Source organism: Peromyscus californicus, unplaced genomic scaffold (genome assembly GCF_007827085.1).
Source record: "Peromyscus californicus insignis strain IS unplaced genomic scaffold, ASM782708v3 Scaffold_15__1_contigs__length_86483966, whole genome shotgun sequence".
Classification (NCBI taxonomy): domain Eukaryota; kingdom Metazoa; phylum Chordata; class Mammalia; order Rodentia; family Cricetidae; genus Peromyscus; species Peromyscus californicus.
Genome location: NW_026294447.1, coordinates 49119968 through 49363760, shown reverse-complemented (window position 1 = coordinate 49363760; position 243793 = coordinate 49119968). Strand labels below are relative to the sequence as shown.

Below are 243793 nucleotides of genomic sequence, written 5' to 3'. Positions count from 1 at the left end.
TCCCCATGATGTAAGTTGTTGATTATATGTATCTTTGTATGCATCAAATACGACACAATTAAAAGCCAGCCAAAGGCGTTACAGCCCTCGTTACTCATGCCCCGAGGGCCTGCAGGCTTCCATGAACCTTCTCAGCCCCAGCCTTTCTGCAGCTGCCCACCACCTCAGCTTCGGATGGGCCACCCCTCCCAGAGCGGCTGAGAAACCCCGAGACAACTAGACAATGAGGTTAGGTTGTCTAGTTGTCTGGCGGTGCAAGGTCCCAGGTTAGAGGATTGCTCTCTGTTAGCATGCTTAAGTCTTGTTGTTTCCTTTTAGATTTCCATCTCACCCTTAAATTCAAACCGTCTGCTTCAGTAGGTGGGTACCATGTCCCTTTGGGCATATCCTCGAGGAGACTCGATCCTGGGGTACCTGCACAGTGCCAACTCGCCACCTTCCTTTTCCTCCCTTTTCCTTCCTTCTTTCTTTCTTCCTTCCTTTCTTTCTCTTTTTTTCTTTTTGAAACAGGATTTCACATACCCTAGGCTGACCTCAAACTCACCATGCATCAATACTGAAGATAATCCTCCTGCCTCACCTCCCAAGTGTTGAGATCATAGGGGTGTGTTACCAGGCCTGCCTATCTGCAGGGCCAGGACCGAAGCCAAGGCTTTGTGTACTTACCCAGCAATCACTCTACCAACTAAGCTACATCCCTAACCTTTTTATCATGTTTGTTGAGTGTTTACTACATGCCAGGCATTCGGCTCCCGGATGGGGACACATCAGTGAGCAAAGCCCGACAAAAATCCCTGCCTGCTGGCAGCTTCCTTCCAGTTAAGGCAGGCCAACAATCCCTTCCATGTCTGTGAGTGGAGAACATCTGGGGCCGAGAACAAAATCCAAGCAGAGTGAGGGGAAAGATGGTCAGAGAAGATTGTCTGAGGACATAATTCTGAGGCCAAGTCCTCAAGGAAGGGTGAGGGACCACATGGGGAATCGGGTGAAAAGTTTCGGGGCTACCAGGCCCAGACAGGAGCAAGGACAAAGGACAAAGTCACCAGCCCCACTCTCGGCAGTACCTCCTCCTTCCTAGGAGCACCCTCTGCGCTAGCCTAGCCCACCATCTCATCCTAAAGCCCTCCCCTGTCTGCTTCCCTCTTCCCCATTCTAGCAGTCCGGACACTCCGGGTTCTGAGGGTCATCGAGCTCTGTTACCATAGCTACCTGTTAGCCCCGACCTTCTGAACCCAAACCCATCTGTTCTTGGCAACCTCTTTCCCAGGGATCTTGCCTGAGGCCTGACTTCCCTCCCAGCCTCTTCTACATGGCTTCTTCTGACACTACCAGGCCCCAGGCAATAATTCTTCACAAGCTTGCCAAACTTGTAATTCCTGAATGAATGCTCAGAGAGTGAGATGTTGGCCTAATTGCTATTACACTAGCATGAATAACCTCCTCCTCTGAACTTACCTGCAGGTAATCTCACCTGGAACCTTCTCTCTCGGGTCACTTATGCCTCTTCAAGGCTGATGTGGTGGTGGCCAGCACAGGACCAGTGATGGGTAAAGAGGAAGATATTACCTAGTTGGGAAGGGTCTTGGGAACTGCAGGGCTCAGTTCTCAGGCTACACACAGTGGATACCAGAAGTTTCTTTCTCTGCTGGATTAAGTTGGTCATGTTCATCAGACTGTGCTTCCAACCACTGTACCCACAAATTTTGGCACTCAAGAATATGATCTGAAAATTTACTGATTTGTATCAGCTCCATTGAGTGCAGAAGCCTGGAATGTGTTAGTTCACTTTTCTTTACTATAATGAAACCCCGGAGGCAAGTTAACTTTATAACAAAGAAAAGAAAACATAACCAAAAAGGTTTATTTCCCTCACAGTCTTGAAGAGTGTGGTGTTGGTATCAGCTCAGCTCAGGCTGTGTGGTAGGAGCATATATATATATATGATGGATTGGATGATAAATGTCCCCCATAGCCTTGGGCATTTGGTCCCTAGTTAGTGGTGCTGTTTGGGGATGTTTAAGAGATATGGCCTTGTTGGAGGAGGAATGTCCTGGAGACAAGCTTTGAGAGTTTAAAGACTCATGCCATTTCCATTTTTCATGTGCATTCTTCTTCCTGCTTAAGGTTCAAGCTGTGAGCCCTCAGCTTCCTGCTTCAGCCCCCATGCCTCTGCTCTGCCATCATGGACTCTTACCCTTCGCGGGTGGGAAACCCAAATAAACTCTTCCTTCTGTAAGTCACCTTGGTCATGGTAGTTTTTGTCCATGTGTAATATAATATAATATAATATAATATAATATAATATAATATAATATAATATAATATAATATAATATAATGTAATATAATATAATATAATATAATATAATATAATATAATATAATATAATATAATATAATATAATATAATATAATATAATAATGTTTTTCCTCTTTCCTCCTTCCAACCCTTTCCATGGCCCTCACCCTTGCTCTGTCAAATCCATGGCCTTGGTTATGGCATCACATCCTAGCAATGGAAAGTAACTAATACCATGTTGGAGAAGGAAACATTCCATCTACAAACAGGAAGCCAGAGATGGGGGCTCCCTCTTAAAACAACTCACTTGGAAGAGTTGGGGCCCCACCCACACAGCTACAGTAATCCTTTGCAAGGGCAGCTTCTCTTCTGACCCAACATCGTCCCATCAGTCCTCACCTCTTAAAGGGCCCTCATCTCTCCGTATCTCTTCCCTAAGGTCCAAGTTCCCAACATATGAACCTAGGAGCATACGCTCAAAACATAATCCAAAGCAAGTCATATGTATTTGTTGTGCAATACTGATTCTAGAGTGTGGTGTGCAAGAGGCACAGAGCTGTTGGAATGGCAGTCTTCATCTACTCCACTCTATCATTAAGTTCTAACTGCTGCATTCCACAGTAGACATTCTAGGAAGAGGAGACTGGGGGTGGGGATGGGGTGGGGCTACCTGCCACTGCCTGGCATCTCCCACCCTCAGAAAAACAGCTTCTCTGAGACACAGGTAGGAAACACGCTCGTGCTTTGCCTTTCACTATGGCCACGGAGGCCCAAGCTAGGGGGTGACGTTGTTATTTTGCATGTCACCACTGTGCAGGGAAACTGCCAGGCCTAGGGTCACACAGGAGCTGTCAGCTGAATCAGGTTTCTTGGTGACCTTTGGCTTGAGCAGACCTTGAGCCTGAGGAGGAGCATATCCTAAGCAAACACTTAGACCTCTTAGCTGGATTTGGAAGTAAGCGCGTAACCACTCCTAAGAAGCGGCCTTCCCCTTTCTTTCCTCTGGCATTCTGTTCGCCTGTCCTTGGGCTGCCCTTAGTGTCTGAGCCCCATCTGCTCCACTTCCATCACCTCTGAAGGCCTCGGGTTGCCTCGGGTGCTGTGCTGGTCATGTCCCAAGCACTTTTTTCCTCTGGGCCCTGACTGAGTTTCAGTGTCTGCTCAGGTAAACAAAGACCCTCTATGTTCTTCATTAGCCTCAGGGCATGACTGGAAAGCCTTCACTGATGGCTTTGGGAAGCTGGAGGAGACACACCCGGAGGGGATGAAGGTGGTGCTTCCTTGAGCCTGCAGACCGGGTACTGCCAGAACAGCTCCATTCTCAGAGGCAGTATTACAGAGTCCAACACCCCCACTGCCCCTGAAGCCACTTGCCCTGATCAAGTATCCCGAATACTGGTGATGCCCACTTTGCAGGCAGTGCCGTTCCTAACGTGCAGGCCCCCTCTTCTGCCCTGACTACACGCTCACCTCACCAGGGAGAAAGCCAGTCTTTAGTGGTCCACAAGCATGAACTAAAGCTCCCACCCCCTCCTCTCTGAGATCATCCGCTCTGCTCCCTTGCTTTCACTCCACTCCAGTCACTCTGGCCTTTTCCTAACTCACCAAATATGGTAAACCTGAGGCCTTTGCTCTTAATATTCCCTTGCCTGTAGTGTTCTGCCCTTCTCTCCATATCCACGACTCTCTCACCTTTAAGACTGTCAAATGTTCCTTCAACACCATCCTTAACCATCCCATTTGAAATCCTACCCTCCCCAACCTTATCTTCCTCACCTGATCCTGCTGTTTCTTCAGTCACTTTTTTTTTTTTTAGGCTTTCTAATTTGCAACTCTCTTTTGCTTAATTAATTCATTCCCATGAATGGGATGTAAGCTCCAGCAAGGCAGGCTTGATGCCTACTTCATCTCGTTTCTACAGGCCCTAAAGCACTACCTAGCTCAGTCGAGGCGATCTCTAACTGTATAATTATTAAATAAATGCACAGGTGAAATAACGCGCAGCTTAGACACCTGCCCCTGCTCTCAGTTACAGGGTCAAGACCAGGAAGCCCCACGGATGACTTGGCATTCTCTTCAGAGGGCAAGGGAGCTGGCATCTGGATTCGCAGCTGTCCCCCCCCACCCCCCCTCACTCGCTTCCAACAAACATTTAAGGAACTTCAGTCAGGTTCTGGAGAAGGATGAGTCGCCGCCCCCTCTGGCCTCCTGGGGACCAAGGCTGCCTGGGGCAGAGGGGAGCTTGAGGAGGGGCGCGGGCCAGCTCAGGCAACCTGCGATGGCAGGGCGAGCCGAGGCAGGCCCGCCCTTCACGCCCCCTCACCCCAGGCACCCAGGCCTGCGGGGCCCCAGAGCGTCCCCGGGATGGCTGCCCTGGCTTGACCCCGCACGGCCCCCGGCTTGCTCCTGAGCCCATCCCGCGCTCCTCACGCCCGGCTCTCCTCACTGCCCTCCCGGCCTCCGCCCCGGCCCGCTGCGACTCCGGCCCTGGCCGGCAGGGGCCGCTCCTCGCGGCGCCCGGGGCCCCGCCGCGCCCGCCGCCGCCCGCTCCCCGCCCCTTCCCCGGCCGGCGTTCCCGTTACGCCGCCGAGCCGGGAGCCGGAGCCCGAGCCCGCGGCCGCAGCAGGAGGCGGCGCGGGGCCCGGCGGCGGCGGCGGGGCCTGCGGGGCCTGCGGGCGCGCGCCGGGCCGGCCAGGGCGGCCATGGCGACCAGGAAGGCGGGCTCGCGGCTGGAGACGGAGATCGAGCGCTGCCGCACCGAGTGCCAGTGGGAACGGATCCCCGAGCTCGTCAAGCAGCTGTCGGCCAAGCTCATCGCCAACGGTACGCGCGGGCGCACCGGGGCTGCGGGGCCGCCGCGGCCTCCGGGGCTAGGCCCGAGGCGCGGGGCGCGAGCAGGGGCGCGGCCGGGTGGCGAGGCGCAGGCCGCGCGGTGTGCGCGGGCCAGGCCCTTGGGGAACGCGGGGTCCTCCGGTCACGCGGCGTGCGGCTGGGCCGGCGGGCGGTGGCGGCGCCCCAGAGTCCGGACGTGCAGGGCAGAGAGGCTCACAGAGTCGCCGCTGTCCCCGAGCCCAGAGGCCAAGGGCCAGCCCCTGGCTTCCAAGAAGTTGGAGCTGGTGTGCGTGTGTGTGTGTGTGTGTGTCTGTGTGTGTGTATGGCGCCCCCCGGGACATGCCTATTGGCATGTGGGGACCACCAGAGTGTGTGTGTGTGTGTGTGTGTGTGTGGTGTGCTCAGGGGTCCAACGAATGGGGATGTTGTAAACATATGGTATTCAAGGGCCCCAGGAGGAGGCTCGGACTTGGAGGATGTTAAGGGTGGCATTGGCAGGTTGGGGTGTGTGTCTTTAGGTCAGGCGATTGGATGTCAAATCTGCAGACCCGGAGAGGTCAGGGTGGAGCGTGTAAGGGAAACAGAGTCAGGGAGAAGGTTACTGGCCAGAAAGGTGAGGATGTGGTTGAAGGAATGGAGCTGATTGGATGAGGGGCTTGGTGTGCCCAGGAGCTGGGAATCTGAGCTGGGAACCTGGTGGCTGGACTTGGCCAACGACCCCGTTTGCTGAATTGGATCGTCCAGCCGCCCATCAAACCAAAATTGCAGCCAAAATGACATTCCAAAGCGAGGCTCCACGTGGCCTTATTTGTTTTGGAAGCAAGTATGGTTAATATTTGCTTGTGTTTTAGTACGCGCCAAAACCACAGGCAGGCACTCGGAGCATGGTGAGAGGGCAGAGGATTTTTGTCCTCCTTCACCTCTGGCCTCCCAAGGCTGTCTGGGCCAGTGTGGGCCAAACAACTAAATCACAAAGTCAGTGGATGAAGGAATGGCCTTGCTCGTTCGAGAAAGGACGTGTGCACTGTTTTCAGGCTTCTCACATCACACTACCCAGAAACGGACAGAGAAGTCACATACCCCCTTTAAGGTTGGTCTCTGCGATTTTATGGAAATAGTGCCTGGAAACGTAAAGTTTTCTTTTTAATTGGGTTTCGATGTGTGTCCCTCGAACTCAGCCACGTAGTGTAAGGCTAGCCTCCACGTCTCTAGCCTCCATCCTTGCCTCCCAAGTTTAGGACCATTGGCACATATCGCCATGCATAGAGGGCGAGATGTTGGTTTTGCACACTGTCGGCTAGAGTACCTTGCTTTGGGTAGGTGTTTTGGAAAATGGTGATTTGTCTCAGTTAAGTTAGCATTTTGAGGGAACGGTGTTGAGTCCCCAAGGACCCCAAAGGCAACTTGCCCTTGCCCACTTTGGCCTCTTCTCCTTACCTGCACTTTCTTTTTTCTTGTTGATCCCCGTCCTGAGTCTCCTGTGTCCCTTGAGTCCCTTCTGTGCAGGTTGATATTAGGATTCGGTGTGGTTTTTGAGCTTCCTCCCGGATCTTCCTGCTTCCTGCTCTCTGCTCATTCTTCAGCATGTGCGGTGCCCACCTGTGCCAGGTACTGACCAGGCCCCTGCTCTCCGGGAGGTCCTCTGGGAGGACCCCTGAGAATCCAATATGGAAGTAGTGAGAAGTGGTTTAAAGAACACAGACAAGTTGATGTGACTGAAAATAAAGACAGGAGAGAAGGGACTGACTCAAGCTGCTGTGGTCCCTGGAAGGAGAGGATGAGTGCAAGTCTCGTGCATGGACCCATCCTACCTTCATGGCCCCTTCGAAGCTAGCCTCTCTTTCCAGAACCTGGTTCCTGTGGCCTCAGCTGCCGCTGTGAATAGGGTGTGTGGTGGGCAGGGTGGTGGTGGTGAGCAGAGCATTGTGGCCCATGGGTCTGTGTATAAGTTAGCTTTGGAAAACTCCTGGGAGATAGTTTTGTCCCAGAGCCTCACGTGGTGAGTGAGCAGCAGCCATGGACGAGGAAAGGTCACTGAGACTTGAAAAGGTCGAAGAGACTGCTCAGAAAGACAAAGATAAAGCAGAGGAAAAATGAAACAAACCCAGAATGCTGTATCTGCTGTAGGTGCAGAGAAACATTTGAGGGTGTGTCTTCCCCTGACTCATGGGGCCTTCCTGGGCCTGCTGGTGGGACCTCTTCTTGGCTTTGGGGGGGGGGGGTCCTGGCTCCCCTATAGTCCCTGTGGGTTTGCTAGCACAAGTTTTGCGCAGGTGGGACACTGTTAAGTTGAAGCTTTGCTGCTTGAAGTAATGAATGCCAAGCCTGTCAGACTAAGACAGCTTTTTTGAAGGCAGCTGCAGCCCAGCAGGAGCATCAGCCCGGGGCCTGCTGGTACTGCTGCTGCTCCCTGTCTCTGTGACCTTGGTCCAATCACTGAACAGCCTGGAGTCCCTTGCCTCACGAGCTCAGTTTCCTCAACATTCAGAGCCCCTTTTAAAATGTGCCTTCCCAAGCATGCTGACACACCTTTAATCCAGTCACTCCAGAGACGGGCCAGTCAGGGCTACAGAGCGAGACCATGGGTTTTGTTTGTTTGTTCCTTGCAGGAATTATGAAGATTAAAAGGGCTGGGGATGAAGTGGAGTGGGATGCTTGCCTAGCGCACTACAGTCCAGGGTTCGGCAGGATGCACATGGTGCCACCCCTTTAATCTCAGCACCAGAGAGGTAAAGGCAGGTAGATCTCTGAGTTCCAGGACAGTGAGAGCTACATAGTGCCTCAAAACAAACAAACAACAACAACAGCAACAAAAAACAGACAACAAATAAAAGAAGTTCTGATTTTTATCTCTAGTAGTGTATGCAGACTGAGTGTGGGTTAGAGTACAAGGTAATCCTTGGCTGTATAATCAGTAGGTGGCTTGGGTTATGGAGACCCTGTCGGGGAAAAATAGATTAAAGTTTCTGAAGTCTCCCCTCGATAGCCACAGAGCCTGACACTGTGGTAGCAGGCCATTCTTTATTTATTTACTCACTCATTCCATTAATCCTATAAATATTGAGTACCTACTGGGAGCTGCAGGAGGCTGTTGAGCAGAAACAAAAATGCACTCTGCCCAGTTCTGTGAAGCCCACCTTTCGGTGGGGAAGGGCTGGGGAGGCAGATAATATGTTCATTGCTTCCTAAGCAGGATGTTGATGGGGGTCATGTTGCTGAAAGAATAAAGGGAGAGTTGGGTGGGAAGTTGCAGGGACTGCTGATTTCACATAGTAAATAGACGGCTCCAGTGGCTTAGGAAGCCCTACTGAGGCCTCGTGGGAGATAAGACCAGAGCTAACAGAGTGAGTTCAGGGAGGGCCTGGGTGGAGGAAGAGCGGGTGGGCCTTATGGGCTACAGTTATGGTGCTGGGTTTTCTCTGCATGAGATAGGGGCCAGGGGAGGGGTGAGAGGGGCAGTCCCTGGTTCTCTGCTTCCACTCAGCAGCGACAGCACCTTTCGGGAAGGATGGGCTGGCCACTCCCCACGAAGGACTCTAAGCTGTGGACACTGAGAGTCACTTCTCCCTCCTGACCCTGGAGATAAATGGTGCTAGACATTTTGCCAAGAGGTAGGTAGGTTAGAAAAGATCAAATGTCAAGTCAGAAGGGAAACTAGCAGTCCATCTTCTGCCTCACGCCCATTTCATTTGTTGTTTTAAAAAACAGTTTTTTGGAGACGGTTTGATGTATCCCAGGCTGGCCTGTTCTTAAACTGTGTAGCTGAGGATGATCTTGACCTTCTAACCCCTGCCTTCACTTCCAAGATTGCTGAGATTACAGGCATTTGTATGTGTCTGGTTTATTCTGTGCTAGGTATGGAACTCAGGGCCTTGTACATGGTAGGTGAACATTCTCCCAATATCCAGATTCTTCCTGGAACTGGCTGAGTGACCTTGAACCATCTGGTCAACTTCTCTGAGCCTACTTTTCCATTGGTAAGACAGGCTTTATAACCCCTGCTCCATGGGCTACATACACCCCCAGTTCCTCATTCCACATTGTCTTAAAAAAATCAAAACCTGGTTGTAATGGCTGGCTCTGTGCCAGCCTGCTCTAGAAGGAGGATAATGTCTTAAGTGGGAGCAGTGAGAGATTTCCACTGAAGCCTCGGCTCTTGCTGCCTGAAGTTTAGTGTGGATTCTTAGCCCACCCCACATGTGCAAAGTCACCGTCTGCATTTCGGCAAGGACAAGGTGTTGGGGCTCAGTGGATCCAGTGGGTGTAGGGTTGAGGAACAGCAGGGGCCTGGGAGTAAAGGTGGAGGACCAGTTCTCCATCAGCTTCTGGTTGGCCTGCTGGGTACTCCACAGAATGTTTCGTTGTTCTGACTTCCCAGAATGTCCTCTTCTAGCCTCTTAAGTTTCACCTCATGTGAAGTGCAGTGCACCTGGGCTGATAGCCAGACTCCCTGAACTGACTGAGTGACCTGGAGCCCACGGTAACCTCTCTGAGCCTGCCTTCCCATTGGGAAGATGCCACCTGCTCCATTAAGGTGGCCATGAGGATCGATACCTGTAAAGCTCAGTACACGGTGTTCCTTCTTCCCAGTGGTTTCATGTGGTCCTGGCTGGGGAAACTGAGAGACAGAGACTTGGAAAAGGTGTGTCTATCTGAGCTGGTGCTTGATGAGGGCCTCATCTACTACTGTGGCAGGAGCTGGCGTACATGGGTCCTGGGCAGTCACTGTGAGGTCATGTAGCTTCTCTCTCCAGCCAGTTATCTCCTTAGGCAGCTCTGCTCCTGAGCTCACTTGGAGCAGGGAAGCCCTACATGGTAGTTCTCTCAGAAGGGATCTTAGCCCATCTGATTTGGTGAGACTTGGAGACATTTTAATCACCTCTTGGTGATGGGTTGGTAAGGAAATGGTTGGAGCCAAAGTTTGGCTCCAGAATCTGTTTGGACCATGCTATGAAAGGGAGGTTCTTGGTTTGCCTGTGGCTGACCCCCTTGTTGTTTGAAGGCATAGATGGCATCATGGCTTCCTGTCTAGACTCCTGGTATCTCGAAGCCACTGCAGACTTCTCAAGACAGTTATTGCCCAAGGGCTTCTTGGGAAATATCTGAGGCTCTGCTGTGATAGTGGCCTTGCTGTTTAGAAATGACCTCTTAGGACATTCCTGGGGTACCCCACAAGCCTCTGGGAGTCAAACTGCCCCCAGGTCAGTGAGACCTTCTGTGATCCTCTAGCTGTGCTTCCTGGCCACATCTTGCTTTTAAACAGTCTTGTCGTCCCCGAAGCTCATGCTTTGTGGTATAGAGTATTGCCCTCCTTTTGGATTGCTGGCACCAGGCTTTGGTGCTTGTGGTCCCTGCAGTGAGGGCAGAAAGACCTCGACTTAGGCCAGCACTGGGGCTGGGACTGCCCTGCTCTTCCTGTGGCCTCGTGCTTGGAGGGACTCTTTTGGGGCTCTGGGTTGGGGGAGGAGTCTTGACTTTCATCTGCTTGGTCCAGCCACTCTTCAAGCACATCTTCCTGTCTCCTTGGAGCAGTGTCCTTTCCCCTCATCCCTGGGCTAGTTTGGATTCCTGGCCCCTGGCTTATGGTTCCCCTTTTGCTCATGCCATTCAGCTCTGGGATCTTCACTGAAGGTCAGAGCCTACCCATCTGTCAGACTCTGGTCCAAGTTCCTCCTGGCTGCCCTTCCTTCACAGAAAAGGCAGCCATAACAGTCTGGATCATGTAAGACCTTGGACATCATGTCAGATGTCATTTTTCAAACTGTGCTGTTGGGGAACCTCTCTTGGAGTTTAGGGTGGTCCTCACTTATGGGAGCAGCTGAACTTTTCCCTAAGGCTTCCTTTGAAGGGACGGCTCAAATACTTAGAACACAGAAACACTGAAGTCCACCAATCAAGTCTAAGCTACAGATGAGGGAGCGCAGAGAAGGAGGTGCCCCCTGTAAAACTCTGGGCAGCCAGCAGGAGAAGCAAGCGGAATGGGTTGGAACTCCAGCCCCAGAGTTCAACTGCTTGAGTTCCCTGTGTGAAAGGGCCTTGCGAAACTCTGAACTAAAGCCCCGGCACACCCAAAGTCCTCCTGAATCCCTCAAAGCCAGATGCTTTCTAACCAAGACTATTTCAAAATATGGTATATATCCTGAACATTGTGTGACTCTCCAAGTCGGGTCTGGGGCAGCACTTGTGCGCTGAAGTGTATGAATAGTCATTGCAAAGGATAAAGACACTGCCAACAGGTGTCAGTTCATCTTGGGTTCTGTTCTTCAAATGAATAACAGCAAAAACCAACTTTGGCGGGTGGGGAGATGGCTCAGAGGGTAAAGTGCCTGCTTACGAGCATGAGGCCCCGAGCTCCAGCCCCTAGAACCTGTGCACAGAAGCCAGGGTGTGGCAGCAGCAGCAGCCTGGGAGCAGAGACAGGGTGATCTCAGGTTTGGCTGGCTAGCCAATCTAGCCAAAAAGATGGCCTCTGTGTTTAGCAAGAACCTCTATGAAGAGTGATTAAGGAATATATTCCAATGTCAACCTCTGGCCTCCAGATGTATATGCATGGGTAAGGGCATCCACATGGATAAGCACACCTGCATATGTGCGTGTGTGTATGTGTGTGTGTGTGTGTGTGTGTGTGTGTGTGTGTGTGTGTGTGCGCGCGCGCGCGTGTGTTACATACAAATATAACAATTTTATTTTTAGAGAGTTCTTGATTTCAGAAATTACTGCTAATGCACTGTAACCTGTAGTAGAAGTGCCGAAGTTGTAAGGTAGCTGTAAGGACAACCTGCAGTTACTAATAGTGCTTATCTCAGTACTTGGTCAGAGCAAATGTCACTATGGGCTAGCTATTTCATGCTGCTGGTGGCGGTGTTACCATCTCCATTCCATGTCCAAGGCTCTTTCTCCGCACCCTCCCCCCCTTGTTTCTTCGCCAAGTGGCTAACTTTTAGAGGGCCGAGGGCCATTGTTTTTCTGGCCTCAAATTGTGGATGGAGCTGGGCTCCCAGCTCACTGGTGGAGTGTTGTGTTGACTTGGCCCACCTATAGACTTGTGAGCCCAGTTCTCTGAGCAAATAGAGCAGACTCCAGGAAGTAAGGTTGAGGGTCTCTTGCCTTGGAAATGAGGGGTTTCCCCTACACACACACACACACACACACACACACACACACACACACACACACACACCCTGACTCTTGAACATCACTTCCCACCTTCCTGTCTACCCCCTGTTCTGCTGTCAGCCATTTCTTGTGCTGAGCACTTTATTATGGTTAGGCCCTGGTTTGTGATTCCAGCTTCATGCCTATGATTGGTTCTGAGGATTTGCTACCCAATAATGAATGCTTGGCAGTGATTGGCTGAGACATAAGCGTGTGACAGTTCTAGTCAGTGGAACAGTAGGGAGTATTTACTTGATGCAAGGGCTCCTGGGAAAGATTTCCTTTTGCTGAAGAACCCCTGTATGTGCTTATCAGGGAAGAAGAGGCACCTTTCATGCCTGGGAAAAGCTGTTCATGCATTGAACCCATTATGGTTGCTGACCCATGGAGGGTGGCAGCGTAGAGACAAGAAGAATGTGGCTGCTGAGATACCAAGCTTCTGCCTTGCTCTTCTCTGGGCTTCCTGTTGTGTGAGATAATATGTTCCAACATTGAGACCACACTGAGTCAGGTGTTTGCTTGTTACTTAATGCTGAAGGCATTTCAGCGATTCCACCTCCTCAGCCCTGGGGCTGCCTGGCCAGCTTGGTCTGGGCACTTGAGAATAGCCTTTGCTCTTCATTCCCATTGGCCTCACATTGCAAGATTTCTCTCTCTGGGTGACCTCATGCTTGGCAGATGGTGGAGTTTTGCAGGCAGCTGATGTGTGTGAAAGCTGGTGTTCCCATTGAGAAGCCCAGGAAGAAGGTTTTCATATGCCTTCCAAAACCATCCACCTCAACCACCAAGACAAAACTATTTAGGCTAAACAGTGTCATGTAAAATACGAAGGACAGCCACAAGTCACCAAAAACCTAGTGCAGGAGCAGTACCCCCTGCCGCCTGAGGACTTGTCTGTCCCTGCTTATTGGGTGTGGCAGAGGGGAAGGTGCCAGCCCCATGCAGAGTGGATCTTTTGGGTTCTTTCAGAGACCCTCCAGACCTGGAGTCAGCATGTTCATACACTTGCCCCCATCCACCAAGGGCCACATTTGGTGCTCTACAGCTAGTTTCCTGAATTACAGCTGTTAAGACAGTGTCATAGGGAAAGCGACTGGACAGCATCCCTTAGGCTTGTCCTCTGTGTCCAATACTGGGTGTGAACTTCTACATGGATTCTGGGTAATTGCTCTAGCATCCAAGTGAGACCAAGGGTCACGATACCTCTCATTCAGGAGATGAGTAGAGTGAAAGAGCGGAGAAACAGTGGAGACAAGGGCTCTGGACATTATAAGGTTTTCAGACATGTCCTGGAGGAGTCTCCTTGACAGGTGACTAAGGCAGACTCCAACTGCATTTTTAAGTAGAATCTTTGTGGCTTCAACTGGCAGCTGGGGAGTGAAGAGCCTGGTCTGGGAAGGAAGTTGCCTTAGTCAGTCAGTGTTCCATTGCGATGAAGAGACACCATGGCCAAGGAAGCTCTTATCAAAGAGAGCATTTCATTGGCACTTGCTAACAGCTTCAGAGGGTTGGCCCGTGATCCTGGTGCCAGGAAGCAGGCCACATGGTGCTGGAGCAGTAACTGAGAGCTTTTTACATCCCGATCCATAGGCAGCAGGCAGAGAGCGACACTGGGTCTGCCGTAGCCTTTGAAACCTGAAGCCCACCCCAGAGACATGCCTCCTCCACCTACTACTTGAACAAGGCCATACCTTCTAGTCCTTCCAAACAGTTCATTATCTGGGGACTAATCTTGCAAACACATGAGCCTATGGGGGCATTCACATTCAAACCGTCACAGAAAGTGTTGGGGTCCAGATGCCTGGCTCTTCAGAGGGCCAGAGGTAGCGCCGGGTATGACGGCAGTAACAGCAGTGATAGCAGATGTGAGCAGGAGCTTCCTGGGGGGCTCATGTGACAAAGGCCCAAAGCTGAGGACAAATGACTTCGACTGGCCTACAGAACCAGGGCTTCTCCCCGTGCCTGACAGGCTCCATGGCCCTCTCCTTCCAGCCCTTCACTCAACACTTCGGTGAACCCAGCACAGGATGTCAGAGGGTTGTAAATGTAATGGGGGTGCAGATAAATGTCACCACTAGACTGTCAGGTCCAAGAGTTGACCCTTTGGTTGGTTTTGTTCATTGTCATACCCCAAGCACCAGGGCCAGACACACAACTGTACCCAGTGATTTAATGTACCTAAGTCTTAATAACTGTGTCGGGTGGAGCATAGTTAATAAACAAGCCACCTTTGAGGAATGTACACTTACTTACTCCTCAGACACTGAATCTCCGCTGAGGACCACCCACTGCCCTATGCCATGGAGTAGATGGTGCTCAGGTCAGGGCTGGGTGTGGAAGGAGGATGAGGGCCATGGCAGCCCCTAGGAGGGAGTATCCAGGTGCAAGACTGTTGGTGTTGGGTGGCTTCCCTGGCTGGCTTGTGTATATCCTGGCTGATAGATTGCTCTTAGGGATGACCTAACACCCAAGCCCTTTCCTCCCCGTAGCTCTTATGGGAGTCTTCCCCAGGACACAGAGGTGGCCCTGGGTCCCTTCTACTGCCCTTCTGTTCTACATACTTTCAGACTGCTTACCCTGTCTCAGGAGGCCTGCTTCCCCGGAGGCACTGCCTTCCATGGCCCTTGTGGATTTGAAAGTTTTCTCAAGCTCCCTGGTGCCAGGAGTGGCCAGTTGATAAGGATGTCCTGCAGCCCACGCCAAGCCCATGACCTGCAGCAAATGCCACTTCTGCTCCCTGGCCCAGGCCAAAAGAGTTGATCTCAGCCAGGTGGTGGTGGCGCACACCTTTAATCCCAGCACTTGGGAGGCAGAGCCAGGCGGATCTCTGTGAGTTCCAGGCCAGCCTGGACTACAGAGCAAGATCCAGGACAGCCAGGGCTGTTACACAGAGAAACCCTGTCTTGAAAAACCTTAAAAAAAAAAAAAAAAAAAAAAAAAAAAAAAAAAAGAGTTGATCTCTACCGAGTCCTGGGCCCAGAAGCCTGGGAACAGGGTCTGTGAGAAGCCTTGCAACTTCCTTCACTTCCTGTGGAATCCCTGCCTGCCACTGCCCATTGTCCTGGCACTGAAGTCTTGCTGGGACTGGAGGACACATCAGGCCAGCCCCTTTGTCACAGTTCCTTCCCATCTAAGTGAATGCCCTCCGTGTTCCTCACTCAGGACTCAGGGTCCCTGTCTCCTCACAGGCGTGCTCCTCGCCTAACCCCTGGGAGATCCTGTCAGCTCTCTCTGGGTGTGTCTGACTTGAGTATGTGGAACTGACTTCCTGAGAAGGCCGTTTCCTAGCTTCTGGGCTAGCCTGATAATGTCCTCTGCCCTGTGGTTGCTTCCTGCCCTCAGAGCTCTGGAGATGGCTAGATCAACTGGCTGCAGGTTTTCTTTCTTTTCTTGGGTTGGATTTCTGTAGAGGAAGTATGTGTTCATGTACCTGGGGTGTGTGAGTGTGTGTATGTTAGAAAGTGTGAACAAGTATGGGGTGAGTATAAGATTGTGACAGTGAATGTGTGTGTGAGCATGTATATGAAAGTATATAATTGTGCGCCACCACCGCCCGGCTAATGAAAGTATATAATTGTGAGTGTGTGTATGTGTGTGAGAGTGTGAGTGTAAACTGAGAGTGAGTATGAACATCATCTGTATGAGTGAGTATGAGTGTATAACTGAGTGTGACAGTATGAGTGAATATGTTTGTGAGAATGTGTATGAGTATAACAGAGAGAGAGAGAGAGTGTGTGTGTGTGTGTGTGTGTGTGTGTGTGTGTGTGTGTGTGTGTGTAGAGTGTATAACTGAGTGTGTGGCCAGCATGTTCTCTTTTTTCCCCACGTTGCTTCTGTCTCCAGTCCTGTTGTCTCCCGATTCTGTGCTGTGTGTGGATGCAGGGAGGAGGTTTTGGCATGAAGCCTGGACTGAGTACCAAGATTTCCCCAGAAGATCATTTATGCCAGCTTCTTCTGGGCCCGTCATCTTTGCCTTTTGCCATCTTTGCTTTCGGTCAGGAGTTCCAAATACTCTCACACTGTGAACTGGGTCACAGTTGAAACAAGGACAGCAGGAGGAGTTGTCCGGTAGAAGCCCTGAGGTAGGCACAGGAAGGTCTGGGCTTTGGTCAACAGTCATGGCCAACGTGTGGGAAAGCTTTGGGGGAGCAGGCTCTTGAGATCCGTGTATTTGGTTGAGTCCTGCCTAGGGAGGGGAGACTTACGTACTAATTGATTTCGGAAGTACTGAGCACCTAACCTACTGTGTGCCAAGCACTAGTGTCAGAGAAGAGTGAAAGGATTAGATGAGCACTGAGGGGATGGGCTAGTGTTTGTTCACCTTGGGGGAAGAGAGGGACGTGGGGCGTCTTCCATTTTAAAACGGGGAATAGACAACAAATCTCTCTCCTGAGGTAGAGGTGTGTGCCCTTCTTGCTTTGTTCCGTATGCCTCCTGGTCCGATCCCCCTGCCTGTCCAGGCAGGGGCTTGCTGCCAGGCGGCTGGTCACAGAATGCAAGCACCATTGCTCTTCTGTGGCTTTGTGCTCCCACCTTCCAAGGCAGACGTCCCCCTCTCTCATTCATGACCTTGCCTCACACTTAAGCTTCCTGCCGTCCAACTACAGCCACCACATCGGTCAGCTTCCCTCCTGCTGCTGCTGCGTTGGACTTGAGCTCCTTCAAAGGCAACAGCCCTTTACCTGCGCTCATGACTCTGCCCTCACTCCCTGGTCTCAGGCCTGTGCTACTTTGCCGTTCTCGCTGCTTCTCTGAGCCTGCCCTCGGCACACACAGGTGCCGTGCTTCTTCTCAAGGCATTGTTAGTCCTGGCTAACAGTCTAGTTCAGCGTCCCTGCTCTCCTCTGTTCCACTTTCTAGCAATGACTTGCCTTCTTTCAGGTTGGACTTGGCCTCAGCACCTCCAATTCCACAAAGACTCCCCCTGTCAAAGTCACCGTCTGGTGTTGATGCCATGTTGCTACAGTAATGGCTATGCCTGCATGCTTACCTCACTTGATGTTCTAGCCTTTGTGACTCGCTTGGCCGCTTTCCAGAAGCAGCAGACCACACCTGCCAGGTTCCTGCTGAGACTTCTTTTCCCTGGAATGCTTTTCCCACAGGTCTAATTTTGGTTCTGTAGCAGACATGTCCTGATTTTTCTGCCTAGGCTTTTCCCCTCAGTCTCTTCTAGCTTTGATCTGGAAACTGAATGTCATTGCAAGTTGATCTTGGCTTCATTCCTCGGCTTCAGTAAATGGTGCTGTGGCACCACTGCCCACTGTGAGGTCTACAGATTCGTCTTTAGTCTCTGTCTTTTCTCATGGGCCATGTGTTAGATCATTTCCAGGCTGCTGTAACAAACCATCCCACATGTGAATCCTCTTAGCTTTATGGAGGTAAGGAGATGAAATGTGGGCCTCATCGGTTAACCAGTGGTCATTGTGATCTTTCTGGAGCTCCACGGGTGGATGTGTCTCTCCTCTGCCCAGTTCTGTAGCTTGTGTATGTTGTGTGGTCCCTACCCTCGTCTCCATCTTTAGGGCGAACAGTGTAGCCTCCCATCTCTTCTGCCCTGTAGCCACATCTCCTGGATGCCGAGCTTCAGCTCTTCATTCACACAACCCAGGCTAATTCTTCCATCTTCAGGTCTGTAGTAGGATAGGCCCATAGGGTCGAGGAAATTGGCTCAGACCAGTAGCCAAGGCATTCACATAACGTACTCCTTAAGAGCCACCCTGGAGTCTGCCTGAGGGCCTAGCAACAGTCGATGTGATGTCAGAGTTCCTGATCATGCCCAGCCAGTGAGGGACAACCACACAGACTGGGCACTGGGAGGAGGGTATATAAGGCCTACCCTGTTATTGAATAAATGAGTTCATTATTTGCTTTCAACGGATTCCTGGTGTCTGAGTCGTTGATGCTGCGCCTTCTCACCCCTTCCCCGAGGGAGCTGTTAGGATCTAAGCAACACAGGTCCTTCACAGTCACATGTGCAGAGTCCCCTTTGACACATAAAATGCACATTCACACCTTCCTGAGATCAGGGCATGGACTTGTTGGGGCCATACCCCCAACCCAGTCCAGGAGTAAACCTGGTTTGTTTTGCCTCTGAATTATGTTCACACTTGGTCTGTTTCTCACTTTCTTCACTGTTTCTTACCTCACTCTTCCGAATGCTGTCACCTCTCACCTGAATACTGTAGTAATCTATTTCTACCCTTGTCTCTTCGCTGACTCCACTCCCCACACAGCAGATGGAGGGCACTTCAGAAACTTGAGTCAGAGCACTTCACCCACTACTTACAAACCCTCCAGGATTCTGCACTGAGAATGCATGACACCCTCACGAGTATCTGCCAACCCCAGTGCTGTCCCTCTGCTCCAACTACACAGTTTTTTGCTGGTGCTAGACCATGCCACTTAAGCCCTCCTCTCGCTGGAATGCCCTTCCCATAGGTCTTTGCATTCCTGACTCTGTGCTGGCATTGTCTCAGGAGCCCTGTCCTTGGAGAGTCTTTCCCTGGCCTGACCACTCAGTCTGAGGAAAACTTAGTCACTAACTGTCACCTTACCTTGTTTAATTCTTTTTACCCTCTTATCATTCCCTGGCCCCTTTCTGATTTATCTGTCTTCCCTAACTGGGGTGTGAGTTCTCTGAGGGCAGATACTTCATTCTCTGAGTTATAACAAGCAGTTGGGAGATGGCAGACCCTGACTAAATGCTGGTGCTGTGTGACTGTGCAGGTGATGTGAGGATTAGCTCAAGCCAAGGCAGCTGGGGGAATCCGCCCTAAGCAGACCTGAAGCGTGTCTTAAATGATACTGGATTCTGTAGATGGAGGCAGGAGATCCCAATGTGTCCAGACTCCTAGGTGAGACTAATAACCATCACCTCAGGAGGATACTGAGGACCTGGAACATGTGTGTGAGAGAGGCTGATGGCTCAGGGAGAAGAAGGTGGGTCCTCAGGAATGGTCATAGCCATGTTACTTTCCACTGGATTCTGAGAAGATAATTGAAGTCATGTGAACTCCTCTGTGAGTGGCTAAGAGCAACCACTCAAGATTCAGGGCACACTATAACACAAGTCATCTTTCCTCCTTTTCAATTAACTGGTTAGGACCTGCTGAGATGACTTGGTGAGTAAAGGCATTGCTACCAGGCTTAATGACCTGAATTCCATCCCCAGGACATGCATGATGGAGGGAGAGAACTAACTCCCAGAAATTGTCCTTTGGCCTTCACATGTATACTGTAATGTGTGCACATACACACAAACTAGAAAATAAATATAATTAATTAACCAGTTAATGTTTTGTATAGCAAATAAATATACATAGTAGTGAAAGTCAAATAATTCAAGGATATGGATGTTTTTCACTTGACAATGGTGTTGTGTCCTGATAAATTCCTTGTATTAGTTACTGTTCTTGTTGCTGTGACCAAATACCTGACAAGAATCAGTTTATGAGGGAAAAGATTTATTCTGGGTCACGGTTTGAGGAGACACAGCCCACCATGGTAGGGCAGGCATGGTGGCAGGAACCATGTGGCTGTGGCAGTGGGAGCTTGCTCACATCTGCGTGGATCAGGGTATAGAGAGATGAATGCTGGCCTTCTGCAGACCCTTTCTTTTTGCCCTCCTTGTTATTCAGTTTAGGACCCCAGACTATTAGATGGTGGTGTCCATGTTCAGGGTAGGTCCTCCTTCCTCTGTTAAATCTGTTAGTTCGCTCCTCTGTTAAGTACCCTCATCCACGTTTCCGGAGGTGTATCTCCTAGGTGGTTTTAAATCTAGTGACATTAACAGTAAAGCTTAGACAGCACACCCCTCATAAGCTGAAAATGCTGTTTAGTACACTTAAGTGAACCAAGAGTCATGGCTTAACCTGAGAGCACTTAATTAGCTTACAGTTAGACAAAAATCATATTACACAGCCTGTTTGTGTGTGTGCTCATGGGCCATGGGGTTGCATGGCTGACTGAGAGCTACCCAAACATTTTGAGGGAGTTTTCTACTATATTATTAGTAAACTTGGAAAAGATATCCACAATCCAGATATTGGTTTTTACTTTACATCATTATGAAGTTGAAAAATCATTAAGTTTTGTCATTGCAAATGAGGGACCTTCTGTAGTGTGAAAGATGACTGTCCATCCCATACTGTCTGTCTCCTCACAGCCTTTTACCAACACAGTCACTCTTGGGACTTTGTAGAGGGCTTCTCAAAGTAGCCTGCCCATGTGTATATTTTACATTTTATTTATGGGGGGCATGAATGGGCATAGTATTCATATGAAGGTAAAAGGACAACTTTGGGGTTGGCTTTCTTTTTCTACCTTTCCATGGATCCCAGGAATTGAACTCAGGATGTTAGGCTTTCATGGCAAGTGCTTTACCCATAGAGCCATTCATTCATTCCTCCTCCTCCTCCCGCTCCTCCTCCTTCCACAAAATATGACATTCTATAAACCCTATTTTGTATTTTGCTTTTTTAACCTCCTGTCTTTGAGACTGCTGCCTATTACTGATGGATGATGTCGTTCTGTATGCTGTGAATATGTACTGCTCTGATTGGTTGATAAATAAAGCTGTTTGGCCAATGGTGAGGCAGAATAAGGTTACGCAGTACATTCTAACTAGAGAGAGAGGAAGAAGACAGACAGAGAGAGGAGACACTGCTAGCCGCCATCAAGAGAAGCAAGATGTAAAGGTACTGGTAAGCCACAAGCCACGTGGCAAGGTATAGATTTATAGAAATGGGTTAATTTAAGATATAAGAGCTAGCTAACAAGAAGCCTCCCATGGCCATAGTTTAAAAATAATATAAGCCTCTGTGTGTTTATTTGGATCTGAGCGGCTGCAGGACTGAGTGGGACACAGGAAAACTTTCAGCTACATATTACTATGTAGCAAAGCAGCTCAAAACACCACTTTGCAGTAGCCACTTTGGAGCCTTGGGATTCCGGGCTCACCAATACTCATGCTTCTGTGGCCTGGGGCTCAGCCTGGTGCATGCTGCTCTTGGATCTTAGATGTGTTCTCATACATCAAGTCATGGTTCAGGCAACCCCACTGTGTTTCATGTGACCTTGAGTGGCTTGGTCTGGGCCAGATCTATACAGGCCCAAGCAAGTCCTAATGGTGACCACAGAGAACCAGAAGTAAGAAGAAGTGAGTTGGCCCTTCTCTAAGTGTCTGTGTGTATCACAGCTTACACTGTCCTGTCAGTCAGAGACAGGACATTCATATATTCAGGTGACCACACAGATGTGCTTAAATAATTCTGTTTAAGTTGTTTAATGGATACCTTGTGTTGCATTGAACAGACACATCATAATTCATCAAACAGATCCCTATATATTGTTTTCTATCCTTTACTATTTCAGGTAGGGCTGTGTATAGGAAATTGTCTCTTTACTATGCATTTGTGCTCAAAGATGCGAAGATCTATGGGAAAAGTTCCTAGACCTGGAATTCCAGGTCAGATGGTACAGGTATATAAACTACTGTGTAAAAATTGCTAATTGCCCTAGAGACACTCATGCCAATTTATATTCCTGTCAACACTACTTGATTGTGTTTTATCAGTCCTCTTGGGAGTCTGGGGGTGGTCATAGGTACTGCAAATGCTGTTCTGTTACCTGTGCTGACAAAAAGCCAGATAAGTGGGTGGAATCAACATGACACACTAAAGCAGAGAACCCAGCTGTCTTTGCTGTGTGACAGAGGGGATTCCAAAGAACTAGCTCTTCTTGAGTAGAGGTTTGTTTTTTTTCCTCTTAGGTCACAACTATGCCAGGAATGGCTTGAGTAGAGCTAAATGACATATGAACTGAATGGCTGGGGTTTTTGTGTTAGTGTCAAGGGCTCCCAAAACAGAGAAGAAACCTGCCCGGTTTTTGTTGTTTGTTTTTTCCATATCTGATCTCTGCATACCAGCTGCTTATCTTACCAGGGTGCTGCTGTGAGGAAGGCAAAGGCCACAGCCCTACCTTCCTCAGGGGACCAAAGAGCCAGGTACTCTAGACATGAGCTGTGGTGATGTAGGCTTACAGGTTTTCTGTTTAGAACTGAACCACGGCCCTGACTCCACAGAGGCTAATGCCTGCCCTCTCTTCTGCCAGGGTCCTTGCTGATGGTTTCTGTTTACCTCAGGCTTTAGCTCTGTTTAGGTTCCTGGAATCCTCTTTCACGCCAGCCTGACTCAGGCCCCTCACGCCCCCTCACTCTGATCCGAGCAAATGGGGCAGGAAGGGGATTCCAAAACCACCTGTCCAGTCCAAAACCACAGGGCTCAGGTGGCACAGGATGGAGGCTGAACACGTCGAGGAGATGCCAAGGTCCACGTGGTTTGTGCCGGCATGTTGGAGAGATGTGGCTATCAGAGACTGCCCGCGTTCAGAGCCCAGCTCCAGGGTGAACTGGCTGTGGCACTGGCCATGCCACTTTCTCGCTGCTGCCTGGTTCACTGTGTGAGACGGTGACAAGCATAGTGTCACACCTTAATGTTGCTTCTAGGAATTGCTTGGCACATGGCCGTGTGCTTAGTAAGAGCTTGGTATGACTGGGCTTGTTAGTCAGTGGTACCCAGTATTCCTTTCCTCTGATAATGCTGCAGACCCCTGGAGCACAGGGACTGTGTCTTAGAGAGCTTTCAGGCCCTGCAGTATCCTATGTCACTGTTCTGGGACATCGTGGGTCCTTCATGAAAGAAAAGATCATTCCTAGTAGCTGGTGTTGCTTAGCACCTGCTGCGTGTTGTATGCATTGCATATCTTGTGTGAGCTTTACAGTTGCCAGCTGAGGAAGTTCGTGCTCGGAGAGATTAAGTGACTTGTCAGGCCCATACAGCTAGTAAGCCTGGACTCAGCTCCTAGGCTTTCTGAGGCCGAGGCTTGCCTCCACCTGGTGCTGCTTGGGCTTTTCTGTCATGGAAACCACGTGCCTGGCCACTTTGCGGCTGGCTGCTCCCAGTGCAGCTGGGAGACAGCACCCATCCTCTCCCTCGTGCCTCGTAAGCACATGCAGGAAGGAGCAGGAAGGTGATCAGATTTAAGGCTTTTGTGGACAGAGTTCTAAGGGCAGGCCTGAGTTCCTGAGTCACAGGTGAAAATGGAGGGCCGCTCCGTGTCTGGTAGCTGGCTTTCAGGGTCTCGGTGCTGCCCTTTTTGTGACTAAGCCAGGGGGGCAAACTCCATCTCCACAGCTCCACCCTGTGCGAGTGCAAGTCTGTTTGATCTTTTCTCCTTTCGTACTTAATTCTTTAATCCACCTGAAATGACTGTCCTGTGGCTGGGGGTGCCTTTCTTCTTTCTTGCCTCGTTGTCCCAGCATGCAGCCAGATAGTTCTGGCAGTAAGAGCTGGCTTAGTGATGTCTGCCTCCTTTCTTGCTGGTAGACGTGAACTGGGGGCCCACAGGACCCTGACAGGTACAGGCAGAGTCCATGAAGCCTGGGCCTGACCACCCAGGACCCCTCCAGTATTAGGACTGAGGCTTCTCTCTGAAAGATATTTTGGCAAGAGCTCTTGATGTCTTTAATTCTCTGTTCCTCTGCCTGGGAGAATGAGTGACAGGAAACTGGCCCTTTTTTGTAAGAGGACAAAGAAAACGTAATTTGCTTGGCAGATTAAAAGGGAGCCTAGAGAGTAAAAACATTCAGGAGTTTTTTGGTCATCATGCTAAACTTAAAGTCAGACCGTAGGCGTTTGTTGGCCAGGTGTGTTTGGAGAGTGCCTCAGTGGAGGCCTCTTCTTCCTTGACAGGTATGGGGACACTGTGGCGAAGGTCACAAGAGCAGTGACTTCTGCAGGAACTAGAGGAGGTGCTGTTGCCTTTGTGTAGTAACTGAGCGCTCTGTGCCTGCATCTGGAAGAGTCCTGCAGCGCTGCTCGGCCGTTCTCAGTGCCTTCCACCTAGTGTTCTGAGACAGCACACTCATCCAGCCCGGGGGTGTCCGGTGAGTCACTGCCACTTGTAAGCACATACCACTGGGGATCCTAGACGGGTAGTCTTTAGCTGGGCAGCTGTCTTAGTTAGCATTTCTATTTCTGTAAAGAGACACTATGACTGTGGCAACTCTTATGAAGAAAAACATTTAATTGGGGCGGGGGGCGGCACGGAGGGGGCTCGCTTACAATTTCAGAGGTTCCGTCCATCATGGTGGGACATGGCGGTGTGCAGGCAGACATGGTGCTGGAGAAGTTACTGAGAGTCCTATATCTTGCAGGCAATAGGAAATGGCCTGTCTGTCACACTAAGTGAAGTTTGAGTAAAGGAGACCTCAAAGCCTGCCCCCATAGTGACACACTTCCTCCAACAAGGCCTTATGGACTCCAACAAAGCCACACCTACTATTAGTGCCACTCCTTTTGGGGGCCATTTTCTTTCAGACACCACAGCAGCCATGTGTGCTAATTAGAGGAGTTATATGTAAGATTAGAGGAGCTGAGGTGGGGTCTGGGACTGCCTCAGGCAGTAGAGGGTTGAGTCTGGAGGATGTGGTCCAGAGCCTCAGCTGTCCTAGATTAATTAATTCACTTGCCGTACACTAGGCAAAGCCTCCAGTGCTCCACTTGGGATTCGGAAAGAGCCAGCCTTCATTTTAGAATTCCCCCTTACAGTCTAGATGGAGCAGACAGGTAAACCAACACCCAGGTCAGGGTGCAGAGCTTCCTGAGGCAGCTGGGGTGCATTGGGCTGGGCATGGGGGCACAGGTAATTAGCAATGCCTTGGTAGGATCTTACTGGACTCTTCTAGGAATAGTAAGGGTGGCATCTCCAGGGTTCCTGAGCATGCCCAGCATGTGTCACAGTTGTCTCCTGTTCTGTCCCACCCCGATGTGTCAGCCTTGTTCTGAGCTTACCTACCTTCTCTCTTCTCCAGACACTTTGTTCTCTCTCCTTCCTGTCCTTGGCTCTGGTGCAGAGAGCCATCCCCTCAGCCTGGTGCCCTTCCTGCTGGGCTCTCCAGTCTAGCCCTGCTCTCTCCCTGTGGTTTTACAAAGGGGATCGATGCTGTCCGAGGTCCCATAGTGAGGCCTTATCTGGGTCCTTATCTTCTCTCTGGGTCTGAGAGTTCTTCCTCAGGTCCTACAGCAGGAAGGCAGGCAGATGGGTGGGGCTGTGGGGAAGTAACGGGAGGAGTCATCAGCTCAGGTGGACAGAGTGCTTCCTTAGGATGCTGCTCCCCCAGATGCTGAGATCAAATCTGGGGCCCAGAATGTCTTGGTCTATTTTAACAGAACCCCCCTCCCCGCCCCCCGTAGAACTCTTAGCATGCCTGAGGCCCAGGATTTGATTCTCAGTACTACAAAAGCAAACAAAGTAGACAGGAAAAGGTTGGCATGAATTGATGATCAATACTCTTATCATTACTGTGGTTAGTAAATATCCTGACATAGAAACAGCTTTTAAGGAAAAGTTCCATTTCCCCCTGTAAACAATATAAAATGATTCTGGGCTAGGCATCCTAGCACTCTCAAAGCAGAGGCAGGCAGATTTTTGTGAGTTTGAGTTCAAGACTAGCTTGGTCTATACAGTGAGTTCCAGGATAGCTAGGGTTACATAGTAAGACCCTGTCTAAGAAAAGCTGGGGTTGGGGGTGCTGAGCAGTGGTGGAACATGCCTTTAATCCCAGCACTCAAGAAGCAGAGGCCAGGAAAGCCCAAGGCTATACAACTCTATCTTGTAAAACCAAAAAAAGAAAACAAAAACTAAATGAAAACCACTGAGCTCTGCCTGGTGTGTTGCACACTAGCATTCCTGGCCTGTTGCACACTAGCACTCATGGCCTGTTGCACACTAGCACTCCTTTGATCCCAGCACTTGGAAGCTGAGTAGAAGGATCACAGGTTCCAGAACAGCCTACACTGGGGGATTTTGTTAACAAACAAACTAATGAAAGATTCTATTCAGTGTACATAATTCAAGCTATAAAGATAAAATTGTAAATATATCTCCAATTTTGTTACTCATATTCTTGTTAATAATTATTTTAGGCATCTTTATGGGGTCATAGACATATATAGAGATGACTATTGAGATAGGCTTCTACAGTGATCACAGTCTTGTCCATTATGACCTCCACTAGCCACGGGCAGCTATTGACCACTTGAAATGTGGCCAGCTTCCGTAGAGATGTGCTGTCCTTGTGAAGTGCACATTGGTTCTAGGAAACTGAAAACAGCTTTCCCTGCTGCCTGTCCTTTCCTACCCACCTGGTGTTTCAGCTGCTGCCATCTGCACCAGCTTCCCTGTGCCCTCTGCAGGCACAACTGCCTTCTCTTCTGGCTTTGGAGGCTGCTCTAGACCACCTGACTTTATGTTAGAAGTTTGCTTTCTTTACGTACATCTAAGGAATTCTTATGCTCCAGAACCTAGCTGAGCTGTGTTCTGGGTTAGCCGGCTCCTCCTAGGACTCTAGTCCCATCATTAGGCACAGACAGAGCAGTGCCAAGGCTTGTCGCTCCTGCAGTTTGGGTGGACTGCTGCAAAGATGAGGTGCACTGGGCCAGTGGTGGGCTGGCCACCCAGATCTCTGCTTGAATTGTAAACTTATGCAGTATAGGCAAAGCTGTTCTCTATTCTATGACCTGAATATTGACCGAAACTCAACCTAAAGTCCATTGTAACCACCAGAGCCAGCTGAGGTCTCCTAGACCCCACCAGTAATAGGATCCTTCTAGACCTTTTCAAACTGATTGTATTTTTAGTATACCTATGTCTGTCTGTCACAGAGAGACGCACACCACAGTCAGGCTACTGTATGAGTTGTTCTGGGTTCATCCAGAACAGTCTGGATGTGTGGGTTCCAAAGAGCTGTACTTGGCGGCGGCGGCTTCTTCTTCTTCTTCTTCTTCTTCTTCTTCTTCTTCTTCTTCTTCTTCTTCTTCTTCTTCTTCTTCTTCTTCTTCTTCTTCTTCTTTTTTTCAGTTTTTTGAGACACAGTTTCTCTGTGTAGTTTTGGTGCCTGTCCTGGATCTCGCTCTGTAGACCAGGCTGGCCTCAAACTCATAGAGATCCACCTGGCTCTGCCTCCCCAGTGCTGGGATTAATGGCGTGCACCACCACCACCAGGCTACCTGGCTTCTTCTTAATGCAAATTAACCAACAATGTGGAGATTATAACTACTTGACACAATGTATATACTTTTTTTTTTAACTTTCTGTGCATTGGTGTTTTACCTGCATGTATGTCTGTGTGAGGATGTTTGGTCCCCTGGAAATGGAATTACAGATGGTTGTGAGCTGCCATGTGGGAGCTGGGAATTGAACATGGGTCCTCTGGAAGAGCAGTCAGTGTTCTTAACCACTGAGCTGTCTCTGCAGCCCCAATGTATATACTTTTTTGAGCTAAACTTCTATGAAGATTCCTGAAAGGCAGGGCTATATAGTTGTGGTTTTTGGAGGGACGTCATTCAGGTCACCTTGACACAAAGCTCTAAGAATCTGACTGGGAAGATGTTCCCCAGGCTCACTGTCCATACCCAAGGCCATAGACTTTGGCAGAGAAAAGAATTTCACTGCTTTTCTCTTGGAAATAGATCACCCTGGATTCTGTGTGTATGTCATAAGATCGTCATGTTTTCCCATCACTGGAGAACTTTCCTTCTGAACTTGAATGTCCACGTTAAAATGTAGCCATCTTTCTGGAGTCGGTAAATATGTGGCAGAGAAAGGCAAGTGCTTGAGCCAACACTGCTGCCATGCTCCTTGCTAAGGAGCAGTCCCTCACATAGACCCAATCTTAGGTTGTAAGGTCCCAGAAGAGCCTGGCCAGGAGCCTGGAACCTTGGGGTGTAAGGGTCCTGAGGTCCTTGGGGTGTGCTTTCCAGCACATGGACCGTTTCTTGCTTCCATTGATCGTCTCGCTTGGCTTTGCAGATGATATGGCTGAACTTCTCCTGGGGGAGTCGAAGCTGGAGCAGCACTTGAAGGAGAAACCCCTGCGGCAGGGAGCCAGTCCCCGGGGCCCCAGACCCCAGCTGACTGAAGTGCGCAAGCATCTGACTGCTGCCCTGGACCGAGGGAACCTCAAGGTACCGTGGGCCTCTGGGACCAAGAAGGGGTGGTGGGTGGTGCTGCCATCATCTCCTGGGGCTCACCAGTGTGTGGTTTGGGAAAGGGTATGGTGAGCAGGGTGGTTTGGAGCACGTCTGGACTGCTGGGGTTAGTTTCTTCAGCAGGCATTCTGCAGGGTCAGTACATCCACCCTAGGCCGCCTGGCCTGTGGGGCTTCCAGCCTAGTAGGGCTCTCTGATCGGAGTCTGCAATGACACATCCTTCTCAAAGAGGGGATCATTTCTCCCCAGGTACTTGAAACCAAGTTTCATTATTAATTATAATTCAACATTAGTGCATAGCTTCCTACTTAAATCACACGGTGGCCGGAGCTGGTGCCAACAGGTCAGGTGTCGCCTCATTGTGGGAGGGAGCAGGAACCTCCCCCACCCTTGGCAACCCCTTCCCTACCTCCTTCCCGGTCCTTGCCAACTTGGGCACCATCCCTCCATCTTCTGTTTCTGGTCTTCGTTGCTCAGTCTGTTCCTTTTCACAGGGCTCTCCTTACACACTGCCGGTGAGCCTGGCCACCCCCTTTGCCTTTCACAAAGGCTGGCTCTCCTGGCTTGGCCTGCCCCTCCCGCAGCCCTGCAGTCCAGCCTCTGCCGCTTTCTGATAGTTCTCTCAGTGTATTAGTTTCTTTCCCTGGTGGTGTGATAAAATACCCCAACGACAGGAACTCAAGGGAGAGCGTGTTCAGTCTCTCATGGGAGAGAAGCCAAAGAACGCAGCAGGAGCTTGAAGCAACTGGTCACATCCACAGTCAGAAAGCAGAAAGCGGTGGACGCTTGTGCTCAGCCAGCTTCCTCCTTTGTATACAGCATAAGATCCCACCACAACTAATCCCTCACGGGCATGCCCAGATGCTAAATATAGCCCACCAGGTGTGCCTGAGGCTTGTCTCCCGGGTGATCCTAGATCTTGTCACACCGGCTTAGCTGAGGGCACCTTCTCCAGCCTGCTCATCTTATGCTCTGTCCTTCCTGGAATATGTCTTCCACTGAGGACAGCAGTTTCGGGGGAACTTTGGAAGCCATGATTTCTTTTTCCTTTTGTCTGATAAGTTGCCTTCACCTTTCTCTTCCTCTCCCAGAATCCTCCTGGGCTACCTCCTGGTCTTTGCACTTGTCTGCTGTGCACACCTCCTACCCTCAGTCCCAGAGAGGCCATATTCTTCTTTTTAATTATTCTTTTTATTTTTATTTTATGTGTATGGGTGCTTTGCCTACATGTTTATCTGTTCTACATACGTGTGCCTGATATCCTCAGAGGCCAGAAGAGAGTGTCAGAACACCTGGAGCCAGAATTCCAGATAGTTGTGAGCCACCAAATGGGTACTGGGAACTGAACCCAAGTCCTTTACAGGAGCAACAAATGCTCTTAACTACTGAGCAGTCTCTCCAACCCTGAGGCCATATTCTTTTGGAATTCCAGATTGGATCCTTGTGCTTCCTGTCAACTTGCTGTGTGATCTTGAGAGGCCTCTTCCTTTTCTGGCTCAGTTTTGGTAGGTTTGGAGTGGGCTTTTTGAGATGATCCCTTTAGACCCTCCCCGTTCCTGGCTGCTTCAAGCTGTGAGCCTGCATTCTGAGCAGTTTGTGCTTCCTCTGTCATCTGGCTGACTCCTCGGCCCGTTTGCAACAGGTCTTGGACAAGGTTGGCACACCTATTCTATGTGTTAGGCTCTGGAGGCCTCTTGGAGGGAACAGTCTCTGTGTATGTCTGATGTGTGAGCATGGCTCTACAGGCTAGCTTGAGGCTTTATTGGCACACAGGATGCCCCCGTGGTTAAGGACACACTGCTGCAATTGGACACTTAAAGCTGGTCTTCACTTGCTAACTTGTGGCCTGTGCTGGGCCTCAGCTCACAGTTAGAGTACATTTGTCTACCTGGCATCTTTTCTTAACCAGGGGGCTCCTGGTGACTTTGATGGTGGGTGCTGGTCATCAGGAGAAGGTGGAGGAACAGTGGGTCCCTGGGGCGATGATGACAGCCAATCAGACCCAGTGTCTTGGAGTATGACACTATGAATGTGTATTAAGAGGAGACATCTAATGCATTTCTTTTCCTAACCCCTTACCTTCTTCTGGGAAAGTTAGCTATTTGTTTCACATGCTGCTCTCCATCCCTTGCAGCCCAGTGTGGTAGTAATGTTGAATTTCACGTTGGAATTTCAGAGTTAGTTCCACTCTGGCTGTATAAGCCATGTGATCTTGGGAAGTTCCTTAGCCTCTCTGAACTTCCTGTCTCTCAGGATTGTCCTGAGGCTCAACTGTGGGAGTTCTTTAAAACTGTACCATAATGCACCAGACACGTATCCTTTACTGCTGTCTTACTGCTTCTACCGGAGTTTTCTCCAGTTGCTGGTTTTTACCCTCCCCAACCTGTAAAGAATGTTCTAGAGCTGCACAGGTTTTGCTTGGACGTATTCTCTGTTCACAGTGGCTAACGTGAAGCTTCTTTCCTTGACCATCAGTCCATTGTCTCTCCGGGGACTCAAGCCATGAAGAGAGTAGAGCCTTCTGGCAATGTAGTCAGAAGAGAGACCCGGGGCCAGAAGTCAGAGGACAGGAAGACTGCTTATGATGAGCACGCCAGCCCTGGCCCTGTGCTGGGCTCTTCTCCCCACAGCAGGGAAGCTCAGTGGCCTTGGCCTTGGCTGGGGTGTGTGCTCACTGTACAGTACTGTGGATGGACTCGACCAGCGAGGTCCTCCCAGACCTCTGTCCTGGGCCTCTGGACTGCCATTTCCTTCAACTGATTCCGATGGCCCTTCACTTTCCTTTTTTAAAACTGTGTTTCTTGTTCTTGTAACAAATCCATGTTGTGTAAAATCATTTCTCATGTAACCACTTGTAGGTGGGTAGTGCAATGGCAGTAAGTGGTACAGCCACAACCCTTTCATGTTCCCAAACAGAACCTCCGTCCCCATTAAACACAAGTTCCAGAGGCTTCGGGAAGGTGCCAAAGGGTTCCCTAGGGAACCTTTCTGATGGTGGAGTGTCCTGTGGTGGGGGGTTTCTTCATATCCTTTTTTCCCTTCACAAGTCGGCTTCAGTCTTTGTCTTCAAATACACTTCTGAATTCTTACACAGGTATGTCTCCCTTGGGCCACTCCTGACTCTTTTTACTGCGAGTGGCCCTCATTGCTCACCCTCTCATCTTCTCCAGGGCAGCCTGCTGCCTCTGTTCCCTTCTGAGAACTACTTGGAAGCCACCCTGGCTGGCACAGCTGCTCTGATCTGCTCTTGGTGGACACAAGTGTCTTGTCATCCAACCCACTAATGCTACAGGCTCTGTGTGTTTCTAGGTGTCTATAAATTTAGCCTTAGATGGCTAAGTTCAAGGACAAGTCCTGGAAGAGGACAATGGGTGTTTCCTTATCTAGGTAGCTGGGTGCTTCCTCTCTCTTTGGCTGGTAGGGTGTAGGGGAGGCAGGCAGAAGATGAGGCTGGTAGGTAATGGGGGTTTGGGGTGGGAATGTGACCCCTTAGCTGTCACAGCCCTCAGCCTCAAGAAGAGGACCCTGATCAGTAACCTCAGCTTCCCAATCATGATTGGCTTCCTGGGAAAGGTCTACCCTGCTTTTGTACCCTTTGGAAATCTTGGCCTTGTGTGGTTTGGGTTCTGTCTTGGGTATGGCTCCACCACCTTGAGCAGGACCCACCTGGATGTCATACGCCTCCCTCTTTTGAGACAGTGTTCACATTTTCTACTTTGCCCTGAAAGCCTTTCTTCCTCCTTGGTCCAGCCCAGGCCTGCAGAGAGCTGCAGGGGTTTGATTTAGTTTTGCTTTCTCATAGCTTTATGAAGGTATAATTCACATACTGGGCCATCTACCATTCAAAGTATACAGTTGAGACACTTTTGATGTATTCATTAAGTTGTGCAACCATCAACACTGTTGGTTCTCAGACCTTTTCTTTCCTTTCATTACCTCAAGAAGAAAGCCCATAATCCTTTGTAGTCACCCTCTGCTCCCTGATGCCAGCCTCAGATGTACTTATAGCGATGATTCTGTAAATTGACCCTTCTGGGCTTTTCTTTTCTTTTCTTTTTTGTTTTTTTGTTTTCGAGACAGGGTTTCTCCATGTAGTTTTGGAGCCTGTCCTGGAACTTGCTCTGTAAACCAGGCTGGCCTTGAACTCACAGAGATCTGCCTGCCTCTGTCTCCTGAGTGCTGGGATTAAAGACGTGCGCCACCACCGCCCAGCCCCTTCTGGGCTTTTCTTACATATGGGGATCACTATGTCATATGGCCTTTTGAGACTTCTTGTTCACTTGGTATGTTTTATGGAGTTGTCCATGTTGTAGCATGTATCAGTAATTCATTTTTTTTATGACAGTAGTAACTTTATGACCATCTCATGTTTTGATTGACACTTGGGTTGCTTGCACTTTGGGGCTCTTGTGACTAATAGTGCTATGAGCATTCATATGAAAGTTTTCCTGTGAGGCTCCGTGGGGTTTTCCTGTAGCAAGTGGCAAGGCCCAAGGGACACTTCCTGTAATATTGTAGGAAATTTTTTTCTGTCTTTTTCCTTCTAGTCAGAATTCCTACAAGAGTCCAATCTGATCATGGCCAAGTTGAATTATGTGGAAGGAGATTATAAAGAAGCCCTGAATATCTATGCCCGAGTGGGCCTCGATGACTTGCCACTGACGGCTGTACCTCCCTACAGGTTGCGGATGATCGCGGAGGCTTATGCTACCAAAGGTGAGGACCGCGTGCATGCTTCCTCTCGCCCCTGTTTGACCCGTATGCTCTTGGCTGGTGGTTAACTTGGCTGTTCCCAGCAAGGCCACCTGGGTCAGTTCTACTGCACATCCTGGGTGACATTAGGAAGCCCTTAACACCTTGTTTCTTCAGAGCCTCAGTTATGTAGTTTTCAGTTTGGTGAAGTTTCTAGATGCTGTACCATCTATGCAGTGAATTTTTGGTAATTAATTGGCTGCATAGCATGTACAGGAATTCACTTCATACGGTCATCTGGCCACAGCGCCAACCGTGTTCTTATTTGTTGTGTTACTTTGGGCTAATTAAGTCATCCCTGTAACAGTCCTCTGAAGCGTCTGCATTCAAGAGACAAAGAAAGTGTAGCTGCTCTCTCCTGCCATGAGCCAGCTTGCAGTCTTGTGTGAGTGGATGCAGTCCCCTGAGGAGAAGAAAGATGGAAGGCAGTGTGTATGCTGTCTTCTGGTGCTGTTGCCAAGCTGCTGATCCATCCTCTCTCTTGTCTGTGTCATACAGTTATGAGGAGGAGGAGGTCAAACCATGTCCAGAAAGCACTCACTGTGGTATCTGACACCCACTCAGTGCTCAGTAAATGCTGCTTTAATTGCATCCCCAGACAAGAAACCCATGTAAAAAGGCTGAGACAGAAGCACCTTTTCAGTAGCAGGAGAAAGTTCTCTGGGCTGGCAGGTTAGGGATGCTTCTAGACAGAGGGAGATTTAGAACTGGGCTTCCCAAGGCTATGGCATTCATAAATGGGCAGCATGAAGCCTCTCCTCTGCCTCCAGCCACCCGCCATCCCAGGTACACATTGCACCTGACTGGCTGGCACAGCAGCAGGGAGCTGGCCACCTGCATGCTGCTAAGATGTAGGGCTGCAGGTGGCCCAGCCTGTCCGACTCTCCCATCCAATACAGCACTGAACAAGGCTCCAGCCCGAGGTTTACTTCTTAAGAGATTTGTGACAGGCTTGATGTCCTCACCCAGTTCCCTGGAGCCTCTAGACTGCTGGGTTCATCTAATTATCTTGATGTTCCTGTGGGTTGGGAAAAGATACTACTGCTCTTGACAGGGTACTCAGGCAGTTTAATGGGCATGGTCCTTTGAGGCTGTCTCCTGGGTCCTGAGAGCATCTGTCTTTGTTTGCCTATGTCTAAGAAGCAGGGGCCCAGGGGCTGAGCCACAGGTGAGGGCTCTCCTCTCTCTCTGGTGCATTGCACCTCCTCCAGGTCATAGGCTGCTAAAGCTAGCTGTGTATATCATACATGGATATATGCTCCTTCAGGCCAGGGACAATACTGTAGAATGAGCAAATCTTCATTATGTAATTTCTAGTTACCTGACCAACCTGGGGACTGCTGGGCTGTAACCGGAGTTGGTTTGTTGGTTAGGGCTATTTGAGTGACTCTGGGCCTTCTTAGCATTAGAGTTCAGGTTTTTTTTCTCAGTCTTAAGATTGAAGAGTGAAGGTTGTCTGTCTGCAGGGCACTGCCTGCTCAGTCTGTGGGCCCTGCGGCTGGCCCTGAGTAATAATGTGCTTAGCAGTGGGCACTTAGATACAAGACTGACACTGGCTCTTGAGACGTGTGGCTCTGGTTAGTTTCTGACATCTGCAGGCACGTGCAGAGTCACACATGTGTTGGGTCAGTGAATGGTCACTGCCTAGAGGAAACAGCAGCAGTCTTGAAGAACCCAGACACTGAGAGCTGAGAGCCTGGAGAACTGATGAGAGGCCGTGCACAATGATAGTGTGAGAGACCATGCACAATGATAGTGTGTGAGCACCAACTCTTAGCCGCCTGCTTGGGCCTGTGCTGTTGCTGCCACATGTTGGCTGTTTGGGTGGAAGTGTTTCAGCTCTTGTACCTCAGTTTTCCCATTTGTCAAAGTCTCCAGGGGTCATAAGGATTAACTCCCAAATAAATCACACACATGGAAGCTTATTCTTAATTATGAATGCCTAGCCTTAGGTTGGCTTAGTTTCTAGCCAGCTTTCCTTATCTTAAATTATCCCATCTAACTTTTGCCTCTGGGCTTTTCCCATTCCCATTCTCTTACTTCCGTGAATCTTACTCTTACTCCATGGCTTGCTGGTTGTGTAGCTGGGTGGCTGGCCCCTGATGCCCTCCCCTTCTCTGGCTGCTAGATCTTAGATCTCCCTTCCCCAGATTTCTCCCTCTATATATCCTCTCTGCCTGTCAGCCCTGCCTATCCTTTCTTCTGCCTTGCCATTCAGTTCTTTATTAGACCATCAGGTGTTTTACACAGGCACAGTAACACAGCTTCACAGAGTTACACAAATGCAACATAAGCAAAAGTAACACACCTTAAAATAATATTCTACTGCATCTATCTTTCTTTCTATCTATCTATCTATCTATCTATCTATCTATCTATCTATCTATCTCTATCTTAAAATGTTACCCGACACATAGTATAACAGGAATGTTAGCGAGGTTGGAGAGATGGCTCAGTGGTTAAGAGCTCATGCTGTTCTTGCAGAGGACCTGGGTTTGATTCCCAGCACCCACATGGTGGCTCATAACCATTGGTAGGCATGTATGTGGTGCGTATGCGTACATATATGCAGGCAAAACATTCATACACATAGAAGACTAGAATACAATGGAAAAAATTGAAGAAGTATTAGTGGAGAGCTGGGAGGACTAGAGGTGACAATCACAGATACCTTGTCCACCCAATAGGAGACGTCCAAAGACAAGCCAGTTCTCTGGGAAGCTCGTGAGATACCAGCTGTTTCTTCACCAAGATCCTAGAGATTTTTCAAGGGGAGACCTCTGACTAGGGAGTCTGGATTTATAAGTGTACAAAGTATCCTTAAATCAGAAGTGCTTTGCTAATGGGACACTTCCTGCAGTGAGTTTATTTGTTGGCTTTAGAGTTGATTATTACTGTTTTAAAATCAGAAGCATGCAACTCTACTTTCCTGTCTTCTTTGGAAAGGGAGGAAGAACTGTCTAGTTGGGCTAAAGCTAAGTGGCAGGTGCCCCATGGGTAGGCATGCCTTCAACCCTTGTCCCTTCCTATGCTCCCTGCACATGCTGTAGGTAGAAGAATTATCTGAATACTTTCTAGGTATCTCATGATGTCATAGGGACTTACTTAACCAGGTTTCTCCAGAGACAGCAAATGTCATTGAACACATGGCTAGAAGGTCATCCTCCAGCCAGAGGATGTTAACCTTTGCTTACTGAGAATCAGAAGCCAGTGCTGGTTCTCAAGAACCTTCTGGGGGCCACAACTCCAAATGTATAGATGAGAGGGGACTGGGTAAGATTTGTAGGAGTGACATCCACAGCCCATGGAATACTGATTCTTCTTTGCTCTTTGTTTGGGCATCTTACTCAGTGTTTACAGTGCCCCATGAGGCTGGCACAGGAGGATAGATAGCTTGCCCAGGTTCTCAGCTAGGAAGAGGCTGAGCCAAGATTTGACCTCAGAGATAAGTGCAGAGCTATGCCTTTCCCTTGAGTGGTTTGGGAAACTGAAGCTGGTCAGTATTCAACTGAGCCATCTCTCCAGGACAAGAGAGAATTCTTTCTCTCTTTCTTTCCTTCCTCCCTTTCTTTTTTGACATTTTTTGAGATTATAATATAATTACATCATTTCTCCCTTCTCTTTCTTCCCTCTAAACCCTTCCATTTACCCCTCCATGCTCTCTTTCAAATTCATGCCTTCTTTTTTCATTGATTGTTGTTATATATATTGTGTATATAATGTAGATATTCCTAAATATATTCATTATGTATATATGCATAGATATTCCTAAATATAACCTGTTCAGTCTATATAATGTTACATATATATATATATATATATATATATATATATATATATATATATAAAATTTTTCAGGGCTGATCATTTGATATTAGATAACCAATTGGTGTGCTCTTCCCTGGGGAAAACTGGTTCTTCCACTCTCGACATTCCTTAGTTGCCTGTAGTTCTCTGTATGGTTGAGGCCCTGTGGTCTTTTCCCCATCTACTTTGGCATGTCTTTTGGAGTCATCCTTGTTCATGTTGAACAAGGCAGTCATGCTGAGGAGACTTTATGGATGTAGCTTCTGACTCTGCTAGGAGACACAGTCTCACGGCAAACTCCCTGATCCTCTGGCTCTTAGAATCTTTCTGCCTAAGGAGAATTTCTTGATGGGAAACTTTTCTCCTTAGCTCTGTGACTTCTGTCCTAGGTAGAGAAAACATGCTGTGCTGGGGAGCTTTGTAGAACCCCTTCATTGGCTCTTCTTCCTACTCCTGAGTTTAACATCTCTGCTTTTATTCATAGGGTCTTGAAGTCCAAGGACTGTGGGCAAGGTATCATTTCACTGGTTTTCTCGTCTATAGATGATGATAATAGTGAGTTGGGAGAGGGGCACACATTAAGCACTCAACAGAACATCTGGCAGGGGAGCAAATGTTGGTTGTCTTTGTTCCGGGTGTCCAGGGACCTCCAGTGGATGCACCTCCCGACAACCTGAGGAGCATCCAGCCAGGGGCATGCAAGAGAGAGACTGCCTTTCTTGCATGAACACACTGTTGCTTCTTGGTCGTGCTTCCTTGATATGTCGGAGGGAAACCTCTAGGGGCAGCTTATCTGATGATGAGGCCTGAAGAGCTGCTTAGGGAAGGGGGTTGCCAGTGCTCAGGGCAGCTAGAGAGGTATCCAGACAGGGTTGCTTGATATGTGCCCTGAACCTCATTAGTCTTGTCCAGGACCGACTTGGAAGGACCTCTATTAATGATTTCATTGTAGAAGGCCTTTTATGTTGGGATGTGCAGTCAGTTCAAGAAATGTTTCCTCAGGAGCAGACATTCCCACAGCCCCACACAACTCTTCCTCCTGAGTGGACTGAAGATGCTGGTGAGGAGGGCTCGCAGAGGAGGGGAAATATCCTTGGTCTGGCCTCCTCTTCTCTGGCTCTCCCTACCAACAAGGAGCCAGGGGTCCATCCTGTGGTGTTCACTGGCTTTCTCTCCAGACTGCAGCATTTGCAGACATCTCTGATTCTTGGCAGTGTGTAAGAGGAATAGCAGTGAGGAGGTGACAACTAATTATGTACAGGCTCCCCTTTGCAGAATGTCTCAGAGCTTGTCACCTGCCTTATTGCTCAGAACCGTCTCAGCCCCTACGCCCTTCCCCTGACTGCCCACTGTGTGCGTTAGGAGCCTGTCTATAAGGCGGAGTGTGAGAGAAGGAACTGGGCATCTGTCTTCCACAGTGGGCTGCACAGAAGTCAGGAGAGCTCTCAGGCCAGACTTCACAGATTGCCAGCGTCACCAAAACTTGGGAGCTGTAGCCTTTAAAACAGGACATGTCCAAAAAGGTTTGTGTCTTAGCCAGTCTCGGCTTGAAAGCACAGTGTCTTCACACACCCACACACTTCAGCTCAGTGTGATCAGCCCGCAGGCCAGACCCGGAGCGTCTGACAGCCAAGGAAGAAGCTCCTGCAATTGCTGTTTTTCAGGTGCCTTCCCCCAGGACAGAGCCAGGCTAAGTCACGTCTCGGAGATGACCTACGGGTGACTGGCATTCACCCTGGAGATGATCCGCTGATGACTGCCTCTGTCAGGCATTGCTCATTTGCCACCACTCTCCTTAGTCCTGGGCACATGGGTGCCCTCAAAAAATGCTCAAAACAGGGGCTGGGGAGATGGCTCAGAGGTTAAGAGCACCGACTATTCTTCCAGAGGTCCTGAGTTCAATTCCCAGCAACCACATGGTGGCTCACAACCATCTGTAATGAGATCTGGCACCCTCTTCTGTATACATAATAAATAAATAAATCTTTTAAAAAATGCTCAAAACAAATTAAATTGGGAATTCTTCAGGTAGTGGGCACCTGTGACTTGAATATCACCATGCTCTAGGAAGATGACACATTAATCCCACCGAGGAAGCAGGTATCTTTAATTAGGACTTTCCTGACACTCAATTTGAAAGAAAACAAACAATGAAAGTATATTCGGTCTTTTTCCTTAGGGTAAATTCTGACAACTTCCTATGTTAGGAAGAGATGAGACACCCCAACAGGGTGACTTAGGGAATGAATTTCCTCTTAAAGCTTATTTTTCCTCCTGGAATGGTGTTTCCAGACAGTTGTCGTGATTTTCCTAGGAATAGAGACAGGCCTCTTGATGCTCTCAGGTCACGGTTGAAGCTCTGTTCTTGGCTGCTGAGAGAATTTAGGTGTGGTGGGGGTTGGTGCCAGGTGCCCGGGTCTGTGCCTCACACATCCAGGTGGGTAGTAGAGTCGCACTGTTCTCTCTAGGCTGTGGGCCGAAGCTTCTGGGCCAGCTGGCTCCTTGCTTAGCTCGTCTCTTCGGTCCCGGGAGAGACTATCAGAGCTCATCTTTTCAGTTGCTCGTCTGTGTTAGTAGAGGCTCCATGGGGTGGCAAGGACAGTAGAGAATCTGAGGACAATCTTGGATTTGGTAGGAAGGCGCAGTGGCTGCTGGGCGGGCGCAGCTGGAGTGGTGAGGAAGTAACCTGCCATGCCTCTGCCTACTCCAGCTGCCTGCCTGACAGGTGAAATGCACAGGCATGCTCTTTGCCCAGAAGAAAGTGGGAGAGTCAGTGCGAACCAAAGCCAGCAACTAATGCTGCACCCACAGTACTCTCTGGACAGGGGCCACAACTCCTGCCTGGGTGTACACAGGGTAACAGTGTGTGGACACCCACCTCAGCTCAAACTGAAGACTCCTTTGAAGTTCCACCAAGATTTCTTTAGGTGGAAGAAAACCCAACCCAATTTAAACCTCAGTGGCATCTGGATTCAGAACTCAGAGACCTGGATCCTTTCTCTCGGATTCTCTGGTCACTTGTCCTCCTGCTGGTTCCCATTTGGGTTGAGAGTAAATGGAGCAACTCTAGGCTCTGTGTCTATTGGGTTTGATGCTCAGGACTCAGCCAGGTCCTCATTGAGTCTCGCTGGCCCTGACAGGATTGCACTCCGATCCTTGATGGAGTTATCTGTGATGTACACATATTGGGGCTGCAATATATATATATTGCAGCCAGAATGGGCCCAGTGTAGAACCTGTGAAGAAGGAGGTAACCTACTTCAGAACCATAGGAAAAGGACAAATGCCCATGACAGATGTCCACAGTAGTGGCTTTTCTGAGTAAGAGTCCTCAAATAGATCCAGAACCTTCTATTCCCTTTCTTCCTTGAGGCAGCCCTGACAGGCAGAACAGAGAGGAGCCAGGGAACTGCCCTGGGGCAGGGTCACTGACCTTGGGAGCAGACCTATCCGGTAGGTGGACACGGAAGAAGTGGGATTTCTGGGGAGGAGCAGTCTAGAGGAGTGGAGGAGCTAGTGCACATGTGCAGAGGACTCTAGAGGAGGAGAGCTACATCTGTCTGACCTCGGGTTTGGGCAGTTAGGTGGGAAGCAGCAAGAAACTCAGTATCAGTCTGCAGACACTTTGCAACAGTCGCAGCTCCCTTGGATTGGCCTTTCTAAAGGCATCCAGAGCAGGTATGTAGAGGGACAGACTGTGGGTACACTTGTCCTGGGAAATCTCTGTACTACAAAAGAAGCTGAGGGATCTGGGCAGTGCCGAGCTGGAATTCTAGGCAAGGCCTAGACTCCAGAATGTAGTGTGCACATGACCCTGATGTCGGACACTCGGCTGTTCTGTTCTGGTTCTGTTCTGTGACTTGTAAGAAATTTAATCTAACTATCTATCATGTTTTTCCCCTACAAAATGGGGCTAACAATATTCTCACAAGAATGTGGAGAAGACCAATGGTGTAAGTGGGAAAATGCTCTGAAACATACAAATGCAGGTCAAGGGCCTTTGTGTCGCGGCATCTCAGTATATGCCAGAGGTTGGGAGCAAGGTGGCTGCCTCCTCATCACGCCCACATCCTCACATCTATGTCAGTGAAGGCTTTGTCCTCTTGTGCATTTACTTGCTTGAGTTAAAAGTCCAACTAGAGCTGGGAGTGGTGCTTCTAGCTGCCCCTGGGTTGAGTTTTGACCCTCCCCCACAGTGTAGACAAATATATGTGTATTATATGTCCAGTTTATAGATGCATCAAAAGGACATGGACACACCGTCTCCCCAGAAGAGTAGCTATTAGCAATCTACTGTATTCTCCAGATCCTTCCTGTACTTTCCGTGCATGAGTTTGGCTTTTTCTATAAAAATGGGATTTTTTTTTTTTAAAACATACCCTTCTTCTGTATATTTCTACCTTGCTAGAGTTCTTGGACATCTTTCCCACCAATAGATACATTTCTGCAGTTTTTAGCAAGTACCCAAGTTTTCATTGTGTGGGTAAGGTGTCACTTAAGCCTCTCTTTGGACACGGCTCTTGTTTTTGGCTTTTTGCCATTATCCATAAGACAGAGGGTTCTGCAGAATGGCCAGATTTGTGTTCCGATTTGAATATGAAATGCCCTCCCAGGCTCATGTGTTGAATCTTGGGCCCTGGCTGGCAGAGCTATGTTGGGAGATAATGGAAGTAAGAGATGGGGCCTAGTTAGGAAAAGGAGGTTCCTGGGGACTGCTCTGGAAAGGTACACCTTGTCCTTGCCTCCTTCCATCTCAGCCCCACTATGCCCTCTCCACATGGTGTCACAGCTCATCACAGGCCATGTGTTGGGACCAGGTGACTCTGAGCTGAGACTTTTGCATCTGTGGGCCAGGAGAGACCCACCCTCCTTTGAGAACCTCTGCATCTGTGGGCCAGGAGAGACCCACCCTCCTTTGAGAACCTCTGCATCTGTGGGCCAGGAGAGACCCACCCTCTTTTGAGAACCTCTGCATCTGTGGGCCAGGAGAGACTCCTGTTAGCAGGAGTCATTTTGTTACTGTGTTCCTAGAGCAGAGGAATCGTAGTAGTTTTTCCCAGCAGTGTCCTTTGAAAAGCTGAGTTTTTGTTAAGTCCAAGGTTTTTATGTTTTTGGATTTGTATCTGGAAATCATTGCCTAGTTAAGATGAGGAGGATTTATTCTACAAAGAGCATTGTGGTGTTAACTCATAAACTTAGGTATCATAACTCCATTATGACTTAATTTTTATTTATTTTTATGAGGGAAGGGTCCAGATTCACTCTTTTGCATGTGGAGTTCCTGTTGTTTTAGAACCCTTGTTAAGAAGACCATTCTTTTCCCATTGAATTGTCTCCTCATCCTTATTGTTGAACATACTTGTGGTTGCTCATCCCTGGACTCCACTGGCCACTGTCTCTGTCCTTTGTACTGCACTGCCATTATCCCTGTGGCCTTGTGATAAGCTGTGGACTTGGGTGGACTCCTGTCTTGTTTTTCCTTCTCAAGGTTGTCTCAGCTCCTTTGATCCCTTACATCTCCATATAAACTTTAGGACAGATTGTAAATTACGGCAGGATAAGTCTTGACTGGGGTAATGTCGAATCTGTAGGTGAATTTGGACAATATTGTCATCATCTAATCCATGAACATGGAATGCCTTTTTTCACTTAAAAACTATTGTCTAGGTTTTCTAAGTATGCATCTCTTATATTCCCTCTAAGCATTTTACTCTTTTTTATGTTACTCTATTAGGATTGTTTCCCTGATTTCATTTTGAGATTGATCATTGCCATTGAAAGGCAGCTAGTTTTCTTGTGTTTGTTTCATATTCCACAACCCAACTGAACTCTATTAGCTCTAATAGTTTTTAAAGGATTTTTTTTAGTGTTTTCTGTATAATATTATGACATCTGCAAATACAGTAGTTTTACTTCTTCCTTTGTTTCTTTTTGTTGCCCAGTGGCACAGGCTGGACTCCCAGTGTCTTCTCATTAATGGTGTCGGTGGAAGTGACCAAGCTGACACCCTTATTATGGAGGAAACCTGTGGTCTTTCCTGATTAAGTTTAGGTTACCTATTGAGTTTCCATTTATGACTTCAAGGAGTTCTCTTCTCTTTCTAGTTTGCTGGCTTTTAAAAATTACTTGTGTGTGCTAGAGAATTCAAAGTGCTTTTTCCTCCATTTTGAAAGTCATGTAATTTGTGTGGCTCATTCTTTTAGTATGGTCATTTCCATGTGTTAGATCAGTCTTATACTCCTGGGGTGCATCCCATTTGGTCATGGTGCCTAATCATTTTCTGTGTGGCTGGGTTTGGAGTGTTACTCTTGTTGAAGATTTCTACATCTACATTTCATGCAGGACACCTGTGCTTTCCATGTGCTGAGCTTGTATGAAGACGCTGGCGTCAGAAGCTGGAGTTGCGAAGCATGCCCTCCACTTTGGCTTTTTTAAACATTCCTATGCGCCTGGGGTTTTCTTTGTAGGAATTTTTGATTGCTAATTCAGTCTCTTGTCACTCCATTGCCGTAGATTTTAAAGCCCTTACCCACACTCCACATTGTTCTGTCTGTGGCATCTGTTGTCATATCGGTGTTTGTTGTGGTGGCATTTGTTTCCTTTTGGAGACAGTCTCACTCTGTTGCCCAAGCTTGCCTTGAATTTTCAGTCCTCCTGCCTCAACCTCCTGAGTAGGTGGAACTAAAGCATTGCACCACCCAGTTACATGTCACCACATACCCAGTTATGTGGCATCTTTTCAGGGGAGCATTGAGCCACTCAGTAGCGACAACCAACCATGGCTCTTTTTAGCTGGTTTCACTTTCAGGGTTGACAGCTTGGAGAATACTCTGCATTTTGTCTTTCAGGGATCATTTGAGTATTGACTTGCCCCATGTTATAAAGCAGACCCAATACAAATCATAGTCAAAGCAGACAGCACTTCCCGTACCTGCAGTTGATTGACAGCGTCAGTCCAGTGGACAAAGTCTGCTTCTTCTCTTGCCAGGAAGCTGCCGGCTCTTGGCAAATTGTAAGCAGGGAGAATGGCTTGTATGGATGTATAAGTAAGAATATCTTTCTGGCACAGGGTGAAGAATAGATAGGACGGAATTAAAGACGGAGGGAAGAAGGCTTGTGGGAGGCTGTGAGCTGGCCCTGGGCCCTTCCTCCGTGTTCTGCATTTCAGAGGCTCTGACTTCGGCTGTTTCCCTGGGTCCGCTGGTTTGTGCCTGGCTTTGGCCACCAGGAGGCACTGCGGGAAGGCATCAGGTAGGATGAGAGAGAAGTCACGTCATGCCCAGCTCCTGACAAATGAAACATCCCTCTCTGTTCAATTCCCACGCAATGACCCCAGCCTCTGGGCTCTTTCAACTCCATTTCCTCCCTCTGGCCGGCCCAGCCTTTGTGATGGCAGCAACTTCCTGCTGACGCTGGTTCTTCATCTTTCATCTCTTATGCAGACAGTTCCAAACATTAATTTCCCTTCATTTTAAAGAACTAGCATGCATCCTCTGTCCTCCTTGGTCCTGACAGACATCAGCAATACAGCCAAAGCCTAGATTCCAAGTAGAGGGCTGCACCAAGGCCAGGGCAGGCACGTCAGAACTGGGAAGCCTTTGAAAGAGAAGCGGCAGGTGGTGGGGACAAGCTGTATGTGTGTGTTCAGGGCAAGTGAGGCAAGTGAGTGTGGGAAGGATGAAAGGGGTTGTTCAGTCCACTGGACAGGAAACAACTGAAGCAGCCCAGCCTCACAGGAAGAGCAGTCCCTGGACTGCAAGGAAGTTGCAGGGCTGGAGTTGAAGTACTGAATTCTGATCTCCTGGGGGTGCTGTCCTGGGAACCTGATTAGCCTAAAAGGGTTTCTAGGCTACTAGTTTACTGGTCAGGATTAAAGGACTCTCTGCCTGTACGGCAAGATGGCTGACATTCAACAGAGGACCACAAGGAAAGAGAGAACAAGGGTGATCTTGGTGCTCCCAAGAAACGGGGTTACCGCTAGGTGAAGTGCTCACTAGGGCTCTGATGCAGGGAAGGAGGTGTCTGAGTGTCATCCCCCCCCATGTCAGTATTTCCTATTGTGGCAGGTAATGTTCATATACAATGAAGGCAGCACATGGATAGTGACCTGGATGTCAGGCAGGACAAGTCAAACTGAAATTTAAACTGGACCATGGAAAAGTAAGATTTGGCCAAAAAAGTCATCTTGTCCCTTATGCTCACAACTTGGGTTCTTAGTGTGTTTTCTGCTAAATGTAGGCACATGTTGTTTTTCTAGATTTGTGGACAGTAGCTCCCAGATGGCCAGGCTGGCCACATATCCTGCTGTGTCCACCCACCCTCTTCTCCAGGCTGCCTGCCTGCCCACTCACCTGCCCTCACCTCTTCCAGGCCCGCTCCCTAACTGGGTTTGTCTTCTTCCAACGTGGCCTTGTTCTGTTACCCTGAGCTGGGTCCTTCCTCAGTGATACTGTTCTTGCATGGAGCCTCTGCCTGCCTTCCTCTGGTCCCCCCTCTATTTATAGTTAGTACAATCTAGTTTGGCACTCAACTTTTGTTTAATTATTTCACATCTGCCACTTGCCTCTCTCCAAGTAGATTGTATAATTAACTAATTCATGGACTCAGCAATACATGGGCACATGCTCTAGGCTGGGCATTGAGTCTGTGTCATGTCTAAGCTGCTTGCTTTGAGCCAGGCACTGGCTGCAAGGATAGAGTCTGCCCCATAGGATGCCCGCAGGAGCCTGTTCATTAAAGCTTTGCCCTGGCATGCAGAGGTGCACAGCTAGTGGTCTGCTCTACTCAGACAGACACTGGCTCTTTAATCAGAGTTTTCAGTGCGTGAGAAACCCTGTCTACTTTAGATGAACATAGTTGTGGTCTTGAGCATGCTTTGAAGCACGTAAATCCTGTCTGTATCTCCTCTCCTGCCCACACTCACCTTCAGGGTCTATGGATTGCCTTTTAACTTGTTTGGCTAAAGGGCCTCTGTAATGCAGTTGGCTCCTGCACTGTGTGCTAGTCACCCAGGACTTTGTTCTTAGGAGTCAGGTCCCTCCTTCTAGGGGCCTGAACTTGTACAGAGCTGGTCTGATAGGGGCTATCATCTGGCTGGCTCTTGTGTTTTGACAAATTAGATCCTGAGTGCAGGCCTTCATTGGCCACAACCCCTCCTAGTCTCCTCTGGCTGCTAAAGCAAGTCTAGTGCTCATTCTCTTCCCCCAGATATTCATGATGCTTTGGAAATGAAGAAGAAGAAGAAAACACACCCCCCCCCCCATATTTGGACAGCTCTGAACTCTGTTGGGGGTGGAGGCAGAGCACAGACTGTTCTGTGGAAAATGAGGGTGTTGCAGTGTGGCACGGACTGTAGCTGTCCGTAGTGTGCTGGGGAGGGTGAGGAACAGGAAGCTGAACCCAACTTTGGCTGGATGTCCCCGCCCAGTGCCCGGACCAGTGACCAGCAGAGGCAGCAACTGCTGTGCAGAGCGTCCTGCAGCCTCGGCTTATGTAGGGACTAGTGCATACCAGGTTCTGGGATGTAGTGCTAAGTTACTGGTGATGATCACAGCATGTAAGACACCCCTCTAAACGTGGTCTAAGCCCCCTCGCCCCTTTATTCCTCTTGATCTTTGCTACCCTAGAAACAGGCTGGATGGGGACACTGAAGAGGGCTGGTAGGTGCAGACCCATCACTGATTCTTCCCTGCTGTGCTGTCCTGAGATGGCAGACCCTGACTGACAGAGAGGCCGGTCCCGGTTGCTGTGAGGTGTGTTGGGCAGAAGCTCTTATAACCAGTGTAGACCGTGCAGGAGGAAAGGAAAGACAGACTTTCCTAAACAGCGCAGCCAGCCCTCAGACTTCGTTATTTAAGGATATTGGGGGCACTTTGGAGTTCTGGGCATGTTAAAAACCTAGAACCCAGAATTCCATAGCAAGCCGATACCCCAAAAGCTCTGACTTGCCATTACCGTTTTCAGGATCAGGACTTTTTACGGCGGTCAGGGGTCAGTCTGCAGTATGTTGGCAGCTGCCACCAGGGGTCGCAGGAGCCCTGTAAAGGCCCAGACAGGAACCACTGTCGTGCATGCGCAGTTGCTCCCTTCCAGGTGTGTCCCACACCCCACTCCTAGGGTCTGCTTGTCACTTGTGTCTTGGCACCTCATGGTCCCTGCCCCACCACAAGGCTGGCATAGTGTCCGCCAGGCCCAGTTGGCATTTGCAGTCTCAGAGATCGGAGTAGTTATGTTACTAAGCTGGAATTCGGAGATGCCAGGAAAAAGCTGAACTTGCCTGGCGTCTCTGTTAACCCGAACTTAGTGAGGAGGGTCCAGGGCATAACAGCCCCCTCTAGGAGGAAGCTGCATAGCCTGCCTTTGTGCAGCCGGGTCACACCCAGGCTTGTCTACTCATCTTGGATGAGGACCAGACTGCCACCAGTGCCCTGGGGACAGCTTCAGTAGAGACCAAGTTTAATACAGGGGTCTTTGAAAGGGAAAGGAAATATGTGCCAGGGTAGTAGAGTGTTAGCAGGCATTGTGCCCTGTGTCTTCCTGGGTAGTGAGGATGCCCATGTGGAAGCCCAAGGGTCTTGACGGGGTCTTTGAAGAGACAGACCCTCAAGCTTTAGGAATTGCGTGTTTGCAAATGACCATGACCTTCTAGGTAAACAGACAGTTTTCTGGTCTGTTGGGGGCTGTGTCCCAAGCAGCTACTGAAGTAGAAAGCTTGTGGTTCAGGAATCAGAATGGGCCCTGCTAATACCTCATGAGACTCTCCATGCTTATGTTTTCCTTGTTCCTGAAGGGTGGGGGACCATCGAGGCCCTGTTGTTTTCCTTTGAGAAGCTGCTTTTCTGCGTTTGAAGTTTGAGATCACTTTGGGTGATGGGGGGAGGCATTTATAGAAAAGTCCATGTGTGGTGTGTGTGGACGGCAGAAGTGGGTCACTGCAGAGCTCCTGTGTGCTGACTTTGCTATGGTGGGAAGCCCAGGCTGTGGGGAATAGTGCTGTGGGAGGGATGCTGCCTGACCTGGGTGGGGTGGAGAGCTGCTAGAAAGCTGGCCATCCCCTTGGATCTCACCGCCCATTCCCACTCTAGAGGTCATGATTCCAGTGTGCCGTATGGAACGGGCCACCCATCTCAGGTTGCTGGTCAAAGCTTCCTGTTTATATTTAGATGCTGTAAGAAGAGCGCGAGTCTGTCACTGCCACTGACCTACATTCATATTTAATGTTGTTTGTGTCCGTCGACTTCTCATTGGTTTTCCTTGGGGAGGCAGCAGGAATTCAGACGGTCCATAGAAAGGTTGAGGGCAGAGCTCTAAGTGAAAGTGCTGAGGCGTCTGTTCTGAAAACTTTAAATTTTACGTGTTTATTTGGTGCCTTTGTGCATACGTGTAAGTGTGTGCACATATGTGGAGGTAGAGGATAGCCTGCAGGAGTCAGTCCTCTTCTTCTACCATGTAGATTCCGGGGATCAAACTCAGTCAGCAGGCTCAGTCTTGGGTGCCTTTACTGGCTGGCCATCTTCCCTGCCCTGTTACATTGTTAGAGTAGCTCTTCCATTCTCTACAAGTGGCTGTTCTGAGAGGTCCAGCCCAGCTAGGGCACCACATCTAGTTGCTACTCACTAGGGTTTTGGGCAGTGAGGCAAGGACAGTTGCATGACCCCCTGGTCACTGTCACCCTTGCTGTGGATGGACGGGCAGGAGTTCCATTTTGCACTGCGGAGTCCAGAGTGTGATGAGTCTTCTATGGTAGCAAATGAGCCACACCCAGAGTGACAGTGCATCCCATTGTGATCAGGGGTCTGGGTGCTAATTGCACTTACCTCGGAGGCGCTGGGGTGTAGGCGATGGTCATTTTCTGCTTGAGGCTCTGCTGTATTTTTGGGTATCCCTGCAAAGAAAATGAAAGAGAATTGTCACTCGCTCCAGGAGGATGCCTGCTGTGAAGGTGGCGACTATTTGCTGAGTGTTTTCTGAATGCCAGGCACTGGCTTTGTCACTGCACATGTGTGTGATGAGGAGAGAGAGTTTCCAAATGTTAGACAGCATGCCCCTGACTCACAGGGCAACTGTGTGAAGAAGCCAGGGTTCAAAGCCAACTGTCTGCTCAAAGCCCCCACCCTTTACTTCAGCATTTCACCCAGCAGAGCTATAGTTAGGTAGTAGGTATGATTTTTTTTTTCAAACAAAGCTTAAAAATAGCACAACAGAAAAGAGTTGCCCAACACAATCTACTAGTTCATGTCTTGCTGTATAGCCAAGAAAACTGAAAGCATAGACTCCCGTGAGAAACAGCGCCTGAAGGCTTGTGGCAGGACTCTCTAGATATGCAAGAAGTGGGGAAAAAATCCAAAATTTGGCAATCTATGAATGGGTAAAGAAAAGGAAGCCCTTCTACACAGTGGAATATTATTTGGCAATCAAAAGGAATGAGGTTTTGAAAATGATTAATAGTAGTTGTACAATGTTGTACCAAATGCAGCTTGTAATGGTTAATCCTAGGTTTGTGCATTTCACCTCAGTTTAAAAAGTAATAATGCTGCAATACTTGCTAAATAACTGCGAACCTTGAAAATATTTTGCTAAATCTAGCCAGACACAAAAGATCAAACCCCAAAAGGCAAATCCACAGAGGCAGAAAGTGAATGAGAGGTCTCAGCGTCTGCTGGAAGGGGCATGGGAAGGAACTGCTGGTGAGGGCTGCTTTTTGGAGCGATGAAAATGTTCTGGAATTAGCTGCTGATGTTCCACTGAATGTACTGTAAGATATTTTATAATATTTGCACAGTATCTCAGTCAAGCTGTTGTTTAAACAGTGAGAAACATATAATTCTCCCACCTGGAGTCTCTCCAGCTGCTGTTATCTTAAGGTGATCATGATACAACTATCAAACATCAGCGTTGTTTATTCACTTTTTTATTTTTGAGGACTTACCATGTGCCAGGCACTGTATTCATCATTTAGCATTCTTTTGTTTGTTTGTTTGTTTTTTGGTTTTTTGACACAGGGTTTCTCTGTGTAGCCTTGACTGTCCTGGAACTCACTCTGTAGCCCAGGCTGGCCTCGAACTCACAGAGATGTGCCTGCCTCCGCCTTTCATTTAGCAATTTTATGTAAAGTCAGCTATATGCCATGAGCAAAGGAGCCTGACTTCACAACCCACATTCTTGGCCATTATAGCTGTAGGTTAATGCATAGAGACTCACGCATCAGAGACATTACAGAGTATAATGTAGTGCCAGAAAACTCAGCTGTGGATTCAGACTGGCTGGCCAAATCCCAGCACTGCCCTTCTTGTATCATCTTGGGTGAGTTACTTACCAGCTTGAGGCCTGGTCCTGTTGTCATGGAGCTCTCAGATAATTGGCAAGTAAGCACTCACACCTGTTGTTATTGCTGTATGTTAAATACATGTTGGTGTATGGTTATTAAGTGGAGACTTAAAGAGCATAAATTCAGATCACGGGCTCTAGCTCATGAGTATTTCAGGTTGAATTAGCATCTTATTTGCTTGCAGAATTATGGAGTGAGAAGAGACATTCACTGAAAGAGTGTTTGCTCTGGCAGGTAAATGTTGAATCCAGGATTGGCTTCACTTCTGAGGTTGTGTGTGTGTGTGTGTGTGCGCGCGTGTGCGTGTGCGTGTGTATCTGTGTGTCTCTGCGTGTACACATGTATTTGATTCCTAAGAAGGGTATACTGAGCCTAGAAGGAAAACGATTCTTGGTGTTCCCAAAAGGGCCGGCCGTGGCTTCTAGCCAGGAGCCACTTAAATCAGAGAAGCTGTGGGTTGGCAGAGACCTTACAGGAGACCCATGATAGCATCCCCTCCTTCCTCTTCAGCATGTGCTGTTTCCATGGCCACGTCCCCTCTCCATGCCCCACACACCTGATACCTGTGGGAACTCTGAGACTCTAGTTCAGCAGCCCTGGGTGAGCTGCCTTCACGATGGCTTTGCTTGTGTGCCTTGGGCTCTCCCTGGATTTCCTTTCAGCTTTGGAATTGAGATCCCTGAGCATTGTCTTACTGCCTTTGAAGCCTACACCACAGTGCTGGATTACCAGAGATGTGGAATTATACTGAGGTTTAGTACATCCAGTTACAAAGTCCAGTTATAGACTCCCCCGTAGTCTGGTTTCAGAGGCCTCAGGATGTGCCTTTCCTGTGGCTGACTTCCGGAGCTGTGGTTAAGATAAATGAGAAAACAATGGCTAGTGTTGTAGTTCACAGGGCCTCTCGTTACATTTACAGCTTTATTGTATAACTGTGAGAAGTTGTTATCCTTTCCATTTCCATGCGATTTTCAAGAATCAAAGTATCAGCTTGCCTGTTCAGCCCTGTAGCACAAGTTAGTATCTCAGTGGTTCATAGAACAGACAAGGCCTAGGAGGATTGGTGGTCCTGGGATTGCCTGAGGTGGGGCAGCTCTTGGTGGGAGAGAAGATCAGCACTGGACTTTGGTTCATAAGATTCAATTTGAAACTCATTTTTATTGCCTTGCTGGGATTGGGCACTGAATTCACTGCTGTTAGCTGCTCAGTAAAAGATACTGCCAGAGGGCTTTGTAGTTACAGGGAACAAGGGTCAAAGCATGGTGACTTTATCATTTGTTAGCTGTGGAGTCCTGAATCCAATCGTATCTCTAAGATCTGTGAGCACCTTCGTTGTAGGGTAGCTGGAGTTCAGAAACTGCTCATCAAACCCCAGGCATAGTGCAAGGTTCTGAGAAGGAACTAGCCAAATGAACCTTGATAGTATGGGTCAGTCTTATACCCAGAGAAGGCTGAGGGCGCTCAGATATAGCTGCACATGGAAGAACTCTGTAGTCCTGTCTAAATAGAGCACTACAGAGTCTGGGCATGTTGTGGGGGGCTCTCAGCCTGACTCTTTGCTGTCCAGAACCCTGTCCAGTAGTGGCTTCCCCCTGGTCTTCTGGCCCCTAGTACTACCTCAGCTTTCAACACTACCCCCTGACAGCCTGGGAAGGGCATGACCCCCCAGCACAGGGCTTCTTCCCCAGTACCTGGGCTGTTTGAGTGTCCACTTCTGCCTCTTCCACAACATGTGGGCCAGTCACATAATGTCTCAGACATTCCTCCTCCATATATTTAGGATACAGACAGTACCTACAGAGTGTTACTAAATAACCACTGTGTGTGGAAGAGCTTTGAGAGCAAGGGGTGTACCATCCAAATGATTTTATGGTTATTAGTTCACAGAAGGGCTTGCCAGATACCAATCCCTCTGTGGAAACTTCATCCGGTGGCAGGGAGATGGACCATAGGCTGGGTGGGTATTCTGCATTTTTGAACAGCAGTAATGTGGTCAGCCATACTTATTACTAATGCTTTAAACCTGGCCTTTGTTGTCAAATAGCATTTTGTTATGGCTTGGCTGTGGCTTAAGTGTGTCCTTCAAAAAGTTTGTGTGCTGGTTCGCAGGGTGATAATGTTAATCAATAATAGAACCTCACGATATGGGAGCTAATGGAAAATGATTAGATCATTGGGGCACCACTCTTGGAAGGTGTAGATGTAGCTCTTAAGGGACCAAGGTTTCTGTAAGAGTGGGTGGAATGCACTTGGTCCTTCTTGTCCCACCGTGACCTTTCTTCTTCCACGATGCTGTTGCCCGCCTTGTTGGGGTATAGTTAGAGGTATCTCTTATCAGAGCTGAGACGATGCTAGCACCATGTTACTGAACTTCAGACTGAACAGTCGGCTTTTCTGTCTAGTACCTGGTCTCTGATGTTTAATTGCTGCAAGAGAGCAGATAAATACACACTAAATTTCTTCCCTTTTGCATACAGCTTGATTTTGGAGAGACAGATATTACTGCGGTCTTACAGAGGCGTTGGCATCATAGAAGCTATTTAGCAAGTCTGACACCCCCTGCCTTTTGATTATGCATTTCTCTAGGGGGAAAAAAGAAAGTCACTAAAAACACTGCTGAAACCGACTGCTAAACTGACAAGACCCCATCTAAATTCTAATGGGAGCCAATTTGGGCCCTGACCTCAGGACTTCACCTCTCAGACAGTGCTGATGTGACTCTGACACTTGAAAATTCGTGTGTCAGTCCAGAGGCCCAGCTTTAGACAGAGCACTAAGTATTCTGGAATTGATTTGGTATGCTGTTAGGATTCTGCCCTTGCATGTCCAGTGCGTGTAGGATGAAAGGTATAGTATTGGGGGAAAGAGGAGCAACCATTAGTCCGACACCATGAGGGCCTTCTGCAAGGCCAGGGGAGATTCCTTACTGTGCACTCATGCAGTTCAGACCTTAAATGTTAGAAACTGGATATTTAGATCACGATCCCACCCAAAGCATTGCACCTCCTTTGCTGCAGAGGGTAGGTGGTAGAGCTGGTTTAAATGTCCGTACTAGCCATGTGTGACTGTTGCTTGTAGACTCAGAGGACTGGCTTTGGCGTTTTGGAACCTAGTAAAACACAAGAATAATCAGGTTGTATTGAACAGATTTGGTATTTCTTTGACTCAGAGGCCTTGGCATGTCTCTGAACAGCTTGGTCATTGCCATGGGCATTAGCGGTCAGAGTCCAGCTACAGGAACATGATGTCAACCAGTGGAGCCAAGTTTTCTTGACCTCTTAATATATTCTGGGGGATTGGTTTTCCTTGTATTAATTAATTAATTAATTAATTTCCGCTCTTATGTTGTCTGGTTGCTTCTTATCCAAGAAAAGAGCAGACTATGAAACAATTTCTCTTTTTTTTCCTGGTCATTTTTAATTTTGTACCAGTGAGTGTTTAAAGAACATTCCAAAGCTGTAACCAAGTACTTGCTCACTTGCTTTGGAGTAGTTCTGGGGCTATTGTGGTAAATGAGGAGTCTGTCCTTTTTTGGTTTTTCAAGACTTTTGGTCTTTCTGTGTAGCCCTGGCTGTCCTGGAACTCACTCTGTAGACCAGGCTGGCCTCGAACTCACAGAGATCCACCTGTCTCTGCCTCCCGAGTGCTGGGATTAAAGGTGTGCACCACCACCACCCGGCTCAGTGGATGTGATTTTATGCAGAGTAGATACTGCAAAAGAAAAGATTAGTGAATTTGGAAACAAAGAGGAAAAAAAAATTTAAAATTGAAGAGGGAAATTTTCTAAGTGGAAAGATTATAGAATTTAACCCTTGTTCTAATTAGAACTGTCAATTTGACACAGCCCACAGTCACCTAAGAAGGGATGATTGAGGGATAACTGGCTTACAGATTGGCCTGCGGGCACGTCTGTGGGGATTATCTTGGTTGATAATTGATATAGAAGGGCCCAGCCTACCATGGGTGGCACCATTCCCCTGGCAGGTGGTCCTGGGCTGTATAAGAAAGCTAAGTAAGAGTAGGGCAAACTGGCCGGGCGGTGGTGGCGCACGCCTTTAATCCCAGCACTCGGGAGGCAGAGACAGGTGGATCTCTGTGAGTTCGAGGCCAGCCTAGTCTACAGAGCGAGTTCCAGGAAAGGTGCAAAGCTACATAGAGAAACCCTGTCTCGAAAAACCAAAAAAAAAAAAAAAAAAAAAAGAGTAGGGCAAACAAGCAAGCAGCATTCCTGCATGGTTTCACTTCCAGTTCCTGCCTGAGCTCCTGCCCTGACTACCCTCAATGATGGACTGTGGCATGGAGGTTTAGGCCTAAAAGATGCTTTACTCTAAGTTGCTTTTGGTCAGGGTGCCTTTTACACAACAAGAGATCAAACTAGAATATAACAACTGTGTGACAATGCGAGGTGACTTGATATACGTGTAATTAAAGTCACCTAGGAAAGGAAACAGGGAACATAAAAACTGTGTTTTTATCTTTGTGTGTGTGGGATCTGTATGTTGTCATATGTGTGGCTGCAGGCATGTGCTTACTACAGGGCACATGTAGAAGTTTGAGACAACCTTGGATGTTGTTTCTTGCCTGCTACCTTGTATGAGGTCCATCTCTTGTTTTCCCACTGTGTATGCCATGAGCTGGCCCGCAGACTTGTAGGGGTTCTTCTGCATATACCGTGAGCTGGCTTACAGGCTTTGGGAGGCTTCTCTGTCTCTGCTTCCTGTCTCTCTGTAGGAGTGCTGAGACTATAGGCGAGTGCTACCACATTTCTGTTCTGGGCATCTGAACTCAGGATCATGGCAAGTATTTTACCCACTGAACCATCCCCTCAGCCAACATAAACGTTTTTGAAGAAATAATGACTAAACACTTTTTAGTTTTTACAAAACTGTAAATACTTGGTTCTAGGAACTCAGAGAAGCCAAAGTACTTCATGATACAAACTGTTCCCAGCCAGTGATGAAGCCAGAAAGAGACCCATATAATGAACAAACACGAGGGTGAGAAGCAGGACTCTTTTCAGGAAATGTGGACGCGAGAAGTCAGTGGAGCAGCATCCTTAGAGGAAGATTGGGGGGAAGCAAACCACGAGCCTTGAACTCCCTTCCTAGTGAAACAGCTCCAAAGATGAAGATCAATCTCCCAGACATAATGCAGCTAAGAAGTCAGTGGGAGGAGGCCATCCCACCAAATATATTAAAGGAACCACCTTGGGCAGAAGAAAAGACACCAGAAGAAAATGTGGATCAACACAATGAATGTTTGGCACAGAAGAGCCCAACTGTATTGCTGAAGATAGAAGAGGAAGTTTCTCTAAAATATAGTTGACCACTTCATACAAATACTAGCTCTAAGGGGACAGGTGAAAGCATGCAGTTATAAGGGTTGTTCACAGTGTGTGAAGTCATTTGAAACAGATCATAGCAAATTAAAACCAAAAGCAACAGACATCATTTTTGCTAGTAAGTTAACAGGTAGATAAATAATGCTGGCTAAATAGAGGGCAGAAAAAGAGGGGAAAGAAACAGAACAGGGCATGTGGGACCAATAGAAATATCGGTAAATGTCACTGTGGGGATTTGTTTGGTTGGTTTTTCACTGTGTACCCTAGGCTGGCCTCAAATACATGATCCTCAGTCTGCAGAGTACTGGGATCATGGGCCTGTGTCACCATGTTTGGCTAAATGTAAATATTCCAAACACTAAAACTGAGAGATCATCAGAGTGTTGACTATAGAAAGTATTTTTTTTAAATAATGACACAGGAGATTGAGAGAAAAGGGGATGAGGAATGTGCTGTGGTTACACTAACCAAACGAGAATTGGAGGAGCCAGATAAACGTGGGCAAAGGTGGTGTTGAAGCAAAGAAGTCCATTAGTAGAAGTCTATTAAGGGATATAATAACAATTCTAAAGTTAATATACCCAGTAGCAGAGTTTAAAATACATGAAGAAAAACTGAAAAATCTTCACAGAGAAATGGGCAGATGTACAGTTATGCTCAACTCATACCCCAGTTTTAATAAATGTAGAGCAAGAAGACAGAGCAGAAAGTTATAGAAAGAAGCCCAGGAACACAGTGTGTTGACTTGATCCAACTGACCTTTGTATGGCATTCCACCTTACAACAGAATATACATTCTCTTCTAGCAAGACTTAGAAGATGTATTCTAGGTCAGAAACACATTGTGACAAAGTTAGAAGAATTCAGCTATGTTCTCTAATGCCTGTCAGTGTTACTCAAGATTATCTTCAGCCACTGATTGCAATACAAATGCTCACGTTTCAGAAAATTTATTCATGCTTACTGCTTATTACACAAAAAGACACAAACTAAAATCAATAACGGTAGAAGGCATGGAGGGAAGAGTTCAGGAAAGAAAAGGCTCTAACTTGGAGTTCTCCTCTCCCTCTGGAGTCCTGTGAGCAGCCTTCAGTTCTCCTAGCTATGAGTGTGACGGAACTCACCAGGCATTGGTGTGAGCATAGACAGTTTGCTGTAACAGAGGACAATCTGGAGATACACCCGTTGGTGTCCACATGATTTTCCTAAAAAGTATGTTTCATCAGGGAAGGAAAATCTTCAGTTATGTGCAATTAGAGAGCCGGAGGTCTATTTGCAAAAAGGTCAGTTCAATCTGTACCTTGCAGTATATGTGAAAATGATGGCAGTGTGGATCACACTTCTGTGTTCCAATTCTAGAAGAACATGCAAAGCAAAGCCTTGTTAGCCCAAATTCAGCCCAATTAAAGAAAACATGGATACATTGGATTTCATCAAAAGTTTATTTCTTCTATTTAAAAAATGGCCCCTTGCATCTGGGCCTCATGGCACCAGGTGGCTTGTAGTTCATCTCTCCACCCAGGGCAAGTGTCCTCTTAAAAAATGTAAGAAAAGCCGGGCGGTGGTGGCGCACGCCTTTAATCCCAGAACTCGGGAGGCAGAGCCAGGCTGATCTCTGTGAGTTCGAGGCCAGCCTGGTCTCCAAAGCGAGTTCCAGGAAAGGCGCAAAGCTACACAGAGAAACCCTGTCTCGAAAAACCAAAAAAAAAAAAAAAAAAAAAAAAAGTAAGAAAAAAAATTAAAAATTAAAATTAAATAAAAAGGAAGAAGAGGAATTCATAGAATAGAAATATTTCCAAATCACAAATCTGAACATCTGTATCTAAAATATACAAAAAACTGTCAAGTCCATAGGAAAATTAGCAACCATGTAAGTGGGTTAAACATTTTAATAGACAGTTGACTAAAGAAGATGTGTAGATAACAAATAAGCACAGAGCAAATGGATAGTTAGTCAGTGGTCATGGAAATATGACTCTCAACACAATGAGATGCGTTTTCCTGCACTCCGGGGGATGCTGTTTAAAAGGAGACAGTAGCAATGCCAGCTCTGTGGAGACAGGGCCCTTATACACTGCTGGCCAGATGCAGAAAGCTAAATCTAGTTTAGAAAAACAGTTTGGCAATAAAAAGTTAAAAAGAAACTTGTCATGTGATCCAACAATTCCACTCCTAGGTATCAGCCAAAGAGTATTAAAAGCATTTCTGTACAAGAAAATTGTCCATGAATACTCATACCTGCATTGTTCATAGTAGCCAGAGTGGAAACAACCTACTTCTGTAATGGGCAGTTGTATAGAAAATGCAACTATTGGAGCAATGAAAAGAAATACTATGAGAAGAGAAGTACCATGAAAAGAGTACTTGGATCCATTCAACTGAGTCAACTAAGCTTTGACAAGGAACAGAGGCAACTCAATATAGAAAGGATAGTCTTTTATTATTATTATTATTATTATTATTATTATTATTATTATTTTATGTATGAGTGTTCTGCATGCCAGAAGAGGGCATCATGTCCTATTATAGATGGTTGTGAGACATCATGTGGTTGCTGGGAATTGAACTCAGGACCTCTGGAAGAACAGCTGGTGCTCTTAACCACTGAGCCATCTCTCCAGCCCCAGAAAGGATAGTCTTTAACAAACAATGCCAGGACCTCTGAATAGAGATGAAGAAAAATTAAGGATAAAAACTCAGTCATAGACCTCAAGTATTATGTCAAAATAGATCATAAGTATCAAAGTAAAATGCAAAGCTATGAAACTCCTAGACGATAACACAGGAGAAAACTAGGTAACTTTGTATTTACCAATGAGGTTTAGTTATAATATCTAAAGTGCAATTAATGAAAGAAAAACGTTGATAAAATTGGAATTTAATGATGTTAACTGTGTGAAAGATGCCAGTAGAGGAGTGGAAAGAGAAGTGTTTGGCTTGGAGGGCTGGGGTATGGCTCAGCTGGTAAGTGCATGCAGTTCAGAGCCCTAGCCCCATATAAAAGCCTGGAAAGTGCTTACAATTTCAGCACTGGAGATAGGAGGGTCGCTGGGGCTTGCTGGCCTGCCAGTCTACCTGAATTGGCAAGCTCCAGGTCCAGTGAGAAACCCTGTCTCAAAAAGTGATGTGGAGAGATAGAAAAAGACACCCAATGTTGAACTCTGCCCACCCCAATACATGCATGCTCACCTACACACAGATGAACATATTTATGAATACACTCTATTTCAGAAGTCATAGGTTTTGAAAAAATATTTACAAAATATTTATGATAAAGAGCTTTCATTTGAAACATACAGAGAATACTTAAAACTCAACACTGGAACTCCCTAAATACCCCAATTGAAAAAGAGCAAAAAAATTAACTAAGCAGCATTTCAAATAAGATATGCAGGTGGCAAATAAGCATGAGAAAGCACTTGATACAAGTCATCAGAGAAGTGTAGATTCCTACAAGAGTGAGATTCCACTGTGCACCTATCAGACTGGCTAACTCCCAAAGCCAGCAACTCCAGTGCTGGGCACAAGCAGAGCAGCAGAAGCTTGTTCAATCCTGCTCTGAGCAAAGCAATACTTTCACCTTGGAAAACAGCGAGACTCTTGATCTGAGTCAAAAGATAAGAAGCACTGTGGGGTGGTTTCTTCCAAGACTATATCTTCAACAGAGTCATGTGACCTAGAAGTTGCACATCTTGGTATTTACTAAATTGAATTGAAACTTATGTCCACACACACACACAAAAGTCCTACATGTTTATAACTTCTCCAATAGCCAAAACTAAGCAATCAAGCAAACTATTCAATAGACGGGTAGGTAAGTGGAGTATTAGTTAGCAAGACAAAGAAATGAGCTAGTAAGCCATGAAAAGACATTGAGTGGAGTCCACTTTGAATATTAGTACCTAACATGATGTATGTCAGCCAGGAGGCTAAAGACTGTTATCTTTCTGGTTTGGGACCAATCACTTTCCTTATCATCATGGGTCTCCACTTCCTCAGCTCTACAAGAGAACTATCTGCCTCTTCCAATTCCAGACACTCTCAGACTTTTCAATGAGCTGGAGTGTACACCATGTCATAGGCAGTTGAGGCAGCAGAAATTGTAAAAAGTCTGCCACACCATCCCCTACCATGTCTTCTCCCTCTGCCTTTTGGTGGCTAAAAACTGAGTCTGATTTCTCTAGGCCAGTTGAAGATTGGTGGGCACTGAGGTTTAAAAATGTCTGCCCATCCTCACATTGCCATTTTTTTCAGCCTTTCATGCTTTTGTACATCTCAATCCAGAGCTCTACCCTGGTAAAGAGCCCCATCTATGAGAAAAATGTTTGCCCCATCTATGAGAAAAATGCCTCCAGACAGTGTTCAGGGTTTTCTTTTAGTCCAGAACTAAGAAATGATCCATGTGTTCTAATTACTCCTAAGCTCTTAGGCCTGAGTATTAATTTGAATGTGGTAAGATTTCCCTAGTTTCTAAATAATGCTCCCTCAGGGCATTGAAAACTTATTCCAAGGCATGCACCATTGACCCAAAGACTTTCTACTAGCTGCCACCTCTTAAAAGATTCCACATCTCCCCAGTAGCACCACTCTGGGGCCATGCCTTTAACATAAAGGCCTTTGGGGACACTTAAGATCTAAACAAGAGCTGCCAGATTTGCTTATTTTTAAAAATTGTTGAAAAGCTTTGGGCATCATTGAGTGAGAGTCTTTGTAATAGTCAGGAACCTCCTGGGACAGGGTCAGTAGGAGGTAAGGCCTTTAGTTGACTGCTATAATCCCAAGGGAGCTGCTGGTGTACTTCCAGTCCAGTCTGAAGGCCTCGGAACCCAAAGACCTAGTGGCATAGGTTTCAGTATGAGAGCCAGCAGGCCCTGGGCCAAGGGGAGCCAGTGCTGCTGTTCAGGCAGGAAAGGGCCATGCTTTTCTCTGTCCTAGCTATTGTCCTGGTCTATTCAGGTGACTAGATGAGGCCTGCCCACTTAGGGAAGGCAACAGGCTTACTCAGTTGCTGGGTCCTGCCCGACTATCTAACAGTCTTGAATGGAGGAGTGAGCATTAAGACATAATAGATATGAAAAATAGAGACACAGAATAGCATCTGGAGGACTCTGAGTCAATACCACAGTCGCCCTGAGTTTATGTCTCAGGGCCTTTTTATACCCAAAGCAAAGTGGGCAAAAGACCTCCACCTCTCAGTGACATCATAGTTCAAAGTACAAACAAGTGTAAACACCTCCTTAATTCTCAAGACATCTGGTAACCATGCCTTTGGCAAAACATCCTGTTATTCATCCTTGAAGGGCAAAACAAGCTCGGACTCTCTGACCTTGAGTCAAGATGAAGTAAGGCCACACTATGGAGTCTCTGTGGGCCCCCACACTCAGTTTACCAACCCGTGTGTAATGTAAATCTCATCCAGGAACACCCTACAGACACACCCAGAATGTTTGTCCAAATGTCCTAGCACCCCATTGCCTGGTCATGCTGATATAAAAAATGACCACCATATTCTTCAGGACTGAAAGCTCATGGTGAAGGGCCCTCTCAAGTTCAAACTGAATATCAAGCTGAAATAGACCGCTGCGTATTGTGAGTGGTCCCTTCTGCACCTGTAAATGTTCCTTCTGGTTCTTCATTTTGAAGTTCCACTTGTCTTTAAGAGAGAGGACAGTCAGGGTGTGGTATCACATGCCTTTAATTGAGAGGCAGGCGAGAGGCAAGTGGATCTTTGTGAGTTCAAGGCCAGCTTGGTCTACTTAGGGAGTTCCAGACCAGCTAGTCCTACATAGTGAGACCCTGTCTCAATGAAAGGAGCAGGGATGGAGGGGCCACTTCTGATAGCCTCTTACAGCGCAGACCATTTTCTGGTCCTCTAGAGCGATCCCTATAATTAAGGCCCATGAAAACCACCTCATCCAGTTGCTGTGTGTTTGCTTTGCTCTTAGGACTTTGTTTAGAGAAGCTGCCTGTCTCATCCTCTACCAGTAATCTCCATGTGGACCGGGAACAGGATGTCATCACCTGCTATGAGAAAGCTGGGGACATCGCACTCCTATACCTCCAGGAGATAGAAAGGGTAAGTAAGAACCATGTGTCTGTTCCAGCTGCTATCCTACCCCCACTGCACACCCAAATCTGACTGAGGGCAGGTGTAGCCTACCTCTGGAACACCTTTGACTTGTCTGCCTCTGTGTGCAAGCTCTGCTTGCATTCCTGAATGTTAGGGAGAAAATGGTCATAGGTGTGGTACTATGAAAATAAGTGGGTCGGTGTGTATATGCAGATACGACAATATGGGCTGTCCATACCTCTGGCACACTGAAATTGGCCAATTGCTCTTGTTTCCCTGTGTCTTAAAGATCTTTGCATGATCTTTGTACCAGTAGGTGTTCAGCAGGAGTTCGGGCAGCTTTACCTTGATAGTATGGCAGAGGCCTGCCAGGGACTTCACTAGGCTGTTCGTCTGCTGAGACTGTCCGGGGAGACCCTAGCAGTCAAGTGTTTTGGTCTGTGTCAGGGGAAGGAAAATGACAATTGACAAGAATGTCATACAAGCAGAGACTGAGTGAGCAGAGGAGGCTGGAGGCTGGAGGGGGTCAGGGATGGAGCCAGGAGGGACTAGGGAAGGGATCAGGGATTCAGTCAGGGGTGGGATCAGGGATGGACCAGAGAAGGGGTCAGGGATGGGGCCAGAGAAGGGGTCAGGGATTGGGTCAGAGATGGGGCCAGGAGGGACTAGGGAAGGGATTAGGGATGGGACCAGGGATGGAGCCAGGGAAGGAGTCAGGGGTGGGGTCAAGAAGGGGTCAGGAATGGGGCCAGAGAAGGGGTCAGGAATGGGACCAGAGAAGGGGTCAGGGATGGGGTCAGGGAAGGTGTCAGGGATGGGGTCAGGGATAGGTGGGCATCTTAACCTGTTCAGAAGGATCCTTGTCTTTCTAGTCTGTTCTTTACTAAGCTCCTTCACAGCCCAGCCTCAGTTTTCCCATCTATAAAAAGCTCATAAAAATAGTCTTGCCTCATGAAGTTCTCGCAAGAACTCTATAAGGTCATGTGGATAAAGACACTTAGTCTAGATCTAGGAACATGTTAGATTCTTGGTGTCACTGATTTGTAATGACAATAACTCCTAATAGTTTCTTCTGTAGCACTTTTGTGGTCTAACCAAAGCAGGACTGTAATCTTGGGTCCAAATACGCACCTGTGGGATTGTTTGAAACTAACCAATCTTGTAAGACTTGAACATGATCAGAAGGTGTGCTTGCCACCAGTTTTCTAGGTCTTGTTTGTCCATGATGACATGGACAAACCTCTTTTCCCTGCGTGTACAGATGGGAAGTAATTTTTACATAAATCATTTTATAATGTGGTGGTGGGTATGGGGAGAGTCAGAACTGTCTCTGAGCAGGGAAAGCAGAACGAGAATTGCAGAAACTGAGGAGTAGATGGGAACTGTGGAGAATCATTTGACCTGGGCCTAACTAGCCGTGGCTGTAAGACACAGTGTTGGGGAGGTCAGGTTGATATGGCTCTCTGGCCGGTGTGCTGTTCCCTCAGAAGGTTCTGTGAGGACTGAATTTTGTTGTTGTTATCATTGTCAGGGAAATGGTCATGCAGGCTGGGTTTGAAGTCTGTGTTCCTCCCCTTGCTGGCCTGCCATGGCCAGCATGTGGCTGTGGAGAGCTCCGTTCATCCCAGCTGAGCTCTGCTTCTGACCGTGTCTTGGCTCGCTCAGAGACCTTTATTTCTCAGCTTACTGTCCAGTTGTCCACTTTGGAGCTGCCCTTCCCTGACAAGGAGAAAGGGATTCATCTGTCCTACCTGTCTGCAGCGACACAGGAAGTGGCAGATGGGGTCTACTGCCTGTTGTGGTAACTCCCTGGTTACTGCTGAGTTCTTCAGCTGGACATCAAGGAGATCCATAGTCATGGAATTCTAAAGAAACCTCCCTTCTTCCCTACTTCCTTCCCTTTTTTGGATCATAGGAGTTAGATTTTGAAAAGAAAATTAAGGCCCCAGGACACCCAGCAGATTTGGCCAATTAGAAATCAACTCTTTGCTGACCCCCATACACTGCTCACCAGTTCATCTCCAGGCCACTGTGTGGTCACATTGAGCTGTCACCCTCCCACCTGACACACACCCTTACTTGTGGAAAGCACTCCACAGTACTGGATGTGAGAACCTCGGCTTCCAGATTCACAGTCGAGCACCATCTCCTGCCTCCATTAAATCTGAGCCTTTCTACATGGCTCTTCTGGCTCTGATTTTTCAGTAGCGTTTCTTTTATGTAAACTTTGGACCTGCCCATACTTGAGCAAAGAGAGAGGCTGACTGAGCCAAACATCTGTTTTGACTGCAGTAGGTACTCAAGACATTTTATGTTGGTCAGTCTAGAAACTGGGCTTCGTGGAAGTTCAGGGATTCATAGACCTTATTTGTTTTTAAAACTTGAACTCAGTTGACTTGATTTTGAACTTTTAAAGAGTTATGCTGGAGTGAAAACAAAAATTGACTCTGAAAGGAGTAAAAGCCTTGGCAAGCCCGGGACAAATAGTGCCTGCCTTCCCTTTGAGCCGTCCTAGGAAGAAAATCTGGTGCAATTTTTTGCGTTGCCGGTCACTGGGCAGAGGCAGTGTCTAGTGGCTTCTCCTGCCACTAGAGGAGGGAGGGAGCTGCTGTTTGTCATTATTTATTGGCATTTTATTTATGAGTGTTGGCTCTTAAGTTCATTCATTAACAAAAGTAAAGTTTTGGGAGGACTCTTGAGGTTATTGTAGAGTAGTGGCTAATGTTTTTCCAAATCTGAGGTCCTGCCATTCTCTGACTCTCCCTGGAGTTGGTCTTTTTGTTCACCCATGGAGGAGCTGTGCAGAGGGTAGTGAGTGACCCTTCAGAAAGGGGGCTCATCTTGCCTTCCTCTTGAGTCTGCTAGCTTAAGCTGTGAGAGGCAGCAGAGCAGTCCAATGGAGTGAGTTGGTGCTGGAATCTTGGTCAAGACTCCATTTAGCTGTGGAACTTTGAGGCATGTCACCTAGCCTGTCTGTGTTCAGGAGCCTCATCTATAAATAGCCTCAATAACTGCCATATAGTATTTCCTAGTGCATTGTTAGCACACAGCAAATGTTCATTACAACCTTTAAAAGTTGCAATTGTTTAGATGAAAATCTGAAATATTACAAGCACATTGTCTTGTTAGAAATGTAGAGACAAGTTTATGAAGCATCCTTTCAGGGTCATGGGATTCCCCCGTCTGTACTGAATCCTGCTTTTCCTGCTCCTGGGTTCTGGATTGTTCTTCACACCCAGATGGACCTTGGCCTGTTCATTTATTTCTTGTGCTTCATCTTTCTGTTTTCATAGCCGAACTAGTGGGACTGGAGTTGTCTAATTTTAAAAGCTTTGTTATCCAGGCTTCCTAGGGACAGTGCTATACCAGATAGCATGCTGGGTGCTGGCCCCAAATGTGGAGGGGGCTTAAGGGGGATGAGTCAGTGAAAGCTGTGTGTTCAGTGTTCGTTTAGGATTGTCCTTGTCAAGTGAGGGTTATAGAGCTATGGACCAATGATGTTCTGATAGTTTGTTTTCTGAAAGAGAATAAAATATAGCAAATACTGGCTGTAACATAATTTGATCAGATTAATCAAATATGAGCAAATAGCCTTAACAGTGACATGGGGTGCCTTGATTAGTTTATGTTCAGATAGTGGCAGCATGCCAACAGTAAATGAAGTGTTCTGCTCTGGAAGTCACTTCTGGTGGTGCAGTGGTATGGATAAAGATGACCTCATCCTTGCTGTCCTGACCCGAGCCCTGCTTTTGGCACATGAAGTCATCCTGTCTCCGGGCTTTACATACACCACCTGGCCAGTTGGTGTAGCATTCTAGAGCAGGAGCAGGGCCAGGGTGGAACTCTACCTTCTGCTGACAGTTCATTTCATCACGCCCAATTTTGGAAAAGAAGCTGAAGCTAAATTGCAAGGCACCTGTAACTATTCATGACCATTTTAGTGCTAAAGTTCCAAGAAGCAACACCAGGGATTGCAGAGCCAGCCCAGAGTCCTTCTCCTCGATTGGCTGCTCAGAGACCACGGGTCCCGGCTTGAGTTCTGACGGCTGTCGTGCAAGGAAACTTGAGTGGCGTAGCTGAGTGATGGGTCCGAGCTGGGTCACATTAAGATCACTGTGTGTCTTGAATCCTAGGAGGTGCTGCTGCTGAGAGAGAGAGGGCTTGGGTTGAGGGCCCAGGCCACTCAAGTGGCTTCCAAATGGGAGACAGTCAAGAGACAATGGCCCCCTTACTCTGTTTCATCACTTGACTCCAGCTTAGAGCACAGGCCAGTACTTGAATACTTCCTTATGAAATGTTCAGAGATGGAATGGCCAGCCTCTGCTCTTGCTCCTCTGATTTTGAACCTGACATCTCACTGCCTGGATACGTACTCCACAACATTCTTAGAACTCCGGAAGAGTCCAGTAACCAGAGAGGAGCAGTCACTTGTGTTCACCTCTGTGCATTGTTGTAATGCCTTTGCCTTCAAAACAGTAGAGCATTTTCTTTCCTTGGTTTTTTGAGACAGGGTTTCTCTATATGTTCCTGGCTGTCCTGGACTCTCTCTGTAGCCCAGGTTGGCCTTGAACTCAGAGATCTGCCTGCCTCTGCCTCTCGAGTGCTGGGATTAAAGGCATGAGTCACTACCGCCCGACCAGTCAAGCATTTTCTGTCTGCCTTGTTTTCACTTTATTATTAACTTTACATTCCTTTCATAGTTGTATATTATTTCAGGTAATATTTTATTATTGGGTCTAATTCGGCAGCTTCCTCCAGGCAGCTTTTCCCTTGCTTTACACTATTTTCTAGGGGCGAATTCTAAGAAGTGGGAATATTTTTGCCATTCTTGTTACCATGTACTGGGGCCATTAGTCAGTACTCACACCTTTCAACTTCAGCAGTTCAGGAAGGAGAGTAGGTGTTGCTCTGCATCTTGACAAATTGTTACAAAATTATTGTTACAAAATTAGGTGAACATAGTGTCTTGTGTGCTTAGTTTATATTTTTCAATTATTAATTGGATTGACATTTCCTCCCATATTTGCTTAATAGTTATTATTGTTATTATTTTAAAGAATAGTATCAGACCAGTGCTATAGCTCAGTGGGAAAAGGCACATGCTGCCAAGCCAGAAGACCTGAGTTCAATCCCCAGGACTCACATGTTAGGAAAGAGTCAACTCCTACAAATTGTCCTCTAGCCTACACACTTGCTCTGCAGTATGTGCAACCCCTCTACACACAATAAGTGAATAACTGTGATAATTTTAAAGGATGGGTTGCTATGATTTCACATTGTATAGTCTACCCATTTGAATTGGATGATTCTGTGTGGCTTTTGTATTTATTTATTTGTTTATATACATGAGATAGGATATCACCTGAGCTCACCATCCTGCTGCCTTAGCTCTTCAACATTTTTTATTATATTTAGAACTGTGTGAGCATCTCCAGTATTTAATCCCAGGATGTTTTCATCAATCTAAAAGGAAGTCTTGTACCCGCCAGCAGTCACTCCCCATTCCATCTATTCTCACAGCACTGAACTCTTGCTACTGTAAATGTGAATGTTCTGAACATTTCATATGAAGTCACATAATGTGTGATCTACAGTGACTGGCTTTTCAAGGTCTGTTTGTGTTGCAGAATGCATTGGTTCTTTTTATTGCTATGTAATCTTTTATTGCACTTTGTTTTGATTACTTTATTTTTGTTTTTAATTATGTGTCTGTGTGGGGGTTTGTACATGTGAGTACAGTGCATATGGAGGCCAGGAAAGAGCATAGATCTCCTGGAGCTGAAGTTACAGGCAAGTTGTGAGCCATCAGACATAGGTTCTGGGAAGCAAACTTGTGTCTTCTGCAAGAGCTGAGTTTTATTATTATGAAAACTTTAATGTTGGAGTAATCCCCATCTAGGACTTGAAAAGTTTTACACTCTTCCATATTTAAAAAGAATAAAAACCTCACAAATCAAGATTCGGGTTCAGTTTGATATAGTAGATATGATTAAATTTTTTGTTGCAATTTCAGTGCCTCCTTGTGGTGAATGAGAATGAGAATGGCCCTCATAAGCTCATAGATTTTTAATACTTGGTCACCAGGAAGTGACACTATTTAAAAAGATTCAGAGGTGTGGCCTTTTTGGAGGAAGTGTGTCACTGGGGATGGACTTTGGGGTTTCAAAAAGCCCATTCCAAGCCCAGTGGCTCTCTCTTCCTGCTGCCTATGGATCTAGTTGTAGAACTCTCAGCTACTTCTCCAGCACCGTTTCTGCCTGCATGCCACCATGCACCTCATTCCACCCACGGCCTTGGTGACAATAGACTAAACCTCTGAAACTATAAGTAAACCCCTATTAAATGCTTTTCTTCCTAAGAATTGCTGTGGTCATGGTGTCTCTTCGCAGTAATAGAACACTGACTAAGACAGAAGTTGGTACCAGGGAGTGGAGTGCTGCTGTGACAGTCTGACCGTGCTGTTTGTTGGCAGAATGTGGACTTTGGGACATTGGACTAGAAAAGCAGTTGAATGCTTTAAGTGATGCTTAATAGGCCATACTACTAAGGAGTGTGGAAGACAGTAGTGCTGAAGACAGTAGATTTTGATGGCCTGACTCAAGAGGTTTCAGAGGAAAAGAGTTATTAAGTGGCCTAGAGACCGTTCTTGTGATATTTTGGTGAAGAATATGGCTGCTTTTTACCCTTGTCCAAAAAATATGCCTGTAACTAAATAAAAAGATTTTAGATTAGTGGCCTTGGCAGAGGAGATTTCAAAGCAGCCTACTATTGACTCTGTCTTATGGTTATTAGTGGTTAGTCTTATTAAGATCTGTAATGAAAAGCTGAGCAAGGAAAAAATTTTAAATGTACAGTTTGAGTCAAAAGGAATATCTGGAAGTGTAATGGGGCCAAGTTTCAGTGCTCAAGGAGATAAAAAGTTCAAAGAAAAACCTGATGCTAAATGGAATAAAGGGAGTGGTGACTTCAGGGCAAGATTCCATCCAGCTAAGCTTCCAAATTGTAAAAAAAGAATTAAATAAAGCTTAAGCCAGTAGTTCTCAACCTGTGGGTCACAACCCCTTTAGAGTTCAAATGACCCTTTCACAGGGGTCATCTAAGACCAACTGAAAACAGATATTTATATTATGATTCATAACAGTAGCAAAATTACAGTTATGTTGTAGCAACAAAAATTGCCGGGCGTTGGTGGTGCACGCCTTTAATCCCAGCACTCGGGAGGCAGAGCCAGGCGGATCTCTGTGAGTTCGAGGCCAGCCTGGGCTACCAAGTGAGTTCCAGGAAAAGGCGCAAAGCTACACAGAGAAACCCTATCTCGAAAAACCAAAAAAAAAAAAAAAATAATAATAATAATAATAATTTTATGGTTGGGGGTCCCCACAACATGAGGAGCTGTGTTAAAAGGAAGCAACACTAGGAAGCTTGAGAACCGCTGGCTTAAGCAGTGAAAAAACAACAACAGAAGACTGAGGCAGCTGTAATTGAAAGGGGGGCAAGTTCCAGCCCCCAAAGCAACAGAAGTTGGTGGCTTCGGCTTCATGGTGGCCACATTTGGCAGCTTGGCATCAGGGCGCCTTAATGAAGAAACTGCAGAACACACCCTTAGGGGACCTCAAGAGGACCCAGGCTCTCAGCCAGCATGAGGAGCACTTTGTGCGGGAAAACCACCTTGAAGCCAGAGAATGTGAAGTCAAGAGCAGCTTCGGGAAGAGAGGACACTTTACTACACTGCCAGCATGCTTTGTGTCTAGGCATTCAGTACGTTCCATGAGCTAGTCAGTATTTATCACAAAATACATCTGATGGTTTTTCCCAACTGTAAATATTCACAGCGTGTACAAGGTAGATTAGGCTAAGTTGTGATGTCCAGTTAGGTGTATTAACTGCTCTTCTAACTTATGAGACATTTATCAAGATTAACCTGTTGGAAGCTGAGGAGTTTCTCTAAGAAGGATTATATGCCATAACTAAGAGATATACAGTTCAGAAAGATAGTTTAAGTGGGAATTTACTCAGCCTGGGAATAGGGTGCGTTCCCCTAAGATCAGAAACAAGAAAATTAATTTTTTAGTTACTTCTGTTTGATATGTTACTAGGAATTCTTCCCAATGTGTTTAGGCCAGCAAAAGCAATGAAGGACATCTAAATTGGAAATTCCCAGTCAGATGATACAATTGTGTATGCATAAAATCCACACACACAAATCTGTTGGAACAAATAAACATTCAGCAGGGTTATAGTATATAATGATTAGTATACGAAGTCATGTGTTTCTATATTCCAACAATGATTCTAAAATTAAAATTAGAGCATGCCCATAATATCAAAAGATTAAAATTCATAGGAATGCATGTAACAAAAACACATGAGCTAAAAGAAAAAACAGAGTGTTAAATAGAAAGGGACTCCTCGGTTATTAACGAATATCTCATGCTCGTGGATTGAAGTGCTCAGTTTGTTAAAATGATAGCTTTGTGGAAAATGATCCACAAGGTCCATTCAGTAACTATCAAAATATGATCTACTTTTTTGAAGAAGAAAAACAAAAATAGCAAGCTGGTTCAGAAATTTGTGTGAAATTTCAAGTGAGCCAGAACAACCAAAACAAGTCTTGAAATTGACGAATCAAGTTGAAAGACCTGTGCATCCTGACCTCCGAACTTCCTGCAAAGCCACAGTTATCAGCTTTGCACATAGGAATGAGTGCTGCTTAGTGGTAAAGCAATCACCCAGTGTGAACAAGGCCTGGTTTCAATCTTCATCACCAAAATCAAACCAAACCAACCAACAAAAAATGGGCATTCAACTATGTCTCTATCTATCCATCTGTCTTCCTTCCTTCCTTCCTTCCTTCCTTCCCTCCCTCCCTCCCTCCCTCCCTCCCATCCATCCATCCATCTGTCTATCTACCTACCTACCTATCTATCTACCTCAATCAGACATATTTACATAGCAATGTAAAAGTGATGACATAATGAAACTGGAAATCTTAGATCTAAAAATAGTAATATAATAAACATAGATGAAGAAAAAATCAAAATAGAAGGCATGAATATACTAATCTCACCATCTGTATCACGTGCCATTAGTTACCATATAAAGTTGAAATATCAAGATAAAGAATAATTATCTCCCCTTTTCCCTTGTATATGTACAGTTTTTATAGACACATACTAATATACATATAGATTCAATAAACTTTATATTTAACTTTAGCACAGCTTTTAATGAATTTTGTGAACAAAATTATTTTTCTGGGACAAGAAGTGGTGGAGTGCTTGCCTGGCACATGTCAAAGCCGAGCTCGATTCCCAATGCTGGAAAAGAAATTTCTGACTTTATGACTACTTCGGTTACTTCTGTCAAGTTGTAAAAGCTAGCATTTATAAGATGGCCTCTTGTGTGAAATGATTTTGTCTTTGCTTAATCTGTATGTGCACAGAGCTGTCTGCATTGTTACTCAGTAGATGTTACATGGGTTATTATTTTATGGTAAATTGTAAGGCAGTTTTTCCTTTGGACTGCACTGAATATTTTTGCTTTTGAATAATACAGCATTTCAAAAGTAAAGGCCACTGTCAAAAGAACATGAAGGGTAATTTGGAAAGTTTCAGCGTTGTACTTGCAAGTTGCCCAGTTGTTCCATGAGTCTGGAAACGAGAGGAAGAACTGGAAGAGAAATTGAACTAGGGAGTTAGTCACATGCCAATGAGTTTTGAAGCTCATAGAAGTGGATGCTATTATCTCAAGATAGACATAAGAGAGAATGGGGGAGTCTAGGACATGACTCTGTGCATCTCTGTGACCCTGTGACTTGACACACTCGAGGAGGAGAAGCCTGCAGTGGATGGAGTGGAGATGCCTTCCATGCAGGAGGGGACACAACAGAGGTGGGTGGGGAGGAGCCAGGGACTTCTGACAAAGTGCTGGGATGTGGTGGAGATGCAGCCATCTGGATTGCGTTCTCCAGCGGTGGCACGTTCTCTCCTTTGTATGCAGAGGAGAGTGCGCAGGTGACAGGGCCAGCAGTTCCTTCATTTAGCTTTGGAGAGTAAATTCAGAACCTTTAGGATGTTTGGGTTTGGGTCTTTTAAGGAACTGCTGACTTCAGAAAACTGGAGCCGCGTGTTTGCAGAGCACCTGTGTGGTTTTTAAGTGTGCCGCGAGTCTGATCCTCTCTGAGACGTGCTTTGTTCGCTAATGTGTGTTTACAGTTTACTCTGAACCCGGTCTCAAGTCGCTCGCCTGATGAGTTGGCAGCCTTTTCAGTTGTGTTTTTTACAGAACTAAAGATTTAAATCTTTTCCACCTGGTTGTCCGTGGCCCAAGGTATCCGTGGCCCAAGGTATCTGTGGCCCAAGGCCGTGCTTAAGGGGAAAGGGAGTGAGGGGTATTTCTTCAGCTCTTTCTTTGAGGATAGATGAGTGCCACTCAGCCTCCCCACCTGAGCCCTGCAGCGTGGGGAATTTGTCTTCTGGTGAACTCCAGCAAATAGCAATTGTGTTACTTGTTGGCTCCCGAAGAAGAAGGAGTACACCTGCCTGCCTGACCAGAGCCATTGGTAGACAATGACTTTCTGCTCTTGGCTGAGACCTGAGTTTGATGATTTGGTTGACACCATGCTCTGAGCTCTCCTAGCCAGCCTTCTTCAGGGCTGCCCAGATGCCCCCTGTGATGGAAGTCATCCTCTGCTGTGCCTGCTTACACTCAGACACTGCACCTGCTTTACCAGAGGAAGTTGGTTGTTCAAGTCTTACAGTGTGTTTGGAGCTAGGGTTTGCAGGAAGTAGGCATTGATCTGTATTTGATTAGTTTTCCAATTCTCTCCCCTTCTAGGTAATACTAACTAATATTCAGAACAGAAGCCCTAAGCCTGGCCCTGCTCCCCACGATCAAGAACTAGGTTTTTTCCTAGAAACAGGACTTCAGAGAGCCCATGTCCTCTATTTCAAAAATGGGTAAGCTTGCTTTCTTCTTGTTGTCTTTTTAATCCACTTCCTAAGAAGGAAAATAGTCTTTTAATATGCTGTCTCTGGTTCAGTTGTGAGAACAGGTGATTTTAAATATGAGTTACAGAACTGGGGAGATGGCTCAGCAGGTACAGTGCTTGCCCCACAAGCATGAGGATCCAAATCTACACATAAATCCAGACGTGACAGCCTTGCCTAAAGATCCCAGTGCTGGGGGGTGGAGACAGGTGGAGCTCAGGGACTAGCTTCAGGCAGTCTAGCCTCAACAGTGAGCTCCAAATTCAGTGATAGTCAGTGTCTCAAGAAACAAGGTAGACTGCAACAGAGGAATAGCTCTGTACACACACACACACACACACACACACACACACACACGCACGCACGCACGCACGCACACACACACACACACACACACAGTGCTACAATTGGAATGTTTTAGAGAAAATAATGAGCATTAGTTTTCCAATTCTCTCCAATTTGTGTCCTCTCTCCCGGACTTCCTGTGAGGTTTGAAGATGGGAGGGGAGGGAAGAGGACACTTGGGTGAGTATGAATTCCAAGTAGGAAGCTCCAAGACAGGGCTAGTGGTTCTGGTGGAGCCATGTCTTAGATGTCCTTCCTCCACACGAACGACAGACACTTCCTCTCCACATCATCAAGGAAACTTCAGCACACAAAATCCCTTTCAATAGTTGAACAGTTGAGAAAAATGGATTTTCCCATCCCAAGACCTTTCTGCACATGAGTGTGACTGCCGGGACCTTTCTCCCCAGATTGCCTTTGAGAAGGTTGGAAAGGTTGCAGAACGTGGATGGAGGGGATGACTAACACATTGACGTCTGTTTTCCTTTTGTGTTGTTCTTGTGAGAAACGTGCTGATTCTGTCCGCATCTCTTCAGTTGTCCTTGTTTTGACCTTGTGCTGCAGGATAGATGTGCACGAAGACCAACAGTAGGTACCTGTTTCTGTAGTTCCCAGGCTTTGCACGGGAGGCCCCTAGAGGCCCGTCCCTTCCTCTAGGAGCAGTAGTCTAGTAGCGCTTCGAATGACAGAGGGGACCCACGTCCCAGCCTCTGACACAGTGAACATTGGAACTGCCCTCTCTTCGTTTTCAAGGCCTTTAATTTAAACCTTGAGGTGTAGCTCTCAGAAGGGGTCTGCCCGGAAGCTCACTACTGCATGCACCCGTTTTTCTATTTGTTGAAAATAAATCTGTAGATTCCAAATCGTGTTAAACTCTTCGAGAAGAAAGGCTTCCTTTGCTCCAGAGTTCACTGGTTCAGCTCAGCACGACCCGCCAAAGACCACAACAAACATCCTGAGGTCTGGATAGCTTGATGGCTTTGGCACAAAGGCGCTTTCAAATCTGATCTCATCTGCCACTGACTGAGATCTCCTGTGCAATGACGCATGTCCTTTAGTCTATTTTCTCTGCTTCTGTGAATGGAGGGAGAGGGAGGGGACAGGGAATGTTTTTCTAGTCATCTGTTGATTCTCCTTTTCACACAGTAAATGGTGGCCGTCACAAAGAAACCCCAGAGCCTAACAGCAGGACTGTCGGGCTCTGACCTCATCCCCTGGAATGCTGGCTGCCCACTGGGTACAGCTAAAATGTATTACTGAGAAGTTTGCATGGTTGCACACTGTGGATTGTATCCTGACTCATTTCCCATGCATTTTGCTTTACCAACATTCGAGGGAGTGCCCTTTGATGCAGCTGTATGGGCCTGCTCAACTTTGCAGCCTTTCTTCTTCTTTCCTTGTGCGTCTCTGTGCTCTACAGACCAGGTACTCCGAGGCTTCCTCCCATCTGCAGTGTCCAAAGGCTGGCCTTGGCCACCCTTGTGGGAGCTCCTAAGTATGTGGAGATGGGAGTCAATGTAGAAACCTCAGAATGTTTTTGAACATTCCAAGTGCCCTAGGCTGCCTGACTCATACTGGCGGGTTTCTCAGGACCTTAGGGCTACTTACTCCCGAGGGACCAGCTGTCCCTGGATGGTGAACACGTGGGGGAGCTGCTGTCCTATGTACTGCTTTTCATCACCTCTCTTTATTTCTTCTTTTTCCTGCATGGATGAGCAGAGTGGTTTGCAGCAATAGGAGAATGCAGTGTAGATGAGCTAGGCCTTGAGAAGTAGACATGGATAAGCATCTTAGAAACTCATTCACTCCACACCTAGCATCTGGGTCATTCTTACGAACCCGCTGAGCTATGGGGATGATCTTACCTTTTATAATTCCCATCGTTCCAGGGGTGACTACCAAACTAGTGTCCTCCAGCATCTTCCTGAGAACTGGAGAGCAGGCGCAGCTCCTGGCCCTGCCCATGTCTAATGCTGACCAGCCTGCCTTGACTTTGTCTTCGCTGGTCCTCACACCACTGTCCCACTCATCTCCGCTGCCACCTTGTGCACCTCTTTCTCCCCCTATCCCCCTCTGGTGGTACGTTCCTTCCCTCTCTCCCTTCCCCTGTTGCCTGCTATCCAGGCCTCTGTCACTTCCGGCCTTCCTCTCCAGGAGTCCTTGGAGATGGCTGGACATAGGATGAACTCACCCAGCTTTCATATCTATTTCTCTGATCACCCTAGGTGCAGCCACAAGCCTATTAAAAATGAAAACCTTGCTAGGTGGTGGTGGTACACACCTTTAATCTCAGTACTTGGGAGGCAGAGGCAGTGGATGAGGCCAGCCTGGTCTAGAGAATGAGTTCTAGGACAGCCAGGGCTACACAGAAAACCCTGTCTCTCAAAAAGGAAAAAAAAAGAAAAGAATAAAAGCATTTTACCAGGTATGTGTGGTGGTGGTGCATACCTGTAACCCACCCTCAAAAGACTGCAATAGAAAGATTGCAAGTTCAAGGTCAGTCTGAGCAACATAGTGTTACTCTGTCAGAAAACACAAGGGTCTGGACTGTGGTGACTCAGCAGTGGTGGGTGCAGAAAACCTGGCTTCAACTCCACCAAAAAATTATCTGCCTGCCTGCCTGCCTGCCTGTCTGTCTGTCTATTTCAGCTGACCTACCAGCCAAACGTCTGACAAGATTTAGGCAGTCAGTTGGAGTGGTGGCTCAGAGAGAAGCAGGCATCTTTTGGTCGCTGGGCTCCCTAGGCCAGGGTTGGAGCTGGACCTTCCTCTCCAGTGCTGCTCCAGGCGGGTCACTTCTCAGGACAGCACTGTTGGTGACAGTACTGTCCTCACTGGACAGCAGAGCCAAAGGCAGAGAATGGTCTCACTCGTCAGCCCTCTGAGGAGGAGAGAAACGTTACTTCCCTCCCTGAGTCACTGCACAGAGCTAGAATACCAACCAGAGCTTGGCTTGGTGAGGGCTGAGGGTGGGGCGTGGCAGTCATTCACTGCCGTTTGCTTCAGGCTATCCAACAATCTGTTGTAAACCCAGGGTAGCCAAGGACATTTCAGGTGATGCTGCGTTTGTCAGCAGTGTCCAGTGTGCCCGGTGGCTCCCCTGCTTCTGAATGGGTTTAAGCAGGGAGGGTAAGCACTGGTTGACATGAAAAGGCAAATGTCTCTTAGCACTTGGGAGACAGGCCTGTTAGGTTGTACCATTGGCTAAGGTGAATCACATTCTTCATGGGAGGCCTTGACTCAAAGAAAGCAGCGTGGATGGATGTAGCAGATTTGGAGCTCCCCTGAGGTGCTACAGTGCAAGAGCTTTTGGAGTTCTGTTTTTACAGAAAGCAAACAGACCACTAATCTCTATTAAGCATGGGCTTCAGACTGGTTTAATGTTCTCAGATAATCTTGTTGACCTTTGCAGAATGTTTAGCTCAGTTCAATGTAGCCTAGACATAGAAGGCATAAAAAGGCATCCGAGCTAGATAGAGTGGGGACAGGGAGGGAATCAGATTTGGAAGCTTGCTTTTCAATTGTTCTGTTTGATATACACCCTGAGGGGCAGCATCTGCAAGGAAAATGGACAAACAAGACAGGGCCTGAATTGAAGTCACAAAGCTTGAGTTTTAACATGTTGATGTTAGTCAAAGCCCAGAGATAGTGGAACCAATGAGAACAGCGGGTGACAAGAGAGGCCTGGCCTGCGAGCCAGCTCAGGGACCTGAAAGAAATGGGGCTAGGGCAAGGAGGAGAGCTGGCGGAGGAGCCACCAGAGGCAGGAGGCAAAGAGTGACATCAGGAGAAACAGTCGCTGGCTGAGTGTTTCTGAGCACTTAGGAAAGAAGAGCAAAGGTTGAGCACTGGCTAGGGAGCCGAAGATGCTGTGACCTTGAAGACTAGGTAGGGGCAAGAGAGGAACCTGGCCTGGGAAAGCCAGGGACAAATAAATGATGCAGGAGGAAGTGATGTCATGTTCGCCACCTGAGGAAGCAGTTTCCGTTAACATTTGCTTGCCCCAGAATTCCTGCTGGCAGGATGGGTGGTAGGAAGGTGCTGGGAGATCACATGCCAGGTGGGTTTTTTGCTTTTCTGTTGCTGTGATAAAACGCCACGGCCAGGAGAACTTATAGAAGGAAGAGTTTAATTTGGCTGATGGTTCCAGAGGAAAGTTCATGATGTAAGGGGAGGCATGGCAGCAGGTGGCTGGAGCAGGAAACTGAGAGATCCCATTTTCACCCCTAAACAGTCAGCAGAGAGGGTAACGAAGTGGCCTGAGGCTGTGAACTCTCCAAGCCCAATCTCAGTGACATGCTTCCTCCAGCAAGGCTCTACACCTCCAGAGAAGTCGCATTTAGTTTCCAGGCATCTGCCGAGAGCACACTAGATGGCCCTCTGGTACCAAGCACCAGTCCTGGGCAGGTCAGGGTCATTTGCTGCTTTGTGGAGCCTGCACATTTCCAGAGGTTCATATAGCTGACTGGGGCACAGCGGAGACCCGCCCTTCTGCTGACACGGGCCTAATTCTCCCCCCACTCAGACTGATAGCCTGTTCTCTGAGAGCATGGCCTTTTTGCATTGAAAATTGGACTTTTAAAGCACCATAGGTGTAACTATTTATGTAGTAAAAAGAACCGGTCAAATTCTGTTTTATTTAGGTGTGGGCTTGGGTCTGCCTCATCCCTTCATGCCATCAAGACTTGATGATGGGAACAAAAGAGCCCTTATCAGTTTTAATTCGGAAACTCCGACTCCGCTGTTCTCTGGGGTGAACTACGGCCACAGGTGCTTACTGTCAGCGCTTCGCAAATACTTAGACTAAGTGCAAGTGTGGCAGCGCCGGGGCCTCTAGAGAGCTTTCAGTGCTGGGGGAGTCAGCCTGGTCTGTCTGTGGCTCCAGAAGGACGGGGTAGGTCACCACAGGCTTCCCAAGTCGGGAGGTGCTGAGCTCACTGGCAGTTTAATTGCACCTCACAGAGTGAGTGAGTTTGCCCACCTATCCACTGCCTTTGCCTACCATCAAACAACTAGAATTCCCTGAAAGGTGAACTGCTATAGGATCTGTGTAGGGTGTTTTCAGTTTTAATAGGGCAGTGGTGTGTGTGTGTGTGTGTCTGTGTGTGTGCCTTGTCTGCTTGTTCATTCACTGATTTATTCATCTGTCAGATCTTTATATGTTAAGAACTAGGGTCCAGGTAGCAAATGATCCCTGTGGAATTTCCATTCCATCAGGAAAATAAATAATTACAAATGGACTAAGCCTTTTAAGAAAAGGGGGGAGGGGTAATACTGTTTTTTCTTTCTTTTCATCTTACACATTATCCTTTAAAAGAAAATCATATAATGTGGTGTCTAAAAAGCAAAGTTAACTTGATAGTTTTGGATCATTTCCTAATAACTCTTGATATAACTGGAGCTCGATTTCCCTGGAGAGTGCTCACCTTATCGGTGGCAGTGTTTGCAGACCAGTTCTTGAGCTGTGCTATGGAAGGAATGATGTGAAGAAATGATGCCAGGAGCACATGGTGTAGGTGAAGGAGTGTCCCTCACTGTCACTGAATTTCAGATGGGTTGTGTCAGTCAGTTGTTTGGCTAATGCTGACCAGCTCCTGCTCTGGGCTCTGGGATAAGGTGGTAAGCAGCTACACAGACCCCCTTGCTTTCAGAGAGGAATCCCATCATCATGTCTTAAAATAGCTACAGCACTGAGCCATTTTCAAATGAAATTTCGCTACATTTGATGGTTTGGGGGAGTTTCCTTTCCTTTTCTGAGCGAGTGAGAGAGCCTGAAATGCATCAGTGACTAGTCACTAATGATGTATGGTGAAGGCGTAGGGGACAAGGTCCTCACAGGCATCGCGTCCAACCAAGCCAGCCTGTTTTGTCTGCTTTCTTCCTCTCTTCAGCATTTATTTAATCAGCAACAAATTCGCTATGAACAGTGCCTCTCAGAGGATCTCCTTTGGTTCTGTTGAATGTTGGCCTATCAGAATGTTGCAGAGGATACTTGGTTCGTGTCCTAGTTAGCTTCAGCTATAGCTTGACCCCAGCTCTAGTCACCTGAGAGAATCTCAACTGAGAGATTACCCTGGTCATATTGGCCTCTACCCATGTCTGTGAGGGATTGTCTGGATAGATGAGGGAGAGCCTAGTTCCCTCTGGGAACCACCATCCCCAGACAGGCCGTCTGGGCTGTATAAGGAAGCTCGCTGACCATGAGCCTGGGAGCAAGCCTGCGAGTGAGCCAGGAAGTAGCGTTCTTTACAGATTCTTGGATTCCTGTTTAAGTTCCTACCCTGACTTTCCTCAGTGATGGACTGTGACCTGGAAGTGTAAGACACATAAACTATTTGCAACCAAGTTGCTTTTGGTCAGAGTATTTTATCACAGCAACGGAAAGGAAACTAGAAGAGGGCCCCAGTCTGGATGGATGCACAGGAGTCAAGAGAGCAGCATCGGGATGTATCACCCCGTGAGTGTTCTCTCCCCAGGCCTCGGCTGTCCGGGGCTGCTTTCTGTCCCTCTTCTGTCAGGCTCAGGGATAGGGATGAGGCTGACGTGGAGGAAGTATGCTATCTGCCTGGCCTGGGATTTTCAGAGCCTTCAGTAGTGTCTGTGTCTGCGGAGTGTAAATGACAATACACTCAGTTGGTACCCAAAGCTATTACCTCTATCAGGTTTCTGCAACTCCTCCTGGTCCAGATGTATTAACCAGGGGTCATCGCTATAGTAAGCAAAGCTGTCTGGTAACATGATTGACATTTTATCTTTATTAGGTTTCCAGAAGCAGATAATTGAAAGTTGGTCCAAGGTCAGCTTCTCAAGCAGCAGCAGGAGTTCCTTAGCTCTGTTTTCTTGTTTGTGTCTGCCTCCATTTACTAAGAGATACTGCTTGGGGAGGAACTTTTCACTGTCTTCTTTGGGGACAGATCTGCTCCTTCAACAGGGTCTGGCTTTTCGACTGGGATAGCTATGGCTTGTAGCTTCTTATCTCATGGTCGCATTTCTTCCTTAAGAGTAGTTCAATCAATGTATATTTATCAGCAGCAGAGGCGCAGAGTGATGTGCTGAGGGGTGATGTGAAAAGAAAAGGTGGTCTGGACCAGCTTCCTGGAACTGGGCTTCCACTCTCGCCTCTTAGATATGGACAGCAAGGTGTGCTGAGGCCAGCTAGATGGTCTCCTGAGCAGTTTCTCTTTGAAGGAGGATGGAGGGTGTTGAGTATGTGTATTAGTTACTTTTGTGTTGCTATGATAAAGCACTATGACAAAAAGCAGCTTCAGGAAGAGTTTCTTTTGGCTTTCTGTTCCGGAAGGCTAGATGTCCATAATGCTGAGGAAGTCATGCTGGCAAAAACATGAAGCTGAGAGATCACATCTCAACCACACACAGGAAGCAGAGAATGCAAGCAGGAAGTCAGATGAGGCTATGAACCCTCAAAGCCCACTCTAGTGACACAGTTCCTCAGGCATTGCTCTACCTCCTAAAGGTTCTTAACTCCCCAATGCCGCCAACTGGGGACCAAGTGTTCAAATACATAAGTCTGTTGGGGACCTTCTTCAAACTACCACAGTATCAAAGAGTTTCCTTGACTCCAGCAAAATGGAGTATATTTTCTGGAATCTTTTGCTCTCTACCCTGTCTCTGAGCTTGGAGAGTGTCTATGATAATGCTGGCATTGTTATAATGCTTCAAGCAGGCCCCAATGACATCTATTCTTTCTGGACTGTGTAGACTTCCCACAGTGGGAAAGGATTTCCCTGGCTTTAGTGCCTGAGGGCATTTGCCCCCCCTCCCCCACAGCTTCCCAGACCCTATTTTTTGAAGCCTTTAAGCATGTAGTTGAAACCTCATGGGGTAAAGTTGGATATAGAGGCACACGAGATTTAGTGTGGCCTTCGTTGGCACGTCTCAAGAGTAGACCATTGAAATGACAGCAGTGTGCTGGAGAGAGGAATTCACATTCTGTCTGTTAAAAAGGAACCCCAGGATTGCCCTTGGAGCCTGCCAGACTGTCGGGAGCTGTCTTGGTGATTTAGTGATGTGCGCAGAGTGGGTGTTGCTGCTCTGGCTCTTGCCCAGAACGAACCTCATGAGCCTGCTTCCTGCCTTCCCTAACTCAGGTGTCGAGTACATTAATACTTTAGAAGAAGAGGGACAGAGGTCCTACTCTTCTCCAGGGCTAGTTTGTTTTGTTTTGTTTTGTTTTGTTTTTTAAATTGCCATTCCCCTCTCCATTCTTGTCCTGCAGAAATATTTTTAGCCAACACCTAAAACTGTAGAAGGAAAGGCCAAGCTAAGACCAGAAAATGACTGCGACATACTGGGATAATTTGTGACTTTTCTTAGGTATTACTAGAACTTTCTATTAAAAAAGAGAAGGAATTGCCCAGTGCCTTACGGGCGCCTGCATTTTCATTGATATGACAGTGTCTGCTATAGATCTGCCCGCCAAGAAGGAAGCCTGTGTGTCTCCATGTTCTTCTAGCAAAACCCTGGATCTAATGAGAACATTTAAAGACTGATGAATTGGTGTTTTCAGTTGACATTTGGTATTTCCCCCTTCCTCTCTATTTTAGGTTTACGTTTTCAGTTGTTACGCACAGTGCTTGGTAGGAATTCTCTGAGTTGGCATGAACACCCTGTACCTTTCTTCCTCATCTTTTTCCTTCTGCCTCCCTCTGGCATCGTTTGTATCCTCGCTGTCTCTGAGCTGGCTGGTTGCTGGGCCCTGGTAGCTGGTTCCTTTGAATCTTCAAATGTCTTCACTGATTACAGTCTCCATTCCTGCTCCTAGCCCCAGGCAACTGCGGGTGTTCTGTCTCTCTAGCTTTTCTTTTAGTAGAAATTTTATATAAATGTAATCACAGTGCATGTGATCTAGTGTGTCTCACTTCTTTCAATATGATGGTTTTGAAGTTCACCTACACTGTAGCATGTATCAGAAGGGCATTCCTCTATGTGTGCGTGCATATGTGCATACATGCATCCCTGTGTGCACATGTCCATGTGTGTACTTGTGTGAGTGGGAATGTATGTGAACATGTGTATGCATTCAAGTGGAAGTCAGAGGACAATTTTGAGTATCATTCCTTAGGAGCCATTCCTCAGGGGGTCTCTCGATGGCCTGGAACTTCACCTTGTAGGCTAGGCTACCTAGTGTGCAAGCTTCTAGGGGTCTGCCTGTCTCTTTCTCCCACCTTACCATTGCTGGGTTACAGTGATGCCACTGTACCTGCCTTGGTGCACGGCTTGGAGGGACCTAAACCCACACTTGTGAAGCAAGCACTTTACTAACTGAGCCATCTTCAGCCCTCAGGTGCAGTGGTCCTTCCATCATATTGTGAGCTACATGGCACCGATCCATTCACCAACTTAGGGGCATCAGACTGTTGCCGCTTATGGGCCACTATAGAAAATGAGCATTCATGTATAAACCGTGGAGAATGTTTTCATTCCTTTGCAGAGATTCATAGAGAAGGAATTGGTTAAGTTTGTTTAGTTTTTTAGGAAATTGGTCAGCTCTTTTTCCAAAGTGGCAGTTCCATTTTACACTTCCACCAGCAATTACTGAGGGGTTCAGCTTTTTCCCATTCTCTTTAACACTAGATCCTGTCAGATTTTTAATTAGAGCCATTGTAATAAATTTGTTACTTCACTCCTTTTACTGTGTGTTTACCTGAAGAGCAACAATGTCAGCAGCTCTCACAAGCTTATTGCGACCCCTTTGTCTTCTGCAGTGAAGTATCTGATCAGAGGTGAGGTGTCGACTTGGAGCTTTTGCTCTGCTTCCCGAGGGGTTTTCTTACTGAGTGATAAGAATTCTTTATACATCTGGATGTCAGACAGACATTTGTGAGGGTTTTCTGCTTGTTTGTAACTTGTACCTTCATTTGAATGGTGTCAGGTAAAGAGGGAAAGGTTTTCATTTTGATAAAGTCCAATTTATCATTTTTATTTTATAGATCATCCCTTTAATACTATGTCTAAGAAAATGTTGTCCAAGCTAAACCATATGCCTTATTCCAGAAGTTCTATAGGTTTAGCCTTTATTTTAGTCTCTAATCTACTTGGAGGTAGTGATTGCTTCTGGTGTGGGGTGAGGATCTAATGATGGATTTGCATGTGATGTCTACTAGTCCAAGCACCGCCTGTTGACAAGTCTGCTCTCTTCCTATTGGACCGCTTTGATACGTTAGTGGGAAATAGCCCAACTGAACAAATGCTCATTATTCATTTCGGGGATTCCTCCCTTCTCATTACTATGTGTTTCTATACTTAAGCTAAGCCATGTTGTCTTAAATATTGTAGTTGTATTGTAAGCTGTGAGATTAAGTACTGTAAATCCTCTAAATTTATTCTTTCCAAAATTATTTTGGCTCTTTCTAGTTTGTTTGTTTGTTTGTTTGTTTGGGGGCGTGGTTGTTTTTTTGAGACAGGGTCTTTCTATATGTAGCCCTGGCTGTCCTGGAACTTGCTAGGTAGATCAGGCTGGCCTAGAACTCACAGAGATCTGTCTGCCCCTCTGCCTCTCAAGTGCTGGAATTAAAGGCATGTATCACATGCCTGACTTGTTTTCAGTTTTTGATGTTTCCATATACATTTTAGCTCATCATTTCTCTACCTCAACAAAGCCTGTCAGCATTTTGGTAAGGACTACTGTGAATCTCTGGGTCAATTTGGGCTTTATATGTGCACAATAAAACCTAAAGTTTACAGTAGCAGATGTTCCAATACCATGGCTCTCCTCTTAGAATGGCTTCGATTTCTCTAAAAAGTGTCTTCTAGAAAGTTGGACACTGTGGCCCTGGGGAGGTGGAGTCAAGAGGACCCCTGGGATTTACTGGCCCTGGGGAGGCGGAATCAAGAGGACCCCTGGGATTTACTGGCCCTGGGGAGGTGGAGTCAAGAGGACCCCTGGGATTTACTGGCCCTCGGGAGGCGGAGTCAAGAGGACCCCTGGAATTTTTACTGGCCCTGGGGAGGCAGAGTCAAGAAGACCCCTGGGATTTACTGGCTCTGGGAGGCAGAGTCAAGAGGACCCCTGGGATTTACTGATCCATCAATCTAGCCAGTTGAGTCACTGAGTTCAAGTCTATAAGTGAGAGACCCTATCTAAGACATAAGGTAGAAGATAGACAGCTGGCTTAGTGATTAAGAGCTTTTGCTACTTTTCCAGAGCACCTGGGTTCAATTCCCAGCATCTATACTGGCAGCTCACAATTGCCTGCAACCCCAGCTTAAAGCAATCTGATGCCATCTTCTGGCCTCCACAAGCACCAGCACACATGTAGCAACTTACACGTACACATACACATAAATTAAAAATAATAAAAATAAATCTTTGAAAAAGTGAGAGAGCCATTGAATTAGACACTCAGCATTTCCCCCTGTCTTCCACATGTACTTGCATACATGTACACACACACACACACACACACACACACACACACACACACACACACACACACACACACAATAAAAACTAATTTTCAAAGTATATTTCGTAAGTAGCTGGGGAACATATCTGCAAGGTGTTGGATGCCCAGAACCCATCTTTAAAGGCCAGGCATGGTGGCGTGAGCTTGTAATCTCAGCACTGGGGAGGTGGAGATAGGATGGTCCCTGGAGCTTCCTGTACAGCCAGCTTGGCTCGATCTGCAAGCCTAGGTCATAAGGGAAGCCTTGTCTCGAGAAGTTAAGGTGTGTCAGTCAGTCTCTGAGGAGCAGTAGCTCACATCCTTTGGCCTCCACATGTGTGCACACCAGCACATGCATGTGCACCCCATCACCACCACCATATAGTACCCAATGTACAGGTTTTACATTTTTTTATAAATTTAATATTGAACGTTTTTTATTCATCTTAAAGCTGCTGTGAATAGAATTGTTTCATTAATTTCATTTTCAAATTATCCTTTTTATTTTATAAAATACTGAGTTTTTATATGTAGATGTTGTGTCCCTGAGTTTTTTATATATAGATGTTGTATCCTTCAAACTTGATAATCTCATTACTAGTTCTTTTTAAAATGTGTTTATTTTGTGTGTTTATATGTGGGGGCACATTGTCAGAGGACAACTTGTGGGAGTCATTTCTCTCCTTCTATCACGTGGGTCCTGGAGATCAAACTTGGGTTGTCAGGCTTGCCAGCAAGTACCTTTATTATCCCCTGAGCCATCTCACCAGCTCTCATTGTAGCTCTTTGTAAAAGATGGCTTAGGATTTTACATACAGGATTATGTCATCTGTAAAGATAAACAGTTTTACTGGTCTTGCCGATCTGCACGCCTTTATATCTTGCCGAGTCTCGCTGACAAGAATCCTTGGTTCAGTGCGGAGTAGAAATGCTGACGACAGATGTCGTATCTGTTCCTAGTCTGGAGAGCAGCATTTAGTCTTTCTCGTTACATGCGATGTTAGCGACAGCCTTTTTATATATGACTCTCTCAGAGTTTTGACTTGAAGTCTGCCTTATCTAATATTAATAAAGCTATTCCACTTCTCTTACAGCTACAGTTTACAGTGCTCTGTGTTTTATGTCCTGTGACTTTCAGCCTGTCTGTGTCTTTGAATGAAATCATCTCACTGTATCTCTAATATGTAGTATATTTGATGTTGCTTTTTTTGTTTTGGTTTTTTTAAGACGGTTTCTTTATGAAGCCTTGTCTCACAGAGATCCACCTGCCCCTGCCTTCTGGGAGGGATTAAAGGCGTGAACCATCACCACCCAGCCTCAATGTTGCTTTTTTAATCTCATAAACTTACTTGCTTTTTCAGTGAAGTATTTAATCATATCCATCTGATATAATTATTGAAATGATTGGTTTTGCATTGATCTTTTGTTCTTTGTCTCTATATGTTTCTTGTGGGGGTTGTTTTTTGTTTTTGTTTTTGTCTCATTGTGTTCACCAAGATGACTTCAAACTTGTGATCGATCCTCTCGCCTCAGCCACCCAGGTGGTAGAACCAACAGTGTGCACCACATACCTGGCTCCTTGTTAGTTTTTTAGCTTTTTTTTTTTTTTTAAATTCATCCTCTGTGGATCATAATATGCATGTTTATTATCACAGTATTTCTTTTTTATATCAGTTACATGTTTATTTCCCCAATATGTGTGGTCAGAGGACAACTTACGAGAGTTGGTTCTCTTCTATCTATCATAGGGAGTTCCAGATAATAACTCGGGTTGTCAGGCCTGGCAGCAAGTACCCTTACTGCTAAGCCATCTCACCCAGCTTATTCCATATTAATAATGACTTAATTTACTCTGACATAGTGTCATTTTCTCCCTTTTACAAATTGTGTTTTCGGATGATAGATTTGTGGGTGTTTAGCCTGCACATGTGTCTGTGCACCGTGTACAGGTAGAGCCCTCAGAGGCCGGAGGAGGGCTCACATCCCCGGAACTGGAGTTATAGAAGGTTGTGAGCCACCATATGGGTGCTGGGACTCAAACCTGGGTCCTCTGGAAGAGCAGCCACAGCCTTGGCTGAGCACCTCACTTCTTCTTGACACCATTAATGTCTTTATGTTACAAACACAGCAATGGAATATACTAGTTTTCCTTTATGTCATCTTTTTAAAGTAGAAGTTTTAAAAAGAAAAATAAGGAAATGATGTAGTCTTTTGTATTTACCCACATATTGACATTTAGCTGCTGTTATTAGTTTATTCCTGGGGACTCATATTACCATCTGGTGACATTTCCTTGTAGTCTGAAGGACTTCCTTAAAATTTCATATTGGGCAGGTCTGTACTTTATAAACTGTCACTTTTTTTAATTAATTAATTTTTTTTCTGAGACTGCCTTTACTCTGTGTTGACTTCAGATAGTTTTACTGGACATAGAGGTCTTGGTCGGCAGTTTTTCTTCCAATACTCCGAGTCCACCTCCCTGGGCCTGATAAGAAGTCACTGCTAATCTTCCTGCTGTCCCCGGGATGGAGCTATTATTTGGGTGCTTGACCTTAAAGACTTAGTCATGCCTTCTTTTGAGGTGGTGTGCTGTATGTAGCAGCTCTTCCTCAGTCTCCATTCTGTGCGTCCGGTTAGCTTAGTGCTTTAGTCTTGTCATCGGAAAGCTCCTGTTAAGCCTGCAGACAGTCCTGTTCACTGACTGGGAGTTCCTGTGCTTCGTTAGTTAGTTAGTTACAGACAAGGTCTCATGTAGCCCAGGCTGGCCTTGAACTCAGTCTTCAGCTTTTGTTCTTAAGTGTTTCTTACCACCGTGTGCACCACATTAGCTGTGTTTTAGATCTGTAAAAATCATTTCCATAAATTCTTTGATCATATGAGTGCTATGTAGAAGTCTTCATATTGGCCAGTTTGGAATGAATTTGTCTTTTTGTCTGAGCATGGGTTAGACTTTTCTATTTCTTTGTATGTCTCATAGCAGGTATTGTCAGTGTAGGAATGCATATCGTACATAAATTAAGAAATGCAAGGAGAATGCTGACATCATCTGCAGAAAATGGAGGTAATTTTAAAACTTCCCAGTAATCATAATTAGTAGTGGTGTTGTCAGTCTGCATCTTTGACATGTGACATCGAATAAAGCATCTCTAATCTCATCATTCCTCATGTCCTTGAGAGCTAGAGTCTTAGCAGACAGATTCAACATAGAAATGGCCAAAGGAAAATCAGTCATAAACTTGAGTTTTTGAATTGGAAACGTCAGTATGAAGTCAAGAGGTATTTGTAAGGTCTGGGTTGGGGGAGCTGGCCTAGGTGACTGACCCATTAGCAGTGAGCATCCTTGGCTCCTATATAGTAATCTTGAAATCTCATATTCCAGTAAAGAGAAATTTCACTCTATTCCCTAGATAGATTCTGTCCCGATGAGCCTTGTATATCTTTACATGGGTCCAGACATTGAGGGAGCCACTAAAGTCTTCTAGGTCATATGACAAGGACTTGGGCCAAATACGAAATAATTAGAATTTCAGGAAGGATAAAAGTTGCAACAGGCATGTATGTTTAAATTCATACATTCTCATTCAGTGTGTAGGAAACTAAGTCAGTATCTTAGTTGGGATTTCTGTTGCTGTGATAAACACCATGACCAAAAACAACTCGGTGAGGAGTGGGTTGATTTGGTTTATACTCTCACATTATAGTCCATCATTAAACAAAGTCAGGGCAGGAATTCTAGGCTGGAACCTGGAGACAGGACCTGAAGCAGGTGCTATGGAGGAACACTGCTTACTGGCTTGTTCTTTGCTTTCTTAGATACCTTTGGTTGTCATCTTTGGGTGTTAAAGGCCTGTATATTAGGATAGGGTGAGTGGTAACAGTCTTTTTTTCTGTTGTATGCTTGCATGGTGATTACAAGAATACCTCTCCTATAATAAACCCTCAAATGATACATTTGCTTTCTGTGGCTCTCTATTTGTGTATTTTATACAATAAAAAGCTTTTAAAAAAATAACTGAGGGGTCAATTAAAAGTAGAACGGAACGGCATCCAGAGAGGGCAAGAGTTAAAGCAGGTTTCAAGGTCCCATCAGCTGATCAGGACTCTCCTTCCTTCTTGGGACTCTTTCCCAAGTTTGTGGAGGACATGAGTTCCTGCCTGCCTGAGCAGGTGGGTGGGAAGCCAATTGTCAGGATGGGCAGGGGCATCTCAGCAGCAGTAGATGATGATGACCAGCAGTTCTTGGTAGTGACATTATCTCAGGATGTTTTCACTGGCAGCCAATGGGTAGGTATACAGCTGGGTCTGCTACTGTCCCACTACTGTCCCAGCCTGTGGAGACCAAGATGGCCCCAGATATGGGTTCTCTCATGAGAAAAGTGTGGCACAAATGATAGCACTTAGTGGGCCTTTTTCTACAAAGTGCCGGAAACCAGCTGCAGAGTTGATTATAAACTCTGGGAAGAGCCGAGGGTGGTAGAGAGCATTCTTTAGGAGCTTCTCCTGCTGATAGCCACGCGGACCTGCGTCTCCACTATCTAGTTAGAGCAGCGTCAGTTTCATTAGCTGACGCTGTCTTCTGAGCAGTGCCCTGAGGCTGAGACCATTCAGCAGAACTCTCCCTTGGCCACCTAGCCCAAGCACTGTCTTCTTTCTGATCTCCTGCCTCTGGGGTGAGCTTGGCTTCGGGTTGTGGAAATTAGCAGCTCGTCTGTCAGCATGGCAGGGCCATCTTTCAACTTTCTGGGCACTGGAACTATACTGGGCCTGGGTTCAGTCCCAGATCTTGTGTTTATTGGCTTGGTGGCCATGGACATATTTCCCTATCTGCATGTGTAAAACTATGCATGAGAAGATTTTGATATAACATATAAGGGAAATCAGCTTTGGTTTTTGCAGTGTTTATTATTAAACCAAACATCATAGTGCCTGCTTTTGGCTTTCACCCAGTAAATGTTTATATGTGCAATAGAAGGCCAGATGGTAGGTGGGGGAGTTGGCAAATGGTTGGGGGATGTGAGGATGATATGTTTTGAGAAGCAGGTCAGAGCTCTGGGGTGCTTTCTCCTCCCCATCAGGCGGAGCGCGTGTTCCGTTTCTCAGGTGAGGAAAAGCTGGACAGAGCCGACAGCGCCATTCTTCCTTCTCTGTGTTTGTCTGCAGCTGGTCCTTTCTTCCTGGTCCATGTCCCCAGGTGTCTCACATCCCGTGCTCCCTTCCCACCCTCCCACTTCTCATGACCACCCTCAACTTTGCCCTTTTCTTCCTCTCTAATTTCAAATTGTTCGCCTGTCCCAGTCCAGCAGGTATCTGGGACAACTCTGCAGGCACTGTGTGCCTCAGGCCACACGGTTCTGCTTTGTTCTTTCCCCAAGGGGAGCACTGGACGTGTAGCTCAGCAGCCTCGTGTCAGAGTCCTTCCTTTCTGCTGGGTAGTAAATGGGTGCCTGTAGGCTGCGTGTGGGGAGAGCTGGGCTTAGGACCCGAGGCCACCCTTAGGTTCCCACCACTTCCATCCTGGGCCCCTTATCTCCCCTCTGCTCAAATCCTTGGAGCCATTATGTCCATGATTCTTCAAAGCTTAGAGGCCTTAAGTTCTTCTAAATGTTCGCTTAGATTTCTTTTTTTTCTCGTTTGTCTTGGCTCTCAAATATTGTACTGTGTTAATTTGGAAATGCAGTCTCTATTTTCCACTCAGTGAGCTGAATGAACACTACACACTTGTCCTTTCACCTGAACCCCGAGCACAAGTACATGTGGTCCACTCGGAAAGGCTTCTTCACTCTCTCCTTCCCCATAGCTCAAGGCACTGGGAGAACATCCAGCATGAAGAGTACCCTCCCTGGGCCTGGCTGCTCAGCACTGATGAGTGTTTAGTCCTATCCTTAGAGCATGTCCGCCTTCTAAGTTGATGAGTGTTTAGTCATATCCTTAGAGCATGTCTGCCTTCTAAGTTGGCTTGCTTCTTCACTCTCACTGTCTTTTAAAGTAAATACTAAGTTGGCTTGTTGTTCAGTGACACTCTGTGTAATTGACTGGGCCCACCTAATGGCGCAGCTATGGGGCACAGCCTGTCTTCCAAATTAGATAGGTCTGAGCAGGCCCTTGTCCTGGTAGAAGTAAATATAATGTGCTGGAACTCACCCCGTCTCTTTGCATCCTCATTACAGACTTATAAAACTTGGAATTTCATTGCCAAATTCAGTTTTTTTAGTTTGTCCTTGACCTTCATTAGTTCAGAACAATCTCCAATGTCTATGCTAAGATAGCACAGTAAAGATTCCTTCTCCAGGGAGGAGGGATTCTATGAGCAAAGGGGTCAAGATCATGATGGGGAAACCCACAGAGACAGCTGACCTGAGCTCAGTGGAAGCTCACTAACTCTGGACTGACAGCTGGGGAACCTGCATGGGAGCAAACTAGGCCCTCTGAATGTGGGTGACAGTTGTGTGGGTTGGGCAGTTTGTGGGGCCACTGGCCATGGGACCAGGATTTATCCCTAGTACATGAACTGGGTTTTTGGAGCCCATTCCCTATGGAGGGATGCCTTGCTCAGCCTTGATGCAGAGGGGAGGGGCTAGGTCCTGCTTTAACTTGATATGCCAGACTTTGTTGACTCCCTATGGGAGGCCTTACCCTCTCTGAGGAGTGGATGGGGCTTTGGGGTGGGGGGGAAAGTGGATGGTGAGTGGGAGGACAGGAGGAGGGGGAACTGTGGTTGGCATGTAAAATGACAAAAACTTTTAAATTTAAAAAAAAAATTCCTTTTCTAAACACCCTTGAGTCCCCTAATGTTCAGGGTTAGAGTTGTCTAGGAGATGTTACCACCATCTTCCCAGAGAATAAGAACAAAGACAAGAAAGTTTCTTATTTGCGTCACATGACATCATCTATCTTTTGATTAATTATGTCTGTGTGCATGCGGACATGCCATGACTTTTTACCTACTTTGCCATCTCACTGGCCCCAGCTGTTGTCTTTTTATCAGAGGGCAAACCTGTGAGTTAGTCTTCAGGGGCTGGCCACCGCATTGTTGGCTTTCAAAAACTAGCAGAGTGAGTGAGCAGGTCAGCCAGGGAATGCCATGTTTTCCCTTCAAAATTAAATGATTCTAAGCCGGGCGGTGGTGACGCACGCCTTTAATCCCAGCACTCGGGAGGCAGAGCCAGGCGGATCTCTGTGAGTTCGAGGCCAGCCTGGGTTACAGAGTGAGTTCTAGGAAAGGCGCAAAGCTACACAGAGAAACCCTGTCTTGAAACCCCACCCCCCCCCAAAAAAATTAAATGATTCTAAAGAAATAAAGAAGATTTTCCTGTGTTATAAATTGACTAGAAGGTGGATTCTCGTATTCTTCCCTCCTCCAAGGGTAGAGTTTGGAGGATGTCTTGGGGTTTTCCTGTGATTAAAAACCATGATCAAAAGAAACTTGGGGATGAAAAGATTGATTACATCTCACAGCTGTAGTCCATCATCCAGGGAAGTCAGGCAGAAGCTCAAAGCAGGAACCTGAAGGTAGGAACTGATACAGAGGCCATGGAGAAGTTCTGTCTTCATGGCTTGCTCAGACTGCTTTCTGACAGCACCTGGAACCACCAGCTCGGGTTTCACTGCTCACAGTGACCTCCTCCTCCTCCATCATTCAAGAAAATGCCCCACAGGCTTGTCCATAGGCCAGTCTGCTGGGGGCATTTTCTCGCTAAGGTTTCTTCTTCCAATATGACTTGAGCTGGCGTTAACATAAAGCTAGCCAGCACAGAGGATAGATAATAGCCTCGATGATGGCTGGCCTTTACAAAACACTTCCTCCATGTATGTAACTGACTTTTTGTTCTTACGGCAAATCAGTGAGCTGTAGAGGTTCCCTTTACAGGACATTTAAAGCCAGGACGTTTGGCTCAGAGTCCTCACCACACTGTTTCATCTCTCAGTTTAAGTTTACAGATAAATATAAAGATCTTAAACAAATGTGTTTTGAAGGACAAATTCCCACATGATAGATTCTTGTGGTTAGGTTGTTAAAAGTATTACACTAAGGAATCCAAGTATTCACTGGATTCGATTGGGCTATTGAAGATCTTTAAAGTGCTGGAGGGATTGCTCAGTGGTGAAGAGTACTTGCTATTCTTGCAGAGTCCCTGAGTTCAGTTCCTAGCACCACATCCAGAGAACAAGGGCCCTCTTCTGACCTCTGAGGGCACTAGGTGTGCACACAGTATACTTTCAGACATAAATAAATCATAAAATACAAATAAACTCTTAAGATATAATTATGTTCATAAGGGAGGTGGCTTGTTTATTGCCTCGCTGGTGAACTTCCAGTGGAGGTGGGTTCTGATGGAGGTTGGTTCCCTTTGACTCTTCCCGAAGGTTGGGAGGAAGGAGGATTTGAGATAGGACCCATCTTCCTGTGTTTCCTGTTCCTCGGAGATGCTGGGGTCTGGTGATGTAGAGAAGAGCTTGGGAAGGCCGCGGGATCCTTGTGTTCTCTCTCGGGCTCACGCAGTTGTTTGCCCTCTTTCTCTTTCACATGCCTTGTTGAATGGATTTCTTTATGTCCCCAGGCCTGGCCCACTTAACAGGAACTCCTAGAAGCCACCCTCTTGTGCCTGGTTTGATGTGTTCCTATTACCTCACACTCCTGGCCAGCTGACCAGTTAGACACTTCACTTCACATTTGTCATGAGGAAGCTTCAGTTGGTGGAGTCATCCAAAAAATGTTGTTAAGCCGACTACAGCTCTCATTAGGTTTGAAATGAGACATCCCGAAAGCCTGGCCCTCTTGTTCGCATCCTGTTTGACATGGTTGTCACACCCTCCGTCACTATATCTAGGCTGCAGCTGGCTTCTTCTGTAGAGCCCTTTGCTAACGAGGCCAAGGCTGTGGGTTTGATCCCTGGCCCCTGGCTTCATAAAAGCATGTCACTGGTTCTGAGGTAAAGAGTGTGTTCAGAGGAAGAAGTTAGGCTCTGCTCTAGGACACCCAAGTATCCTTTGGTACCAGGAAGCATGTAGTTTATTCCTGATCTGGATATCTGCTTCTGATGTCTGACATTATCAGAATGGATGATACCAAGGTTTAGAGACATGAAGGAGAAGCGAGATTCTCAAGCTGGGAACCAAAGGCTACTGACCTTCAGAAGACACGTGGTACATCGTTGTGTTTCTACCGTTAGAAATGGTGACAGTGTCCATGGGGGGTGGGGGGTGTCTTGCCATGTGAGAATCTGATTCTCAAATGTGATCACATTTTGTGATTCACAAAAATCCATTGTAGCCAGGGGACAGGGAAAGAGATTTCAGAGTGAAGGCTCCTGGTCACTCTTTTCTTTCTTGAGGGCTTCCTAGCTTGTTAACTAACTATCAGTGCCCTGCCAGCTGCTCTGTGGGGCTGTTGAGAAAAGAGCCTTTGCTCTGAAGTGTCCAGTTTGGCGAACTAACATGTGGCTAGTGCTGTCTAGGCACATGTTTGCAGCTGTGCTGGGAGCCCCCCAAGAAGCAACACCTGCCTCTTCACGAGGACACCAGGAAACTTCCAAGAGAAACCTTGGCTTTGGTCTTAAAGAATGGCTGAAAGTCCCTTGGACTCTGGAGACCAAGAGAAGTATGTGGAGGCACAAGGACAGGGTTTTCCTAAACCGTCAGAAAGTTTTCCCTTCCTGCAAACTCCGACATCTCCATTGTCCATACAGCTCTCTGAAACTGTTAGCTTTAGAATATGCTAGGTGCGTGCCCTGGCTAGGAGGAAAGTCTGCTCAGCCTCCATACTACACAGAGGGTTTAAGAGGGTATGTCGTTCCTCTATCTGCCAGTCTAAGCTTAATGCAGTAGAAGGGGGAAAGAGGCAGGTAGAAAGTGCAGCTTCCATGGACTTGGTCATTTGGCTCAGTGTGGTTAAGTAGATTCCTAGCCAGCTGCTCTTTGAGGAACTTGGGTCATAGTAGTAACCCAAACAGAGATCTGTGTCATGGAAACACTTCTGTTCTAGTGTGTGAAGCTTGCCTGAGTTCCACAAGCTGGAGATAGCATCCTGTGACCCCTAGTGCATCCTCAGGGACCTGCTGGACTCTGGTAGGAAATTGCTTACTGGTTGGTGGAGCAACCTACTGCTTGAGCCCCTCAGTGCCTGTCAGTCAGAAAGAAACGGAAAGGACCAGACTGCTTCTTTGCTCAGATCTATTGCTGACTCATCCTGTAATTGATTTTTGCTTAGAAATTTTCCACCAGAGAGACATTGAAATTGAGTTTACTCTGGAAGGGCCCTTTCCTTATCACCCAGGGGTTTCACACTGAGTGTGAAGACTCCTATTTGCATCACAACTGAGTTTTTATGACAACTGAATTTATATTAGTGCCCTGAGTCGAACTTGGAAGTCAGATAATTTAGAAATCCATGGTAGGGCGGCAGAGATAACTTAGGGGTTAAGAGCACTAGCTGCTCTTGCAGAGGACCAGGGTTCAGTTCTCAGGACCTACGTAGCAGCTCACTGTTCCAGGGTACCTGAGGCCTTTTTCTAACCTCTGTGGGCACTGCATGCATGTGGTGTACTTAAATACATGCAGGCAAAACACTCTCTCACACACAAAAATAAATAAATATAAATACACAGTAAAGAAAGAATTTTCTTTTTCTACTCTTCTCCTAAGAAATGAAGGGGTAAATAAAAGGAAACATTGAATTTGACATTGAATAGTCCATCATCATCTGAAGGGTCCTCAAGTCCTCCAGGCTCTCTCAGCCCTGGTTTTCTATTATGGCCTGATGTTGGAGCTCTGGCTCTTTCCAGAATATGTCTCTCTTGTTTGATAGCTCACGGGATCATAACAGGAGATAATATTAAAGAGCTACAACTGTTCAAGGTTGTAAAACAAAATTTATGTCTTTGTAAGCTTATGCTAAGAATGTGAATTTGGAGTTCAGCTTTAAAATAAAAATCTGCTGCAGAGAGAGCTGGGGCCTGTTGCAAGGATGGAGATTCAAGAGGGAGATCTTAGCATAAGACCCGAAGCATCAAGACTACTGCAGGGAAGCTTCTAGATATCGGCATAAGCAAGGACACTCTGAAAAAGACGCACATGGCATGGGAGATCATGTCAAGGAACTGACAAGTGGGGGCACAGAAGGTAAAAGGAAGCAGTCATCAGAGAGAAGACAAGCCTATAGAATGGGGGAAAATCCTTGACAATTAAACACTAGACAGGGACTAATATCTAGAACACATAAAGAACTGTAAAAATATTAACCCACTCCCAAATCATCCAGTCAGTAACTAGGCAGTTGAACTGAGTAGACGGGTCTCAAAACACTGATGGCCAATCAATATTTGAGAAAGAGTTTAGTATCATTAGCTATCAAATGCAAGTTAAAACCGTTAGATTCCATTTCCTCCTAGTCAGAATGACTGTCATCAAGAAAACAGAGGATGTGGGGAAAGAGGACCTTTTGTGGACTGTTGATAGAAATTGGTGTAGAGGTTCCTCAACAACCTAAAAACAGAACTGTCACCTGCCCCCGCTATACCACTCTTGGATATGTGCCCAAAGGACTCTAAGTCAACAAGGCCACGGAGGTACTTCACGTCCATGTTTATTGCTGGTATGTTCACAATAGCCAAGATATGGAACCAGTCTAGCTCTCCTTCAGCAGAAGATTATATAATGAAAATGTGATCAATACACACATGGAATTATATTCAGTTGTGAAGAATAACAAGGTGACATTTGAGGAAAATGGATGTAATTAGAGATCATTATGTTAAGCAAAATAAGCCATACTTAGATAAGCACTAAATTTTCTTTCATATTTAAGTGCATGTGTGCATGCATGTGTGCGTGTGTGTGTGTGTGTGTGTGTGTGTGTGTGTGTGTGTGTGTGTAAAGTAGAAAGGCGATCATGAAAGGGAAAAAGACGGGGAGCACTATTTGGAAAGGGGGAGGGATCCAGCCAGAGGAGGATGGACATAATTGGAAGAGGGACGAGGATGAATAAGAACAAGGTACAATAACATTTATTTATGAAAATGTCATAATGAAGCCCATTATTTATATGCTAACTTAAACTTTTAACTTAAAAAATAAAAAGAGGGAGGACCAACTGCTGGCCAGTTGGTACCTTCCCAGTTGTGTGACAACCTGTGGGGCCGACACTGACTCTTAGGAAGTAGAGCCCATAGGCCGACAGAGAGCCCTGGAGGGGGAGAGTCTAGAGAATGCAGATAAAGGCAGATAGGAAAGGGAGACTGAAGAAGTGAAAGCCAGTGAAGGGTGGAGGAGACTGTTCCCACTATGAAAAGTGGCGGGTCTGACCAAGCCTGGGCTGAGGGACGCCAGCCAGCTCTGCCTATGTGCTGGGCGCCGCCGTGGTACTGAGAGCAGAAGTAGTACTGCTTCCATCTGGCTGAGCGTGCAGCTGGCCCCAGTGACTGCAGGCCCTGTCCCCCTGGTCTTAGGCGAGTTGTTGGAGCTGCTCCAACCCGAGGGAAGCACACCCAGCGCAGAAAGCTTGAGGAAGCAAAGTGCAGGCGACGACCCGAGCTCTGACAGCTTGCCAGAGTGTGTGCTGCTTGGTAAAAGTGGCAAAAACATTACCATAATGAGCTCTGACATCATTGCACTGTCTCAGTTAAGGGCGTTGAAGTGGAATAAATGACCTTGTGTCAGGGTCTGTGGAAACCCTCAAAACCAGGGAAATCCCTTGGCTGGCCAGTTGTCAGTTTCGAGTGGAAACTTTACACAGCAGTTTGTTCTAGATATTTAGTGATATTTAATGGATCTCAGCATTTTAGGGACAAACTAATAGTTTACAGATATGAAAGCAATCATGTGGCTTTGGTTCATTTCCCTCATACTGGGTGATTTCATGGCATTTAAAATATAATTCTTGCAGGCTGATTTCCTTTTTCTTCCTTGCTGTCATGATTAAACATTTAGCTTACTTTTTTTTTTTTTCTCTTCACTGGCAAATTGGAAGTGATTGATCAAGTGATATGTGACTTTAAAATGTTTGTCATTGACCGTTGACTGAGAACTTGGTACTTGGGGTGCGTGTGGCCCTTTCTAATATTTAAAATGTGCTACCCCTTCTCTGCTGTCCTTCCAGGGTACCACATTCATTTGAACAAGCCACGGCCTCAGGCCTGCTCTATTCTGCAGCTGCTCTGGATTCTTTGTTTCTGAGCAGAATTCTTCTGAGCTGAGGAGAGCTCGATTCTGAATCCTGAACATGGCCCAGGGACAAGCTGGGAAGAGCTGGAGACAGCTTACACCCACTCCAAAGGTTTCCTAGGGAGTCATATCGCTAGCTAGTTTCCCTCAGGCGCAGCCTCCTTCTGTCCTGGAGATTTTTGTGTTCCTCCAGCAGAGGGCCTCCGTCCTGCATGGGAGGAACCACAGCCAGCCAGAAAGGGGAGTTGGGTTTCTCTAGCCATCATGTATCAGCTAGCTGAGGGCATAACCATCAAGTGCAGGACTTCTTCCCCTGGCCTAGTGGATTTGCTTTCCAGTTTGAACCAGTACCTTAGGAGCATCTCATTAGCTGTCACCACCAAACTCAGAATTTATGCTATTTGTGCGTATGAAGTAATTTGCATAGCAGTGGCACAAGACCCCCGCCTGAGCGCTTGGATTCCGTTCTTAACTCTGGAGTCACTCCTGCTTTAGAGCTGACGTTTCTTCTGCCCGTGGTGGTAGCAGCATGCTGGAAAGCTCCCGGCTTGCTCTCTTGCCAGGCTTTGAACTTGGGCAAGCCCTTTCACTTGCATGGAAGCTAGATTGTGTTGGATCATTTCTGCTAGAAAATTCCATGCTTCTATAACTTTATAAATAGTTCATTCTGCAAAGAGGACACGGGAGACGCCCCAAATGACCGGGTCCTATTTGTGGCCTCCCCACAGTTACAATCTTTAGCTTTTATGAGCTTGTTCAAGGTCTAATTTCCACAATGGCGAGGCAGTTCTTTATGAGGGTCTATCAGGGTCTCTCCAGTGACAGTGCGTCAGACATGCCCTGATGTCATCAGTCCAGAGTGCCACCCTTAATGTCCACAATGGGGGTTTAATGGGTGATTTGGAAATAAAGTTAGCTACCATAGCCATTCCCATCCCATTTTAGCTGTGACTGTTTCCTCCCTCCCACATTGCTCCAGAGCAATGGACGTTGTTGCCCATGAATAGGAATCCCATAAAAATGAGTGAAGGGGCAGGCAGAGTAGCTAGCATGTCCCAGGGCCTATTCCCTAATTGTTGTTCATGTCTCTGATAGAGTCCTAACACAGGCTTCCCTCTTTATGCCACCACAAAGTGTCTGACCTTCTGCTGTCTCCTCTGTGTGGGTGAGGGGGCCTGGGAGTATTTACTTACTGGGCCAGTCAGCCATTGTCTTCAAGTTCTGGGCTGATCCTGTGAATGAGAACTCTGGGAAGTCACATGGCATAAGATATGACTCAGTCACCCTCGTGGTGCTTGCATTTTACAGAAGCCACATTTTTATCTCATACCTTTGCATGGTTTAAAATGCCATCCAAACAAGAGTTGTCTGTCACAGCATGCGGAGGCTGCCTGGCGGTATTGCACCTGCTGACCTATTCTGTGGGTTTCTGGAAAGATGAGATGTGTTCTAATGAGCATGTTATAAATATCACTGAGTTACGTCATAGATGGTGGCAGTGCTCAATGTAAAGGAAATGGCTGGGAGGTGTTCCCAGGCAAAGAGGCCAGACCCAGCATTCTGGGAGGATAAGTAGACCCTGGACATATTGGCTAGGATGTTCTAAAAACGTATTTGTCCTCAATGAAATATGTCGCTCGACATGTCTTCGTGGAGCGCACAGGATGATGAGTGGAATGTGTTCTGATCTCACACAGGAGGCCCAGGCACCAGTCAGTACACAGTGACCCTCAGAGAGGGCCTCTGGCCCTCTGCTTCTTTTTGTCAGTTCAGAGTTGGAGGGTTCATGCGATGGACTTACTCGGCAGTGATTTCTGTTCTGAAAGATTTGGAGTGATTAAGGGAGGCCATCTCTCTTTTTTCATACCTTTTCTCTTTCTGCTACTCAGGAATTTTCAGCCAGAAGCCTTATCCACATTGCATGCAGTGCCTTGCTGATGACAGTCAGTCCTTCACTGTCCAGGGTCACCATCTCCCTTTTAAGTGAAAGTGCAGACTCCAGTACCACTCTAGTGGAGGCCATTGTGAGTTTGAAAATAGACTCTTGTGAGACATAGCTTACCTTTTTTTCTTTCCCCCGGAACTGATTTTTAGATTTTTGTCTCCTTGAGGAAATTTTACTTTGTCTGAAAGGCATAAACACAAAAATCATTAGTGTTAGATCAGGTGCTCCAAGACAGACAGGTATGTGTAGAATAATCATTTACTTGAATTCTAGCCAACAGCTTTTATATAGACAAAAATGCATTGAAATTTGTGTATAAAATGTTTAATATTAATGCATGCCAGATGGAAACCTTGTCGAATTCTGTGTGCACACAGGAACTTGACGAGAGGAGTCGGGAGATTTCGGGAGCTTCTCAGAGCAGTGGAAACGAGAACGACACAGAACCTGCGAATGGTAAGTGGGACAGGCATGAGGACCAGTCCATGTATGTTTGCATTGCACACATCCACGTGAGACTGTGGATGAGCAGTAATTCACCCACTCTGAGAGCACACTTGAGTGTTTCAGCATGTTTGATATTTAGTTTCAGAACATTGTAATCACTCTGTGAAACCCCAAACTCATTAGTAGACCATTCCCATTCTTTCATTCCCCTAGTTCTTGACAGTCACTAATTCCATTTCTGTTTCTATGGATTTGCCTGTTTTGAACATTTCACGTAAACAGTTATACAGTATAATCTTTTGTGACTGGCCCCCTTCATTTAGCATAAATATGTTTAAGTCATATGGCCTCAGTATTTTCTTTTCATTGCCAAATAATTTTCTGTTTTCTGAGTCCACACATTTTACCCACCCAGTCTCTCTTCAGTTGATGGGTAGTTGGGTTGTTATGACTAATGCTTCTGTGAGAACATTTGTGTGCAGGTTTTGAGTGGACAGATGTCTTCTTTCTTCCTCTGTACTTCAGAGTAGAACTCCTGGGCCATATGAAAACTCTGTGTTCAACAGTTGGAGGAGATGCTGTTCCCAAAGTAGCTACCCCATTTGACATCCCACCAGCAGCTTTCTCCACAGACTAGCCAACACTCGTTATCTTTTGTGAATGTGCAGCGCTGTCCTGTGGTCTGTGTTGTCTCTTGAAGTGTATACTTTGCATCCTAAAAAAGGTGGGATAAGGCCCTCCTGGATGCCCATGTGTGGAAGAGGTTGGATGTGTGCTTTTAATTCTTATTAACCATGGTAGGACATGCAGGTGAGATCCTCAAGTACTAACTGTTTGGATAATGATATGTCCATAAAACTTAAAAGAGAAGTACAAAAGATGTCTATCTTGTATAAACTCTGTATAGTTCAATCATCAAGTGAAGGCCTAGTTAGGCTCACTGTACTAATAAATGTTCTATGTCACAATTAATGTGACAGCCCTATATAAATCTGCAGTTTGTCTTCTATTACCCATGTTTGTCCTTAATTGTTGTTAGGAATGTTCATTCGGACAAGGCTAAGATAATCAGATCATGGGAAATGCAGAGAGAGCTTCACTTGGGTATCTCCAAGGTTTTAGGATGTAGAAATATGATTTATGGGGCTAGGAAGCTAAACAGAAGGCCTTTCTAGAATATGTGGTTGAACTAGATAAGTAACCACAAACACACACACACACACACACACACACACACACACACACACACACACACACACTTCCCATCAAGACCTTATCAGGCCTTTAATATTTTATATTAGTTTACTTATATTCAGACAAAGTATTTTGAATTTTTAGGGTCCTCTAAGGCATAAGAACCTGCAATTATACCTATGAAAACTATTGCAGATATCTTTTCTCTCAAATTCACTTATTCTCAAAATTCCATGAGGCTTTTCAGTTGATCAATTTAAATTGCTTTGGAAGCATACTGAGAAGGGTGGTGTTTCCAAATGGAGCATTTGTGTTGACCCTCAAAGATAGACAGACAGATAGATAGACAGATATCTTCCATTGTTTTCTTGAGGAGCAGGGAGGAGCCTCCTCAAGTCTATGTGGTAGCTGGAACTGCCCTTGGATGTTTCAGCCATCATCTGGTGTTGTTAACATGGGGGAGACATTTCCCACTTTATGTCACTCTGAATGAAGATGTGCCTTTGCTCTCAGCTATTGGGGTCATCAGGTGACTTAAACCACTTCTAATCCATTGAGTACTGAACTGAAGGAGTGCGTGAGAATCATCTGAGGAAATGTGGAGTCTTAGTTAGGGTTTCTATTGCTGTGAAGAGACATTATGACCATGGCAACTCTTATAAAGGAAAACATTTAATGAGCTGGCTTGTTTACAGTTTCAGAGGTTTAGTCCATTGTTATCATGGCGGGGAGCATGGTGGCTAGGTATATGGTAGTGTGCAGGCAGACATGGTGCTGGAGAATTCCACATCTTTATCTGAAGGCAACAGGAAATCAACTGAGACACTGTGCATATCTTGAACATAGGAGATCTCAAAGCCTAGCCCTGACAGTGACATACTTCCTCCAACAAGGCCACACCTACTCCAACAAAGCCACATTTCCTAATAGTGTCACTCCCTATGAGCTTATGGGGGCCAATTACATTCAAACTACCACATGTGGTTTTGGTTTTAGTCAAGTGATCTGCCAGTGATCTGCATCCTTAACTGTATTGAGAAATGCCAAACAAATACATGTCCTCACTTACAGCTCCAGAATTCCAATGGAGCAGGTCTGGCAGGGCCAAGGAGTCTATTTTATAACTATATGATTCTTCTTACTTTAGATAATAATTGCAAATGGATGATGTACTTATGAGATAGTAAAGTTGTTTTGTGAACTTGGTTTGATGTGAAAGCATAGCAAAAACATAAATACTTTTATATTTTAAAATATATTCATAGCATGCCACTCCTAGGTACTTTTGCCAAAGAGTTTAAACAGTTTTCAAACACAAACTTGAACGTGACTGTTCATTTCTAACAGCCAAAAACTGGAAACAAGCTGAATGTGTGGACAAAATGGGGCGTGTCTGTCGTGTTCGACAATAAAAGGGTGCATCTTGAAAATACTGTGCTACATAAGGGAAGCTGATCACAGAAAGCCCATATTGTATCTGTTTCTGTGACATCTTCTAAATAGGCAAATCCATAAAGACAGAGAGCACATAGGTTGTTCTGAGTGTTTGAGAGGGGGAAAAATGAGAAGCCACAGCTTAAAGGGTATAGGGTTTCTTTTTGGGGTGACGAAAATGTCCTGGAACTAGATAGTGGTGAGGATTGCACAACCTTGTGAATGTACTAAATGCCGTTGGATTGTATGTACCCTTTAAAACAGCCTCATAGTGGATGGGGGCTGGGGGAGGTGAAAGGGGGGGGTGTGTTTATTCATTTTTCTCTTTTAACGTTTATCTCACGGCCACAGTGAGTGGAGGATGATACTGACATCCGAAGCTTCCAGCAGAAGCCATTAGCTCCTATGACTGCAGTGAGATCAAAATGAAGCAGGAATGGAAGGCCCAGGGAAACAGCTCAGGCACTGTTTAGGTCCTGGAAATTGTGTTGTTATGAGATCTATACAGATGGTTCAGTTGGGGATGATCTGGGTTCATTTATTTTCACATTTTTATAGACATTTAAAGGCAGTGGGTTCTACACAGGGATAATCAAGAAAATTTGCCTTTACCCAGTGGTTCTCAGAAGCCACCAAGCTAATGATTTGGTTGCATTAAGTTTCCTTGGGGAGTTTTAGGAAGTTTCATATGGATGAAGCCTAGCAAAGTTCTCTTCTGGAACACATTTATTTTAAAAGCTCATTCTCAGGGAGCATCAGCACTCTTTGTATCTTCCAAAGAACACAAAACCTGATGGAAAATCCCATTTCCTGAAGTTTTATTTTGGAGCTCTGGGTGATTATAGATTGAATATCCTGGGATGCAGGGATCCTGTTTGAAAATGGGGGCGGGGGAGAATATCAATATGCCTTTATCAACAAGACCCTTTTTAGTATATACATTCCTCTTACATATCACTTGGGGTAATGTTCTAGGCAGTGGCATTGCAGAGACTCAGCAAAACATCTGCGCTGGCTAGAAGGAGAAGGTCCGGGTGTTTCTGGGTTTTCACAGGGAGGTGAGAAATACCCACCAACTTTGTAAAAAGCTCTTTCTCATCAGAAGCTACAGCCTTCACTTTGCCTTCCCTATTACACAAAGCTGGCTTCTACACTTCTGGGCCAGGAGGTCCCAAATGGACTGAAAGCAGGGCACCCCACTACCCAAGTGCTGCATCCTGTTAGTGGTAGCGTGACTCAGGACACTGGTCTTTAGTTCTTCTGGAAATGAAGACATTTTGAATATCTACAGTGTACATCTGGCCATGTTGAGTGCCCCCCCCCCCATCATTGAAGTTGAGTCCTGGCTTTTCTCTGAGTTTGAGCTGTAGCAAGCAGCTGCTATAGGGTGATGAAAACATCTGCAGTTCACCCAAGAGCTCTTAGGAAAGGCTTTTAGCTACTTGTTTAGTTGTTTGAGGTCTAAAGCCTATGTAACATGTAATGTAGACAAGGCAGTATTGGAAGTGCATGAACTTTCTTAAGCAGCTCTTCATGGTCTGGAGAATGATTCAGTGGTTAAGTGCAGGTACTGCCCTTGCAGAGGACTGGAATTGGGATCCTAGCACCCACCCATGTCAGGTGGCTTACAACCCCCAGGATTTCCGGCCCCATGGTGATGAAAGCATCTGGCCTCACCTGCACTTGTGTATACATATCCCCTCAACACACTTACTCATAATTAAAAATAAATCTTTTTAAAAAGTGTTCAAATATCTTAGCATCTTAAACTTTCTTTTGCCATAATTGGGTGTGATTTTCATATAGAAGTAAACATTTAATTCTGACTCTTTTACATTCTGAGTCTTGCAATAGCGTCTCACACATAGTGACAGCTGATGATAATGATGGAGTGGATGATAGAAAACAGATTAATAATCATGCTGTTCTTCCTTTGTGTTCCCAGACAATAGCCAGGCAGTTGGCAGAAATCTTGTTACGGGGCATGTGTGAGCAGAGCTACTGGAACCCCCTGGAGGATCCTCCCGGCCAGTCACCGCTGGATGACCCTCTCCGGAAAGGAGCAAACACCAAAACCTACACACTCCCTCGCAGGGCCCGTGTCTACTCAGGAGAGAAGTATGGGACTCGATGTTCTCAGCTGGGGACCGTGGGACAGGAAGGGCTGTGAGAACATTTAAGGGCAAGGAGACGAGCACAGGCCACATTTTGCCCGTGTGAAATCAGATGAGCACACTAACTGACCACGTCAACAGAGACACCTTCCCACTGTCCATAACTCCAGCAGACCTCTCCCCTCAGTGCTGGGCCACCTCCCTCAGCTGTCTGCTCTCTGTGCCGGTCTGTGGGATTCTCACTCCATTCATCATGAGATCCCTAGCATTAGGCATCAGTCAGCATCCACTGTCTATAGCCAGAGCTCATGGGCATTCATTTCTTCAGCAATTCCCCATCTTTTAAAAATCTTCTTCTTAGCCAAACCATCCATAAGGACAATGAATAATTTGCCAGCAGTTGAGAGATGGCCCTTTAGCACATCTTTGTTTTTTGCAGGATTTGAATTTGGGACTCGGTTTCATTAGAGGAAAATGGGCCAGAGGGCTGTTGTCTTCTTAGGCTTGAGTCTTCCCTGGTCAGGAGGATGGCGGGTCCAGGGTAAGGACGGGCCCGGGAGAAGGTCACTCATTTCTGCACTGCCCCTCAGAGCCCTTCGGTTCCCCCTGCCTGTGGCCAAAGGACAAGGCCTAGTGGCATTTCCTCATCTCTGCAAAGAGAAAAGAGACACCAGTGACGGGTGTGGGCACCTCTTCAGTGTTATCACACTGAGAAGGTGCTAAGAGACTGCAAGCAGCTGCTTTGGAAACCTGGAGAGCACGCTGTGGGCTAGGCTGCCTCGCCTCTAGCTCCTTGTGTGACACCTGGCTTTTCCTTCCCTCATAGTCCTTACTCAGTTTGCGTTGCTTTGTGGATTTGGACGAGGGAATGCGTTCCTGACTTTTCCCCGGGACTTACCTAATTTAGTTTGACCTTCATTTTCCCAGCCTTGCCGAACCAGTTTGCCTGACTTACAGGCTGGGCTTCCTCCTCAGCCCTTGTCTGGATTCATGAAACACCTGTTCTGGTCTCTGAACTCACTGTGAAGTGCCGACTCCCTCAGGAGGGGCTTTCCAGAAGCAGATCTGAGATTCAAATTTTAAGTGACTTTTAGGTCTTCAAAACAAAGTCTGGGTTTGTTTCCCACTTTAGATGCTTCTGAGGTGCACAAAGGGTCTCAGTTGCTACTCTTCTCATCCAGTGACACTGGGTGGAGCTCTGTCCCAGGGCGGCCTTACCTCAGGGACAGAAACTCTCCTGTTTCGCTGGCTGCTTGGTGCTTTCTAAACAGCCGGCCTTGTCACTCTCCTGACACCATTCTTCCCCCGCCCCCATATCAGCTTCCTACCTGTGTAAGGAGGATTCCAAGAGGCGGTCTCACACACAAGCTTAATTTCATACAGATATACACGATCTGTTCGGTTTGTACCTGTTTTACTGTCTTTAACTCACATACTGTCCAGCTCAGTGACTTCCAGTACACACATGTTTATGAATGCATCACCAAAGTCAAGTGGAGAGTTTTCACTTCTCCAAAAATAACGGCCAGCTCTTCCTTGGTGCCTTCTTTCTCCCAGTCCCTTCAATCCATATGCAAGTCAGTGCTGGGGTGTGACCTAGTAAGATGAAGTAAATTCTTTCCTCCTTAAGTTGCTTTTGATCATGGTGTTTATCACAGCAACAGAGAAGCAAACTAGAAGAGGGTGCTGGGGGTAGAACCCAGAGCCTCTCACAGAGCATTAGACAGTGCTCCACTGCTGAGTCACATCCCAAGCCCCATAGTTCTTTTTGCTGCTATTATAAATCAATTTTTTTTATTTCAGTTTAAAAAAATTTCAACCCACTTTTAACTTTTTTCTAGATTGTAATAATATTCTCTTTTTTCAATTTAAAAAATTAGTTGTTTCATAAATTCATACAATGTGTCTTGATCATATTCACACACACACCCCAATCCTCCCAGATTCATGCCTCCCCTCCCCACGCAACTTTGTGTATCCCCCACCCTTTTTTTTAAACTTGTCAAGTCTAGTTTGTGCTGCCCGTCTGCTCTCAGATGTGGGGCCCTCCACTGGAGGATGGTTGACGTACCAGGGCCCACATTCTTAAAGAAAACTGACTGTCCTTCTCCCAGCAGCGGTCAGTTACCAGTAGCTCCTTGGGCATGGGATTTCATGCCCGCCTCAGTAATACACATCATTCTTACATAGTGGTGAACCTATGTGGCTTCTTCCATCCATCAGCCATCAACATGGCCTCTTCTGTGTGTTCTTCATTCCATTTTACAACTGCTCACTGCAAGTACACGGAAAAGGATTTCATGCCCGCCTCAGTAATTACACATCATTCTTACATAGTGGTGAACCTATGTGGCTTCTTCCATCCATCAGCCATCAACATGGCCTCTTCTGTTTGTTCTTCATTCCATTTTATAACTGCTCACTGCAAGTGCACGGAAAAGGCCTCGATTTTGTATGTTGATACTGCATGTTACAAGCTTGCTGGATTTGTCAGTTCTGTTTTTCAGATCCCTTAGCTAGCCTGTCACCTATAAATATAGTTTTCCTTTGAAAGATAGGTGCTGTTGACTTTATTTTCTTCCTTAGATATAGGGCTAGACCCTCCATTACTGCATGAATAAAAGTGATGAAAACATCCTTATCCCTAATCTTCTTCTTTTTTTCTTTTTGTTTGTTTGTTTTTTTGGTTTTTCGAGACAGGGTTTGTCTGTGTAGCTTTGCGCCTTTCCTGGAACTCACTCTGTAGACCAAGCTGGCCTCGAACTCACAGAGATCTGCCTGCCTCTGCCTCCCGAGTGCTGGGATTAAAGGCGTACGTCACCACTGTCCAGCATCTTATCCCTGATCTCAAGGCAGGAAAAGTCTTTCGGATTCATTACAGTGTTTGCTGGAGGCTTCTGAAGATGTCCGATATCAGATGGAAAACAGCTCTTCCTCCTCCGGTTTGCTGTCTTTATCATGGAGTAGTAGATTCTGTCAGACACGTTTTGTGCTTTGTTCAGCAAATTGTGGAGGCTTGTCCTTTATCATGGTGCATTTCATTCCTAGAGTTTTCAGATGTCAAAGCAGCCCTGCATTCCTGGAGTAAATTCTGTTAGGTCATGGGGTATAATCTTTTAAAATTTGTTTTTGTGTTCTATATGTTTGTTGAAGATTTTTACACCTGCACCCCTAAAAGACACTGTTCTGTAGTTTTCTTATAAAACCTCTTTGTCTTTGGGGGCATCTGGATAATTTTAGTCATGTAAAAAGGGTTGGGGGTTATTTCTTTCCCTTCTAATTTAAAAAAAGAACTTGAAGAATTGGTATTAAGTGTCTTGAAATATCAGGTAAGATTTCCCGCAGAGCATCTACCCTTGGCTTTTCTTCGGGAAATCCACTTTAAGCCCTTGGTTCTCTGTTTGCTCATGCATCTGTCCTAGTGGTTTGCACCTTTCTATGTTTGGCCATCCCATCAGAGTCATCGAATGTTTCCCCACATTCGTTCTTAGTCGGCCATGTTTCTTTTTCCTGCAGAATTCATTGTTACAGCCCATCCTTTCTCTGGCTCTTACCTCCCTTTGGTGAACAGGAGCAGGCTACCTAAAAGCTTATCATCTCTTTATTCTTTTGAATCCACTTTCTGTTTTGTGTATTTAATCTGTTGTGAGTCTGTTCTGTGTTTTGTTGATTTCCACACCAATCGGTGTTTAGCATTCTAAATTTGCGTGTGCACAGCCTCCTCCTCCTTAGTTGGTATTTCAGTGGAGAGAGAAATCCATTGGGCTTCTACCTGTACAGTGCTCCCTTAATACCAAAGCAGGGCTAACGCACCGCAGGGAGGCGCCACCACCCTCTCAGCTCATTAGGAGGTAGAAGGGGGTGTCCACACAGGATGTTCAGACTTCATTTTGGCCAATAACCCTAAGTTCCCTTTCTAGTTCAGACTTATAGTTGAGCTTAGAACCTCTTAAACTTTTTCATTTGCTACCCCTTCTCACCCAAGAAATTGTTATGCAACCTTGGGCATGTAGCTAGGTAAGATGATACACAAATCATTTACTGACAACAAATCAAGAAATTTATTGTAAAACAGTTGTTTGGGATGCACATAATTTTACCCTTTATTACAGGTGAAGGCAAATTTGTGTCCTAATGAGATGGATGCACCTTTTTTTATACAAAGAATGAAATCTTAGTTGAATATTTGATTCTATGGAACATGGAGCTTCTTCAGCATTTTTCAGAGTTGATCAGTATTTTAATTTTATAATTGTCAATTCTGAAAATGCCACTTTGTATAAATACATAATATAAAATGGTAGAAATGTGTCTGGGGCCATTTCAGAAATTATTGGAAATTCTGTCCTAATCTCAAACCAAAATTCATTGAACAGTTTTTTTATTCCTCAAGTCAGCAACTCAAACAGTCATTTTAAAAACCAAACCCTCTGACATAACATATGCTAATTTTGGTACTTACATGCTGAGGAATGACAGTAGAAAAATGTTAAGTCTTTGTTTCTACAATTAAACCATCATGTTTCTGGAAGAGCATGGAACTTTGTATGTATGGAAGAAAGACTGCAGCTCATGACGTATGTTGACAGTGTACATGTTGCCTTCAGAACAAAGGCTGCAGTGCGGTTCTGTGGTGCGTGAAACCTTGGGTTCGCTTGTGTTTGATTTTGAATTAACTTTGGTCATAGCGTTCAGATACATTTTACTGTTACCAGATTTTTCATGACCCTCAAATTCAGTTTCATGATCCCATGAGGGTGTAACCCACAGCTTTAGAAGCTGTAGTTTAGGTGTCTCAGATTCTTCTAGCTCCAGCAAACCAAAAGACCATTCAGTGTTGGCCAAGATAGGCTGCTCTGAAAAGCAAGCTTTTCAAAAGTTCTGCTGTCCACTGTGTCTGATCACTTGGCATTTGAAGGAGGATAAAATGTTGAAAATCCTGACTAAAGGGGAAAGGTGGTCAGTTGCAGGCCTCTGTGCCCCCTCTGGATCTTTCTGCGAGGACGCCTGTTTCGGCTTACTTATTTTCAGGGTGAGCTTTATATTCTGCATAGTTGATGGTCTAGGAAGTGGATGGAAACAGGCAATGACTTTGGCTAGGTGAATACGTGTATAATAGCATCCTGCTCAGGAAGCAGATGTTACCAGAGCCTGAAGCCGTCTTTGTACCTCTCTCTCCCAGGGACTTACTGCCCCTGTTCAGAGAAACCCAGTCCTGATGCTTAGCCCAGTGATTGGTCCAGCTGTTTGTTTACTTTGTTCTCTCTCTCTCTCTCTCTCTCTCTTTCTCGTGTGTGTGTGTGTGTGTGTGTGTGTGCACGCACGTTTGTAAGTATGTGGGTGCCCATAGAGATCAGAGCACATCTTGAAGGAGTTAATCATTTCCTTCCAGCATGTGGATTTCAGGGATCAAGCTCAGGTCCTCTGGCTTGGTGGCAAGTGCCTTTACCTACTAAATCATTTCCCCAGCCCTCTGCCTGGTTTTATCAAGCTATGTTGCACGCCTGTAAATTCAACATTCAGGAGGCTGAGGTGGGACAATCACTTGAGCCCAAGAGTTAGGGACCAGCTTGGGCAACAACATAGTAAGAATCCACTTCAAAATCAATAAGTTATTGCACTACCCTTAACAATCATAGATTGTGTATTCATTTATGTCTAAGTTTTTCTAATGTTGTATTTGAACAGTTCACATGTATTTTTACATGTAGCAGTAGTTTTTTTCAATGCTGTTTGCTCTTCTGTTTTACAAAGTCACTGTGCCAGTCTGTTCCTTTATGGCCAGTTATTTCCCTGTTCTGCTTGGGACTAATGGTGCTATGAAGACTCTTGTACATGTCTCTCAGGATATATTCATGTTTCAGCTAGATGTGTTTTGCCTTTCATCCTTGTAAAAACGTGTTTGGTGGCCTGGATAATTACATGCATATTAGACTAGAAAATTAGCACAAACAAAGCAGGAGATTAAAGGCCACCATTGTGTCTATAAGTGGCAAGTGAGAAGGTGTTGAATGTGACCCGTGAATGCAAGCGTTGGGGTGACCTCCCTGGTAGACAGAGGAGAAGGAGGTCATCTCTGTTGAGTGGTCTTTTGGGTCTGGGCCTCCTAGTGAGCTGTGGAAAGGTTTGGGCCAGGCAAGGGACATTGCAGGGTCAGTGACTTTTGCTGGCAGAACTCTTTGATCTCCTCTTATTCCCTTTTTGAGTCTGAGTCTGTCCCCTCCCCAGAGATGCAGGAACCTGGTCCCCTCCCTAGGGGATGTAAGGTGACCAGCCACATGGGACGTATCTGACCCCTGCATGGAGGAACACTCAACAGACCTGGGCTAGCCTGTTCAAGTACTTCTTTCTTTGTTTGAAGGGGTTTGCTGAGCCGTATGCGTTGACAAAGAAGAGGGGACCTATGGGGAGGTCCATGTAGTCCTCCGGCTGGACCCCTTGACCCCCATCAAGCTGCTCACAATTACTAGTTGAAATCCCCTTCCTTCTCTGGGGCCCTCAGCTCGATCTTGGAGTTGAATCAGCTTCCTGTGGGTAGAGAGCTCAGTGCCACCCCTGCAGCCTCACAGAGTAACAGCAACTCCTCAGGGGCCACTGCCCTTATACAGCTGCTTCCTTATTGCAGAAGCCCCAGGTTGACAGGAACGCTAAAATGCAGTTGAATAGGGTCGGTTTGATTTCTTTTTCACTTGTTCTAACGTGCATATATGGCAGGGGAACCATTTTTTCTAAACACTTACCTGGAAGCTCTAGAAAAAACATGGTAACTGTCAGTGTCTTGAGGACTCCCCTTTCCTGTGTCCTACAAAACTACAAGATGCATTGATGATTTATCCAAACTAAACAAACGGGCAGCTTGCCTGCAGGTCCTCCCTGGAGCTGGTCACATGCCTAGGCTGAGCCTACAATCCTCCCACCCTCAGCCTCTCCCTGCTGGGTCTTGGGAGCTGGCCTCGTGGTCTGATGGTGCCCTTTGTCCCTTACCCTGCCCTTCATGCAACTCCCTGTGGATCTAGCCCTCCAGGCCAGGGCACTCCAGGGTCTCCTCCTGAGACACTTGGGTCTCAGAGGAGAAAATGTCACAAAAGGAAGGCCCTGATAATTTTGATTGCCTACCTTGGGCTCTATCTTGCATAAGCAAGGAAGAGAAGAAGTGGCCAGAAATGGGTCTCAGGAAGGCTTCACTGAGGAACATTCCAGTATGGTTTTTAGACCTGCATTCTGCAGTTTCTCTGCTTCTTCCACCTTTTGCCCCCAGTCCTGCCTGGAGCTTCCCAATGCCCATCCACCTGCCATGCAGGGAGGGCCCAGGAAGTGGAATTAGATGCAGTTAATTCACTGCTTGTTAACAACTCTGATAAAAATAACACAACCTAGCATTTAAGCAGACTAGATGGCTCAAATGGAATTTGGAGATTATCCATGGACTGAATTGGCTGGTCTTAAGTCATAATTAGCACGGCTTGGGCTCTCTCTTTTCAATTAGTCTGAACAAAGCAGGACTAGCTAGCCATTAGAAAAACAGTTCCAGATACTGCTTTATTTACAAGGTCCCAATTGCATGTAAGCACGGCCAGGATATCAGGGAATAATAAGTGTTCTGTTTTCTGAAAAACCCAGTTTACCACAAGCTGACTCCCCAAAGAAACTTGGGCTCCAGGCCCATCCCACTGCCCATCCGCAGGCTAGCCTCGCTGGAACCCTGCATGGCCCTGGGTTAGAGATCCCCACAGGCAGAGTTCTGCACCAGGCACTGTACTTTCTGTGTCACTTCCAAGGTTCTCTGGTGCAGGAAAAACATTACTGATGCTTCAAAGAGAACAAGGATTTATAATTATCTGGAAAACGTGGGATTTTGCCTTCCTTTTTTTTTTTTTTTTTTTTTCTTTTGGAGAGGAAATCTCAATTAAATGATTGTTATGTTGTTCCTAGGAAGGAAGGTATAAATTTAGTCCTTATTTAGTCATCTTCAAAATAGGCAGTGTTTGGTTTTTTTTAACCAAGTTTATTTTTATTTATTATAAACTCCTTTTCAATTCTTGGGGGAAAGTTGAGTTTGTCCCAGTTGGTGATAACATGTAGAATTCTACTCCAGAGGAAGAGGATGGGGGAAGGTGGCTACATATCCTAAAAAGTGCTCACAGAACCAAACAAGAGGATATAAGGGTGAGGATTGGGTTATGTTTGAGTTTTTCTTGTTTCCTAATCCTCAGCAACACTGAGCTTAAAAGCTTTTTCTTTTAATCCAAGATTTTAGAGTTCAGCCAACTACCAAGAAATATATTAACAAGTCAGCTCTTGCATGCTGCCCCAGAACGAAACGTGTGTCGAGGTTAGGCTAGCTCCCTAAGTTCTTTGGGTACTAGAACTACTGTGCAGTCCCGGCAGCTGCTCCTCGTTTTGTCAGAATGACCCAATGACAGAGTAGTGAGCAGGAGGCCGGCAAGAGGGGTGCTGTCTACTGAAACACGCTCTCCGGGTAATGGCACTCTAAGCAAGCACCCTACTATTCACCTCGTTGCTCTGGACTGATTTTCCTTTCTGCCTCTGTAATAGGTGCATACATTATTTGGGCTTTTAACTTAGGTTTTTACCATTTCCTCTCACCCATTGGCTTGCCATTAAAATGTGTAGCAGAAATGTATTAATTCCACAGATTGCCATAGAAATAAGCAAGCTAATTCAAGTGTCCAAATTATACAGTGTTTTTCATGGATTCTATATAAAAATGGAGACGTTTTTAACATTGCACTCTGCTTATAGTGGTGTATCTCTTGTTATTTCAAAATTGCCATATACCAAAGTTGGTTTTCTTTATGCAGCATTTTTTGTCCTCAAGAAAATACTGAAGAGGCGCTGCTGTTACTGCTCATTAGTGAATCTATGGTAAGTGGAATGTGATTTTCATTGTTCTTTCCCCCATCCTGAGAATCCCTTTCTTGGGGTAGCCATTCCCTCATTAGGGTGATTTTTGGTCTAGGGAAAAATTTCCAGAAGGAATGCCTAAGAGGAGGGAAAGAAGGATGCCTCTGAGTCCCTGGTCACCTTGAGTTCTCCTACAACAGCAGGAAGGGCTCCTGCCATATCACCCGTCTGTCAAATACGCTTGTCAAGGAGAGCAGCCCCAGCATGAACCCCTGTGCATCTTCTTAGAGTACTGGGTATGAAGACAGTGCTGAAATGGGTCACTTGTGGGTACATTCACCTCTGTTTTCCTGGAGGAGCTGGGTGGAACTTCCTGGTGCTCTCCCTCTGTTCTCTCCACCTGCTCCTGCTCCTGACCCTGCAGAATCTCAGGCTGTGGGGATGCCCTCCACTGCCAAGATCTGCTTTCGTCAGGCTGTTCTGGCCAGGACATTGACTTTTGGTCTAACCTGCATGTTCATTGTCTGTTGGGCTTCTCTATACAGCACTAGGGATACTAGCCCTGGCTTGAAGCCTTGTGGATGCTACACTGAAGTAGTTAGAACTACCATAGGCCAATAGTTTCCTAGAGGCCCAAAGGGCCTCCTGTCTACTTCTCTCTTTTTATAGATGAGGACTTAAGGCAAAGGGCACACCTAGTGTGTTGGTTTGCTGCACCTGTCTGTAAATTGTGTGGTTCCCTCCTCAGAGCTTTCAGCCCACCAGGCAGACCATAGAGGAAAAGAATCATAAAGCCCCCTCCTTCCATGTGGTGGTTAACTGGAGGCAAGAAATATGCTGAGGAAATCTGTGGACAGAGGGCCAGGAGACAGATGCTGTGTGCTGGGAAGAGGTGGCCAGCAGAGGCTAAGGCTTCAGCATGTGGAACTCTCTTGCCTCGGGTTAAAACTTGGGATTCTCTTGTTCTGCAAACTGGCCCAAAAGTGTTCACAAGAGCAAACTGCTTGAGTTACCATTGCTTTCTACTGGGCTGCTGGTGACGTCATTGGGCTCGCTTCCTCTCTGAGAAGCAGGTTGCCCGGGTTCATCTTTCCTTGACCATCAGCTTGTAACTCGGGATGGTGTCATTTATGTTCTCTGCTCTGCCTTGGCAGTATCAGGGAAAGCACGTGGGTAAGAATGCTGGCAGTAGTCAGTGGCCGTGTTTTCCAGTGAGCAGGACCCACCTGCTCTGACACTGCAGTATGAAGGCAGCTCATGTTGGCCTCCCAGCTGTACCGGACTCTTCACAACTTGACCGTTAATCTCTTTAGTGCAGACGTGGTTGGTTGTGCTGTCCAAGCTTTGTGGTGGGTTACTGTTGACAATCGTGAGGTCAGGTGCTCCAATTTGGAATTTGGAAAACATGGCAGCCAGCCACATGTCTACAGCACTTGTCCTAGTGTGGTATAAATGCTTTGGAGTGGTATCTTCTGCTCACCTACTCCTTCACGGAAGTGATAGAAGCATGACTAGTCAGTGCTGAGACCCTTCCAGGCAGTCGGGCTCGCCTCCATGGTATTCAGTTTCTGGAACCATCTCTTTAGGGGACAGTGAAATCCAGTGAAGCCATAGTTTCCCAACCAAAACACCATGACTCTATAAACCTCTTCTACATGAAGTTGCCCTTAGGGGGCTTTTTTTCCCCAATATCCTTTGGCACTTAGATTTTTCATTTTTAGGACAGAAAATTATGTGCTCAATTTCAGAACAAAGTAGGAACTGCCTTGTTCTTTGGATGTATGGAAAAACAATATTTTTTATTAGTTCTGACTTTAACTTAGAAGCCTAAATTTCTTCAGTGTCTCTCCACCTACAAGAAGTCATTTGAGCCGGGCAGTGGTGGCGCACGCCTTTAATCCCAGCACTCGGGAGGCAGAGCCAGGCGGATCTCTGTGAGTTCGAGGCCAGCCTGGTCTCCAAAGCGAGTTCCAGGAAAGGCGCAAAGCTACACAGAGAAACCCTGTCTCGAAAAAAAACCAAAAAAAAAAAAAAAAAAAAAAAAAAGAAGTCATTTGAAAGTGTAACACTTCTCACTGCCTAGCAGATCCTGTTCCCCTGGAGGAAGAGATCGTCAGAAGTATGTCTGCCTAACCTCAGCCAAGTCAGAGTTCTGGTCACTTGCTGGTGTATCTGCCCAAAGTTCTAGGCTATAGCTCTCAAAAGGTAGCAGTGCTTTCTGAAAAAGAGGACATATTAGGAATAACTTGAAACCTCTCCTCCATAGTATCTGTGAATTTTGTTTTGTTTTCTTCCAGGCATTGGTCTCAGTATAGAACATTTATAGCAAATAAATACAGCAGGCCCTCCTTCCTCCAGAGTGCCTTTTGTTGGGCTCCAAAGGAGCTGCGTAAAGAAAACTTAGAATGAAATCTTCAAAAGCAGGCTTGTTTTCATAAGAGATGACTCACTTTGTAGGAAGCGGCCTGTTTTATATAGTCTCATTTGGCTTTGACATTTAAAAGCCAAGAGTTTTCAAGTGAGTAAGTTCTGATGGGTGGCTGAAACTAAATGCCTTGGACACACACAAAAAGAAGGCATTTTGCCTCATTAGCAAGAGGGAAGGTGTGTGTGTGACCTTTCCGAATGTCAGACAGGAAGATTAAACATCAGCCTGGGGGACAAGTGACCCCAGAACCTCATGTACCATTCTTACCGGGAGTACTGTGCAGGCCTTTCAGTGTTCCTCAGACAGATGGGAGTGGAGACCTCTGTTCATTAGCAGAGCTGGGGGTGGGAGAAGCAGGCAGAAATCTAACTTCAGTGATTTAGAACTCCCTATTAGGGGGAAAGAAAGAAAATGAGATAACTATCAAGGATCTAGTCTGTATGGTCTATCTGGAGGAATCTATGGAGAAATTAAATTTTAGAAGCAATGAAAACATGTTGGTATGAGGAGCATTTGCTTTTTGATAGATGACCTGGGGAAGCTTGGCTGTTCTGATGGTTTTCTGTACTAAGCAATGGAGATGTGAAATTGGCCAATGTTCTCCTGAGTCCTCTGTGGCAAAGTGAAAATTGCTTGCTTCTTGTCTCGTACATCTGTTGTGTGCTTGCTTCCCTTTAGAAGACTAAATTAGTCTTTGAGGTCTGTTCCCATGGAGATGTCATCCAGGGATCTGTGTGTCACTCAGTGAGTGAGGAAAGGTTTGATCACCTCCATGGGACCATGGAACTTGATGACAGCATTCAGTGCAGAGCTGGGAATGCTCTCCTGGTCCTCAGCATAGACTAGAAGCCAGATCACAGAAAGACACAGCAGGGAGCCTCACTTGGAGGATGCTGTAGCTGCCCAGCCCTGCTGTGGGCCGAGGCCCAGGCAAGCTCTCTGCTTTGCCCAGCCTCTCAGGGCTTCCTCCAAACACCTGCTGAGAGGCTCACATCTGGCCTTCCATGTTGAGTCAAATCATAGTCTGTGTCTGCGGTACTCTGGGGATTTTGGATATATGATTTGAGGTGACAGGTCTGTTACTCACACCTGCCCTGTGGAGCAGGAGAGCCTAGGTGGCATCTATGTCACTTGGCAATAGTGGAGTGTAGGCTGGCTTACCATCTGCTTTTCTCTTCTATGTCATCTCCAGGCCAACCGAGATGCTGTGCTGAGCAGGATTCCTGAGCACAAGAGTGACCGCCTCATCAGCCTGCAAAGCGCGTCTGTGGTCTATGATTTACTGACCATTGCTCTCGGAAGAAGAGGCCAGTATGAGATGCTGTCCGAGGTACAGCTAATAAGGCTGGCTGTTTTCCAGATTGGGGTGGGGTGAGGGCCATATTTCCAATCAAGATGACTTGGAGAAGGGCCATAAAACCTGGTCCTTTGTCCCCTTCTGCCTGTGGCATGTGTCCTTGGACTAGTTATGGACCTTGGCTCTCCTATGATTGGGCTAAGCAGTTAGTTTATTGATGGAATTGATGGCAAGCTTCTTACTGTTAGTAGACTAGACCCTGCAGGCTGTGAGTGGGAGGTAGACAGCGCTTCCCAAAGCAGTGTCTCTCCCAGTATAACTGCTATCATAACCAAAGCCTCTCTCACCTCTGACACTAATTTCCTTAGGAAACAGTTCCATTTAAACTATGGCTGTGGAACTCCTGATGACATGCGTTCGGGGTACTTAACATGAGGTTGGCTGATAGAAATCACTCCATGCCAGAAAGGCACTATCTTTGTTTAGAAGGTTGTGCTTGCTCAGAAGTGGACTGGTAGATTCCAGGTCTTGGACAAGGGGCCGTGATGTTCTCACCCCCTCTACTAGGGAACACTTAGGACAGACATGTGATGTTTTGGTTTCATGTAGAGTTAGTTCATCTGAGCTGGGGTTATGAATTATTAAGCTCCTGCCCAGAATACCAAGTTTCATGTTGAAGAGGCTAAGTAAGTCAGGAGACCAACTTATCTTTCTTTTAGCAAAACAGAGAAAGAGGGACAGAAACAACCTATTTTGTTAAAATAAACGTTTCTGTGTTATTTATCTTTCTCTTTCTAAATTTATACCCATTGCAACAGCCTCTGGGCACGAGGACAGGGAGTGAAATACAGTAACAGATTGGCTGAAATCAGATCAGAGCCGACTCACCCTCCAGTCTGCGGTGCCTCGCCACATTAGGCAGGAACTGGGGGAACAGATGAGCATGTGTGGCTCAATTCTGTTTTTAGTCTTTGGTTTGGTGACGATAGAGGGCAATGGTTACTCAGCCTTCTGAAAAACCAAATCCCCCACAATGCAGTAAGATAATGAGGCGTGTCCAGGTGCCCACAAATTCATAGCCTGCCCTGCTGGGACCCAGTGCAGGCCTGGGCTTGGGATGGACTGTTCTCACTCAGCCTTCCAGTCCCCTTTGTGGGCCCCTTAGTTCCTTTGGCCTGTACGTCCCTCGGAGACTTTTGGACTTGGCACCTTCTCCATGTTTTGCCTGTTAGAAATACAAATCAATTCATATAATTATAAAATTTATTTTTCACCACGTATGTGTATCATCACCTGTTTAGTACCAAGGGCTATTTAGGGTTGGGAATGCAGCTCTGAGTGAGATGTGCCCTCTGTACACTAGCAGCGACCAGTCTAGAGGTAAACAGCGAGCCGCAAGAACTTCCTGCACATATGGCTGACCCAGAAAGACCTACGTTCTGTGATAAAGACCTTGGACACATGGCCACAGCCTTTCCTACCTTTTACAGGTAGTTGGGGCTTTTTCCACAAATGTGATAGCTGCATTGACTCAGATCTTCTAATGAACACAGTATGATGCCATACCAGAAAGATGAAGGCTCCGTGGTACATGGGCGGGGGGGGCTGCAGTCTGATGGAGCCAGGCCACCCTCTGCTAAGCAGGAGTGCTCCCTCCATCTCAGATAGCATTTTAGAATGGCCTGCTTGCCTACTTCCTCACTTAGTGGACTTTTCTTGAATTTGTTTGGCTTGCTTTTGCTGTTCTCGTTTACCCTTCTACTTTTTCAAGATTTTTAGTTAAAACACGAACAGAACGTATTTTGAATTGAGGTAAAGTTCACATATCAAGCTTAGTAGTATGAAGTATATAATTCAGTGTTGTGTGGTACATCCCTACCTCTGTGTGGCTGTATTAGTCAGCTCTGCAGCACCATAATGGGATTCCTGGCAGAGGCTACCCATGAAAAGAGGACTATTGATCCTACAGCCTTGGAGGTCTATGATAGTCTATGACGTAGTCTCTATGGTGAGAGCCACTGCTTGGCTTTGTCACCTTACACCAGCTAGCAATGGCAAGAGAACCTTTGAGAACAAACAAGAGGTTACATCTCAAGTCAGGAGCAGAAGGGATGGGAGGGAGAGGCCAAGGTTGCTTCCTTTATTGCATCCCCACCGCTTTGAGAACTCAACAAGGTACATGAGAACTGCATCATGGCCCCACAGCCTGGCAGTCACACCATCTTCCCAAAGTGCCATCCTGGACACTAAACCTTTCACTGCAATGAACCCTTATGGACACCAAAGTCATAGCAGCAACTGTCACCTTTAATTCCTAAACATTTCATCATCCTAAAAGGAAAGTCAGGTCTGGAGAGATGATTAAACATCCTTGCTGTTCTTGCAGAGAACCAGGGTTCAGTTCCCAGCACCTACATCTGGCTCACAGCTGTTTTAAAGGTTGCACACATCATAACTTGTTTCAAACTCTCACTGCGTTTTATGGATGAGTAATAACTGTTATATGAATATATCACAACTTGCTTTGGAGCTTAGTGCTTGGGTCGGTTCAACCTCTGGCTGATATGAGTGCTGTTGTGAGGGCAACTGGATTTGCCACTAATGTTCATGAATGGATTTCACTCTTGTATTTAGAAATCCTCAAAGCCCCCTCCCTTTTTTCTTTTTCCTTTCCTCCTACAACGAACCTTACTTTGCTGTTTTTCTTTCTGACATAAACAACTGCTCTGCATGCTCTTTGAAGAATCAAACAATACATATAAATTAAGTAACAGTCACTTAGAGTCTAGAAGTCCTGAGCTAGCTAACTGTCTGCTGGCATCTTAGAGACCATTATTAATTCATCTTTATGAAGAGCAACCTGTGACTGTGTGTGTGGGTATGGGTGTGTGTGTGTGTGTGTGTGTGTGTGTGTGTGTGTGTGTGTGTGTGTGTGTGTGATGCATGCACGTGAATATGCTGGTGTACCCTCATGCAGTTGCCAAAACAGGATATCAGGTGTCTTCCTCTGTTGCTCTCCAGGCTATTGCTTTGAGATAGGATCTCAATGAATGAGAAACCTCTCTTTCAGCTGGACTGGCTGGACATTAAGATCTTGGGATTCTCCTTTCCCCACTCCACAGTGTTGAAGTTACAGCCATGCCTGGCTTTTTACGTGGGTTCTGAGAATCCAAACCTAGGTTCTACTTGCAAAGCAAGTGCTCCTACCACTGAGCCATCTCCTCAGATAATGGTTAATTCATGTAAACTCATGAATGGAACCCAGCACCCGGAACACATTAAATGGCAGCTGAATGCTTAGACATTGCTGATTCTCCCACTGTGCACACAGGAGCTGCTAGACACAGGGCAGTGGCAGAGTCTACAAGGTCCAAGTGAGACTTCTTGCTGGCTATAACGTTCACATAGAGACATACAAAAGATGATGATGATGGAATTAGAGACAATAGCAGAGCAAAGCTGTGGGTCCCTAGCTAGGAATAGGCCAGTTCTAGGTGAGGGGTTTGGGTGTGCTGGTTAGAGGTGATGAACCACTCCATCTGAATGGGATCATCAAGGCCTGACGGGAGGTAAATACAGTAGTCCTCCTTACTGGCAGTTTTGCCCTGTGGTTTCAGTTTTCCGTGGTCAGCCTTGGTCTAAAAATATTAAATGGAAGAAAAAAATTTCCCCGCCCACCCCCTAAGTAGAAAAAATTTAAGCAATTCAAAGGCTCAGTTGCTTGCCATTTTGAGCAGCATGATGAAATCTTGCCCCATTCTGCTCTGGAAGGAGAAGACAAGGAGGGTCAAGGGTGACTTACTCCTCTGCCTGCTGTTGGGTTATTTGGTGGTCACCTCATTTACCAGACTGCCTGTCAGGTCTGGTAGTGTTGTGTTCTGTGCTAACTCCACACTTCATGGCAACCCTGTAGGGCACGTAGAAGGAAACAGCTCTGTAGGGTGGGGTTGACCCCTCTCCAACAGGATCTAGTGCCTGCCCCAACTGATCAATGAGCTGGCCATGTGTGCCTTGGAAACAGTGTGGCCTCTTCCTTTCGTGCTCAGAGCACCACTGCACCAGGCCTTGGGAGGGAAGAGGTTTGGTCCCTGAGCCGTCCCTCTTGTCCCCAACCAGCCTCATGTCCACAAGAGCAGGCTTTCCTTCCTTTTGGCTCTTCTCCTTGGCTGACCTGGGCCCATAGGCACCAGGATGATAAAAGACAGCGGCTCTGCTGTTAGTGGGTCCCCTCTCCTGTCACTGGCCCCGTCAGGCAGCAGATATGTTGTGAAAGCACTGTGGAGACCCAGCCTTTGAAGATCTGATAGCAGGGTAGGGCCATTGTCCTCTCTGTGACCATTCTTTCACAGTGCATTTTCAAGATGGAGGGCTGCTCTCAGAGCTCCAGAGCAGCTTGCTTTGGCATATGCCCACATCAACATTTTTCTTCTGGACCGTTTACCCTGCTAGTGGGCATAAAGAGTGGAATGGTAGAATGAAACCGAGGTTTATCATGGCCTTTCTCTGACAAGTTCAACTGCGCACCATGTTTACCATCTCTCCAGTGCTGAGTTTTCATGTGTTTTTAAGGACTAATTGTGAGCCCTGCTGAAAAGTTTGTGTAGGAAGGAACGCTTCTTTTTTCCCCCTTCAATTTAAACAGCAGCCCTAGTTGGCATGACAACCCCTCTATTAAAAGTAAAGCTAAGAGCCCTGCTTCCTCTGTTTTTCAGAATGAACCCAAGCTGCTAAGGAGGTTTGTTACTCAAGTCTGACTATTAACAATTCCACTTTGACAGAATATTATGGGGTCTTTTGGAAATGGTGTGTGTTCCCCCTACATAGCCCTGGCAGCTTTAACAAGAGAAGGGATATTTTTAATCTTTCCCTTGAACTCATATTCATTTGTTTATGGTAAATCTAGTTCTGTGGGTAGAACTGTATGGCTAATGATTGTACCAAAAGGACATTTGTACCTTCCCAATCTAAACACTTCTGATATCAGGAGACTCTGCGGAAATGCTGCCCACTTCCAACCCTGCTTAGTGGACCACCATCAGCTAGGATGCTTCAGGGCTTGACTGCACCCTGCCTTGCCCTAGGTACCCAAGTGAGGCAACAATGTATGAGGGTGCCAGTATAGAGACTGTTGAGACATACACAGGGCACAGTCAAGGTTTTCATGGGCTGAAAGACCAGTGCTTGGCAGCCAGTGTCCACTCAGCTTTTCTTGGGTTTTGAAGATAAACTCTCCTGGAAGAGCAATGAGTGCTTCTTCTCAGACTATTACCAAGGTTTTAAGGGTCTCTCAGTGAGAATTAGGAAGCTTTAGGATACATGGACCTTGCTTGGGACAGAGCCACTAGACAGATCTCGACTCTGGTCTACCTTTCTGAACCAACCTGGTAGAACCATTAATGCCATCTTTTGCATGACAGCCTGCCCCAGAGAATCTCAGCCCCTGGTACAGTTGCCAGGGTTTCCATCTCCCCACAGTGGACGCCTTCTTAGTGAAGCATGCTTTCCTCTCCTCAGTGAGAATACTGGTGCTCCTGGGAACATTGGGAGCAGAGGAAACCCTTAGTGTGCCCCAGCTTCGAGAAACACTTCGAGAAACAAAACTGCCTCATGTTTTGTTTGCATTTATTTTCTTCTTAAAAAAATTAGTATGCTGTCTTAGTCTTTGAAAGGCAAAATTCATAAATATTTAATGACATTCACACTGTGTGCAACTGCCATCATTATTGCAAACTTATCCATCACCTCAAATAGAACTGTACAGAGTTAGCAATAGTTCCCCATCCCTTCCTCGCGCACGCGCGTGCGCGCACACACACACACACACACACACACACACACACACACACACACACACACACACACATGCTTGCGCGCGCGCGCACACATGCTCGCGCACACCCTGGCAACCTGTAATCTTTCTGCCTGTGAATTTGCCTATCTCAGGTACCTAGTATAAACAAGTCGGGTAGCACGTGCCCTTTAATGTCGCTGAGCTGATGTGTTTAAGATTCAGCCTTGTTACGATAGTGCATCTGACAGCATATTATCAGAACTGCATCCCTTTTTTGTCAGGATAATGTCCACTATACATATCTGTGACATTTTGTTTACCCATTCACTTATGGATGGATGTGTTAGTTGTCTTCACCTTTTGGTGATGAATATGCTATGATGAATATGCCATGATCACTACCACATTCTAACACATGGCATAAAATAGATCATGCAGTCCATACCCTGTATGTCTGGCTTACTCACTTAGCTAGTCTTCTTAAGTCAGCCTTGTTGTAAAGGTGTATCTGACAGTGTGATAGCAGAACTCCAGCATTCCTGAGTTCCTCTTCCCAGTTCTCTAGGGGTGGAGCTGCCAAGTCATATGGAAATTCTGGGTTGAACTTTTTGAGGAACTGCCACCTTCTTTTCACAGTGGCCTTCCATTTCACACTCTACCCCAGCTCTCCTGTGCTCACCAATACCCATTACTTTGACTACAGTCACTCTGGTAGGTGGTAAGTGGTATTTCGTTGTGCATTTGACTTGCATTTCCCTAACGCACAGAATATCTTTTTGTATACTTATTTCCGGTTGTGTGCCTTCTTTGGATAGATGATTATTCACACCTTGTGGCCATCTTTAAGTTGTCAATTTTAATTGTTATAGTTGTCCTTGATTTAAAGTGTATAATAAATTCTTACCAGATAGTTCTCCTATTCTACATGTTTGCTATTCACTTTCTCAATTGTGTCCTTTAATGAACAAGGTTTGGATTCTGACTAAGCCCCGTGCATTTTCTTCTGCTGCTTAAGCTTTGGTGTCTTTCTAAGGATCTGTTGGTTCAGTGCCAAATCCAAAGCCATGGTCGTGTACCCTCTCATCTCCCCCTAATTGGTTTTTGAGTTTTACTCCTGGACTTAGGGCTATTGAGCTACTCTGGGTGAAATTTGTATATGATGTCTTAGTTTGTTTTTCTGTTCTGTGATAAAATACCCTGGCCAAAGCAGCACAAGGGAGAAAGGGTTTGTAATTACAGGTTATAAAGCCACAGCACCAGGGCCCTGAGAGAACTGGTCACATGATAGCCATAGTGGAGAGAAGAGAGCAGGGCATTAATGTATGCGAGCCAGTGCTCCGCCCCTTTCTCTAGTCCTGAACATTCCATGGTTCAAAAGTCCAGGGAATGACAGTCAGGTGGATCTTCCACCTCAGTTAATGTAATGAAGTTAATCCCTCACAGACAGCCTCAGAGGCCCTTCTCTCAGATGATTCTAGATTGTGACAAGGGGACAATCAGAACTAACCATCGCAGAGGCTATTGTTTGAGTGTGGAAATCATAAAATTCAAGGCTTTTCATTGAAGAGATTATTCTTTCCCTTATCGAATGGACTCACCACCCTTGCAGAAGCCATTCTGGCCATCCATGGTCCTTATAGTGTTCCACTGGCTGTGTGTTTTGGCCTTATGCAAATAAACAACAAGAAGGACAGGTCCTCGCTCGGGGTGTGGTTTAATCACCTCCGCTTCAGTCCTGTCAGAACGCCTCCTGTCTCTGGGTCTCCAGAGTTCGCTGCAGTCCTCAGTGCTTTCTCTTTGTCTGTGGCTCTCCTTGAGAGACAGCTGGGAGATTGGACCCAACTCTCTTTACATTTGTTCCTTCATTTAGGCTTGTGATGTACATTTGCTTTGAATACAGAACCCCACTGGCCTGGGTGCCACTGGCCTGCCACGCTCTGGGCTCCGTACTTCTCTCCACAGTCCTTGCATCCACATCGAGATGAAGCTGCAGCCACAGTCTAAAGGTTCAAACTTGGTGTCCCCAGCCAGATCAGAAGGGGAAAGGCAACTGAGGAGGAGGAGGGAGAGGAACTACATAGGTCACATAGCAGGGCTGTTGGCTTTGCGTAGGAACCACGGCTCCTGTACTCACTCTGTGAACACTTGGTCAAGCTGCCTCATAAAGTGGAGAAGGTTGACTGTCAGAGGATGCCGTCAGGGACCATTGAAAAGACCCCAATTATTGCCAGAGGCAATAATGTCCCTTAATTTAAGCATTTTCCAAAACAATAAAACTTGGTGATCCTCTGCCTGGAGCAGCCTTACTGTTTGAAAGCAAAAAGCAAAAAAAAAAATAGGCAGGGAGGGGTGGGGCAAGCGTATCCTGTATTTTATTTCCAAAATAAGGGGGAGGAAACTTGAGCAAGCTTTGACTTTGTGTGTGTTTTCCCACACATCAGGAGGGGAGGCTTTTTGTTTGTTACTTCGAGTCCTGTAAGTGTAACTTTTAGTAGCTTTTCCTTGGACCATTCCTCCTCTGAAGCAGATTGCTCAAACTCCATTTTAATTTGTACTTTTAGTTTTAATAATTTAGAAATAAGAGCATCATAAGACCTGAGTTCTGATTCCTCTCTGCCACTGTGTGACCCTACAGGTCTTGTTGGCTCTCTGGGTCTTTATCCCGACATTTGTAAAGCAAGAATAGGGCCAGGTTACCCTGAAGACCTCTACACACCCTATGATTAGGTATTCTGTATGTCTGAAACAGGCATCCCGAATGGCTAAATAACTTAGGTAAGGTTTCCCTGCTAAAAGAAGCAACATGTCATTCATCTGCCATGGTAATATTTTGAATGTGTTATTACATAATTGTAAAGAGTTACATTAATAACATTTAATAATCAACTCAATAAATACATACAATACAAGAAATAGCATCCTCCTAGGTGAAGCACCCTGAAGGATCTCCGCAGTGAGAACTGTCCACACGGAAAAGGAAGAGAGCTTGGGTGGTACTCTTCTCTTAGCAGTGGTGGCTATCAGCTTTGGGCTTCAAACCAAGTGCACAAGGTATCCGATTTTTTATTTCTAGCCCTTCCCCCATGGGCTTCGGACGCTGAGTCTCATTCTTGAATTCCCAGAATAGGCCCTGGCTTCTCGCGGCCTGCGGTATTATGCAGCTGTCACTGCGCACGCCCAGTTGGTGTAATTGGGCTTTATGTACAAGGAAGGTAATTGCTAAATCCCTTTCTTGTGCCAGAAGAGCAGCTCGTTCCCAGTTCCCGGAACCCTTCAAAGATAGCTTCATATGAAAAGCCAAAGTAAGAGAAAGGCAAAGGCCTTACTCGAGCAGGAAGTAAGTTTGCAAGTGATATGCTGACTACCACCCCCATGATGATGCCCTTTAGCCTCTAAGGGATCTACTGCCACATATCCATGGCATCTGGCAATTGTCACCTGTCCATCCTGGAAATTCATCATACTGCTGCTACGTTCATCTTCTCTTCTAACTGTGGAGATGATTCATAGGTGTCCACGGTGCTGTTTATATCTGACCCACATCCCTCCCCAGCCTCACTCCCCTTCCTCTGACATCGGAAGTAAAAGGGACCAGGGTCTCACTCTCGTAGCTACTTTCCACTCAGGCTCCTGTCACTCTCTCGTTCCCAGGGACTTTCCTGCTTCAGGTCAGAACCCACAGGATCTGCTGCCACATTGTGTCACAAAAGCAGCTGCAGCCGCTGTCTCAACTGCGGGATTGCTGCTCACCCTTCCAGACACCCTTGGGAGCACTGCCCATGCACTGCCTCTGCCCCACGAATAGCCCTGTGGCTAGAGAGGGGTGTGGTGATCGAGCCTGGGCCATCTGTTCTCAGAGCTGCTGTCTTCTGTACAGAGCCACTCACCAGCCCTCCTGCTAAGCCAGGTCTGTGTGCTCCAGCAGCTTCCTGCAGTTCTGTCCCATCCTGCCACCTCTGCACTGACACCTGCTGCCTTCTGAAAAGTCTGCTGTCATCAGTAGAATCAGTGTCATCAGTTTCCTCTAGAAACACTACTGAAATATGCATGTTCCTTATTTTATGTTGTCAGCAGACAGCCTCTCACCAGCCTCCTTACAAACATTAAGACTGGCCACCTTCACTCTGTCACATACAGAGTGTTTGGGGTTCCTTAAAAGGCTCACCAAACAATTGGGGTGAGCACCTACCCCAGCTAGGAGAAAGATTGTGGGTATCAAGTGTCTCCAGTCACAACACAAGTCTCTTCTTGTAATGGAGCTTTGGGTGACCTAAGTTCTTAGAGGTGTGTTTCCGAGAACATAAGGGAGGACTTGCTAGATACTCAAACACTGGGCCTGGCCTCGGAGTTTTGGAGCATCTGGAGCTGTTTGGACATTTTCAAAGCTGGTGTGCTTGGACTGTGTGGCAGAGATGCCAAGAGCCCACAGGAAGGCAGGGCACAGCTGTGACACAGAATGCACACACCTCTGGTCTGGGGTGAGGTTAGTTTGGCAGTGTTGGTTTGCACATTCATTCTCTCTCTCTCTCTCTCTCTCTCTCTCTCTCTCTCTCTCTCTCTCTCTCTCTGCTTTTTTTTTTTTTAATTTCATTTTGTGTGTTTTGCCTGCATGTATGTTTGTGCACCGTGTGCATATCTGGTAGCCAGGGAGACCAGAAAAGGGGGTCAGAGCCCTCCAGACTGTTGTGAGCTGCCATATGGGTGCCAGGAACCAAACCCAGGTCCTCTGGAAGGACAGCCAGTGCTCTTAACCTCTAAGCCATCGCTCCAGCTACTCTCATTGCTTTTTTGAGACAGGGTCTCACTGTGTCGTACATGCTGGCCTCCTGCCTCAGCCTCCTGAGTACTAAGGTTACAGACATGCACCACCATACCTGGCTAAAGTTCTTAGGTGTTTGTTTGGTATGTATGCGTGTCCGGTACTTAGGGTAGAGCCCAGGGCTCACACTGGAAGACTGAAGTCATGTGGAGGAAATGCACGGCTGGCCTCAGTCCCTGTCGAGCTGAGTGCTTGTTAAAGGTAGGTCGGAAATGGACCATTTGGCTGGCTGTCACGGAATCAGTGAAGTTTCTTGGAAATTCCGCAGATTGTAAAGATCTCAGTGTTTAATGGCTTCAGGGATCCAGCCTAAAGAAGCTTTGGGAGCAGGCACCTCATTGGCAGAAAGTACTGCTGGAGCTTTTTGTTTTATTGTGTGTTACATCTTGCGTTTGTGTGTCGGCCCCTCCATGAGTCTCTTAATTCCTGCTCCCTGCCCTTCGCTCCGCCCATTAGCTGTGAGAATTCCACCATTTTCTGTTCCAGAGCATTGCACAGAGAAAACCAGCATGAAGTGCTCTAGCTGTCATGGCTACAGGACAGTCTAAGGTGACCTTGATATGATCAGTCTGAGCGGTTCCTGGTTGTCCAAGCTCTCCTTTGCCTCACTTTACCTCTCTTGGCTCTGTTAGTTCATTTTATCTCCACAGCCAACTCACTCCACCTTAACAGAGAAAGCAGTGGGCTGGGCAGGCAGCCCTCTTGGGCCCCCTTTCCCTTGAGGCACCTGCCTCATCACAGGACAGCCTGGCAGCTGGCCACTTGATTCCAGGAGCCTGATGCTCCTGTGTCTTCCGGGGCCTGGTGTGTTCCCTCGGTTTTCTCTCTGTCGGCCCGGCCCTCCTTGTTGAAGGTCTGCTCTGGTCATTTGCCTCCGTGAGGAAATAAGAACATAATGAAGTGGCCTCTCTGCATCCTCCTGCCTGGGCACCACTAGCGAGCCTTCCCTTCCTTCCTCACCCGCACCTTTTTTTCCTCCTCTGGCCCCAGGCCTCGCTGGCCCTAAGGCCTGCTGTCCTCCAGTGCGCTCCACAGTATCCTCATGGAGCCAAGGGCTTTGTTAGCTCCAGCAGCAGCTTGTCCTGTTTCCAACCCATTGCCCGCTTCCTGAGACTGAGTGGTGACATGCTTCCATGCCCTCTCCCCAGGGTCTTCACCTCAGTTTCTTCTCTCACTCTTCCTCCCTTCCCCTTCAGGAGAAATGGTGCCCGCCATCCTCCTGTGGGGGCCTGCCCTTTCTGGCTCTAACTTGGACGTATTTGTGGACTTTGAAGCCCCTAGAACATTCCATTTCCTAGCCTCTGTGGTCTTCTACCTCACCTGCCCCAGTGGGTGGTTATGTCATGCTTCCTGCTGGGACCTTGCTACCCAAGAGGCAGTTTATGAACTGTGTACCACAGCAGCCTGGCCAGCACTGGTGAAGCCAAGAAGCCTGTGTGTGCCCTTGGCTTCCACAGTGGTGCCGAGCGGGGGTAGGAGAATGAAAGCCGTTCATTAATACACTGTTATGGTGGCAGGAGATCTCAGGGGACAGAAGAAAAGAAAAAATAACCTGGAAAAGCAGCTGACATCTCAAAGATGACATGACTCCAACCCTGCCTCCTAGTGATCTGTTTTTCCAAATTGGATTCATGGGCTTACCATGGCCAAACTGAGGCACAGTCTTTGCCCCTCTTCCTAAAGTACCATTCCTGTCTCCAAACTAGATTCTTTTCTCATCACCCTGGCCCAGTTCAGTGGCCATTCTTGTAGATGCCCCCCTTGAAGCCTTTGGTCACTTCTGTAGGGCTCCCATTTCTGCCCGTGGACACTTGTCAGCTTGGGCCTTGTGGTTGGGATGCTTGTGTGCCAGCCTCCATCTCTTCCTCTGGCGTCATGCTCTGCATGGTGGGGGAATGCCCGGAAGGTGGAGAGTTCTAGGCATTCAAGGTTAGTGGAGTGGGCAGACTTAACTACTGTGGGTGCAAACCCACATGGGTCTGCCATTTCAGTTCTCAGTGTGGAGATGTTGTTTTTTCTTTCCAACCAGTGCTTAGAAAGAGCCATGAAGTTTGCCTTTGAGGAGTTCCACCTCTGGTACCAGTTTGCTCTGTCTCTGATGGCTGCTGGAAAGGTGAGTCTCTTCATGAGTTCAACTCTCTTATGCCATTGAATTTCATGAGAGATACACCTACCACCTCATGGAAGGCTAAGATAAGATTTCAAACTATCCTGTGGCCTTTTCATAATGGACCACCAAATTTAATTATTTAGGGTCCAAGATGGGCATAGGACGAAGATGCCCTTTTTTAACCTGTTGTGACTCACTCCTGTGAAATGTACATGGTTAGATTAAGTCTTGAACTCCTTTGGGAATATAGACATGTCCCAGAGGTGTGTGCATATGTGTGCACATGTGTCCGAGGGTGGGGGGAGGCTGGGGTGGGGTGAATGGGGGAGTGTCTAGGTTCTCCCCGGCAAGTGTGGCATGTCAAGCAGCAGATGATACTTGCCATAAGCATGACTTGCTGCTGCTGTGTGGTGGAAGCCTGGAGTGCTGAGTGACACAAGGCGTGTCACTTGGTGCCTCAGTTTCCTTTTTAGCAGCATGGAGTGATGATAAGTACCTACTTCCTGGAGTCACCAGACAAGTGCAGAAACATGCACATGCGTGGGGTGGCAGCCCTGCCGTGTGCACACTTGATAGAGATGCAGCCATTAGTAAATCTGGCACTCAGTGAATTGTGAAGTGTCACCTGGGAGATTAATGGTGCTAACTGAGCTCAGAAGTAGGGTTTGGTACGCTTGTAATTGGAGTTTGTTTTCTGGAGCAGTGCAAACTTCTGCAATTGTATTTTCTCACTGCTGCAGTGCCTGCATAAGCAAGGAGGGAGCTAGGCACGTCCTAGGGCTGCACTGCACCTTGCTTGTGATAACAGTTCACGCCTCTGCCCCTCTGAGCCCCAGGCTCTGGTTATTACAGGCCCCTGGTCCCTGCCCGGTTGGGAAACCCCTCGGAGAAGGCTGGAATGTTTCGTTCTGTCAACATTGTGAGTTTTACAGAATTGCTCTGTCCTTGTGCAGTCTGCCCGCGCTGTGAAGGTGCTGAAGGAATGCATCCGGCTAAAGCCGGATGATGCCACCATCCCACTCCTGGCAGCCAAGCTCTGTGTGGGTTCCCTTCACTGGGTAAGTGGGCACTCCTCCCCTTCTCCACACTCTCTAGTCCAGGGTCAACTTCCTCGACGCCTCCATGCCAAGCCTCACTCACCCTATGGGAGTCAGTGATTCCCAGGGTGCTCCGGGTTTTCTTTTGAACAGAAATGTGCTTAAAGTAGCGACGATAAGCTAGCCTGGATTCACACTCAGAGATACAGCTGCTGTGTGTTGTGACATGTAGGCCTGAGAAGGTCCCAACGCTTTCTGGCCACCTTTGCTTCAGCACATGTGTAGCACGACTTCCTCCATGTATCTTCTTCACGAGCGCTTTCACAGATAGTCCTGTTCAAACGTGAAGGTGCCGGGGGTCTAGTCTCAGGGTTCTAGTACCTGACAAATGCAGCAGCAGGAAACAGAAAACTGATTAACTTGCTCAGCTGGTAGTTTAGATAAGCGTCTCCTACAGTGGAGCGTCTTTGTTTCAACTTCATCGCCAGTTAGTGGAGGTGAGAATAGTCTGCCCCAAGCCCAGGACTTCCTGCTAACTCGGGTGTTCTTCCCTTATAGTTCTCACTTGCTTCGTTTGTCCATGTGTTCTCGCCCAACAGGAGAAAAGTGAGCAGCCTTGTAAAGACAATGAGCCATTGTTGTTTGAGGTCCCTTGAACGAACGTAGCAGAAAAAAGAGCAAGCAGGCCCAGAGTCACAGCCATGGTGTGCTGTGATGAGCTCCTGGGACTTGACAGTTTGGGGCTGTGAGCCGAGGAACAATGCTGAGGGCACCCAAGTGACTGCTGCTCTCCTCCCAACTGGGGTTCTGTTTGTTACTGTGATAAACACCCAAAACAAATCATTTGTAGAGGTGGGAGTAGCACATCTTTCCTGTATGTCTTTTCGTACCGTTTAGTATTAAATTTCCACAGGCCTCGGCGATCAGGAGTATAATGAACTCGCATGTGTTACTCCAGCTTCAGCACCATCGTTTGCCACACTTTTAAAGAAACAAATCTCATTCTTTTTCTAGTGAATTGTGCAAGAGGTCTCATTGAGTGTACAGTTCACAAGTGCATGTTCTCACAGGAATCTGCCAGTTCGAGGCCCATGTGCTGTGTTCTGTAAAATAGGTCGAGTTTTGAAATTTTTAACAGCTTGTGGCAAAGAGAATCAAAGTCTGAATGCATTCTTTATGTCATGAATAAAGGGGAAAGCCCAAACACAAGGCACTTCAAGAGCTTTATTCTTTTCAAATATATTTCATTTGACCTCTGACCCCTGAGTCCGTCCACATTCTAGAACCAACCAGTGATTATGTGAAGATGGAGAAGGTAGAAGCCCAGCAAATAGGAAAGCAACTCTGGAAAAGAAGGCACGTCCGCAGAAGATAAGCAGGAGTCCTGTGGACCACTGAAAAGGCCCAATAAAGAAAAGAGAATTGCCAGGGTGGAGCTGGAGGGTTGGGGATGATTTCCAAGGCAACCCAGTGGAAACCCACTTTTAGCAGCAGGTGCTCTTGGGAACTGATGTTAGAAGTTTGACAGGTTGACTTTTTTTTTTTTTTTAATTTATTTTGCAGTTGGAAGAGGCTGAGAAGTTTGCCAAAACTGTCGTTGATGTGGGAGAGAAAACGTCAGAATTCAAGGCCAAAGGCTACCTGGCTCTGGGGCTCACGTATAGTCTGCAAGCCACTGATGGTGAGAGAAGCCCCACCCTGCAGTGTCTCCTAGTCTCCTCTGTCTTAGGAGGGCACAGAAGCTGGGCTGTCCCGGTATCCTGGCCTGGGGGCCCCCATGCTCTTCTCTTCTTTGTCTAGACTGGGGTGGGAAATGTCAGCCCTGAGCTGGGGTCAGAGGCACATGGGGCTAGTGGTGCCCAGGTTCCTATCCTGAGAGTAAGAAGAACAAGGCCTCAAGATGAGACCACCAACAGGACTCCACTCCCATCCTGGCCCCAGCCCTTCATCTGGCCCGTTCCTAAGGGGAAGGGTGGATATTAGATCTTAGGTACAGTAGTATAGAAGAGTTTAGGGCCAAAAACTCGCAGGGAGCAACCCTTTACTGGCCAGGGACTGTCCACTTCTTTGTTCACACATTTTAACTCACAAATCTGTACACATGCAGTGTAGCTAACCAGTACCCATGGCTCTTGAGGGTAGAGATTTATAGATTTTGAATATACTAAAAAAGTTTTAGTCGATGGGTTTTTTACTTTAAATTAAATATTAAAAGTTTTATACGCTTAAAACTTTTACAGAAATATAAGTTGATGTTATTTTCTGATTTTTTTAACATTTTATAAAATATAACATGAATACACACACACACACACACACACACACACACACACACACACACACACACACACAAACCCTCAGACAAATATATAGCTTAATGACTAGTATAAAGCAAATGCCCTGAAGCACCACCAGAGCAGGAGGTAGAGTCTTGCCAGCCTCCTGGGGACTCTCCCCACTGCCTCTGTCGGTCATAGTAAGACAGACTACCACTGTACTCCTACAAATTAACCCAAAGTTTTCATTCTCTACCCTAAAATGCTGCATTTCTGGCATGTCAATTCCTTTTCAATACTGGGTTTCCGGCTACTTTTCCATGTACATTTGATATATTGACCAGACTCAGCATATGTCTTCAAATATTGACTTTCAGGAGAAAGTCTGAACGCCATAGACTTACCACGTAAATTCTTGATTCAAACTCAACCCTAAACAGCCTTGAGAATCAGTGCACCCTACTGAATGCACCCTCTTACAGCATTCCAGGTTCACTTGGGTCAGTTAGAGGGTCTCTGTAGAGCAGTTAAAGTTCTCAGTAGCCCCAGGCCAGTAGCTCTGTCCAGCCCTGTGGACAGCCTCCCACTGCTGATCTCTTGGCAGGCCAGTGCTGCCCTTGTGCAGCTGTTAGATAAGGGCCTCTTGCAGTGCAGCTCCAGACAGACTGCTCTGGACTCGTCCTTACTCCACTAAAAAGTCCCCTCTTTGTTCCTAGGCAGGCTATAAGGGAGCCATTTCCCTTGTTCTACACAGGGAAGTGTTTGCTCACAGCCAAGAGGCCTCACACGTGTGAACTGATATTCCTATTCTCATGTTGGGTGTGGCAGCTCCATCCTTTATGTTGATATCAATGTATTATATCCTGGCCATTAGCTAGCCTGAATTAAACTAGCCTAACTTAATCAAGCCAGAGTCTGTGGCCCAGGGTCACAGCTGCTCCATACCAGAAGGATCTCTGAAGGCTGTTGATCACTGGTGCTTGATCCCTGACTGCACCATCCTGGCAGAGCTAGCTCTGTGTGTCTGCCTTGGGGGAACCAGGCGTTCTTTCTGGAGTTCAAATGGTCTTTGGAAAAATGCTTCCCCACTCCCCTGCTAGCGTGCTCCAGGTTTTCTTTTGAACAGAAATGTGCTTGGAAAGTAGCAATAACTAGACTGGATTCCCGTTCAAAGAGATATAGCTTGCTGTGTATGTGACAGGTGGGACTAAGGTCCCAAAGCTCACACTGTCTCCTTGACATTGTTCCACAGTAATGTCCACTGAGCATGGCAAGAGCCTTGGGGATGGGACAGGGCTTCCTGTCCTGGTGTGCCTGGTGCAGTAGGCACTCAGAACTTGGTACATGTAACGTGGCTTTTGTGGTGGGTTTAGTATTGCCACTCCCCACCCCAATCTCTCCTGCCACCTACTAACAGAACCCTTTTCTCAGCTTCCTTGCGAGGGATGCAGGAGGTCCTGCAGAGGAAGGCGCTTCTTGCATTTCAGAGGTGAGTGGGAGTTCGTCTTTTCACTTGCTGTACGTAGTGACAACCGAGTATGATGAGTATGAGAAAGGCAGGGTATTTTTAAAGATTATGTAAACAGTGTTTGGCCCCGGGGAGTCTGTTGTCTTGAGCAGCAATCGTGAAACCTCGAAACTAGAAGCGGGCTATCACTCGTTGCCCTGTTCGCCTACACGTTTAATTCTGTGGGGTAATTTTTTATTCATTCCTGATCAAGTGATTTTAGTATGAGAAAGATAGACACTTTGTCTAGGGAGCTGGTTCCTTTATTAAAGGCATTTGTCACTGTCTTGAAAAGAGGTCCTTCTTTTCTGTTTTTTTTCTGCATGTCAAGCTGTAGGAGATGAGGGGCAGGGGTGAAAGGAGTCACCAGGGACGTAGATGGAGCCAGCGTTGAGCCAGGATCTAGGTAGTTTTACTTGTAAATAATTCTACTCATTGCTGGCATAAGAAATCATCAAAATTAAGTTGGTCCCTGAAAATAGAGCCCTGTGAAGTAAAATCTAGAATTGGAATTATTCCTGCCATGTGCATGATCATGTAACATCTGAATTACATTGATTTCTTAAAACTGTGTTGGATACTTAGTTGCATCTCTGAAACCCTCACGAGACTCCCTGTGCCAGCCGCCTGGGTCAGATGCTTTCCTAGGAGCTGCATAGTGCGTGCCTGCCATGTCCATGTGCCTTTTTCCTCGAGTCCTTATCACATGGTTTTGCTCCTCAGAAGTGCCCATGCCTCATTTCTTTGTTTCTGCGCAGGCTTGTCGGTAACTCCTTCATTTTGCAGGTCCTGTTCTTGATTAAGGACAAAAAGTACCAGTTGACATCTGCATAGACCCGTCTCTGGGCTTAGCTTTTGTTATTAGTGTTTCTCAGCCCAGAGCATGAAAGCATTTCCATTTCAAATGATTCCAGGTTTTGCTTTCTCCAGTTCTAGTTTGTCAAACCCACACACGGATGCCTGAGAAAGTGGCCATCACATCTGCTTTGCTGTCCTTAAATCAGCACATCTTAGTGGGTCTCTAAAAACAGCCACAGTGGTGGTCTGCCTGGGGCTGCTGTGTAGCAGAGGGTTATGTAACAGCTGTTCTGTCAGCCTGAATTCTTGTCTGTTCCTTTTCTGCTTAGGTTTGAATTGAAAGAGATTTAATGTGTTTATTCATAAGGGACTAAGGAGCAATAAACCCTCCTAACCTAACTGACTACATTGCAGAAGGCTAACCTAAATTAGTGTTTATCTGAAATACAGAATGTTTTTAAATGCATAGAATGATTTTGATTCAAGTAGACATTGACTATTTTAGTGAATTTAGGACCTAATAAAAGCTTTAAGGAAAAGTTTTTAAGTAAATAAGAAAGATTGTATTACTTCTTAAATGTAAAGAGAGCATTTAAAACCACTTGGGTGAGAAGTGTTTCTCTACCACGCATTTTATATAGTTCTCCCTGGAGTTCTGTTTATACTATTCTTTTGCTTCTGGTTTTGCTGTTCATTTGTTTTGTTTGAAAAGAAAGTGGTACATTTGAAAGAGGGATAGGGCTGCAGATACAGCCTGTGGGAATGAAGTCTTAATCAGAACTAGAGCCAGAATTTGAAATGATTTGTTTTCTGGGGCACTCCAAAGGGGCAGTGTGTAGTGGGCCCGGGCCGGGTCTTCCCGGAACCAAGTGAGAGTGCAGCCCATCCAGATCTCAGGTCTCCAGGCGCCTCCCTTGGCCCCGCCTTGTAGGCGTGACAGTTGCCAAAGTCTCAATGGGGGTTGGAACTTCCAGATCAAAGCTGGAATGGCTACCCACTACAGCAGTGTCTGAATATATTAAAGTGGTGTGGCTTCACCCAGATATTGGGATATCAACTGTTCTTACCCATAACCTTGTCACCAACCAGTTCATTCACGCTGAACAGAACTATGGTGAGGAAATACTGTTGTGTGCAGTGTTAGAAGCTGTTGCTTCAGTGAACTTTGACATCCATGGAGAAAAGCAGTTGCAAAGATGTGACAGCATGTGTCATGAGTGTACTAGTAAACACTTCTCCCAGGGGAAATAGTGGCATTACATCATCTGTGCTTGCCACTCAGGGTGGCATGACATATCTAGCTTCACTTTCTTCTCTCTCTCTCTCTCTCTCTCTCTCTCTCTCTCTCTCTCTCTCTCCCCCCCCCTCCCCCAGCTTGGGTTTAAGTGTGGTGGTTTTATGTGTCGAGGATGATAGCTTGGGGCTGAGCTGTTCCCAGAATGTGGGACTTCAGTGCTAAAGCCACCTGGACAAGCTTAAGGTGTGCACCTAGCGAGAGTGCTCTGATTTAACTGTGCATAGTTCTTCTTCATTCACGACTTCTGTGCCCATTGTAGTCAGAACTGAAGGAGACTTTGAGAAATTAGCCAAACAGGACATCAGGGTGATGGTATAAAGACCAAGCCTCGCATCACATATTCCCCCATTCCATTTCTGCCTTTGCCTCCTTCTCTGGGTATTCTTAGGTAAGATGCTTATAATAGATTCTTCATAAATTGTAGTCATCGTTGTGAGGTCTGTGCTTTGTAAGCCAGGATCAAAATTGATCAGCATTGTCTGTACTCTTGGCTCAGCTCTAGACACTGTTGGAGCTGGAATTTAGGAATGCACTGGATGTGCTGGGGTCTAGCCAGGTGGTCTTGAGTCATCCATGTTCCAACAGCAGCCCGTATGCCTTTGTCTGGGCACTGCATCCATTACACTGTGATGATCATTTTGGGTCTCTCCTTCTGGTGGGGTATGGAGAGCTCCCTAAGGAAAGGCACTTGTATTATTTATCCCCAGACTCCCTAGAGCCTGGGGTACTTACTCTAAGTACTACATAGTATAGATGGATAAACAGATGAATGGGTGGGAGTGGATGGGATTGGTGAATGGGTAGGTGGGTTAGTAAGTGGATGAAAGGATAAGCCAATAAATGGGTGGATTGATGGATGGGTAGGTGATTAGAGAGTAGGTGGGTAGATTAGTAGATCATGGGAGGATGGATGGATGGATGGATGGATGGATGGATGGATGGATGGAAGAGTGGGTGGGTAGAAGGGGAGAGTAGGTAGGTGGAGAGTTAGCTAGATTGGTGGATAGATGGGAGAATGTGGATGGGTGGGTAGATAGTTGTAGGTGGGCAGATGGGAGGGTGGATGGATAGATGGGTAGTCTCTGTTGTGGAAGAAGAATTGAATTCATTAAGGTGTAGGTGCTTTACCAATAGAGGCACTGCGAACATCACTGTGATGGCATTTTCAGTTGTCTGAGTTTCTTTTAGCAACCTGGCCAGGTGCTGCCTACTTGAGATCCCTGTAGAGTTTTCGGGCTTGCAGCTTTGGGCACTTGGTTTTCATCGAGCAGAGTAGCAGTAAGCATAGCAAAGGGCCTTGTCCTAGGCACCGTGCTGCTGAGCTGTCCCACACAACTGAAGGAAGGTGTGTGGCGTCTAAAGGGGGGAGCCCCACTTACTTTTTCTTGTTTTATTTGCCATTTCCCAGCCACCCTCTTTCCTTTGCTAAAGAAGTTAGTTTAATTCACTAGCAAATTTTCCAAGTAAGGTGCTTCAAACTATGCGTGTTTTAAGGTGCACTTCAGTAGAAACTGGCGGTCGGACTTTCATCATTAGCCTCAGTGGAAATTCTTTAGAAGTCACCATAAGGCACCCTGGGAATGGTGAAATTACTAGCACTTCTAGTTCGTTTCTTTTACAGGCCTGTGGTTAGTGGTTCACAACCCTTTGATGGACCAGAGTGGAGCCTTTGCCCACAACAATCACCATCCTCACTCAGAATTCACCAGATCAGCTGCCAGCTTCTCACTTAGTTGACACTGGATAGGAGCAACTGTGATTTAATTTACTTTGTGGAAAAAATACAAACTGGGCTGAGAAAAATTATAGTTCTGACAAATTATTTTTGATGGCTGTAGAAACCTGGCCCTATTATTTTTGAAAGAAGGCGAGATAAAATAAATTACTCTACATAATAAAATGTTTCTTCATAATTGATTTTATACTCATTTTCACTGGATAATTGGGAAAGACAGAAACCATGGCATTTTCACCTCACTTAAGAACACCAAAGAAAAATCTTTTCTTTACAAAGGCATGGGGGACCAATGCTTGTCAATCATGCGAACTGGAGTGCAATGGAGACAGTGCTGATGAATTCTCAGCCGCCATCTCTTAAACCCACGCAGAAAAGCTCAAAGGTTGTGGCTTGTAGCCGAGCTGCTAGTAAGGGTTCCCCAGGAGTGAATTTGCTTTGCTCTTAATATTAGCAAATGGAGCCATGGGGCTCCATGGATAAAATGCTCACTGCTCGAGCATGAGGACCTGATTGGGTTCCCAGCACCCACATAAAAGCTGGTGTGGTGATGTGTGTCTTTAATTCCGGTGCTGAGGAGGCAGAGAAAGGTGGATCCCTGTGGCTCACTGGCCAGGGAGTGTAGTCATAGCTTTGAGCCCCAGATTCAGGGAGAGACCAGGCCTCAAAAAAAAAAAAAAAAAAAAAGGAAAAAGAACCAAAAGTATGAAGAGCAATAGAACAGATACTTCTGTCCTCCAGATGTGCACTCACAGGCAAGCTTACCTGCACACAGTGTGTACACACACCTCCAGATGTGCACTCACAGGCAAGCTTACCTGCACACAGTGTGTACACACACCTCCAGATGTGCACTCACAGGCAAGCTTACCTGCACACAGTGTGCACACACACCTCCAGATGTGCACTCACCGGCAAGCTTACCTGCACACAGTGTGCACATACACACCTCCAGATGTGCACTCACCGGCAAGCTTACCTAAACACAGTGTGCACACACACCTCCAGATGTGCACTCACAGGCAAGCTTACCTGCACACACATGTGTCCACATACAACACACACACAAATAATGATAACAATTTTTTTAAGTAAATTAAAAGACTAAGAAAAGGGCAAACCCCAGTTCTGCACACAATAAAGCGCTTGCCCAGACAGTGCCCAAGTTCATGGATTTGGCATGTTTTCTGGGTTGCATATATTACATGCCTTTTTCTTTTCCTGTGGAAGTCTGACAATTAACTAAAAGGCCTATGTCTCTAGAAAACCTTGACGAGTTGGCCACAGATGACTCCATAATGATTTGGCTTTCTGTTTCATCTTGAATTTGCTTTCTGCTGGTGAAAGTCCTCCTTTGATTACGGAGCTGGTTGTTTGCTATGCAGGACCCAGTTTGTAATTAGTCTGCTCCATGCTCCCTTTTATGGAAGTTAGGTTTGTTTTTCTCTTCCTACCAGATTGTTAAAAGCAGAAGTAGGTCCTGTACACTTTCACATTTTGAATTGCTTCTGATGAAATACATTAACTTCCACATAAAAGCTGGAAAAGGTTACACTTGAAGCCTGCTAGACAGCCAAACAGCCTCTGCATCCAGCAGCAGGGCCAGCGAATGGAGCCAAACCTTGTGTCTGACCACACATAGCTATAGGAGCACAATTAGTGACCTGCATGGAATTTAGTCAAATCCTCACAGAATGAATAGATGGGTGTCTTTCTGGTTCACAAAAACCCAAACCTCATTTTATAAGCAAAGCTGGTCTTTGATTTTCATATGTTTTTTTCTGAAATCCAGAAATTTGGATGAAGTAGCATTAAGGCCACACCAAACTTAAACAAAATAGCCATCATCTGGCCATGAGTTTATATTGGAAAGGGGTGAATACTTATTTAGGGCCCACAGCCTGTTAGTTGGCTTTACCATGACCCAGCATGACACTGGGTTTCTGTTCAGCTAAGGGGAAACATCTGTTGAGGAGGCCAGACCTCAGGGCCTGGGGATTCCCTGTCTCTAGGCCCCTTCACAGAGTCTGGGAACTTCTATGGCCATTTTAGGTGCTGGACAAGAACCAAAAACATATTCCAATGATCTGTCTGTATATGATGGTCAGAATGTATAACATTCATTAGTGGTATGGGAGAAGGGTTAAGGAAATGATACATAATTCAGCTGAAAATGAGGCTTTGACAAAAATCAAAATGCAGACATGAAGACAACTTCATTGTGATAGGGCAAGCAAAAGCGGCCTAATGTTCTAATAGCAGTGAATACTTTTTCAGGGCCCATAGCCTGTCACCTACAGATCACCAAGCAGCTTTCTACCTGGCTCTGCAGCTCGCCATCTCCAGACAGGTCAGTGTCTGTAATGTTCTCTAAGCTCCAGTTCCTTCCGTTGGAGGCATCGTAAGACCTTCCTTCCTTTGTCTGAGGCTGGCTTGGAGCTGGACACTGCTCTCAGAAGAAGCCAGCTCCTCTTAGAAAAGACCCTGGGGCCCAAGGCATGTGCTGTGAAGACAGAAGGCCTAGGCTGGTCCAGCCTGGGGTCAGATGGCAACATGAGTGCAGGACAGGGCATGTACCCTGACGCCAGGGGTCACCAAAGAGCCTTCGTTGGTAACAGGAATGGGGTAGTGTTTCATAGTGGAGATTTAGTCACTGGCTGGAACCTGATGGTCACAGAGTATCCATGCCTAACTGGAAAATGCCAGAAGGTATCAACAAGAGACACCAGACCCTTTAAAATGCATAAATGATATGAACACTTACACTGTTGCATGTTCTTGCTGGAAGGCCAAGCCTTGCAGGTCTTCATCTTCCCCAAGGCAGCTTGAGCTGCCTTTCACATTCTAGTACCCTCATTCCCTCCCAGCTGTTCTAGAAACTGCAGCCATATACTTGCCAGCCCACCAGGTGCAAGGCACTGGTGGTGACCCCAGCACATTCCTGAGCACAGACTGGAAGGGTGAATCGGAGGCTGGTTGTCAAGATATATCATGCCCTATAGGCTGGGCTGAGGTATACATTACCCTTTCCAGTTGCCTTAGAATAGTGCTAAGAAGTAGCTTCCATTGACAGCCTGGGAACAGATGCCTGCCCTAGAAAGATGTATCACCTGGTGGAGTATGGCTCACAGCTAGATTGGTCAGGAGCTGCCACTGCAGCAGAGGTGGGTTGAACACTGGCCATCTGTTCTCCCTTCACCTCCTCATGAAACCACCTTCCTTATGTAATATCAGTCCTTTTCACCTGAGGTTGCAGGAAGAGAGGGCCCATGCCTGCCATTGTTGTTGCCTTGGCACTTGAACACTGCTGGTATGTGTTTGACACCCAGTAAGGCTTTTAAATTAAGGAGCCAGCTCTGAATTCCTCAGTCCACCTCCCTCTAAAGATGCCATTTTGAGCCCCATCTCTGTCCCTAAATACTTGCCCATCCCTGCAAACTAGCACCGTGATGATGGCTGCCTTTGCCTCCCTACTTCAGGCTGAGCAATGGTCACGCAGGAGGTTGTTGTCCCAGAGAGTGGAGACTTTTGGGTACAACTCATCCACAAGGATTGTAGGCATGTCGTGTTGAATCACCAGAGCTTTAAGTGAGTGTGTTCTGCTAACTGGGACAGAGGGATCAGAATAGCTAGTCACCCCCTTTCCATCACTCAGCAGGATGATGTACTCGAGTTGTCTCACCTCTCTGCACTTCAGCTTTCTCCCTGCCAATGAAGCATGTAGTCAGCTCTGGCAGCCACGACTCTAGGGTTCAAAGAAGGAAGCCTCCGTAGCCAGCATTTAAGGTGCAGGGTCATGGAAAACTACAGTTGAGAGTGGAAAATCGTCCTGTGTTCAGGAAAAAAAAGGAAGTCAGGGATTCTCCTAAGGGCTGAGATTCCTGAAGATATGGGAAGAGGCAGGAGAGCTGAAGGATAGAGTTGGAGGCCACACAGGAAGGAGTCCCCTGTGCGGGTATGTTAGAATGCCTCTGTCCCCAGCTCTGTTTTGAAATCCAACTTCAGATTCTCCTTTCTATTAAACCTGTGAGCTCTAATGTGTTCAAATAACTACTGTACATGTAACCCTGGGCTCCATGCCCCTTTAATCTTTCTTATTAAAGAACATGCTGTGAGATGACTCAGTGGATAAGGTTCTGCCCCTGGCACATCTGTAGCCACAGCACTGTGGGGTAGACAAGGTGGATCCTGGGAGCTCTGGGTTCAGTGAGACTCTGCCTCAAAAAATGAAGGTGGAGAGTGATGGAGAAAACACCCCATGCCAACCCTTAGCCTCTATATATACTCATCTACAGGCAAGCACACATGTATACACCACATACACAGAACATGTTGAACAGCTGTTGCATTATGGTTAAAACTGTGTCTGGACTTGCTTGGATTTGGATACATCTGCTTTGCAAGTGGCCCTGTAATTTGTTTCTTGCATCCAATTATTTTGGGATGTAGTTTGGAAAGGTGTGGGGTTTTGTTTGTTTGCATATTTCCTTCATGTCCAGTGGAGATCCAGAATCTAGTCCTTAGAAAGCTATGTTAAAGGTTTCATAGCCTATGAAGTATTTTAATTTCAGTAATACTATGAAAAGGGAGAATGGTTCAGTTAGTCAGCTTAACCCCATTAAGAATCCTTGGTAGCTTGCTTGTGTCTCCATTTATAGTGAAGTCATCTTAGACGTAATCAAAAGTACATCGGTTCTGTGGGGACCAAAAATTAGAAAGTGTTTATTTAGAGAGATGGAAAAGGCATGTGGGCAGATAAGTAGAGAAGTGGGGTCTCTCCAGTGCCCTCGTCAGTCCTATTACTGCTGAAAAGGATGTACTCCCTTGTTTGGTTAATGTCCTGGGGCTGCCATGAAGTTGCCCCATAAAATGTGGATGCAGTACGATGTGAAACAGCTCACAGTGAACCTTATGTAACCATGGCCTCTTTCTGGGTGACTGTTTAAACATTCCTTTTGGTCTTGTTTTAAACCAGATACCAGAAGCTCTAGGGTACGTCCGTCAAGCTCTTCAACTCCAAGGTGATGATGCCAACTCCCTGCACCTCCTCGCTCTCCTGTTGTCAGCCCAGAAGCATTACCACGACGCTCTCAACATCATCGACATGGCCCTGAGTGAATATCCAGAAAATTTTATGTGAGTGATCCCACCATTGATCTTCCCTTACTCTAGAATTATTGAATGAACTTCACTCTCCTTTCTAGTCTGCCAGATGTGAGCCCATCACGAACACTCAAGGGGGACAGAGAATCTCTGTTGAACCCCCTCCCACTCTACCCCCATACTTTAACAAGCTGTTTCCTAGCTATCCTAAAGCAGCTCAGGTCACCCTCGTCCATTCTTCCCTACTGTGTTCCCTGGAATACACGTGATTGTACCAATATGGTGGATGAATATTTTAATAGTTTTCAAGAAAAATACTGTAAATACTAATACCAATAGACTTGGCTGTGACAAAAATTCTGTTAAACTCCAATGACTGGAATATGGGAAGTATTGCTTTAGAGACTGTTTGCCGTGTCCCTTGAGAGCTCCCACTAGTTCTAGGAGATTATCCTGTAACTTGGATCAGGGTACTTTTCCTCTCTGAGCCTAGGTTAATCTCTAGGAAATACATTTCCTTGAATAAGTTAATCAATAAGTATCCATGCTGTAAGAATCATCATTGGAAGCAGCCACAGGCTTGAACCTGCCTGTCCATCATCACATCTGTCCTCTGAGTCACATTTTTTATTGAGCCCACGGATGTGGGATCCATTGACTCCATGCCTTGGTGGTTAGGCTTTGTGGAGAACATTGTCTTCTGGGCTACTGGGTTACCGTTTTATCCTCAGTGGAGCCTAGTAACCAGTACACAGTGGCCAGAAATAAACTCCTGCAGGCCGGAAGGTTCTAACTGTCTACACGGCTGCAGATCCAGGAACAGGGTGGGGACAGCTTGGGGGTGAGGGAGCACGGGGAGAAGGGAGGAATGTGGAAGGTGGCCCTGCTTTCTCTCTACTTTCAGAAGTGCAGCAGCAGCGTACAAATGAGTCAGCTCTGGCTTGATCTCCTGGCCTCATCCCCTCCTGGTGTTTTTAACTAGTGCTTTTTCATCTCTCCTTGGAAAATTGGTTCACACATTTCCTTTGTAAGCATTTCTTTGTCTTTAAGGAAGGGACTCTTCTCTTTTCCCCTTCTAGAGCTGCCGTCTCCTTATAATCTAGGAAGCCTTTGACTGGGGTTCTCTTCTGTAGCCTGAGCTTTTTGCAGAGCGAACTAAAGATCTTTGCTACAGTTTTGCTTCTTGAACATCTCAGACTTGCTCTTGTGACACCTGTGTATTGTTGGATTTTATCCCAAGATGTTTCTCCCTATAGAATCTCCAAGTGTTTAAATTACTTTAAAAAGTGTTTGGTCCTTTCTCCACCTTGATAGAGTAGTAAAGTACAACGTGATACAATTGAATTTGATCTCTCCTGTCAGTATTTATAAAGCACCCTTCTCTGATTCTTACCTCCAACACACACGTGTCCATGTGTGAGCGCACACCCACTCCCCTCATTAGATATTACATTCCAGCGTGTGGCTCCTGTTTCAGCAGCTCACACTAGCACTCTAGAGGAGCTTCCTAGACTACTAGCCACACTGCACAGTGAGCAATAAACAGTGATGGCTAAGGTGGTAATGCCTCCAATGACGGCAGCTGACAGCCTTTTCAGGCAGTGGAGATATTTGAGGAATGCAAGCCTGTTGTTTTAATGTTAAGCTGGAAGCTGGAAAAAGCAGAGCATATGGCAGCAGGTCTGAGAACAGCCCATGACTTGTTTGCTTTTCAAATATTTGTATTTTTTCCATTGTGATGGGAACTTCTCCCTAAGAATACTTACTAAAAGTTGAGACCTGATGTGGGTTCTATAGTTCCCTCCTGGCCTGAGTAAAACCTGTTAGCACCAACCTAAACAAGAGTGACTCTGTCTTGCTCCAAATGCAAGGAATTATGTTTGTTCTTGATAAGTTTGTCCCCAGCAGAACTTTAGACTCTGAAGCCTAGGGTTACCTCTAGTTTCATTTATCCCTAAGCCACAGATAGTAACAACCTCAGAGTTGATATTATGTTCGAACTTATTCCCTGGGAATGAAAATCCTTCCCCTAGGGTTAGCCCTGTTTGTCCTGTTGAGCAGTTGCCAGATAACATAGCTGAAGGTTCTCATAGAAGCAGCTGGTCCTCCAGCATTACCCTGTCTGCAGTAGTCTGTTTTCCATGACTATAACAAAAACAACCTGGAGCTGGGTTAATATTTGTGAAGAAAAGAGATTCATTTATATATTTATCTAGAGGTCCAAGGGCTTGGTGCTAGATTTTGCTCATCTTTGATGAGGGTCTCCTTGGCTGTATTGTATCTATTACATGGTAGATGATACATGGAGGGAACACATGCACAAAGGAGAAGTCAGAGTGAACAGGAATCAAGAGAACAGGAATGGTCCAGCCTTGCACTTTTATAGCAGTCTATACACAAGAAAATTAGCTAGGGTCCCATAAGAATTACATCAGTTACTTAGAAGAGCAGAGTCCCCAGTGACATAATTACCTTGTACCAGGCCCCTCTTAAAGGTTCTAGCACTTTCCAATATCACCACACTGAGGATCAAGCTTTCAACACCAGAACACTTCGGGGACACACAAACCATGACCAAAGCATATGCTATATGCTTTGGTTTGGAGGTGTGTCCTCCAAAGACTATTGTGTTGAGGCTCCCCAAGGTGATGCTTTGGGGAAGTACTTTGGATCTTAAAGGGTATTATCTTGGTTACCTTTCTATTGCTATGGCAAACACCATGACCAAGGTAACTTATAAAAGAAAATGATTATTGGGTCTTACAGTTTCAGAGGATGAGTCCATGACCATTATGGCAGGGAGCATGGCATGCAGGCATGGCACTAGAGCAGTATCTAAGAGCCTACATCTTGATCTCAAGCCTGAGGCATGGAGAGAGCTAATCAGGAATGACATGTCCTTTTGAAATCTCAAAGCCTGCCCCTAGTGACACCTTCTCCAGTGAGGCCATACTTCCTAATCCTTCCCAAATGGTTCCAAGTATTTGAAATATGAGCCTATGGGGGCCATTCTCATTCAACCCACCACAGGTGGTATGTATCTGATAGAAATGTCTAGGCTACTGGTTATTGTTATTACCACCTGTGGTATGGATAAAGAAGCATAAGGTGCCGATAGGCTTTAGCAAGTCTAAGGTTCTGCTGGAGACATCATTAGGACCTTAGCTTGTCTTCTCTCTTTCTTTTTCTTTATGACCCACAAACTGAGTTTGCTCCACTCTGAGTTCCTGCCAAGATGTTGTATCTTTGTTAGAGGCCCAAAGTGATGCAGCACTTTTTGTGACCTGGAACCTCTAGAACCATGAACTGGAGTCAGCCCTCTCTATATTTGAGATGTTTGCTGCAGGCCTTTCAGTACAGTGTCAGAGTGGACCATATAGCATCCTCATTCTCCATGAAATTAGAACTCATGTTTCAGTACCTTCAAAAAGCTTGACAGGGACCAGAAAGTCTAAGAGCCACCATCTCAGCCATTTTGTTGTTCGAAGCAGAACTGTAAGTGAATAAAGATTCAAAAACTGTAGGGGTTCTGAGACCCAGAAATCCTTTGGGGGTATAGGGGCAGGGTCTTATGTAGCTCAGTCTAGTGTCAAACTTAACCTTGTAGCTGAGGATGATCTGGAACTCCTGGTCCTCCTGCCTCCACTTTCCAAATACCAGGATTACAAGTGTGTGCCATCATACCCAGTTTATCACATGTTCCAGATGAAACCCAGGGCTTCATGCATGCTAAGCAAACACTGCACATGTTTCACATGAGTCACATCCTCAGCCTGAAATTCCTTCCTAAAGGAACTCCAGAAGTAAACTCTGGAGAAGCTGGTGTTGTGGGCTTAATTCTGCATGGAAGAAAAGAAATGCAGATTCTTTTTATAGAAGTTAAGGGTTCAGCTGTAGGAGCTGGACAAACCTGGCTTTGAACTTCAAACCCTCGAGCTCTGAGTAAGTCACTTAATTACTTTGTCTCATCTTTTCATCTGCAGAATGTGGCTAATAAAATACCTGTATCAGAGGTTTACTGTGAGAATTGAGTTGGCTAATGGATTTATAAGGCACTTGTCCTGGTAACTCCTTAGTGACTGAAAGTAATTCATATTATCACACCACCCCAGTGGCTTCAAACATTTTAATTGTTATCAAATAATGAATAGAAACTAAAGAATGTTTATTCAGTATATTTAAGATGATAGCATAAAGCATGAATATTCATTACTTACTTAAGAAAAGATCATTAATGGTGCCCATGAATTGCCTATGTATGTATTCATTTGTGCTCACACATACATTTACAAATATTTCTCATGTAATATAATGGATGGTTTCCTTTCTGGCTAGTCCTGTTGTACTCACCTGACAGGTTAATTATTGTCTTGACTTCATGTTGGTCACTGTCTTATCTGGTCACTGTCTATGTTTACATTTGTAAGTAATGAAGATTTTCAGTTTTGAATGTTTTATGTATTTTAAAATACAACTCAGGTACTACTTGCTTTCAGTGCTTAAACTATGTTCCTGAGGTTTGGTCTTGTTGCATATTTACCCAATCTACTGTAAGTAGATATGGTTGCTTTCTTTGGGGGGCTGTGATGGAAAATACTGCTGTAAATATTCCCTACAAGTCTCCTAGCACCTACATCCAAGGATTCCTATGGACTCTATGAGAAATGGATAGGTCATAGGTCATAGGATGTATGTTTCTGTTGTTGTTTGCTTTGATTTTTTTTTTTTTTTTTGGTTTTTTTTGAGACAGGGTTTCTCTGTGTAGCTTTGCGCCTTTCCTGGAACTCACTTGGTAGTCCAGGCTGGCCTCGAACTCACAGAGATCCGCCTGGCTCTGCCTCCCGAGTGCTGGGATTAAAGGCGTGCGCCACCACCGCCCGGCTGCTTTGATTTTTTTTTGAGACAGGGTATCTCTGTGTAGCCCTGGCTGACCTGGAGTTCACTGTGTAGACCAGGCTGGTCTTGAATTCACAGAGATCTGCCTGCCTCTGCCCCTCAAGTGAAGAGATTAAAGGTGGGCATGCACTACCATACCTGGCAGATATGTGTATTTTTGAGTTTACCAATAATTCCAAAGCTTTGGCCAGATAGTGTTCCTTCCAGTCCTAGAGCCCCTGTGACTCCTGCACCAATATTGCCAGATTTGTTCTTTGCTGCACAGTGGCCATAGGCTAATGATTGCATTGTGAGCTGTGGCATGCCCTCCTTACCAATGAGGGGGCACTGTCTTTTCCTTGTGCACTGGTCGTTCAGTCTTCCCCTTCTGTAAAGGATGTATAGAAGTCTTTGCTTAGTTTTGACTTGGGCTGTCTTCACAGATTATGAAATTTGTGAGGTTTTTTTTTTTAATATTTATGGTTACAAGTTCTTTTTGTTGATACAAGCTGTGATTTCTTTATATTTGCTGCTTCTCTTTTATTTTTAAAATTTATTTGTTTATTTATTATTTGTGTGTGTGTGTGTGTGTGTGTGTGTATGTGTGTATGTGTGTATGTTTGTGTGTGTATGCCTAAGTTAGTTTATGCATACCATGTGTGTTTGGGAGCCCAAAGAGCCCAGAAGAAGGTACTGGATTGCCTGGAACTGGAATGATAGATAGTTGTGAGCTACCGTGTGGATACTGGGAACTGAACCCAGGTCTTCTTGTTTTTTTTAAATGGAAAATAATTTTTTGTTTTTGTTTTTTGAGACAGGGTTTCTCTGTGTAGTTTTGGTGCCTGTCCTGGATCTCACTCTATAGACCAGGCTGGCCTCAAACTCACAGAGATCTGCCTGGCTCTGCCTCCTGAGTACTGGGATTGAAGGCGTGCGCCACCACTGCCTGGCGAAAATAATTTTTAACACTATATTCTGATCATATTTCCCCTCCCCCATCTCCTCCCAGATCCTCCCCAACTCCCCACCCTTTCAAATCCACTCCTTTTTTTTTCTCTCATTAGAAAGCAAACAGGCATCTAAATAATAATAATAATAATAATAATAATAATAATAATAATACCACCACTAGAATAGGACAGAACAAACAAATGGGGGAGGAGCCAAAGAAAAAGTATAAGAAACACTCACTGTGGTAATTTGAATGTCATTGGCCCCCATAATCTTATAGGGAGTGGTACTATTAGGAGGTGTGGCTTTGTTGGAGTGGGTGTGGCCTTGCTGGAAGAAGGTGTCACTGTGGGGATGGGCTTTGAGGTTTCCTATGCTAGGATACCACCCAGTGTCTCAGTTGACTTCCTGTTGCCTGCAAGATGTAGGACTCTCAGCTACCTCTCCAGCACCATGTCTGCCTGCACGATGCCATGCTCCCCATCATGATGATAATGGACTGAACCTCTGAACTGTAAGCGAGCCCCAATGAAATGTCTTCCTTTGCAAGAGTTGCTGTGGCCATGATGTCTCTTCACAGCAATAGAAACCTTAACTAAGACACTTGGACACACAGAAATCCTATAAACACACACACACACACACACACACACACACACACACACACACACACACAAATATATATAAAAAAAAAAGATCTGTAAGCTAGAAAAACGTCCTGCAAAGCATTATGAGACAAAAACCATGAACTTCTTGGCCTCCTGCCTCATCCTTCCAAGTGATGGATTATAGACACACAGGCTATCCAGTGCTGGGGCTCAAATAGAGCCTTATGCCTGTTAGGCAAGCTCTCCATTAGCTGAGTTCCATCTCCTGCCTTGTTCTTGCTATTTTGTTATAGATGAATTAGGCTTCCCTGTACCTTGTCATTTGTGGGTCTCATGACCATTCTAAGCCTTTTCGTACAAATCAGATTGTCAAGTTCCACCCAAAAAAACCTTAATTTTGACTGGATTACATTAAATATAATAGCTCAGTTTGGGGAGAATTACCAGTTTTTGACAGTGGCTTTTTTAATTCTTGGCCATGTATAACTGTAATGAATTAGGCCTTTAAAAATATTTTATGAGGGGCTAGAGAGGTGACTCAACAGTTAGGAGAACTTCCTACTTTCTTATAGGACCCAAGTTTGAATCCCAGCACCCACACGGCAGCTCAAGCTGTCTGTAACTCCACTTCCAGAGGATTGATGCCTTCCTTAGGCCTTCATGGGCAAGCTGAGACACACATGTGGTACACAGATGTACATGGAAGCAAAACACTCATACACATACAATTTTAAAAACTAGAGGAATAATAATAACATTAATAATAATATCATCTTTATGAAAGCCAGGCATGTTGGGTCACTCTAACCCCAGCATTTGGGAGGTAGGGCAGAAGGATCAGGAGTTGAAGGCCAGCCTAGGAGATAGTGAGACTATCATGTAGATGTAACTAACTGTCTTATTAAATAAGAAACACAGAGCCAATACAGAGATGAAAGCCAAGAGGTCAGAGCAATAGCTAAAAGCTAAAAACCGTACCCTTCACTGTCACTGTACCTCTCTGAAAGAGAGCTACTTCCTGTGTCTGTCTTTTTTTATAGAATTTCTGTTCTGCCTTCTCATTGGTTGTAAACCCAACCACATGACTGCCTCATCACTGCCTGTCTGTACAGACCTCCAGGTCTTCTATGGTTGGTATTGAGATTAAAGGCTTGTGTCTCCAATGCTGACTGTATCCTTGAACACACAGAGATCTACTTAGCTCTGCCTACCAAGTTCTGGGATTAAAGGCGTGCGCCACCACCACCCAGCTTTCACTATGACTTGATAATAGCTCTGACCCCCGGGCAACTTTATTTATTAACATACAAGTCACATTTCAGTACAAATAAAATATCACCATACTATCACAAACAAAACATGTCGTTAGGAAGTTCTGCAATTTTATTCATAAATATTTTGTCCATGTTTTACTAGGGTTATTCTTAGTTCCCTGGAAAATCTTTTGGTTTTTTTATATACAGTTTATATATGTAAAATGTTTTTAATCAGATTTGTTACCTACTTGCCACTAGAGTATAGAATGGGTACTGACTTTTGAATACTTTTCTTAGTCCAGTTAAATTCTTAATAATTCAAATAATTTATATATCAATTATTTTGGAATTTCTGCACAGATAATTTTTTTGTTGTTGGGTTTTTTTTTTTTTTTTTTTTTGGTTTTTTGAGACAGGGTTTCTCTGTGTAGCTTTGCACCTTTCCTGGAACTCACTCTGTAGCCCAGGCTGGCCTCGAACTCACAGAGATCCGCCTGGCTCTGCCTCCTGAGTGCTGGGATTAAAGGCATGCACCACCACCGCCCTGCTACACAGATAATTTTTATCAGAAATAATTAAAATTATTTTTTCTCTAAACTTTCACTTTTTTTTTACCTTACCTCATTATATGTTAGTGCCTTCAGCACATTTGAATGAAATTCTTTCACTGTTTTGCCATCAGATATTTATGCTTATTATGGAGTTGTTTGCAAATATTGCTTAAGAGATAGAGGATGTTTCCTTATTCCTCATTTGCTAAGCAATGTTTTTTTTGTTTTGTTTGGTTTTGGTTTTTTGAGACAGGGTTTCTCTGTGTAATAGCCCTGACTGTCCTGGAACTCACTTTGTAGGCCAGGCTGGCCTCAAACTCACAGAGACCCACCTGCCTCTGCCTCCCAAGTGCTGGGATTAAAGGCATGTGCTACTACCACCTGGCAGAAATGTTTTTATTAATCAAAAATGATACTGAATTTCATAAAATGGTTTTTTTGCATCTTCTGAGATGATTGTATGACTTGACTCCTTTAATCTATGAATATTATATTGATATTTTTAAATGTTAAACTAGCCATGTCTTCTTATAATAATTCCATTTTGATTATGATAAGCTAATTTCTTATGGATTTCCTTGGTCAATTTTTAAAAGGATTTTCTATTTATGTTTACATTCAAAATAGACCTGTAATTTTTCTTTGTTCTTATATCCCCATCATATTTTCAAAATATCTGGGTTAGGCTGGGCTCCCAAAATGATATGGAATGCCCCCTTTTTATTTTCAAGCTGACATGCTCTGACATGAGCAATTTATGTAAGAATTTGTGTTAGAATTTTTATATTAAGATTACATTAAGGGCCAGGCGGTGGTGGTGCACGCCTTTAATCCCAGCACTCAGGAGGCAGAGGCAGGTGGATCTCTGTGAGTTCGAGGGCACAAAGCTACACAGAGAAACCCTGTCTCAAAAAAAAAAAAAAGATTACATTAAGGAGCAGCCCACCCAGACATCCTGTGAGTATTTGCAGGTCAAGATTCATGAGGTAAACAGCCTTCTTCTTAGGTCCAGCTTCCTATCAAAGGCAAATTTAAGGGGCACATTTCTTACGTCATTACTCAGCTCAGGCACAGTGATGGCCTCTGTAATCACTAAATCAAAACGCTGCTCAAGAGGAGGCTTCAACTTAAACTGAGTTCCTTTGAGAATATGTAGGCAAGTTTTATTATTTTTTATTTTATGTGTATAAGTATTTGCCAGCATGCATATAAATGAACCATGTATGTGACTGGTGCCCACAGAGGCTAGAAGAGGGTGTCAGATCCCAGAACTGTTGTCACAGATGGTTGTAAGTCTATATATGCATGCTGGGAACTTAACTGAAGAACAGTAGGTACTCTCAACCACTGAGCATCTCTCCAGATCCATTTCTCATCATGCCTGTTACAGTGTGCTGTGTGAATGTTAGAGGTCATTACTGCTGAGTAGATGACTGCCTCTGTGAATGGTTTGTGTCCAGGTCTTTTCAGGTTCCACTGGTGTAAAAAGGAACATGAAAACCTGAAAAACCTCCCCCAAGTGTGAGGGAGGGCTAGGGATCCTTGCAGAGAAGGTGTTTCCGACGATCTGCGTCCTCTGAGCCGGAGAGGTGGATGTTTTTAGTTGCAAACACACCTGAAGGTGTCCACATACCATAAAGATCCAAACTTGTGTTTGAAAAGTCACTTTATTGTGCTTTGTCTAACACCTGATGATTTCATAGAAGTGCTCTCGAGCTGGTGCCCTCACTAGTAAATAGTCCATGAGAAAGTGTGAGTATGTACTCTACTTAAGCAGGAAAAACCAAACTTCAGAGCAATGACAAAACTACTGGAGGGTTACATAACCAACCACGCTTGTCTCGGGGCCAACGGGAGGGCCAGGGAGCCGGGGAGTTACTGTTTAAAGGCTACAGAACAGTTTGCCAGATGATGAGTTCTGAAGGCCAGAGAGATATAGTTCAGTCAGTAAAGCACTTGCTGTGAAAACATAAGCACTTGAGTTCGACCTCTAGAACCCACATTGGAAGCTATATGTAGGGGCTGGAGAGATGGCTCAGTGGTTAAGAGCACTGGCTGCTGTCCTAGAGGACCAGGGTTCATTCAATTCCCAGCACCCACATGGTGGCTCACAACTGTCTATAACTCCAGTTCCAGAGTATCCAAAACTCTTTCTGGCCTCTGCAGGCATTACACACATGTGGGGTGTAGACATGCGGGCAGGCAAAACGTCCATACACATAAAATGTTTTACAAGGCTATGTGTGGTAGTATGTCTTTGTAATCCCTGCATTGAGAAGGTGGGGACAGGCAACTCCCCACTGGCCAGTTAGCCCAATCAGTGAGCTCCAGGCCAGTGCTAGACCCTATCTCAAAAACAAGGTATGTAGCACCTGAGGAACAATGACTGAGGTTGACCTCCAGCCTCTGTATGCATACACACAAATTCTGGAGACTGATGGTGCTATGGTGGCGCAGCATTGTGAATATACTTGAATGCCATTGAACCATATACTTAAAAATAGCCAAAATGGCAAATTTTATACTATATATGTTTTACTGCATTTATTAAAACAACAACTTTCTTGACTTTTATTGTTGATGTGCTTGGGTATAGGATGGTTTCCAGTAAGTATTCTTCAGAATTAGATGACTAGGGACTCTTGGTCTGGATCATTAAACCAGTATTCTTTCAGAATAGACTTGCTGAGCCAAGGTGACTTATCCCACACATTATCCTGACATATGTCACCTTTCTGTGAGGTTTGGGTATTTGGTGAAGTCTTTGGTAAACTGGGGTGCTTGTTAGGAGTAGCACCCCAATCCACTGACCAATGAATGGCTCAGAGGCCAACATGGAGTTTCCAACCAAAGACTGGCAAGACTGGAAGTGTTTGCAGCTATGTTTGTTTGGTGCGGGGAGTGTTCCTTCCTAGGTGGCCAGAAGCAGCCAGTCCCAATGTGATGGGTGGTGCTCCCTACACCTCTTTCCCATGTTCACCTAGTCAGGCACTTCTGGTTTAAATTCCTCAAGTAAGCCTGGTGATGGCGGCACACGCCTTTAATCCCAGCACTTGGGAGGCAGAGGCAGGCGGATCTCTGTGAGTTCGAGGCCAGCCTGGTCTACAGAGTGAGTTCCAGGAAGGGCCCAAAGCTACACAGAGAAATCCGGTCCCAAAAAAATAAAAAAATGAATAAATAAGTAAATAAATAAATTCCTCAAGTATCTTGTGCCCTTTCCAGAAGAGCCCCTCTCTTTAGGTACATTTTTATTTCTTTCAAGGTGGGCCAGTCTCCTTGTCAGCTCAAGGTCAAGTCTGCTCAGCAGGGAGAAGTCAGGCTGAGGTCAGAAGGTCCGCACCGAAGCCATTCCTCTCCAGTCATCACCTAGGAAGTTGATCTCCTAGTGTCAGTCAGTAGTTCCAAGAATCACCTTCAGAATTCTCACAGCATGCTTTCTGGAAACTGTGGGTCTGCAGTGCCTTGCCCAGATTGCTCTGCACACCAGAAACCTGAGCATCATGTCCTGTGAGCAGCTGGATCCCACAGCCATGCACAGCAGCCTGGTAGCCTTGGGGAGAGGCTACCATGCATGTGTCTGCCTAGCCCTTCTGTCCCCGACTTTTCTTTTCCCTTGGCACTCTCTGTGATTGCTGAGCCAAGGGCATTCCTTACCATTCCCTTTACAAAACCTGAGGGCAACTTCTCTGTCACCCTCTTGCTCTGTCCCCTTTTGGTGCCTTATTCCATTCAGTCAGAGAGCCCTTAAGAAGGAGTCCTGCCTGTGTGTGTAGACCCTGTTGTTTTGAGGGTAGCACGGCATTCAATGGCTCCCTTCGTTAAAGCAGGAATTCAAGGGGATCGAAATGATGGCAGCGTGATTCCAGGGGTGTTTTCAGTCCAAACAGGGCAGGTCATTTTCACGGCTCCAGAATACTAATTCAAACTGAGATCAATTACTGAAACAGGAGCCAATAATGAAGCAAACTATATAGTACCTTAGGTGATTTATGTCAGTTGTTTGTTCTAAAAATACTTCTAGACGGCTGAGGATGTGTTCCAATTTATTGACTCTTTGAACTGAGAGGCAAAATGTCAGTAATATGGTCTGTCATAAAGAAGAGGCAGGCTTAGGATCACAGGGGTGCAGCCACATCATCAGGCTTGCATCTGTCCCCAGCCCCATCCTTCCCAGGGCAGGATAAGAGGCAGCTGAGCCCTGAAAAACCAGCTACTTACATATTCTTTGGCACTAAGAATCTTTGTTTTACCAAATGAGTGTGGTCTTGATGTTCTGGGACAGCTGACCTGAGAGTGTGGGGAGATAGTGCAACTCTGTTGCTTGTTGGCAACTGAGACCAGAGAGAGAGAAAGGCCAATGAGCTTCCAGATGTGCTGGCACATTGCACTGTGTCTCCTAGAGCAGCGGAGGATGTCAAAATGGTCACATTTGTAGAACTTCCTTAGCAGTCAAATAGCTCACATCTGTCAGTGAGCCATTGGGTAGACCTGTCCCCAGAGAAGCTGCTACCTGAAGAGAACCTAGCCCTCAGACACGATGTTGGCAGTTGACCAGGAGGCAGAATGCATCTGGGTGTGTGACAGGACCAAGTATCCAGATTAACCCCTTGAAAGCCTGAGAATAGCCTGTGAGCGTTCGTTTATCAGCAAAGATTTTTGGATCTGAATACATTTCAAAAACATTTAATATTTTTGAATGCCAGACTCTCCCAGCTATTGAACATGATTTTCATTTACCTGTTCTGGAAAACATCTGAGTCTTCATCCCGAAATAGGACTTACTAAGCCCATTCAGGATCTCTGCATGTCCACATGCTAGTGGGACAGTTGCTCAGTGCTCTCCAGACCCAAGGGAGGACCATGAGTAGCTGCCACTCTGAATGAGGCCCCAGACTGGGAGACTGTGGCTGCCCAGTGCACCCTCACTGTAGCCATGTGGGCAACACTAGGCAGAGTTCTAGCACAACCCTCAGAAAGTGCTCAGAAGGTCTCCCTGGTAGGGCAGGTGCCATGTGTTCCTTACCACAGCTAGGGTGCCCACAATTGTGAGCTTAGTGTGAATGGGTGTGCAGAATGCCCACCTAGCTTGGGGACTAAAGGCGTGCTCCCAAGAGTCTCATTGGAGGCGAGTGTGGTACATACCAATAGTTCCTTTTTCTCAGGAACCCAAGAGTTTGGAACCAGCCTGGGCAACTTAACAAGCCCTCAATTCTAAATAAATTAATTAATTTCTCCTGGGAATGAATAAGCACGGGAAGAATTTCCGAAGTACAAGGACCATGGGAGCTCTTTCCTGGGTAGTTGTTTTTCTTTTGTTTTCAAACAGACCACGGACGGTCTGTCTGTCTGTCCTCCATCAGGGTGGAGAGCTATAAACAGCAGTGCTTTTTCAGCTTAACTTCATACCCACATTACATGGGAATCTAGCTGTGTGTGATTTCCAACTGGGGGGCGGCAGGTAGAAGAGAGAGAGATTCTGTTTTTCACAAGAATCTTTCCAGTAGATTCTGCAGCTACACGTCTTGGTCTATATTCAGACTAACAAAATATTCAGAGATCTGTTGAGGTCTTTTCTAGCTTTGCATTAAAAACTTGTATCTTCTTTTCCCATTGAGATCATAAATAAGAGATCATATATGTCAATAGTAGTTAGGTAAACCAAATGATCTGTGACATCATTTCCTGGGTAACCAATGAGTAACCAGATTGAGTGTCATTTACTGACTCTTTGCAGTGAGTGAGGACTCAAGGAATATTTGATATGTATTAACAGTCACGTGACCTGGCTGACACCTCATTCCTTCCAGCTGGTGATGAAAGGGAATGAGAAGGCTGTGTCTCAGCTTTGGCCCCATACAGCTGTAAGCCAGCATCACAGGCTGCCTGGTGGGGATTAGTCACAGTAGCTAAACTCGGGGCCACAGGCTAGTTTTTTGTTCGTGTGTTTGTTTGTTTGTTTCTCTGGCATTCGTCCGTTAAGAAAGCCCAGCCAGGTCAACTATGGCTCCAAACAGCACATAGTAAGCCTAGAGTGAGGACTCAAGGAATATTTGATTTGTATTAACAGTCACAGAGGAAGAGTTCATTCAGGCTACATTGGAACCTTCAGAAGGGTTAGCTGGCTGGATTTGAAGACATGCTTCTCCTGGACAGGGCTGGCTGCACATGGCCTGCTTCGCCTTCTCTTTCAGAACACCTGTTTCCAAATGACTCATCTGGCTTTAAATCCTCATCTCTCTCCTCATCACCACATTGCTTTGCATTTCTCATATCGCTCGGATCAGTTGGCTCGGCTGCCAGCCCGTCTTCTCTATTATTTAAAATTTCTTTTGAGCACACTTGCTGCACCCACCCTACACCCCCACCTCTGCTGATGTCATCTTTCCTTTGCCTAGTGTCACAGGCACGCTTTCCTTCAGGGCCTTGGCGGCAGCTCTGCTCTGTCTCTCCAGGTGGTCTGCCCAGCTCTGAAGGGGGGTGGGGGATAGCCAGGGTTCTGTGGATCTGGGCCCACTGTAGCAAATCTCCCAGGCTGCTCTGCGCAGCTGCTTCTGCATCCTGCCCGCAGTCAGGAGATAAGCAAAGGAAGGTTCCTGACATGAGGAGTCTTAAGAGTTCACAGAGCCGCACAAGATTCCAAGTGTTCAGGTTCCTAGGATTTTATTTCTAAATCAGCTGCCATGAATGCAGCCCTCACAGCTAGTTAGTGCAGGCTTAGATGATTATTATGCAGGTTTCCTCCTCAAGGGACTTAACAAGCTAGAGGATATCAGAGCCTCAGACGTTCCAGTTTTTTAAAATCTTTGTGAGAGAGAGACAGAGACAGAGTGTGTGTGTGTGTGTGTGTGTGTGTGTGTGTGTGTGTGTGAGAGAGAGAGAGAGAGAGAGAGAGAGAGAGAGAGAGAGAGAGAGAGAGAGTATGAGAATGTAGGCTGGGTGGCTCAGTGCATGTGTGAAGATCTTGAGGACCTGTAGTGGGAAGGACCACCTTAGATGCCAGGTGTTGCTTTCTATGTTGTGTGAGACAGGATCTCTTGTTTCCCACTGCATACTCCAGCCTAGCTGACCAATGATCGTCTCGGGATCTTCCTGTCTCCGCCTCCCATCCCACTCTAGGAGTCCTGGGATTACCTCTGGCTTTACATGGGTTCTGGGGATCCAAACTCAGGTCCTCGTGTTTACACAGGAAGTACTTTACTCCCCGAGCCATCTCCTCAGCCCTCACTGAGCATTCTTGATCTGAAAGTTTTGTGAGGCGTATTAAGTTTCCGAATTTTGAAATATGCACTTTTAGCTTTATCTTTCCCCCTAGCCCCAAGTTGGGACTTATGGGAGTGGACCCAGGAGAAGGGTGAACAAGAGTCACGTACAGTGGGTGGGGCAGATTCCCGAGGGTCAGAGCATCATCCTAGGAATGGTCCCTAGATGGCCAGCCTGCCCTGACATGTGCCACTTCAACTCGTTTCCTGTGAAGAACAATGGCATTTCACAGTACCACATGGCCTAACTCCTCATTGGGACAGTTGTAGGTCCTCCCTAAGCCAAACACAGTCTTTATTCCAAGAACTATCTTAGGATTCTTTGAAAATTTCCAAAGTAGGGTAAATATTATTAATGAATTTCAATGAAAAGTAAAAGTTTGAGTAACTAGGACATTCAAATACCTAGAATTTTATATGTATCAGACTTTGGGATGAAAGGCAAATCACTAATACAAGTGCACAAATGTGACTGTCCCTTAATGGATCTTGTATGTGACATTCTAGGAGCAGAACCCCACTCTTCAATTCCAGGCCACAGCATGGTCCTCACTGGGCTGGAAGTTCTCAGAGGGCTGGGGACTGAGCCTTATGCCACACTGTATCCCCCTGCTCTCACATTGGGGGGTTTAAATATTTGGCAGTGGACTAGACAGTGCTATACCACCTCTTCATTAGTGTCATTGTAAGGTTTGAAATCGTCCTCTGCTTCTCGTTCAGTGCCTTGGAGTCAGATAGATTTAGAGTTCAGCGTCTGTGATGTGCGTTTGGGCCGATTAGCTCTCTGCCTAATTTGCAGGGCTGTTGTGGAATCGGTGATTAAATATTTCAAGCATCTCGCAGCTGCTGCTGCTGTTATTATATTACTTGTCTTGGAAGCATACGTTTCCTGGCTTATAATTTGTTATCCCGCAGTTGTGAGCTCTTGTGGTTTTGGCAATTGTGTTGTCGTTGGGTGGGGGTTACTCCCGTTCTTTAAGGCTGAAGAGGTGCTGTTTGGCATCCACTCTGAAGGATGAGTAGGTGCTTGAGAGGCCAAAATGCATGGCTTGAAAAGATATTTCGAACAACAGAAATTGCTGTTCTGTGCAAAGCCCCAGGAGCATAAAGACTAGTGAGGTGAGGGAGGGGCTGGCCATGGCTTGAGCTGGTTTCCAGAGGATGGGCCGGGAACAAACCAAGGTGACAAGAGCCAGATCACAACAGGCATGTAGAAGATTCTAAATCTTAATTATTAGTGATGAAGTCTCTATTAGTTACTTTTCTCCTTGCTGTAGCCAAAGTGCCTGACAGGAAGCCGCTTAAGGAAAAATGCAGAAGGCAGATTTCTGTGAGCTCGAGGCCAGCCTGGTCTACAGAGCGAGTTCTAGGACAGCCAGAGCTGTTACACAGAGAAACCTTGTTTTGAAACACCCCCCCCCCAAAAAAAAAGAGGCAAAATGCAGAAAACAGAGAAAAAGCAGAAAGCATGGTGGTAGGAACAGGAAGTGCTTGTCGGTCTGTACTCAAATCAGAATGCCTGAGGGATGAACATTTTCCACTTGCTTTCCCTGTTTTATTCAGATAAGGGCCCCAGCTTATGGGACGGTGCCCCAGATTTAGGATGGGTCTTCACACCCCAGTTAAACCAATCTAGAAACAGACCTGCCGAGATTTGTCTTGTAGGTCATTCTAGTTCCTGTCAAGTTGACCGTTGAAATTAACCATCACAGAATTGAATTAGTGTTTTAATGTGTTCTGTTCTTCATTAATTTTGATTCATTTTCAATGGGTCTCTGAACAAAATATGTTTTAAATAAGATTATTGAACTTTGAACCAAGTCTAGGAAGTACATGACTTCTGACGTTGTCATGGCTGTTCGTGGTGACATGCCAGCCTGTTCTTACCTGTGGTGTCCCCTCTTCTGCTCACTGCAGCAGGTGACAGGCATGTACTGTGTCCAACACTGTGTCCTAAGCTTTCTCGTCACTTGTTTTGTTTTTCTTGCATTGGGATTTCCACGGTGAATTGAATGTATGGTATCTTGGAATTCAGCAGCGTCAGACTAATGCAGGTCATTGTGTATTCCGTGTTTCTGTGCCAACAGTACTTGCTTCCTGCCAGATGTTTTCAGCAGCCTGTTTCTGGAGAGGTGATAAGCATCGGTTCTGTTTTCACCACTCTTTCCTGCCTTGTAAAGCTGCTGAAGTTCAGGAAGAGGGTGACGAGACAGTGCCGTCTCCCTGCTCGCCTTGTGCATTCACAGCTAGCGAGTGTGTGCGCACACGCACAGGCCTGCAGGAAAGCTAGCTGCCTGTGTTCTTGGCTCCCCAGCTCTTCCCTCCGCCAGGTTCTTTCTTGCTGTCCCCACCCCCTCCCTCCCAGTGCCTTTCCCGTCACGTGTGTGAGCATTTCCACCACTGTTCTTCCTGTCTGCTTCTCTTAAATCCAGCCCACACCTCTCAGCTCCATATCCCGAGTCAAGTGTTTGAAAGCTGTTATTTCATGTTAATTAGAAGTTCTTTCCCAGCCAGGAAACCTTCACAGAACTGTTCCCTCAAGCCAAGGCTTCAAGATGCACCCTGGCATTTGTACTTGGGGACAGTGGAAGGAATCATGGCTAATTGCTACTAAACAAGGAAACATTCTCACCCACTCCCGGACTTTTCTATATGCCTGGCCAAGCCATAAGACCTTGGTTTGCTCTTACCCAAGAACCCAGCCACCTACAGTGTCTAAGAGGCCTGTAGGCTTCACAGTCCTAGGAGAACTCTCTCCTAGACACAGTTGCTTGGCAGTCACCTCACTTAGAAGATCCTATGGGCCTCCAACCAGAAGCTGCTGCTTCCCTCCTAACATGTTAGATTTGGGTAGAAAATTCTTGACTCATGTAGGCTTCAGCAGGAGTTAGCTTCTGGCTCTTTTTAAACACTCTCAAGACCCCTGAATGGCTGCCAGTGTCTGGAGGTGGCCCCAGTAGGCTTCAAGGGGATTTTCATCTCTTCAGGTATGGTGGGTCAGAGCCAAGCCCATGCTTGCTTCTGGCCTTCCTGTTGGTGCCCACTGTTTTCAGGTCAGGGACCACAGCCTGCTCATCACCTGCTCCTGTCCCATCTTTCACCAGCAGGGACTTCACTGCTCTAGGTACCATGAAGGTGGATATTATATCACAAGAGGCTGAAGACCTCTCCTGTATCTCATTAGACTACTTGAAATGCATGTCTTGATCTCCCATGGGTTACAGAGAAAGCCGTTGATGAGCAGATGTGATGAAAGGTCCAATGAGCAGAGAGCAGTCACAGTCACGGGCACTGTGGAGGGGAGGTCATGCACTCCAAAACGCAACTGGCCAGAGGGCTTCAATGTGAAGAAATAAATGCTACCTACCCAGAAAGGTGATTACAGGGACGACACTACCCGTGTGTCTAAGTGCCCCATGCAGGCCTGGCACACAGGAGGCCTTCAGCAGTCCTCAGCTGTCCCTCTCCTATCTTTATTAACAAACTGCAGCTGCTAGAGTCTGTGCCAAGTAAAGAAGATAAAATAAGAAAGTGGTCGTGGAAAGGCTTACTTGACAAGGTTAGTTTAGCTGAACTGTAGAAAAATCCGAGGGCTGGTAAGTACTGGAGTCAGGATCCAGAATCCAGCATGCCCAGCTGCAGGAGAGGCAGCAGCTGGTCAGCTCTATGGAAGTAGAGGGTGTACAGCACATGACTGGGTAGTGAGCTGAGAGCTTTGAAGGACTAGTGAAGGGGTTTTTGACTCACTTTGCAAGTGGTAAGGAATGATGTCTATTTCTCTAGCTGGGGCGAAATATAATCGTTAAATGAATCTATAACAAGGTTTCTGAGAGCTGAAGGAGTAGACAAGGGAAATCTGGTCTGTGCTAGAACCTTCTCAAGGATAGTGATGATGAGTCCAGGGATTACGAAAGCTGTGGGCTGCAGTCAGTTGTCTGATGTCTACAGGGAGGACAGTTCGGAGTAGACTGAGTCAGAGACCTAAAGAAGGGAAATTCTTCAGCTTAGCACTCAGGTCTAGATGAAACCATGGGTGACATCAAGAATAAGGAAATACTTTCATGATTGTGAAAGGACTCAAAATCCAAAAATATAGCCAGTAAATAGCTGGGCTAGGCAGGTCCCAAGAAGAGGCCTGCACCATGGTCCTCTTGACTATGTGACTTCAGAAAGTCTTTTTTTTAAAACATGGTATTCCATAGCTTAGACTGGCCTGCAACTCATTGTATAGAAGCTAACAGTCATCCCCCTGCCTCAGTTTTCTGCATGCTGGGATTACATGCATGGGTTACCATGTCCAGCTCTGTAAGCTTTCAAAGCTTCTGAGAGAGTGAGCATTCTCCTGGAGGGCTCTCTGCAGATATTTATACCACCTGAGTCATATCTCCTGTGTAATCTTATAAATAAACCAAGGTTCACTTTTAATGAATTTCTGAAGTTTCATAAATAAATTGGCTTAGTTCTAAAAGGCATGTTTTTAATAAAATCTGTGTTCTGAATAAAATTGGCCACTTCAGTGCTTTTAACCTCACCACAGTCCGTATGCTGTACTTGCATTTGCCTCCATGGGGAGACTTGCACAAGGCCACAGGTTGAACAGCAAGGTCAGGAAGCCTTGACTCTGCAGCCTCTGCTTCTCCTAGACCCTGCAGGTGCATGGCTGGCCCAGTCTAAGATGAGTGCAGTTCAGGGCCGACACAGGTCTAAACCACATGGGGTCCTGGTGCTGAGAGGGGCAATGGACACAGCCTGGTACTAACCGAGGAGCTATGTCCAGTTGAGAACCACTCACAAAGGAAAAACTAGTTTCTCCAAGGGAGTCTCACTGGGTATATAAGCCACACTTAAGGGCAGGCCCAGTGCCCAGCAGTAGACGGCCAACACAAAATGAACTCAATGGTATTTTTAGAAGGTTTTTGTCTCATGCTTTGTCTGGGCTTCTTTCTTTTTTTCTTTTTTTAAACCTGGTCTTTTGCTTATACATTGTTTCCAATTTTGTGTTTTTTAATGGAATTTCTGTGTGTGCAATATGTGTGTCACTGCATCTGTATGTGTTTTTGTGCTTTTCTTTGGCTCTTCTTCCTGTTTATTTGTTCTGTCCTATTCCGGTTTGCTTTTACTTTGTTATTAGTTTTTTAGATGCTTGTGTGTTTTCTAATGAGAGAGAAAAATGAAGGGGAGAGATTTGGGTGGTTGAATAGGATCTAGGAGGAACTGGGGGAGGAGAAACTGTGATCAGAATATACTGTATGGGGAAAAATATATTTTCAATAAAAATTAAAATGAGGGCAGTTGCCCTCGCCCTAGCTGAGCCCACTTCTCTTCTGATTTGAAAGGCAGGCCTCTGGCTTGAGCTGTGCATTTCCTCCCTTCTCTTTCACTGTAGACTACTGTTTTCCAAAGTGAAGTTGGAGTCACTCTGCCGGGGCCCAGATGAGGCGCTGCTGACCTGTAAGCACATGTTACAGATATGGAAATCCTGCTACAACCTCACCAACCCCAGGTAAGAGGCCACTGGTGCCTGTTTTGTGCCGTGTTTGCATGGGTAGCTACAAATCAGAGCCCTCACCTATGGGCATTTATCTGGCATTAATTCTGTCACTACCTTGTACCCCAGGTCTCCACAAATGCTAGATAATAATGATGAAGTCTTAGGGTTTTATTGCTCTGAAGAGACACCATGACCATGGCAACTCTTACAAAGGAAAATATTTAATTGGGGATGGCTTATAGTTCAGAGGATTAGTCCGTTATTGTCATGGTGGAAAGCATGGCAGTGTGCAGGCAGACATGGTGCTGGAGAAGGAGTTGAGGGTTCTACGTCTGAATCAGCAGGCAGCAGGAAGTCAGAATGAGCCACTAGGCCTGGCTTGAGCATCTGAGACCTCAAAGCCTACCCCAGTGACACACTTCCTCCAGCAAGGCCACACCTCCTAATAGTGCTACTGCCTGTGGGCCTGTGGGGGCCATTTCCTTTCAACCACCACATGGAGCTTCATGCTTCTCCATGGCTGATGAAGCCTCTAAGTCATGGGTTTCTTTTGTTCCCCTCTCTTCCCCACTCCCACCCCATAATGACCCATGGATGACCCATAATGATTCATTCACAAATGCTTTCTCTCTCTAGCCTGGGACAAACTTAACCATCTTCCTAGAAATTGATGTATAGAAGATGGCCAGTGACATACTGCAAATGAGTTTCCTGTAATAATATTTAAAGGATCTGTGTCAACAGCAGGCCACTTCCTATTCAGAAGGGAAGTTGCTGTGAACACACTTAAAAATAATTTTGAAGAAGTTAAAATTATGATTCATACGAATATAAATAAACACATATTAAAGATTTTATTAACTTCATTCATTTGTGAAGGAGCCGTACAAGTTAATATCCATTCAGAGAAGAATTGGAACATGTATCTAGGCAGAAATGCTGAAATGAATTTACATCTAGATGCAAACATAGTATCTTCTAAGATGATGGAATGTGTAATGTGGGGTTGTCTTTCCCCAAGGTAGAGATCAATTGTATACCCCACAGATAGATTTGTACTAATGGTTTTCTACAGGCTAACTTCTGCCCCTTAGAGCTGTGTAGTACTTAAGTTAGCAGGAAGTCAAAGATGCTCTCCAGTTGCGGAGAACTATTCCTCCTCAGATGCAGAGGAATAGCCAGGCAACCCTGGCAGGTCACCAGCAAATACCCCAGAACCCATTTGCCCCAAGTCTGGGATACATTGCCAGAGGAATTTAGCAAAGAGTTATCCGATGATTCAAGTGACTGCCCACAACTCAAACACCCGAGATTCCTCAAGTTCATGGCAAGGTGTATGTATGACTTACAGTGTGCTCTAAGGAGGCAGGGGGCAGACAGGGGGTCACTCAGTGGAACGGGAGTGTCGGAGGCAGACAAGTAGGCTGGTAGCCATGGTTTGCAGAGACCTCCAGAGAGGAAGGGTGGGCTGTGAGTTAAGCAGTGGGAAATGGGAACTTTGATTTTTTTAACAAAGTTTCTTCGGTTGAACAGGATGCGGTGGCTCACACTGTAATCCCAACTCTGGGAACCCAAGTTAGGAGGGTTGCTAAGAGTCCAAGAGCATGAGTTCTAGACTAGCCTAGACATCAGGATTAGAGAGCCTTTGCTCTATAGCCCAGCCTGCAGCAATCCTCAGCTGGTTGTTTCTGTGCTGGAACCCATCTTTTGCCTGTACCTCCTTTAGAAAGGAGAAAATAAACCATCAGTGTTCTCTTTGCCAATTTCCCTCAGTTCTCCACACCTCTCCCACCTCCCCACATTTCCTCCCACTTAGCAACCAAGAATATTGAATGTGCAGAGAAAAAAATAGCAGAATTGGAAAGCCTTTAAAAATACCTAACCAAATGCCTGGCTGTGTCCATACTCTTCTTCCCTTGAAAGACCTTTTAGGGCCAGAGCAGGGTGTTCCTGCCTGGGGGTGGAGGTGACCCCTTCCAAAGCCTTAGGCATGGGGTGGAGATGATCCCTTCCAAAGCCTTGGGCATGGGGTGGAGATGACCCCTTCCAAAGCCTTGGGCGTGGGGTGGAGATAACCCCTTCCAAAGCTTTGGGCATGGGGTGGAGATGATCCCTTCCAAAGCTTTGGGCATGGGGTGGAGATGACCCCTTCCAAAGCTTTGGGCATGGGGTGGAGATGATCCCTTCCAAAGCTTTGGGCATGGGGTGGAGATGACCCCTTCCAAAGCCTTGGGCATGGGGTAGAGATAACCCCTTCCAAAGCTTTGGGCATGGGGTAGAGATGACCCCTTCCAAAGCCTTGGGCATGGGGTGGAGATAACCCCTTCCAAAGCCTTGGGCATGGGGTAGAGATGACCCCTTCCAAAGCCTTGGGTATGGGGTGGAGATAACGCCTTCCAAAGCCTTGGGCATGGGGTGGAGATGACCCCTTCCAAAGCCTTGGGCATGGGGTAGAGATGACCCCTTCCAAAGCCTTGGGCATGGGGTAGAGATGACCCCTTCCAAAGCCTTGGGCATGGCAGGGAGGCACAGCAGCCATTTACTGGAGAGCTCCCTGTATGTTTATTTCAACTTCATCTTCTCAGGATATAAATAAATGTTTCTCAGCAGCCCTCACCATTGCACAAATTTAGGCATGCTTGGGCAGCTGGGGTGACAAGTGACCCTGGCTAGGGAGTGCAGCATGCAGAAAGAGGGCTAGCTCTACGGAGTCTGCACACTTCAAAGTCCCTAGATACAGCAGCATAGGACCAACAGCCTCCAGGCTGTCTTTAGGTAATATGGACTTTAGCACAAGGCAGCATCGTGATAAGTATGTGAAAAGCACCCTTTACTAAAAATAAGTAAGCTGAAAACTGAGCAGAAAGGTTTTTACAGGAGGCAATTGGTTTCTGTCCAGAGGAAGTGGGTCTTTGGCAGCTGCCTGGCTCTGCTGCCCTTGCCTCTGCGTGTTCAGTTATGGTGACCCCTTTGCTCCACCTGTCTGGGTTTCCCAGTCTTCCCCAGGCCCTTGCATATCCTTGCAGAGACTCAGCACAAGCCCTCAGGGCACTAAGAGGAGGTGGAGGAAGACGTGGGCCATACAGAGAGTGGCCAAATTGAGACTAGCCCCTGCCTGTGTTCTCAGCAGCTCTTTCCATCTTTATTTTTGCTTGAGGGAAATCATAATAGAAGGCGGCTGCTGAGCTGAACCTTGGACAACGTGTACCAATAGGGTTCCACCTGCTGTTGTAGGACGCAGTTCCTGCTTTGGGCAAAGTGGGTGGACGTTCTCTCCAGCATACATTTGGTGAAGTGCTGCCATTTTAGGGGGCTGGATTCTCCTTCCCTGGGTCTGAAAATTTTCCTGCATTTAGGATAGGGATATGTCTCGGGTTTTGTCTTCTCTCCCTTAGTAAAGAATAAAGCCCCCTCAATTCTCTGTAATGACTTAGCCACTCAAAACAGCATGAATCTGACCAGAACCTCAGGGAAAGGTCCCCACGGGCTCCCAGCATCTGAATCACAGCATTTCAGCCCGGTATGGGAGTAATTGTTTTCACTGAGAACTTCCCTGTGCCAGCGCCACACGGGGCCCTTTGTGCGCAGGCAGCCTTCAGTCCCTGCGTTGGCCTGCGGGGTAACTATGTTTCTACTTCAGAGGAAACAAAGTTGAAGCTAAAGGAGACTGCAGAACATGTCCAAGTTCTCCAGCTGAGATATACAGTAGAGCTGCTGTCAACCCGAGGCTGTCCGACACCAAAGCTCCCTCCAGGACAGCATGCTGTCTCCTGATGACAACCAGTTTCTCCTCCTCTTCTTCTTCCTTTTAATTGTCAATCACTTCTCTTCCCTCTGATGACTGCCACCTGAGCCATCTCTGTCATTAGTCACAGGCTGACATCTTCATGATTGGAAGAAACTTATTTCTTCCTAACTCTTATTTCAGTCACTTACCAACAAATAGCATTTAAAGCTGACACACACAGATGCGTATTTTCCTTCCTTCAGCCCTACTAATAATCATCAGCATTTTGGTAGGGCTTTTTTTATTTTTCAGAACATGCTCTCATTCTGTCTTCAGAAAAGCTGAATCACATGGGCAAATGCCATGTTGCATCCAACTCATTTTACTGTTGCAAAAAGTGAGGCTCAGAAACACTGAGAGCTTGTGCGATCATTATGACCCAGACCTAAGAAGCTAGAGAGAAGCAGGGGTCCTGTTTTAGTCAGTGTTCTGCTGCTGTGAAGATTTACCATGAACACGGTAACTCTTATAAAAAGAAAGCATTTAACTGGGGCTTGCTTGCAGTTTCAGAGGTTTAATCCATTATCTTGGAGGGAAGCATGGCAGCATGCAGGCAGACATGGTGCTAGAGAAGTAACTGAGAGTTCCGCATCTGGATCCACAGGCAACAGGAAGAGGGAGAAACTCCTTCACCTCACTTGGGCTTTTACTCCACCCCCAGTAACACACTTCCTCCACACCTCCTAATCCCTCTCAAGTAGTGCCACTCCCTAATGACCAAACATTGAATTCTTATGAGCCTATGTGATCCATTCTAATTCAAACCAGCACATTCCACTCCCTGGCTCCTATAAGCTTTTAGCCTATATCATAATGCAAAAAATGCATGAAGTCCAACTCAAACAGTCTCATAGTCTATTGCAGTCTCAACACTGTTTAAAAGTCCAAAGTTCCAAGTCTCTTCTGAGACTCAAGGAAATCTCTTAACTATAATCCCCCTGTAAAATCCAAATCAAAAAGCAGATCACATATTTCCCACATATAATGGCACAAAATATACATTTCCAGTCTAAAAGGGAAGAAAGGGAGCATGATGAGGAAATACTGGACCTAAGCAAGACCTAAACCTCTCCTGTCAGCCTCTGCTATGGGTTTCTGTCTGCAGCCCCTCTCTTAGATACAATATATATTGTGTGTCACACACTTTCTAGGAGCTGGAAAGAGGCAAGGCTGCGAATAGGCACTCCAGGGTTCTGACTCCTGGTCCACCACCTCCACCTCCACCACCACCTCGTGTTTAGCCTCTTGTGTTTAGCCTCTCTGCAGCTATGGAGTTTCTAAGAGAAATTTACAGTTCCAATTTTAACCACTGTCTACTATACTCTGAATTCTCAGTCCTAACAGGGCATAGTAATTCCCTGGAGGTGCACATGTATGTGTGTAGACATTTTCAGCTTATACACCATGGACTTGAAGAGCCTTCTGATTTCCTTTCCCGAAACTGCCTCTTAGCACATATAACCTGGAATGGTTTTCTCTGTTTCCTGCCATCTCCCTTTCCTGGGAGATGTTCCTGGCAGGCTGAGTGCCAGGCTGAGAAGTGAGGTGAGGTGATAAGTGGTTCATGAGAAGTGCCCAAGTAGACAGAGTCCCAAAGGGAGAAGGGAAAGTGACTTTTAAGTCAGTGAGAGGAACATATCTAGAAAGAAAACATTCCATTTGGAAGTAAAAGCATCTCAATTTTGAATGATGCATAGTTGCATGTATGCTGTTTTTAAGGGGGCAATTGAAGACAGAATGAGAGATATACCCAAATGTGGTTGCTCTGCCGATGGGGGGAGATGGTCTTGCATCATTATCAGTGATTATGGTTGCAGTTGGGATTTCTATTGTTTGAAGTATGAAGCCTTTAACTTCCCACATCTCCCATAGTCACCGGAAGGCCAGGGGTAAGCTGTCTGTTGGGAACTCACCAGACATAGTAACCCAGACCAATGTTTCTAGGGAGCTATGTTTCTGACCTTTGGCCTGTGCCTGAAAGTTATAACTCTCCAGAATGTTCCATCTGCACACACACCCCTACCCACTTCTGTGTAGGAAGATAATCTTCCCCTACTCCATCTGGCTAGAGAGATCACTGAGGTACAATGGCCTTCCTCAAAGTGATAACTCATTAGTGACAGATGTGGGATAAAAGCCCTGATCCCTATCCAGGCTCCAGGACCCCAGCTTTGAGATCCTTCCAAAGCATCACACATGGCAGTCAAGCTCACGCTCTGGAGCTTGCTGAGCATTATGGCTGCAGCACCTCCCAGCGTGGTCCACTGGATGCCGGGGCAGGTCCTTCCTCTGCACTGTTAATACCTCATGTGTTGCAGAATCCATTTTATATCCAGAGAAAGCCTCCTGAAAACTTCCTGGAAGAGGAGCCATTGCAGTTTTCAGATCATTAACCCTTTGTGATTGTTTCTATTAAAAACACTATGTGAACAGACCAGTATTAGAAACAGTCAGTCCACTTTACATGATTGTTTGCTCAGGCTTTTGCATTGTCTTCTGCTGAGGGAGAGTGTTTGTTTCCCAGTGCGGAAATTAATAGTGCAGCTTCCAGCAAGCCTGTATGGATGATGTAGTAAGTGCAGGCTGACAGTCTGCAGTGAGCGAGGTTTCCTCGGCTTCCTGTTTCTCTAACTCCATATCTGGACGGGGAAATTGTAGCCTGTAAACTGTGTTAAGGTTCATAACGCATCTTGTCTGTGCTGTTGGGCGGCAGCAGCAGCTGCGCACAGGAAGGAAATTGTGTTCCTTTATTGTAGATTTCAAATGTCTTAACAGGAAAAAAAAATCACTTCTAGTGCTCCAGACATTATCATGATAGGAAAATAATAATAATAATAATAATATTTCTACTACCTACTTCGTAGATTGTGTCTTAGACTCTGTATGGGCCAAGGTTCTTTAACTGCTTCATCTCTGTTCAACCTGCAGTGGCGTCCATGTGACGGTGCTAGTGGGTGGTGCCAAGCCTGTTTTGTAGGCCAAGCTGGAGAAATGGGCGCCAGAAAGATGGGCAGTGCTGGAAGCTGGTGGGCGTGGCTGTTTGGAGGCAGCCACCCGAACCGTGCTCTATTGTCCTCAAGTCCCCTCTGGCCAGCCTTCTAAGCTCAGGAAAGCCAGGGGGCCACAGCTCTGCTGTGACTGGATCACAGAAGCACTTCACATCACCTTTTCCTGTGTATTAAGTGGGAATACTAGCCATGTAAGGAATTCCCTCAAGTTCATGATGGTCACACTGGAAAGCAAGGACCAGGAAGCCTCAAATCCAGCAGCTGCCCTGGGAACTACAGGAATTTTGAGAAATCATAATTGTCTTAGAAATTTTAATATGCTTGGTCTGGATGGGGCCTTGGCACTGTAGAATTTTGGAAATGTTCTGGGTAATTGCTCTCATGCCACAGAGTTCAAAGCCCTGGTGTGGTTGGCAAAGACATCTTGGAGGGTAGTGCATTAGGAGCTGGATAAATTCATTCCAAAGTTTCATGGCCCAGAATGCCAGCCCTTCTCTCCCTATCAAGAAACTAACTGGAAGAATCCCTCCCCTCCTTTCCCTTCCCCTCCCCTCTCCTCCCCTCCCCTCTCCTTCCCTCTCCTCCCCTCCTTTGCCCTCTCCCCACCTCCTCTCCCCTCCCCTCCCCTATCCTCCCCTCCCTTCTCCTCTCCTCTCTCCTCCCCTCCTTTGCCCTCTCCCCACCTCCTCTCCCCTCCCCTCCCCTCCCCTCCCCTCTCTTTTCCCTCCCTCCTTTCCCACCTGGCTTCCTTCCTCCATCTTTCTTTCTCTCTTTCTTACCTTCTTTGTTCGTGTAAAAGATGCGCGTGTGAACAGGTGTACATATGCCACAGCTCATCTGTGGTGGTCAGAAGGCAATTTGGGGGAGTTGGTTCTCCCCTCCACCATTGGTCCTGGGGATCAAACTCAGATTGTGAGGCTTAGGCAGCAAGGCTTTGCCCGCTGAGCCGCCTCACTGGCCCGCTCTTCTCTCAGATCTTAAATGAGAAGAGAATAAAAGCGTCCGGCCTGGCTCTGTGGGCGGCACTGAAGCCAAGGGTGCAGGTCCCTTCGAGTGTCGGGGGCTATGAGGAGCGTCCACGCACATGTAGCTGTCCCTGTGCTTCAGCTTGCCGGGCCACTTTGATCTCGTCTTTGGGGTGACTGACATTTACAGTGTGTTTTGCAGTGACTCTGGACGTGGGAGCAGCCTCTTAGATAGAACCATCGCTGACAGACGACAGCTTAATACAATCACATTGCCAGACTTCAGCGATCCTGAGACAGGTGAGAATCAAAGGCCGGAGGGGGATCAAAGAGCAGAAGGTGGACCAAATGCTGTCGGCCCCAGGAGTGGGCGGGGGAGTAAGGGGGGCTGTGGAAGAATGTGGGACGAGGCCTCAGGCAAATAGCTGGACGCTGCACACTTATCTGAGGTGCACTTCTTCAATCTCCTTTTCCAGGGTTGGTTTGCAGTGAAGAGAGGAATATTAGCCTAGATCAACTCCTCATCTGTTTCCCCTCGCTCAGGGAACTGAACCTTTGAAACCACAACTAGGTGGTTTCCTGCACATCAGGTTCCCTCTGTGCTCTATCTACTGTGGGCTTCTGCACTTGTTGAAGTCCGCCATCTGACTTCCAGTCGGATGCATACATCAACACACGTGCTTCCAGCAGGAGCACCTGGCGAGTGGCAGGGGCTTCTGAGCTGCTAATTCTACTGGCCCCACGTGGTGGCCCATGGCACTTACTGCCTCTGAGCAATGTTTCTGATTGGCTGGTAAAGGCCTCTGGGGGTAGTGTGTTCCATGTTCATGTGCCCACAGCTCCTGGCTGCAGGGAAGTAAGCACACCTCCCCAGTTTTCATAGCTCCAAATCGGCAGTTCCGGCAGCAATGCTGCGTCGTCACTGACAATCCGGGGACTCCACAGACCCACAAAACATAATGAAATTCACTCAGTTTCAAGCCTTAGAAGTAGTTCTAGAACACCATTAGAATCAGCTTCTGCCACTTCTCCCCTCAATACCCAACAAGGGACACTGTTAGTCTCTATGTGGCTCACTTCATCTTTTATGGGATAACTTCATGGGGGCCCCTGGGTCTCTTTCCTGTCTGTGTGCCACATCCCAGCTCCTGACATCCTCTGGAAATCCCAGTCCTAGAGGGGTGGTAGGATTGGGTCTGGGGGCCTGGTGGTGCTTCCAGAACCATCCCATAGCTATTACTGACTCATTCCTGCCAAAGCTCCAGATTCAAAATCAGCCTGCAAAGTTCCAGCCAAAGCCCCTGTCCCTGTTTTAATGATTGTTGGACACAAGAAATGGCACAAACTATGACTTGATAGAGTTCACTTGGCTAGCAAATACTGTTTACAGGCACACTGGTGTAACCACAGGCCACTCCTGGAGTAGCCCACCCCGCATTGATCAGTATTTGGGGGTGGGCACAGACTCCAAGGCAAAGCCCTGCCTTGTGGATACAGTCATCCCGGGGGGCTTTTAAGGTCCTTGTAGAAAGGAAAGGTCAGACTGTCGGCCCTAGTCAAAATGAGGTGAGGCTGGGACAAGGAGAGAAGAAAACCAGGGACACCAACTATGGCCACTGCCCAAACTCAAGCTGATTCCCAAGAGCTGCTGTGGCCACTGAGGGCTGCCCTCCCCTCAGCCTCTTCCTCAGTGTCCCATGAGAACAGCCACACTAAGTCTAAGCTCTTCCCTCTCGGCTGGCTTGGATCTTAATTTCTCTTCAGGTTCCAAGACTTACATGCTGTTATCAGTAACAGAGCCGCAGAAAACGAATAAGGCCCTTCTTCTTGCTGCCCTCTGCTCCTGGGAGGTCTTCCCTGGGACTCTCAGGAGTGCCTTCCACACGATAAGCCTCCGGTGTCGTGTTGTCCAAGTGGACGCAGGCCCTCGCTAGGGTCATGGCCCACTATTTCTTCTCCCTTCTCTACCTTAGTGCCACTTGTGTGGCTGATCCCTTGGAAAGGTCCCTTATTCCAAGGAAGTCCAAGTATCATATCTGGAGTCTAGGCTTCTGGTTCCTGTGTCCCTACCAAACAGCAGTGGAGACCACCCCCTCCCATAAGCAGGCCAGTAACTATCTTGTTGCACTATGTAAATGAACCCTCCAAGACCCCTTTTGTCTGACCTGCTGTGGATTGTTGCTGTTTACACAGCATCATTTAACCTATAGTCCAGGGATCAGAGCGCAAAGAGGCCTTCTTAGGGGCAGTCTGTCACTGAGCACAAACACTCTGAACTGATAGTGTAAGCCAGAAGAATTAGGAAGCTTCACCTTGAAGGGGAAACGAGGCCTCTGTTTCTTTAGTCTGGTTCCCTCTGAGGTATCTGGCAGCATGATTACCTTAGTCACACACCTTTATGGATGGACTTTCTACCTCAGCTGCCCATAGATTTTATCTGTTCCTCTCATTTTTATTTCATTAAACAGAACTTGCAATTCAAATTGCAAAGCTAACTCCAGGTGTGCCATGGAGAAGCTCACCTCCATCACCATCACTCTCTTCCTGAAAACAGCATCTCTGTTTACCTTCCGAACAAGTACATGCATTATTTCCTGCCCCTCACAGGAGCAGTCACTCTGTGTGTGCACCACAGTCCGCTGTCCTTCACCTCCCGGCACATCCCTAGACAGCGTCCTCATTCTGTTTCAGAACTCTGAACGGCTCCATGACCCCGTGTTTTACATTCTGGATTCTCACCCAGCCAGCGCTATCTCAGGCGTTTTTCTTCCTTGGCTCATGTGGTGCTGGTGGAGGCTAGCTAATTTTAACATCCACTGTATCACTGCTTATTCAGTAAAGATGGGCTACAGAGAAGAGAAAAATGGAAGGTCAGCGCGACTTTAGTCTAACCGGAGTAGCTCTGAAATCAGATTCTGTCTGGGAGAACCAAGCTGACAGGTGGCAGTGTGTTTTCAGTCCACGCCATGCCCGATGCCTATTCCCCTAAATCCCAGGGCATCTGACATAAGCAAAGTCACACAATGCTGACATCAGAGAGAGGCCATGGGCTAAAGCAATAGCAGCTTTCCATTGTCTTGATCCTGCTACTCTGGGGCACAGGGCAGAAGCCCCCGCCACACACAGACTCCCTTGAGAAGCTGTAGTTGTCTTGGTCTACATTTTGTTTTTCCTCTAGAATTTAAATGTACCAGATTAGAGATACTAAGATAATGAATTCCCATCACTAAGTTATACATTTGTGCATATATGTAAATATATATATGAATGATAAGAACTTTTAGAAATATAAACCATAAATCCTGATTGTTCCTGGACGTTACACAGTGTAGACTCCGTGTTCTCGATTCCAGAAGTTGTTGAGGAACAGAAATCGAGTTTTCCACCTCTGAAATTATCCACGTGCGGATCTCTGAAAGAACATGAGGGCTATTCGCATACATAAGCTCTGGCCCAACCACATCCACCACAGCTAGCAGAGTGGAGTTGAGCTTTGTTAAGCAGACAGGTACTACGTTAGAGAGCCCATTAGAGAACATGAAATCCTTCTCTTGTCCCCTGACCTCATTGCTCCCATTAGTAGGCCCCAGCCAGTGGAGGGACAGTGTTGAAGCTCTGAGTCATTGTCTTTTCTTTGGAAAAAGTCCTGAAATAAAAGGGGGGAAAATGTTTTTCTTTCTTTTGCCTTTGAAATAGGATGTAGGGCAAGGGGGCTTATCTTTAATCATTGGTCAATTTTACCAGACATCTATCCAAAGCAAAATAGCTTTTAACCTGAACGTCTGATGCATTTTGTTGGGGAAGGTTTCTGGTTGCAGCTGTGGTGGTCTTTGCGTCACCCCAAAATCCCCTCCCACTGCTGTCAGGCCTGAGGGCTGCAGTACAAGCTTCCTTTCCAGAGGGCCAACCATTGCACACAGCAAGAGACCACCCAAAAAGCTTACATTCCATTGTCACAGACTGGGACCATGACATGTCATCTCACTAAGCCCCCTGCACACTGGGAAACTTGAGTTTTCAAGTGAAGATTATATAAGTGCTTCTTAGAAAAACCAATCTGTGGACGGTCAGGAAGGGAGGGGTTTCGAGCAGAAGGCCCTGCATGCTGTAGGTTAAAGATGGATGTTTTCAGTGGATCACTGCTGAATCTGCCCAGGGAAATCAGAGTTATTTTTACTCCGTAATGTTGTAGAACAATTAAGTAGCCAGTGGAAAACAGATTTGTTTTCTTGGAAAAGCACTTGTATCCTGTTCAAGTAGAGGGGTGACTGTATCACGTGACCTCCTTTTCTTTGCAGCTTATGTGAGTATATTAAAAGCTAGTTTATTTTTTCTTTGTGTTTCTAAAAGTTGTTGGGTTTTTTTGCTTTCATTTTTTTTTCTCTCTTTCACTTTTTAGTGTCAGACTCCTCCTCCTCCTCTTCTCTCTCAAGAACCGAGTCTCCTCTCCACCTGTTTGTGTCTTCTCCTCTTCATTCTCATCCCAAACCTGACATCTTTGTGTGGCCCCCTGCTGCTCATTCATTCAGTGACTCAGGTCCCCACCGGGAACCTTCACTCTGTAAACATGGTTTTTTTCCTTTCTTCTTAGATGCCCTTCATTTGCTTGGTGTGTTGTTTCCTGATAATCTTCCAACTGATAAGCTGGCTAGGAAACCCCATCAAATGTGTCAGGGAGAGATTTTTCTTATTTGAAAATCCAGAACTGTTGGGGACAGAAGGAAAGCCAAGGCTGCAGACAGTGACCACATTCCAACCTCCGCTGAATGAGATGGGGTCCCAAGCCAAACAAGTGAAGCTTTTCAGAGTGTCCCTTCTAGTTCCTGGGTCCTTCAGTGCTTTCCTGGAGCAGGCATAAAGGTAGGGAAGCAAAGTCAAGGGCTGAGGAGATGGCTCTGTTGACACAGTGCTTGAGACAGAAGCAAGAAGACCTCAGTTTGGTTCCCAGCACCCACCTGAAGGCAGGGCACAGCACGGAGCATCTGTGATCCCAGGGCTGGAGAGACAGGGCCAGTCCGGTTGCTGAGGCTCAGGGTCGAGCCAGCCTTCCTGTTTGATGAGTTCCAAACCAGGGCAAGACCTTGTCTTAAAAAATCAAGGTAGGCACCTGGCATGGTGGCCCAAAGGGTGTGATGCACACCTTTAATCCTTGGGAGACAGAGGCAGGCAGGTCTAGAGGCAGAGCTTGAGGCCAGCCTGGTTACAAAGCAAGTTCTGGGTGAGCCAGGGCTACTTAGTGAGACCCTGTCTCAAAAGAAAACCAAGAGAGACACCTCACCTGAAATTATCTCTGCCCCGGACAAACACGTGCACGCGTGTATCCTCACACACATGTATAGGCACACACACAAAAGAAAAGGCAAGCTATAATATTTTGCCAATAATTTCATCCTAAAAAGTCTGTATTTCAGTTTGGAAGTTAATTAATTCCAACTGCATATAACAGTGAAAGCCATAATCTAAAGATGGCATTCGCCTGCCTGTCAACATCGAATAGAAAGCTCTTAGAGCTCTGCTCCCGGAAGCTTCCCCTCTGAGGCCAGTGCCAGCAGGTCACAGAGCACATTTGAGACATGGTGTTGGAAGCCGGTTTTCACTTGTAAAGAAGGAAGATACAGGGTCTCTATCATGAAAGTGTGTAGTGACTGAACAGCATCTTTGCCTAATCTTGCTTTTATGTAATACAGAAATTTTGAAAGTTTGAAACTTTAGGGAGTTCCAGGACTCGTCAGTTTAAAAAAAAAAAATCCCATATTAAAATGAAACACCCTGGTTGGTGAAGTCCTTAAAAGAGACCTAAATACGGTGCTCACCGGGAGAGCCCGTCCTTGCTTTCCTCCGCTCGTTTGTTTGACGTTCGCTCTCCTGCCAGCAGTGCCGCAGATTTAATCTGCATCTGTGATTTATAAGGCTCATCTTTGTTCCAAATGCTGTTACATGCTGAACAAAAGCCGTAACAGGGCTGCTGCCAGGAAGAGCCACTTTGTCTAGTGGCTTTACTGGCGGGTGCTGTTCTCTAAGCCTCTGTACAGGACAGGAACAAAGGGTCATCCAAAGTCACGTTCACACCAGCAGTGACTCTTGACCTCACTCATCTGCATACGACATATTCCCAGCTCTGCTTTCAAGGCAACCGCAATTCTGTGAAAGATAAAGGTGATATTTATAAACTGTTTATGTTATCTTTTCATCTACCTCAGAGCAGCATTTTCCCTTAATACAGTGCCTGGGGGCAATTGCCAACTTTGATTTTTCAAGGGGAAAAAATGTTTTTTCTCTTACATTGGCTTTTGTTGAGTTTGTTGTCTTAAATGAGATCCTGTGGTTCTAGAATAATGTTATATGTTTTCACTGCCCACTGTTTGCCCAACAAACCCACCAGCTTGTGCACCCTGCCAGTGTTTACCATCCTGGGAGTCTTGAGTTTCTTCTGAAGTTCTGGCTCTTACAGTGACCCTTCAAATCAAACTAATTAGTAAATTGTTGGAGCATTGAGCACCCACTGGGCTTCCTGCTAAATGTGACATGTCACAAACAGTATTCTGTGGTTATTCTGAGTGAAGCCATGAGCCATTGTCCCATCCTCAGGGAGAGCCTAGCTAGTAACCAGCTGTCCCAAGGATCTTTCTTTTTTGCAGATGCAACTTGTTAGTATAAGAAATAAAACCACTGATAGTTTCTTGACCTAATTGTAAAGAATTCCAATCAACTTTCCTAGCAATGAACACCAGCCCAGCCCTGCACTTTGATGGACAGAGGGTTGGAGTTAATGTGTGGGGAGATCCAAAACCTGCTGGTTTCATTGTTTTCCCCTTCCTTTTGGAATTTCCTGCTTTGGAAACAAAACACATGGCATGAACTGGTCAGTTTCCATGTGCCTGGTGAACATGTCAGTGTGGACGGGGATGTCTGATTGGCCTTTCTTTACTTTAAAACAAGAGTCATTGTTAGTGGAAAAATAAAATCTGATTCGAGCCAGCCAGACTTAGAGTTGGAAGGTTATTAGAACCTTCTTTGCTTTCTTAGCTTTAATTTTGAGTTTTCAACTGTTTTGTTTCTTGGTTTTAATTTTGGTTTGATCTGTTGTCCCAAGGCAACTCTCCAGAAGCACACTTTCATGGCTTCCCCTCCCTCTTTTCAGTTAGTAAGTAGCCTTCCAATCTGTTAACCCTGGGAGGGTCTCCAGAGTCACACCTCCCCGACTGTCGAATGTGTACTGTGGGTTTTGAGGGGTGCGAATGTTGGGATGGTGTGATCATCTCTCACTGCTACCTGCTTGCCTGCTCTGCCACCTGGGGCACAGTCCTTGAGACTCCAGGACATAAACAGAGCCGCAGCCTGAGGCAGTGCTGCTGTGAGGACTACAGAGGAAGGCAGGCAGGAAGAGCACAGAGAGCAGATGAGAAGTGCCTCTGTGACTCCCAGCCCTCCACCTGGATCTGGAGAGATGGCTCAGCAGTTAAGGGTACTTCCTGCTCTTCCAGAGTGAGCACTCAGTAGCAAATCAGGTGGCTCACAGTGGCCTGTAGCACCAGCTCCAAAGGCTCTGATGCCCTCTTCTGGCCTCAGTAGTCATAGTAACATGTGGCCACCATCTAGTATACACACACACACACACACACACACACACACACACAAATAAAAAGCAATCCATAATAGGAAACAGGTACATTTTGGTTTTGTACATTTTAATGTAATGAAAAACAGGTATTTTCATTACATTAAAGCTAGCCATAAAAAGATTTACCACCCCACCCCTTTAACCCTAGGCTTCTCTGAGAAAGTTTAAATCTGATTTTTCAAAAACTAGACTTAAACCTCCAACAGAGACTTGTTACACTTATACAAAAGACTTTAATACTCTTCATAAGGTACATCCAGGTCCCTGAGAAGAGCCAATCCTGCAGAGGAAGATTCCTCCTCATCTGTAAAAATGTGAAGTAGTGCTATAATTACACACACCTGTGTGATTTGGTAGTGATTGATCCTGAGCTTAAGGCCCATCCACGTGCCTGGAGATGTCACCCTGGAAGCAGGGACTCTCCCGATGGAACATCTGGAAGAGACTGGCTGGGCCAGGGCTCCCTCCACACTCAGGGGCTCTAGCAGTTGCTCTTGGAGAGGAAGAGGTGGATGGAGTTTCATTCCCCTCTCCATGAAATAAAATAAACAAGGCTGACTGGGACTCTTGGCTCCAACTTTCCGATGACTGATTGTGAAGGCTGCTGCTCTGTTTGGGAGTAAATCCCCTGGAGAGGAGAATAAACAGAATAATGAGAGAGCGTAGTCTAAAATCGGATGGGAGGAGAGTGCAAGACAGAAATGGCTTTTTACTTTCCATCATGACTAGTGATAATTTCACACACTCAGACGTTGATGAATATTACAGTCTGGTAGTGTATAGCCAAATGGCATATTTTAACTGTTTCTCATTAATAAAATAGATTTTTAAAAAAAAAAATATATGTATGAGAACATTAGTGATATCCCCCACTATTTTTGAGAAGTTTATTTGATAGATACAATCTTTTTCAAATATAACCTTTCTTTGCTATTTATGTTTAGTCAGTATTAATTTAACATAATTTTCCTTAATTGGTTCTTTGGTGCCTTTCTCTAAACAAGGCTGAATGAGATTGTAAGCAATTGGCAAGTCAGTATAGAAGTGGATGTCCAGACAGGGCAACACTAGGCCTGGCAGGTGTTCCCCATGATGCCCCAGGAACGAGTATCCATGCCAGGCTCAGAACAGCCTCCCCAGGCCGAGTGAGTGTGCCGCGGGGTGGGTAAGCCTCCAAGCAAGCATCTGCCCACTGTAGTCCTCCAGAAGGTACTGTCTCCAACCAGAGCCACCAGTGTGGCACACCCTGACAGCTGGCATCCCTGCATGCTTGTGAATGGCTTCCCTTCATGCTTCTGTGTGGCTACTTGGCCCACCAGCCTTGGCACCTCTGCTTCAGCCTCGCATGCCCCCTGGAGATGACATAGCCCTGTCTCTCCCTGCCTCATGGGCTCCTGTTCCAAAGCTCTCCCCCGGAAAGAGCTTCCCCTTCTCAGGAGAAGACGTTTTGTCTTTGTCGACTGATTGAGACTATGTTAAATGGCTGGAAAGCTGAGTCATCTTGGAGCTGTGGGTGTGGTCATCCTAATCTGTTCTTCACTCAGGATAAAATGGAAGTTCTACTGAGAACAGTGGCCTAAGTTTGTTAGAGGAACCCAGTGGGAGGCAGCAGCTGTCCACTAAGCTGCTGTTGCCTGGCCTTGCTGTCACACTGATAGACATGCCACAGAGAGGGGAGATGGTGATGCCCACAGATAAGGAAGATGTATGATAACACAGTGGGAGAGCCACTACCTCAGAAAGGGCAGACAGGCCAATCTTAACCCCCGAGGACTATGGGGAGAGAACCAAAACTGTCACTGTCACGCAAATGTACAGATGATATGCTTGATTTGGAGGCTGAACTAGGAGTGGCCTCTCTCATGGCTTCTTCCTCCAAAAATTGAGAGCTGTTGCTAATTTCATCAGGACAGTGGAGGAGGCAGGTGTGGAGATGAGCAGGCCACCACTGCCAGCTGGCTGCAGAGTTGGGCAGACCCATTGCCAGGCCCTGCCTTAAGAGACAGGCTTCCAGCCAGGCAGTGGTGGCGCACGCCTTTAATCCCAGCACTCGGGAGGCAGAGGCAGGTGAATCTCTGTGAGTTCGAGGCCAGCCCGGTCTACAGAGCGAGATCCAGGAAAGGCACCAAAACTACACAGAGAAACCCTGTCTCGAAAAACAAAAAATCAAAAACCAAAAAAAAAAAAAAAGAGAGACAGGCTTCCCTGTTAAAATGAGAATTCTCTAAGCAGGCTGACTGGCAGAATGCTTAGTCATTCAGATTGCTGTTGAGAACTCAGGGTCTTCAGGGGAAAACAAAAAACAAAGGACTGCTTTCTCTCCTTTCTCTGATTGTTTTAGGAGCACAGCTTCTAGGTGATGGACAGCGAATAAAGTCTATTGACAGATAACATTGAATCGTTAGGGAACAGAGGCAAATGAGATCTGAGCTCCAACAGCAAGTGATTGCTACACACCAGATGCCTGAGTGGTTTGGTTTCTTTTCAGAAGAGATATGAGGGAGGCAGGTATGGGCTGCAGGAGCAAGGGGCAGAAAGAATGTGATGAGAGGGGTGTGGCAGCGACATGCCCCATCCCTCTCCCACATTCAGATGAAATAACCCAGGTAATCCTCCAGGGCTGGGCACAAAGAGCTGCCCAAATCCTGGCAATATGTGTCCTGTGTGTCTACTGCTGTCTCTCTTTTGGTGAAGGATGTTTCTCACATGTAACACGACAACTGTCAATTGCTCCTAGCTCTGGGATAAGCACCAGGTCACTAGGTAGATGAAGGTTTTATCTTCTCCATGCTGAGAAGACACAAGAAGAGAAAGGAATTGCAGGCTTCTTGTAACTACAGCCGCTTTTCTAGTCCCACCAGACAAAGAGGGGGCCAGAAGAGAAATGTGTGCCCTTCACTCAGGGCCTCTATTTGTGAAAGCGCAGGGTGACCACACCTAAGTAAGCCTCCTAATTTTACCTAACAATGTTGTTGCCTCTTGGGTCCCTTTGATAATGAACTCTGGTGGCTCTAAGAAGAGCTCAGATCTGTATGAAACCAACACAGGCATCTCTTTCCTTAGGTGCAAAGGAGCTTGGCCAAGGCTTCGGCTGAAAAGCAATTGAAGCCAGCCCTTGCCAGTGTCCCCCTTATGGCAGGGTTTCTGAAGCAGCTCTCCATGTGATAGGAAAGCTCAGGAGGAGTTCAGAGGCTGGGTATGTCCACCAGAGGTCTTGGTTCTCCACCATGCAGAAAGGTCTTTCCACCCTTGTTCCTGGCCTCCTCCTTCCCAAGGTGGACTAGCTGAACCTAGAAGAAGCCCTGGGTTAGGAACCAGGACAGTTCTTCAGGTGGCCCTTAGCCTTTTTTATCAGGTGTCCCAGACAGCCTTTTCATGGCAGGAGGATAACAAAATACATGGGCCAAGAAAATTCAGGTTGCCCAGTTTCAAGGCATTTTACCCTTTGGACCATTTGAGCAGTTAGCTCACAAACCTTGGGCCAGCTTTTAGGGAATAGTCTCGCCTGCCTCCGTCAGCTCCAGTTGAGCTGAACCTGCAGTGACTTTTCCCAGCCGCTGTGTCCTAAGGGAAAAGAAGCTTTATCTCCTTGCAGGGCATGGCAGCTGCAGCACACACACTGTGCTCCCTGGGTCACAGCAGTGATACGTGCTGCTCAAGTTAGTGTGATAAATAAGAGATGCGGAGCAGCCCGGGCACGTTGCCTGGCTCATCTGTTGAACCTGATAATGTGGAAACATCTCTCCAGAGTCTTGGGTTTCAAGTTGGAAATATGTCCTTTAGTCTTCCTTCGGATTCCTTTTCCAAGACTCTGGCTCCATTTTTCCCCTGGGTCACGCACAATGTGCATTTGCTTTGGTGAGAAAAGAAGAGCTCCTTAAAAACAGATGGCTGAGGCCGGGCGGTGGTGGCGCACGCCTTTAATCCCAGCACTCGGGAGGCAGAGCCAGGCGGATATCTGTGAGTTCGAGGCCAGCCTGGGCTACCAAGTGAGTTCCAGGAGAGGCACAAAGCTACACAGAGAAACCCTGTCTCGAAAAACCAAAAAAAAAAACAGATGGCTGAGCACCAGCATTTCTGACTGTGTGCCCACATAAGTCACAACCACATACATACTCCCACTCACCATTTCAGTTCTACTCAACAGGCTGCCATTTTGCTGTGCTGTTAGCTGTTCCTCCAAATTCTAACCCAGTGGAAGACTTACTTATTACATCTTTGCAAAGAACAGTAGATGCTAACTACTGTGTACTTTGGCCACTATTGTTTGTTGTCTGCTATAAAAAGCCTCTGAATTCTCTCATATCTCGATTTCATCACTGCAAGGCTTTCTGCCCGTGTGATACATGTAACAAGGAATTGACTGAGAACAGCAAGGGATTCCTGATCGCCCTCTCCATCTGCTCTCTTCAGTGGTTTAGTGGCAGTAGAGGAAGAGAGTCACTAAATGACATCAGTCTTTAATTCTGTGCCTGAGATTTCTAGAAGTATGACAGATACAGTGAAAAAGCCCTTGGAAGCAATGAAGGTTAGAGCCTTCCATCCATTAGGAAGAACGGAGCACACTCATGTGTATCTTCTCAGTGCCACATAGTCTGTGGCCATACCACTCTGAACATACACAATCTCTTCTGGATGTCATAGAGAGATATGTCTGTCCACACTATTATTTATTCTACAAACACCTACTCAGTATCTAGAATTGGCAGGGCATTGTGTAATGACTTGAAAAAACCAGAACAGAAGACATCTTGCTGTCTTTTAGAACCACACAGTCAAGTAAGGAAGGCCAGTTCCTCCACTTTGAAGCCTGTTGTCTGCACAGTGATAATGGCACTTGTGTGGAAGCTCTGAGGACTCAAGATATCTCTTACTGCAGAGACAGTAGGAGGTTCGCTGCAGCCTTCCTGCAGGAGGTAGCCCTATGGCTGCATGTAGAGGTTGGGGTTAAAACCAGACACTATTTGCATCCTGGTTTTACCACCAACTGGCTGTATGGCTTTGAGTGGTTACATGACACTTCAAGTCTCAATTCTGTCTCTTCAACAGTGCAAAATGCTATCCACGGAGCCTAAAATGTAACACGTTCTGTAAAACTGATCACCACCACTGTCATCAGCACCATCAACATCACTATCATCATCATCATCATCACTTGCCATATCTTAATTCAGAGTGAAATGTATTGTTACACTAAACATTAATTCTGTCACATTATAGATATTGCAAAGAAAAATAATTTGGGCAGGAGTTCAGTAAGAACCATGTAGTCCCTTCCTTGAGCAAAAGACAAAATAACTTATCCCAAAATCAACATTAGCTCCTCCAAAAGCCACAGATTCTTTAGCAAGGGATCCGTAGATTGTGGGACAAAGTTTGCACAGTTTTTCTATAGCCACAGTGCATTATTATCCTTAAATAATTAAATAAGTGAACATGTTGAGCATGGTTTAGTTCCTAGTGTGGAAATATCAGTAGACAAAGCCCAATAAATCTCTTCGGAGTCTTCATAATTTTCTAGCATCTAAAGGGGTCTGAGAACCTCTTCCAGAGACCTCTAAACCACTGAGAGACACTGTCTCAAAACACAAAGTAGACACTCTAGGAGTGACAGCCAAGGTTGTCCCTTGGCTCTGCACACTCACTTATACATGTTCATATGCACCAGCACACACATGAACATGTACATACACACATAAAAGGTTACAACAAACTACAAGCAAAAATACCTGTAGCAGCTGAACTATTTTGCTATTTATATTAAAAATAATAGCTCTAGACATACTTTATCTAGAGCAGGGTAGATTCCGAGCCAGGCCTCAGGGTTTCCCCTATGAAGTATCATCGTCCCATCAGTTTCCTCATTCTTGAGCAGCAGCTTTCTCTGGAGAACACCGAGGGCCCTCCTGGGGCTGCTGTCCTCTCCAGAGCCCTCCAAAGCCTGTCTGCCTAGGTTTTATCCATGGGAGGTAGAATGGTTTTCCTTCCGTAGATTTTGGATTCTGTCCACCAAACCCCATCAAAAACCTGAGCATACTTAGAAGAATCCATCTTTCTACCTCGTTGAAACAGTTAAACAATATGGATGGCCAGCTATTGAGGTCATACCTCCTTTTTGTTTTGTTTTTGTTTTTTGAGACAGTCTTACTATCTAGCCCAGGCTAGACTTAAACTCACAGTCCTGTCTCAGCTTTCTGAGTGCTGGTTTTAGAGGCATGAAACACTGTGCACAGCTTACCAAGCCTCTTAAAATAAGTAGCCTATGAATAATAATAGTAATGATAATAATAGTAATAATGTGACTAAGTAATAGAACATCCAAAAGCCCAACTGAGATATTTTTTACATTCACAATTTTATGTTACCCAATATATAATGAACTAAATTTATTTGCATAGTGAGCATTAGTCTTTACATGCTTTTTTCATGTTGTAAATTTCATGAGTTGATAGTTGTTACCGCTAACAATGTTGCAATGTTTGTCTCCATGCTGAACTTCCTGATAAATGATAAATTAAGAAAGTTGTAGGTGAATATATATATATACATATATATATGGTGAATATATATACATACACACACACACACACACATATATATATATATATATATATATATATATATATATGAGTAGTTCTAAGTTAAAATAATAAGAGAACCTTCCCCTCAATTCCGAGCCATGCCTCTAAGACTGAATGTTGGAAAGAAGTTGACTAAAGGAACAGTATGCTCCTGGTTAAGGATATGCTCTCTAGTCATCAGGCTCCCGCTCCATTTTTGGTTCATACACCACACCTATGCCTTTGCCTGGCACATGTGCCCAATAGTCTTTCAAGAACACAGGGTTTAGAAAATAGGTGTGTGTTGAAGCTCAAGCATCCAGGCTGCCCTCCGCCACTCCAGTGTCAGTCTTACAACAGGCATCTGCTGTATACAGAGCAAGCATGTACTTTCTCCAGTGCTTCGTCAAGCCGTAGAACTTGATTCTCCATCCATGGTGCTGCACTAATTAACAGGAAGTTGGACTGTCTTGAGAATGGCCAGCCATCTACTCTAGATACTACACCAGGAAACAAGCATGGCCTTCCTCTGCTGCACCCACACACTTACTTGGTTTTGGCCCTAACAGAGGGTGCTGTGTAACATCCCCTTGTAGTCCATCACTGATGCTGTTGTGTGTCGAGCTGTGCTCCCTTCCTGCCCCAGCACTCACATCATGCCAGGCTGAGCTCCTGGAGAGTGCTTAGCATAGCATGTGCCCTGTGTGTTGACTAAAGGAACAGCTGGACAGAGGGTGAAACTAAAGGCCTGGGCCATCTTGGTTGGCCCTGGTTTCTTTAAGAACAATAACTCGCATCCTGGGGAAGGCGTGTGTATGTTTGTACTCATGTCTGTGTTTGGGAGGGGGTCATTAGTTAGGTATTCGGTTTGTGGTCCCCCCTCTAACTCCTAACGTAGTCTTGAAACCTCCCACAGGCTCTGTCCATGCCACATCAGTAGCAGCCTCAAGAGTGGAGCAAGCGTTGTCAGAAGTGGCCTCATCTCTGCAGAGCAGTGCCCCCAAGCAGGGCCCACTGCATCCCTGGATGACACTGGCACAGATCTGGCTCCATGCAGGTATGGCTGTCACTTAGCCCCTGATCCCATGGGCCTCTTCATCCACCCTTCCTTTCCCACAGCCTGCTGCTGACCCGGAGGCTGCTGTCTTCTGCAGGCACATTCAACAGTTTAGCCCGGAACCCCTCAGCCTTTGGGAGAACTGAAACCTTTTGTGCTATTACCTCTGTACAGGGACCGTGAGCTCCCCTGCATTTCCTCATCTCTCCTCAGTGACTGCACTTGACCCAGAGTAGGCATTCAGTAACAAATTTGCAGGATGGGGGTTTGTACTATAGAGGGGCCAGTGTTGCACCCCCATGCTGTCCCCATAGGTGACAGAGTGAATTCCACCTGTACTCTTTCCTGGCTGGGTAGAATCCAGCTCTGCCTTTCCTCTCAGCCTCAATTACTCATCTGCATGGTAGGGCTAGAATAGCACCTGTCTCCCAGAGTCAAGGAACACAGAGCTTGTTCTCACCGTTCACTCTCCGAGTCTCCAGGCAATGGGATAGGAAGCATTAACGGCACAGATGCCTTTATCAAAGCCAAGGCAGGGCAGTGTGTCTGGTGTCCCCACTTCCCTCCAAAGGCAGGCCTGGTGACCTGCAGAGTGGGAAACAGTAGCAGCAGCCCCTGGTCTGGAAACCGACCCCAAGGAAATATGATCCGCTATGCCCTGCTTTCATGTGGCAGTCGCTGGCTGCACAAGGCTGCCCACAGCTGCAAATCCCAGAGTTAAGTAAGGTTGACAACCCATCTCACCTGGTGAGCTCCCAAGGCACTGATGGCTGTTAGTGTATATGCACAGTTCTATTTCTGCCAAAAGTCACCTGTCTATCAAGTTTTACCACTTCATCTGCATGACCCTGGTGGACCCTTCTCAGGCTCATCACCACCAGGGAGCATGCTCAGAGCACAAGTGTCACTAGCAAGGGTGTCCATTCTACTCATGCCGTCCTTCTCTGGGCCAGTTGTGTGGTGTCCTACCTCGTGTGTCCGTCGCCATTAGCAGACATGCACGTGTGAAGGCTTAGCTGATCTACCTGGCTTTGCCAGCCGCGGACCAGCCCATCTGCATCGTCTGTGTCAGCATCCTTAATGGACCCCTGACAACTGCTGTAAATTAACCAATTATCTTCTGCTAAGCACAAAAGAAGACTGACTCATGCCTGTGTATGTGATTGTCCTCCTCCACCCACTCCCTAAAGAGGTCAAGACAGGCTGCCTCTGAGAGCCAGGGCCCAGCAGGAAGGCCACTTGCCAGCTTTCTCCAGAACAGCCCAGTCCCTGCACAGGAGTCTGAGACTGTCTTGCTCAGTCACCTGTATGGACAGTGACCTCAGAGGATAGAGAGGGACAGACTGCTGTTTAATGACCAGACCAGGAAAGCCTGGCTGGACATACAGGGCTGGCACAGGTCACAGCTGTCTTCCATGGACTTGAAGGCTAGTTTTTGAAGAGCACATAGTCAGGCTTGCATGGGAAGCTCTTCTGCCCACTGAACCACCCTCCTTAAAACACTTAAAGCTGGGCCTACAAAATGCCAGAAAGTTTGGCCTAGAGGGTATTGGCGTCTCATCCCACCCTACAGCACCCCTGCCACCACTCAGTTGTCCAGGGCTGTTGCCCCTGTTTGCATGGCCCTCCGTGGCTCCTGGGAAGGAAATTGTATGGCTCTTACTAGAATAGTGAAGAATTCAATGACAAAGACTGCATTCAGAGCAACTTTTCAGTTTCGTTGTGTTGCCGTGCCTCAGAATAATGGCCTCCTTACTAGTTGATGGGTGTGGCTCTAACATTCCGCAGGTTACTGGGATGGAACTATGGAAAGCAGATGCTAATCTCGCCTTCTAGCCTCTGGGCAGATGTACATGAGTTCATGCAGTGAGTACAGTGTGTCATGTGGGTGGATGAAGCCAAGGAGAGCCCCTCAGCATTTGTGCACTGTCGACTCCTTCGGTACCTGCATATCCTTACCGGAGTGACTGGGAGTGACTGTCGAAGGAGTGTGGGGTTCACCCTGCATGGCTTGTGCTTGCCTGCTGAGAAGTACAATAAATCACCTCCCTTTTGACAGTTCATGGAGACCAAGTAACATCATCGTCAGCTCTAACAACTCCAGATCCCATACGTTCTGCAGGGTTTAGAGAACCAGTCAGGGCCTGACTCCCAGAGCTGTTTCTGGGATGTTTGTGGGCCTGCTCTTACCTGCTTGGTTTTCCTGGTGAACTGAGAGTAGTGGACCTCATGACAGGAGCCTGTGGTGGAGGCGGCCCTGGATTTGAATCTCTCAGGAAAGAAAGATCTCTCTGAGACAATATTAGGTTCCAGCGTCTGTTTCCAGGTTTCTGGGCTATATTTCTGACAGCAAGAGAACTGTGAGCATGAAATATGAGCCTCCAGAACAGGCTGGCTGGGGCATGAAATGAGCGATGCTTGATTATAGAGGGCCTTCTCTTCCTGGGTTGGGAGTGCTCCCTCCCCTCGCCACCCTGTCCTTCATCTTGGAAGCCCTGACCCCAGGGCCACAGACCTTCACTAGGACTCCTGGTAGCCAACACAGCCTGGGCTGTGCATGCGTGTTCTTTGGTTGTTCAGACCAATGACACAAATTTATTTGAGTAACTTCAGGTAACACACTGGCATGGTACACACTGAACAGGTGGGAAAGATGAAAAATGGAAAGGCTCCCCTTGTCCCTGTGCCTCGGTTACCTGCTGAGACACTGATGCTAGTTCTGGAACCTTCCAGAGGTTTAGCCGTTCTGTGCCCTCTCCCCATGCCCTCTTCCAGTGTCTAGGAGATCACTGTGTGTCAGTCTATGTAGTGCTGACTTACACTTCTCACAGATGCGTGATGCTTCCTTGGTGGGAAGCATCATGGTGTCAGCAGTACACTGTGGATTAGTGTCTTCAGCATTTCTCATGCTTTGCCAATGCAGACAGCATTTCAGTAAGTATACTTGCATGTGTTGTTCTGTCTGTAAGGTCAACTTCAAAGAGTGGATCGATAGGTCAAGCGGTGTACGCTCTTTAATTTGGATAAATGTAATCATGTGACCTCCCACAGAGCTTACCAATTTCTATTCCAGTCAGCAGCATATGACAGTATTTTCTTATCTCCTTGCCAATACCATGCATTCTCAAAACCATGGATCTTTGCCACTTGGATGCATGAAATCTGTTTTCATTGGCTGCTCATGGCTTTTGCCCACTTATCTTCTTAGGTATCAGCATCTCCTTTCCACTCATAAAGCACTTATTATGTGTTGAGGAAATTTGCTTGTGTGTGTGTGTGTGTGTGTGTGTGTGTGTACACAGACAATGGTGCACATGTAAGCATGCACATAGAAGCTAGAGGACAACCTTGGCTATCATTCTACATATAGTGGCTACCTTGTTGTGTGTTTGTTTATTTAAGGTAGGGTTCTTCACAAAGCTGGAACTCACCGAGTTAGGCTAACTGACCAGAGAATTCCAGGGATCTACCTTTTTCTGCCTCCATGCTGGGATGCTACCAGCATGCTATCATGTCTGGCTTTTCATGCGAGTTCTGAGGATTAAACTCAGGCTTATAAGACAAACACTCCCAACTGAGCCGTCTCCCCAGTCCTTCTGCTGTCTTTGTATTTGCCCCCACGCCCGAGGATCACACTTCATCATCTTCTCTTACAGCATGTGAACTTCCCATGGTACTTAGAAAGCAGCTCCCAGTTTCTGCTTTTTTCCTGAAAGTACCAAGAATCTTATGGCATCATTTGTTGTCGGTCTCCCACAGAGAAGGGCAGGAGGGGACACCCCCTGTCTTGCAGCAGGGGAACCCCACTAGGCAGCTGTGAGCATGGCACAGTCTTCCCAGGGCAGAAGCCGGGAGAGCTGGGGTACAATGGTGACACTTGATGGTGACACCACCGGAGCTGAGTGAGCCCTTCTCTTCGGAACTCAGCAGGCCTCACTGTCCGTGGAGAGTCAGCTCCAGGAATGCAGAGCCCAACCAGACCCCTTCCAAGCCAGGCAGCTTCTGGGTACCCACAGTGGGATGGCAGCTAAAAATGCCTTTGCGGTAGGTGGTTAATTTCTGCTTGTTACTTACTAATAATTATAGCTTTCACTCTGGCACCTCTCACAGCCGAAACCAGCAGCTATTCTTAGATGTGCACGATCAGAGTTTCTGATTTCTGCTGGGAATTTGAAGCTGTGATACTGTCACAATTTCCTTAGCCTGACCCCTTCCCCTCCAGCTTCTCTCAGCCACCATGAAGTTGCATCAGCAGAATCTAGAGGCAACAGTGGTTTGTCCACCATGAGGAGAGGAAGACAGTTCCTAGACACATGGTGTATGGGGGACCAGCCCTGGCCCATCAGCCTTCTCCATCTGCGGGGGTTTGAGTTTATAGTCTTTACCTTTCGTATAGCTGGCACTTATGGAGCACAATGTGCGCTTCAGATACTGTGACAAGAACTCTGTGTTGTGAACCGCTGAGTCCCCTTCATAACTGAGGCAGAGTTACCAGGTCACCCATCTCAAGTTGCAAGGCTCACATGTTGGAAGGCCTAAATTCAGCACCAACCTGTGCAGCCCTGCTCAGACATTCATTTGTTCCCTGTAGTCTGGTTGTGGGCCAGGCTCTGCAGTGCAGTGGTCAATGGAGACAGACACTCAGTCCCTGCCTTCCTAGGGTCTGCAGATGGAGAACAACGGTTACAGAAGCCAGTGACTTCCATGTGCCAAGTGCCAGGAACAAACAGTGCCGCTCCTGTGACCCCGGGAACAAAAGGTCTTGCCAAAGCAAGAAGCAGGAAGCAATAGAGAAGGCCTGCACATCTGAGCAGAGCAGAGTTTGCTTAGCACTGGTCAGGAACAATGGAGAGGTGCAGCACCACCCTGCACAGCACAGCTGAGAGAGCCCTGCCTGTAGCACGAGCTCCGAGAGACAAAACTTAAGACAGTGCAGTTCTAGGACCCCAGGGGAGGCAGTGGGTCTGTGGCCAGGGTCAGGTCGTGCACATTAGGCTGTTCCCAGTAGCCACAATTGATCTTTGAACCTCCTGCGTAGAAGCCCTGAAGAGATAGAAGGTCTGAATGGGGCTTTAAAAGCTCCCTCCAAGTAAGTGTGGAATGGGCAGAAGCCAGCAAAGGTGGGAGCCAAGGAGGGATGTTCAGAGCGTGTGTGTGTGTCTTTTATCTCATTGCTGAGTCGGAATAACTGACAAAAGCAAACTCAGGCCTGTCTGCACTGCGAAGTTGGTTCAAGACCAACCCGGTCCTTCAGTGAGATCCTAAAACAAAACATAAGGTAAGGGCTGGGGATGGAGCTCCATGATAGAGTATTTACAGGTTCGATCCCCAGCACACACATAATTCTGACTCCCACTTCTTGCTAGCAGTGGGACAGAGGCAAGTTATTTCTCATCCCACTGAGCAAACGAGGAAGTCACACTAGATCACACAATGACATGCTCAGCGTGCAGCACATACTAATCACTAGTACAATCTCAGTGTGTGTGTGTGTGTGTGTGTGTGTTTGTGTGTGTGTGTGTGTGAGAGAGGGGGGGGCTATGCCTGTGTGTGCTGTGTATATGCATGTGTGTACTGGTGTGTAGAGACCAGGGGAGAATTCTGGGGGTCTCCTCTGTAGCTGTCTGCTTTGCTTTCTTGAGATTGAACCTGAAATCCACCATTTTTTGGTTAAGCTGGCAAGCCAGCAAGCCCCGGTGGTCTTCTTGTCTCTAACCCACCCCAGAGCTGGGGCTGTGGACGGGCACATCCATACCTGGCTTTGTGCATGGGCCCCGAGGATCTAAACTGGCCCACATGCTTGTACAGCAAGCTCATCCACTGAACATCTCCCCAGCAGGAAGAACTCTTCTGAAGGAGGCTGTGTGGTACAATAAAGACATTATCCAGTGGATCTGCAGGGAAGGAGTTGCTGGGGCCCAGACAAGATCAGTGTTAGTGGGGTGTTGGGCTGCCAACCATCTGCCAGTGGTGCAGATTGGATGACGGGAAGTGTAGGCAGAGAGTGCAGCATCCTTGCGACAAGAATCCCTGTGGATCAGCACAGGGGAGCTAGGGAGGCATGTGGGATGAGAAAGACCGGGGTGTGCAAAACGGCTGGTGTAGACGTTGATTCGGATAACTTAGTAAAGACCTTCAGCAGCCTAAAGTCAGGAGTTGTGTGGAGGCACGGAATTCTTTAGACAATGAGAGAGCGGGTGAGGGGGCTCAGACCCAGCATAGGGTGCAGAGTGGATGGGTGCAAAGAACATAGCTTGTCAGTGTGGTGGCAGGAAGGGGCTCTGCCTTGCAGCCTCTGGCTCCTCACATTGATGAGTCAAGGTCTCCAAAGGAGTGACTCCACACCAGAAAGTTCCTGAGTCAGAACAGTTGGGTCGTGGCCTAGAAAGAGTGACGTGTCTCACTGGTGGGATGAGGAGCATGTCTCACTCTCCCACTGAACCCCTGGAAAGGAGTCACTCTTGACAGACTAGCACAGCCGGGCAGTGACTCGGAAAGCTGTGTGGCTAAGGCCCCGACATTTGGCTAGGCCATCAATGAGGGCAGGACCTGGGCTGTGCTCAGCTCGGGGACTGTAGAGCCCATCATTGGGGTCTATTCCAGAAATGCTCAGGATGAGGCAATACCACAATAGAATCCATTCCTCCACTCACTGTTGACCTCTCCCCAAGAGAAAGCAAAACACCAGTGAAATGAGGGATGGGAAGGATGGGGGCTTCCTGGGCCCTGGTGGCTTGGAAGGGTGACCGGAAAGCCACTTGAATTTTGTATGAAAGGGAAAGTTCCAGGGAACACAGCAGGTATGTGTTCAGCACCCCAGATTCCCTGTGTGCATCCTGCTAACACATCCCTGCCCTCTGTGGCGTCCCTCTCCAGAGAGTCTGGGGTAAAGGAAAAAGTTTGGAGGGATCATAGACTCTACAGCCTACCTCTGTCTGCCTGTTGGCTTGTTCCAAGTGCCAGGGACTAGTCAGTGCTGTGATCTCTTCAAGCACTGCCTTGAAAGCTAGATCTGCCAGTGCCTAATCCAAGTTCAGCTCCCAGGGATGTCCCTAACAGACTGCTCCTTGGAGGTTCATAAAGGATGCGCTTCTAGATGTAGCAAGCCACCAGAAAGCCCTTTGTCATGCTCAGGCCTCAGAAGAGCAAGCTCCGGAGGGCAGAACCACTCCCCTGTGTGGGGGCTGTGTGCCGCGGGTCCTTGTTCTTCTGCTCATTTCAGCCTGCTCATTTCAGCCCGTTCTCTGATGAACAGAGCCAAGGGCAGCTTCCGTCCTAGTGCTGAAGGGCTCTAAGTAGGCCCTGGGACGACTGTCCTCAGAGGTTGGGCCAGAGCCCAGGCAGACCTCACGCTGTCAGTTTGGTAGTGGCATATGTCTGCCCTTCAAGGACCAAAGCACAAGTGACCTGGGCACAGGTGGGCACAAACGGCTGTTGGCTTGTGGCCATGTCCAGCAGGGTAGGGCACAGCTGGCTCTGGGCCCTGCCAAACTCCTGGAGTGTGAAAGTCCCCAAGCAGAATACCAGCCGCCACAGGGTCTCTGAGGGCTGTGATCCGGGACAGCATCTGTTCTCTGCTCTGCCCCCACAGCTGAGGTCTACATTGGCATTGGAAAGCCTGCTGAAGCCACAGCCTGTACCCAAGAAGCTGCCAACCTCTTCCCGATGTCCCACAATGTGCTGTACATGCGGGGCCAGGTTGCTGAGCTTCGAGGAAACTTGGATGAGGCCCGGCGATGGTATGAAGAAGCCTTATCCATCAGCCCCACCCATGTGAAGAGCATGCAGCGACTGGTGAGTCTGAGGCCAAGGCCAGGATCCCCATTTCCTGGGTTGGGCTCTCCTTGGAAGCAGCAGGTAGCCTACAACCCTCACGCCCACTACTTCCCAAGGCCAAATACAGTTAGCCTATTGGAACATAACATGGCACAAAGCCAGGCAGTTGCTGTGATACCTTGGGAGGTGACAGGACCCAGCCACAACTGTCTCACTAGGTCCTACTAGGTGCAATGGAGCAGTTGGGTCAGCTATCCAAATCCCCCTGTGGCTCTAGGTTTGAGAAGGACGATCTTAAGCGTTGGTCACCATCACTGCCATCTGGGCCCTGCACTGCTTGCAGCAGCCACCTTAAGGGAGCATCCATACCAGAGATTTCAAAGGCCTCTTACTCTGAGGGATCCGGAGCCTCCAGTTTGTCTCCAGGATACTGGCCATTAGGGAGCAGCCAATTACAGGAAGGGAGGGGTGCCTGTGTTACAGAGAGGGGAGATGTTTGGCCAGCTTCCATGCCATGTATACCTGTGGCAGTTCAGAAATACATATGCCCAAGACAGAAGAGGAACACATTGCCCTGCTACCCTCACCCCCGGGGACAGGTCATCTTTGAGAGGCCCTAGAGTAGGCCACTTGCCATCTTGGTGTCCTCCCAGAAGTTTGTGGCCATCAGGGATGTGTATGGGATGCCCTCCCTAACAGAGCATCCCGTCTGTACCTCCTCCTTACGGGATTCTGACTGAACACAAAGGTCCGTGTTGTGTTCTAAGCTGGCAGAAAGCCACAGGGCCCCCTCTGGACCAGTGTGCCAAGCTCGGTTCTGAGGTCATTTGGTTCTTAGCAGAGAGCCTCTCTCGTTTAATAGGCCGCAGGAAAGGTGAGATAGGTGTCTTTCACATCTGTGGCCCTCGGGAGCTCATGGCCGTCATCAGACAGACATGTGAGATAGGATGGGGGCACTGGGCACAGAATCCTGGGACAGAGATCAGGTCCCGGTGGTGGCTCTCACTCTCTCTAACTCCAAGAAGGGCCCAGAAGCTCTCTGTACCTCCATGTCCCTTTTGCAAGAAGTCCTGTTAGACTGGCTGTGTGTCTAGGCCTAAGAGGATGTGGTTTGGAACTAACAGTAAAATGTGCTCAAAGGATCCTGTCTTGCCGTTTCTCATCAGTGCTGTGTGGTGTAGGGGACTGAGCTGTAACTGCTGGCTTTGGGTAGGACAGTGTTAATGAACTGAAAATGCACTTTATGAGGGAACTTGTGCCTGAGGGTTAGTTCTGAACCTGAACCTGGATTTGTTGTTCAGGAACCTTGGCATTTCTGTGATTTGGGCAGCTGCTTACCCTGGTGGGCTGTGTGAGAGCTAACCAAAGTGACTGAGTAACGAGCCAGCAGAGTTCCTGGTGCCTAGTAGGTGTTCATTAAATAAAAGCCAGAGGCAGTCATTTTCAGTTTCAAAAATAAATCCAGCCTTGTAATAATTACAGTCACTCACTTTTTTTTTCCAGATTCCTTTTATGAGCACTCTGTAACTCGATGCAGCTTTATAAATAATTTCACATATTATCCAAACATTAGTCTATTTGATTAAAGATATTACCTGGCTTTTAATTTTTGTCTCACTATTGAAAGAGGGATGTGTTAAGAGCTTTTCAGGTCCCCTAGCTTTTGTTAAAATGTAGCAGAAGAATTAAACACCAAGTGCCCAGGCCTTATTAAAAAGAAGTAGTATGCTTCTACCTCAGGGCCTATGAATTATTCAGAGAAGTGTTTCTTGTTCATCCCCAGGGGGAACACTTGAGACAAAAGATCAATAGGAAAGTCACCCCAGGAGAGGTTTCTGTTTTCCCCTTAGAGCTTTTCAAGCCCCCAGCTCCTGACAAGTGTTTTCCTTTCTGAGGGGCTAGCCAGGTGGCCAGCACAGGGTAAGTGAGACAGGCCTCTGAGCCTCACCAGGCCTGGAGACACTATCCACCTTGGTGGTCTTCCAGTGGGGACCCATAGTAATCACAGACCCACAAGGCCTTTCTCTGTGTATCCTGATGTCTTCGGAAACCACGCAGATTGAAGGCAGGCTGGGAGCAGCCAGCTCGCAGGTTTGGGGCAGTTCAGCTTCTCCAGCTTGGCAGCTTTGCCCAGTACCAGTGCTCAGGGACTCCCCAAGAGCTTGCAGGCTCCTTCCTGGTGATCTTGTACACGGTGCTCCCCAGTCGTGGTTTTCCCCTCGCCCTGCCGCAGTTGAGGGCAGATCTTCCTTCTGGCATGCCTGCAGAGAGTCTCGGGAATCCACAGGCTCTTCAGCCCTGAAACATCAAGACCTTGCCCCAGCTGCTTAAAGCAAAGCAGCTTTTCAGTGTCTTAGAAATCAGGAAGGTGGCTCACACTTTATTGCAAGGCCAGGGCCACGGTTCTGGACAGGTCTGGACTCGATTCCCGGTGCTCTTCTTACTCATTGCCTTTGGTACTTAGAAGCAGGTACTCCTCTCCTGTGCCTCAGTTTCTTCATCTACATAACTAGGGAGAATGTTTGCACCAGTTGCTCTTAAAGGCCAACCACACAAGAGAGTCAACCCCTTTTGTTGGTACACAGATGTCTTCTGCCTCACAGGAACCAGGCTAGTCTGTGAGCCCCTGAGCTCCTTGGGAGCAGAGAGCAGAAGTCTGGGGAGGAGGTGAGGCTCCAGGTTTATGGGCAGCAAGAGGCAGAAACAATGATGAGCACTGAGTTTCCTGGTACCCAGAAGAGAGTGAGAGCAGCCACAGGCCAATCCATACCACACTGTGCCACACCAGAGCCAAGAAAGGTTAGGAGTAACAGGTGAAGGAACATGGACCAGAAACCATCATAAAACCAACTGAGAAGATCCCAAGATAAGGGACCATGGGAGGCAGACCTTGGTCACAGAGAAAACCCAAGGACAGGAAGTTTGTCCATGGCAGCCCCCGTGTTCAGAAAGAAGAGCCGAGCAGCTGGAGGGGTGGTCTCCAGGAGTAGTTGCCTGACGCCGGTGGAGTCTGGCAGCTGATAGAGGCACAGACGGGAGCTCGGGCTTGCCCTGAGAATAGTGCCTCCCTAACTTCTAGGGATGTGAGTGGTACAGTGACACACTGTGCAGAATGCAAAATGTGTTTGCATTGTTAAAAAGCAAAGACAAGGCATATCGTATCGATGAAAGTAAAGTGGAAAGTCAGACTTGAGATAAATGTAAATTAAACCCACGGGAAATGGATAATTTCCTAACAGTTACAGCCTTCGTCTGTGTCTCACTTCACATACGGTGAGAAGGAAGGAAAAACAAAGGTGTTTTCAATTAGCCCAGGCCAGGAGGCAGGGGCTGAGTGTGGACAGGTATTAAGCAAGCAATAAGTTCAAGAGACTAGGAATTGCAAAGCTGTGGAGGAATTCTCAGAGTGATCAGACTTTTTCCCAGAAGGCCTAAAGGAATATTTTCAATGTTAGTTTGCATAAATGTATAAATTTGCACTTATTTGCTGGCTATGTTAAAAGTCCTTTAGCTCATGGTACCTGCAACGCATTGATGAAACGTGGGCCAGCTTTTCCCAAAGCAGTCATTCGGTTTTGAGTGGAGAGAAAAGAGAAGGTGCACAGTGGTGGCCAGAGGTGGCCTCAGGGAGAAGACTGTCTGCTTGGGCTGGACTTTGCAGGCCAAGGACAGGCAGAGAGACTTGGTGCATCCAAGGACACAATTCCCAGGACAGGAACAAATTCTACAAATAGGGACATCTGGCTGCCCTCCGATCACGTCAGCTGGGGCTTTTGAGGGCAATGTATAAGATGGAAAGGTAAGAAAGGACCAAGGGCTTTCTGAAGCGAAGGTGGAAGGCAGCCAGGAAGGCTGTGTGGGAGTCGTCAAGACCAGAAGGGACGTGTTGCTGAGCAACAAGCAGGGGCTGTGAGTGCCAGCAGGAGGCTCGGGCCTGCCTTGCTGAGCTTGACAGGTCGAGAAAAAGGTATAAAACAGGAGCAGATGTGGGGCTCTTCCAAGGTCTGATGGTAGACAGCATGGGGGGAGGAGCCGAGATGCCCAGAGCACAGGAGAGGATCAGGAACTAGAGGAGCAGTGCACTGAGAGCCACAGCAAGGACCAGCAGGGGTGACACTGATAGCGGAAGTGTGGAGTCTGCGTGCACCAAAGCCTTTCTCTCATCTCAGATGAGCACAACAGAGTGCTAGAGTCCTGGACAAATCAACAGCCACCAAAACAGCCTGGGGCTGCTGGTTTCTAGGTCCTTTGTCCCTACCACTCAGTGACATTCACAGACAACAGAAAGGTGAGCTTAGCTTCGTAAGAGGTCCCCAAAGGAAGTCAAGGGATGAGATGGGGAACCTGGCCACCTGTAGCTGCCTGCTTTCGGTTACTGCTCATTGGAAGAACACTCTTTGAGGTCCTACCAGAGGTGTGTGTAATAACTAGCTTTTGTCTAGAGCATGGCACATATGTTTGTCTTCTGGGGGTGGACTGCGAGACAAGGAGCCCTCTTAGTTGGGCTAGGACGTCTTCAGGCTAGAGGGCTCACACACAGGCTGTCCTTGAGGGCTTCCCTGGCTCTCACATTCTCTGAAGCATAGGTTCTGGACTGGCAATAAGTACATAAACTCCAGAGGGATTTTGTTAGTGGCGGAAAGTGGCAGGAATCGGTTAAGATGCTGGGACTACCCCATGCTGTCCTATGTGGATGGCAGGCTCCACAACACAAGGTTTGCTGGGATGTGTCGTCTGCCTTATACCCACATTTCCAGTTCTTTGAACAGTTCTTAAGGTGTTGCATCAAAACAAAGCTGTCCACAAACACTGTTCTGAGATAATGGCACCTCTCCTGAAGTTTCAAACAGGCCTGATGTCAGAACTCTCTAAAACTGGCTTCAAATATCACTAGGTATTTATTCAATAATCAACCCTTTTATCCTGTCATACATGGGCATCCTGAAAATTGGTGTTTTCCTGCCTCCATCTCTGAAGGTGTCTGTCTGTCTGTCCCCTGAGCTAGAGGAAGTTGCGTGTCTCACAGTCTATTAATCAGAAGTCTGTCCCCCAGACTGTCGGGCCTGGCAGCCTGTGCTCCCGCCTTGGTCTGATGGGCCCATCACCTGATGAGAGCTCTGTGATACTGACACAGCCCTGGATTACCGTCTGACCTCCCGTATCTCCTGGGGCTGTGTCTGCTCCTTGCGTGGGTCGCGCTAAGACCCAGCACACGTCTGTGCTGGAATAGACCGAGGCCCGCCTCCTCTCAGAGCCAGTGTCTTCATCCAGTGCCAGCTTTCTTCCCACTCAAGGAAAAACGACTGACAGCGGGCGGAACTGCCCGTAGTCTGCTAGGAAGGCTCTGTCACCTATGAACTGTCTTTTGTCTTCTTTCAGAATTAGAAAATCGCTTTGAAAATTAGAGAGAGCAACTTTTTCTCTGAAGGCCTGTGGGCTATTTAGATGCCTCCCTGCCCATGTGTCTGTGTCCCTCATAAGTCTGCAGGCCGCTTTGCTTAATCTCTCCACTCAGTATAGCTGGGTTTAAGTTCATGGTCCAGAGAGGGGAGAGTGCTACATTCTAGCCGAAGGGCCATCTTTGCTGTGTGTTGCCTCTTCGTCCTTTTTAATGGTCCACATGGCACTTTAGCTACTTGGACAATGTAAGGCCTTTTCGACAAATAGTGCTTAGCCCTAAATTTCACTTTTTTTTTTTTTTTTTTTTTTTTTTTGGTTTTTCGAGACAGGGTTTCTCTGTGTAGCTTTGCGCCTTTCCTGGAACTCACTTGGTAGTCCAGGCTGGCCTCGAACTCACAGAGATCCGCCTGGCTCTGCCTCCCGAGTGCTGGGATTAAAGGCGTGCGCCACCACCGCCCGGCAAATTTCACTTTTAATAAACAGTATAATTTGAAGGTTATATGTCAGATCCAGTATCACACTATTCAGTGAAGTGGAGAATTTCTTGTTTCCTGGAGGGAAAGCAACTCTCAGTGATCTGCTCTGGTCACACTGTAAGTTAGAGCAAACAGGACAGAAGGGGAGTCTCACCATGTAGGAATCCAGATCCTCAGTGACAGTTGGCACTGGAGTAGCTCCCAGCCCCCAGCTCTGCTGCCTTTGTCTTGTCTTGTTTTGTTTTGTTATCTGAGGGTTTTGGGTTGGCTTGGTTTGACTTGGTTTGGGCTGGATTTTTTTGGACTGGATGTTTTTAGTATTGAACCTAGGACCTTGAGTATGCTATGCAAATGCTGAGCAATTGAACTATATACACTTGTAAATTTCCATTTTCTCATGGTAGATGGAGTAGCTGTAGTGCCCACATGTGTTACTGTGTAGGTTCAGTACAGGATGAGTGGTGAGTACCACTGTCATCCCTACGTATAGGTTACAGCTCTGGTCATCTCTCTGAGTTCATGGCTGTGAGTAGGACACATCCTCTTGGGGAGAGCAGCCCATGTCCACGGCATCAGGGCCCTTGGGTTGCTCTTTGAATGGGCTCCCCTGGTGGGGGTTTCGAATCTGGTTTGGGAGCAGGTGGCAGCTCTAGAAACAGCCAGGCCAGAGGTATCCAGAGGCATGATCAGTCCAGGGTAGAGCAGCAAGAATCAGAAATGATGGGGAGAACCAGGCAAATGGCACTTTCATGACATCAGCTGTGCCTTCAAGATTCTTACATTCCTTTTTAATTACTTAGTTTTAGTTTATAACAGTTTCTGGATGCTGGGTATCTGTGTCCTTCTTGAAACAAATTAGTATCCCTGAGAATAGAGACCCTGCTCTTCATCACTTGGCTCCTGTCTGGCTATAGCCCTGCTGCCCCTACCCCAAACCTCCAAGCATCCCTCCAGGGCAGGGCCTTCCTCCATAGGAATTTTTTGTTTGTTTGGGAGAGAGGCCCTCCAACCCAGCAACACTTGTCCCTATACTGGCCAGGGAGAAGTGGCATCAGGCAACCTGGCTCTCCCTATGGACCATCATAATCACAGACCCAGAAGCAGCCTGGGCCAGGACAGGCTCTGAATGCAGACTGTGCGGTGCCTTGTGTCATCGGGTTCACCTGAAGGGAAATACCAGTGCTGTGCTTACTTCTGACCCTTGCTCTGAAGTCTTAGGTGGCCAGTTACTGACAGCCAAGTTCAGTCTGGACACCAATTATGGCCTAATTTTTTTCAAATCTGACATATCCTACCCTTGCCATTTGCTTTTAGAGATCGTGTCTCACTGTTCTAGCTTGGGCCAGACGTGGAGTTTCTTGCCTTCGTTGGTCTGTGTCTTCATGTACTGATACCAACTCTGCTCCACATTCCCAGGCCCTGGATCTTGGTCCTGATGTTCTCTCATTCTGCAGCCCTCCCCAGCCTACTACCTGCCTTTGAACACAGATTGAGGGTTTGGCTGCCATGAGAAAGTGGCCTTTGGGGCTTCCTGGACCACTGGTCCCAAATCATCTTGTGCCTGATTGCTTTCCCAGTATTGGGGCTGACTCCAAGCTCCCCATTGAGTGCTGTGGACTTCTCTGGACCATGTCAGCTCCGCTTGTTTTCTAGACTTGCAAAAGAGACTTAAAACTTCTAGGCCCAAAGCTTTTGGGAAGACATCTCTCATGGGAAGGTCTCTTCAAATAGCAGATGGAAGTCTAAAATGGACAAGTGGCAGGTGTGCGCCTTCAGACCTCACCCTCACCAGTGAGGTGAGTGGACTGCAGACTTAGAATCCCATTCCAGCGTCTTCATCTTAGCTGTGGCCAGGTCGGAACAAGGTGGATGGGCAGTGACAGCCACGCCAGAAGTCCTGACTGCATCACTTCTGAGGGTTTTATTGAACTGTGAGTCTCATATGCTCAAGTGGTTACAAGAAAACATCCTTAATTTTTAGAGAGTGTTTAGGGGTGAGATGTCACAAGGCTTGTCATTTATAATAAATTCTCACCCTTCCCCCAAATAGATGAGCTAAGCCAGTATAGGGGACAGTTAGGGACAGCTGTGAGATGGCTCAGTAGGCGCTTGCCACCAAACCCCAGGACCTGAGTTCAATCCTCAGGACCCATATGCTTAATAAGGAAAAGGTTTAGCGTCTATTGACTTTGACTTTTGGTGTGTTACATTAGCCTTTCTGCTTTCTGAAGGTTTGAAACTGTACAAGATAAAATTTAAACAGCCAAGCCAACATGCTTATATTTGCACTATGGAGAGATCACACTCTGGAAGCTGTGGAGGGCAGGTGACTTGGACACTAAGAATCCCTAAGGACAGTTCAAGATGAGAAGTGTTGAACAGGGAAGCCCAGTACAGCCCGGTGAGGGGACTAGAGTGCTATGCTGGCATCGGGAACCTGCTCCAGGAAGAACTGCCTGTAATCGTGGCAGGTCATACACAGCTGGACTGCAGCAGTGACCTTGGGGGTTGGCAGCAGGCGATAGGTGGTGTCTCATCTGAAGCGAAGGCATAAATCCTAGAGAGGAAGCAAGAGAGAGGCCTAGAGCACAGTCTGTCAATCCATGGGATGCCAACCTTAGGGGCAGGTGAGAAATAATACTCAGGAAATTTAGGCTCTGATCAGTCATGCAGAAGCTAGGGCTAGTCCCTGTAGAAGGGATTTGTACCTAACTCCACCAGACCCCAAGTGCTTGTGTCCACAGTCTTCTCTGCTATCCATGCAGGGATTCGACCAGCCCTGTTCCCTGTCCTGGGCAGGAGGAGGAGCTTGGACAGCAAAGTCTCTCTCGGCTAAGCATCAGGAGCAAACATGACTTGAATCATTGCATAGTTTCCATGCAAAGCGGCTGGGGCCCCTGAGCAAGTTGCCTTACTTCTCGGGGCCTCAGTTTCTTCTTCTGTCCATGGGGATGATGGTGCTTACCCTGGCAGAAGTGAGGTATGATCACACTCCTGAGTCTAAAAGACCACAGCTGTGTCCAACGATGGGTGGTACACCTGGGTTCTTAGGAGAAGTGTAAAGTGTCCCCTTTTGATGTCTGTCGGGTGCCTGTTCCCCAGGGCACAAGTAAGTGACCCCAAGCTAGTAACAACAGTGATTTGCTGAGGGAAATCTTGGGGAATGGTACACACATGCACACACATGTATGCACACACACACTGGCCCGAGATTCTGTCTGGCTAAGAGTTGACTCTTGGTTAGCTCCATAATTGAAATTCTGGCCAGTGTCCTTCTAAATGCAGCAGCAGCTGCTGGCCTAGCACAGGGAAGCCACTGACACTGAGTGTGGTGTTTCTTCATAGATCAACTCGGCCCCTCCCTACAGGAGCCTGGGGTCTGCAGGCTCTCTCACCCGCTGCACTGGGATGCCAGTGTGGTGATGTATTGAGTACCCTAATAAACTTTGCCTGAAGATCAGAGAACAGAACAAGCCACTAGATTAAACATAGATGCCAGGCAGTGGTGGCACACACCTTTAATCTTAGCACTCGGGAGGCAGAGATCAGTGTAACTCTCTGTGAGTTCAAAGCCACCCTGGACTACATGAAATTGACTCAGTCTAGGAGAGAAACAGAGCCAGGCAGTGGTGGCACACGCCTTTAATCCCAGTACTGGGAAGCACACACTCCTTTAATCCCAGGAAGTGATGGTGGGCGGAGAAAGGTATAGAAGGCGTGAGGAGACAGGAACTAAAGGCTTTTTGGCAGAAGCGTCCCTTTCGGCAAGAGACTTTTTCAGGCTGAGGAGTCGGTGAGGTAAGAGGTGGTGGCTGTGGCTTGCTCTGCTTCTCTGATCTTTCAGCTTTCACCCCATTATCTGGTTCCAGATTTCTTTTATTAAAAGACCGTTTAGCAGTTCATGTTACAGACAGGTGCATGGGGCTGGAACCAAGCTCAAGTGAAAGGTCCCCGCAGAGACCTCCCCGAACAAACTAGAAGCAAAATCTGCTTCTTCCTAAGGACAACATGCATGTTTCCAAGCCTTTCAAAGCAAGGCAGGTCAATCGAGTTATAATTGGCTCTCTAATTAGAACTCCCACGAGCTGTTAAATTCTCTACCTGCCCATTGTGTCTTCTACAAAGGTAGCAAATACACTTCTGCCTTTGAAGAGCCTGCTGCAGTCACCAGCTTCCTGCTGGCAGCAGCCCCTCTCCAGGCACCACTGCCTCACTCAGATGCCTGCAGACCCACCAGCAAGCATGCCAGGGACGGACGCAGCTGTTGCCTGAGAAGTAGCTACAGGCAAGTCAGGCTCCAAAGAAGGTCATGTTGCTGGCAACCAACTGGAAGCTGCATAGAAAAGTTAGTCATGTTTCCGAGGTGATACATTCCTGGGGAGATACCATAGAGCCTGGGGCCCCCTACAGGAGCTGCTCCCTGTGTCTCTCTCGGTGCTGAAGACAATTGATTTGTGTGTGTTGTTCCCGTCAACCCTCAGAGGGCAGCATGGTTTGGACACTAATATTGGTGTCTGGTGGCTCGAGTGTCACCTGGAGGCACTCCAGCAGTTTCAGCTGCATTTGGAAGGGTACTGGTCCCACTTACCAATGCTGAGGCCTCTTGCAGCTCCTGCCAATGAGGAGGCTCCCACAGTGCATTCTGGGCCCATCGAGCATAGCCTTCTCCTCTAACTCCAAGCTGCTGCAGTGAGCTCACGTGGGTAGCGTGAAGTCAGTCTTGTTGGGAGAACTTAAACTGTGGAAAATGGCAAGTGGCACGAGTCTGGGCTTCTTTCATTTGGAGAGTCATCTTAGCTGGTACATCACTTGCACTCATGGGCCAGATGGGGACTTATTATGAAGGAGGGAGGCAGAGAGACGTGAGAACAGTGACCATGGGTAGAGAAGAGCACTCAAGGCTCCACCTCGGGATTCATCTGCAGAAGATGCCCTGGCGCAGAGCAGACAGCATGCCTGCCCTCTAAGTAGAAGTGGGGCTGAAAGAAGCCGGGGAGGAACTGCAGAACTACCTGGGCCAGGGCCACAAAGAGTAGTGGCTAGGAGTACGCAGTTTAGAGCAGAAAAAAACAGCCTCTAGAATCTAGATCTGACATACTGGAGACCTGTGTAGTACAGAAGCAGTCATGCCAACCTCTAGTCTGCCCTCGGGGATGTAGACATGGTTCTGACCCAGCACGAGTGCCTCACCCCATTGCCTGCCCTTCTCCCAGACATGGTAGTTGTGAAAGTCACATGGGGAATGAGAGATTCCCCCAGACCCCAGAGGAGACAGACATGAGGTCTCCCTGTGGACTTGCCCCTTCCATGTTCTTAGGAAAGAGGGGCTTGCTTTTAGCAAAGTGTCCAGTCAGAGAACAAGAGTTGCCTGGCACAGGATTATAGAGCAGCCGATCCTGGATCAGCCAGCGCCTGTAACAGGTCACCTCTGGGTATGACCATCCAGGTTAGAGCACAGAAGAGCCATTACCTTTCCTGGGTCTCTAGGATATACATGTCACAGTGAGCAGGACAGCCACAGGAGTGATGGCGGATGCTTTAATTTATTCTAATTTTCCAGCCTCCCTCCAAGTCATTGGTCATGCCCCCAGGGACCCATTTTGAGCTTCTGAGAAATCAGGCATGCTCAGTGTTGGCCACAGCTCATTCCATAGCAGGGATCACATACAAATGAGCATGGTCCCTCACAGCCAGCAGGTGAGCAGCACCTCCCACGCCAGCTCCCAGCACTGACTGGGAACTCTTGAGGAGAAGCCTCTGATCTTGATGCTGATTTATTCTGCACTCAAGTGGGAATGATAAGAGCTCGGTGTGTGGGGAGAGAGTGCCTGCTGGGTCTCTGTTCTTCTCGCCTTTCCTCGCTGAACTGCGGCTTTCTCTGCGATGGTGGACCAGCAGCTCAAGCGTGTGATGAGGAGTGGCTGAGTGGAGCCTAGCACTGGCCAGTGAGGCCCATCCCTTTCCCATCCAGATAGAAGATTATGAGTTGTCTTGTTATTTTAGGGACAATTTTTCCAAGGCTAATCATTTTCAGACCCCCCTTCATCGGAAAATGTCTTATCATTTCTGTTTGTTCCTGTTTAAAAATGGAAAAATTGCTCTTGCCAGACCCTGGCAGGGATGGGGAAGGTACTGGCCAAAGTGACCACATCCACCCTGGCAGGTAGTAAATCATCCCCGTGTTTGGATCCCAGTGAGTCAAACGATCCCCATGGAACCAGCACCTGGAGACCATCCGCTTTGGTTCCCTGTCTATTGAAAAGGCTGTGGGGAGTGCTGAGGCTTTGTGTCATCTGGGCAGCCCTGTGGAAGTTCAGATGGGGCCCAGAGAAGTCCCCACGCAACCTTCAGGGATAGGTGTGGGAGCTGACGTTCCTGGCTGAAGGGACCATCATCATCCCCACCTCCCACACAGCATCTGCACGGGGCCCAGAGTACAGTTGGCACAGAAGCTGGACAAGAGGGGTGATGGGCAGGTCCAGGACATGATACCCATTCCATAGTCATCTATGGAGTATTTAAAATATACCAAAAAATGTCCTAGGGGCTGGAATGGCTTGTAATTAACAGCATGCATTATCTAAACACTGCGAGTCCCAGGGGTGGAAGGAAAGGTGAGTAAAAATGTCCTCTGCCTCCAAGAGCCTGGGGTTCCCTAGTCCAACAGCTGGTGGCTTCTGCGCTGTACTGTTAACTTCTTTCCAAGTTTTCTATAAATCCTGGAACCTTCTGGCACTCAGTGAGCCCAAGCTCATCCACCTGCTCCTAAGAAGACAGAAAGCCCAGGAGCCCTTGGGGCTGCACTTAGCCTCACCTGTAGCCACTCTGTGTGCAGAAGGGGATCAGGACTGGCCCCCTCCCCTGGCAGTATGTGGTGAACACAGCCCTAAGCTCTCCTGTGGCACTCAGTTTTGCAGCTGAAGGTTAGCACTCACTCAGCCCCTTGGTCTTGCCCAGCCTCTTCCTTGAGAAGCCTTCCTGGTCATATCAGCTACTACTTCTCAAGTCCTAGGACAGCATACATGTTGAGTATGTAATGGTGCTCCCAAAATATGTGGTGCTCCCAAAATACGCTTTAAATAAGAGACCTTACCAGTCCTATACTCTGCCCGCTGTTTTTGAGACTGAAAAAGTGAGACTCTTAGAGAAACTCAGTCTAGGTTGGCATTCGGTAGAAGGTCCCACAGTAGGTTGGAGAGAGGATGTCCCACCAGCCGTTGGGCTGCTCCCGGCCCTGCCTTCTGCCCAGGCATCTCACTAAGGTTGCTGGATCCAGGCTTTTGCTTGCGCTGGTGGTGGAAGATGGTCAGACTGAGTGCAGAGAGCACCCCCAAAGGCATGGCTTCCCTCTCCACCTCTCCGAGAACAGGTTGGCCCTGTGAGGCTAGGCACTCCGGTTTGGATATATTATACTCCCACAGGCTCATTTGTGTGAATACTTGGTTTTCAGCTGATGTCACTGTTGCAGGGAGGGGACCTTAAGGAGGAAGTAGGGCCTCACTTGTGGGTATAGTCACTGGGAATCAGGCTTAAGGGCAATAGCTCAGCCCCTCAGCTTGCTAGTCTGTCAAGGTGTAAGCAAGCGGCCTCACGCTTCTGCCTCCGCAGCCAAGAGCCCCTGTCCACCCTCAAACCTTGAGCCAAAATAAATCCCTCTTCCCTGAAGCTTCCTGTCTGGTTTACAGTCAGGTGGTGAGGAAGAGGACTGCACCAAGAATCTGCCAGGCTACTGGAAAGAGATTCCAGGCTTGGGCCACCATAGTAGGGGCCAGCGTCTCTCAGACTCCCACTCTTAGGCCCTGTGACTCTAGGAAACCCTCAGTACAGCTTCTCTGTTGGCTGGTTACATGTAAATTGTTGTGACCATGACAAGCCCATAATTGGAAGCCCTGCCCACCCCCAACCAAGGCCCTGAGAATATGCCCCCTGTGCTAGAGGAGGTGAGCCTCTTATGTGGGCCTGCTCAAGCCACCTGTGGAAACAGTGGTCCCAGACAGCAGTGTCTCAGCCGGCACACTGCCTGGGGTGGCATACCACCTTCCCAAACAGGCAGGGACAGAAGCCTCCTGTGGAGGCAGGTAGGCCCCCCTGGGAGGTAATTAGCACCACACTTTCCATTGCGTGGATAACTTGGGCCATGGGGAAGCGCTTGACTTCAGGGCTGTCCTGCCTTGTTTTCTGCCTGGCTTGTTGTTGGCGAAGGTAGATAAAAATAAATAAATAAGTCAACCAGGGAGATGTATAAATAAGTCAACCCGAGTCTCCTGCCCATTGCCAGTGGAAAAGTACCAGTAAGGGCAGCCAGGTAGCACCCACAGAATCAGACGCACTGACTAGGGAATGGCAGTCGCCACAGCATCAGGACCAAGGCACTTCTCTCCTAAGAGCAATTCAGGTCCAGCCTATGAGCTCATCGCATTGCAGCAAAGCAGTTGGGGGAGGGAGCCAGAGGCTCAGTTTGGACCATTACCAGGAACGGCCTCCAATTTCAGCGTGAGGCAGAGGCCCATCCCCACACCTTGCTAAGGACCCAAGGCTTCCTTGTCACTTCGCCCCCATCAGTGGCCCTGCTCTCTGCTCACTGCTGTCCTTTGATGCTGCTTAGGATTGACTGGCCTGACGCCTCCTCAATTGGGTCAGCACACCAGGCAGAGCTTCGGAGGCGCTAATGCGGTGCTTCTGTGCTGACTGGTGGTTGAATTTGTGAGCAGCATGCCTCAGACTGCTGCCAGCAGGAACTCCCCTGGTGCTGGGATTCCCCACAGCCCCCTGCCTGGACTCCAGGGTCCCCGCCTGCAGCAACACCAAGCACCAGGTGCTGACACCAGGGCCACTGAATATTCCCTGTCTCAGGGCCAGGGGGCAGCATTCAGACTGCCTGGGTATGATTTTCCAAGGCAGCATGACCCCAGAGAGGAGCTGAGACATACAGTGTCTTTCCGCTAGAAAAACCACATCTCCCTCTCGACCAGCAAAATCATTGCACATTGACCCCAGGGGTAAGTCAAGGTGTCTGGGGCCAGGGCAGTTTGTCCAAGCCAAGTGCCTGCTTCTGACACCGTTGTGACAGTGACACCCAGCTCCTCGGCCTCATTGCCTTCTGATTGGGCTTGGACTACTTATTAAATGACCTCATCCTCTCAAGAGCCAGGCACCTGCCTTGGGGTGATGTGTCCAGTGGGAGGGATTAGATACACATGGGGTCTTCTGTCTCAGAGGCGTCTTGGGGTCACAGCACCCACACACACAGTTAAGTGGTCATGGGTCCTAAGCTTCAACCTTCTCATCCTTTTAGCAGGTGGGTAAGAGAGCTGTATCTTGTCATCTGGGACAGTGGAGTGCTGTCCTGTAGCTTCCTTCCCTCAGGCAGACATTGGTTCTGCACACTTAAGGGACAGCCCTTCAGGACACTAGACCAGGACAAGACCCACGGCAAGTCCACCCTCCAGGCCCACGCCTGTGCTCTTGGAGGGACAGGAAGCATGGCTCCTGTGACAGTCTGTGCCCCTGAGTCTCTAGCCAGCCACACGGTGCAGGCACCCACAGTGCCCCATGCACGATTATGGATGGAAGGAAAGAGCCAGACATCGTAGTTGTGGTTGTAGCAGAGTGGGCAGAGCTCCATCCTGGGGACACAGATACCAGAATGTTCCGCAGCTCTCTTGTGTGATCCCAGCGTAGGGAGGGCAGTTGGCTTTCCACCTTCATGGGTTCTGTATCCACAGCCTCATCCAACCGTGGGTTAAAGCTGTTTGGGGGTGGGGGAACACATCTGTTCAAGATACATACCGACTTTTTCTTGTCGTTGTAAGTGTTTCAGCATGGCAGCTGGCAACAGCATTTCCATGGCAGTGGATTCAGTACATGATGTAGAAGTGATCTTTCTTCAGAACCCTAAAGATGTGCCAGGGGTAGGAGTGAGGGATTATTGGATCTCTCTGTTCCTCTTCCCCAAAAAATGAGACCACATTGAATAAATCTCCTTTTTCTGCTTTTCTCTTAAAAAAAAAAAAGCACATAGGTAATAAGCAAACAAACAGTACATTATCTGTACAGGGATTTCAGCCGACTGATTATTGGGGACTAATCTCCCCATCCCACCCCACCCATAAATAAGGATGATGGGCCTGGGGGTGCTCCCGTACCTTACTCTCCACACCGCCTAACTGTGGGAAGGGGCAGGCTTTGGGGCACCTCAGGCCTTGGAAGTGACTAGCCAGGTGGCTGTGGTCCCTTCCTAGACTGTCCCAGTGATCCCCAGTTCTCTAAAAGCCACCACAGCCTGTAGATAGGTTGACACTAGTGCTGAGCACCCCCTTTGAAAGAAATGAGGCCAGAGGAAATTGAAGGCCTGGGCTGAGCAGGCCCGTGGGCTTACAGCCAGACTGCGGGCACCCCCACTGCCTGAGAGCCCATCACTCCAGCGTTCCTGATTGCAGAATACACTGTAGGATATTCCAGACCATTCTGAAAGAAAGCTGCTTTAAAAGATTCCACTAGTCACACGCCTTTAAAAAACATTTCAAAAGGAAAAGCCATCTTCATGCTTTCCTAAGGCTTAATGGTGACTTTCTCTGAACCCACGGTGAGGCCTCCTCCTTTGAGGATGCAGAATGCAGTCATATGGAGAGAGGGTTGAATTTACCATGTTGGAAAGCCCAGAAGGTAGGGACAGAGGAAGGGAGGAAGCTAGTCCAGAAGTTCCCTCCAGGTCCTTAAAGACTGCCAGATAGAAACAGAAGGGGACTTCTCCACATGACTTCAGGGGACTCGGAGCATCAGAGCTTAGGGATTAGATAGAAAGGCTCAGTAGAGGTCAGTGAAGGCCAGGGCCGCAGGGGGAATAGGAAGGAATAGAGGACAGCAGGGGAGTGGAGAGCAACTGGTCAGAGCAAGACTAGACCCTATAGGAGGCCGGCCGCTGGCCGCTGAGAAGAGCAGAAAGCCAGAGCCTGTCATCTGAGGACTGCGCTTTCTGCAGCTGCTTGGCCCCAGGCTGATGAAAGTAAGAGGTTTGTCTGCTTCTGAGTGGATGCCAGAAGGCCTAGTCTCCAGAAGGCCCATTTCTTCACGTAAAGATTTGACCTGGAAAAGGAGCCCCGTGGGAGAGCAACCTCCTGCCCTCAAATATCACTGGTGAACAGAGGCCTGCTGTCTGTGGGGGGCAGTGGGGGTCCTTCAGGAGAGGCACCAGGCCCTTTCCTCCTGGTGTTTGCAGGAGGTGTTTGTGAGTGAGGAAGAACTTCAAGGGTTTGTGCTAAGTGCCAACACCTCTGCACCCCCAGCCCCTGCCTCGAATACCATATCCCAGGGCTGACTAGGAGCTGTCTACAAGGTGGAGTATTTGTTATAGTTAGCTTGGAGGAAAGCGAGAGAAGAAGGAGGCAGCTGGCATTCAAGCAGGGCTGGGGTGGGGGAGGGTGAAGGGCAGAGGCCACAGGGATTAGAGGTTACCTTTAATGTCACCCTAGTCCTGTCCATCACCGGTGGAGAAAGGCCACCCAGCACCAAGCTTGGCCTCACCCAGTACTTGCAGAACCCTTTCCTCCACCCCTGCTGCCCTTTGGCAGTTCCTCCTGCAGTGCGACAGGGCTCGCCGCCGCTGCTGCTGGCAGCTGGCATTTCCCTCCTGTCCTTTGTCCCTGCAGTCTCCCCTCCACTGCCCTTCAGCCTAAGTCCCCAGAGCAGAACTTGAGCTGCCCTTTGCTGTTCTGGAGGCTGAGCAGCCTCATGAATGCTCTGTCCTCCCTGAAGCGCCTGGAGGCCACCCAGAGATGGTGGCAGAAGCCATGTGTTGCTGGGGGAGGGCTGCATGCTACCACACTGGGCTACCTGCTGCCTCTGCATCTTAAGTGGGCACAAGTGTGTCAGGAAGGCTTGGGGTAAACCGGATCAAAACTGTTTCAATTGACTCAAGCTGGAAAACCAGCCCTGCTCCCTTCTGAAAGACGATAGGGTCACCTGACATCTGGGAGCCTTGTCCAGGGAGCCTAGTGGCAGTGTGTGAGCCCCACTCCTGCAGTGTGCTCTGGTGGGCATGGGCAGAGGAATGCAGGCAGGTGGCTGCACTGAGGAGCCCTGGCATAGAGCCAGCCTCGGAGGCTGGCATACATAATTGTCCTGGACACATGCACTTGCCTGTCCTCTGCTCAGAGCAAACAAAGGAAACAAGATGGCCTAGTGGAAACCAGGCCTCCTCACCAGTGGCTGCCGGGATCAGATAGACAAACCCAGAACAGCCCCCACTACCACCTACAGGTGCCGTTCAGTTCCTTCTGCGGGAGTCAGTGGGAAGCAGGATGGGCTGCTCCCGCCCCCTGAGCTGCATCACAGAGTGCTCATGCTCAGAACAGACAGCTCTTCCAGTGCTGCAGAGGAGGAGGGCAGCTGTGAGGCCCAGGGCAGCCCTAGGCTATGTTCCAGTACCACTGCACAGCCATCCTGTCAAAGCCGTTGTCCCCTGCAGGCTCCTGAGAGTGGCACTAGTTCACTGTCAGGCTCTGATTTGAAAGAAACATCGTTTTAAAATACCCCCAGCTTATTCTCTTCTTTCTGATTAGTGCTGTGTGCTGATCCTCCTCATCCAAACTGCCGTGAATGCAGACTTGGCCTAGTTCCCTGTCCCATAAAGCCTCTGTGGTTGAGCCCCAGCTCTCTCTGGAGCAAAGTCTCACACTGCTTCAGTTGACCACCACAGCTGTACCAACTCGTGGGTACAAAACAAAACAAAAAAGCCTTCACTTTCCCAGGGCAGCTAGAAGAGCCAGGGCAGGGCACTGGTCTGGGTCGGTACTCAGTCATATTCTTGAATCCAGGATGTTTCAGGGCTTGCTTATTTACCCTTTCTGTCTTGATTCCTTGCCACCTACCTGGAGGTGCAGAGACGCAGGGGCTCATCCGGTCCCTGCCCTGTCGTCACCCACCGGAAAGCCCAGTGAGGAAGTAGGAGGGGATTTTCTGCGATCATGTAACATCTCTCACAGGACAGTTGAGCAAGCTCTTGAAATGGCCATCAACTCCTTGCATACTAAAAACTCATCCACGCTGCTGGCCCCTGGTGTTTGTCTGCCTGTGGTTTTAGAGGAGCCACCAAACATCACTGCCTTGAGCCACTTACCCTAACCCTGCCTCCTGCAGGGTAGCATTGATGGCATTTCTGACCTAGAAGTGGGAACAAAGCTATTAAAAGTCCAGTGAGTGACAGATGGCTACCTGGAGACAGTGTGCGGAGTGAGGTGGAGCAGAAGTCATCCGTACCCTGCCTGGAGAGCGCCCAGTACTCATCCCCCAGACACTGCCTGGAAGAAGTACAGCCCGCTGGAGACAGGACACCTGGCCCCAGCTACAGCTGAGCACATGCATTCTTAGCAATGGCTTCTTCAAGAAGGATGCTTTCATGGATATCACCTGCCTATGTCTGTACCCTGGGACAAGCAACAGACTGTGGCATGCCTGGAGTTCAGCAAATGGCTGCCCTTGCTCTTGGGCAGAGTACCATGGACATGTCCAAGATCCCCAAAGGAACTTTGGCCTTGAAGGCTCTGACTCGGTGCACCGCAGCCTTCCCAAGGCTCCTGTATCCTCCCTAGGCATGTGGCAAGGTGTGGAGTCTAGGGCAGTAATTACCACAACAAAAAGGCAGATGCTAATTGCCCTCAAACTAGCCAAGTCCATGTTATCACATTTGAAATAACAGGTTTAATTTAATCCTTTATTTCTAATTTGGTGCATCACCAAGATCGTATTTGTATAAAACACCTGATTAGAATAATTACAAGCTTGGGAAGCTGTCTGCATTTGTGTCTAATGAAAGGGGCTAGTAAGGGAGCTCCTGTCCCCTCACACTCTACGAGAATGAGCTAGAGCTATTAATCCACGGAGTCTGTATAACAGGCAAAGGGATTTATTAGAAGATAAAACTCACTACAGCCTGAAAAACCGAGCTATAGCCCACACTGATCTTCTTCCTAGTCCAAGATCTGCCTGGTCATCCCCAGCATTCAAACCATGAGGGAGCGAAGGGTGCACTGCAGATGTGCATGCCAGGTCTTAAGGTTCCCCCTCCAGCAGCCACGCCCCAGGGGCATGTACTTCAAGATCATAGGCAGGTACAGCAGTTACCTGCTGCCTCTCTAGGGGCGGTGCTTCAAGGTCATAATCAGAACAGCTACCCACTGCAATGAGAGGACCCAATGGTAAGGGCACACACATGTGTCACAGTTCCAGTCCCAACTCACAAGGTTGGGGCAGATGCCCCCTGCTGATGGCACAGATCTGTAGCAATATCCACTTGGTGATGGTCAGGATGACGGGGGTGGAGCCAGCACCTAGCACTGGACGGGGCTGGTGTCATTTGACATTTTCACTGCTCTTTAAGACAGGCCTGCACCACATCCACTTGTGTCCCAGCACATCTGGACCATCAACCCTGTAGACTGTGTTCGCTTTGATACGGAGGCAGTTGTGAGTTCCAGGATCATGTCGTCAGCATTCCTTTCTTTCTCTTGCTTCGTAGAGGGCTGAGAGTCCATGCTCCTGACCTACCTGTGAGGAGCCGTGGATCCTGGGCTTGTCAGGGAATAGGGAAGCCCAGGACTTTGTTGGGACTTGAGTTCCAGCAGGAAGCGCTAGGCTGACTGAGGTAGAGGAAGCGGGAGGGGCTCAGCAATGTGGCCACTGGCAGCCAGCCTGGCTGAACCACGGAAGGGCTACAGCCAGCGGCAGTGGGAACAGTTAAATACAAAGCTCTGGAGCGAGGCTTCTGGTCTTTGGAGAGGAGAACAGGCAGGGCCTGTGGGATAGTGGTGTTGTGGTTAGAATTGCTCTTCAAGGCCAAGGCAGGGAAAGAAGGCCTCTCAAGGCATGGAAGGGCCTGGGTCACACAGCCAACTCCCAGCTACTCCTGGCCAACCTTTTGCTTATCAAGAACATGCTGTGGTGGTTCCTACAGTGTGACTGATTTCCCAGATGACCTTGGCTCACTGGGGGAGTAAGGAGAGGCCTATCTTTCATTCCTGTGACAAGCCCACACTGGCAGCCCCCATAAGCCTCCAGTTTTAGGAATTCATTCCACAGAACACATTGCTTGGGAAGCTCCAAGGTCACCTGAGAGGGGCAGCCTGTCTCTACCTTAGGAGTCAGGTCCAGGTCTATGAAGGGCCAAAACCTAACCACTAGGGAACCGCAGAGACACCACCACCCCACCATCTACCTGGCACCGAGGGTGTCAATCATTTGCGTCTATCAGGACTCTTCTTGTAGGACTTTAGCAGGGAATGACCTCTGCTCTATACCCTCACAGCAGGCTGCACCATGTTCAGTAGATGCCACAGCAAAACAAAACTCCTAGCCTAGGGACTGGGACCCACTTTAGCAGAGTGAAACCAGTAGCCATTGAGAGAACAGTACCCTCCAAGTCCCCACACTGGGCCACTTTTTGGCTAACAGGACATACCAGCAAGCCCAAGCAATGGAAGGCAAGGAGTCCTCCTGGGCCGTGAATAAATGAGCAGGATGTTCTCAAGCTGCAGGCCACAGCTGTGTTTGGACTAGGAACAATTTCCCAATCATAGCATGCAGAGGAACGATGCAGTCATGAACTAATGATTAGAGAAACAAAGGAAAGACAGTGTGGCTACTTGATGTCACCTGCACACACTGGAGTGTTCTCTCAGAGGACCCACAGAGCCCCTGCCACAGCCACAGCCTCAACCTTGGGTCACCTCTTCAAGCCACAGGAACAGGGAGGACCCAGAGGGCAGACCAGGCATCTTGTTCCCACCTGCAGAGAAGTGAGCAGGGATGCCTTTGTGCCTTCCAAGGTGGCCTTTCCCTTGTCACCTGCCAGAGGCATGCAGTGTGTCTCCTCACCTGAAAGCCATCCAGTACCTTTTTCTCCAGTGTGTTCAGAATTATGACATACTGGGATGCATCTTGAGAGAAGAAATGGGCCCCTCTTGTGACCCCTTCACACTGCTGCTTGTGGCCACCTTCCAGACCCTGTCTGTACCTGTCTCCTGTTGGCTGCTTGGAACGTTCAAAGGAGAGCTAGACAGGTAGCACTTTCTAGAAGGATCAGGCAGGAAGCTCTTAGTATTGATGTTCTGCTTTCCTGCCCTTGGGGTTGGCAAGTGATTATGTTAGGTTGTCATGTTTCTAGAGGAGGTCTGGGTGAGAGAGCTCCATCCTAGACAGGGGGTGGGAGTACTCGCTGTCCCACCACCTGCCGTTGCCCCCCACCATCCAGCTTCACACAAAGAAGTTTGAACAGACCCAGGAGCTAGGAACAGGGATTCTGCAGTGGTCCATTTTCACGCCAGAGGCACAGTACTCTAGAGAAGCCATTTTTGCTCACTTGAAAAGTTGGAGCCACCTGATAGGGTGACAGTTGTCCACAGCTGGAGTTCACTGCCTTTTAGGTAGTGAGAGTGCCCCTCAGCTTAGTACATACTGGGCTTGACCATGCCTTCTGAGACAGCTCTGATGTCCCCTAGGGGATCCAGTCCACATAGGACACTGCTGGTCTTGTGGCAGACATTGGTCAGGCATTTGCTGTCTGCACTGTGTGGTTGTGCTCATCCTTTCAGGAAGGCAAGCCCCAGGGCCGAGTGTCTTTCCCTGTTCCTACCCAGTTCCCTTACTCTCTAAGAGGGGTGGAGAGGAAACCCATGTACACCGGGACCAGCTCTCTGGGATGGCCAAGCTACCTCTGCCGTCACCCTCAGTCCTCATTGCTCCTCCTCCATTTCCTCTTCCTCGTCCTCACCCTCCTCCTTCTCACCCACCAAGACTTCCTGAACCCTGTCCCCCCAGCTAGGGTTCTTCCTCCTGTGACCCCCAGTGGAAGACCTCCACAGGTTCCGTGTTGTCATCCCACTGACCACCAGCTCTTCCCAGCAGGTGACTCGGAAGACAGTGCAACTGTTTAGGTCCCTGCAGGGCACATGTCCTGAGGAGGGGTGAGCTGAAGTTGCCCCATGGGCCTGTGCAAGCACTTACTTCATGGGTGCGCTGAGAGTGAGCACCAGTTGCCCGTTCTCATGGTGCCATCACCTGCATGTGTCTCAGGCCACAGTTAGCACTGTGCCTGCCACTTTTGTCCCTGAGACTTGACCCAATGCTCTTGCCTGGTGGTAAAGTACAATTGTGAGAGTGAGCTAGGCCCACCTTGGGGTAAACAGAAGCTATGTCTAGAAAGAATAAGGCTTATTGGGAGAGTTGGGGTTAGATTTGAGTGATGACTGGTCATGCTGTATTCTTGGGCAGGAAAATTATCCACCATAAAGATGTCAGCTTTTCCATGAACACCTAGAGATTCATTGTAAATACAGTTTGACTCCCACAGGGACTGAACAAAGGATTGTCACATTTGTCTGTAACAGTTCAAGGCAAGATGGTCAGGAAATATTTAAAAGCAAAAGGTAAAGAGGAAAGCCTGTAATCCTACGTATTAAGATATGACTCACGGTTGTGGAAATTCCAACAGCGTGATGCTGATACAGAGGCTAGCTATGTAGCTCATTGGATCATAGTAGATGGCCCCTGTTTCCTGCTCCTGTCTGCTGTATGACAGAGGCAGTGCCCTACTGAGTGAACGGTAGGCAGAATTAGCCATTTTGTATCTTGCACAGCAGCAGAAATCCAGGTCTGTGTGCCAAGGCAAAGTAAACTACTTAAAACTGGATAGGTCACAGCACACACTGAAGAGTGTTAGCCCTGTGGAGGGTTAACTTTCTAAGCTAGGGAGTGACACACCCCCTCCAGATTTATAGCTATGAATGAATTTAAACACCGAGAACTTAGGGGGCTGGGGCATGACTTCACAGTCCTGAGTGCTCATTGCCTTTGCAGAGGACCCAGGTTGGGTTTCCAGCATCCATATAGTGGCTCATAAACAACTGTAAGTTTAGTTCCAGGGATTCTGCGCCTTCTATGGCCTCTGTGGGCTCCTGAACATACATGGTGCACAGAAACTCACACAGGAACACACACATATACACAAAAAGAATAAATGTGGGAGGGGAGCCTTGGTTCAAAGAAGATGATGGTAGCATAGTCTTCTAAAGGGTCCTGAAGAAGGCAGGGGATCCAGCTAATCTCAGTTATTGAAGAAATGCAGCTCTCAACATGGAGGACCATACTGCACTCATCTTAGCACAAATGAAGAGCCGAGATGGAAGGGATGAGGGGTGGTACCTACTGCCCTCCGGACCAGACCAGTGAAGCTGACCCCACAGAAAATGTACAGCAAGCGTGAGAACTCTAATCAGAGTCATGGCCTCTACTTACCACTTTGGAGACATTTACCCTAAAGAGAGACTTTCCAAAAGACAGAAGGCCACTGTGAGGGATGCTGGCGACATTGGACTCCCCGCCCCCTTCATCCTTCACCCAGATCATCCCTCTGTATCTTTTCATAAATAGACCATGAGGATTTCTCAATAAATTCATCTTACTAGAGGTTTTTGGAGGTGTAACAGACTGACAATCTAGTCAAGAGTAGCTGCACATGCCTTTAGAAGGCAGAGGCAGGGGATTGTCACAAATTAGAGGTCAGCATAGTCTACAAAGTAATACTCCTAAAAATACAGAGGAACCCTTTCTGGAAAGATGGCCATGGCTTTGTGACATTCAAGAGTAGAGGTTGGCCATGACCTCAGTGTCTCTCCACATGAAGGAAAGGCTAGTTACATAAGAGTAATGCCATTAGATAAAGAGGCGCTTCCTGACCTGCGCAACTGGGAAACGTGGCTATGGTCAGATGTTTGGGGATCAACACAAACACCCTGACTAAAGCTGAAAGGTGACTCTGCACAGCTGAGCAGGGCTGAGCACTGGACATTAGCATGAGGCACTTGATTAAGGCAAGGACTGGGCAATTTTTTTAAATGTCAAAACTAGTGCTGCCGCAGATGGCAGACATCTCCCATATAGGCTGGTGTCAGCTAGGACACAGCACATCAGCCACACTCGGTCACTGTAGACCTTTCCAATTGGTTGGTTCTGGATAAATTTTCAAGTGACCCATGTAACATTGCTTTTTGTTTAGCTTTTGATTTGGGGGTGGTGTAGTTGTTATTTTGGTTTGATTTTTGTTTTGGAGTGGGGAGGGTTGCTTTGTTTTGACACAGGGTCTCACTGTAGCCCAGATGGCTTCACACTTGCTACCATGCACCTGGCTGAAATTGCCGTGTTTGCAGTTCAAAGGTGAATAGATTTCAGCAGTTTCTTGTGGTCAAGCAATGTCTTAAATCCTTGCCCCTAAGCCCAGGAGTTGGTTAGAACTTGGCTGTGTGCCTGGAGTAGGAGATACATTCCTACATCCAGAGCCCTTACTCAGGAGCCCAGGTAGGTAGGTACCTGGCGCTCCTTGAGTGTCTGACTCTGTCTCCACAGGCTCTGGTCCTTCACCAGCTGGGCCGCTACAGTCTAGCTGAGAAGATCCTCCGGGACGCAGTGCAGGTGAACTCAACAGCCCATGAGGTCTGGAACGGGCTGGGTGAGGTCCTCCAAGCTCAGGGCAACGACGCTGCAGCCACCGAGTGCTTCCTGACGGCCTTGGAGCTGGAGGCCAGCAGCCCTGCTGTTCCCTTCACCGTCATCCCCCGAGTGCTCTGAGAAGGCCACCCACCTCACCTGCCACACAGGCCCAGGATGCTCCAGCCAGGCTGCCAGGGGTCATCCCTCACCCAGTGGACGGATCGGCAGTACCGAGGCCCTGGATGGATGTTTGGCCACAGTGGAATAACCACGCCAACCCTGAATCATCGCTCTCCCCTCTTGCATTCATTCAGTCTTGTTTTTGCCAGATCCATGATCATTTTCTGAATCTACTGATGTCATTCAAAATGGATTATGTGCCATATTCAGTTAGTTGTCACCTGGGTTTGAAGTAAAATGATTACGGACTTAATCAGCGAATGTAGAAGAATCTATTCCAGGTTCAACTTCAGTGGCAGGACAGATTATTTTTATCAGTGCTGTAATGAAAGCAACTGCCCTGTCCTCTGTCCCCTCTGCCATCTCTCCTGCCCCTCCCTTGGCCCAAAACCAAATGTGAATTTTCTGTTTCCCACCCACTCGTCCATGCCAGGACACCAGCCAACAACTCCTCGGTTTTATTGTCAACAGTTGTACCATGTGGTGAATTACTGTTCCTCTGCCGTTCTCCTAGAGCAAAGCTTGAGTCTAAGAATATTTATATTTTACCAATATATGGCTGTTACAAGAGAAGGAAATATGAGTTATTTAAGTTTAACTTTTTTATGTGAATTCAGAGTTTATTTATCGATGGAAATATGTACAAAGAAGCTTCAAATGGAATATTTACCGACATTCCTTATACATGACAGACACTTGGCTAAACAGGAAGATGATGTTAATAAAAAAATGATTTTTAAATGGACCCCTGGCTTTTGTCTTTCACAGAGCTGGCAGACCAGAGACCAGAGATGGCTCATCTGTGGGTGTAAAGCTCTCCCGTTCTGGGGCCTGCTCTGAACAGTCTGCCTGGGCTCAGGCAGACAGCAGTGGAGAATAGCCTCAGGCCTGGGCTGGCTCCTCAGGTCTGAGCTGGGTGAGCTCTTTCCACCTCCCCCTGGCTTCCAGCTCCTCATTGACATCCATCTGTGGGTCCAGGTCCCAGGGGCCCTGGGCTGGCTCCCCTGTTCTCTGACCTGCCACGCCTTTCTCAACTAAGGACGTTCGTTTGCATACTCACTCACTCACTCACTCATTCGTGGATGAGGAAACATGGAAAGGTCAAGACACTCACTTGGGGAACCGCTTGGCTAAAAAGGGCATTGAGATGCAAGCCTGAGACTCTACCTTTGCCAGATGTCAAGGTCTGCCCTGTGGAGAGAGGCTTTGGGGACCGGGCCATGTGTGAGATGCCCTAATTCCAGTAATGCTGACTGTGACCTAGACAAGTCTTGAGGAAAACCAGACAAATGTAGACATAGTAGAGGGTGAGGACAAAGCATGGGCATAGTGAGGGGCCGTGCTGCACCTCAGAGAAAGTACTCAGGGTACTGTTCTTATAAAGCAGCATAAGCTGGAACAAGCCAGTGGATCCCCCAGAAAGAAACCAGAACAGCTGAAGCAAAGGCCAGAGCCCAGAGAACATCCTGCCCTCAGAGCCCCCAGCACAGCCACATTAGGCTGGAGTGGGGACACACTGGCTGAAGGGACCTCCTAAGTGGAACTAGCCATGTGCCCTGCCGCCTCTTTGATGTTCTTCTCATGATGAAGAGTAGTTCCACCATCCGCTGCGTTCTAGATCTCAGCCGGCTTCATTCCTGCCCCTCCCCCAGCCACCTCTCAAGGCCAGGGTGGCGGTTGTTCCGTGGCGCTGCTGACCGTCTTGTGAAGCTGTGTCAGGAGACCATGGCTTCCCGTATAGCTATTCCTACCTCTCCCTCCACCTCCCCTGCTTCCCCGTCTTCTGGCTCCTCTGCCTGCTCCAGCAGTGTCCACACACTTGGCTCCGGTCTTGTCTGGGGACACCAGCAGTTGACAGGATGCACGAGGCCTCAGAGACCCCTGCATCCTGACACACATGCACACAAGAGGGGAGCCAGCCCCTCCACACTGCCTCTGCTCTTGCCAATTTTTCTGCCCCACTGGTCACTCATTTCCTGCGATTCCCACCCACACGTCACTATCACCGGATGGAACCAGGAAAAGGACATCCTGCAGACGTCTCATGCAGACATTGGAGCTTCCAAAAAGCCAGGCTGTGGCCCCCTCTGCAGGGTCTTGCCCTAGGAGACTCCCACCAGCTCTGCGCCTCCCTGGTGATCCCGAATCTGTCCTTCTCAGGGCTTACTGCCAAATGGGGGCAGTTGTCCCTCCCCGACCTGCTTCTGGGTTAAGCCTTGAATCAGCAGGCAGCTATCAGGGTTGTGGGGTACCAGGCAAGGAATACCGAGGATTTCAGCACTATACTGGCTGCCATCCAGATCTTTCAAGCTAGGCCTGCAAGCAGAACTCCTCCAGACACAGGCCTCACTGGGGTTGGAGACAAGAAGGTGGTGGCACTTTCTGAGGTCTGCCCCCTACCCCCGACAAGGAGCCTCAGCTAGCCAGCTGGCTGTCTACCGTCTCCACCATGGTTCCCTATTCCCAATCTGCCATTTGACCCCTAACTTTCCCTGAGAACAATAGGGTTCCCTAGTGGCCACTGGGCAGTGGGTCACACAGATCTGGCTGCTTTTGTCACCTCTCATGGAGAAGGGACCTTCATCTCCAGTCTCTAAGACAGAGGCAGTGACTTCCTCTCAGGACTGCTGGGCATATTCATAGAGACTAGTCCCCACACATCGTGCTTTCCAGACCAAGCCCTGTGAAGGGCTTCCTCCTTTGTACAGGGCTGAAGGTGAGTGTCACTCGGGATAGGCCGAAGGTTCCTCCTGTCTCTGCTGCACAGATGGATTCACAGATGTGGAAGGTAAGATGGAATTGCTGCTCATGGAGACAGAGGCTACCATGAGGGACAAAGTGAAAAAGTAGGATGTGTTTGGCACAGAACCTGGCCCATTCTGTCCACCAGTCTCAAACCTCCTTGCTTTCTTGGCCCCCGAGAGCCTGCTTGGGCTCTGGGTTCTGCTGAGGTCTGGGGAGTGACCTGAGACCCGAATCACAGCTGCCTGAGGCAGAACCCTGAGAGCCAAGGGCTGGGCTATGGCGTTGTCTGGGCTGGGTTTTCACCTGGGTCTGGCCCTCAGCTCTGAGGAGCCTTATGTGAATCACTGAGCCTCTCAGAGTCTCAGTTTCCCCATCTGCCACACGGGGAGAACAGATTCCTGCCAGGATTCAGAGTGGATGCCAGACACAAGCACGTGACTAGCCTCGAGGAACGATCTACAGCGGTGCCTGCTGTACGGTTACCTGCCTGCCCCCGAGCTGAGCCTGGCCCACACACCCATACCCACGCAGCTCCACAGGCCAAGAACAAAAGAGAGTCCAAGGCTCCTCCTTCACAAGCTAACCTTGCCAGGAGGCACACTAGAGAATGAAAAATGGAAAATCACCCCATTAGCAAGAAGTGCCAGGGCGGCCATGTGGTCTTCCCGGGACAGGGTACAGCTCCCTGGTATTCAAGACACTGCCAAGTGCTCATGTGGAAGACCTAGACAAGGCTGATAGAACGGGATTGTAATGGCAACAAAATCCTCCAAGGCACCTGGACCCCACCACACAGGAGTCTCTGCCCCTGGGGTGCCCCTGAAGTGACAGAGGCCAGTGGCTGCACAGAGGCCCCTGAACGATTGTGCTGTCTGTCTTGGTGACCGTTTGTGGTACTGCTGCAAAATGCCACCGACTGTGAAATGTCTACGGAACACAAATGGCCTGGCTCCAGCTGTACAAGTTGTAAAATCCAAGATAGGGTTGAGGTAGAATCTGGAGAGGACCTCCCAGCTGTGCTGTCCCCTGCTGGAGGAGCAAGAAGGGAAGATGGGAGAGAAGGTTCCGTCATCCTGTGAGAACCCAGTCCCGGAACACCAGCATTAACCCACGCATGAGGCTGCCCACCTCTTAACACTGCTCTCATGCAATTAGATTTCTTTCTTTTTATTTATTTACTTATTGGTTTTTCAAGACAGGGCTTCTCTGTGTAGTTTTGGTGCCTGTCCTGGAACTCTCTCTGTAGACCAGGCTGGCCTCGAACTCACGGGGATCTCCCTGCCTCTGCCTCCCGAGTGGTGGAATTAAAGGCGTGCACCACTACTACCAGGCATATGATTAGATTTCTAACACATACATTTGGTAGGTATGTTCAAGTCACAGCACTCCCAATTTGCACATCCTTAACACCACTAATTTCATGCACTTATTCACACAAAGCAATTCACACTAACGTCACACACTTATTCACACAAAGCACACGCTCAAACCCTTTGGGCCAGATGTAGTAACTAGGCAGTTTAATAAATGCCTCTCACCCACAGGCCTCTGAGTAGAAACTTCCAGATGCCAAGTAACCAGCTCTGGAGTGTGTATTTCTGATCAGGGTTCCTTATATGGCACCTGACCTCTCCGGGTGCACATCAGGATGGATTCACATGTATGCTGTACCGTCCTTCCAAAGGACCGCTACAGGAATTAGATGCACTACAAGAGGTAACTCAGTGTCCTCTGCAGGTTACAGATGGGAAACCCGAGGCTCGGAGCCATGAAGTGACTCCTGGAACAGTCTGCATTGCATCCAGAATGCACCTGACCCTGTGACCCATCCACAATCTCCCTGTGGAGATGGGGCAGAAACTACCAGCAATAACCATGTGATAAAATGCCCAGCACCACTGGTCATGAAGAGACTAAATCCAAGCCACAGTGCAATGGCACATCACTCCCACCAGGATGTCTGTTGGAAAATATAGGACGGGCTTGGAGGGCAAGCTCAGTTGCTAAAGGTACACGTTGCCAAGACTGGATAGTCTGAGATCCCTGAGTTTGATTCCTGGGACCTTCCAGGTAGAAGGAGAGAACTCCCACAAGTTGTCTTTGACCTCCACACGTATGCCGTGGACATGGACACATACAAATACGTGCACATAAATAAGAAATCATTTTTAAATTTAAAAAGGATAGCAGCAAGTAGTGGTGAAAAGATGTGCTGAAATTGGGGCCCTCAGCCACTGCTGATGGGGATGTGAAATAGTGCAGCCATTTTGGAAAACAGTTAAGTGGCTTGTTAAAAACTCAAATCCAGGGATCCTAGAATTCCTTTACATTCACCCCACAGGAAAGGAAATACATGTCCATCCAAGGACTGGTACACAGACCTCTAACACTGTGTGTATAACATCCCCAAATAGAAACACTGCAAACGTCTGCCGGCAGATAACCAGTAGTGCTGTGCATTTGGAATGAGATGACGTGTTAGTAAAGGGGTGAGTAGATGCAAAGAAATGGCTGAATCTCAAAATGATGATGCCAGTTAGACCAGTTAGAGAAGCCAGACAGCTAGAGCATGCTATGGGACTCCATCGAGTCAAGACTTTGGGAACTGTGAGCTAACCCACCATCACTGAGACCATATCCAGGGTGGCCTGGGACAGTGAGGCCGTTGAGACAGAAGGGAAAGGAGACCGGGGGTGATGGCTGTGTTGACTGCCTTTATCATGGTGATAACTTTATAGCAGTAGATGTATGTCAACCCATGTTTCACTGGGCACTGCAAATGCATACAGCTTATTTGATGGCAGTCACACCTTTAAAAGTTATATATTTTAAAATTTATTTTTAATTTTGCATATGCACATGTATCTCTGTGTAGGTATGTGCACATGAGTGCAGGTGCCCCCGGAGGCCAGAAGAGGGTGCTAGATCCTCTGGAGCTGGAGTTACTGGTGGTTGTGAGCCACCTGATGTGGCCCCTGAAAATCAAACTACAGTTCTCTCCAAAAACAGTGAGTGCTCTTAACCATTGAGTTCTCTCTCCAGCCCCAAAAGTTATATTTTAAAAACAATAAGGACTGACACAGGGACGGGGTAAAGACATAAAGACGGTTCTCCAACTCCCCACTTGAAAGATGGGCTGATCCCTCATACCTTGTACCCCCAAGAGCCCAGGCCCAGGTGTGGGGACTTTTGTGAGCCCGCCTCTGGCCAGAAGCCCTGAGCCCAGAAACCCCAGGCTGGTCAGCCATAGGCAGGTTACTTGCTGGCCTCCTGTGGGGTCAGATCTGTGCGAGACTCCTCCAAAGGACACAACCCATTTTGGGGAGGGTGTGGGAATCTCCTATTTTCCCTCTCAAAAAAGAAAATACATGATGCTGCATGCACTTGGGATTTCCAACACAATTGACTAAAAATAGCCTGGCCCCTACAGCATGATTCCTTTTTAGGAAGGGTTTCAGCAGCTCCGCCTGTCCTGGCAGCCAGCTCAGGAAGTAGACGTTCAGCCGGATGGTGCTTGGGTCAGGGACCAAGGACGAGGCCATGGGGACCCTTTGCTGGCTCTGGCCACCCAGGTCTCCCAGATTACTGAAAGTCAGACTTCCAGGAGCATAAGGGAGCACTGGCAGCAGCCTCCTCATCCCAGTCTCTCACTGGGCTGGGTCCATGGTCCCATGCATTGCTTCCCAACAGCTAGGGTGCCCTGCACCATTTCTCACTGCCTCAATTTCCCCATCTGGAAGGAAGTCTCCACTCCCTTGTCCTCTTGTCCCCAGAGCTGGCACCATGCCAGTCGGGTGGAGGAGACCGTCAGGCCATGAAATATGTAAAGAGTAGTATCCGTGCGAGGATCATGGAAGTTACTGATGGTGGTAGTCTGAATCCCCTGGGACAAAAAGGACATTTCTAATGAAGGATTGGGGGACACTTCCCTATAGCCAAGCTTTGGTCCTTTCCAGGCAAGCACTGGTCAGCACCATGCTATCCAGCCCAAGGCACAAGACCTAGACAGTGAGATAAATAGATAACAGCATGCAGGCCTGCTCCTTTGCCCATGCCTCTGCAGACACACCCAGGCCCTGTGGAGCACACAGGTGTGGGTAGCAAAGGCCAGGCCTTACCATGTGACCTAGGGAAAATGGTAGGTTCTGATCTAGCAGAGGTCCCGCCAGCCCAGAGCAAAGACCTTTGTCTGTTGCTTCAGTGACCCGCTCGGCCACCAGGTCACCCTGGCAGAGGCCTGGACAGTGATGCCTGTGGGTGAGTTAAGGTACCTTTCCTGCAGTATGCCTGGTGCTCTTCCAGTTCTGAAGGCCCAGTTTGACTCTCCAAGAGTCCATGGGCCAGAAGAGAAAACTGCAACAGCTTTAATTTCAGAATGACTCAGAACCTCTGAATTCTCAAAAATCTGGCCCCAGCTACCTGCTCTGTCCCTTGCTCTCCGGGCCCCAACTCAAGCAGCTAGCTAGAGCCTTTTACCCCTCATGGAGAGCAGGAAAGAGAAACTGGCCTTCTGGCTCTGGAGTTTTTGGAAGAGACGTGGACACATCTGCAAGAATGATCTTAGACCTGTCATTACAAAAAAAAAAAGAAAGAAAGAAAGAAAATCTCCCCATTATCACAGTCATCTTCTACTCAGAGTCAGAGACACTAAGGCAAGTGGCATGGCCTGCCTGAGGACCCATGATGGAGATGTCCAAGTGGAGAGGTCCCCAATCTGTTTAATCCAACAACCTGAGCCTTTCTTACTTCAAAAATTCCCGTTGCAGGGGCTGGAGCTCTTGCGTCATGAGTTCAATCCCCAGAACCCATGTAAAAAAAAAAAAAAAAAAACTAGGTGTGGTGGCATGTGTCTGCAACCCCAGCCCTGGGGAGGCCAAACCAGCAGGACTCCTGGGCTCACCGGCCCAGCAGACTAGCCGCAGGCCCAGTCTAAGACTCTGCCTTAAAAACCAAGGTGGGTGGCTTCTGAAAATCAGGGTCCAAGGTTGACCTCTAGCCTCTGCCTGTATGACACACACATGAATGTACACACAGACAGACAGACGTACGCACAAAAATAGTCTCCAGTGGCATCTTTGACACTTGCTCAGACAAGGTGTCTCAGAAACCATTAGGGAGGGGAGCGTCCTAGGTGGAGCCTCACACACCTGCCTTCCTGTGGACAGTTGAGGAAGGAATACCCCAGCCAGCAATCCCCTTGACCAGGCCCCAGGCTCTGGGACCAAAGGTTTCCTTGGGATGAGACTATGCACTTCTTAAGATAGGGTGATGGCTGCAACATACATATGATCCTGAAAGAGAGAGAGAGAGAGAGAGAGAGAGAGAGAGAGAGAGAGAGATCACTAATATGGGCCCTAATCCACAAAGAGATGAGAACACAGATACTCCCAGAGAGAACCACAGGAGACCTGGGAGGGGAGGAAATCTGCCTGGCCCAAACTTGCCTGGGATTCGAACCTCAGAGATGCAAAGGCACAAGGCTCCCAGCCCTGACAAATCGGTAGACAGCCTACCACAGCTGGGATGACCCCAGCTTTGGGAAGGTCCAGAGACTTTGCCAGGGTGACATGGCTGAGGAGGTGCTACAGGGGACCTTGAATCAAGACACCTGTCTCGCCTGGTGGTGGTGGCACACACCTTTAATCCCAGCACTCGGGAGGCAGAAGCAAGCAGATCTCTCTGAGTTCAAGGTCAGCCTGGTCTACAGAGTAAGTTCCAGGACAGCCAAGGCTTCACAGAGAAACCTGGTCCTCAAAAAACAAAACAGAAGACACCTGTCTCCCACACTGCTTCAGTGAGGTCTCTGGAAAAGAGAGCACAGCTTTGGTGATGTTCCTGACTTATGCCAACCTAGGCCTAGGCTGTAGGCTGGTGCATGCTCTGTGCGCGCGCGCACACACACACACACACACACACACACACACACACACACACACACACACGCTCCAGTTCCACATACTCCCCTACTGGAGCAGAAAGGGAGGGGGCTGAGCTGACTTCCAGCACTCCAGTCCTGCCTCCTCCTCAGTTGCCAGGCCTCCTGCCATGGGCTGCTGTTGCCTTAGCAACCAACACAGGCTCAAAGCCTGAAGCAAAGGCCTAGCTCTTCCATCACCCACACTCCGGTGCCCATGCTGAGTGGGCTCTCTGGTGATAGCTGGTTTCACTGAGGGTGGTATGGAGCCAGCTGTGACTTAAATAAGGACGGGAGGCAGGGTCTTGCCCTGCCCTGCCCCACCTCTCCTCCCCAAGAGTTCCAGTCCAGAGGCAAAAGACCACAGGGACAAGCAGGTGGCAGGCTTCAGTGTGAGGCTCAAGAGGCCAGAGAAGGCCCGCAGCTGGGGGAGAAAGGAGGCCGCAGTCCATGGTAGAGACAGAGCAACCTAGCCCTTTGGTCTCCACCTTGCCCAACCAGAGCGTGGTGTCTAGAGCAGCGGTTCTCAACCTTCCTAATGCTGCGACCCTTTAACACAGTTCCTCATGTTGTGGTGACCCCCAACCATAAAATTACTTCTGTCGGCACTTATAACTGTAATTTTGCTGCTGTTATGAATCATAATGTAAATCTCTGTGTTTCCTGGTGGTTTTAGGTGACCCCTGTGAAAGGGTCGTTTGACCCCCAGGGGGGTTGTGACCCAAAGAGCTGGTCTAGAGGAAGCTGCCCCAGCCACCACTACATGACCTCCAGACTGTGGCCTCTCCTCCGGCAACCTGTAGTCCATTTTTCCGACCAGCTTTAAGCCATGCTGCCTTTCAGATACCTCTGTGGGTCCCTGCGTCATGAACATCCCTCCCCACATGTGCTCTGTGAACACCAGTTCTCCCCTGAGCTCTCAGCCAGCAGGGCCCTGCGTTAATGTGATGCTGAGCCAGGCTGCCACTCCACTGAATGCCGTGCCCCACTGAACACCTGCCCTTGTGCCAAGCACAACACAGAAGAACTCAGCAGCCAGTACTCTTGTGCCCTTTCCCACCAGAGGTGTGGGGGGAGAGCAGAGGACTCTGTCGGCCTCTCTGGTCTTCGTTGTAAGACATGACACCAGAGTCCAGCACCCAGTGCTTCCGTACTGGCTTCACTGGATCTGTGTGTGACCTTGGATCTGCAAATGCCGCCTCTGGGCCCACCCTACTCAACTGTGAGTGAGGGAAATCAAGGCGCTTCACTGTGAAATCAAATCAGATCATGATGAAACCCCGCTCTCCTCCCCCCCCACCCCCACTTCCATCCCCCCCACCCCCGCCGCCACCACCACGCCCTCAGAAAGCGTTATGTTTAGAGCCTGTTTTCTCAGCTAGGCAGTGAAGTGAGGCTTCCTGATGATACTGTCACTGTTGTCTCCTATGGGACAGGCACAGGGAACCACAGAGGACTCAGAAAGAGTCAGAGGTACCAGTTTCTCTGTGTCCTCAGCCCGTCTCTGCTTAGTCTCCTGTCTTACAGAGTGTTGGCTTCAACATACATATGGCCCTGACAGTGGTCCCTCCCCAACATCGGTTAGCTATGGGACACACCGGGCACCGGGGGCTCCATGCCAGTCCTCTGTGGTACCCATCCCAGGAAGGCTATGGTCCCCCAAGGGGCTGGGTGTTTCTCCAGACCTCGGCAGGCATAAATCAAGCTCTGCGCTCTGCTGGTCAGCCTTGGAGCCATCCCCAAACTACCCCTCTCAACACTTTAGCTCCTGACTGCACCTGCCCGGGCCCCCACTCCCACCCTCCCTGCGCTCGCTCCACCCCCGGGAGAGCTAGAGCCTGGAGGGTTGGTGTTTGGCTTTCTCTAGCCAGAGGGATATTTTCCCCTCTTCCTTGGCTGCTCTTTATTTTAATGACTTCTTGGCTCAGGGCCCAGGCTGGATCAAAGCCTCCCTGTAGGGAGGACACTGGGACAAATCAGTGGGGTTTTCTGGGAACAGATGAGAAGATCATGAAGGTGAGTGAAGCCTGGAGCTAGAGGGCTGCTGACAGGGGAGTTGTGGCTGCCTCACACTACAGGAGGGGAAGTGGACTTGAGGATGAGGTTAAAAAAAAAAAGAAGGAAGGGAGGGAGGGAGGGAGGGAGGGAGGGAGGGAGGAAGGAAGGAAGGAAGGAAGGAAGGAAGGAAGGAAGGAAGGAAGGAAGGAAGGAAGAGTCCTGCAGGGTAAGTGAGGATAGCATGTTGGCCAGTGCTGGCCGACCAATGAGCCAAAGTTCCAGTCCAGTGAGCCCTGTCCTTGGGGAAGCCAGGAGGCTCTGTTGTGACGGGAAGAGAGTAAAGCAATGGGATTCTGGGAGCCTGGGACTTGCTTCACCCTTCCTTCCTGCTCATGCAGGTCCCAGCCCAACTCCCTGCATGAGCCCAGCAGGAGAAGCCTAGAGGGTGCCGCATGGCTTGATGGGTATTGATGGCCTCACAGGAGAAGGAGGCCGTTGGGAGAGCAGCTGCACCACAGCTACGCACCTGGGAAGGAAAGAGTCTGCATCCCAGAAAACACCCACCAAAGGTGGGCGCTGCAGCTGGGCAGGGCAGGCCAGGCTGGCTGCTGGAAGGAGGGGGCTCCTGCTGCTGCTGGTGTTTTGGAGAAGGCAGCAGGAGGCAGCCTTGGGGAGCACTGGGTTCTGAGGAATCAGAGGTGCACACGGTGGCCTGTGGAGCCACAAGTCTGGGAGCCTGGGATGCACAAGGTATCTCCACTCTACCAGGGCCTAGGACAGGCACCCTCAAAACATAGTCTTGGGGGTTAGTCTACACACTAGATGGAATAACTGTGTACACACACCCCTGCACATGTACACACACTTCAGGTGCACCCTTGCTCATATACATGTGTTCACACACACATACTTGTACACACACCAGTGCCCCATACACAGATCCTGCCCATATACCTGTGTATGTACCTCTGCATAAATGCACACTCCTTGCACACAGGTTACTGCATGTAGTCTACATTTCTGTACATGTGCCTTACATATACACTCTCACCTTTGCACACACATACCTCTGTGTACACACAGGCCTTTGCATGTATACACATCCTGCACACTCATATGTAAAACCCTGCAGACACAGACACAGCCCTGCATGTGCACCTTTGCATACACACACACACATACACACCCCTTCCCATGGGCCCCTACACACATACCTCTGCATACATATGCACAGACCTGCCTATGTACCATATGCACACACCCTTGTACAAACACGCATTCAACTATGCACACCCATGCACACACACAGCCCTCCAACATACAGAGTCTGGGTGAGGTCACATGGTTTTTGGCACCTTCATGGGATTCTCTGAGTCTCTGTTTCCCCATATGGAGCCAGTGTCTCACCCCCACCTCTGAGGTCTGAGGCCCAGAGTGCTAACTAGCAACTTTGCCATCGTTCTCAGCATACAGTTAAGGAAGCCGCCTTTCATCAAGGCAAAGGGAGTGGCCCACTTGCCTGAGCCAAGTGACACTTCCTGGACTTCAGTGACATTCTGACCCCAGAGGTCCTTGTATGTGTAAATCACAGATCCAGCATTCATCCACATGCGTAAGCAACTTACACACACACACACACACACACACACACACACACACACACATACACGATGGTGGCAGCAGCCACTGTTTCCTGGGGGCCCACTGTGTGCTAGGCACTGCTCCAGGTACTCACAGTGAGCACACCAATCCCAGTGCTCCTCTAGTGTGCAAGTAACAGACTCCAACTAAACCACAAATAGAACACAATTATCCATTTAACAAACCCTGGGCGTAGGTGGTTGCAGGATAATTTGAAAGGTTGGCAAGGTCACTGAGGACCGAATTTTTTTTTTTTCTAGTCTCTCTGTCCATCATCTTCAGGGCCAAGCTGGAGCCATATGGTTGTAGGCTAACTGCTGCCACACCAGACAGTATGTCTGAATTCCATCATAAACAGAGAGTATGGCAACCTAAGAAAACTCTCTTGGCAGGAGAGTTGTCTCCTTCGTGGAGAAGCAGAACCTCCCCACCCCCCACCCCCCATCCCCACCCCGCCTTAGACTTTCCCTTATATTTCATTGCCTGAAATGGTGCCAAATGGCTTCCCTTAGCTGCAAAGGAGTCTGGCAAGCAAAGAAGGCCACAGAGTGGTCATGATAGGGGAAAAAAGGCAACAACGAAGAACTGTCTCCCACTGCACTGAATAAAACCCAATTTGCAGGCTAGGGAGTGGAAAGGAAAGGGTATCAAAATGTCTACCGCTTGTGCTCCTGAGCGCCATCCTCCATCCTTCCTCCAGGGGGCAGTCTGAAGGCAGGGGACACAGAAGGCAGAGAAAGGTAAACTCTGAGGAGGTGCAGGGGACCCTGAATTCCAGTGCAGCTGGGCCTCTAAAGTGGAAATAGCTCTCTGGAAGCAAGGGCTACTCTCCTGGTCTGTACCCATCCCAGGAACATGAATGTTGGTCACACTGTCACTGTCCCCCCGGCCTAGACACCTAGTGCTACAGCCTTTGGTGGCACTGTGACACACCTAGTGACTGCATTCCCTGTGGTCCTCTTCCGTGACCTTCATAAGACATTCTTCTGTGCGTGCTGTGGATGAACGCAGCTGCCACGGCACAGCCTGTGTCCCCTTGTAGAGATGGCAGAGGGGCGTGGGCCCCATTCCTGGGATCTCACAGGGTCTGTAGGAACCCCTCCCAGGCCAGATGAGCAGGAATTCATTTGAGAAGTTCCTTTATGAAGAACGGCCTAGTGATGATTCCTTCTAGAATGAAAATTCAAATGCTTTATCTTTCAGTTACCTAAGCCAGAGTAGAGGCAGCTTGGCTGGCCCTGAGCTTGCTGGTTTGGGTCCAGCATCTCCTCTCTGGGAACAAGCGACAATCTCTCTTTCTGGAGAGGTGTCCCTTCTGTGGTGTGGTTGGAAAGCCCACTGGGGTCTGCCAGTACTCAAGCTGTGAGTCTGCACGTGGCCCTTCTGAGATATACAAGTTTGGGGTCCTTGACTCTGCAGATGCCTGGAGCTTCTTGAGTGCCTGCGTGGACAGCCCCAGCCAGGTAGCTGCAGTCAGTGAAAGCTGGCCTTCCAGACAGCTCTGCACCACACAGGTCATCTGCCTGCATCAAATGGCTTCTGCTTCAAGCTTGGCCCTGCAAACCGAGGGTGGTCCTTCCCTGAGCATGAGAGGCAGGTCCTTTTCAGTCCCCATCCTGGGAGTGCCCTTCTGAGAGAGGGGTTCCATAGAAGTGCATTTGGGTGTAAATGTGCATCCTGGGGTGAGGATGGGACTCAGTTAGAAGAGTACTTGACTAGCATGTACACAACCCTGGGTTCGATACCCAGCACTGAGTAAATTGGGTCCAGTAGTGAACACTGGTATTCCTGGCACTCAGAAAGCAGAGACAGGAAGGTCAGACATTCAGGGTCTTCTTCAGCTACATAGTGAGTTCAAGACTAGCTTGAGCTACATGACACTTCTGTCTTAAAATAGTGTCAAAGATAATTTGCCGCCAAACGAGTGGTGGCGCATGCCTTTGATCCCTGCACTTGGGAGGGAGAGGCAGGCGGATCTCTGTGAATTTGAGGCCAGCCTGGTCTACAGAGTGAGTTTCAGGGCAGCCAAGGCCACACATAGAAAAATCCTGTCATGAAAAAAAACCATATAAATAATAATAATAATATGCCAATCTCTCCAGCAGCTCTGACCTGTGAGAGTGTAGTGCCTGGGGGTGAAGGACATGGGAATGGTGATCTAATGAGAATAAACTTCTTTCCAGTGTATGGAAGGGGTGAGGACAGCTATTAAAGCAAACAAAGGTTTCCCTGAAAAAGTTGGGGCTCCTCACCCATCAGAGCCAAGAGCTGGCAGAGGTAGGCACACTCAGCTCATCCCCCTGGTCCAGGGCCAGCTTTGGGCACTGACAGGGGCTGTGACCACTCTTCCCCCTTCTGCAGCAGGGTGGAGAGGGGTGTGAAGGGTGTGGAGACTGCCCAGGAGAGGGGGCTGATGGTCACAATGATTACTGTAGAGCCAAAGTTCAGACCTAGGGTAATTGTGACTCCCCACCCCAGGAGTCATTTGGCAATAAACGTCTGGTGGCATTTGGAGTTGCTCTGAGGGCGTCTAGCTACCCCTTGGCCTGTCTCGTTGAGAAGACAGGCAAGGGGTTCACCCTGCAGCCCCTTCTCAGATACTCCCCAGGACTGTATCCAATTAGGAGCAACTAAATGCAGCAGGAACCTTGGGAAGAGACCCATCTCGAACCCTGTCGCTTCTGATAAAGTCTGCCCTGTACCTGGCCTGTTGGTCCCCAAGGTGGCAGCCAACTTTTCTACCTGTCCCCTCCCTGTTGTGCACTGTGTTTCGAGTCCAGGACCTTTTCTGTGTCCTCTACTGATGGATGGCATCCTCAGCCTCCTCACCCCACAGCGCTGACTGGATTCCCACTGAGAGTCTCCAGATTACATCCCACCTGCAACCTTGTTCTAGACCCGGAAACAGAGGCCCCAGGTTTCCAGTCAATTCAAATGTGCGTGCGTGCGTGCGTGCGTGCGTGCGTGCGTGCGTGCGTGCGTGCGTGCGTGTGTGTGTGTGTGTGTGTGTGTGTGTGTGTGTGGACGTGCATGCATGTGGAACCCACAGGACAGCTTCAGATGTTCCTCAGGAGTACCATCTGCCTCGTTTTTTGAAACAGGGTCTCATTGTTCTCGGTTCACTGACCACCTCGGGTGTTTGTCCTGCGGATTGAATTCAGGTTTTTATGTTTGCACAGCAAATACTTTACCAACAGAGTTATCGCTCCAGCCTCGTGTTGATCCTTGTAAACAAAAGGAAATAACTTCCGGGAGCTTTTAAAAACAAACAACAAAAAACAATCTACACTTAAAAAAATATATTTATGGCCGGATGTGGTGGCGCACACCTTTAATCCCAGCACTTAGGAAGCAGAGGTAGGCAGACCTCTATGGTTCAAGGCCAGCCTGGTCTACATAGTGAGTTCTGGGGCAGCCAGGGCTACATGGTGAGACTATTTTAAAACAAACAACAGCAAACAAACAAAAACTTTTTAAACAGTTCATAAAGTTTAACAAAGAAATGGAAAGCAGCCTTAAAGTGCTCCATGCAGAGAAGCCTTTTCCACATTCAGGGTCCCCTCCTGGTGCAGCCTGCATGCAGATACCCATCTCACCACCCTGCAGAGATGCACCCCCTCCAAGTGGCTGCTTTTTTACCCATTACCGTGATGTCAGCACAAGCACCCCCTGCTTCCTCTGACGCTGGAAAGCATCCCACTGCATAGACAACCAGAATGGAATTGTTCACTCCTCACGGACATTGACATCACCGCTTGTCATTTGTTTTAAGGACCACACATCCTTCCATGCTGCTCTTTGTCAGCCTGTACTGTTTCCACACCCTGGACTCGGGCTCACTGAAAACCGAAGTGCACAGCTCTTTGATGATATAGCAAGACTGCATTAATCCGACTTGCACTTTGAACAACAATAACCATAAACGGAATAGCTATCTGTATGAAGCCCTTCAGCCCACCCCCACCCCCGACACATCTTCAAGCACTCGGGCATAATCAATTAACAACACCATGACTGGTCCTCTCCCCAGCCTGGGAGGCAGGTGTTGTCACAGCCCCTTTTACAGGCCAACAATAACAAGGTCCCTAATTTATGTTGGAGGTAAGAAGCGCTGGGGGACCCAGCATTCTGTAGATTTACCAGACCCTAGAAGAAGACCCTCAGATGCTTTGCAAATACAACGAAGAAGAAAATCTCACCCGTGTCACTTTCACTGTTATTTACTTATTTCTGCTGTTTCGGGCATGGAATTCGGGACTTCATACACGCTAAGCAAGGTTCCATCGCTGAGCTCCGCCCCAGCCCTTTCCATTCACTTTTGCTGTTGGTCAAGTTAACTCCATTTCCTAGGGTGTGTGGGCCATTCACATTCGTTTTTCTGTTTCATTTTGCTTTTTTTTTTTTTTTTTTTAAGATTTATTTTGTGTAGGAGTGTGAGTGTGGGTGTGGGCATGGAGGTGAAGGTACACACAAAGGTCAGAGGTCAACCTCAGATACCGTCCTCTTATTTTTAGAGACCAGATCTGTCACTGGTTAGGGAGCCTACTGATGAGGTAAGGCTGGCTGACCACAGAGCCACAAGGGTCCTCTTGTTTCTGCCTCCCAGAGCTGGGGTGTCAAGAGTGCACTACCACATCTAGCTTTGCGTAGATACTGGGGATCAAACTCAGGTCCTGCTTGCATGTACACACACACCAGCCAAGCCATCTTCCCGGTTCCTCCTGGGATTTGGCTGTTTTCAACTTTGCATTCATCATTCCAGCAATCCAGAACAGCTAAGTTCAGATGGTGGGCACCTCCCCCTGGTGTATGGGTGCTGCTGGGAATGGGGTACTGGAAACACCCACACACACACACATGCTCAAATGGGCGGAGGGCATTCCTGGTGCTCCAGGGGGGACTCCTATGGAGTTCTTGACTCTTGTCTGTTCATTCTCTCAGCCCAGGTCAGGGCTTACAGAGTTTACCAAGCAAAATCCTTACACAGCTCTTCTCACTTGAGGTCCACATGCCAGGAGATCCACACAGGCTGTGTCTATCCTGATTACATATTGGGGGAGGGGGGCGGGAACTAGACATGCATGGTGAATGTAAGCAATACTGCCTCCTTGGTCTAGATCGCACGCTCCATCTCCAATTGACAAGCCCCTCTCAGGCTCCTCTCTGAGCCTCAGTTTGCTGATCTGAAGAATGGGCCATTTCGTGCCTGTGCAGGATGGTGCCCGAAGACCTGACTGCTCAAACCAAGCACAGAGCAGGCCCTGCACACTGGTCCTGTTCCCACCTGCCAGGCTGCTGCAGGCTATGTCCCCTGCCTCTCAGAGAACTCCCAGCTGGGCTGGGCTGGGGAGGGAGCGCAGGGAACAGAGGCACAAGGGCCCCTTTGTGCCTGTTGCTAGGGCCCGGCTGTATTTGCTCAGCCTGGGTAAACAGGAGGTGCCTGGAGGCCACTCTGTTATGACAACTTAAAGAGCCTTCTCTCTGCTTCCTGAGCTGCTGAGCCCAGGTCGAGCTAGGTGATTCCCCCACGTGAGCGGCTTCCCCAGGGCCCAGAGGCTTTCCCCAGGGCCCGGCAGGGACAGAACAGAACTACATCTGAAAGGTCACTCTGTTTAACCTGAGGTTTAGGTTATGAAACTGAGGCTATAGGGGGTCCCTGGTGCCTAAAAGACGAAGTAAGATAAGTCTGGCGGCCAGGTCCACCTCTGCCCAGAGTAACTTGGAGGTGGAGGCTGGAGGGTTGTCATCTGCCTGTCCCTCATATGCTAAGTCAAATAGTCTCCAGAGTTAGAGACTGAGGGGTGTGCCCAACCTACTTCCTCCCAGCAGGTCCTGGTGCCGGGCCTCGGAGCTGGAGAACCAGCCCAGCGATGCCACTTTCCAAGTTCTTAGTATCTTACTCAACACAGGCCATCGAGATGGAGCTATGTCAGTAAGAAGAAGCCTGGTGACATCGCTTCAGGCCTGCAGTGGACAAACTGACACTCTGAAGTCCCGGGAGCCATAGTTTAGTGGTAGCCACAAGCCAGCTGAAGGACGTGGGGGACACAGGACGGGAACTGATGAGGGGAACCTCTGTGTTAGCAGCAGACATCTCGGCAGTGTGGGACAGAGGCTATAACCTTCTTTGGAAAGCATGTCAAAGGTTACCTTTGAGGTACTTGGCACACCAGAGGCCACTCATAGTCAGCCCAGCCCAGGGTGGCAAGCAGCCAGCATTCCCGTGCGAACTTCAACCAGCGCCCACTCTCGGGCTCCCTTCCTCCACGGGGAGGGCAGGCTATGCCCCAGGCTCTGCCTGTCCGGCTTTGATGACCCAGAGCACTGGGTGGGGGCTCCTCTGGCTCAGAAACGGATTGTTGAGCATGCACAAGATCTAGGCAGGTCCCTCTCCTGGCCAGAGTCCCACCCTCCCCTTCGGCCTTCTGCTGAGAAGACTGGACTCTACAAACAAATGTTCTGTGTACCTTGGCCCAGCCGCATCCCTGCGGGGAATCCTTTGGGGACCTTGCCACAATGTGAATTTCCTCAAAGGTGGGGGTGGACAATCCTGGGGAGGCCTCCTGACCTCAGGGTCACCATGTCTTGGAAAACAGCCCACAGGGCCAAACCCTGGGTTTCTGGGATCTTGGCCCACTGTTCTCTAAGGCACCCAGCTGTGGCTCTCTTTCTGGCAGGGACGTCAGGGGCACATAGGCCCTCTCTTACCTGGGGAAAGCATAGCATAAGGGTGTCACTCCAGTAGAGTCAAGCCAGGTGTCTGTGGGCTCCTGTCTGGTCCTGTTCTAATCCCATCCAAACCTCAGCATGCTGCTCCAGCCATATGGTAGGCAGAAGGCGGGAGAAGGGCCATGTGGATACCAGTCCCCCTCGGCCATGTGTCCCCATTACCACGCCTCCCAGGAGGCCATTGTTGTCCATTTACCATTGAAACTGAAGCTCATGTGGTTCCCAATGGCATGGTGGGGGGCAGGTTGGGCTAACATGTCTGGGAATGAATGTATTCTATACTTCATTCACAGCAGCTGCTGCCTCTGAGAAGACAGCAGATTATCCCACCTTGCTGTCTGCTAACCTTGTGACATTGGGTGTGTAAGCACTCGGAGCCTCCAGGTGGGTAAATAGAACACGCCGTGAGTTGCTGAAAGTGTACCTGTGCTTTCTACACACTGGGAATCGAACCTGGTGGGCCATACTCACTGTGTGAGCTCATCAGATGAAACAAAGTCTGTGTGTGATGGTGATAACAAGAATGACAGACAGTGGGCACACGCCTGAATTCCAGCACTTGGGAAGCAGAAGCAAGAGAATTAGGAATTCACAGCCAGCCTGTCACAGAGCAAGTCCAAGGCTAGCTCAGTCCAAAAAGAAAAAGAAAAAAAGAGAATGACCAAGACTCCAGACTGAAGCTATGTTGGAGAGAGCAAGGGAGAGACCTATTGTAGCTGAAAGTCTTCTCTGGTCCTGCCTGGCTCCTGTGGGCGGCGGTCACACAGAAGCTTATATTATTTTTTTCTTTTTTTTGTTTTGTTTTGTTTTGTTTTGTTTTTGAGACAGAGTTTCTCTATGTAGCTTTGGTGCCTGTCCTAGATCTCACTCTGTAGACCAGGCTGGCCTCGAACTCACAGAGATTCACCTGCCTCTGCCTCCCGAGTGCTGGGATTAAAGGCATGTGCCACCACCCCCCGCTTATATTATTTTTAAACTATGGCCATGGCAGACTTTTCTCTAGCTAGCTCTTATATCTTAAATTAGCCCATAACTATTAATCTGTGTATCGCCACATGCATTCCATTACATGTTGCTCCTTGGGTGGCTCGCTGGCATCTCTCCCCACCTTCTTCCTGTCTCTCTCTTTGAATTTCCCTTCTGCCTCTAAGCTGCCTTGCCATAGGCTAAACAGCTTTATTTATCAACCAATCAGAGCAACACATATTCGCGGCGTACAGAAAGACATTCCCCCATCAGCCTATAGTCTAAGAACTTTCAGCTGAGGTGCCTCAGGGGAGTCTGGATGCCGGGAGGGAACCAGTCACCTGAGTCATACCATCTCGTCACCTGAGTCATACCACCTAAGTGGTCTGGGGCCAGACTAGCCCTTGAGTCTCAGTTTAGGAATCCCCCAAAGGCCTGTGGCATTCCAAGACTCTCCGCCTGGTGGCTCACTCCGAGGTATTTGTTAGAACCCTTTTTCCCTGGTCCCTCAGTGCTAGCTGGAGATGGGAGGTCACAAATTAGTGTGGCTGGATGTCTACTGGGGTCAAGCTGCTGCCTAGGGCCATATCTCAGTCCATGGTCCAGCTGCAGCTGGTGTCTGTGTTGAAGTCTGTGGCCCAGGTGGCCACTAGGGCCCACACTGAGGTCTGGGGTCTGGGCCGCAACCTGTGGCCTTGTTGGAGTCTGGGGGCCATGCTGTAGCCAGGGCTGTAGAATTTGGGTGACCTGTGCTGCCACCTGGGGCCATGGTATCATCCAGGCCAGAACTGCAGCTGAAGGCCATGTCTGGGTCCATGGCCCTATATCGGCCAGGGTCTGGGTGGACATATGTGGCTCCTGTTGCCACCAAGGGCCGTGTGGATGCCTGGGATCAAGTCAGGCACCTGAGTCCATGTTGGTGTCCAAGAGCCATGATGCAGCCAGGGCCATGCAGATCTGAGTGGCCTGCCCTGCTACCCAAAGCCTTGGTGTCATCCTGGCCAGAGCTGCAAGCTGAGGGTCCATGTCTGGGTCCATGGCCCTACTACAGCCAGAGTCTGTGTTGATGTCCAAGGCTCCTGTTACCACTGAAGGCCATGCAGATGCCCGAGGTCTGGGACCATGTTGGTGTCCAAGGGCCACACTGCCAATGGGGTTGTGCCAATCTGAGTGGCATGCACTGCCACCTGAGGCAATGGTGACATCCAGACCCGGCTGCTGCTGAGGACCATGTCTAGGTCCATGGTTCTGCTGTGGCTGGGATCTGTGCTGAAGTCCAAGTCCATATTGCTACCAAAGGTCACAGAGAAGTTCAGGGTTGGGGCTGCAACCTGAGGCCTTGGTGGTGTCTGGGGACATGCCACCACCAGAACTATCCCAATCTGAGTAGCCAATGCTTCCACTAAGAGCCAGGATGTCATCTTGACACAAGCTGTTGCCGACGGTCATGTCTGGGTCCATGGTCCAGCTGGGGTCTGTGTTGATGTCTGTGGCCCACGTCACCTCAGGGGGCCATAGGAAGCATGCATGATGAAATCAGAGCCAGCCCCACCCTTCACTGACCCAGAGAAAGCTGGCCCTGTCTCTCGCTGGTCACTGCAGCAAGAGAGCTGGCCCTGACCCTCACTGGAGAACTGACTCCTGCTCTCAGGAGAGATGGCCCTATCCCTCACCACAGATGAGGGTGAACTGATGGCATGGGCATAGAGGAGCTGGCTCCACCCCATGGCCTGAGGTGGGCAGTCCCAGTGGCCCAGAATGACCAGCTCAGCTACCATCTTGGCCCACAGCTGGGCCTTGGGTTGGTCCACTCTAACATCTACCCCATCTAGGACCTGCTGGAGTTCGTGAAGGGACTGGTCCTGTGGAACAATACCAGCAGGATCTCCATGCCTTGGGGGGCTGCTGCAAGATATCCCAGAGGAGTTCATCTGGGAATCCAATGATGATGGTGTGCCAGAAACCAGAACCTTGAACCAGACCAGTGACTCACTGCAATGAACATTTGTTAGTAAAGCTGACCAGACAAAAGGGTGTACTGTGTGACACACCGAGGTTCCCAATGCCACCAGGATGAATGAAGAGCTGTTGGAGAGATGGGAAAGAAGGAGAAAAAAAAGAGAGTTTTTGGTTTGGTTTTGTTTTATTCTTGTATTTTTTGTTTGTTTGCTTGGTTTGGTTTGGTTTGATTTGATTTGATTTTTTAATTTTCGTTTTTGGAGGCACTGAAGGGGTGAGGGGAGGGCAGGAGGGGACCAGGATATGGGTGGAACTAGGGTGCATGATGGGAAATTCCCCAAGAATCAACAAAGAAATTATGTTAAAAAAAAATTAGTGTGGCTGTTATAGGTTGATGTCTCTGTGGATGTTCCGGTGACAGGCTAGGACAAAGCCACTAACAGGGAACGTGGTGGGAACCGATCCCTCCAGGTGATGGGAAGACAGGCCTGCATACACATCCCCACCTGAGTGTTCTGAGTGGGGTAGAGGTAGGGCCCGTGTGCCCAGAAAAGGGGGAGAGCAACGCCAAGATCAACTCAAAAGGGAGATAGCTCAGCCCAGAGCCAGGAGGGAGCACCTGACATCCCAGACAAGAACTACTGTCCCCACAGTAGAAATGACAAAAGAAGCTTTGAGAAGAGACGAGACCTACTCAAGACCACAGAGCTCGGAGGGGCCAGAGCAAGGTTTGGAGGTTCACATTGCCTCCTTGGCCCTGACTCGAAAGCCAGACTTCCATCCCCTTCCTTCTGTGGACCTATCTTTGTCCTTTGCTG

The 243793-nt window shown here is 47.5% G+C and overlaps 1 protein-coding gene across 6 annotated transcripts; it reads left to right on the top strand.

Annotated features, from left to right (window-relative positions):
- Positions 1-4943: 4943 nt before the first annotated feature.
- Positions 4944-221768, top strand: Ttc7b (tetratricopeptide repeat domain 7B). Of its 6 annotated transcripts, none has more exons than XM_052738772.1 (22): positions 4944-5120; positions 28155-28309; positions 32881-33049; positions 61506-61636; positions 72467-72588; positions 99849-99927; positions 104492-104664; positions 113483-113546; positions 117146-117283; positions 129890-129973; positions 130924-131028; positions 132571-132688; positions 134715-134772; positions 140898-140970; positions 143596-143756; positions 164610-164726; positions 172677-172774; positions 176874-177035; positions 179568-179618; positions 187572-187712; positions 195304-195506; positions 220760-221768. In XM_052738772.1, the coding sequence occupies exons 1-22, from the start codon at positions 5000-5002 to the stop codon at positions 220979-220981; spliced, it is 2745 nt and encodes a 914-aa protein (XP_052594732.1). In that variant the 5' UTR covers positions 4944-4999; the 3' UTR covers positions 220982-221768. The 6 variants fall into 6 exon arrangements, with proteins under 6 accessions (XP_052594732.1, XP_052594727.1, XP_052594729.1 ...); XM_052738767.1 differs by lacking the exon at positions 176874-177035 and adding an exon at positions 73528-73551; XM_052738769.1 differs by lacking the exons at positions 176874-177035; positions 179568-179618 and adding an exon at positions 73528-73551.
- The last annotated feature ends 22025 nt before the right edge of the window (positions 221769-243793 follow it).

Bases quoted from the DNA above. Each gene is read 5' to 3' on its own strand.
- Ttc7b (XM_052738772.1), top strand. From the start codon at position 5,000: ATGGCGACCAGGAAGGCGGGCTCGCGGCTGGAGACGGAGATCGAGCGC. The intron at 117,284-129,889 runs GTACAGCTAATA...CTTTCCAACCAG, and splicing joins AGTATGAGATGCTGTCCGAG to TGCTTAGAAAGAGCCATGAA. The intron at 140,971-143,595 runs GTCAGTGTCTGT...GTTTTAAACCAG, and splicing joins AGCTCGCCATCTCCAGACAG to ATACCAGAAGCTCTAGGGTA.